The sequence below is a fragment of the Epargyreus clarus genome, unplaced genomic scaffold (assembly GCF_041222505.1).
Source record: "Epargyreus clarus isolate Ecla_fem2 unplaced genomic scaffold, WU_Ecla_fem_2.2 ptg000029l, whole genome shotgun sequence".
In the NCBI taxonomy this organism is placed as follows: Eukaryota; Metazoa; Arthropoda; class Insecta; order Lepidoptera; family Hesperiidae; genus Epargyreus; species Epargyreus clarus.
Genome location: NW_027332235.1, coordinates 10,001 through 276,336, shown reverse-complemented (window position 1 = coordinate 276,336; position 266,336 = coordinate 10,001). Strand labels below are relative to the sequence as shown.

The window sequence follows — 266,336 nt, the reverse complement described above, 5'->3', positions numbered from 1 at the left end:
TTCTTAAGAACCCACTTAACTACTAAATTGATATGGAAATACCAAATTCGATATACCCATAACTTTGTCATAGATAAATAATATTTCGGTATATCATATATTATTTATCTATGACAAAGTTATGACATACATATATTTAAATATTATATCTAAATAGGTATATGTCGTTTTGTGTGTTATCAGTAATCAGTAATCAGTAATCAGTAATTTATTGCTAAAACAACAGGTACATAAAATGATGGTGTTAACAATGGTAGTTCCTCTGTGTATACCCTAAGGGCGTGCAATTTTTATATAATATTATTATTATTCTAGTTATTTTAATTATTATTTATTATTATATTATGTACATATTATTCATAAGATATAATTTACAATTGTCACAGGGTTTTCATTTTATTAATTAATACAATACAATTAATACTAAATAATAAAAGTAATTATCACAATAAGCAATTTGATGTCAGCGGTAACGGAATAGTAATCTTAAATTTAAATTCATGCAATAATGTCAACATATTTTATCATTGAGATATTCATCAATACTGTAATAACATTTATTTACAAGCCGTTCTCTTATATTTGATTTAAACCTTTGTATATTGAGATCTTTAATCGTATCTGGTAGATGATTAAATATTTTAGTGGCCATATTATATATGCTTCTACTATACAGAGTGGTTTTAGACATTTGTTTTGGTACAACTTTAAAAATATTTTTAGTTTTCCTTGGACATCTTGTATATTTTATATCGAAAAGCTGCAAGTTCTCCTTAACAAAAATGCACACCTCGTATATATATAAGCAAGGCAATGTTAATACTTTAAGATTTGTGTAAAGTAATCTGCAACTATGTCGTTGATTAACCCGGCATATAGCTCGTATACATCGTTTCTGTAATTTGAAAGCTCGATCACTCTGCCTAAGAACCTAAACTTAGTTAGGTACCATGTTTTTTGACTATATTCCTTACAAGCATTTTCAATAGACTTTCCTTAAGACGATATTGACTCCTGAATGTAGAGATATATGTACTTCCGATAGCTCGATCAAAAAAAATCTATGGGCCATTGATTGTATTTTTAAATTTGTGAAAAGTGTGTTTATGAAAGTTAGTAAAGCCTTTATGCTATAATAGCCACCGCCACACCTATTTCTACCTAATAACTGCAGTGTTAGGTGCTGCTGTGTTCCGGTTTGAAGGGTGTGGTAAGGGAGACATACTTTTCCGAGGCGTTCCAGCTTAGTCCTCAGGGGTAGCGGCGCATCTGTGGCCGACCTCAGGTAGGAATATCTAATCCTATCTGGGGTTTATTACAGATGTCCATGGGCGGCAGTAGCCACTTACCATCAGGTGGACTGCATGCTCGTCTGCTACTCTTATATTATAAAAAAAAATAGAGTTACCACCGCCACACCTATATCACAGTATAAGATATATATACTGTGCCTATATCTAGCGTGAAGCAGATATGCATTTTAGCTGAAGGTTTTGAGTGCCGGCTGACTTACATATCAGGCGACTATGTTAGTCCGTAGAAGTGGCAAAAGATCTTTGAGTGGCTTCAGGGAGAAATTGTTTTAAATTAACTTGGTCACAATTGTTCATAGGCAGAAGAAATTACTTATCATCTGGTGCACTGCAAGCTCGGACTGCTACTCCAATTTTTATTTTAAAATAAACAAATTCATGACCACGTATGTATGTTGTATATATCATAAATATACTAATATGCCTCTAATAAATCCATCAACCCACGTACGTAAGTACAATACTACTATTAAAAGCAAATATATGAAAATGTATCGAATATAGTAACGTAAATAAAACAAAAGAAATTTAAGATAAATGGTCCGGAAGAACCGTGGGAGTACCGCATCCCCAGTACAGTTGCGTTGGCGGGACAGGGTAGCTCGCCCACGATGTATGCTACTCTATACTCTATTAGGTAATAAGTACTTAAAATAAATCACTATTCGAATGAAATATCTGTTTGGAATTTAAAAAAAATATATTATTTTGAGCTTAAGCATTTTTATGTTCCGGTTTGTAAGGAGAGTAAGAGAGACGAATTCGAGGCATCCCAACATAGTTCCCCGCAATGCGCCTGCGGCCGATCTCAGATACGACTTTTACTTTATATATGGGACGAGCTTTTGCCCGCGGCTTCGCTCGCGTATCGAAGTAATTTTCATCCCCAATTTTATCGCCTTGGGGGTAGAATTGATCAAAATTCTTAGCGGATGCCTACGTCATAACATCTACCTGCATGCCAAATTTCAGCCCGTTCCGTCCAGTGGTTTGGGCTGTGCGTTGATAGAACACTACGTCAGTCAGTCACCTTTGAGTTATATATATGTAGATTGATTAAAGATGACAATACATACACACACATGCACACACGCACACATACCCACACACGCACGCACACACACACACACACACACACACATACACACACACACACACACACACTCGCACACTCGCACACATACGTAATATTAGAAATGTTAAATTTATTATAATAATTATATAAGTAATATACTGTTACAAAAGCAAATTGTATTAGTATATAAGATAAGGAAGAGCGGGGCATCCTGGCACAGGTATTATATTTACTTAAAAGGATGCTCCAACACCAACTCATATGTATGTACACAATTTGTTAAGATAATAAAGTATTTTGATTTTTTTTTTTACAATTGGCGGCAATGACTACTTACCATAAGTTCAACTGCTAGAGTAGCCATTTACTAGAATGCACACTTGTTTCTTTCTTCTATTTTGTTTTAAAAACGTTTAAATAAAACTTGTTTGTCTACGGTACTGATTTAAATGTAAAAATGACTTTTTATATACTTATATATTGTTGTACACTAACCAGTGATATTAAAAATATTTTTAAAGATATAACCCAACAAAAAGAACAAGATTCCCTTTTCGAACTCAAACATAGTAAAAGGTATAACTCAATATTTGAACCAATGTTTTTATGATAATAATAATCCAGTACGAATTTTACAAGTAATATCGATAAGGTATTTAAAGTTATTATGCCGTGGATAACATGAAATCAAAGTTTTACCAATCGTTCGATTATAAGCAAAAGAACAAAAAGAAAACATTTTCCATTCCGCACAAGGCTTGAATAAACTAACAAGTCGAAAATGCAATTCATTGCAGCTATTTGTACTCTTTGGTGAGGGAGTTATTTAAGAAATACATGCTTCGTGTGTGCGGCAATAACGACCTGTTAAGTTACCTATTTATTCACACTATACATTACATAATCCTAATCCTTATCATGATTAAAAATATATAAATGTATATAAACATATTTGTATAGTAGGTCGTCTGTGTTGATAACATTCATGCCTGGTTTGTTCAAATATGAGTGTAAAGTTTTACAAGGAAACTAGTAAGGAAACAAGGAAATAAGTTATTAGTCACTGTCAAAATATTAATCAACTTACGAGTATATTGTTACTCTATACTTTTGAAAGTGCTTTAGGCAATTAGGCTCATTCCACACATAGTTGAAATAATCTTTGATATAAGCCGCACGTTACAACAATGTTATCTTTAGATATGTATCGTGAATAGATTTTATACCTACTTTATTTACATGTCAGAATTAATCTCAGATACTACTGAACCAATAATTAAGTAGTAACAAATAAATTATCACTTGTTTAAACAATCATGAGGAAACACGGAAAGAGTTTCTAAAGACAATAATTATAGTTTAAAAACTAAAAACCACGCTAAAATCGCACAAGGAAAATCGTTAATCCTTCTGTGTTAATTTCTGACGAACCTGATGAGGAGAATGGGATAAAATTATTAAAATCGTGTATTGTCATTGGTTCTTGAAATTTTAATCGGACCGTTCAAAGTGGGTAAAAATCGAGTTCAAAGATACCGTTACATACATACATACAGATCAAGCTAATAAAAGCGTGGTAAAAATGATCATGGATATGTAAAGTCTGCTAATCTGCATTTGGCTAGCGCGGTAGACTATGACCTTTTACGCCCAGAGAAGTGCCCTGAAGTGGTCCAGTAATGGATTGAGAACGACGACTGCTAGACCGATTCTTATTATTTACTAGTCTAAAAGTACATAATTTATTAAATTCAGATAAATGATTTAAATGAACAACGAGAAAGAGGAGATAGCAAGTAATCCTTAAACGCGCAAACAGGTATATAACATATACATTAGCAAAGATCTATCTCCGTGATTGCTACTTGACTATCAAATAATGATATAACCTGAAATTCCACTATTAACAAGAATATTAAAATGTTCTTTGACAAAATTCAGATAAATGTCAAATTAGAACTCTTGCAATCAAACCTACACAGGAGATATTTTTCACTTATAACATTTAACGACGAAAACATGTCCTAAAAACTCTTTATAAACATATTTATAGCACAATCACTGTAATATAACATTGCAATAACTAATAAAAACGAAAAATGTACTCACTGGACTAATTTGGGATGCACAGATGCGGCTCGGTCGACGTACGGCCGGCAACAGCACTTCAGAATCCACCGATACTATTGATAGGGATTGATAACAGCTGTCGACATACGTCATCACGATTTTGTTATTTATCGTAACGAAGATTTGGATAAACTTGCATTTTAAAATTTTAAAGGTGGTAGGAATTTTTGTGGTCCAGTTGCATCACCGCCACATCTCTTTCTTCCTAATAACAGCAGTGTTAAGTTCTATCTGTTTTAATAATGCGGCAAGGGAGACATATTTTATGAACTTATCAGAGGCGTTCCAGCTTAGTCCTCAGCAACGCATCCGTGGCCGATCTTGAATAGGAAACTAATCAGGGGTTGATTACAGATATCCCGGCAGTGGTCACCATCAGCTAAACTACATGCTAGTTTTCTCATAAATCTTATAAAAAAAATTAAAATCACAAATGTCCATAGTGCCAACTTGTCAGGAAGTAGACAGCACGTTCATTTGATAATCCAATTGCATATGTTATATATTGGCCTTAACCAACAATAGGCACTCGCCTTAAACAAAATTATTACGAAGAAATCCGATTCCGCACCGCCGCCGTGCCGTGGGAACGCTGACTCCGCACCTACGTTCCACCTCATAGTCCCGTACGTGGGAATTCACTCTGGGTGCTAACATCGCCCCAGCAAGTCACCATTTTAGGTTAGGGAGATATAATTTAGTTTAGATTTAATTAAACCTTGTAATATTCGGTTTAAATAAAATATTATATAATAAGTCTTTTCGGTATTTCTGTATCGTAGCTGCTGCATCCCGACGCAAAACATAATTCATAGAAAAATATTTGCATCGGCTTTAAAAATATTATTATCACGTTTACATGTACTATTCCATTGGAATTATATATCATAATGTAATTACGTGTAAGATAAGTTAAGAATTTGTCTAAATATAATGTTATCTATGTCTATTAGATAATACCCAGAACGCATATCTGGGTATATCATATGCGTGAGATTAGATTGGTTTGTTAACAGTACTATAAAAATTAGTTGTGTACTTAGATTATGTACCTGTAATCAAGTATAGTCCGCGCCAAACTGCTAGTCCGCACTGAAGTTGTTGCGAGCAGGTGTAGTCATACAATTTACTATGGCGCGATAAATTTCTACATTCTTTTTTTTATAATATAGGAGTAGGAGATGAGCATGCAGTCCACCTGATGGTAAGTGGCTACCGCCGCCCATGGACATCTGTAATCAACCCCAGATAGGATTAGATATTCCTACCTGAGGTCGATTAGAGCGAGAGATTAGAGCGCTTCTAAAATTCTGACACTCAGCGTTAATGTCCGGGGTTCGAATCCCAAGCCCATAAGATGTTTCGAAGAGATGCGTGTGTTATAATTCTTGAGGGAAGGCTTGAAAGCTCTATATTTTTTAAGTTTTGAGATCTCTACCAGTATGCAAATTACACAATCGACCAGCATGATGGACTATGGTCAAAATGCTTCCAGAAGCAATCCCAGCAGTGGAATAGAATGAGGTTAGAGATAATAAAATAAACACGCATTAACATTTATGTGCCTTCTGCCAAAAATATAGGTATGGGACAATATTTCTGTTTCAATTGAAGAAAATGTGACTAATACACAAAACATTCAAATCAAAAGGCAAAGTAAATGTTGTTGTAATCTTATCCTAAGCCTAAATACCTATCTTTGTATTTAATCATTGCTGAATCACGTCAACGCACGACTCTATTTATTATCTATTATTTTTATTGAGTACTTCCTTCTAGTAATTACATTTATGAGGTATTTTGAATTGTGTATCAAATTAAATCTCATTGTTTTATTAAAAATAGGTTCTTTGCAGGGCACTTTTTGAATGTCAATGTCATTACATCTACCACCGCTTCACTAGGTGTTTCGTTATAGTCCCTGTAGTACCGGGGCCAGAATACGGTATCCCCTGCCTGTCGTAAGAGGCGACTAAAAGGGGCTTCCGGGGTTGCGGGCGGCAAGAGTGGGAGCTCAAACGGTCCAGCAAGCGGCCCCGGGAAGGACAGCGGTTTGTGTGGTCGCATATCACTGTAATCACCAGGGGATGTGAGAAGAGCGTAAATTGCAGGGCAGAGCCCGATAGAAGGGCATCGCGTTAGGAGGACTCCGGTTGTGTTCCGTTGGAGATCCATGAGTTCTCCACCAAACGCCGAGGACGGTCACCGTGGGGTTTTCATGCGGTACCTTTTGGAGGTTTCCCCCTCGTCAACAAAAAAAAAGGTATTTCGTTATGGGTAAGAAGATGTAACGCAAAGCTGTAAACTAACAAACTCGGGCGTATTCTTTTTTATTTTCATTATTTTTAGCGATATTTTTATGCACTAGTACCTAACTATTTTTAACTATTAAATTTACGTTCATTTAACTTTTTATTCAAACTGAAGTTAAATGTACACACACATGCATGAGTTTATATCTAAACTTCAAACGAAGTCGACCCACACTTCAACATTGTTGTTCATGAGGTAACTTATAGACGATAATAATATTATAAACTCCTGTTAACTTGCAGGGAAATGTCAATGTGTATTCATGGTGGTTTGTATAACATAATCCCATTAATAATTTGACTAGGAGTAAAGGAGAGCTTCTGGAGTTATTTTCATAGTTTAAGGGTAGAAAAACATTTTCTGTACTGACTACAGAGGCCCGATCGCCACTAACAATACAAAGGTACTAAAATGAAACGTTCTAACTTTAACTTTAAGACAAAAATGATTCGGGGTAGATTACAAATATCTATTGACGACAGTAACCTTCTGGTGGATGGCATGGAAGTTTTCTATATTGATTTAATAAAAATAAAAAAATCGTTGTAATTACATTTCATTTAATTCTTAAATTGTTTCTAAAGCAAACCTTGTTTTCAGCATGTTTCGCCTTCTGGAACCTGCAAAAAACGCGGTAAAAAGGAAATATCGATGATTTAAAAATATTTGCAATTTCTTAAAATTTTACATTTGTTATTCACGAATTACCTCGCAGTTTTTCCACTTAAAAGATTCCCTAGTAGATTTTCAGGACGAATAAAAGAAAAATGTCATTCATGTATACATACATACATATATAAATGTGTATGAAGGTGGTAGAACCCATTGTGGTTCGACTCCGGCAGCACCACCGCCACACATATTTCTGCCTCATAACAGCAGTGTTAAGCACAGCTGATTGGTGCTTAAAAAAAATTTTTAAGTGGTGTAAATTAAATATTTTAATCTACGAATTAGCATTTTGACTGTGCGGTGGACTATAGCCTACCGCCTAACCCCTCTAAGTCTGCGAAGAAACCCAGCAGTGGGACAGTAGTGGACGAAAGTTACTTACAACATGTCCTATCAGAAATCTTTGCATAACATCGGTGTAAACATAGGACGGCATGCCGGAAGCCCGCATGGCGGCGCCAGCGTCGCTTCCACCATACCGCGTCAAGACTGATGGTCCACCAGCATGCTGCAGATTTATATCCTTTTAAAACACTAATACGATAATTATTATATGTATTTATTTAAATTTCTTTGTTAGTTTCTTTGTATGAGGGTTAAATTTTTTGGTGTAAGGTGTGGTAAGAGAAACATTCGTCCAAGGCGTTCTAACTTCAAGGTCCTTTGTGTTTCAACACCGAAACACCTGTTTCTACCTAATAATGGCAGTGTTAACGCTGCTTTGTACTGGTTTGAAGATTATGGTAAGGGAGACATACTTTTCTGAGGCGTTCCAGCTTAATCTTCAGGGATACCAATTCAGGCTTAGTCCTCAGGGATGCATTTGTGGCAGATATCAGGAAGGGCTTGGAGTTTTTCAGATGTACATGGTCAGAACTTACCATCAGGTGTACTGCTAGTGTGCTTCTGTACTATAAAAAGTTAGAAATTACGTAATGAACAAAATCTGTAACATTGTACACGTTGTCATCCATCACGATACACAGCGGAGCGCCGCCCACGCCACTGAACGTGCTCACCTCCGACCAAGTGAAACAACTCTGCGGCTGAAAAACACACTGACCTTATATTCTGTATAGTGTACAGTGTACAGTGTTGGAATATTGTTATCGCGGAATTGAGACATTTCAATATGTAACAGGAGCTCACGATACGCGGTTTTTATTTGTTTTTGTCGATATTTCGATATTCGGCGAAGTTACAATTGAAATACTACTCAAGCATTTAGCGAAAGTATTGTTTCGAAATAGATTTTATGAAATCACTTTTTACCCATTGAGACATGTCAGGGAATCTTTTAAACTCCTCAAGACTCTTCAAAGCATTTTTCGAAGAAAAGCTCTGCTGTTGATTCAATCCACTGCACCACTGAGCCAGTACACTCGTAACTACTGCAAACAAAAAAATCAACATTTGTTATTATAATATAGGAGTAGCAGACGAGCATGCAGTGCACCTGATGGTAAATGGCTATGGCGCTCATGGACATCTGTAATCAACCCCAGATAGGATTAGATATTCCTACCTGAGGTCGCCACAGATGCGCCGCTACCCCTGAGCACTGGAATGCCTCGGAAAAGTATGTCTCCCTTACCACACCCTTCAAACCAGAACACAGCAGCGCTAACGCTGCTGTTATGATATAGAAATAGGTGTGGCGGTGGTGTCACCGGAGTCGAATCACAAGGGGTTCTACCACCTTGTTAATGTAAATGATGTATATACAATTGTACAACTATGAATTTTAACGCATTATACCCACACGCGTGCTAATTGTATAATCATACACACACACACATGTACACTCAAACACACACACACACACAAGTTTCTAAAAGATAACAAAGAGTTCGTGCCAATTTCCTGTCACGCGTGTTTATGCACGCGCGTGCTTTCCTCTCACACCCACTCCACTTGTATCCTACTATTTTATTCGCACAGAACCTATCTGTGACAACCTTGTCAGGAGACTGCAGAGAGTTAATTCTTGTGTGTGTGTGTTTGTGTGGAGCGCACGTGCGGGCGTAAACACACGCGATAGGAGAAGCATCCTAAATTCACTCGTACGGGTGAGACACGCATGTGGGTGACACGCGGGACATGAAAAGCGCCCTTAATCCACGTTTTCTCCATAACGAAATACTCGTTTTGAATGCGCTTACTAATTGACATTCAAAACGAGTTCTATAAGAATAAATTTTGAAGAAATGCCACTTGAATTTGAATTCGCTTATTTATTTTACATGCGTGATATTTGGATCTTGAAGAAGGTGCAGAGATTTTTTGAAGCAGGCGGTATATTGATTTGTGATGGCGGTGATGTGTGTGCTTATGAGAACTAAATGAAAACTAGGATTGAATTGTTTTAAACAAAAATAGTATTTTTGTCAAAGGTATTGCAATTGGGAATTCCAAGAAGAAAATGGCACATTTAAGTAGGTACCTACTCTTTGTCATATGTATACCATTATATTTTTGGCAACTTTGGGGATTCATCTGAATATGCCGTGTCACTTATAAATAGGCTTTCAAAAATAAATTCTTTTTTCATAATCTTATGTTTTTCTTATTGCACGGTCAAAGTTTGAACCCAAAACCCTGGCTAACTATCTAGCTGCTTAATACATAATCAAAAGACGAAATTACTATTGACGACCGTCGACATAAACAGAACAAGTTAAACACGGCCTGTATAGCAATGAGTCCAATCTAGCAATCTGTAAGGTCAACATAGTTTGTTTGCGAACAAGTGTCGTGTAGGGCGGCCATGCTTTTGAAATCTGAAAAATTAACCTGTGAGATTTCGTTTTTCGTGATTTTTATAAAATGAAACATAAATATAAAAAAACCAAAACTTGTAAAGAGGAATAATATATTATCACTGTATCAATGGCAAAACAGCGGATTTAAGTACTTTTGTTTTTACCTTTACTTAATTGCAAATTAAACATTATAAACAAGAGTGTCATAAATGCTTGTCAAGACCAAATGAAAAACCCACTTAAAGTTGAGCGACAGTCGGTCTCTATCAGGACTAAGTTACAAAGACATGTTATACTAAATTAAGAGACTATCCGTTGAAAAACAAAAGCCTGGTGACCCTCGTGTGTCGGCGAGTGGACATCACGTCGCGCGCCTACAAGTTAATCTGTGTATTACGAGTCTGTTAAGCATCTTTTTACATACAGGAATTGTTGATTAGACTTCCTGTAAGAGAATTAGATTGAAGCAACCACGCAACACTTATTTCTTCGTTATATCAGCAGTGTTAAGCCTTACTGCGATCTGGTTTGAACGATGTAATAAGGCAACGTACTTTTTCCAGGTATTCCAAGTTTATCCTAAGGGGTAGAAACCGCGTACGTGCAAAATGTGGAATGAACTTCCTCCTGAGGTATTCCCTCAGTACTATGACATGGGGCTCTTCAAGAGGGGTGTAAACACAACTCTCCTTCAAAGCCGGCGATGCATTGGCGACTCCTCTGGTGTTGCAAATGTCCATAGGCGACGGTGACTGCTTTCCATCAGGTAGCCCGTCTGTCCTATCGTTAGGTTAAATATTAAAAAAAAAATAGAAACGCACCTATAGCTGACCTCAGACATGAATTCAATCCTATCTGGGATCATTTACAGGTGTCCGTAGGCTACGTTGGCCACGTTCCTCAGGTAAACTGTGAGCTCGTTTACTAATTTTGTTCACTTCAAAATCGAAACAGAAATATATTGATTCGATATAAGGCTCTTTCCACTCTCTGGCTGACGTTGGAACCGTAAAACGCAAAATAAAAGCAACAGTTAAGGGTTTAACTATTACCCCTAATTGACTCCCGGCTGGCCGAGCCAGAATAAAACTTTATTGGCCACTACTGTTCAAGGAATTAATTGGTCTGATCAAATACATAATTCTTTTTATGGTTAGGAAGTATGAAAATTTATTGTCGATTAATTTTACTGCGAAATTCTGTTTTCAAAGGAATATATGGCTTATTTTATGATTATATGTACTTGATCCACGTAAGAAAAATGTACGTGTTATAACTTTTAGAATTATCAAATTGAGCAGCTATTACTTGGGCATACCTACCGTAGAAGGGATAGGAGTTATTTAAACCTATTTCTGCCTTATAACAGCAGTGTTAACTGCTGTCGTATTCTGGTTTAAAGGGGTAAGAAAGAGAATTAAAGAGATACTTATCCGACGCGTTCCAACTTAGTCCTCAGGAATAGCAACAAATCTATTTCCAACTTTAGTTAGGAACCCAATTTCGGAAGTCACCATCAGGTGGTTTGCATGTTCGTTTCCTACTATAAAATTATAAAAAAATATGATTACGTTAGATTAAGGGAATCGCAGTAAATTTAGGAACAAATACTCACCTAACACCTTAAAAACTGACTTTAACCTCTATATTCTGGAGAATCTTACTTCGATTCAAAAATATGCTTACATCATTAAATTGACAACTATATCTCCAGGTATTGTTTAATGATATTTTCATAAATCGTTTTTTTTTTATAATATAAGAGTAGCAGACGAGCATGCAGTCCACCTGATGGTAAGTGGCTACTGCCGCCCATGGACATCTGTAATAAACCCCAGATAGGATTAGATATTCCTACCTGAGGTCGGCCACAGATGCGCCGCTACCCCTGAGGACTAAGCTGGAATGCCTCGGAAAAGTCTTTCTCCCTTACCACACCCTTCAAACCGGAACACAGCAGCACCTAACACTGCAGTTATTAGGTAGAAATAGGTGTGCACCATATACTTAGATTTTTGGTTTGCACACCTACGTACCCCACAGTTAGTACGTACAGTACGTACAGTTAACCCCTTAAGTTAATATAAAGCTCTTTTCATCTTAAGTTACAATAGAGTCGGAGTACAATACGGACAAAACGCAGATGGATTGCAATCAGTGCGATAGATCGCAGCCCCAAATCAATTTCGCCAGCCTTGACCTAAAAATTACGAAAACGCTTTTGTATAGATCACATCGGTGAGTTATTTTGATCATATGAAGCATTAGTCTTAAGTTAGTATTTAGTCTAGGTATGTAAATATCTATGAGGCAAATATAGCATTAGGAACGTTTTAACTTAATCGTGATCAACTTAAGCAACTTTCCTTTCCTTAAGCATAATTATATTTTATTAATTTTTTTAATGATCCACATATCGAATAATAATATAATATATATATATAATATATATATATTTCTTATGTGCGTGTGTATGTCACTGAACTCCTCCTAAACGACTGGACTGATTTTGATGAAATTTGTTGTGTGTGTTCAAGGGAACTTTGGAATGGTTTAGATTCACAATTTAGTCCATGGGAACAGGTTTGTTTAATTAGTTATAGGATCGGAAACTATGCATTTGATCAAGTGATGATCTTTAGCAAAGTTTTTGTCCAAGAGCCCACGAGGGTTTGGGAGTTGGTAAGACCAATTTTCGACAGATGGCGCCACTGTCATTCTAATGCAGGTACAAATTTTCCGTTTTATGTATGTCATATTATTTCTATAAAATGCGGGCGAAGCCGCGGGCACCACTAGTAGACATGTAAAGATGTTTTATGCCCAGTCTCTGTACGCGACGCACGCAAAACCAGCTATGGGGTGTAGTAATAAAAAACATGCCTTACCTCTAATCGCCCACTCATACTTCAAGCACATACCGACTTTACATGACCTGGGGGCCTACCACCATCTTTTAAAAACCATCATAGTACAGGAAAATTATATTTCCTGCTTAAAACAGTAAAATATTCCATCACAGTTGAACAAACTTAAACCCTTATTAATTTTTCGCTTATCCATTGCATAAAACCAACTGAAATTGTCATATTTTGCTTAAAAAGTAAAATTTCCTGCAAAAAAAGTAAAAGTATAATTAAAAATAATATTATTTTAAGAGATGGTAGTAACCCCCTGGACCCACCCCCTCGTGTAGAACAACTGTTATTTGGAGGTAAATATTCATAAGCTGCAACTTCCACTTAACATGAAATTTCTACTTATTTACACAAATTTAGCTAAAACGTATACTACATCTAGACTTTTCTATAGCTTAAAACAACAGTTTCAAAGAAAAACAACGCCATACGGTTCCACTGTTCTCAACCTTGTGTGACTATGGGCACGCACAGACGAATTAGTACACAAAAAAACAGATCCAAACAGAAAAACCACCACCTCTAAAGGAATATATAAAACAAACATGCAATCAATCTGATGGATAGTTACTATCTCCTATGGACATCTGTAATCAACTATAGATACCTATTTCTGCCTAATAACAGCAGTGTTAGGCGCTGCTGTGTCCCGGTTTGAAGGGTGTGGTAAGGGAGACAGACTTTTCCGAGGCGTTCCAGCGTAGTCGTCAGGGGTAGCGGCGTATCTGTGGCCAACCTCAGGTAGGAATATCTAATCCTATCTGAGGTTGTTTACAGATGTCCATGGGCGGCAGTAGTCACTTACCATCAGGTGGGCTGCATGCTCGTCTGCTACTCCTATATTATAAAAAAAAAACATTATAGTTTTAAGGTCGGCCACAGTGCGTTACAATCCCTATAATTCGGTGCAACGTCTCGGATAAGTATGTCTTCCTTACACCCTCGACCTAAACACAACAGCGCGTAACACTGCTGTTATTAGGTAGAAGTAGGTATTTTCCAAGACGTCGGAATCAGATACCGTGGTACGCGACGTAGATATAATAACAGTAGTTTATGAAGAGCGCTATAAACAGCAATTGTAACAGACACTATTAACGCGAATGAGACACGATCGTAAAGTTACTTCAAATGACCGATCGTAAACGTAACTGATCCGTCTACTCCAATAGTTCATCTTATTACGAAGTTACTTGCGTTATAACAACCTTTATTATACAGTTTTTAGATATGTCCGAAATCTGATTCAGCTGACTTTACTATTTCATCTTGGTACAAATAGGATCATTATAATTTTACTACAGTTGATATTTTATGTAATTGTGTTAGTAAACGAGTATACACTGTACCTGTCCCTGTAGTTCCGGGACCAGAATAGGGCTACGGTATCCCCTGCCTGTCGTAAGAGGCGACTAAAAGGGGCTTCCGGGGTTGCGGGCGGCAAGAGTTCGAACCGCCCGGACAGCAATCCCGAAATGGACGGCGGTATGTGTGGTCGCACACATACCGCGACTTCATACATCCTTGAAAACTTTTTAAGAACTTCCAGGAGTTAGGTTTCCTCACGATTCTTACTATATACTATATACACAAATAGGATTAAAGTTTTACTCAAGGAGTACGGTGTAAGAACTACGGCTGTCTTTCCCGTACTATACTGTTATAGTACTGAAAAGTACTATTATTCATCAGAAACACGTATGTTGGTTGTGCTTGCAGACTCTAACTACAAAAAGTTCTATCATCTTAAAAACTTATAAGTACCAAATATAGACTGTTTCGTCCAATTAATTCAGCACAAAATAAGCTATGACTAAAAATAGCCAATACATGGTTCTATTCTATATTAGTATAGTATAGTCTACGGAAACAAAGAAACATTCTACTTAAGTATGTAAAAAGAAAAGGAAAGTATAATTGGATGGACTAGAATAGTGCAATTGAGCGAAAGGTGCGCTAAGCCTAGATTACGTCCTTACTATAAACGCAACTGTGAAGTATTTATTGCATCGATATAACTGGCACTATAAAAAGAGTTGAAGGTTAATATAAACTAAATAGGATAGTAATGTCAAATATAATTACAAAAGCCTAATAAATTTGATGAGTTTTTAGGGTTCCGTACCCAAATGGAACCCTATTACTAAGCCTCCGCTCTCTGTTCGTCTTTCACAGGGCTCTATCTCCTGAACAGTAATAGCGGCACTTGATTTTTTTACAGTATGTATAACGGTGGTTGCTATAACAACAACTAAAAAAAAGGTTTAAAAAATTTTATAATTCATGTAATTTTCAGGTTTAAATAGACTAGTAATAAATTCGTCTATAAAACTTTTTACAAGAAATATACTTAAATAGCAAACGAGCATAAAACCCATCAAGTTATAAGAGGTTACTGCTGTCGATGGAAATATGTAATAAATCCCAGATAGCATTAGAGTCCTACCTGAGTTCGGTAAGAGACGTGTCCCCTGAGGACTAAATTGGAATGCCTCGTTAGCATCCTTTGTGGAGTGGCTTGGGTGGTCCCAAAACGACACCTATATCTGCTTTTCCACAGCAGTGTTAAGCGCTACTATGTTCTGGTTCGAAGGGTTTACACTTGTGTGAGGCTTCAACTCCGTGAACTCCGTTCTCAGATGCATTAATACATCTGTGGCCGAACTCAGGTAGTCTTTAAACTTAGCACATGTACATAAGCAGGAATGGCCACTAATCAACGAGTTGGCTGCATGATGGTTTTCTAGTTAAACTCCGTAACAAAATATTTTAGATGCGACTGCCGCTAAATCAAAGGAACTTCTTTGAAATTAAACAGGCAACCTTATGGCATTTTATTGCGTTCATTACGTCAATGATGATAATGAAATGCTGTGCAAAGTCTTCAACTTCAGCTAATTCGCTAGCCATCTCAAAGAAAACCGCAGCCTACTTTAAACTTTTAACAGTCTAAAGCTTCCCTTAACTTGGCCTTTGACACTTCGCCGCCTAACCCCTTCCATTGGTCATTAACAAATTTTCATGACGTCATCAGTGACGTCACTCGGTTTTGCTGTCAAAATGGGCGGAGTTACTGTGGTCATGCGCGAGCTGACTCCGCCCTTCGCTCTCGCGACCAGCAGCAGGTATATAAGGCTCGGGCGCTCGGAAGACCGGCAGTACCAACTTGGGGACACAGCTGGGGACTTCGCGCAGGTTCCCCAAAAGTTTACGTCGTCTCTCTTAACGGTAAGTAATTTTACTTTTATGTACCAATTATGATGTGAGTGGTTTTCCTGGAGCCTATAAATGCGGCTACGTATTATGGTTAATTCTTTATGGATATTGCCGTTTGGGCCTGAATTATAAAATGAATTAGAAAAGTGAATATGAATATAGAATTGATATTTTTTTTCGTTACAGTATATTTTACTGATACACTTGGCAGGTATAAAATAATAAAAAATATATATGTAGGTTGGTACAATTTTTGAGAAATTCTATATTAGGGCATATAGTGCATTATAGGGATATAAATGGAAGGTAGAAAGGAAATTTCAAGCAATCCTGTACTTCTGAAAAATAATAAATTTCGAATGTTTAGTATGACATTCACGAATTATATTAGAACAAACGCTGTTTAAAAAATGAATCCATTCTTAGTTATAAATAAACCTACCTGATATTGTATTTATTTTCAAAAAGTGCATATGTCCATCGAGATGAAAAATAATAAATTTCTTGAATTTACTACCCTTATACCGAGGCAGTATTAAAAGAAAAGTAAGATCAGGATTCAATAAATAACCGAATACATTAACAAGCTATCTACATAAAAATCCACGATTAAGTAATAACATAATCTAGCAAATTTCTGCCTACAAAACGCAACGACTAAAAAAAAAAGATGTTTTTTTTAAATATTGAACACGAAATCTCCTCTCTAAGCATTTCGCGGCTTTTATAAGTTTGTATTAAAATATTTCTTCATTTTTGATGGTATCGACTAGAACAGATTTAACTTGAGTTTATTAAGATAATTCATTAAAAACACATTTTCATAAAATGGAAATAATCAAAATAGTTTGTAATAAACTGCCAATCCAAGAAAACTAGTTTGATGCTAAGAAAAGCATTTTTTTTAAATGGAATGAAACAAAATCCTTTAATGAAACAAAAGAAAGATATATAGATTTTCCTCTTTTTATAAACGCAAACGTTTTAAAAGTACATTTATAAAACCATAAACAATTACAGTACAGTGTATTAAATGTCGGCTGGAAACAAGAATCCCCCATATATTGATCACCGAAAATAGTTCCTTTCATCCCAGCGCCTTAACTAATTTGCCATTGCCGAAGCCTGTCGATACAGCCTCCGCAGCTAATACATCAAGTCCGTCTCCGTAATTAAGCCTGGTATTCGTGATCCGCGCATTTTATACATAGTTCCTACAATTTCGTTCTTTTTGAAAAGGTCACTATCAAATTATATTAGAGATACGCGAAATGAAGGTAAGAATTCCTTTAAGAAAAATTTAGAAAGCGTTTTATCAATTGAGACGGTTATATTTAATTCGATTGTTAAATCTCATTTTAATATTCTCATTTTATTTCTTTGTCTCATGGGAAAAGGCATCAGTAAAAAGCAACCATCAATAAAAAATCCCAACGCAGAAAATCATATATTCTACTTGAAGTGTAGCTCAGGTGGGTTCCCCTTGAGAAAACCCAATTCCTACATAAGCCCTATATAAATATATCTATAAAATTTGGAGAACATGAAATCTAGTCAGCCCTATGCCCTTTATATATTAAAGAGCATTAAATATTTTAATATATTATCAGTAATTATTACTATAAATTAAATCTCATTACTAATATAATAAAGACGAGTGACTAAAATTACTTTAATTTAAGTTTAACTTAAAAAAGTCTATTACAAAAATTATATTAAGCCGTTTCGTAGCACGCCTACAACCGTGCTACGAACTCATTACTTTGCGTAGAGCCTGTCGTAGCCCGTAGCTGTAGTCAACTCATAATCTTGTCGTTCAAACTTAAACAAGATTGACACATATTTTCTCGTAGAAGCCGAGAAAATCAGCATACATAATATTTTCTTTTATCTCGTAAGAGAATTTTACGTAAGATAAATTGCCTGAAGTATGGTAACTATATTTGCATTCGTTACATTTGAATAAATATCGAGTATTGCCAATTTTCGCGTAACATATTTCTAATGTTTAATTGTTTTAACTTGCTGTTAAAAAATTCGAAGAATTATAATTTTAACAAATTGTATACAAGATTGACTTCAATAAGTTGAGGTCTTGTCTCGCGTAACTATTTCTGATGTTTAATTCTTTAAAACTTTTAACTTGCTGTTAAAAATTTCGAAGAATTATAATTTTAACAAATTGTATACAAGATTGACTTCAATTATTTTAGGTCTTGTATTTACTTGTATAGTAATAATAACGCCATTTTTTCACATAGTCACACATTAGGATATTGTGGATGTGATGATTACACCCAAATACCCACGCCCAGAACTGAAATCCAAATTAATAATGAGATGTGTTCAAACGGGGAATCGAATCCTATACCAGTCAGACTGATGATAGATGCGCGGGTAATCAACGTATGTGTAATTAAATTAAAATAGTTGTAAAACTATTATTGTCCCACTTCTGACCACGGGTCACTTTTCAGAGTGACACGGGTTTCGTCCATAATCCATCACACTTTCCAAGTGTATATTGGTGGCCTTTAGTAACTTTTGAGAACTTTTTCAAGACTTCTCATGTGTGTGTTTTCTCACGATGTTTCCCTTTACCTTTATAGCAAGTGAGAGCATTTTTAATACGCATCTATGTAAAATCAGGCGTTTAAACCTCGGACCCCTTATATGACAGGCCGAGTTTTAAGCTCTAAGCCCTCATCGCGTTAAATAGCATAATTTTACTTCTGTTACAAAACACAATTAATATAGCAACAGATGTTAACAGAGGATTTTTCATACTCCATTGTGGGGTTTCATACTCCAAATGAGCGGTGAAAAAACAAAAAAAATGTTCTCCAATAATAAACCGAGTAAAGGGTTACGAAGTTTGTAATCCCGAAAATAATTAGAGTCGATCGACTCCGTTACCCTTCGCGAGTACAGTCGAAAATTCCATTGTTCATAACGGCAAAATGAAATAAGTTTCGACAATAACGCATTACGGCAAATGGCGTGCAATTAAAAGGTCCCGGCCTAGAAGGTTCTATACTTTAATCCTTTAGTACCTCCGTGACACAATCGACAGATTTTAGGAGTTGCGAGTTTATAATTGCTCTTACGTAAGATAATCTATTGAGACAAATATTAATGGCGTCGAATTTCTAAAGACACAATTGTAAGAAGCCTTCATGGTTCGACTTTAGAGGCATTACCGCCGCAACTATTTCCTTATTCGACGACCCGCGTGGCGGAGCGGTCACCATACCGGTCTGACGCGCAAAGGGTCCCGGTTTCGATCCTCGGCCAGACAGATATCTAAATAATGAATTTAGATTTTTGTTTCTGGGTCTGGGTGTTGTGTATTTCTCTATGTGTTGTCCATGACACCCACGACACAGAGTCCTAATGTGGGGCTGTGAGTGTAGAAACCGTAACTCTCCACTCGTATTTCCTTATAAGACCTTACAGCAGTGTTGAGCGCTGATGTGTAATGGTTTGAAGGATGTGGTAGGGGCATTGCACTTAATCCTTAGACATAGCAAAGCTGATGTTAGGTGGGGATCTTCAGATGTCCATGAGTGACAATTGCCACTAATCATCAGATAAACTGCATACTCGTTTGCTTCTTTGGTAATATTACGACATGGGTAATCGCAATTTATTAATCTACTATCATAAGATCTCTAGCGAACTAATGGTGTGGTCCGTCCCGGGCCTCCGATCCAGAGCGGCACCCAAACACAGTTGCTATAAAAACTTCGTCAGAACCAAATAGAAACGTATATAAATCAGCGAGTAAATTATCGGAATCATACGTATTTTTCGGCAAATAAGTCTACACATTTGTAATTTTGTAAATCAAATTAACTTTTTGACTGGGGGCCTCTATTAAGCTTTCTTCCCCGGGTCTCCGACGACCTTATTCTGCCACTGCATAAGATTTTAAAATTTGAACATATAGTAGAGTATCCCAGTATAGCACAACCTTCACCGAGCTGGTTAATGGATTAAACGGTTTTTATATCAAATTAAACATGTGAAAAAGTATATTGCAACTGGGTTGACTAATATACTTCAGAGCAGAATAAGATTTTTTTTTCTTTAACATTTTACTGGTTTCTTTATTAGGAAAATTACATACTAATCGAAAGTATGAAGCCTATATAATATGCAAACGTTAATTTGACTGTTGTAATAAAATAATATTTTGGACTGAAATTTTTTAGACAACCCATTTGTTAAATAATTATCGACATATTTAATTCGACTTAAAATACTTTTCATCCAATAACCAGCTCGGTGAAGGTCGTCTTATATCGGGATCTTAGACCAATAGATCCCTATATAGAGAAAAGCAATCAGGTTGTTCATTTGTTCATATTTGTCGATCGTGTACACAAAGTCTAACAATTTTAATCTCGGGGTATTACACGCCGGTTCAGCCTTAAAGGTTACATCCGATATGACTTTGTATTGATCTAGTGACTTTATGAAAAAATGGCCAAGTGCGAGCCGGACTCGCGAAGGGTTCTCTACCGTCGTTAGATGTTTGTATTGTTAATAATTATTTAAATCGAAAAAATATATTTAAAAATGGCAAAAATATAAATATACGTGTGTCTTGTATGATTGTTGTAGAATTTAAGTTATGTTAGTATTTTTTTTTTTTTTTATATAATTCCCTGAAAATTTGCACGCCAACAAGGTAGGATAAGAGAAGATTGTAGTTTTAAGACCTTTTGTTAACCTGTTGTTGTTATTTTATGCAAATAAAGAAATATGATAATGATTATAGAAATAATAATATTGCTACAAAATGGGGACGAAACTCTATTTTATTTTAATTTTAGAATACTTATAACAGTGGCTGTAGTAATACAGGCTCTGTCTCAATGTTAAATATCTGTTATGGTTTAACAATCGAGATTTATTCTGTCGGCACACTTTGAGTACGGTACCCTAAAATCTGTACGCTTCATATAAATTGTGACAAATCATCTTCAAGTCTTTATATTTTCATTTTGATATTACGTTTACCTTGTCTTAAATATATTTTTGACATAAAGGTACGCGTTTAGTTACGTTTGTTTTTATATATTATTATGAGAAGAATATTCTCTCTTATGAGAATAATAATCTTGTAACAATTTATATTATACAAATTTCTTTTGTCTTCTAAAGTAGTTTAACTTTTATTAGAGACAAAGGAATATTATAATATAAAAATGTCCTAACTCTGTAGGTTTTCGATATATATTTTTTTATATTACTAGCTGACCCGGCAAACATTGTGTTGCCATATAAATAAAAAAATGTTTAGGGTGAACAACCCTTATCACTTAGGGATATGAAAAATAGATAGTAACCAATTCTTAGACCTACTGAATATGCATATAAAATTTGGTAAAAATCGGTAAAGCCGTTTCGGAGGAGTACGGTAACTAACATTGTGACACGAGATTTTTATATATAAGATAGATAGAAGACGAAGATAGAAGACGAACATGCAGTCCAACTGATGGTGAGTAGCTACTGCCCCCATGGACATCTGCAATAAATCCCAGATAATATTAGATATTCCTACCTGAGGTCGGCTACAAATACGCCGCTACCTGAGGACTAAGCTGGAACGCTTCGGAAAAGTATGTCCCCCTTACCACACGCTTCAAATTAGAACACAGCAGCGCTTAACACGGCTGTTATTAGGCAGAAATAGGTGTATAGAAAATTGATTATTGTAATACATTTAAATTATTTATTTTAAAATCTGTTAATTGTATCAGGCGTTACTTTGCGGAAATCCATGCTATTAAGTTAAGATTAAAACTACTTCGCAACAATCCGCTACAAATATGTATGATGGTATATATTTTAAACCATGCAGTATGTACCACCCTCCCTTCCTCAAAGGATGCATGCAGATGCAAAAATTAAAAATATACACCACCATACATACCACCACCAACACGTGTTTCGCTCCAAAACGGAGCATCATCAGGGTAAGTTGACTCTACGACGGTTAATCGCTAAGTGACGCTGTCAACCTAATGCATGCCTTTTATAAAAGTTATGCCTTTTATAAAAGTTGTATGTATGGTGGTGTATATTTTTAATTTTTGCATCTGCATGCATCCGTTGAGGGAGGGAGGGTGGTACATACTGCATGGTTTAAAATATATACCATCATACATATTTGTAGCGGATTGTTGCGAAGTAGTTTTAATCTTAACTTTAAAATCTGTAACTACATACCTGGAAACATTAAAATATTACGAAGTGATAATATTTCAACACCTTTATGAATGTTTAAAAAATGGAATTTAAGTGTGTAGGGTCGGTAATAACTTTTATCCAGATGATAAATGGATTCGTGCCATCAATTATTCAGGAATCGCCTTACAGGAATTACCAGGAAATACCGATTTGGTATCTTAAATAAATATTTTATTAATTTTGTTCAATTTTACGAAAACTTTATAGTTTCTTGAAGTGTTAGATTTGGGTTGCAATAGTTAGCGGACGCAATATTAATTTTTAGGTGTTAAGGGGGGTTATTGTAAACCTAAATCCTAATTTATGCGGTCTCTTGTCTTGTCTTGCGGTTATGGAACTCTTGTCAAAATGCTTTTTAAACACTTAAACACTTTCTACACTCACAGCCCCACAGTAGCATTCCCTGTGTCGTGGGTGCTATGGACACACACAGAGACAATTACACAAACACTCAGACCCAGAAACAGAAATCTAAATTCATCATTTAGATATCTGTCTGGCCGGGGATCGAACCCGGGACCCTCTGCGCGTCAGACCGATATGGTGACCGCTCCGCCACGCGGGTCGTCGGTGCGCGGGCTTTGATGTAACTTCCCTGGAAAATTACTAAAAAAGTCTAAAAAAAAACTATTTTCTTAGATATTAATCTATTTATCTTTTTTTATTTGGTTCTGGATAATTTCATTTAAGAGGGCAATTGTTCTAACAAATGTTCTGTATGACACATAGTTACGTAATAAAAACGATTTGTACCCCTTTTCCAAGATGGCGGCCGAGTCCTTACGACCCCCCTTGACATCCAAAAAGTAAGTGCCGTTCTCTGACTGTTATAGTCGTAAGAATCGAACGTAAATGTATTCCGTGATCACCGAAAAACACATTATTGTAATGATATTATTATACCATTAGAACGATGAACATCAAAAGTAATCATAAGTTTCGACACGATATTTTCAATAAGTTTAAGTGAAGGTATTATTTTCTAAAAATATCTTCAATATGAATTTAATGAAAGACAAAGAAATCCAATATTTGAATCAGACGCATCCATCTGATTTTTCGAAGTTATGAGCGTATTATAACACTTGCTTAAACCGTGTTACACGCCTGAGATGTCTAGAAAAATAATGTTCTTGACGTCTACCGATTCGCACTTTGAGAAAGAGACCCATGCCTAGTAGGACAGTAGTGGGATCACAACGTACATATCAAAAATAGGTAGCACTTGTTTTAATGCTGAAGGAATATTTGTCCCACGCAAATACCTTCTACACATCTGTGAGTTTAAAAACATGTTATCAAAATTGTGTAAAGCCTACCAATCCGAACATAGCTGACCTGGTGGTCTATAACCCAGTGATACTGAGAGAGGAACTGTGCCCAGTAGTGGTATACTAATAGATTACTTTTCCGAGGCGTTCCAGCTTAGTCCTCGGGGGTAGCGCATCTATGGCCGATTTCATGTAGGAATATCTAATCCTATCAGGGATGGGCGGCATAAGCCATTTACCATCAGGTGGACTGCATACTCGTCATCTACTCTTATATTATAAAAATAAAGTAATAACGAAGAAGCAATACTTAGTATGATTCTCTAAAAATACCAACAAATCTAAGTGAAAAGCGCAAATTTATTCTCCATCAAAATTTATTAATTAGAAGCATTGTAGAGATAAGTCCAATATTGAATATCCAAGATAAGCTCTAAAATCCCCGGATCGTCGTAATGAGCGCCCAATCCGGGATTGTAGTAATTATCGTTCAGTTTATTGCTTGGAATAGTTTATGCGTATTTCATCTTAGGCTCATTTGTTAATTGATTTCGTAACTGACGGTTTAGTTTAATTAAATTAATTTATTTCGTACTTACTACGTATTTTATTACAGCTTAAAACGTAATGGTTTTAGTTTTGGCAATGGTGTAAAAATATGAATTAAAGTTTCGAACTCTGTTATATTTCATCAAGTATTTCGTTCATATCAAGTATTTTTATGAGTAACTAGCTAACTCGGCAAACTTTGTACCTCAAAATCTATTTATCAAATATATTACATATAAAATATAGCCTATGTTACTCGTGGATAATGTAGCTTTTGAATGGTGAAAGACTTTTTAAAATCGGTCCAGTTGTATTTGAGCCTATTCATTACAACCAAACAAACAAACCAAGTTGTTCTCTTTATAATATTAGTGTAGATTTAAAGAATATAAGATCTTTTTGTACAGTAAATGGAACCTAAAAATCGTTTAACACTCCTCTTAAGATTCCACATATACAAAAACAAATATACAAGTCCCTTACAACAGGTATCCAAATTTATTATTTAGACATCTGCTGCCACGGGGTTCTACAACCCTTTGGCATGGCACCGGTAGACCATTGAGCTTCACAACTAAATTTACACAACCGTTTAATTAACAATGTTGATTAGCAATAAGATATCCGTCATAAAACCTACAAAAGCACAGCGCTAACAAATACAAAATCACAATAGTGAAATTGCTGAACAAACACCGTCTGGAACATTCGCAGTACGAATTAATACAATTCCCCGTATTATTATATTGTTTCCTACAAAGGATTCAAATTAAACCAAAGCCCGTGCTAACGGAAATTTTACTACAAAATTGCTTTTCATGTACGAAAATATAAATAGATTGTCTGATTTGTAATTAAATAATAATATGACAAAAGGCTAATTTATTCTATTCGTTTGCAGGCTCAGGTTAATACAAGTTTTGTTTGAAAAGCTTTGTGTTATAAATTGAAATGGTATATGAATATTTAGTTTACCTGACCGTAAGTAATACTTAACGTCCTTTGTAGTCCATGATAATACACTCCATGGCACGAGAGAATAACATGCCTGCGAAAATTAAATTAAATTTAAAATTGCAAACGAGCATGCAGTCAATTTGTGGTAAGTTGTCATTGCCATTTGCAATTGTAACCACATCTACTCAACAAGGGTTCCATTTAAAGCATTTCATTTTTTTATAATATACGAGTAGCAGACGAGCATGCAGTCCACCTGATGGTAAGTGACTACTGCCGCCCATGGACATCTGTAATCAACCCCAGATAGGATTAGATATTCCTCCATGGGGTCGGCCACAGATGCTCCGCTACCCCTGAGGACTAAGCTAGAACGACTCGGAAAAGTATGTCTCTCTTACCACACCCTTCAAAACGGAATACAGCAGCGCCTAACACTGCTATTACTAAGCCGAAATAGGTGTGGCGGTGGTGCCGCCGGAGTCGAACCACAAAGGGTTCTACCACCATAAAATGGTGATGATGATGCTAAAGGAGGACTAAGATGTTCGCCTTCTGTGCACGTAAGTTGTAAGTTATACTTACATATGATAAATGATAGAATTGTCTATATTCCTTAAAAGGTGAAATACTTTTAGCTTCTCAATTACAAGTTTCAATAAGTTTTCATGACACCCTTATTTTAATCACAATTTACAAACAAACTAATTTCAATCTAAAATATTTCCACTGTAGCCGATCTAACCTTGTACAATCCAAATCCTCTATGAAGCGTCATGTAGTATTGACAGGGCTTAAACAGAATAAACTGGTTCACAATACTACAGTGTAGTGCATTTCTGTGTTACGAGTACCAAAGAGATTGTTGTTGCACTATGTTGCATAACCTGGTGTTGAGTGGACAAAAGGATTAAGTTCCAAAGATTTGGATGGAGACAATAGTTGTTCTATACAATTAAAATTTTCAAATTTAAATTATTTATTTGCTAGAACACTGTCATTACACATATATTACGGTATAGTCCGCGCCAAGCTAGCCCGCTCTGAAGATGTTGCGAGCAGGTGTAGTCATATAATTTACTATGGCGACGCAATTCATTTCTATATTCAGAGCGGACTAGCAGTTTTACGTGGACTATACATACTAGTCCAGAAGTATAAAAGATGGTGTGTTCATGGATATGCATTTCTTTTTAGAATGAAAAGCGATTTACAGATTTATTTCAAAATCTTTACTTTATACAATTTCTTAAAAAATAAATAGTATAAACCTCATGATCATAAAAAAATATGGACACAATTTAAAATAATATCTTGTATTTAAAAGCATGTTAAAATATACTTGAAAACATTCGTCATCATCATCAACCCATTATTGTCCCACTGCTGGGCACGGGTCTCCTCTCATAATGAGAAGGATTAGGCCATAGTCCACCGCGCTGGCCAAGTGAGTATTGGTAGACTTCACATACCTTTAAGATTTTTTTTAATAAATCTTTTAGGTATGCAGGTTTCGTCACGATGTTTTCTTCACCGTTTTAGCACTTGCTAATAATTAATTTCTAATACGCACATAATTTTGAAAAATCATAGGTGCGTGCCTGGAATTTGAACCTCGGACCCCTCGATCGAGAGGCCGAGTTTCTTAACCACTCGGCTATCACGGCCCAACACACACGAACACATTACGATCATCAAATCTTGTAGCCCGAAACAGTACCCTACTAAGGGTTCGAAAACGTTCAACGTTTTACGAATTCGCTCACACAGCACTTCTGTGGACCTTATCGGAACTAAAATTTAGCATTATGAGTTTTAAAAAACTGAATAGTCAACTGTAACGACATTTAATGTTACATATAAATAGAATGCATTTATTTTTTATTTAAGTTTGATAGCGTTATACATCCGCTTTTTTAACTTTTACTGTGGAATTTTAGTTCAGATAGGGCCCACGGGAGCGCTGTAGGAGCGAATTCGTAAACGTTAAACTTTTCGAGCAAACGTAAAAACTCGTACTAAGGGTACAGATTTCCAAAGTTAACATATCAAAAGCTCCAGTACAACATTAACACATCCATCATTTTCTAAGAAATATGTTATTCGCTGAAAAAACTGTCTTTATGAAAGCCTTTGATAGTGCAGTAAGGCTCGACAAACACCCGATCGTCAATAAGAGCCTCATAACGCGCCAATATCCGCTAGACAGATCGAAGACTTCGATATTACCCGATTCATGTAAATAAGATAAGGACTCGCTTTGATCAACTTTTTATCAAAGATTGAAGAATTTATTAGTGTACTAACTCGCTAGTAAGGTTTTAGGATCATCTACGGAATATCTTGTGCGTTGAAATTATAGCAGTTGCGTATGCTGAAAAGGTAGAAAATTTGGAATATATATTTTACAAATGAAAGAGTATTACCTCCATTAATTACATTAAAACTTATTTTGGAACATCTATATCATTTTAAAGACCAATCTATGTATATTACATCTAAAATCCAATCTAAAATCTAAAGACCAATCTAAGTATATTCCACATGCTATTTTAATGCTATTTATCCCACATTTATACATTTGAAGAGGTACACCATTTTTTTCTAAGTACAAGTATACAATTGTATAAGTACAAGTATAACGATACAATGGAGTAGTGAAATTCCATGTTCATAGAACACTCTACTCTCATTTATATGGTGTCAAAACTCTTAATTGAAAATGGTTATGACAACCTGTTTTATCAAAATAATTAATAATCCAGAATCATGGATATTGCGACCGGAGACTGCCTCAAACTTAATTTCTACTAAAACCCGTCTAAACTATATCTAAACTAAATCTAATATAAATAAGTGTATTTTGTAACAACTATTGCTGCAATAACAATGCATAGTCTAAAACTAGGTAATTTACATAACTGCGACAAGATATAATGCAGTGAGATAATTACTCAAGTTACGACAATGGAGAGTAGTATTAAACTGTGAATGCACCAGAGGACGTCCACTACAAATTATATGTACGGTTATTACAGATATACAAAGCCTTTCTTGGTTGGTAGTTAGTTATTAATTGCTTGTTGTGTTAATAAACTAGATAAAGATAGTTTAGTGATTTTAAATTCTGCCGTTCAATCTGAGAGCGTAAGGTTCGAATCCCAGGCATGCATGTTGGATTATTTTGAATGTTGTGTGTAGAAACAAGTCAATATTATTCTTGTAAAATGATAAATACTTGCTCCAACAATTAAGGAATTACCTATGCCACTACCGAAATTTAGACGAATCCAACGACACCTCTGACCTCATATATTAAATCCGTCAGAACGTGTGGGCTACAAAGCATGCCAAAGAATAAGACATACCTCCTCCTCCTTGCTTTGTTTTCCCCAATGCTGAGGGTCGTGGTCTCTATTTATCACTTTTCTCTCAATGATCTCTCGCCATCTGCCTCTATTTTCAGGTAAACCTACTCACACAATAAACAATAAACTCAGCAGTGGGATAAAAACTGTAAACCTACACACGAACAAACGTACTCGTAACAACTATGTTAGAAGTCCATAAATCACAATTTCGAAACTCAATACTTAATTTTCATAATATTGTTTATGAGAAATAATGCAACGTTATTAGCTCTAGTTTAGCTAAAACTAACTAAACTAACTAGCGAACTAAAACTATTTGGTGTCGGGAACACGAGTTGATATTAATCGTAGTTGTGTGACTTCGGTGCCGGGCTATAATTGGAATGCATTAGCCGATGCATTAGTTTATTGTTCTGAATAGAGACCCTGGGGACGATCTCTGTGGTGTGACGACACTTATATACTCCCAATTATAGTTCACATAGTTTAGTATAGAAATATAAACACTATAAAGGTTGTAGAACCCTTTGTGGTTCGACTCCGGCGGCACCACCGCCACACCTATTTCTACCTAATAACAGCAGTGTTAAGCGCTGCTGTGTTCCGGTTTGAAGAGTGTGGTAAGGGAGACAGACTTTTCCGAGGCGTTCCAGCTTAGTCCTCAGGGGTAGTGGCGCATCTGTGGCCGACCTCAGGTAGGAATATCTAATCCTATCTGGGGTTGATTACAGATGTCCATGGGCGGCAGTAGCCACTTACCATCAGGTGGACTGCATGCTCGTCTGCTACTCTTATAATATAAAATATATATATATATATTTGAAAGTATTAGAACATTTTGTTGTCTGATTTCGGGAATACTACCGTCACACCTACTTCTAGCTTATAACATCAGTCATAGCACATAGTATATAAATGTCGCACTAATGCCGGTAAACGCTCACCTATGTATAATATGATGCGTAAATATAATGTAAATTTTAAAAAGTTAGACATGATAAATACTAGTCCTGGCTTATTTAAGAAACAAGTTCTGCTGACTGTGCCAGTAGAGTAGTTAAAGAACAATTAAAGTCTACTTATATTGTATTCCTCCACTTCCAATAACATTTTAACAATACAGTAAAGTTGTTTGTAATTGTTATTTAAATGTAATATTTGTTGTTTACTGTTTGTTAACCCAAATAAATCAAAAATAATTCGCCAAGTACGAGTCGAACTCGCACATGGAGGCTTCCGTACTACCAAATGTTCATTATTTTAATTCATTTTATGATTTTCAACAATACTTAGTAATGATACGTAAATCTTCAACAATACATAGTTGTATAACACACAAATAGATGGCGTTGGGGTGACGATGCGACGACGATTATACGTAATCAAAGTATAATAAAATTAAAATAAGTATATTAAAAGATGTTTTGTGGTTCTTATTTGTATTTATTATAATACCAGTTATAATAGTAAACGTATTGTAAAAATTTCAACCCTCTTCCTAGTACAGTTTAACAGTTAGATCGAAAAATGCCAAAAAAATCCGGTTTGTTGTATGGAGACCCCCTTTAATATTCAACTTTATTTTATTTTTAGTATTTGTTGTTATAGCTGCCACCGTTATGCCTCCTCTGTCAAAATTTCATGTGTCTATCTATTACGGTTTAAGCTGTAGAGCCCTGTGACAGACGGACAGACAGACAGACGGACAGACAGCGAAGTCTTAGTAATAGGGTTCCGTTTTTACCCTTTGGGTACGGAACCCTAAAAATAGCACTGCTGAATTCAGGTTTGAAGGGTGTGTTGGGAAATATATACTTATACGAAGCGTTTCAACGTAGTCCTAAGGAGTAGCCTGTGGCCGACCTAATAGATGTCCGTGGGCGGTAGTAGTCTTCGGGTAGATTACATAGTCTTTTGCTCAGCATTCAAAAAATATCAGCGTCCAAACGGAATATCGCTGTCCAATTGGTTTGAATTATTTGTTTATCTCGCGAACAACGACAGATTTACCGCCGCGATAAATGAAAAATCTCTTGTCGAATCGTATATCGTGACCATCAACGTGTCATACAAACATTTGAAGAGCATGCAATATACCTTTATTGCTCATCAGAAAAAAGAAACATCTGAAATAAAATGCGGAAGTAATATAAATTACGTTTATAGCATCTCGTATTTTGCTACGAATAGGCCGTTGTTAGAGAAACAATTTCGAATAAGATAAAGATTGACGACTTTAATCAAGAGTTACGACTGGGGATTGAGAAAAATGGATGTTATGATAGTTTTATATATATTTTTGATCGACTCAGTAATCTAGTTAATGCGTGTTCTACCTTCCGTCTGCCTACTGTTAGTGGTAATCTATTTATAAGATTGGAGTAACAAACAAACTTACAGTCCGTCTGATGTTAAAAGGTTAGAAAGAAAGAAAGAAATATTTATTTGTAAAAACTAATACAACATTATGTGACATAAATAGTAAACATAAGTTTAAAATCAGAACTTTTCTGCAGTAAAATTTAACAAAACTTTCAGCCTCAGAAAAGGTTCTATCTGATACTGATCACATTTGCGTGACCACTCCTAGGACCTACAATGCTCGGTTCATTCAGTCAGTCAACATTCACATCATAAATATATAATTTTGAATTTTTAATGGCTTTTGTTTTCCTTTTTAATGAGGTGTGACCCCCTCATACCCCCCAGGAGGACTTACACATTGGAAAATACTAAAAAACAAACAAAGTTCAGTACTGTCGTAATATTAACTACCAATTTTAGTTATAAAATCTTTAAAATGCCAACGTTTTCATTGAAGCATAAAAATAAATAACAAGCATTGCAATTATTCAAATTATTTTCATATCGCTCGGTTATGTACTAAGTGTTGCATTTCGTGCTTTACAAGAGAAAGGTAGGACCTTAATTAATTAATTAACGGGCTTGTTCATTTGTAAATGTTCAACACGTCAAACAGTAATTGACCACAGTTGGTAGAATCCGCTGGTGAATATCACAAGGGTTCGGTGTTTGTACTGTCGTCCTCAACCCTACTGGGGGCAAGAATTTATTATAATTATAATTATAATATAGATATAATTTGGATGGAAGGATGAGAAATACTGAAAACTAAAAATAAAAAACTAGTATTTGTCTACTTACTTCAACTAATTATTATGCAGGGTGAATTTTTCAAGTGTGATTAATATCGTAATGAGAAACTATAAGGGTTAGTGAAATGCTCCAAGGAGTTGCGAGGCCGATTTTTGTAATTAAAAAAAACTATTAACTACCCGGAAATAAAACATATTATTTTTTTCACTATGGAATAGTTTCGCTAATCATGAAATAAAATATATGCTATAAAGAATGTACATTTCCGTTCCTGATTAATTTACAGGAAATACGTATATTAACGTGTTGAAGATACGACAATATATCAATATCGGGATAAATAAGTGTATCGCCACAAATGGGAAGAGTGATTGATTCGCGGGAAATGGACGAGGAAGTGTGTCATTAGGAGGGGAAGATTTAAGGGCTGTTTCATACTAATAGTATAATACGAGTACGCGAGCACTCATCATCAACCTATAGCTGTCCCACTGCTGGGCACGGGTCTTCTCAGAGTGAGAAGGATTAGGCCATAGTCCACCGCGCTGGCCAAGTGCGAATTGGTAGACTGCACATACCTTTTAAAACTTTTTTAGATTATATAACCAGGCAGGCACTTTGAAAAGTGCCTGCCTGGTTATATAATAAAAATATTTTATTATAGTTCATGATACAGTGTACATCATGATAACGACATATTGATATTCTGAAAATATGGGCAATTTAATTTTGGCAACATTTAAGCACCATTAAATAATTTTATTTAAAAATTAAATTCTGCAGCAAAAAACGAAACACGGAACACAAAATCCTATTTTGTCTGCAAATTATTAACCCATTTGATTTGAATATGCAAATTCCTTAATCCTTTCTAATTTTAGGGAAGCGACCAAAACGATATCCTATTACACCATTCTCAATTTAAATGTAAAGCGATTATGTAATTATAAAAAATAAACTTACAAATTTCGAAACAAAGTATTTTTATATCAATGAGAGAATCAAAAAATTATAGATGCAACGAAAATATATTGCAAAAATCCGGCAATATTGTAAAAATCTCAACCTGGTATCATATGACAAGTTGGTAGAAGCCTTCGTAGTATCACTCCGGAGGCACCTTCGAAACTTCTATTTCTCTATATAGCAGTGTTAAGCGCTGCTGTGTTCTGGTTTGAAGGGTGTGATAAGAGAGACATACGTTTAGCGGCGCATATATACCCGACCTCAGGTAGTAAAATCTAATCCTATCTGGGGTTGATTACAGATCAGGTGGACTACGTGCCCGTTTTCTACCCCTATATTACAAAAAAATCTGTAGCCGTCCTCTGGTAGGAATTCAATCCTATCTGGGTTTAATAACACATTTCTATAAGTGGTAGCAAAGTGACTACTTATCAAGTGAAATGCAGACTTTTACACATGTTGCATAGATTAGTAAAGATACTTCGCCGCCTTGAAATTGATTTATTAGTAAGTTCTTTTTTTGAATTCTTGACAAATAAAAACATTTTTAGAGAAAATTTTAACAATAAATAACTAATACTGCGTAATTTACATAATAAATAAATAATTATTTCAAATATTTTAGGGACATTTTAGCACGGAGACGTGGCAAAACTTTTTACGCAACTATTTAAATTCTCAAAACTAAGTACATTTTCTTGTTAGGAGTGAGTAATCTTTAGTAATCAGGGTTATATAAAACATAAATACCTCTAAATAAAACTTCGTTACCGTAAAAACGACAATAAAACTTAAAATTCTGTTAATCAATTTACAATAAAACGTAATGTAAAGCTGAGTACACAACCGCGCTGAATTTCCATGCAAATTACTCCACCAGATGGCGTTGCCTGTATCGCTTGATATTAAGGCAATTTTAATTCAGCATACACGCCAAATTGCGGTTCAGTTTTCGAATTACAAACTTTAACACTTGACTTTAAATTTGTAATCTGTGGGCTTGCGTTAAGCCTTTTTTAATTAAATCCTTTTTGTAAACGACCGACAACTTACTTTGTAAACTGAAGTTCATATGCGGTATTAGTTAACTTTTTTGATAATGAATTTTCGAAGCGTTTAAACAAGGATTGCCTCATCGGTATTGATAGTATTACTTTTTTCAAGATCTTAAATGTAAATAGGTTTTATATAATTTTACTTAGCTTCGAAATGTAGCACATTTAAGACAATGATAAAAGTATGCCGTCCTTTAAAACAGGACTTATATTTTAATAAACATAATTAATTGTATATCAGTTTTAATTTTAATATTTGATATTTTCCCTTTTTCATATTTCCACATTTTCATAGCTAACTTTTCATATGAAAACTAATAGATAAATTCAATACTCATTCACCACTACTCTATGAATCTGGGCTACGTTACAGATAAGGCGAGATAGATTTTATGGCTTTATTAATACTCCAGAGCGACCCACATCAGCGCTCGAACCGCCATAAATACGTCGGGAAGGTGACACGCTCCCTCAGGACCTGCGTTCTGGAGGATGTTCGGATCATTGTCTTAATGAGAAACTTTAATCAATTATCGCGTGGCCGAATAACAGTAACAATTTTAGGTTAAAAAAGATATACGGAGTATAATTTATTCAATTTACAATAAAATATAAATACACGGTCTTATTCATAAAAAGTTATAGCACACTTATAACGTTGCTATAGTACGATTGTCAAAAAGTGTTATTCATAAACGTATTTTAGGCACTAAACCGTTCTATAAGCCTTCTATAACTTATAGAGCCCAGAACCCTACTATAACAGTGCTATAAGACAAAGATGGCGGACTCTCATCAGCTGATTAGTGATTACTAACCTAATTTGACAATATGTTTTGAATAAATTTTAAATGACAATGTCCGTTTTGTATATAAACTTGAAATAATTTATTTAAATATCCGATAAATAACATTATTATATCACTATTTCAAATTACAATGCAAATTTTACAAAGCTTAGATATTATTAATAATCTAGAAAACCGTCCACTTAGAAGAACATTGCACCAAAGAGTGATCCGTTTTCTTTAAATGACGAAGACTTTCGGAAGCGTTATCGCTTTAATAAATCGACAGTAAATTTTATAATTGATCTCGTACGTAATGATCGTAAATTAGATCGCAGAGATCCTGATACACCTTCTGAAATACAATGTTTACTGCCATAAGATATTACGAATGTTTACAAAACGAAACTTAACAAAACATTTATATCCAACCAATTTTCACTCCTTTATCTTTTAACAACTTTTGCTTAATATCCTATTTTAACAAATAAAATATTTTTAAATTCGCGGTATTTACAAATACAATGACACTGACATGTTATTTGGTTTTATTGACAACGCATTGACAAGAATGTCAAGACAGAATATTTTTTTAGTACGAAATAATGTCATTTAATGGTGTTTATCTATGGATATTTGTCAATTTGTTCGCCGAACTTCACTATAATGGCAACATTTTCATTTATAGTTGACTTTAGCGACACATTAGTTATAGGAGGTTTATGGAACGTTTATGAATAAGCAATTTTATAGAACGTTTTATAAGCTTATCGAACACTTTAACTAATGAGTGCTTAAAACCTTCTATAAGCATTTTTTATGAATAAGACCGACAGTTTTTAAATACAATAAAACATTATTAAACTTATTTTATTACAATATACGGACTTGTATTAAATGTTTTGTTTTTTTTTTTTGGTAGTCATTACAGATTCCAAATTTAAAGACCTCATACTATGTCTTACTATTTTGCCACTGGCCATCATTATCATCATCAGCATCATCATTGTTCTGAATTAAAAGAGCAATATATTTAATACATTTGCAAATAGACCTTTCCGATGAATGTTGCATGTCCACACGATTTATTTGAACTGGTACTGGTTTAAATGGATAATTAATTTTTAATCTGCACATAAGTACTGAAATTGATGTCACTCGACTTTCATTGCATGTATTTATTGATGCAATTAAAAGTCGTTAAAATGTTAAAATGTATTCTATTTAAACGTTATTGTATTGTACATTATAGATAACAGTTTCTACCGTCCATCCATCAGCCTTTAAAGATCAATTTCTGGATCTAAGCCTCGCCTAAGCTACACTTTGTACACCTACAGCCAAACACTAGGCTTTTCCTGTGTCGTGGATGCCATGGACACTGACAAAGACATGTTTTGGCAAAAGACTTTTTATTTGATTTGAATCGTACTCAAAACAATATCAATCATCAAGATATCTGACTGACCAGGCTGGCCGGGAACGAACCCAGAACCCGTTGGGGTCAAACCGGTATGTTAACCGTTCCGCCATGCGGAACATCAAAAAGGAACGGTTCATATAATTTAATAAACATCATTGTTAAACATACCTTCACATCCCTAATCATGTGTACTATTCATCATCATGTTTACTATTATATATGCTACATAATGATGTAGTATTTTTTACAAATAAATATTTCTTTCTTTCTTTCTTAATTCCCTTAATTATTTGCTGTTACTTATTACAAAACTTACGACACAAATTACTTACGACAAAAATTAAAACGTAATATAAAAGTTTAAATCTTTAAAATTCCCATGTTAATCATTTGAAGAGCACACTAACTCTGTAACATAAAATATATCTCCGGTTAGTGATCCATAAACAGTCGATCGCGGTAAGTGATACGCGGTGAGATCGCTAGTAAAACGTGACGCAGTAAACGCGTATCGCGTGACGAAGTCGTAAATAGCACTAGTGTGCGCGCTGCCTTACTTTACAACTATACTCGATACTGGATATTGTGGGATTATTTAATCGGAAAAAAGAGACATTTTTTGTGGTAAAGCGTACCAGCTCTAAAACTTTTTATAAATGATTTTTTTGTAATTATTCTGCGTAATGTTCTTGCACAACACTCTCAAAATTAGTACAATGTGCATTGGTTGCATCTCGTTTCAAGTACAGTGGTACTTGGACTTGAATATGGATTAATGTCTACAACAGAGAAATTTGGCGTACATTCTACGTCATCTTTGATAAAGTTAATTGATCTGAGATGCATGAACACTCCAAAAAGAGTGAATACGTCTGTGTTGTAATAACTGTGTTGTCATTGAAAAGGGTATTTTCTTAAAAATGTCATGTTTCGTTTGTCATATATTATTACTTTCCGTAATTTTATCCTTATAAGCAACAGTACCCGATAGCCCAATAATACAGGGTGAGTCATTTTTCCAAATGTACTCCTTCGACTTCCGGGAAAGGAAATAAATTTCTTTTAAATCTAATTATGTAGTTTTAGTTTTATCAAAATCGGCCTTATAAATTCTTTCACTATTTTTTCACGAGGTCTTCGGATTTGGCCATCGACATATATTTAAAAAAATAAATTAAAAGACAATAAAAATAACCTGTAGCATCTATGGCTGAGCTACCTTTGTAGATTGCTGTCCGCAGCCGGGGTGTAACACAACGATCATTACCACATTTAGTATTTGTGTTTGTACGGGTGGTGCATGATCCGCGCAGCCGGCGCCGCGGCACGCACTGTTTGTAACCTCGCGTACTCTTTATATATTTCATACTTGTTTTTGTATACTTATATATATTTCATACTTGTTTTTGCTCGCGACTGTACTTACGTCATAATTTGAGGATAAATTTTGCTTTTGAGTCTAAAAGAAATGAAAATTAAAATTTTTTATTGATTCATTTCTAAACAAGATTTCCCTTATAAACAAAATGAAGCATATTTTGACATAGTTAAATATAACGATAACAATAATTACGATTAAATTAAATGTATTAATTAATTAATGAGGAATGTTTATCTATACTAGTATTATAAAACTGAAAAGATTTTTTATCTATTTGAACAAAATAATGATATAAATAAATATTGAAATCTCTGGTACTACGAATTGGGTTAAACACCTTTTTTGAATTTAGTAGGTAATTTATTGAGGAAAGATTTTGACTATGTAACACAAAATAAGATTTTTACAAGACATTTAAAATGCAAGTTTTACCGCGGGACTAAGCTAGTGATAAATATTGAAAATGATTTAAAAATAATTTCGATTAGGGGAGCCTATGCAATTTTAATTATTCTTTGTCCGTTTGTATAAGCCGAGCGTAAAAAATCACTGAACAAATTTCTGAATAAATCACGTTGTGATATATGACTTTACAGGAAGCGACAGGCTATTACACCGTGAACATTTCTGCGTAAAATTGAAAAATAATGCTCGGAGGTCCACAGGGGCGTAGCCGCTCAAAAAATATATTAACATCGTCAAGTCTTGACTGTGAGAAGGCTTTAGGCTAGATGCGATCATGTGCGAGATGATAGATTTCATGCGCCTTTAAATATTTTTCTAAGAACTAGGCGTGTAGTCTTTGATTAAGTTTGTCGTTAAATCAATTTATAGTTAGTTTTTAATACTCACATTAATTCGAAATATTGGAGGTGGGGGAGATTTAAGATATAGATTTCAATAATATGTAGAATTTAGCAAATTAATGCCTGAAGTGATTACCTATAATTGTTAAGATTAGTTAAAATATAAATATTAAGCTTATTTAAAATTTTAGAATGTACACAGTGCTTCTTATGTCGGTAGTGAAAATTTATTCTTTAATATAAACTTGAGGAATTAATTCATCCCTTATTTAAAACCGGATATAGTCACAAGTTATCACCTTAATCGCATAACAATTAATGATAAGGATTGTATCCGGACATCTGTCACATTAGGCACTCGGTCGAGGGACGGTTATCAAATTAACCCGGGTTTGAACCGGGTAACTGCATTAACAAGTTGTCACAATGATGACCCGCGTGGCGGAGCGCGCAGCAGACAGTCCCAGGTTTGATCCCCGGCGAGACAGAAATCTAAATGGTGAATTTAGATTTCCGTTTCTGGGTCTCGGTGTTTGTGTATTTGTCTCTGTGTGTGTCCATAGCACTCACGATACATGGAATTATAGTGTGGGGCTGTGTGTGTGTGTTTTTAATGAGGTAATAAGTTATGTAATTAGTATTACAATAAACTTACAGGGCATGCATATAAGTAATGAAGCTAATAACCACCTACATATTTTTGAATATTAAACCCTGTAATGATACTCGCGAATATAAAGGCCTATCCGGTACGAATAGATACATATTAAAAATAAATAGTGTATACTATCACGGCAAACATAGCTACATAATTTACACAAAGATATGAAAAGCCTATCTTTCTGTTCCTAACCAGTGTACTTGATTACCTAAAGTTCCTTAATTCATGGGAATAGTAATCTTTATATATATATTTCTTATCTGCGTGTATATGTCACTGAACTCCTCCTAAACGACTGGACTGATTTTGATGAAATTTGTTGTGTGTGTTCAAGGGGACTTAAGAATGGTTTAGATTTACAATTTAGTCCGTGGGAAAAGGTTTTTGTGCATGAGCCCACGAAGGTTTCTGAATTTTCAGTTATACGTATGTCATGTTACTTTCATTAAAACGTGGGCGAAGCCGCGGGCACTACTAGTAGAGTATAAAGATGAGATGCTCTATGATTTTTTTCTAAAAAATATATTCATTAACCGACTTCCTAAAAGAAAGATGAATCTGTAAATTTGTAAATTTGGTGTTTTATTTTACGAGAACAAAATGTAACGTACATGATTATGAATTATATATGCCCTACGTAATTATCCATGCCCTACGTTACTTCAATACTTGATGAGTATACCCGGATAACATTAAGCGGCCTGTACACCGGATTAGAATTTAGGATTAGCGAACGAAGCCCGCGTGGTGCGCCCTCGGACTGTGTGTATTCCAACGATATGTTGAAAGTTCGATAATGTCGACACTAAAATATCGATATTGAACAGTATTGAACGATTGTCGATACAATTTAAAATTTGTCTTTCGAAGGTTGAAAAGGACTATTTGTATTTTGTGAAATATTAAAATTATCGACATAGCGATAATATTGGCTTTATATACACACACACTTTATATACAGTTGGTTATCGATATTTTAGTGCTTCGTTTTAAATATCGATATTTTTATCGACAATTCCATTTAATTGATACATTGTGTATGCCAGCCGTAACTGGAAGGAGTAATTGAATACCGCCAATTCGATAATGATCGAATTATCCATTACATTCAACTCTGTAATCGAATTCTTACGATATCAGAACGAGTGGAATTTACTTTATCACTGATTTACGTCGATATGATGCTGTAAAACGACAGTGGTATGGATGACCTCATTTTAATAACATTTTGCAAATTATATTGCAACAATTTTATATGTAACTAGCCTACCCAACAAACTTTGTGTTGCCATATAAATAAAAAAATGTTAAGGGTGAACAACCCTTATCACTTAGGGGTATGAAAAATAGATAGTAGCCGATTCTCAGACCTACTGAATATGCATATAAAATTTGGTGAAAATCGGTATAGCCGTTTCGGAGTAATACGGTAACTAACATTGTGACACAAGAATTTTGTATATAAGATATATAAGTAGCAAACGGGAATGGCTAGGTAGAATGACAAAACATTTCAAACCGACTTACATATGAGGGAAACATGAACTCATGACCACTTACATCAAATGCACTACATATTCGTTTTCTACCTTAGAAATGGTTACATGGTCAAACATCTTGTAGATTGACTGCAAAATAAACTATATCATCGTAGTTTTTTATAAGACGCGTACGACATTATCTATACATTTACGGGACAGTAAAAAACAACGGATTCCAATTTTATATTTACAGAACATGAAACCGCTAGTCAATAATTATGCATTGTAAAACAAAAAGCAGGAACACCCCCGCAATAAATCTACCCCGGCGTCATAACTCAAATATTGTTTAAACAAATTGAAAAACCGCGTGCCCTCATACAAACAGCATTTACGCACCCTTCAAATATTAACTGTCCGTTGAAGAACTGAAATAAAAGCGTATTAAAAAAAATGGTATACAGTTTTAAAAGTCGACGGCTTTCTTTAACAATTTGGGTGAAACTACAAATGTTTTGGTTGTGATGATAATTTATCGTTTTACTTGTATTTTTTGTTATGTAAAAAATATTTAAGAACAGAAAACTACACGATTTGTTATTATTCTCAGATCGTTTCCAAAATAAAAAAGTCCTTGTATATTATATTTCTTACTAACGAAAAATATCCGTTGGTACTTGGCACCTCTACAATCTCGTAAAACAGAGCTGCTTATACACACTAATTTTTCCTACGAGTATATGGTTTTAGACTGATATTATACAAAATGATACATTTTATTACGTAACTGGCACTCACGATAGTGAATAGTGTAAAATATTTGTAATTAGAGCTAATTTAGAATATTCAGCATTTATTTCATTTCCTGAAATGTGGGGACCGTTGCTCGTGAACTGACTTAATGTGACGTAAACCTAATTTCTCAATTAACAGGCTGCCCCCAAAATCCCGGCCAAGCTCATTACGTTCTTGTCAATCGTCTGCTCAGATATTTTTGGATACAGCTGTTAAGTAAAATAAATTCGCACACATTTCTAAAAAAAAAAAAAAAATATTTACATTTTGTAAAACTATAGATATGTATATAAACAACATTCTAAACTAAACTATATATATTATACACCTAAATAAAAAACTTTATAAAAATACTAGCTATAATTAAATATAATAGGCTTCATCCAAATTGTTGTCCTTCGGAAGAGTTCCCAAAACACTGGCGACATTACCCCGCTGAATAGCTAAGCTAATTCTCTGTCCGAGGTAAGCGCCAGCCCTTTGGTCATTGGTGCACTCGATCAATCGCTTGGAAAGATGTTTATAGAAAGATCGAGCGTCAGAACCCCACGGTCCCATCGTCTCCACGCCAAACGGCAAAAATATGTAGTCTCTACTGAGACTTGCATACTTCTGCAGTTTGCGTATCTCAGCGTCGGTAGCCACAACACCAGCTGCCCTTGATGATAACGTAAGATGGGACGGTGCCAGTGTGTCAACGCACGTAGCATCCCACACAAGACACCTCCCATTCTTCCAAGGTATCAATGTCAAACCGTCAGGCCTCCTGCCATCGTCACGCACAACACCGTTCGGCTCTAATTGAGCCGGTACGTTGACGGTAGCAAGAGCCCTGCGGATGACATCATTCAAGGAAGCGTGGCGCGATTGGCGACCGGCGCTGCGCCGACAAGAGAGACCGTGGTGTCTAAAAATAAATGGGATGATTATGATGTAAACGTGGGACCTCATCTACAAGTTAATGAAAAATAACTCTTACGTAAGTCTAAGTAACCCGTGAAATAAAGAAATAAAAGAAGTTCTTATAATAAGTAGATTTCAGAAGTCTTACTATTTATCTTATAACGGTTTTAGTCTACGAATCTGCATTTGGCTAGTATAGTAGAATATGGCTTAAACTCTTCTCTTTTTAAAGAAAACACGAGTTGGATAGGAGGACTACAAAGATACACTGATAAACATAGATTAGTAAAGATACTTCGCCGCCTTGAAATTGGATGAAGCCACAAAAGGCTGATTTATCAGTTATTTTCTTTAAATTTTTGACAAATAAAAAACATTTTTACAGAAAATTTACGAATAAATAACTAATATTGTATAATTTACATAATGAATAAATGAGTCTTTCAAATATTTTAAGGACATTTTAGTACGAGACGAGGCAAAAGATTTTTACCTAACTATTTCAATTCTCGAAACTGGTTACATTTTCTTGTTAGGAATGAGTAATCTTTACTAATCTAACCTGATAAAATATTTTTATAGAATTAAAATTGGTAGTAAGCACTTATTTTTCTATAGCAGTTCCTGTGCGCTTAGATTCGGTGTAAACGGTCAAATAGTTTTGTAGTAACTTGAATCTCTCTAACCTTATCTCACACATCTATGGTAAAAGTACCCTAAGGTTTCGCCGTAGGGCATGTGACACGAGCGAGTTAATGAGTCGGCGCGAACTACTTAACATATTTCTACTTCCTACTGCTGCCGATTTATACATACTTGTTTTATATATTGCTTATGTTTAGCAAATTCTTCGCTATTTTACATATTTACTGCAAACTTAGCCACTGAGTAGGTATTTTCAATTGTATAGTACGTAAATCATTGCAATAATATAATAATTCTTCATCATCATCAACCCATTACTGTCCCACTGGTGGGCACGGGTCTCATCTCAGAATGAGAAGGAAGAAGGAGAGAGGAAGAAGGAAGGAAGAAGAGGAAGGAAGAAGAAGAAGGAGTATTGGTAGGCTTCACATACCTTTGAGATTTTTTTTATAAATCTCAGGTATGCAGGTTTCGTTACGATGTTTCCTTCACTGTTTAGCATGTGATAATTAATTTCTAATACGCACATAACTTTGAAAAATCGAAGGTTTGGGATTTGAACCACGGACCCCTCGATCGAGAGGCTGAGTTTCTTAACCTAGTGGCTATCACTGACTCTCTTTATAGTAGGTAAATTATTGCAATAATAGAAAAATTAAATCATAGGTAATTCGCAAGAATTACATCACTTGTTTTTATGTCTTTTTTGTTATGTGTAAATAATATTTGGTGCAAAAGTTATTTCCCTAACTCTTGAACATTATTCTTGTTTATGCATACACCGAATGTAATACACACTGCATTTTCTGAATTTAGCTTTTTTAAACAAAAGTTGTAGGTATCTACAAAACTAAAACATTAAACAATTCTGGCAAAATTTACAAAAGAGAGCATTAGTACTTTAAAGCATTGTAGCCATGAGATCGTTATAAATACGAGAAACATCAACCATAAAATTTAAATGACACCGACTTTCATTTTAAAGTTGAAATTTAAAAGAAGCGAGATAATTTAAAAAGGGGCCACAACTCATTACTGGCTCATTAGGCTCCGTCTGTATTAAAAATGTCCAGCGAAGTTGCCACATTTTAACATACTTGGCTTGTTTGACAACTTTTCAGGTAAAAATAGCACCGTAATGAGAAAAAGTATGTACAAAGTCATTTGGAAAACGGAACTTTAGGACTGTTTTAATAAGCAAGTCTTAGAGTTATGGGTATGGTTTAAGATGTAACTCAATGGGCGGGTCCGAAGTTTCAAAAACTGCTTATAAAAAATTAATTATCGCTGGTATATATTGTCCTTCACAAATAAACCAGAAATTTTCTCATGTTTAAATTGTCCGTCGCAAGTAAACCAGTGATTATTGATTTCTTATAATAAATTATTTTATTTCATTGTTTCTTATAATCTCCATAGTGATAACTAATTATCACTTGCCTATACGGTGCCGGATTAGGAGGAAACCTACAGACCTGTAGTATATTTTAAAAAAATATTCTCAGAAATACGTGAACTTTGCCAATTCGGATGTTGTGTACAATGTATATTGTTGGGCAATGTATTGTACATTTTAATACTAAATAGTTACAGCAACCTAGAAAATCTATTATTAACTCCAAATAAAATAATATACTTATCCAAAATCTGTAATTTGTATTACAATTTATGGAGCTGTTCTCTATAGCACTGTACACACAAATTGCTTCATAGAATTCAAATGATATACACAAACAATATCAAATTCGCAATAAAACATATGAAAAAAGGTACAATATTGTAATGATTATGTTCAATTGCGTTTCACAAAGCTTTGTCTAATATTATTGTGTTTTGATAAATCTTTTGATCAAATCTGTTTGTTTGGTATTCAAAGAAATAAGAAAATAGTTGTGTCACAAAAGGATTGTCACAGAATCGAATAAAAATGGAGTGTCACAGCGTTATTATTTTTAAATGATGTGTCTTACTACAGAAGGTGAAAGAATTGCGATAAATATTCCGTTCGCTATAGATACAAGATCTACAAAAGTCCTTAAATGAAAAGTGCTCATATTACATACTTTTTATGACACAGAAATTGTATGAATTTTAAAGTGTTGTGTAATTTTTAATTAAAACATGACAAATCGAATGATTTTTAATAAAACTAAACATAAACGACATTAATATATTTCCATTGTCTACGAGACTAAGTATGTTGGAAGTTAAATTAGCCATTACATTGAAAGTAAATATTTTTTAATTACTGTCTTTGTACAGAATATGACGGAAGTATTTATAAATGAAATGAAATATTAATATATAGTTAATATATTTTAGCTGTCTTTAGTCGCACCTCTGCGGCGATGTAACAAGTCCCTAAGCTAGTGATGTTCCAAATACTAGAAAAAATGCTGTGCGTGTGTCTGAATAGAATTTTCATAAATAACTTAGTAACGCGACATTTACATTCAAATTTCACGATTGCTCTGACTGAATGTCTTTCTTATTTCACCACAATATTGCAAGAAACTTGAATTTCCAAAGATAAAGAGTTAAAGAGAGAAAGGTTCTTTCAGACGAAAACTCGGGTTACTATTGTTAACACAGTTTTGATGTTTGAAGTCAATGATGTTTGAAGTTTGAAGGTGGAGACCGTTTGTGGCTCGACTCCGGCGGCACCACTCCACACCTATTTCTGCCTCATAATAGCTTGTTAATGTTAAATACTACTGTGTTCTGGCTTAAAGGGTGTGGTAAGTGAGACATAATTTTACGAGGTATTCTAGCTTAGTCCTCAGGGGTAGCGGCGAATTTGTGGCCGACCTCAGGTAGGAATATTTAACCCTATCTGGGGTTGATTACAGATGTCCATGGACGGCAGTTGCTACTTACTCTCTGGTAAACTGCAAGCTCGTCTGCTACTCCTATATTATAAAAAAAATGACGTATATACAATTTTCGTAATATGAAAAGGCATTTGTCTAGATATCCATATGTAAGTAAATGTGATTATGTTATTTTATTTAGAACTTTTGCCCTTTAAGATCTTCTAGAATTTTAGCATCAAAGTGCAATGCAAGTGGCAAGCATATGCAAATATATGCAACGGGATTCACTTTAAACCGTCGAGTAAAAACAAACATGAGTTTAAACCCAAAGTGCACAAGAGCTCGGGACGTAGATCCAGATTAAAAGAGCACTATATCTAGATTTTTTAAACTTCTTAGTGTCGCATCAATTTGAGATTTTTTTACTACTATTGTTTTTACATTATAGAAGTCGCAAGCGAGTATACCGTCCAACTAATGGTAAGTGGCCACATCATCATCAACCCATTACTGTCCCACTGCTGGGCTCAGGTCTTCTCTCAGAATGACAAGGATTAGGTCACAGCGCGTTGGCCAAGTGTGAATTTTTAGACCTCACATACCGTTGAAAACATTCTTCTTTTTAAGATTTCTCAGGTATGCAGGTTTCGTCACGATGTTTTCCTTCACAGTTTAAGCTAGCGATAATTAATTTATAATACACACATAACTTTGAAAAATCAGAGGTGCGTGCGTGGGATTTGAACCTCGGAACGGATTGAGAGGCCGAGTTTCTTAACCACTAGCCTATCACTGCTTTCTTTCAGAGATTTTTGAGGTCAACCACGTATTCATTGCTATATTTGAGAACTGAATTAGAATGCCCTATAATAATGAAAAGTTCTTCTATCTTCTCTGACCTTTAGTTTCTGTGAAACATTGACTTTTCTTCGAAGGCATCGATTAAAGTGTGTAAAAACTTGAAGGTATCTGAAGAATTTAAGTTGAAGATGGCTTCCTAGTGAACTGATATAACTTTTCTCATTAGTAGTTCCCTGTTCACATCCCAGGACTTTGTTTAAATGGGTTCTGAAAGTGTTCTCTGGGGTTCCAGGACTTCCAGGTAACTTAACATTGCTTTCCACCGATTATCGGACGGGTTCAAAAATATATATTTGCGTCGATATATGATATTACAATATTTAGTTCAACAGTAATGTATAATTGAAGAAAATCGTAACTTGTAACATTTTGTTCAACGGTTGTAGAGCCCTTCGTAGAACAACTCTAGAAGCACCAGCGCCACACCTATTCTACCCTTTTTAATAACAGTTATAAGCACTGCTGTGTTTTTACTTTGATTTCTGTGTCATAGGAGTAATTTACACTAGCCCCTCCAAATTTATCATCTGTGGCTATTCTCTTATAGGACTCTAATCTTATCTAGAATTGATTAAAGAAAATCATCTATAATGGATTATATTATATAGAATTGATTAAGGAAAATCATCTATAATGGATTATATTATATAGAATTGATTAAAAAAATCATCTATAATGGATTATAAATGGTTTTCTTTAATCAATTCTAGACATGGGTAGCACTCTTCACTTACCAGAAGATGAACTATATGTTCGTTTAGTACTATTATTATTATAGTACGCGCCAAACTGCTAGTCCGCTCTGAAGTTGTTACGAGCAGGTGTAGCCATACAATTCGCTATGGCGACGCAATTCATTTCTATATTCAGAGCGGACTAGCAGTTTTACGCAGACTATACTAATGTATCGGTGACATCAATTGGCATATTAAAAAAATATTTTCATCAATGAAATAATCCTATCTAACGTAGCAAAATTTTAAGTCTATGATACTACGAGTATAATTTGTCTGAAAGGCTGAATATTAAAACTTAAAAACACTAGAATTATTCCAATTACACCGTTAATTATTTATCAATTTTTAAATAAAGTATCCAATTAAAAATTCCAAACATTTATAAAGTTTTAGTTGTTCAAAATAATGCAAACGACTTGGGAATAGCCATTAAACTGCGCTTAAGCCTCACAATATTCCCAAAGGGAAGTTCTGTATCTGTTTGGAGATCGGGCCAGATAACTAATGACAAGATTATAATTTACTCCAAGGATTACAAAGATTACATACTAATGGTTAATATATTTAATAAGTCATTAGATTAAATCCAGCTGTGGTTTTTTTTTATAATTTAAGAGTAGCAGACGAGCATGCAGTCCACCTGATGGTAAGTGGCTACTGCCGCCCATGGACATCTGTAATCAACCCCAGATAAGATAAGATATTTCTACCTGAGGTCGACCACAGATGCGCCGCTACCCCTGAGTACTAAGCTGGAACGCCTCGGAAAAGTCTGTGTCCCTTACCACACCCTTCAAACCGGAACTCAGCCGCCCTTAACACTGCTGTTATTAGGTTGAAATAGGTATGGCAGTGGTGCCACCGGACTCGAACCTCAAAGAGTTCTACCACCTTCATATCTGTTATTGTTCCTATCATATATCAGAATATATGTGTATAATCTTATGTGGAGTCACTCCGGTATCACCACATTTCTTACTTAGACAAAGCATCTGAGTTTATTAAAAATATCCATGGGCGCCAGTGGCCTCTTAAATAGCTTGCTCGTTTTTTCCCTTTATTTTCATAAAAAACCAAATTGTTAGCTTAACAAAACTAAATTGTTAGCTTAGTTTTATTTTTGGTGACTGCTGTAATAATTTTTACTAAACGTTTTTGCTAAACCCAAAAAATAAAAAATGTGTCACATATCTCTTAATACTTATATAATTATAAAACAGAATTCAAGCATTCACAGTATGCTTACAGTTTGAAATTTTGTAATCAGCAAGTGTCATATCTGATGGCCTATTCACAACTATTAGTCAGCAACGTCACCGTACTTAATATCAGATAAGTAATCTAAGTCACCGTGGTTACTCATGACGGGCCACTTTTGACATTATCTAAAGTAATATTCCCCAATCTTGGTTGAGCGATGAAGTCTCGGACCGGTGGCCACGCATTAATCACAAAAAATCGATAATGTCACTTTCGAAAAACTTTTATTACTTTTACGAAATACTTTTGTGTTTCAAGAACTTTCACTTTCGTATCTCTTAATTATCGCAAAACTTAGTTTATTCACTAAATAAATGTTAAACGTATGTAAATTTATTTATCTTGTATCGTTATAAAGTTCATAGTGTAAGGGCTGATATAAATAACTTAGTGGTTCTTAATCTTATGAGATTAAGACATGTTTAATATTTTTTTGTGTAGAGGTCTGTATTATCCTAATGTGTATGAAATTTAAAGTATGGTTGTCTAATTTCCATACTTTATTATAGGTCTGAGAGGTACATATTGTATTTTGTGATGTTAAAAATATTATACGATATAGGATAAACCTTACTTTTCATGTAAAAATAACTTTCTAACTTAGTCTTGTCTAAGTTAGCATTACCGCTTATGGATCTGTAATACATATAAATAGGAATCTGACCTAAAATCGATCACATCAACTGAATGGAACTCTTCAATCCATAATAACTACAAAGTCTGTAGACACACTAAGCTCTCAATTAAGTCCTAAACTTAATCGGTTAACAATGACAAGTGAAGTATCGAAGCCTTCACGTCGCCGATAAGCCTCAGTTTCGACGGCAGATAATTTCCTGTCTCCACAGAGCCTCGTAACTTGCGAACGAAGGCGAGGTCCACACTTACACGTAAAGGGAATAAAGGGTTAGGGATTATTCACATATTAATACGTTAGATTAGCATTAACATGTGAATAATTTTCTATAGATATTATGGTAGTAACTTATCAAATAAATATTGAAGGAATTCACGGTCAAAGGAATTTAAATGTTGTGTCTAATAAGGACTTGATTCTAAAAACGTTAAACATTGATAGAGTAACACTATATATTCAAGCAAATATATTTTTTATTATTAACTCCAGTGTTAAAAATAAAAAAATTCCCGCTAACTTATACACGTTGTGATCATTTCAGTCATCAGGAATGGCAATGCATCTACGATCGGCTTTAGATATTATGTTCTATGGAGTTGGTTACAGATGTCCGTAGACAGCAGTGACAACTTAGCATAAAATGAACCAACTTGTTTCCTACTTCCATTTTATAAAAAAGCTCCTCAAAAATAGAATCGTTAATATATTTGTGTACTGTGAACAAAGTATAAGTGGCGGGCAAGCTGACAGTGTGTCCGGCGCGGTTGATTGCGCTGTCAGCCCTCGGACGACTTGTGACAACCTCAACCTCGATTGCCCAACTAATTATTGCGGGACCGAATATTCTACTGTGTTAGCAACTTTAAATTGACACGTCAATAACGTTAATCGACTTCCACTTAACCACGATATAGTATGGTAACATTTTTGTTAGTATTCATGAATTATTCTACCACAAAGCATTCAGTTTCATATTTTATTCCAAGCGGAAATATATAATAATAAATCTAAATATCCTGGAACTAACTGTAAAAATAAATATGTTTTCCTATCGTCAAACCATTACTGTCCACTGCTGGGTACGAATCTCCTCTCAGTGGGTTAAGCCCATACTCAACCAAGGGCTAATTAATAAACATCACACATTATTAAACATCAACTTTGAGAACTTTATAGAAAGCGATTTTTTTGGTAAAAAGAACTCTCAGGCGTGTAAATTTCCTCGTTTCTTTATTAATGCGTTAATACAAGTAGTACCTAAGTGATAATTAATTTCGAATACGCACAAAACTAAGTCAAGAGTGCACCTCGCCAAGAAAAACCGAATTTCGATGCATTGTGTATATTATATTTAACAGTACAATTTCATCTTTACATATTCTCCACTAAAAACTTTAATTGATAAAACACTCAGTGACGTAATGGTGCTCGAGAAGCATAAAATTAATTAATGAGCAGTAAGAAAAGATTTTCGAAAGTAAAACCCGTAATCCAGTTAATAAGGGGATGAGAAGATAATTAGGGTGATATGATAAAATTTCATGTTGTGACAGTTATTACGTTAACCGTTTCTTTATGTAGATATACATTTGAAAATTGGGAATATCGACTGCCATGTTTGGGTCTTCCCTAATAATGAGATGGACCATATCCGCCACCACCGCAAAGTACGGACTAGTTTGCTTCATTAACTATTGGAAACTTTAATTTTTCGAATCTGTTAGGCATGTAGAAATATGTGCGTTTAAGATTTTTTTACTTCAAAATGTTTTGTTAAAAATTTTGCTAATGTAAATTAATAAAAAAATGTTTTTAAAGGTATGTGAAATCTACCAATTCGCTAGCTATCGAGAAGGACTGTGGCCTAATCCTTCTCATTCTGCGAGGACACCCGTGCCTAGCCACGTGGTGTCCCACAGGTGTCCAACTGGAGAGTAATGATGATGATAAAATTAATTTCTAATTCGTACATAACTTCAAACTGTCAAAGGTCTGTGGTTCAAATGCGGAACCTCTAACATGAGAGGTAAAATTGGCAGCCATTAAAAAAATCATAACGTTTCGTAAAAATACCATTGTGTATAAAATTAACATTAAATTTTCCGGGAACAATCACAAAACGGTTAATGCAAATGTGGTTCCGCCGTTCAAATAGAACATACCGATTATTGCTCCACGGGACCGCAGACCCTCGTTATAACCCGTTTAGACCTCCGCCGCAACCCCAATTAACCCACACAATATACTCGGTGTACTATTACACATATCTTTATTATGTCGAATCAAATGGCGGTTATCTCACTTTCATAGGTTATCTTTTAGTCCTAATAGTTTTTATAAGTTTTACGACAAAGGGTTTTCTAAATTTTCTTCACATTTTTAGGGTTCCGTAGCCAAAGGGTACCCTATTACTGACTCTGCTATCTGTTCGTCTGTTTACTAAATGGAAGAGGAAAAATATAGGGTTGTTAATTATTTTACAACTAACAAGTAGATGGCTCGTTTTGTACCATAAAATAAATAATTTAAACAATAACCGTGCTTCTATAAATATTTCTTGATGAAAGGTTTACAATAAAATATTGTATTTTTGTTTAAGTAAATAACTTCCACGAAAATACAAGAACTATTAGAACACTAGAAACAGGTGTAGCGGTGGTGGCCCTCCGGTCGAGCCATGCTGGATTATTCACCATTCTTTCCTGTCATAATAGCGAAATCAAATCACATTTTACATGAAACGTGTTTATATTAACTTATGTTCAGTTAAATGTGTTTCATCGGCCCGCGTTCGAAATAAATAAAATGGTTTTGCGAGAATGGGCAAACACGGAATGAAATTTACTGGTACCGTTTGTTTGTTTTGTTGATCTGTTTGACTTATACGCTTGTGAAAAGACCAAATAAATTAAGCAAAATAATGTATCCAGCAGTATTCCGGATATTCGACTTACTCTGTATCTTATTGAAGTAATTCATGTACCTAATTACGATTTTTTTTTTAAATTTAATTGTGCTCAAAATTATTTTTTTAATCCCCAAAACATCCAACTTTGAGAATAAAAATTATACTTATTTTTTTTCCCCTTTTTTTAAATTATGCTATTTCAGGATTATTTTTCTTTGTATATTAGGTACTTAAATGCTTTTTTAAGTGAACATGCATTGTACGTATAAATTCATCGAGTAATCATTCCACGTATTATATTAATAGGACCGTGTGGCACTGATGTTGTAATTAAACATCACATTTACATGAAACAAAATACGTACAAATACATTTAAATTAAACGGAGTGGCAAAGCATCCGTTATTACGTTTATGTAAAACTCCTGTTCTATAATCTTCATCAATACGTTGTGGGACATTGAATAAACAAAAAGTCTCTCTTCATATGAAACATTTGAAATTCATATTACATAAGACTAGAAATAGAGCAAACAAAAGCTGAATAAAAATGTTCGTAAACGTAAACAAGAGAGTTCAAAATTTTAACATTTATTTACCTGACTTTGAGAAAACTTAATAATTGTGTTTATACTGACTTAGTTTATTTCATTTGAGCTGTTTATGTTTGAGTTAGGCAATCTGCTTCAAAGCTCGGAGCAATATGGTGTACAACTTTTAAATTTAGTAATAAGAAAATGTAGGGTAAAATTTAATGGCTTTAAAAGGTAGCTGATAAGCAGGGTTATGATTTGAAGCACATGTACTACATGTAAGTATGAAAAATTCCTTAGAACACTTGACTGCCCAAAAAGTTGACGTATTTTAATATATAAAGTCTTAGTTGCACAAGGGACTTTGAATACATAAAAATTAAAATATGAACAATAACTTCTCCATAACGAAACGTCTTGTGAAGTGGTGGTAGATAATTATAATGACGTTCAATAATAGTTCTGTAAAGAATGTAGTTTGAATAAAATATTTTTATTTGATTTAATTTGAACACTTTTTTTTTAGATAGAAAAAGATGTAGAGTTGATAATCACAAAGTTCTCATTCCATTTCTTATAAAAAATAAAAATCAATGTTTTAAAATCTGCAAACGTATTTTATTATTCTCGTCATATGAAAATGCTTCAAAAATGTGTCGGTTAGATAGAGTTTGAACACGTTATGTCAATCGGTTGAAGGGGTCCGAAGAGTTTTGCAGAGCGACGTGCTCTACATTTTCGATTCGTGGCGAGAGGAAAACGGTAAATAATTGACACGTCGAGTTTGCGGTAGAGATTGAAGGGCGAATTTAAATATTATTTTGTCGCCAAGGTCACAAAAGTTACAAAAATATTACGGAACACCCGTAACTCCGAAATAAGATTTTATTTTCCGCCTTGCGAATCGAAATCAAAATATTTTAAAAGTACGTTCTTTACATAACTTCGTTTGAACGTGTATCACTTCGAAAAATATCTCGTTATGGGGAAGAAGTGGTGAACTACACATGTTTTACATAAATACCAAATAGACAAATCAAAAGTACTAGAATTACAAATACGTATTAAAATGAATTCATACTATCAAGATATACTGTTCACTTCACTTCACTTTCACTTCAGTATAATTTAATCAATTTGACTAATTTATACTTGTGTTAGAAATTTATAATGATAATTAAATCCCCCCTTCCCCCGCGGCCCTTACACAGTGCAGACGTGTTTTCTGTGTTAAATAATCTCAAAGTCACAAATAATAAACTCAAAAAATTCTTATGGACTACCAGGAGTGCATACTGTTAACAGTGCTGTGTTATAATAGTAATAGTGACTGTGTAAGCGAGAGCGCTGCCGAGATAATTGCATGTGAGTTGGCCCCTCTCATTAACGCAATGAACAATTAACACCAATCCCAGGACGATCTCCGATTATCGCACTCGCTCATCTATCATCTGTCCTTGTTGTGCGCATACGCCGCTTCTAAGTACGGAAGCCACGCCCCCATCGTTCAAATCAGATCATTTAGGCCTAAACAACGAACACTCCAACGATGTCGGTGCAACGCTCTCCACCGAGTGCTACTATAAGAAATTTAAACCCTCCAAATGCAACTACACACTATAATTCAGATTCAGCGCTTGATATTACAAGCAAAGCAGTCTCGGAAGAATTGTACCTAAACGTAACAAAACGTCAGAAACGTACGTTCGAAGAGTTTGATTATCCATCGTCATCTTTGCCTGAAATTAAAAATCTTTTCTTGAACATGAGAGACCAGCAAGATCAGAAATTTGAGGTCTTAAATAACGCACTAATGACTATAATGACACAAAACCAAGACATCAAGAATTCTATAACTACTTTAACTCAACAGAACAATCAACTTCAATTAGAAATAAAAGAACTCAAAGATGAAAATAAACAATATAAAACTCGTATAAATAAATTAGAAATTCAGCTTGACATGATTGAAAAGAAATCGTGCTCCACAATGATCGAAATTCACAATTTGCCAATAGTAAATAATAATAATAAAAAAGACCTAATCTCCGTTGTTCAAAACATTGGGATGTCCATAGGGCTTGATTCTCCAATTCAAGAGTCGGAAATTAAAGATATTTATCGAAGAAAGACTGAGGCTGTTGTAGTCGATTTCACCACGACCATTCGTAAGGAAGCGATGTTAAAATGCTATAAACACTTCAACAAATTAAAAAGGGAACAAAATCTGCCGCAATTACAAACGGAACATATTAATATACTGGGTCCTTCACATCATATTCGTATATATATATCCGAATACCTTACAAGTAAAACGAGACAATTATTTTACACTACTCGCCTAAACGTTAAAAACAAGAAAATATTTGCCACTTGGACTTCAAACGGTAGGATTTACGTGAAGAAGTGTGAAGATTCAAGCCCTGTTCGTATTACTGAAGAATCTGAACTTAACAAACTTTTATTGTGACTAGTATTTCAGTTACTTACAGCATCAAATTACCTATTATTACTTTTAATCTTCTTTTTATGTTTTAGCATGCATGTTATTTTTAAACTTTTTATTCTGTGTCTTTTATCTAATAATGATTACTACCACAATAACTTAAAAAACATACGAATTACTCTTAAAATTCATACACTTCATTATTACCACTTAATAAATCATAGTTTATCTCCACTGTACTCATTTTTACAATCACACACATATATCCACCACAAACATAACTTACAGACACTTAAATCACAATATCACTTCACAAAACATTACTTAAAACATATACACACTACAATTACACAACATTTATCAATGCGGAGCAAACATACAGTACATAAATATTTCCCTCAAATAAGACATCAATCCCAATTACTATCAATTCTTGTTATATTTCACGTTACGCGGCCCAGTACTTACCAGATCCAAACTTATTCACTTATAAAAACCCTATCGTCACATGTGTTTCGTGACGACTTGTACAATAAATATACTAATCACTCCTACTGATAATGTTAGATGTTGAGGCACTAAACATAGATCTGGACCAAGTACAGACAGCCGAACACGTGAATTGTAACATCGAAGATGTTCAAAAGTATATACCAAAAAATAGCCGTCTTAACCTCATTGCCCAAAACATACGTAGTATTACATGTAATATGCCCAATTTCATAACGCTTCTTGCGAGATCTCAAGTTACATGGGATGTAATAGTTCTTTCTGAATGCTGGATCCCTACCTCCAAATATATACCCCATATCCCCAACTATAATTATATTACTACAACTAAACATAAAACTCAGAACGAGGGGGTTGTAATATACTATAAAAGTAGTCTTAACATTACCTATGAGGAACCAAACGTTAATGATGCCAACTGTCTACTATTAAAAGTGAATAATGAAATCTGTATCATAGGAATATACCGCCCACCAAGTGAAATAAATACTACTAGCTTTATCAGTTCTTTGGACTCTCTGTTACTAAACCTGAAAACATACAATTCTATATTAATTTGTGGTGATATCAATATAGACATTACACCTATAACTACCGATAAGCGATCCAATGAATATCAAAACATGTTGGCTAGCCATTGTATTCTCCCAGGCCATAATACCCCTACCCACGGACGCACGTGCCTAGATCATATCATGATTAAAACTAAGTCAGATGCTATATGTTTTGTATTTGAAACATCGATTACTGATCACGAAAGCACAGCCGTTAGTCTTAACCATAAATCAAGCGTAGAATACACTAGTTGTTTAGGATATCGTATTAACTATGAGAAGTTAGACCTCGCTATTCAAAATATAAATTTCCAAACTATATTAGACTGCCATGATACTAATTCAGCCACCGATCTACTAGTAGGTTCATTATCCTCGGCTATCAAGAACAGTATGATTACGAAAAAAACCCCAAATAGAAAACGAATTTCTAAACCATGGATCACAGTTGGATTGCTAAGGTGTATGAGGCATCGAGACAACCTTTATAAAAAATTAAAAAAGGTACCTGGCAATGAAGTTCTATTATTAAGCTATAAACGCTATCGTAATTACTGTACATGTTTGCTAAAAAAGGCAAAGAGAAATTATGAGAGGGAAGAAATTGAAAATTCAAAAGATAATAGGAAAAGACTGTGGGATACAATAAAAAAAATCAGTGGTTCTAACCGAAAAACAGATCACTCCAATTCTTTGTTACTGCCTGGTCAACAAGAAAGAAGCTTAAACAGTGTAAATAGTTATTTTGTGAGTGTTGGTAAAAAGCTTGCCGAAGAAATTCAGACTTTTTCTCATTTAAATACTACAAATAGTAATATAAATTTATCAAACCCAATTAATTCCTTCGCCCTATTTCCCACAGATGGAAAAGAAATTTATAATATCATTTTATCCTTGAAGGATAATTGTGCCGTAGGTACTGACCAAATTTCAGCTAAAGTACTAAAGAGATACCTCCATCTTCTCATCTCCCCTATCACCCATATTTGCAATCTGGCTCTGTCATCAGGTGTATTCCCCTCAGTTTTTAAGTTAGCTATCATAAAACCTATTCACAAAGGCGGAGAGAGGAATAGTGTTAACAACTACAGGCCTATTTCCATCTTGCCCACAATGTCAAAGATCTTGGAACGCATAATAAATCGTCGTTTTATAAAATTCCTAGAGAAAAACGCTCTCCTTTCACCGGCCCAATTCGGGTTTCGACAGGGAAGGTCCACAAATGACGCCGTGCATGTACTGGTCAATTCTATTATTAGTTGCCTTGATGAGAGAAGCAAATGCCTAGCGATCTTCTTGGACATCAGAAAAGCATTTGATACAGTGTCCATTCCCCTCCTTCTGGCTAAACTAGAGTCTTTGGGAGTACGGGGAATCCCCCTAAAACTTTTAAAAGATTATCTAACCTCAAGAAAACAACGTGTTATGATTGATCACATGCTTAGCGACGAACTGACGACTGAATATGGTATTCCCCAGGGTAGTATAATCGGTCCAACCCTATTTTTAACCTATATTAACGACCTGTGTCAATTGAATCTCCGTGGTGGTAAAGTTATTACCTTCGCTGACGACACCGCCCTCTTCTTTCGAGGTGTTACTTGGGATGAAGTATTTGAGGCTGCACAGTTAGGGCTTTCTAGAGTTAATAGGTGGTTGCAAACTAACCTTTTGCCTTTAAATGTTGAAAAAACTAAATATGTTACTTTTGTAAATAAACCAAATCTACTTCCCCCGGAAACTCAAACAATCACTATCCATTCTTGTTGTAGTGGCGTACCCAATTGCACATGCCCAATCCTCCAACGGGTAGACAATATTAAATATCTAGGAGTAATAATTGACCAGACCCTAAGTTTTAAACCACATATTGATGCCTTAGTTCCAAGACTACGTAAGTTAATTTATATTTTTAGAACCTTGCGACACATAGCAGACCGCCGCGTCATATCGATGGTTTATCACGCCTTGTGCCAATCACTCATAGAATATTGCATAACTACTTGGGCTGGTGCGGCCAAGACTCACCTAATAGAGGTGGAAAGAGCTCAACGTGCTATATTGAAAGTCGGTGCAGGACATCCGTACCGTTATCCTACTATCGAGCTTTATAAGAAATGGGATTTGCTAACAGTTCGTCAAATCTTTATCCTTAATACCATACTCAGACAGCATTCCCAGCTGGTATATGACCCAGATTTAGTAAGATTCAAACGCAGAAAAGGAGACGTTGCACCTACTAAATTATTCCGCACTAGCCGATCCCGCAACTTCTTTTGTTATCTTGGCCCCTTTCTATACAATCTTCTAAATTCTAAACTCAATTTTTACCCACAAAATTCTAATAAATGTAAAAAAATCGTTACTAGTTACTTAAAAACTCTCTCCTACCAAGAAACTGAAAATCTTCTACATACCATAATTTAATGTGATCTTCTTTCTCCTATTAGCAAGAGACTTTCATTTATCTCATTATTTCTTATTCCTTACGCTTAATTCACGTACTTTAATGTAAAATCCATCCATACATGCTCTGTTAAATGCACAAAAACCGACACACACCCGCACACACATTCTACCACATATGTAAACATACCCATCACACCCATCATACACCCATTCATACACTCACACACTTACATGTACACGTACACACACATATGCACTTCTACACACACGTCTACTTGCATTCACACAAATGTTTATTATTTAGTCTTCCGCGGGAGGGCACTGGTGACCTGTAATTCAGGTATTTTTTACCTACAATAGGCACCAGTCTCTCACTACGTAAGGTTTAAAATATTCATATGTTGTAATCATGCAATTTAACATAAGACCTTTTTGTGAGAGAAATAAACTATTTTCATTTCATTTCAAAAAAGTGTCTTACCTTCGATGAGGAGAATTAAAATCACTTTATACACCATTGTTGTACTGTAACCTTACACAATTATAAACCTGTAAATTATTAAGACAAATCATTAAGACAAAACTATGTTTGTGAAACCTCTGCTAAGGGGATATTTATATGAGTAATAAATTCACACACTGAATTAATATTGTATTTTTAAATATAATTAATTTCCTTTTATGGATAATAATAACCTATACGTAAGTACCAATAAGTAATATATACAAATTCTTTTTAATAATTGTTTTATGGATATAATTTTATGATTTATTTACCTACTGCGTTCATTAACAGTTACAATCAAAAAATATTTCAATAAAAACTTTTCACAGGAGTACAATGATTCGCAAAGGACTAATAAGGAATATTGTATATATGTACATCCCGAAACGCACAACACAACATCATACAAGTTTCTCTTATCATACTAAAATGCAAGCGTATTGACAGAAACTAGTATAATGCGGCTATCGAAACCTTTTGGCCGGCAACTCAAACAAAGCTGCCGGTTCATCACAAATTAATATCAGGAGATTAAAAGTGCCCGAAGGACGACAGTTTGGAGGCTTTCAATCAGATTCAATTGAAATAAGCCTCCTCAACTTCACTAATAAGGGGAAAAGGCAATTTCATTTTTATACAATTTTACTAGCCTCAAAAAAGGGGAGTCAACTCGAATGCTTTTTTATGTATGTCATAATAATTTAAATAATAGTAATATATTGTTTTACTCTTCAATCTACATGGTTTTATGTTTGTGTTTACTTTTGCTATAGCATTTTGAAAAAAAAAACACGGCGCATTTACTTAACGAGGACCTAATTTTAAAGAATTAAGAATTGAATACACACTATTAAACAATATTAAAACATAAACTTACTTGAAAAAAACGCGAGCCGATTTCTAAATTATAACAAAACTGAAAAGTATCAAACAAGTAGAAAACTATTTAATTGCACTACTTTGACCACTTTAAGATATATACTACTGAAGGAAATAAAGTTTAAACTAAAAGTAAATTTAAATTAATTTTAAATTAAAACTTGTCTTCGATATCCGACAAACTGTATAAATAAAGTGACGATTCGTGTCAATACTATTTGTTCATCTACGTTATAAGCAACGCAATATGATATAATTTAACTTAAAATAATAACATACATTTTAAAACAGTTCTTCAAGATAGTATTAAGAAGTAGTTAGTTGTTTCTAACGTATAAATAATGTATATGCAAACAATTTAAAAGTTGGTAGAGCTCTTTAGTTTTAAGTACTAAGGCTTATATAACAATATATCGTTATGTTTTAGTTTTAAAAGAATGTAAAAATTGCTTTTTCTTTTTGTCTAAATTACTTAAGAAACATTTGTATGAAATTGATAGATTTTGTATAGGTACATATTTATTAACTCTACTTTTGGTAAAGCATTACAGACTACCTGAAAAACGGGTAATCTTGGCTTAAAACACTTTGATGATGGAATTCTATTAACGCAGATTTTGAAGGAGAACTCTCTTATGCACTTTTTTGAAAGCCTCAAATTATTTTTCTAGGCAATTATTATGTACCAACATTATTTTTAGCACATGTGTACCTATAGCGATACGTAATATATTCCGAGGCTATTTTAAATATTTCCATACCCCTAACGAGTTATCACGCGATAAACCTCCATCACTCACAGCCCTGTTTTCAAATTCCGGAAGGTTGCAATTACCTTTAGTTAGTAGTGAGTTTAAGTGATTTAAACTTACAAACTAGCACCTACGAGAAAAGGGTAGAAATTACAATTATACTGATATTTTTAGCTTCATGATGTATTTTCGTAATTTTTTTTAGATAACCTTAAAATAGACAAACATTATACATGTCATAATCTTATTAGATATAAAATTACCTAAAACACAAAACCCCGCTAGAAATGTACAGATAACATTACAATTTATAACAGAAATGGTGGAAAATATTTGAATTACTCGAATTTGATTCACTGCTATTATAAAGATTTAGGTTTTCACCTACGACCCTTTATTTTTTAATACGTTTAGACTGTTTAGATTTAAGCTATTACCTTAAAACCATCCTAAATACAATCCTTACTTGAGACAAAAGGGTATTACAGCAAAGTTCTGAACATATTACGCTGTCATCGGCTCAAAGACAAAAGACCCGTCTATGTAGTTAAATAAATAATATAAATTCTAGGGAACTGCCTTAATTGCTTAGCAATTTTGCATTTTGCATTCATGCATTACTAAGCAATATTGATTGATACTGGCCTTGGATAGTGACATTTACATCTGCCTTATAACAAGTGTTATATCATGGATTAAAGGGTTAAGTAAGGGAGTGACGCATACGAGGAATTGTAACCGAGTCCTCAGAGATAGCAACGTATATGTGGCCTACCTTAGGTAGGACCTTAATCCTATCTTGGGTTAATTACACTTGTTCATGAACGGAAGTAGCCACTTACTATCAGGAGGACTGCATGCTCGTTTTCTATGTTATATAAATGTATGTTAGAATACCTTTTTTGAAGATTTTTTAAACTTGACTTGTAAAAACATATTTCACTCATAATTTGTTTCTTTTCTTTTCAGGTAAGTGCGGAAGTTCATTCACAACGAGGGGTAAGATTAGGATGACTACAATTTTGTGTACATTTCCTTAAACAACATATCAAAAGTTAACGTATAGCAGAATTCAGTTTGGAAATAACCGAGTGCTTTTCTCGTGAACTCTGATCCTTGGGTAAGTTGTCACGAAGGCACAGCTGAAATTCAGCCAAGACATTTGATAATAAAAATGTAATATTTCTAACAAAAGAAGTGTTTCTACCTGTCTTCTCAGTGAATACAATAAAATAATCCAAATCCATTTAGAACTCATTTCACACAATTTTCACGGGTAGGCAAGGATTGTCAAATATATGTAAAAAACATTTCTAGGTAAACTCGCAAAAGAAATTCGTTTATATTCGTGTTTATAATACCTTATTAAAAAGAAAAGCCCATCAGAATCGATTCAGGTATTCCCAAGATTGAACTAGACAGACATAATAAATTATTTCTACAAACGGTTTAATGATATATTTTGGAACCATGTAAATAAATGTGAATGCATAAAATGGAAGCCACTGAAATCCCATGTTCGATTTTATTTAGCTTCGTAGAATATAGAATTCCAAGTATTCCTATTTTAGAACAAGCACTAAATAATTCAAATGTCATCGATTGTTCAAACTGTTTATTTATTCAGACTAGTAGAGTTAAAGTATGAGAACATACTTCAGTATATTTTTTATTCTTTTGAGAGCGTTCTCAATATCAGTAGACCAGGGCTTCCCAATCTTATTTTTACTACCACTACGTTTACATTTTTTTTTTATATTTAACCTAACCATAAGGCAGACGGGCTACCTGATTAAAAGCAGTCACCGTTGCCTATGGACATTTGCAACACCAGAGGAGTCGCGAATACATCGCCGGCTTTGAAGGAGAGCTCTTTTTACACCCCTCTTGAAGAGCCCCATGTCATAGTCCTGAGGGAATAGCTCAGGATTACATGCATATATTTGAGGCGACGCTAATCTTATAAATGGTTTTCGGTGTAACTTTCGCAGTCCCTAGAATTAGTTTATAGGAAATCCCATTGATTACATATACCAACTCAATAATATGTATTAAAAACGTAAAACGTAACCGTAAGATATATAAAATAATAAATACTATTTTTGATAGCGATTAGCGCCTTCTTTAATACGCTTGATTTCTCAAATGGGAATTAATTTTAAAATGGTGTGCGACTGTGCGATGATACCGCAATGACCCTGTGGTAAAAAATGTATCATTCTACCGAGGAGGTACCAACGCCATACGATATAAAACGCCATACGCCATAATATAAAACGATCATACTATTCGTCAAGTTACTAGAAACTGCCTACTACTAGTGGTTTACTTCAGGCTACCTCTTTTATATAAACTTAGTTATAGATGTCCATGGACCGCATCGACCCTTTACCATCTAGTGGACTCTATACCCGTTTGCTACATTTATCTTATAAAAACCTTTGAGAAACGGTGACTCAGTCGTAATAAAAGGTGTCTTTGGATGCTATTCAGCCTTTAATTAATTTTGTTTGTTCTAATCCGTCTGAAGATCGATTACTAATCGCTCTGATCGGCGATAATCGAGACTTTATTCGATTATTCCCATTAACGTGCCATTAGGAGTTGAGAAATTCCCCTCTAAGGATGTGTCTACACTCATTGTAATAATAAGTTGTACAATTCATCTATACTAATATTATACAGAGGAAAACTTCGTTTGTTTGTTTGATTGTAATGAATAGGCTCAAAAACTACTAAACCGATTTTAAAAATTCTTTGCACGAGTAACATAGGCTATATTTTATATGAAATATATTTGATAAATAGATTTTGAGGCGGTACAAAGTTTGCCGGCTTGCTAGTCTTATATAATTTATCAACAGAACCAAAATCTAAAATTTTAGTTAATCTCTAATTTATTCCATTGATGATATATTGTTTGTAAAATATACTGAAATTATCAAAAATATGGAATATTTGTAGCTCTTCTTATGACGATGATGTTACATTTCTTCCTTAAGGTCGTATACCCGTCTGTACTATAGTTCAAATAAACCTAAAAATATATATTCCAATTCAATTGAAACGTGGATTTATTTTCCTATACAAATATTTGGATTATCACATGTGAAAGATACTTAATAGGGTGTACACTGACCCCAAGCGGGTTACAATGAACCGATACTACACTACTTTGAAGGTACCTTTTTGGAGGGATTTCTGAAGGCATCGACGCTACAAACCTGCTTAATATCGGCGGTGTTAAGTGCTAGGAGTATGTTCCGCATTGAAAGATGTGGTGAGCAATATACTTATCTGAGGCGTTCCATCTTAGTCCTCAGGGATAGTAACGCATCTGTCGCCAATCTCAGGTAGGAAGCTAGTTTTATATAGGGTTGATCACTAATGTCCATAGGCTTCAATAGCCACTTACCAGCGTACCCCGCAACATACCCCGAATGATCGTCTCCTACTTCTATGTTATAAAAAAAACTTGAACCTACTAATGTGCACTAACCTCACTAATCCAACATCCCTTCCACGACAAATGTCTCTAGAAACGAAATCTTAGAACAATGAACTAACTAATGTGAGTAATTATGCGCTGGAGTGAACAGAGTATCGCTCGTCGCGCCTAAAATATAGGCACGTCGTTTATCTTTTGTTAAAGGAGTCTTGAGTTATGGTAAAGGGTTCAAATTTATCTCAAGTACATTTGGGATTATGTAACTATAATTGGGCAACTATAAATGTGTACAGTGCCATACCAAACTGCTGAACGTGTTGAACAAACTTCTTTTTTTAGATAAATGTAAAGCAAGAGAGCTAATGCTTTATTTATTAAATATAAAAATAATGGCATTTAAAAAAATAAAAAGAGAATAATTATTTTTAAAATTAAAAATGACAAACCCACTGAGTTTCTTACCGGATCTTCTCAGTAGAGGTCGCGTTCTAATCCGGTAGTAGTTTAAGAAAATATTGTAACTGACAATTTGTAAGTACCGCCGTTGGCCTATACAAAATAAATATATTTCATTTCATTTCATACATAATTGCATCACTTAAATAAGATAAAGTAAGTGGAGTATCACTGTTTTACATCACAACCAACTTTAATACACTTTGAAATATGATGAGTATATGGCTATTAAATTGTGTGATGGTTAGAAAATATGGTAATTTCTTACAAAAATATAAAAAATGTGTTATTGTAAATAAGTAGCACCTTCTACTTAATTACAATAACACATTTTTATACACGTATTCGAAACCTAAAAGGATGTGTAACAGGAGTCACGACACGTTTTTGGGAATCAGCAAAATTAAAAAAAAGTTTAAACTTCTTTATTTATTTTAAATGTCTTCTATTAGGATTAACATCTATTTCTAGCCATGAAGACATTAACAGTGATTATATTTACAAAATCTTAAACAAATAAACCCAGATTCTAATGATCTAAAAGTTAATCTTCTCAGCAGCCCGCGGCACACTAGATTTAGTAAATAAGGACACATTATTCAGATCTAAATCAGTAATGTATGTATTTTAATATTAATGGCGTTACTGAGCGCCTCTAGATAATGTTTGCTTTTGCAGATCTCTACGCTACTTTAAATACACTTGAGGACGTATAAAGTATGGCGAATAAAACAATCTTAAATGACTGTTGTCCGGACGAGATTTCGTTGCCGTAATTTAAAATTGATGTAACTTAAATAGTTTTGAAGACAAACCACAAATGATAATATTTATAAATTATCTATACTTATATTATAAAGAGGTAAAGTTTTTAACGTTGATTGTTTATTTGTTTGTAAAGGTTAATCTTCGGAAATGCTGAACCGATCATGACAATTATTTCCCAATCAGAATGCTACATTATTCAGAAGTGCTATAGGCTACATTTTATTATGATAGAACAAAAGTATATATATATAAACATGGTATTATGAATAATACTTAAATGTCTTGTGAAATAACCAGAGAATAAAGCAGACGCGGTAATATTTAATTAATTCTAATTTAATTTTCAATTTTATCTCACGTTTTCTTTTACAAATAATGGCCATTATTATAAAAATTAAATAAAGATTACGAAAAAATTATGATATTCGATACAATTTAACGTCCATGTACCCTTTCGATTGACCGGCGGTGTACGCGCGTGTCAATATATGCTCTTCAATATTCATTGCGGTGTGCGAATCTGCGCGTTATACCATTCAACTATTATTAGAATGTGCTTATTTCAGCAGTCTTATATTCACCGCACGTCTTAAACCCGCGTAAAGCAATGCTTGTAACACATCATTCTTATTACACGAATAAATGATAGATCAGCTATCTCGATCTCCTCTGTAGCACTACCATGAGTTGGCATAGAAACGCCACTATAGAAATTGTAAATAGAAAACTATTGTCATTTTGCTAGCAAATAACAAAACTACTATCGTTACGGTATTTCTTGACAACGTCTGTCAAATTAATGACTCATGGGACCGAATTTGTATGGCGATAGATCATAATGACATTCGCTAGCGATTTGGTTTCGATAGGTTTTTTACGTATCGAGTTACGCCACTACGGATTTTAGTTCTACGAGTAACCACCAGAGGCGCTGTACAATTTTTCATACATTTATTTTACGCAGTCGCTAGCGAGTAATACTTTTGTAAACTCATGGTAGTGCTACAGGAACTCGACTAAAAACATTACAGCGCCCGCAATCGAGTAATTTCATTTTTTACACTCAAAGTGTGGGGCACACTCGGATTTTTCCTGTCATGGGCATCATGTATGTATGTCATGTATGTGTAAGAACAAATTTAAGACGAATGCATAATAGAACGGTAATATAAATTCTTCATATATCTGTCTGGACGAAGATTGAACCCAGAACTCGCTCCGTGCAAAACCCTGTGATCCTTCATAGGGATTGATCCGATACGCAGATCGACTTTGCTATGTATATGTACGAGTACATCAGTTACTCGGTAAAAAAGTCACTAGATAAATACATCCGTAACATATAATAATAGATAGAAGGTGGTAGAACCCTTTGTGGTTCGACTCCGGCGGCACCACCGCCACACCTATTTCTACCTAATAACAGCAGTGTTAAGCGCTGCTGTATTCCGTTTTGAAGGGTGTGGTAAGGGAGACATACTTTTCCGAGGCGTTCCAGCTTAGTCCTCAGGGGTAGCGTCGCATCTGTCGCCGACCTCAGGTAGGAATATCTAACCCTATCTGGGGTTGATCACAGATGTCCAGGGGCGGCAGTAGCCACTTACCATCAGGTGGACTGCATGCTCGTCTGTTACTCCTATATTATAAAAAAAAAAGATAACAAGAGAAATTTAATAAAAACAATACGTATATTTCTTGAACCCGAAGACACGCCAACGAAATGATAAATGTGCGAATAGCGGAAAAAGTGTTATCGAATCAAGAAGAGTTATTGTTACTTTAACATCGACATATTTATCTTCAAAGCCAGTACAAATACAAGAAGTAGAATCGTTATTTTATAAAACAGTCTTAGTTTTATAAATTTTCTATATTTTTATTATCGATATTGTATTACGTAGGTCACGCGGAAGAAACGTGAAGCGCGGTAAAACGTATAAAAGTACGTCTGCATTTCGCCGGCGTCGCTTTTTCCCCATCATACGATATTATACAATGTTTTGTTTCAACGCATTACAACTCCAGCCGCGCCTTAAGTCCCTTCTATCTTATTAAATTTTACTTAAGACTACATAATGATTGTAATATCAAACATTACAGTTATGAGCGCCTAACAGTAAGTTTTATAGTAAACTAAAGGAATTTTAACCCCGCTTCACGAGAACTTATATTAAATTATCCTCAAGTAAGTGGATATTTATTTTTCCACATAAAATATTCCGTTATGACTGTTCCTGTGGCGTTGAATATCTTAAAAATTAAAGCATAATTTGATGTTCTCAAAATAAGTCCAAAACATTTAAACGCCTAAAAGTTACTCATTCGTAGTAATTCTAATCCAGTTTGGGAGCGGACCCAAGGTATCCCGGCTCGCATAATAATTTAATATGGTTCTCAAACCTAAAGCCGTTTGTGATCACTGAATGTTTGCAGAATATATAACAACATTAGTATTATAACAACGTATTATTATAACAACATTAGTATATAAATCATTTTGATCATTTTGCGTTTGTTTGTATGATCGAATGTAAGGGTGTTATTTACGACTGAGGACCTAAGGTCAAAAGGCTAATTCCAAGGCGATATCCCTTGGAATTCAACCTCTGACCTGAAAATGCGTCTGTCGCAGATTACAGGTGCAATTCCAATCTTGTCTCGGGTTATTTATAGATGTCCGTAATGGCTACGATAAAATAACAAGGCAATAAATAACCATACTTAAGTTCTCGGTACTTCTCATGTCTTTTTTGTTTCAAATGACATATTAGATTAGGCCATATCGATGTGTGACCGGATTCAGGAATTTCATAAAAGTATATAGAAAGTAAATATTTTAACGTAAGCTAACCTTATCACAATGGTTCACTAGTAACCTTAGCAATAGTGTTCTAGATCCCTAATCTCTGCCTACTTCTGATCATTTTGCACAGGATAGACATAGCTATTACTTCGAAATATCAACCCACTTCTTTACAGGACAGAAATAGATACAAAGTTACTCATTCGTTCTAATCCATACCCAAATCTTATTCGAGACTTTGGGGTATCAAACCTCATGTATGATTGTCCTAAACCCTACGTCCGTCTCACTAAACATGACTCCGCTCAAGTGGAAAGCTCTTCTATCTCACAGAGAATTTGATGGAAAAGTTTTAACATCTGGATATTTCTCTCGCTATTAATAACCTGAAACTTATGAGCAATATGTGTCAAATGAGTTTAAGTCATAATCTTAATATAGACTGATTTTGAAGGTAGAAACCCTGTGGTTCGACTCCGCCGGCACCACTGCCACACCTATTTGTGCCTAATAACAGTAGTGTCAAGCGCTACTGTTTCCGGTTTCAAGGTGTGGTAAGAGAGACATACTTTCCCGAGGCGTCCCAGCTTAGTCTTCAGGGGTCAGCGGGGCATCTGTGACCTCAGGTAGTCAAAGTAATCTAATCCTATCTGGCATTGGTTACAGATGTCCATGGGAAATAGTTGCTACTAACCGTCAGGTGGACTGCACGCTCGCCTATAGTTATTACTTCAACTCTCAAATCCACCTATGACAATTGTCCATATAGGTGTGTATACACCTCCTTACCAGATTTCTCTAAATAATGATTATCTGACTGTTAATGATACTTTAACAGTACAATAATAATTACATTCGGTCTAGCAGTTATCAAAATTATCTGTAAATTTCGAAATAAAAATAAAATAAAGAACAATTATATGACGTAAAACCTGCAAGCGTCATTTGTTACAAAACAAAGAAAACACATGACTTGCACATAGGTACGAAGCCCGACATACGTTACCGTTACTTCACCTACAATGAAATCTTACGTGACTAAATGTCCAATTTACGCTGACCTATCCGTTCTAATGAAGCTTACCCTAACCTCCTTGAAACAGTACAACATGCGGGGGGCGAGGTGGGTCTCAGTTAAATGGTGATTAAGTACAGGTCATCGCATCAATATCCTATTTATACGGCAGTGCATTATCGATTCGCTAAAAGGCTCCATTTGTCATAGGTATACGTAATTGGATGTCACGGGGTCGGCAGACCACCTTGTTTATTTATTTATGGCGTCCGATGTCCTACATGAAACAGTTTCATACAGTTTACGAATGATACGGTGTTTGTGTGGAGAAACAGAAGTGATTAAAATTATATTGTCAAGATTAAAGACCTACCTTGAACCTACTACTGTACTACTGTACTACTGAACCTACTACTGTACAAGGTAGATGGTAACGGCATTATTTATATTAATTTATATTATATTAATGCCATCTATATTTTTAACAAAAACAAAGATACAATTCAACATGTTCACATGAATTATTCTTTAACACTTAAATTTAACAATTTTACTCTCGCATAAATATATTAACGTAAAAAATATATTCCAATGTAAATCTCTTTCAACCGATTGTAAATAACCAAAGTGTTTAAAAAGATTCCCACGAACGACATCTCCGTATGTTTGCTCAAGAAAATCAAATTCTGCCACATCTCAAATTCAAGATTGTCGCCCAAAACGTTGTTCTGTAAATTTATTAGAGGTCTGGATGTTTTCCGACGCCACTCGGCCCATTTTAGATATTTATCTGGAAACTGTCAATTTTCAGACTTACAATTCAATTAGGGTGTGAAATTTTAAAACGGTGTCGCCGCTGTGTGAATTAGTTCGTGATCCGAATATTCAAGATATAATCAATTACTAGATGGATTTTGAAACTTATGATTTGAAGTTACATTACTTTTAAATAATATTAAAATTTTACTAAAATAAGTAAATATTTTAGACTCTTAATAGCTGTAGAAAGACGTTATTTAAGTACGATGATATAACTATTGGTACACCAATCACATATAACATGATTTTAAACTAATACTACCTGACCCGGCAAACGTTGTGTTGCCATATAAATAAAAAAATGTTAAGGGTGAACAACCCTTATCACTTAGGGGTATGAAAAATAGATAGTAGCCGATTCTCAGACCTAATGAATATGCATATAAAATTTGGTGAAAACCTGTAAGCAGTTTCCGAACCGAACCGAACCGAAAAGCAGTTTCGGAGGAGTACGGTAACTAACATTATTTTATACATAACAGAATTTTATACATAAGAAGATTATCGAGTAATTGATATAGTTTGTGTGCAACAGGATCTCGCAATATGAAGGAAAATAAACGTATTTTCTTTACTATCGGCATTACGGCCAATGTTCCCCTGTCTTTGACTGTGCTACGTTTAAATTTACTCAAAACACTTGTTTAGTACGATTAGTTCTTATTAGTGATCGAAGTACGATTAGAATATGTTAGTTCTATACCTAAAAACCAAACATCATATTTTGAGTTGACAGCTAAAATACCATATTTACGGAAACCAAATAAGAAGCGGCAATATTTCCCTTAGCGATAAACGTAATTCGCAACACAATCCGCTTAGCATAACGAGTGCCAAAGTGGCTAGATTGAAACTCATCCCGAGCGTCCACTGAGATGAAGGATGTAAATATAAATCGTCATTTAGATCTCGGTTTCCGCTGCAATTCGCGATACTCTGTGGTTTGGCATAGTTTGAAATGAAGACATTATTTAAGCTTGGAAGTTAGTTTGGAATTTATTTTATTTATTTATTTATATGGTAATCCAACGGCGATTAATATAATATTTTCACAATATATACAATACGTTGTAGATTAAGCCAAAACAAGATAACACAGCATAAATAGATAATTTGTATGCGTACGGTCGTGCACATGTGTGTTTGTCGACATTCTCGTCTTTGTAGTTGATCGAAGAGAATGGGTATAGTTATTTCAGTGTACATCAGTCTGTCAAGTCTATGATAGACATTCGGTTATTGATTAACGGTTTGTTCGGTAATGTAACATTATAGACAGGAGTAGTATATGGTAGTTTAACAACTCCTAACTAACGGGTTACTGAACTTCACATGGGGACAGTTGGAACTTTTACAACTGTTTAAAGGTGGTAGAACTCTCTGTGGTTCGACTCTAGAGACACCACCACCATACATATTTCTGTCTAATAAAAACAGTGTTAAGCGCTGCTGTGTTCTGGTTTAAAGGGTGTGGTAAGGAACATATAATTATATTTGTGGGCGACCTGGTAGGAATCTAATCTTATCTGGGGTTAATTACATATGTCCATGGGCGGCAGTAGCCACTTATCTTCAGGTGAACTGCATGCTCGTATGCTATTCTTGTATCATAAAAAATGTATAAATACCTATGCCTTTTGTAAAAGCCGTCGTCTACAGGATTCGCCAAATTGATTGCAAAGGAACCATCGTCAGGCTTAATTAGGTAAAATAACATTAAGTGCTCTTGTCCAAAGCGATAAGAGCCACTTAACATATACACATGGTTTTACTTTACAAGTATTGACACGGAGGGTCAAAAAAAAAGTAGGTCGATACTTGTGCTCCACAAAGGCTGTTTCAAGATGTGTTGCGAGTAACTGTGCCTCATTAGCGACCTCAAAGGGTGTGTAGTTTCTGAAGGGTGATCGCCCCTAAACTTTGAAACTGACCCAACACAATAATAACCAAACTACTAGAAAGACGAGTAATTTGTAGGTTATTTTAAAAAATGTTTAAGTGTTATAATAAAACTTGGCAAATAACACATTTTGAAATATTACGTACAGACAAAGGCAGTGATAGCCTAGTGGTTAAGAAACCCGGCCTCTCGATCGAGGGGTCCGAGGTTCAAATCCCACGCATCACTGATTTTTCAAAAGTTAAGTGCGTATTAAAAATCAATTATCACTTGCTAAACGGTGAAGGAAAACATCGTGAGGAAACCTGCATACCTGAGAGATTTAAACAAAATCTACCAATAATGTGAAGTCTACCAATACGCACGTGGCCAGCGCGGTGGACTATGGCATAATCCTTCTCATTGTGAGAGGAGACCCGTGCCCAGCTGTGGGGCAGTAATGGGTTGCTGATGAGCTGATGACGTACAGACATACTTACACAGTGTATTATTCCCTGGCCAACAAATTCAACTTTTATCCCAAGCGGTACTGTTTTTCATTTTGTTATAAAAGTACCTTATCTTTATTACTTCGTCAAGTGTAAATAATACAGGCATACACTCATATTTAGGTCTACAATTCAATGTACCGACCTAACTGCGAAGTGGGCCTCAAGTTGTAGACAATGGAAGCTCTCATTGTTTTACACATGACCACAAGCTGGAACTCGGCCAATCGATATGTTACACTGAACCAATACATTCTCAACTTCATTTTTTGTTATTGTACCTGATTTGTTCTTTGGATTTTTTAGCAATTTGATAAAACTTACTTTGATTCAATGAATGAATGAATGAATTTATTATTTGTAAAAGCATGCGTTTATAAAGTAGTTCATACATAGTAACTGCGTTCGGCATACTCTACCGGTTGATCTGGTGTACTTATTTTATTCTTAATTGTGAGATTGTGAGAAAATGAGAATACAAATTGGTTTAAGCATTATTTGCGCGTGTGATCTGTTGTATAAAAGTGATAAAACCCATTGTAGTTTGACTTCTGCAACGAAATCTACCTCCTACTTCTGCCAAGTAATAATAGTGTTAACCGCTGACATTCAAAAAGTGATCCGTACAGAACCTATTTTGAATACTACTACTACTACTAGGGGTACTGGTAACGGAGGTCCTTACATATGAGACGTTCTAATTTACCCCACAGCAACGAATCTGTGGCCCACCTAGAGTTTCTCTTAGACTCACCTTACTGTGTACTGTATATTATTATAAACGGTTTATGTAATTTATTTAATTAAAAAAAGAATAAACCGGTAAAATGACATGAAACATACTTTCGTCCACACTTTATTTATAACAAAAGTAACAATTAATTAAATGTGTTACAATTACGATATTGCCGGGAAAATTGTGTATTGTTTACGAAACAGCACATTTGCACGGATCCGCGCCATTCGCACGCGCGTAAGTGTTCCATTTCCGTTTTTTTATTGATACCGGCATTTATTTTTAGGGAAACGTTTTGTAGTTAACATAATTATACAGTTTTTATTTAGATTTCGCAGTTTATTTGACTATAACTTATATCTATTTATTTGGACAACAGTTACTAACTAACTAGCTGTTTATTATGACATTAAAGAATTTTTGAATGATGATGTTGACATTTAAATTAATTTTGTATTTCCTTGTATAATGTATAATTTAATGTAAATAATTAAAATTTCAAACCATTTAATTTAATGTAGGTAATATAGTTTAATTTAATTTAATTTTATATAATATAATTTGATTTAATTTAATTCAATTTGCATGCTTAAAGGAGGCTGAATGAGAGACTATTAGTATTGTATGTAACATCTTTTCTCACTGTTCAAAGTAAATAAATTATCTTCCTCTTTATCTTTAACAAGACGACGTCATGTAATTTTTTTCGAATTTTAGAGATTCCTAGCTGCGCCTTTTTATTATGTTGAAATGACTTGAACTCGATCACAGGATTAAGATGGAGTGTAAAGTTTTAGGTGGTAATTGTTTTAGATTAGTCTCCACACCCTCCCACTGATACTCAAAAACTACTTCAAATTAGATATCTGTCCTGCAGAATAACTCCAAATTCATATCACTCGATCTTTTAATCAATCTTAACTTGAGCATAAAGGATTGCGATGTCTATCAAATAGATTCTAAGTTAGCATATCAATTTCAGACTAAACGGACTAGATAATAAGGGACTGATAGGACACGTTCACTAAATTGAAGGAAAGGATACTATAATTGGATCCTATCTTGTAACTCTAGATACGAGTATATATACTACTGCTATGGCACTATATTAGTTTTAGCATAAGTAATAGGATTTTAAAGTGAGATTATATTTTTTATGTTAATCTTTTATAGGTGCTTTGTTTTTAGATATCGCTATATAATTAAATAATAATGTGTATTATTGATTAAACTTTAATTACTAGGCATATAATTATTTTAACCAAAAAATTCCCGTACAATTCCACTGCTTTGGACCTCTGCGCAGCTTGTTCTAGCCCAGTCAAAAGGCACCATGATTAGCCCCTACAGACAAAAAATTAAAATATCAATTTAATTGTTTATTTTATTTTTTAAACATTTTCTTTACATATGTACATAAATAAAAACATTTCGATATTTTCTTTGTATGCATATATAAACTTATCAATTAAAATTTGATAAGCGTCATTTAAATAAATCCTTATATTTATCTGAACAACCTAATAGCCTAAAGGTTACAGTGACCATCGGTAGATTATATGAGCAATCAAAGTTCATTGTTTGCGTGCGTGTGGGACGAGCACACATCAAACAGTTGTCACGCGTGTGCCGTGGAAAGCGGGCTTTGCGGTCCGCAGGCACGGACTGTTGACCGAATGCTTCAGTTTCGAGTGGAACAAAGTAGGTAGTTTGTTGTAAATGATAACGCCGCGGTAAATCAATGCTTCCTACTTGCAATACAATAATAAACGAAATTTTATTGTCTTGGATACATTAACACATTATTATACAAAATTATTTATGACAATCCAGTTACCATGTTAACGAGAAACACCTACAGATTCTGTGCCTTTATACAAGGCTACTACTACCTTTAGGCTATTAGGTTGATTAGTAAAATATAACGATTTTATAGGCGTCCTTTAAAACTATCCTTATATTTAACTAATCAACCTAATAGCCTATCTACCTAATGGCTTATATTTTCTTGGTTCGAATTTTTTAAAAGTACATTTAGGATGCTTTCCCTGTCATGCGTGTTTATGTGCACACACGCGTTTTACCCACACGCGTATCATTTGCACCCTACCGCTTTCAAGTATTCTAAATTATTTATTATTGATAATCGCTCGTGTTATGAATGTGTCTTAAGATATGTAGTGTGTTACTTTGACGCAATTTCCTATATATAGCCAGCTCCGGCGATAGGTCAGGGAGCGAGCCGATGACCGTTCTAACGCTCTATTTATGGTTCTCTCCACTCAGGCTTACAGAGCTAAAATGGGGTAAAATTGAAATAGACTATTTCACATTAAAAATAATATTTATACTCTTTCATTAATGGAATTAAACATAGAATCCACCTGAAGTGAGATAGCAAAGCTAAAAACAGATTCAGATTATTGCTTTTGTAAATTAAATACTATTTCATTGGCTTTATTATTAGTATTCCGACGGTGAACTTCGAAAAATTGATTTGGAAAGAGAATAAATAATACATAATGGATTTAAATTCAACGATTTTTGTTAACAAATGACGAATAAGGTTATCACTGTTATTATTATTACATTGCTACTAAACTATAAGAACTGAATATATGTCGACTTGATAGCAGACATACACCTGTTAGTAATATAATTATTATACAAACAAATTTCCTTTTGCCTAAAAAAATTGACATTTGACAATTTCTACGTACTGGACACTATCATATTTTGAGTTTTGGTAGGTAAACAGGTGGATTGATAATTAATAACCGGCCTTATGAATATACATCCAAGCCAAGAACAAAAGGAAATGTCATTGTAGGTAATAATCATTAGGAATACGAATGCCAACAACAGAATTAGGAAGATCGTTATTATTGAGCTATTCTATAGAGTATTTCTGCATCTTATTGTTGGTCCTTGCTTTAGAATAGCTCCTTTCTTTTTCCATTGAAATAAAAATAGCTTTGCTAAGCTTTCTCGAGAGCTTAAAGCGATTGCGAAGGAAAGCAAAGAAGGCCAGTTCACCTGATGCCGTACAAATACTTGTTTATGCCTGAAGAGAAGGGTCTCTTCAGGTTTTTTACCTTCAGGGAAAATAAACGGTTTTATGCTATTTTACCTAGTAAAAATAGTGCTTTTTAATATACTTCGATTGAACCAAAATGTTAAATTTGAAAAAAAAAACAGTTTTTCGAAGATATCATATGGACATACAGGCAGACTGACTTTCACAATATATTCTCATAAAACATAATAAGTTTCATTTAATATGAAAATTTATTTAGATTTAAATTTCCTCTTGACAGAAGAACCATTTTTAAAAGGTTTAAAAAGTTACGACAGATGATGAAAACTTGGAAGTCGGAAAATAGAACCATATTTTCCGACTTCCGACCGGACCGAGACTAGAGCACAACCTCTCCTAGATGTGCAATAATTATATTTGCAACGGGCATAATAATTGTGATTACAATTTGGCTTTATAAATGTACTACCGTTCTTTGTACCTTAACGAAGCATAAATTCTCCTCCTTTATACCAGGTATAAAGGCACAAAATCTGTAGGTGATACCGAGGCAAGCAACTATTCACGAACAATCAGAAAGTTTGCGCGTTCTCGGTTTATTGAATGCGTCGCTTCCACGTACACTTTCACGCTACACGTTAGAGTTACATATGATGTCAACAGGTACAACTTCTAGAACTTCCTAGATGTGGTACGTTCAAACCACTAAACTTCTCGGTATAGCATACATAAGTATTACGCGGTGACAATAGTTTTAAGATAAAAAAATTCTAAAGGATATACAACTCATTTTGCATTGTTTATGATATGTTATATCTCTGCTAAACGGCATTTTTATAAGAAACTTTGTAAGCGTTAAGCGAGGTGAGACAGATTTAATAAATTTACCGCTCATGCGTATAAATGAAAAATGTCAATGATAATTTTTATTCATACTTTTTTTAAATATCAGAAGTGTCAGGTGTGCCTTTGTGTATTAATATTATAAAATGACATTAAGTACCTATTGCCAAATAATTCCTTTCCAATTTCAATTAATCATAAAGTAATTCATTCTCTAAGGACTAAACTGGAACGGCACATGTGTTTACCCCCCCTAACCCCTACAAAACCGCAGATTGTGATAACCCAGATATAATATAAGGTAATATATAATTGAAGGTGGTAGAACCCTTTGTGGTTCGACTCCGGCGGCACCACCGCCACACCTATTTCTACCTAATAACAGCAGTGTTAGGCGCTGCTGTGTTCCGGTTTGAAGGGTGTGGTAAGGGAGACAGACTTTTCCGAGGCGTTTCAGCTTAGTCCTCAGGGGTAGCGGCGCATCTGTGGCCGACCTTAGGTAGGAATATCTAATCCTATCTGGGGTTGATTACAGATGTCCATGGGCGGCAGTAGCCACTTACCATCAGGTGGACTGCATGCTCGTCTGCTACTTCCATATTATATAAAAACCTTAACTTTGACAAAAATCGCATACTCTACGATAACCCAGATATATAATTATATAGAATGCAATATATAGAAATACAATATCAAATTAATAATTTAACCGACGATTTCAATTAATGTTTAAATAATACGTGAACCGCACTGACTGAACTTTGAAATGCAATCAAACTCTACAAATGTAGAGCGTATCAACAAGTGCGGTAGAGTATTGAAGGCCGGAAGTGACGTCACAGGAAGCAAACTAAATCCACCCACAATGGCGCCACTGATCCAGGATTAATTAACTGTTCTACTTTGCTCCATTTGAGTTAGTCTTTAAATACGGGAACTATTTAAAGTCTAAAATACTACGAAAATGAAATTAAGTCTAAGGAGTTTTAAAAGTTCATCATCGTCATAAGAATCACGCTTTCAAGGTTTTCTCTGTATCTTGCACAACATATGACGTCATTTCGTGAGGAAACCTTGTACACCTGATGAATGCATTATATGAAATTAATTAGAGATGTCCATACGCTGAAGTTATAATTACTATTAGATCTGCATTATCGTTTGCTACTTCAGTATCATAGAACAAATACTGAGTTGTTGTTGTATGTTTAAAACAAAAAAGCAGTGGTAGCCTATTGGTTAAGAAACTCTGCCTCCTGATTGAGGGATCCGAGGTTCAAAGTTTTCATAGTCATGTGCATATTAGATATTAATTACCACTTGCTTAAACGGTGAAGGAAAACATCGTGCGAAACCTGCATACTTAAGAAATCTTAAAAAAAGTTTTCTAAGGTATGTGCAATCATTTTATGATATTTGCTCTATTTACCTTCAAATACAACATTATTACTGAAGCATATACTTAAAATGAAGTTAATCAAATAATTTTATATCAACTAACTTATACACCTGTAGAAAAAAACTGTGGGTAGTAACAGACAAAAATATGTAATTAATTTTAATTTTCCTGGAAATTCCTTGATAGCTTCACTGATAGTTCCGTAGTTTATCCTACGTACTACTTATTAAGATTCCGACTCCTGCAGTATTACCATCCGATCATTATTCTGTAGTGATGCTTAGTTCCGCTTTGTGAATAAATATAAACTTAAGTCTCTAGAAAAATATTAAAATTAGATTGCCGGTGTAACTTTCAAACTATTTAATTACTTCAGTGTATTTTAAACATTTCTTGCACATAATACCTGCGTGTCTTCCATAACGACATAATTAGGTGGGTGTTTGCCCTGACCGGGAATACATTTTTAGTATCTAATTAAATTGCAGTGAAATCCAACAGATAAAATTCGTATTGCGTGTAATAGTAAGAAGTTAAGCGCTGCTGCATTCTGGTTTGACATCATGTGGACTACATATTATTTTGATACTTTGCCAATAAAAACGTAGCTCATATATAACAAGTATATCCCAAAAAAAACCCTACAATACCCCTCCAAAAATTGTATAATAATGATTCCCACTCAAAATATTTGTCCAAAGTTGATTTTTCACAGAATTCTTAACGTCAAAAACCTACCACCACTTCGCAAGGTGTTTTATGAAGAAGTTGTAAAAGAAACTTCCACACATATACTCATAAGATCCATACTCTTGTTCCAGATGCGGTACTGCATTGCTGCGCTGTGGCTGTCGGCGCTGGCCACGCTGGCCGCGGCGGCCGACGCACCCCACGACCCACCTCCAGCTCAGGTAACTTACCCTCGATTTCATATAACTTTACATGACCACCGACGTGACATAGTGGTCACCATGCGACGTAGTGGTAAATGGTGATATTATATTTATAAGATCAGGGGCTATTTTCTTTTGAAGCATAACACACTGTGATTCATCTAAAACAAAGTTTATTTATTAAATACAATATTAACATTTACATATAAAATATCAACTAAAGCTTAGGTACTTACCTAAAACAAAGAATCGACAATTAAATGTCCATGCTTACTATTGTTAACTTAAATATTATTTTACGTATTTAAATCAAACTAATAAACAAACATAGCTAGGTTTTCAAGAAATATAAAATAATATTGAATTGAAATTGAAAAATACGAGTTTTATACAACATTGACAAATGACAAATGTCATCAAAGCTTATATCTCCCCCCTTTGATAAGCAATTTTTTTAATATATGTTCAGTAAAAATTAGCTGCAGAACTTAAAAATCAGCAAGCATAGGAATGAGCTTTGTGACATGATATAGTCCAATAGATCTTGTTCCACGACCAGTATTTATTTTAAAAACTGAATCCGATATTTTTTCTTCAATTTCAAAGGGACCAATTCTAATTTCATCCAATTTTTTTTTGTTTAATTTGTTTCCATAGTCAACATATACCTTATCTCCTTTTTTAAATTCATGTTGTAATCTATTCTTGGCAAATAAATTTTTATTATATTCGTGTGATTTCATTGACCTTTGGATTGCTACTTTCCTGTCTTCTTCCAAATTTTTTGTTAACAATTGTTTTACTTTTAATTCATGTGGTAACAAGTCTGTAGACTCACCAGATAGCAAATATTTAGGAGAAAATCCTGTTACAGAATGGTTTGTTTCATTGTATCTATTTCTACATTCTTCCGCTATTTTTGCCCAATTTGTTTTCCCTTTCGATTCATTCATTTTGCATCTTATTTTGTTCACAATAGTCTGATTTAGTCTTTCGTTCAAGCCGTTTGAGAACGGTGCGTCTACCGCTGTAAGTATTAATTGAATATTTCGGTTCTTCAGGTATTTTTTGAATTCAATCGAATTTAAAGCTGGATATTGATCAGAGAGTAATATGTCTATTTTTTCTTCTTTAGGATTTTTTTCTATAAGTTTGATGAAGTCTCGAGCATGTTGATTCTTAGAACATAGGATATATGCGTACCTCGTGAAGTGATCTACTAGTAGATGTAAATATCTTTTTAACGATCTTTGACCCCCAAATCCTCCTATTGTATCCAGAGACATTATTTGAAAAGGCTTATTAGCTGGACCCAATTGCGACATAAAGCCATATTTTCTATTTAACCTTGTTTTATTTTTTATGCATATCTCGCAGTTTTTGCATATATCTTTAATATTTTCTGATAGATTTGGTGCTGTATAAAACTGTTTTATTTTCGATTCGGTTTGATTTATCCCAATGTGACAATATTTGTCATGAGTTTTTTTTATTATAGCTTTACTGTAATCTTCACTTAGAACTATTTTTTTCCTATTTTTCCCACTTTTCTTATAATAAATTCCATCTTCTAAAACAATGTTCTTCTCAAGTTCTCTTATTTGAAAATTTTGTGCTTGATCATATTTTATGTCATGAATATCAACAATATTTACCGTTCTTAAGTTATCTTCAATATTTTCATTAATGTCTAATACTGGGTTTCTGCTGAGACAGTCTGCTTCTGTATTATTTTTTCCTGGAAAATATTTTATTTCACAATTATACTGTGACAGATAATGTGACATATCACCTAATTCATCGTCAGGTCTGTTTCTTATATTTAACTTCTCTAGAGGTTTGTAATCTGTATAAACAGTAAAATAGTTTCCAATCAACCAATGCTGCCAAAACTTTATACTCTCTTTTATGGCTAAACATTCTAAAAATATAGCTTTTTTAATTTTTTGTGACTCCTTTAGTTTTTTTGAAAAATACGCTACCGGTTTTTCTTCGCCATTGTGCTGAATTTGTTTCAAAACTGCTCCTATTCCTATGGCACTGGCATCTGTATAAATAAATATTGGTGCTTGTGGATCATAAATGGCTAGTATTGGTTTGGAACATAGATAATCTTTAATTTTCTGGAATGCATCCTCACACTGTTCTGTCCAATTAAATCTCTGATCTTTTCTCAGCAATCTATGTAAAGGATCAAGAACTATTGAGACATTCGGAATGTATTTTCCATAAAAAAATATTTTTCCTAAAAATTGTCGTATTTGTTTTCTATTTTGAGGAGCAGGAAAATCTTTTATTGACTTCAAATTGTCTTTTAGAGGTGTAATCGTATTCTTTTGTAATATATGACCTAAATATTTAACAGAATCTGATGCAAATTTACATTTTGTTAATTTTAGCCTGAAACCTTCTTCTCGAATAGCCTCCAGCAATCTTTTTAAGTGTGTGATATGTTCATCAAATGTCTTAGAGAAGATCAGTATATCATCAATAAAATTCACTGCAAATCCTGTCAGTCCATTTTTCCTTATAATATTTCCCAAAATCCTTTGGAATATGGCAGGTGATGTCTTAAGGCCGAATGGTAAACAGGTCCATTGGTAATGACCCTCTTGGGTTACAAAACCAGTCTTATATCGGTCTGTGATTTTTAATGGTATGGACCAAAAAGCTGAATTTATATCCAGAGTTGTAAAATAATTACAATTTACTGTTTTTGTTATTAAGTCTTCTATGAGAGGAAATGGTTGTGATTGTGGTATAATAATTTTATTTAAATCTCTGAAGTCTATGCATAATCTACTTTTTTTCCCTTCGTCCCTTTTAAATGCTAAGGTGACAGGTGCCGCAAACGGACTGTAAGATTCTTCAATCAATTCATGTCTTAAAAGTTGTGAGATTTGATTTTCTATTTCTATCTTGTCTTGGACTGAACATCTATATGGTCTTTTATAACAATATTTTTCAACTTGCAAATCTATACAGGCTTCATACTTCCTCACTTTCCCAGTGTCATATTTATTTTTAGCAAAAATTTCCGTGTAACTGTCCAATAATATGTTTATCTGTTTTTTTTTATCAGTATTTAAGTATTCTGTATCTATATTAAATTCGTTTGTTTCTATACCTTCATTAAAATTTACTTCATATTCCTCTTCTTCTATATTTATTTCCTTATTTTCAGTCTGCTTATTTTCAAACATATTTTTACTACATATTTTAAAATTGTCTGTTTTTTGTATTTGGATATTTAAATTCTCATCATGAGTCAATCCAAATTTATATATTGAATCTAATCCTAGTATTAAATCATACTCAAAATTCTTATGTTCAAAGATAAATGCATTTATTTTATTCTTCTTTTGCAATAACTCCGCATCCAGTGTAACTAACCCTTTAGTTTTACCCCCTCCACTTATTGTTTTTATTGTGTCATAACAATAATTTGGCTTTATATTCTTGACCTGAACTAATTTTGAGTTTATTAATGTTATTCGTGAACCAGGGTCATACAGCCCCTTAGCTTCTAATGTATTATTTAACATCACCTTAATCTCAATTAGTGGAGGGAATTTTAGTTTTTTTGGATCTTCATTACTCAATTCAACTTTTAATATTGAATTAGAATGTAGGTTTTTGTCATCAGTTGTTTTTTTTTCATAGTTATACCAGCACACATTTTCTGGATGAAATCTATTTAATTTTCCTTTATTCTCACAAATCCTGCAAGATTTTTTTTCAATTTGTCTTATTTCTTGTTTATTGTATTTATTTCCCGTGCTTAAGGCTTTCTTTGTATCGTGTTTTCTAGTTAAACTTTCTAGTCCTCTTATGCAGTTAAATAAGTCATTTACTTCTTTAAGACTTTCTCTGTCTATTCTGTCCATTATGAAGTTTGGTAGACCGGTGGCAATCAAATAAATCAGGGTTTGTGTATCTATTGATTTGTTTATTTCTAGTAACAGTCTCTGTTTTTTTAAAGCATATTCTAACATAGATCCTTGTATATATTTAAAATTCATAGCATACCTAACTGGTGACCAGCCTTTATCAGCAAATGTTTCACTTAAACTTTTCTTCCATACAGACCAAACAGAATCTATAGTATGTTTGATAATCATTGATGTGTACCAATCTATACAAGTATCATCCAATAGTAATCTAAGAATTTCTACTTTTTGTAAATCTGTATCTATTTGTAAACGTGCACATTCACTTTCAAAGGTATCTAACCATTGTGTAACATTTGTTGTATTTCTTGAAAATTTTTCTATAGAAAATTCTGCTACTAATCTCGTCTTATTTCCTGCTTTTTTCAACAATGTCGGTTCTATTGATGACGTCTCATGAAATTCTTCTAATTTCTCAAGTAAAAACCCATTAAATTGTAAGTTTCCATCGTCTAAATATGTTGATTTCATTTCCTTGGTTAAAGTTATCCAAACCTTATCATCTCTTATCATGCCTTCTCTGGAGAGAATTTTTTATTTTGTCAAATATTTCAAGCTTTAATATTTCTTTGTGTAAATGCACTGATTGATACTCTTTAGGTACAAGAAAAGTTTGGTTTTGTGTATCCGTAATGGAGGTTATGGCATATATATTTGTCTTATTATCATCCGGTTTAGCTTTTACAATAAATTCAAATCTTAATTTCTCCATTGTATAGGTTGTCAATTTTTTTATTTTTTCACATGTATATGAATTGTCGATTTATAAGATCAGGGGCTATTTTCTTTTGAAGCATAACACACTGTGATTCATCTAAAACAAAGTTTATTTATTAAATACAATATTAACATTTACATATAAAATATCAACTAAAGCTTAGGTACTTACCTAAAACAAAGAATCGTCAATTAAATGTCCATGCTCACTATTGTTAACTTAAATATTATTTTACGTATTTAAATCAAACTAATAAACAAACATAGCTAGGTTTTCAAGAAATATAAAATAATATTGAAAAAAACGAGTTTTTTTTTTTTTTTTTTTTTTTTTTTATAATATAGGAGTAGCAGACGAGCATGCAGTCCACCTGATGGTAAGTGGCTCCTGCCGCCCATGGACATCTGTAATCAACCCCAGATAGGATAGATATTCCTACCTGAGGTCGGCCACAGATGCGCCGCTACCCCTGAGGACTAAGCTGGAACGCCTCGGAAAAGTCTGTCTCCCTTACCACACCCTTCAAAACGGAACACAGCAGCGCGTAACACTGCTGTTATTAGGCAGAAATAAATGAGTTTTATACAACATTGACAAATGACAAATGTCATAAAAGCTTATATATTTATTCACGGATTCAATAAATATATAAATTAAACAGATATTGATTAGATAACCTGATTCCAATTTAATAAAAAATAATACAATAAATACATATTTATGTTTTTTTATTTATTTATTTATTTATTTAATTAATTCACAAAATCCACAGCTTGTAACAATCAATTTACAATCTAAACTTATAATATAGGTCTTGAAGCCAATTACGGATTTACAATATACTTATTAAGCTAAAAAACGTCACATAGTATTCATCACATTACTTAAGAATAAAAGCATGAGATTTATATATATATTTATATATTTCAACATATATATAAATAAACAAAGTGCTCGAGATTTTTTTTTTTTTTTTTTTAAACTTGGAAGTGTGTGTATGGTGTGTGTGTGTGTGTGTGTATGTGTGTATGTGAGTGATTGAACGTGATACAAAGTTTAATTATATAACGATATTTTAAAATAAATATAAACATGATGTTAATAAAATTATAATTATAATATAATAATATAAATAATATAATATAATGTATATGTATCCAAATAAGTACCTGCTATATAAACTCTTTTGCCTTTATGGTATTACAACTATTTAAGTTTTTACATTCGTTTATAATTTGAAAAATTCTTACAAAGTACCTTGGCAACTTCGCGTTTGAATGAAGCTTTACTAGAGTGAAAGATATCAGTTGTATTAAATGTTTTATTATAAATTTTGTGAAGCCTATTGACAATCGAATTTTGGGCATAGTTAGTTCTTTTATGGGCAGTAGCAAAGAGTGCCGTATGTCTCGTTCGTGTACTTGGAACACAAAAAGTTAAAATTTGTAAGGCTAATTCACAACAGTCTATGTAATTATTACATATGCCATGTAGAAAGGACATATCAATTAAGATTCGTCTACTTTGAAGAGACATGCAATTGTAGTGGAGGCTAGACTCGCTGTCATGTGAAGAGCAGCCGGTAAATCGAAAGTGTAGGTGCTTTAGAAATTTAGACTGAATATTCTCAAGCTTTTGAATATACGTCACATATTGAGAATTCCATATTATGCTACAATACTCGAGAATACTTCTGACATAAGCAAAGTATAGTACTCGTAGACATCCAATGTCTGAAAAGGGCTTACTGACTCGTAAAACAAAACCTAAATTTTTGTATGCTTTCGCAACTATTGTATCGATATGTTCAGAAAATGTCAATTTTGAATCCATTACTACCCCTAGGTCAGGTACACTATTTAATTCAGATAAAGTAAAATTATTTATTTTATAATTGTATTTAATTGGATTAGTTTTTCTAGTGAATGATACAAGACAACATTTCTTTAAATTTACACCAATACGATTTTCAATATAATAACAGTTTAATCTATCTAGATCGGCTTGAAGGTTGATACAATCAGTAATACCTTTAACTTCCATAAAGATTTTTGTATCGTCAGCATACATTAAAAATTTTGCATGCTTGAAGCATCTACGCACATCATATAAGTACGTGGCATATAACAATGGTCCCAGGATGGAACCCTGCGGTACGCCAGATGGAACTTCTATAAAGTCGGAGCGTGAACTACCTACCACTACAGCTTGAGAACGATTGCGCAGATATGATTCAAACCATCGCAACAAATTACCATGGATACCCAGTTCAGATAATTTACGTAAAAGGATATTATGGTCAACACGGTCAAATGCCTTTTCAAAATCCGTATATATTACATCTACTTGTGACCCACCATCCATACTATTAGCTACATAGTCTACAAAAACTCCTAGGTTAGTAGCAGTTGACCGACCCTTTATAAATCCATGTTGTTCAGAGGGAATCGAAGTGGCAATTATTGGATATATATAAGCATGGACTACCCTTTCACATAGTTTACTAAGTACGTTCAGAATCGAAATGGGGCGGTAGTTCTCTATTGTTGATTTAAGGCCTTTTTTATGAATTGGTACAATATGGGCCATTTTCCAAATGTGTGGAAAGTAGCCTTCCTGAAAACATCGATTAAAAATAAGTGAGATAGGAAGAGATAGAGAATCTGCACACTTGGTGAAAAATATTGTTGGAATATTGTCGCTACCCGCTCCTTTCGTTATGTCAAGATTTTTAATTAGCTTTAAAATATACTCTTTGGTAATTTTAATGTCATGTATAGTTGCAAATTGCGATTGATTATTATGTGTAACTTGTACATTTGGATCAGTGGGTGTATTAAAATTTCTCCCAAAAAACTTATTAAACGCGGAGCAAATGTCAAAATGTTTACTGATAACTAAATTATTGTATGTCATCTGTTGTGGATAATTACAAATATTTTTTTTCTTAGCTTTTACATAGGACCAGAAATATTTGGGATTATTTTTAATTTTTTGTTGTGAAAATTTTATATAGGAATTATAACATTCGGACTGCATATCTTTTTGTCTACGTCTTAGGTCAGAAAATTGAGCATAGTCGTTTGGGTTTTTGTATTTTTTCCAATTTTTGTGAATTTTAAACTTTTCTTTAATTAAATTTATTAACGGCCTGCTATACCAGATGGGATAAGTTTGCACACCAGAGTGATGAGCCTGAGGAATATATGTTTGTATGCAGTTATTTATAATTGCATAAAAACCATCAACTATAGTCTCAATATTTGTATTATTGTCTAATATAAACGACCAATCCTGTTGATTTAACATTCCATTAATTATATTAAAGTCAGCACGCTCATAAATATACTTTGTTCGTGATTGTGTTTTCAAAGGAGGTATGAGGAAATCTGATGCAGTGATAATGAGTGAAGGATGGTGACAGTCTTCCTTAACAAGGTGGAAGTTGGATCTACTTACAGTGACGGACGAGTCTGAAAAAATTAAGTCTAGTATTTTATTACTATTATTTAAGATGGCATTATATTGCATAAGACCTATGAAAGCTGTATTGTCAATGAGTTGTGATGCCGTATTCTGGACTTCAACAGGGCCTTTCCTAAGTATGACAGGTCCGTCTTGTGTCCAGTCTATGCACGGTAGGTTAAAGTCACCTGCAAGTATAAACTGGTCGTTGGGATGATTATTACGTATTTGTGAAATAAGATTTACAAACAATCCGGTTCTCTCTGAGAGTGAAGAGTTAGGGGGTATGTAAACTACTGCTATGTGGAGGTTATGCTCTATTCCCACAGCATTAGAAGGAACCGTCACCCAAACGCACTCAAGGTTATCACACTGCCATTCGGATCTCATACGCGCCTGCAGGTATGGTGCACACATTAACATGACCCCACCTCCCAACGACCCACGGTCACGACGAAACACATTATATTTATCATTACATAATTCTGTATTCAAGATTCCGTCATAAAGCCAAGTTTCTGTTATCATAACAACATCATAATCAAGTAATAGTAAATTATTATAAAATTCATTAGTCTTGGTCCGCAATCCCCGTACGTTCTGATAAAAAAGTTTTAATTCTTTCAGTGTAGTGTCCATTGAAAAACAAGTTGACGATGCCAGTACTTATAGTAGTCATAGCTAACAATTAGATAATCAAGGTACTTTGAAATGTAGCAAGGTATAGGCTTTAGATATGAATAATTATATTTAATAAAAGTATTTAAAAAATGAATTGCATCATTATATACTTTATAGAATATTATGTATTTATTTTTGAGAATGTAATAAATATGTATATATAAGTAAAGCGTTAGATGAGTGCAGGTATATGTGATTATGGTAAAGATTATTAATGTTTGTAAGAATAATGTATGATGTGTGTGTGAGTTTTTGATGCGTATATTAATAGTGTGCAGTGTATCTCGTTGTGTTAACTGATTAAAAAACATAGAATTTCTAACAAGTGCATATCTTTTCAAAAGAAATTTACTACAGCGTTTCAAACTACAAAAACTAAAGAGGTATATAGATATTAAACAATTTTTGCAATATCTGCCGTAGAAGATATGGAGATTGGAGGTGAAGCCTCGTTTTTTCGAACGAAAATACGACAGTTTTTTGTCCAAATGAATTTGAAATTTAGTTCCTTTACCTTTTGTTTGCACTGTGAAAGAAGAATTTTATTCTCTTTTGTTAGATGTTCATTTATAAATATCTTACTAGTTATACATCCAATCCCCACATCACTGGCGTTTAAATTACGATGTTTACGCGCAGCGGCCATGATTTTGTCTTTAATAAAACGATGCTTCAACCGGGCGACAATAGGGCGCGCACGCACGGTGCTTGTGGCACGCCGTGGCTGCACGCGATGCGCAAACTCCACTTCAGAAGGTTCGATCGGGACTCCAATGTGCTTCGAAATCTTTTGTACAACAGTTAATGTATTCTCATCCTTATCTTCTGGTATGCCACAGATTTCGATATTTTGCAATCTGGCCCATTGTTGTTGCTTCATGTTATTGTCTTCCAGGGTTTTCACACGAGTTGTGAGGTGGTTCAATTCATCTTTGAGGCAATTGTTCTCATCCTTAAGGCACTGCATATCCGATTTGGTGGAGTCTAGGTGCTTTTTTAAGTCTTCATATTGCCCAGAAATATAAGTCATAGACTCTTGTAGTTCGACAAAGCGACTATTTATATCCTTCAGCTGATTTGATACCATTCGACTTAGTGTTTTTTCAAACATGACCTCAATTTCTGTCATCAGTTCTTTTTTTAGGATTTCTTTGAATTTTTCTTGAGTAAGGTGTGAATCCACTGAACGATTTCTTCTCACAGTAACATTACTATCTTCAGATGGACGCTCAGATTTACCTTTGTCATCAATCATGGAGTGACTAGCAGAACGAATGGGTGTATCTATGTTGCCCGTTTTTGGTTGCTTGCTTTTGCACTCTGAGCATTTCCACTGAGTTTTAGCCTCTCGAGTCATTTTTCTAAATCGCTTTGGTGACAAGTTCGCACACATCAAATCGTATTTTAGCTTACAGCCATGACAACTTATAAATTCATTGCTTGCTATGTCACTTTTACAACCGGCGCAGCTACATGAATCCATCTTGTAAACTCGATAACTGTGCGGACGGCCTAACGATGCAGTGAGCCCGCCTACGTCACAGCGAGCAAGCGGCGAGTTGTCGTAGGTCACGGTTTTATGCAAATCACCACGTTTTAGAAAATGTTTTGCCTAAAAACTCAGTAATTACTGCACTGATCGTTTTCACGTAAAGTTATTCTAATTACTCACACTTTAGACTATACTTAGGTGAGGAATTTAGGTAGCGCACTTCACTTTAAACAAGGAATAATTATTAATTTTAACGGACGAAACGTATTGGATGTTTACTAAGTGACGGTACGACGACGACCAGCTCAGATATTTGATATTGTGGTTGTGCATGACTCGGAAATTTCTTTATAGACGGTTAAATCATACATTAGAAAAAATAAAGGTTAAATATATAACGTGAAGGTTAATAAATGCATAACATAAAGGTTTTGCAGAGAGTTTTTCTTATGTTATGTTAGATATGTGTTATACTAGATCGTCCTCTAAGTCAATGAAGTGTCGCTTCCTTTAAAATTTCTACACCAAATATTCGTCCGTAACTTGATTATACTCACGATTACGTACAACATCTTAGACAGTGAGGACGATGTGTAAACAACGTACATTGGCATTCTGAACAATTGAGTAAAGTTGGCTAGAACGGCGCACCGGAACAATAGAGTACGTCGGATCTGGACGTGGCACTGATTGTTCCAATCTGCAGATTTGTTACATTATTGTTTGCACGCTCCGTAGAACCGTCTTAGACGTTTTGTAGTAAATTCTCGTAATTAAGCGATAGAATCTGCAGACAATGTTGGCCAAATCTTATGTAATCTGACTGGTCATGATTATAGTTATATGTTTGTGAAATAAAGTCGTAAACAGTACCCTTAGTATGAGTTTTACGTTTTGACAAAAATTACTGTTTTGTTATTTGTTTACGTATTTGCCCATACATTTCCAATCAGCGCCCCTAGCGGATTGTATCAGAACTGATACAGGATACTGAAGGGGTCAGGTGAACAATTTTACAATATATTAATAGCTTTCTTTGAAGTTACTCATACGAAATGGTACAAATTTCCATGAGCGGCAGTAATGGCAAACTATAAAATGGTCTATCATTCCATTTGCCAGTCTTTTAAAATAAAAATAAAAACTTATAATATGTACCTACAGATCATACATTTTCTGCAGACTTTCACGAGAAAAGTTTCGTATAACTGAATGCACACTCAGTCTGCGAAATCTATAAATCGAGTCACAGCTCACAAAGTTTTGAAGATCAAAGTTCCGACAGTAACAACGTTTCGCAAATACGCCTCAAGAGAGAATATTTTCTGTATAACATAAAATCAAGGGACAAAAGGCAAACGTATCCAGCGATCTCCAGACAGACCCAAATCCGATTAGCGTATCTTTTCCATCTCAATGTTTATGTTCACGCCCTCGTAGATGTCGGCAGATTTTTCTCTAAAAATCAATCCCTGGAAAGATATCCGTTCGTTTAGGTGAAACGTTTAGTGGGATAAAAAGGATCAAGATTTGATTTTAAAAGTGATAGAACCTTTTGTAGTTCGACTCCAAAGGCACCACCGCCACATCAATTCTGCTATTAACAGTAGTGTTAAACGCTGCTGTATTCTGGTTTGAAGGGTGTGCTAAGAGAGACATATTATTCCGAGGCGTTCCAGCTTAGTTCTTAAGGGTAGCAAGGGCGCATCTATGGCCGTTTTTGATTACGGGTCTTTATCGTTGAATTTATTTCTTTAGTCCGCTTGGAATTCCTTTGCCAAACGTGCAAAACCGGGAGCTCCAAAATACACAAGGAATTTAATTATTTAGAAACCCCGAAATGTTGCTAATTAATTTAAAAGTAACGAATACGACGAAATGAGAGAATTGGATCTAGATATAATATAAATCAACAATGAAATATAAAAATTGAAATAATTAAATAAAAACTACTTTTATAATGCCGTGTATGATATTAAATGAGCCCAGAGATACTTAAATGTAAAGTTGAAAAAAGTAAAATAAAATCAATCTCCAACTCACAAACCAATTAAGGTGTAAACTCAAAATGACACGAATTAATCAAACATTAATGAATTCCCGCCATTTTCACTTTCATCTCCGAGCCATGGCTTCACAGGGTTGACATTCAAAGTATTAGGGCTCTAGCAGATATGCTACTTTCATCATTGGGGGATCGCGTTTTGGAAAAACATAGCTGCATCACGTTTTGGCGTCTTGCTTTGTTCAGTGTTGGTGTAAAAAACGCACTGATTAATGAATACATAAATCCTATACTGCATTTTTCGCGTTAAGTTTTTGTATTAAGCGTTTTAAAGAGGTGCGATCGATGCTCAAAAGTATGAAGAGTGTAAAGTCTGAACTAGCTCCTTAAACGCAGCTAAATCGTCACTTGCCAATGTTGAAAGTAGCACGTCTGCCGGAGCCCTTACAGAAATTATGAAAAAAGAGCTCTACTATAAAATATTACTTTATATCACGGCGTGCGTAAATTGACGTTTTACGCACGCTTCGCGTGCGCAAAACCCCAATTTCCGACCCCGTAATATAAAATTTTATACAACACACGGACGAAAAATGTTTTTCTGACTCGTGTGATTGCAGTCCTCGCCTGCGGCTCGGCCTGCAAACTCACACTTGTCAGAAAAAAAATTTTCGTCCTCGTATTGTAATGTACTATTTACCTTTGAGATTATTTGTGTCAGTGATCTTGTGCTATAATGAGAAGGCTGTCAGGTTTCCAATATTTTCACATCTAAGCACCGATTGACTTTTATCCAGATAATACACATTTCTACATTTTTTCTTAAACAGTCTTCTAATAAAAATTTAGTTAAGTATGCAAGATATCATGAGTACTTGTTGATGTTATACTTTTTGAAGATGTAACACATATTTTTAACGCAGACAAAATGGCCCACGCCAATGTAACACATAAATTATGTTTAATTTTCACTTTCTTTTAGTCGTTTGCTTACTCCCAATTTTTTTGTAATGTACAAAAATATTTTATACTTAATTATACAAAAAGTATACTTTCTTATGTGCGTACATTGTTTCCATTTGAAAGCTCTATAAACCCTGCTTTAATTAGGTATGAAAAGGTCCATTAGGAATACTTAAGTATTTGTTTTATTTTGACGTTAATTCACTTACATCCCTGATAATCTGCGTAACAAAACGGGACCGGGTGGCCGGCTGCTACACTGTAATTCTCTTCATGGACTGTTAATTTTTATGAACATCAACACTCAAATATTCATTTCGCTAACGACGCTATTTAATTAGGCGCCCTCGAGCAACGAAAGATAGACTGCTGATGTTAAAGTAATATCATATAATTGATTTCATTAGTGCTGCAGTTGTCTTTGAAGAGCTTTGAAAACTGATGCCGTGTTTTACTATAATTATAGCTGTAATGGTTTAATCTGATTATTGTAGTAAAGCAATCCCCTCTTGAATATGGGGCGTTCAAACCATAGATATAGGATGTCAAAGATAGCGTAGCGAAAAAATTCTAAGTCTATGGTTCAAACTTAGCCCCTATACACGACGACAATAATACACGAGCGCAGTTTATGTCGGATGTCGCTGCTTCTAATCAACAACTGGCAGTGACCGTCTCTGACTCCTGTCGTCTGTCGATGACGGTGCTGATGACAAACGGCGACAGTCGACAACATGAACTGTCAACAACAACAAATGCTCTTTATTTGTACACCATATAAAACATTAAATGAGATAAATAGACTGACAGAAGCGATTTCTTCCAGACAACCTTTGGGATGAAGTTAAAGAAATATGAGAAGGTAGGGTGTACAACTGTACACATACAGTAAGAAAGTACATACATAAATACATAGCAGAAATTTTCTGTCGCTCATGTATTACCTCCCTTAGCCTAATATTAGACACAATTTCCAATCCGAGCTCAGATTGTATTCCATTTCTATTTCAAGTTATGAAATGCTGTAAACTGAATTGAACGGCATACTCATTTGTAGTACAAACAAATATTCATTCTCTTCGGCGTCGCATTAAGGTTCCATTACGTTCATTATGTTTGAACTTGAAGCACTTATGTCGATCCGGTGTCGGTAATCCTCAGATTGTGCTCGGAACTTGTACGGAATTAATTACTTATCCCTCATTAATAAACTGTTTATTTTGATATAAACGATTAGATTTAAGACGCGTTAGATTAACTGTTTAAGCAAATACTTTACATTGTAATTAATTATCTGGATTCTACGACATAATTTTTGCACCGGTTAGAGACATATGATTAACGAGCTTTTGCCCGCGGCTTCGCTCGCGTTACGAAGTAATATTTTCATCCACAATTTTATACCCTTGGGGGCAGAATTGATCAAAATCCTTTTTTAGCTGATGCCTACGTCATAACATCTACCTGCATGCCAAATTTCAGCCCGATCCGTCCAGTAGTTTGGGCTGCGCGTTGATAGATCACTATTTCAGTCAGTCACCTTTGAGTTATATATATTTAGATAAATATTTTGGAGGTTGTTGTCATAGAGAACTCAATTAAGAGATACGAAAAGTCATCTAATTTAAGAAGGTGCGATCTATCAACTTGTAACTTAGTGTCGTTCGTATGTTAGCTCTTTGTCTATTTCAAAAGACATCATTTCCTTGTTTAACTACTCTTAGCTATAGTTTCGTAAAACGTTCCCTAAATAAAAAAAAATATATCTCTACAGCTGTTTCCGTAACCTAGATAATTACTAGACAAAAGATTCAATTACATTGTTGTATTACGCGCATTATCCCCTATACCTATTGGGGAGATACCTCGGAATCAATTCAACAAGTTATACAAGCAGATAATCCTGTAGCATTTGGATATCCAATTTACCGCAAACCACCAACCCTTCAATCACTTGTTTCTTTGAAGAGTTAAATAACTTGGAAGTAGTCATGGTGGAAACGTGATTTAATTAAAAAATATGGATGTTATTGCATATATTTTCATAATGAAAACTAAGAATGCAGTTGTTACATCTTACTTAGTGCAATTTGGTAAAAGGTAGACTTCGATTAATAACTTGCTTCCGTAAAAATGTATGTATTCGTCCTGTAAAAATATTTTTATTAAACGTCCAAATGCTAGGGCTTCTTTAGGCATTTTAAATTATTGTTGAACAAACACTGATAACATTTAATAGTCAACTAAAAAAGGAAATAAGTAGTAGTCTATGTCATCTCAAGAGGCGTATCCAACAATACATTTCATATATGTTAAAATCTGTCAAGCCACTTCGTAACTCACTACAGCATACATAAACAAATATCCACGCCTCCCAATCCTATCTCTATTACATTTCAATAACCGAATTCCAAATCCAACGGAGTTCAAAACAAACTTCCATTTTCCGATCGCCAAATGTATCGAAAACCACAATATGGGTACATTACGTTCCCATCCTGTTATCTTTGAACTCTTAAATAACTTGGCAAAGACAGTTCAGGAAATCCGATACAAGTTAGGGAGACTAGGTTAGGAATAAAAACGTTAACAAATGGCATAGTAGGAAACTTTAGAGCAATAAGAACTGGGGACGTTGGGGCAAGTTGACAGCGACTTGCAACTATGTGCAATCTGGTAATTTTCTTTTCTTTTGTTTGTTATGTTAGGCAAAGTAGCCTTTTTTGCTACTATAATACTTTCAAAATAGGACTTCACCATAAGACATTCAGTTAACCTATGTATAAAAAGCGAAAAAAAACAGTACCAGTTTTGTAATTTTGTCTAGCAACTGATTTTCTTATATGTTTGGTAGGTATTGATGGATAACTAAAAATTAATAATGAATTGTATTATCAATAAGAAAATTACCATGCCCGAAATTGGAACTTACTAAACACTGTTTTACATAAATACCTGTTCTTATACTCGTACCATTGAAATTGTAATTTAAGTAACTTATACCAATATAAAATATATATGGTATTCTGTATTCGTTCCCAATCACTCTTTCACAGAAATCTAATTAATTAATTAATTAACATTCTTTATCTAGGCTTTACTTAACAGAATAATGAAAGAACTTGTGCAGTGATGCGCACCGTTCAGCCGGATAATGCTTTGCGAATCATTCGATTGGGATAAACTCCGAAAACCAATACAATAAAACCACAAATCCGTTCTAAGCCACTTGTTCATTAGTATTTAATTAAACTAAGCCTTTAAGAGCCTTACTTTTGTTTGAAGAAATCAAATATAAAATTCCCTGAAATATTTTAGCAAATTCCAAAGACTCCATTCCATAAATAAGGAATGAATATTCACTGCTTCCACTTAACGTCGACGCCATTTTGTATTACTCGGTAATACCGTAAAATAATTATAAATTCAATTCAGTGGTTGCAGACGTTCTAGGAAGTGACTGACTTAATGATAATATTTTCAATTCCCATTCAAATTAATAATTACGTTCCCACATCAACTATTTACTTTAGCGAAGCAAACTCAAGGTCATCCCGTATGGAGTTTATATTCCTAACACATTATTATACAGCAGGATATTAATTACGAAATGAACGTACGAATATTAATCCTATATGAGAAATGGCAGGCGTATACAATTGCTTGTAAATTTAATAATTCTACAGCGCACAATGCTGCTGTTGTGACTGAAAATCGAATAGTCCTTTGTTTGGCTCACTTGGAATACATTTTAATTATTATCAAAGTTAATAAAACGTCACGACATTGTGGCTCGTGTGCGACATTTTAAATTAAAGATAAACTTTTTTATTTTAACAGGCGGATGACATCGAATTAACAGAAGAAGAAAAACGGGCCTGGTCAAGCTTACACGGCGGCGGCGGGTGGGGCAAGCGGGGCTGGCAGGACATGAGCTCGGCATGGGGCAAGCGCGCTTGGCAGGACCTGCAGGCGGGCTGGGGCAAACGGGGCTGGCAGGACCTTAACTCCGCTTGGGGCAAGCGAGGCTGGCAAGATCTGAACTCCGCTTGGGGCAAAAGGGGCTGGCAAGATCTGAATACTGCCTGGGGCAAGCGTGCCTGGAGGGATATGTCCCAAGCTCCCTGGGGTAAGAGGGGCTGGCAAGACATGAGCTCCGCTTGGGGCAAGCGTGGTTGGCAAGACATGAGCTCGGCGTGGGGCAAGCGCGCCTGGCAGGACCTGCAAGCTGGATGGGGCAAGCGCGGATGGCAAGACATGAGCTCGGCTTGGGGCAAACGCGCACCTGTAAGTAAAAATATTCACAACTTGTAATTACGACTTTGGATCATGTTAAAAAAAATAAAATTTACGTAACATTTGTTAATGTTTAGGAAAAATGGGCAAACTTCCATGGATCGTGGGGCAAGCGGACGGCGCCCGAGACCGACTACGAAGACTACGAGATGGCTATCGATCACTTGCTCCCTCTGCAACAGGTAACATTAAGAAGTTGACTTTCCTCATATTTATCTCCAACACAAACATGTATCCACATTACATAACTTGTTTGTGGTGACAATACACAAACTTGCCAGATACTACAATTATGAGGTTAAATATCTACAGGGGTTCTTGACAATCCTATGCTCTCGAGCTTAGACGAAAACTTTTATTTAAATATATAAAAAACAGATATCACACAAAGATACGTTTGTAAATTAGATTTTCTCTTTGCACGTCAAATTTCGGACTATGAAAGCATAGCCACAGCACTATATCATCGTGGAATGAAATTTGGAAATATTCTTAACAATAAATTTTATAGAAACATAATTTTGCAATATTGTTGAACTTTTATAACAACGTTGCACTGACTTATACTAAGACAAGAAACGGTTTAGCTGACATCGATAAGAGCAATCTGAATCAGCGCTTTCATAAAGGCGATTGCAGCGAAGTGAGTTATTGCTGCGATATTGCCGCGGGCGGCAACGTTGCTGTAATCAAGTGGACGATATTGATACTTTTTGCTAACCGTTCTTTATACGCTAGCATAAAATCAGACCGATTGTAACTTGAGCATTCATACAATAGAATAAATGTGGTATGTTACTGAATAGTATTTTAAGAAAACAGGTCATGAGCCATACAACAATAATGATAATACAACATAGACAGGAGCAAGTCCTAAATTTTCTGCAATATTTTTAGTGTTACTTACTCGTAGATTTTACGTAGGTACTCAGGACTAGATTTTCTATTTGAAGTTGAATTTACGAGATTACACCGTAGTGGGCTACTTAATGACATGTACTTCGTAATTATAATAAAAATATTAACTTCCAAAGGATGCTGCTGACCAGCCCATGGAGACACCAGAGAAGAAGGCGTGGTCCGCGCTGCACGGCGCGTGGGGCAAGCGGCCAGTCAAACCGGCACAGTACAACAGCGGTATATATCTCCTGCCATTTTGAAAATAGTAGAACTATTTAATTTATAGCAAACTATTTTTTTCTGTTTTAAAGAGAGTAGATTTATCTGTATTATCCTCTATTATGGAAGAGTTATTTCTTATCTACTTTGGGGCTTATTAAAGATTTCTCCAACTACATAATAATATTCTGCTTCCATACAAAAAAACTTAGATTTGTGAGGCATTTGCAAGCGACATAGACGCACTACTTGGTATTAGTACTATTACTGAAATAGTCGTAGCTAGAGTCATGAGTACCGTTGGCAAAATTATAAGTTTGCGCCCTCGAGCCTTTCAGAAAGGGAATAATTTTAATCAAGTAACGTTTATTTATTTTTTCTCGCCAGGATTATTTTTCTTGCTTTACTGAATTATTCCAGTATTGCAATACAGGTTGCATTATTTTTGTTGGGTCGACAAGCGCCCCTATGAATGTTGCCGCCCTGGCTGCCGACCGTAAGGCTAGCCTCTAGCTACGATGCTCATTACCTACTAGCTATCGTCACTATTGTTTAGAAATTTCAAAAATCCCTTCCTTAACATAAGATAATGTTATTTTGTTTATTAAAGTCTTCCAATAACCTTCAGGGACATAACGTCTGGTACTGAAATTGAAAAACTACTAGCAATATACAACCAACTGTGTACATTTAGGAGCGGGTAACATTTGTTCTGCCCAACTCAACCGGCCAAAGATTATGGCGTATAATAAAAACACCCCCTGGCTATATAAAACTAACACAAAAGATTGGTTCGGAAGTAAAACGTTATATTAAATCAATCAGTCAACTTGTGGCGCGGGGAATCGAAGCGTCGTTAAACTTTCATAGGAAATTAGCTTTCCTTGGTTCCAAGTACGGGTAATAATAGCAATACCTCATGCCATTTCGGTTTGAAAGTAGAAATTCAGATATCAGTATACTTATTTTGTGTATTTGTCATTCACTCATAAATCGTTGCCAATGAGGCGACTAATTTAAAATTGACTAATTTAATTTAAAAGGTATTGTGATTAAAAGATTTGTCATAAAATCATAAATCATTATCAACGAGGCGACTAATTTAAACGTGACTAATTTAATTTAACAGCCTTTGAAATATTTATCATAAATTTATAAATCTTTGTCATAAGGCGACTAATTTAAACGCCTTAATGGATTCTTGACACCATTTCTGAAAACATTTCAAAAGATCATAACTTTAAATTTCGTGTGTTAAATTTTCATCCACATTTTGGTAAAATATTGCGAAACTTTACAATACGTTTATTTACGTGAGCCGTTTTACAAAAGCTTGTGTTTAAAGTATTAAACGGGATTTTTAGGCAAACGAAACTTTGAATACCCGTTCTCGTAGGCTTCTATTTTGTATTAATTCTCAAAGTTTGCTATGACCATTATGCTAGAAATATCAGGTAACAAAAACTTTTGTAACTTGGAATTGAAGGCTTAAGTTACGACACTGAAAGATACTCCAGAAAGCAGTATAACGATACCATTAATATAAGTTAAACTATAATTGATTTGGTCAAATAAAGTTCAAATATTTAAACCAAATCATAAAGTCTACAAAGTGTACTGCTTAACCGCAGTAATAAGGGTTGCTGTGTTCTGAATAGAAAAAAAAACATAAATACGAAAGTTGAAATTTACTGTCAAGATGGCAATGTGTGGTCGACCTGAGGTAGGACTCTATGTAATACTGTTTACAACTTTGCAAATAAAAATATATTGATTTCAATTTCATTATACCTACATACCTTTCCAATATGTACAATAATAGTAACTATCGAAAACAATTATTTCCCCGTTTCGGCTGGACACAGATTAATGCGATCGCGTTCAATTGATTGATTTAGTTGCGGCGTCACTTCGCTTCTGGTTCAATTAAACTGAGCCCGAGGTTTTCCGGCAATTTAAACGCAGCCTACCTTTACTTTTAATTACAAATAGGTATTTTCAGAAGCAATTCAAGTTATTTGAAATTTTCTTTAAAACATTTTTCGTTTTATTTTCTTGTACCTATTGTAAATTATTGAAAGTTAATAAATTATAATCCGCAATTTCACCCAAAAATAAATAATAGTTTAAAAAAACTAAAAAAATACACTTTTTATAGAAAATCCAACTAAAAAGTAGAAAATATTTTTTTTTTTAAATTGAATTAAGAATAGTGTAAATAAGATAAAAATATTTTTTATTGTAAAAAAAGCGTGGGGTGCATGGTGTCAATAGTTATAAATATTTTATTGATAGATATTGAGTAGAAGGATTATCATTTTGATAATATCTTAAAAAGCACCCCACGCTTTTTTTACAATAAAAAATATTTTTATCTTATTTACACTATTCTTAATTCAAATTTAAAAAAAAATATTTTCTATTTTTTAGTTGGATTTTCTATAAAAAGTGTATTTTTTTAGTTTTTTTAAACTATTATTTATTTTTCATTTTTTGGTCGATTTTTTTATAAAAGCGTATTTTTTAGTTTTTTTTAACTATTATTTATTTTTAATTTTTTAGTGATTATTTTAGCGATTATTTTAACGATTATTACGTAGCGTATTATCAAGTTTATCTTTCGAATCAGCATCAGCACCTTTGCTTAGCAGTGCAAAAATGAATATTGGGTCATTGTTTAACACAGCTGTATGAAGTGTTGTTTTACATTGGTGTTTATTTTTATTGTTAACGTGAAAATCCCAGAGGAGTTGTTGAATGACATCCGAATTGCCAATGCTAACTGCTTTCTTTCATAATTACCATATCCCAGGTCCTCTATCTTGGATAAAAGTAATCACGGAAAAAGGATGATAGAGCATCTTTTAAAAACAGGCGCTGATGGCAATACTCAAGAGAAAAACGGTCAACTGCTTTACATCTAGCCATTTCAAAAGGACGTCGTCCAATCATCGATTTAATATTACAGCATGATGATGTTAATATCAAAAATAATTCTAGAATTTCTTCTCTTTGTGTTGCTGCTGCCTGCAGAGATTTTAAAACTGTTAGTAGTTTAATTAATTTTACAGCTCGAGTTAATAACATAAGTTGTGACTATGACGATGAGCTGAAATCATATATGCCTTTACATTTAGCAGCAAGAAATGGGAACAATGAAATAGTGGAAATCTTGTTAAAGGAAGGTGCAGATGTTGAAGTGCTGAATGAATAAGGATGATGAGACACCGCTTCATGATGCTATTAACAACGGACGCGTCGAAGTTGAGGTCAGGTCAGGTCAGGTCAGGTCAGGTCAGGTCAGGTCAGGTCAGGTTAGGTTAGGTTAGGTGATCGGCGCGCCTGGTAGATTCCTTTATTGGTCTTAACGCAGACCTTCCGGGTCTCAGGAAAACAAAAATCGCTGATCCTGATTATCCTAGTAAGGATAACGGGTCAGAATGTTTAAAATATTGAATTGTCATCGGTCCTTAATAAGTATGCCAAATTTCAAGTTAATCCGACGTTTTGAAGGGGGTTAAAATCATGTTCAAAGATTCCGTTACATACTAACATACTAACATACCAACATACATACGTCTGAAGCTAATAAAAGCGTATTAAATATGAATTAGTTTCAATTTTAACATTAAGTTCAGTGGTAGTCACTTCAGGCACGTCAGTTGCAGAGTTCACTAGATTTTGTTACTAATGTAAGTACCAATTAGGTGAACTAAGAAATTGTAGACTTCCTCGGCAATAAATTTGAATATTGTTGAAAGCTAAATATTACTTTTATAATTCTAATTTATAATTAATGTAGCATTACGAATACTTTATAAAAAATCCGAAAAATTCATATCGAAGCTACATTTTCTGAATTGACAGTTTACGATGTCCAAACTTTTCATGACATGAACTGGGGACAGACTGACGAGACAGGATCGCCACAAGCCATCGAATTAGATAAAATTCCGCTCGATTTTTAAATAACGGGCCCTCTGAACCAATGTAACGTCACCCGGCCCTTCACGCGGACCTCATGCCAAATTAATTTACCCATAAGCGCCTTAATGAAAACCGTCTCGTCCCGTCTACATACCCTCCACTCAAAATCCCTCTGATTTTATTTTTACTCCCAACCTTATCGGGACCGATGTGAAAGATAAATGTATTTTATTGTAAAAAGTTACCCGTCAATATATTTTCCGGCTATAGTTTTTAACAAAAATAATAATTTACCAATGACAGAAAAGTATTCATCTCAAAGTGATTTATACTTTACCGTATATTTTACGCGATAATATTAAATAAATCACAGAGATTGCTATGACAGGATGTGGCATTGATTTACGCAATAGGTCTATACGTCTGACCTCATGGTCCGCGGACCATTGAGATCCGCAGCGGCATGAGTAGTCGTCCGAGAAGATCACTAAATAAATGAACTACTGCTACTACTCATGCCCAATTTTATCTCTTTTCGTAATATACCATCTTTATTTTTGATTCACGACTGTTATTAAATGGTTAAATGATGTATTAAATGGTTAAATAATGTATTTAATGGTTCAATATGATAAAAAATAAGAACAGTTCCAACGGAAGAATGACATCATCTTGTATTTTCGCTATTTTCCTATTTTTCAAACTTACAATTCTACAATTTGAAAGCATGTCCTACAGGAGCGTATTACTGGAAGCGAGAGCCTGGCTGGACCAATTTAAGAGGGATGTGGGGCAAGAGGTCTTCCCAGCGCGACTTAGACGACGAGCACGGTAACCACGCTCGAAGCCGCTTCCATGCACACAACTCCTTGTAGCTCCATCTCTTTCGCACTCGTTGGCAACTATCTTCTGTCGCACGGTGTCGTAGACCTCTGTAAATACTCTGTGTGTAGTTTAGAGTAGAGCTTTCATCTAGATCAGTGTTTTTCAACCTTTTTAAAAGCATCATACCCTTGCTATCTAATATTTCGCGACCCCCTATCCTCCGCTATTTCAAACCTTTAACAATATTACCATTATGATCCATACAATATTTTTATTTAAGTATACCCATAATTCCAGTCAGTAAATAAATAATTAATATCGGAAACTTTAAAGTTACATTTAAATTAAATACTTACATATTCAAAACCTGTACGATTTTTTTTAGTTTTTTTTTAAACTTTATACTTGTCATAGGGCCTTTTAATTTCCATAGAAATTTATGACCCCCGAGGGGGTCGTGACCCGCACTTTGAAAACCACTGATCTAGACCTACCTTTCACAGCTACTCTACGTCACTTCCAGAGCCTCTCCATGTTAGAGTAGTTTGCACTGCTGACGTATTCAATGTTATAAATGTGGGGAAAAAGCATATTTTTCGCCAAAAGTTTTATTCACAGTCTTTAGACGGTAATGTTATTTATTTTAGTAATGATTCCTGTAGTCATACAATATTTTATTTTATCTGTAGGTTTGGCACATAACGCTTAAAAATGTAAATTAAAAAAAATAACCAAAACATAACCGAAACCTAACACTATATTTATTGTATAAAACCTTATATTTGATAATCTTACTTTTCTAACCAAAAACTTTGAAAAACGATAAAATTTCAAATACCTTACAATGTCCTCATCTTAACGTATAATGACGTCATCCGTCGATGATATAAGTCAGGAAATGTTGTTGTTTTATTTGCTTCAACGCCGAGTATTATCCCTTAGTTATTGGTGCGTGTGAACATTCGGCAAGCAGATAGGAGAAAAAATCGCCCAATAAAAGTCGCACTTATGGTAGAGATGAGGAAATAGAAACTAAAGCGCTGAGTATAAAAAACGGTTATTTGATATAATCTGTGTGTAAATAGAAAACGTGAAGCAGTGATAGCCTAGTGGTTAAGAAACTCGGCCTCTCGATCGAGGGGTCCGAGGTTCAAATCCCAGGCACGCACCTCTGATTTTTCAAAGTTATGTGCGTATAAGAAATTAATTATCACTTGCTAAACAGTGAAGGTAAACATCGTGAGGAAACCTGCATACCTGAGAGATTTATATAAAAAATCTTAAAGGTATGTGAAGTCTACCAATACTCACTTGGCCAGCGCGGTGGACTATGGCCTAATCCTTCTCATTATGAGAGGAGACCCGTGCCCAGCAGTGGGACAGTAATGGGTTGTTGATGATGATGATGATGAAATAGAAAACAATATTTTAGATGTTCAAAATGATACATAATTATAAACATAGAAATATTCGATACTTACTAATATTCAATCACATTTATTTACACTTCAAAAAGTACTTTGAATACCTTTTGAACTGACGGAACCTTTTTATTTACTGTAATGACATATCACTATACATATTAACCATACATAATAACTATCAAGCGATTAGTACAGTAGATATATAATTTTTGTGAAGTCTTCTGATTTCCACAATCGTATGATTCCACAAGCGATGTAAAGTAAAGGTAAATGATGTGAAAGAAAATCTTTCACATCATTTACCAAAATCATAGTGTAACATTACAATTCTTACGATGATATATCTACAAACAAAAAAAAAAAAAAAAATCTACAAACAAATCAAATCAAAATCAAATCAAATCAAATTTTTTTATTCAAAATAGGTTCTTTACAGATCACTTTTTGAATGTCAAAGCAACTACCACCACTTCACAAGGTGTTTCGTTATGGAGAAGAAGCGGCGAAAGAAACTCCATAACACACATCTTTAAAAAAAAAAATGTTTTTGACAATGTTAACTTAACGTAATGGTACATGTGGAGCTGGAGCTAATTCAGACCACACCGTTTTGTCAGTCAAATAATCACTTACTTTATAGTACGCTTTTTTACATAGCGTTAGTTTAACGACATGTTTAAACTTTTTTTCTGTGAGATTCAAAATGTGGTCGGGTATTTTATTGTAGTAGCGAATACAGTTGCCCACGAAAGATCTAGCCACCTTACATAATCTATGTTTAGGAATTGCTAATTTATTTCTATTTCTGGTATTAAAGTTATGGTGGTTACTATTTTTTTCAAACATATCAGTGTGTTTTCTTACATACATAATATTTTCATAAATGTATTGACTATGCACCGTCAATATATTAATAGTGGGAAACAGTTCTCTTAGGGACTCACCACGCCGCAGACTATATATTGACCTTATTGCTCTTTTTTGAATAGTAAATATAGAGTCTATGTCAGCAGCACTGCCCCACAGTAGAATGCCATAAGACATAATGCTGTGAAAGTAACTGAAATAGACAAGTCTGGCAGTGGGTATGTCTGTTAACTGTCTAATTCTTCTGACTGCAAAAGCTGCAGTACTAAGTCTGCTGGACAAAGCAGAGATGTGGGGACCCCACTGGAGTTTAGAATCAATGGTAATCCCCAAGAAAACAGTTTCATTGACGAATTGCAAAGTCTCACCATTAAGAGCGACATTCATCCCCGTACTCCTTACATTTGGTAGCATAAATTTAATACATTTAGTTTTATTAGAATTTAAGAGTAGGTTGTTTGCATCAAACCAGTTCTGAATCCAGCAAAGAGTTTCATTAATATCGTTCGTATCCTGTGATTGTCGTTTTACTCTAAATACCAAGGAAGTGTCATCAGCAAACAAAACAACCTCAGATAAATCCTTTACTACATTTGGCAAATCATTTATATAAACTAAAAATAGAAACGGACCTAGGATGGAGCCCTGAGGTACACCTATTTTAATATTAGAACCTGCTGATAATGCTCCATTTACTTGCACTCGTTGGACTCTATTGTTTAAATAAGAATTTATCAACTTTAGAGAATTTCCCTGAATACCATAATATTGTAATTTTAACAATAAGGTTTTATGATCAACACAATCAAAAGCTTTAGACAAGTCACAAAAAATACCTATAGCATCATGTGCTTGTTCCCAACAATCAAAAATATGTCGCAGCAATTGAACACCAGCATCTGTGGTAGAACGGCCTTTAGTAAAGCCAAATTGCTTTTGATGTAAAAGATTATTTAGTTTAAAATGAAGCAACATTTGGTGTAAGAGGATCTTTTCAAAAATTTTACTTAGAACAGGCAGTACTGAGATGGGTCTATAATTGTTGGGATCTTTAGTATCACCTGCCTTAAACAATGGAATTATTTTACTATGTTTCATTAAATCAGGGAAACAGCCCTGATCAACACACATATTAAAAATAGTGACTAAGTAGGGAGCTAAAGTTTTAATGATTGATATACAAACTTTTACTGACATTCCCCAAATGTCCTCTGTATTTTTAACAGTTAATTCTTTAAAAGCTTTTAATATGTCATTAATTAAAATATGTCTAAATTTAAATTTAATGTGACACTGACTTAAATTCTCTTTAAGGATGGTCACTGCTTTAATTGGGGATGATTTTAAAAATTTAGTAGTATTAAATGGTATATTCGAGAAAAAAGTTTCAAATTCTTGTGCAATTTCTTTATCTGAGGTAATCTGACCACGTTCAGTAGTAAGAGATACTTTACTGATACTTAATCTACAAGTTCGTGTTTCAGCATTAATTATTTTCCAAATTGTTTTAATTTTATTATCAGCATTTTTTATTTTATTATGTATGAACTTAGATTTAGCTGTCATACAAACTGATTTAAATATTTTAGAATATTTACGAACATATTCATTGAAGTGAGGGCTACAGTTATTCTCTCTTTCACTATAAAGCTCGAAAAGTCTACTTCTACTTAGACGAATACCTTTAGTAGCCCATTCACAAAAACTAAGTCTAGTACTCTTTTCATACCTAACTTCAGAAAATATTTTTTTAAACTCTGTGTGCACTGTGGAGAAAAATGCAGAATATAAATTATTAACACAAGTGCTATGGTTCAGAACTGACAACTTATTTAGTAGCACTTTATTATATTTTAATAAACGGTGACCTGTAATTGGTCTATGAAGAAACTTTATGTTCCCTTCCTTGGATATGTTATATTGGATATGGACAGACTGCCCCTTGTGATCAGATTTAATATGATTTATTATAGATTTTTCAACTACAGAGCAGTTACAGAAAATGTTATCAATGCAAGTAGCAGAGGATGAAGTCACCCTGGTTGGCTCAAAAAAACTATATTCTAAGTTATATGATCTAAATAAGGAAAGTAATTTTACTTTCAATGTGGTGTTTTCTAAAATATTCACATTAAAATCACCACAAACAACAACATATTTCTTACATTTGCAAATAATATCCAAAACATTTTCCATTACACCTTCAAATCTAGAAAATGTTTCTATGTTAGGGGGCCTATACACGCTAACCACAATAAGGCTATCCAGCTCGACACATGATAATTCAATAACACGTTCAACCGAGAGCCCCACTATATCCAAGCGTTCTCTTGATTTTAAACCTTTACGAGTTATTATTAATGAGCCACCATGGATAGCTGACTCACGGCTGAACGAACTAGCAATAAAGTGATTTATATAGTTTATTTGTGTTTCACCATGTTTTAACCAGTGCTCTGTTAAACAAATTATATCATAATTGTTACTCTCTAAAAATAACTCCAGTTCCAGCTCCTTACTTGAAAAACCCTGGATATTCTGGTGCAATATTTTTAGAGATGAAAACTTTTTATTGCTAGTTTTATTATTACTAAGTTTACCCATATGAAGACATTTATTTGAAATATGTCTCTTAATTTGCTTATTATTATTATATTCATATGAATTACTTACATAATTATTTATTGATATGTCAATGTTATTAAATGAATTACTATTTGACAATGGTTGTAAATTAAATAATTTGCCAGAGGTGCACTCTGTTGTCCTATCATTTAATTTAAATTTTCCAATGTCAAATTTAAATTATTGGATGTCAATAATTTTAAATTATTATTCTGCTCAATAGAAGCAGGTTTGGTTGCCAAGTTTTTGGCAGAAATGTCAAAATAAAATTCTAGCACAACAGCTATCCGTCTTTTATAAAATCTAGGTAGATAGTAATTATCCCCTGTCAAATAAAAATTCATACTAAACGAGTTAGTATCAATCAAATGAAATTTATTATTATTGCACATTGCAGTGTGCAAAGTCATATTTAACTTATATCTAATATCATTCTCTTCGACTGGCAAACTTTTACTATAGGGGAATGTAAACATTACAATTTCCTTTAAATTAAGTTTTAACAAAGTATCCAAGTAATGTAATAAATGCTTTTTGTTCACATTTCCCCTATTTCCTATAAAGATAACTAAGCTTGTATTATTCTTTAATTCAGTATTACATACATTATGCATAATCTCATAACATTAAAAGCTTCTTTATAAAATCACCAAACTTTCCGATTCTCTATTGATTCGTGTATTTTCGTACAAATTCAATCGAATATATTCAGTGGTGTCCACACCCTTACCCGGCTCCTCTCATCCGCACTGAACAAACACCTGTGCCTCCAAAAGGACGGTGTCGCCGAATCTCCTAATTGTACACACACTCTGAATCCGACACTTATTTACCTTCACTTATAAACTCTACGAACGATACTCTTTGATAAAAACTTATTGAATATATTTTTACCCGACTGCCAAGGAAGGGTTATTGGAAAAGATTATTTATAATTCAAGACGCATTGTAGCGGATTTTATCGACGAGATACTAAATAGACTCCACATGCATATATACAAAAACTATAGTCGTGTCTAAAATCTACATGTTTGAAGGCTCTTCACGATGTATGCACGGTGGTGTACTCTGGGATAAGGACACGTAATTCACTCATCCATATAGTCTCTATCTTGACTCCTTTATGAAATGAGACTAGTGTTTAAGTTACAAAATAAATTCCACATACAACATCTACTTACACTTCTTTACAAAAACTATAGTCGTGTCTAAAATCTACATGTTTGAAGGCTCTTCACGATGTATGCACGGAGGTATACTCTGGGAAAAGGACACGTAATTCACTGATCCATATAGTATCTATCTTGACTCCTTTATGAAATGAGACTAGTGTTTAAGTTACAAAATAAACTCCACATACAACATCTACTTACACTTCTTTACAAAAACTATAGTCGTGTCTGAAATCTACATATTTGAAGGCTCTTCACGATGTATGCACGGTGGTGTACTCTGGGAAAAGGACACGTAATTCACTGATCCATATAGTCTCTATCTTGACTCCTTTATGAAATAAGACGAGTGTTTAAGTTTATTTTATTTATTAACATCACCAACGATTATTACATTTGCATGCGCCACCACACAGGACTTAAGAACTAGGAATACAGTTAACAATAAATGCATATTCACTTATAGGTGAGTATCAAAGACTCCTTGTAAGCATACAAAAAAGTAAGACGTCATTATAACAATAAACAAAAGTACAGTTTGTATTTATACTCATTAATTAATCTAAGAATTGACTAATATATATTTTTAATCAGTTGCTAAATAAACTCCACATGTAATAGTATTATTATTATTATTTTATTATTTTGATTTTTTACTGACATGTGATATTATTTTGTAAGGCGTAATTAACGCCAAGGTGACTAATTGTGTTGTACGATCAAAACAAAGTAAGTTAACATAAAATTAAGTTTATAACCATATTTGCACGCCGAAATGATAAAATAAGAGGATTTTTGTATCTTAGGACAGATTTAACCAGAGTTTTGTACCTTATTTGGCAAATAAAGATGTTTTTGATTTTGATTTGATTTTGAATATCTACTTACACTTCTTTACGAAAACTGTAATCGTAGTACAAGTATCTTATAATGTCTTTAATTTAAATAGTATTTTTAGAACTAAGCCTGTGTATATCAAATTACCGTACACTAAACACTTTTTATGCTTCCAAAATTTCTAGAAGAGATTAAGTAAAAAGGCGGAAAATTACAATAAATAAGAAATATGGTTATACGCGTAATAAATATTTTAATAAAATTAGGATCCGTATAAACAGCTAGCGAGGTAAAGGGGCAAAAATGAATGTGTTCATTTGCACAATACCCGGCTAATTGTTCCGGCGGGGCCGAGAGTGCCTCGGAAACTTCTGGTAAAGAAGTTCTCGGCAATGTTCAGACGTACAGCGGTTTAGATGCTCTGAGAAATAGCTCTCATGCTTTTACTTTGTAATTTATTAATTTAAATTCTCGTCAGCCCGTCCATTTACAAGTTATTTAATTGAAAGTTGGGACGCGAATTAAATTTTATATTTAAACTTGCCTATTTAACGACATTAAAATCAATTTAAAACTGAATGTCCTTTCTGTAGATTTTCGATTAGTTATCAAACGTATGAAAGGATGTAGGAGTAACTTACCGATTGCTCTATTCAAATGCCGCTTGCTCGTGTCAAGTGCCACTTAATAATAAAAACGAATATACGTAGCATTTTAAACGCGGCGTCAAAACGCTCTCGATGTGGGGTTTCACCGCGTTTTACAAGAATAATTCAATACAATTGAAAAGTTGGCAAACATCAAAACTCGTTAAGTTAATTTAATAAGTTAATCGCGTTAAGCGGCGCCCGTCCGGAAATTAATCCTTCGGGAAATATTTAGCAACTTCTAGCTGAAATAACATTATTTACTTCTACCAACGATACAGAAGTTTCGGTTTTGCTCGCAATAGGCCATGTGAGAGGTAAATGTCACAAACGCTGTTAAGGGATAAACTATGTGGATCAACTCTAGCCTTATTCAATCCTTATACAATATAAATATTTTTTTTGTATTATAGTAGACGCGTTGGCGCTGTTGTATTCTTTTCTGAAAATTGAGTAAATTTATTTCTTGCAATATAATATGAGATTTCGAGTAATACTCAAATATAACGGAGTTTTAACCAGCTACTGGCACGACGGGGGCATGTATTTGAAGTTGAATAGATATGTATTTTACGTTACTGGACATTATAAGTGAATTATATGTTGTATTTACATCCCTACATGTTTTCTATATTTAATTAACAAAAAATGTACTACCGTATTATAATTGTTTTAAACTCTTTTATTCCCAATCGCGCGTACCTCTAAATACACTTTACCAGTGTATCTTTAATTTTAATGTATTGAAATTTACCACATTTTTGGCAACGAAGAACCACGGGCTAGTTTTATAGTTTTATTATTACAGGCACAGATGGCCATTCGCAGAGGAACATACGTGATCTAAAAATCGTAAATTGTTTCTAGATTACGGAAAGGAAGCTCCCGTATAAACGATATTCTACGTGCGGTACTTTGGGGAAAATTACTTATGGTAATCGTATCGTAAAAACTATTTTTTCTACAAAAATATTAAGAAATGCTCTTATATTACACGAATGCCAAAATACAATTATATGCACACATGCAAATGACAAACAGACATGCATGCGAACAAACAACTGGATTCTTCCATACACGTTATTTGTTATTATTTATCTCTTATTATTTTAATCTCTTTGTAATATATTGTTTTTCAGTTGTAATAATTAATGTTTACCATTTTTTCCTGTAGTAGGCAAAAATTGACTCAGAGTGATTATTACATAAGTAACGTGAGTTTTTAATAGCACAGTAAATATCGCACTGTCCACTATGTGTTTAAAATAATAAAATTGCACTTATTCGCTTAAATACAATATGTTCACTGTACATAAATCACTTTAAATATATAAATATGTATCTTATTTAATGCTTGGTGACTGTATTTTGTAAATACGAATTTCCTTCAGCTATGGAGTTTGGGTTATCGCAATAAAAGCCCCATTCGAATCTCAATGATTTAACCTCAAATTTTTGAAAAAAATTGCAAATTTATTATATACGATTTTTTAAAAATTAGGTGATCAAATTTCATAAAACAACCTTCTCTAAAATCTACATCTTTGAACGCTCTTCACGGTGCTTGCAAGGTTTGAGGGATAAGATTACCGTGATTCACTGATCCATATAGCCTTTACCTTGCCTCCTTTATAGAATGAGAATAGTATTCAACTGGTCAGTAACAAATTTATATCAATGATTAATTAATGAACACATGTTCGTTCCACAGATGGCGCGGCGGTCGAGGAGGCCTAATCCACGGACCCACTGTACAATACGATACTCTAGTAACAAACGTCATATCTAAGCAAATTCCTGTCCTCACAAATAACGTTATAACTAATATATAATTAATCTATATAAATGTTTTCGCTGACGCCGCGCTCTCGAAAACCCACCTCAGACCCAACTTGGGGTGGTGTTTTCGCGGCACCAGTACCTAGCTCTTAACTTTAGTTGTACGATGTATGTTTTATATTCGAAATTTAAAAAAAAATCAAAAATCAAAATTAGATTTTTTGGTTTTTGATTTTTTTTGATATTCAAAATTACGAACAAATGTAGCTCCTTGTCACCTTCTAGAGTAATTAATGTACTAAGGTTTATTTACTTTGTTCGATATAGCGTAAGGTAGCCGGTGTAATATGCTAGCTAGTAACTATTGTAATAGCATGAAGTGATGTATATCTAGTCGAGTTGGTGTACATGGACCGGCTTCAACGTTCATGTTTGTCCAATAAAAGTTTATTCGAAGCCGAACTTTGTTTTATTCATATCTTTTTACCCTGTACATGTCATTCATATACAAAAAAATAATTGCATTAATCTTTACACTTTTCACACATTCGATGTACTAAAAAAAAATTTTGTTAACTTAATAATGAAACTTCATCATGTTAACTTGATAATGAAACTTCATTGTTGTACATTATTTGGGATTTTATTAATATACATATTTTAGCAACAACACCACTACAATGATTGTCTATTACTTTTTAAAATACAAACAAAAAGAAAAACTTGAAGATATCCTGTATGAATAGACTACTATTCAATATTTTATAACAAACACAAAAATGTTAAATCCTAATACACAGAATTTAATGATCATAAATAATGTCACAGAATATATGTATCATAAATAATGAAATATGTAAATATTGACTTGCCAATGAAAAAGAATATAATAATAAAAAAAGCGGTTACAATATTACAACAGTGTCAAACAAAACGCTTGTAAAAGTACATATGATACCAAATCTATCGAAATCAAAATCGAAAAGTATTAATAAAACAAATATTTACAGTTGAGGTACGAGCCGAACATGAATAAAACATACAACATACAAGCTTCATTGAGTACATCCAGTGAACATGTGAACAGATTTACAGTTCACTGGATAACTGACAGGTAGGGCTGCCATTGAATTGTTTTTGTTACGATGTATTGAATGGCAAACCTTATCCGATTTTAAGTGGTCATTCCTTCCATCTACATCACACAAACATAACATTAGTAAAGTCGATCACGTATACATTGTTTCACTTAAGAACTACAATTTATATTCGAGTAACTATATTTATTACCAATGAAATACCGACCGATCACTGTTCTAAGATATATTCCAAAGCTTAAGAGTAGAAAGAATACTGCTGATATAAGGTAGAAGTAATTACTGAATTAATTACGCACAGCAGTAGTTTAAAAAAAATATAAAACTGTTTAACACAATATGAGGTTGATGAAGAGGAGAGGTACACATAGCATTGACCTTAAGATAGTACACTGTACTACATTAACAATAATTTAGTTCTATTCAAGATGGGTGTGTCAAGGTCCACGGACCACAGTTTTCAGTTACCATTTGATAAATAATACAATTACACAAATATTAATAACATCAACATTGTTTAAACATAAGAATAATTCCAGTAAATACTTATATAAGACATTTTTAACTGATTTCCAAAGGACGAGGTCCTATATTCTATTGTATTTTAAGAGCAGCGGCAGCCCTGGAAATGGTGCAATAAGAAACAAGCCATTATAGCAATTTGGCGGAGAAGCCGACGGCCGACGCAGACGACTTGATTTATGAAATATTCGATTGCAAACAACAACTGATGGAAAGCCCATGCCTAAATATTACGCACCTATTTTACTTCGGCAATATTCTGCCTTTTACTTGAAATAACACCTTTTTTTTTTATCTCGAGGGGGGAAACCTTCAAAAGGTACCCGACGACGTGGGAGCGACGCCGGGTTATGTGGGATTTTTACCGCACTAAAACCCCCCCGGTGGCCGTCCTCAACGCTTGTTGGAGAACTCCGGGATCTCCGACGGAACACAACCGGAGCCCTCCAAGCGCGATGCCCCGATCGGGCTCTACCCTGGGGGAGCAGTTTTCGCTCCTCCCACACCATGTAGTGTTTACGACGGTATGCGACCACACCGACCACACACATACCGCCGTCCTTCCCGGGGTCGCTTGCTGGACGGTTCGAGCTCCCACTCTTGCCGCCCGCAACCCCGGAAGCCCCCTTTTAGTCGCCTCCTACGACAGGCAGGGGATACCGTAGCCCTATTTTAGTCCCGGAACTACAGGGACAACTTGAAATAACACCTAGTGTACTTAAAACAATAACTTCTTTGCACGTGTAAAGTACCGAATGATTAATAAGGCACTTTATATTAATTACAATGTAAGACTAATGAGTAATTCTACGCCAACTTAAACTGCTAAATAATCATATAATGAAGTCCTCGACACTATATCGAACGTCCTCTGACACTGGACTTCTTTATCTTATCACATAAAGTAGTAAACACATTGTTCTTGTGTTCTATAATGTACAATACATTAGTCACAATTTCACCAACTCAACACTGCGTAATGTCACTAACTCAAATGGTTAAAACAATCGAGAAACACGGAGTGCGTTACCAAGTTCCGGCAATTAGGTATTACTTTAAAACAAAAAACGAAAAATGATATAAATCAATTTCTCGATACACGTGTAAAGAGTAAAACAGTTATTATTGGAAAAATATGCCTTAAATTATACAGCTATTAAAATGTTTGTAATTGCCGGTTTTACTGTTGTACGATAAAAATTGGTTGTTTCAAGACAGGTATTCTTGATAATTACAGACATTCTACAGTTAATATGTAAAATGGTATTTTCGGTACCCTATGAGCTGTAAGTAAATTCTGTCATTGATTTAAAATTACGATCCAAAATATATACAGAATAGTCTTTCAACAAAATACTTGTGAATTTATTACAAGTCAAGTGTATAAAATTAAAATTATATATCCGAGGTACACAATAATTGAAAAAATATTGAGATTTCCATTTTTATGACCGGAGCGGGTCCGATTTGGGTGAAATATGTCTAACATTCGTTTAAAACTGCCGCCGGCGAGGGGACACTTAAATATATAAATTATGTCAGGAGCCCTATTACACCGAAAACATTAAATATTCCTGTAAAATTCAGGAAACTTCTTCATTCCTAATTGAAAATATGACTTAACAGGAATATATGCTTCCATTATCCGAAATGCCCTTTTTATTACAGAAGAACTAGCATGTATTCCACTTACTAGTAAGTGGCACCTGCCACCCATATCTGTCAATCATCCCTCAATCCTCATCAAAAATTATCAAATTTATTCCACAATAAATTTGATTTGATTTGAAAGATATAGGACTAGAGTCATACCTGGGGTTGACCCCAGGATGCTATCACTTAAGACTAAAATTAAACGATACGTTTATGTGTCTCTCCCTAACAACACAGCAATTAAAATACCTCTCGAAGAGGATACTATAAACGATCAAGCCCATGTATAACCATTTCTTAACAATATAAATAATTTAAGCTACTCTATTTAATCTTTAATCTTTCTTTACTAATATTATAAAGAGGAAAACTTAGTTTGTTTGTTTGATTGTAATGAATAGGCTCAAAAACTACTGGACCGATTTTAAAAATTCTTTCACCATTCGAAAGCTACATTATCCACGAGTAACATAGGCTATATTTTATATGAAATATATTTGATAAATAGATTTTGAGGCGGTACAAAGCTTGCTGGGTCAGCTAGTCTTTCATAAAATACATATACAAAAAAATTACCATTTCTTACTTTGCTAATAAAGTAGCGTTTCCTAATCACCAAACAAATCGCAGTACAAATAGAAAGTATCCATAACATACATATGTTTGTAATTACGTAGATCCCCTTGAAGTGATTACGTAGACGTATCCTGAATTAAAAGGTTTACACGGTAATCCGTCTATTTGACTTCCTTACTACTTAGTTAACCTATGTAAACATCTATCTCATTATAGATATAGATTAATACAAGATTTTCCGCTAGTATAATAATGATTTTTAAACGTGGTAGAACCCTTTGTGGTTCGACTCCGGCGGCACCACCGCCACACCTATTTCTACTTAATAACAGCAGTGTTAAGCGATGCTGTGTTCCGGTTTGAAGGGCGTGGTAAGGGAGACAGACTTTTCCGAGGCGTTCCAGCTTAGTCCTCAGAGGTAGCGGCGCATCTGTGGCTGACTTCAGGTAGGAATATCTAATCCTATCTGGGGTTGATTACAGATGTCCATGGGCGGCAGTAGCCACTTACCATCAGGTGGATCTGCATGCTCGTCTGCTACTCGTATATTATAAAAAAAAAAAACTATCTCTTTATAAACTTAATATATGTTTGAGTGTAAAAAATGATATTCGACAGATATAAGAAAATATTTCCGTAATAAAACAAATCTGTATAGTAGTACAGTAGTAGTAGTTCTTATATATTTAAATATTGTTCGTAATCAAAAACTCGTGTTGCCCAACCTGGTATTTATACGCTAGCTTTTCAGCGCTAACAGCAATCGGGCAATAAGTAATAAAGGTGGTAGAACTCTCAATGGTTCGACTCCGGCGGTACCACCGCCGCACCTATTTCTGCCTAGTAAGCATTAAACGCTGTTGTGTTGTGGTTTGAAGGGTTTGAGATATACTTTTTACTTACCTCAAGAGAAGCGGCACATCGGTAGTCGACCTTTTATCTACGGTTGATTTCAGATGTCCATGGGCGGTAGTAGACACTTACCATCAAGTGGACTGCATGCTCGTCTGCTACTCTAATGTTATAAAAAATACATAAGTCTAAATCAATCTCACCGAGTCTCCTCTGAGCACGTATGTCTTTTGTTCGGTTTAGTGAATAAACAAGTACTTTACTTCCCTACAACCCAAAAACCAGAATAAACCGGTGCAAAAATGGTTATACTACCTTTAATACATAACCTTGTCACCTGAAACCTTAGACTAAATCAATCGATAGCAAACACTAAATCGTGTCCAATCCAGTGAGGAGCAGTAATGAAATGGAACGCTGCTCAATCCAGCTGATTGTGTGCACTGTCCACACTGTACACACACAATGTGGACACAACGTTATGACGACACATACGAAATGGTTACTCAATCTCGCAAACAAGTTCGCGTAGCAACAAACGAAAAATAATTTATGAATCAATTTATCAAATAGCAATTTTATACTCCGTGAACTGCCTGGAACCAAATTTAAACATCAATTCACTATTATTATTTTTTATCATCATCATCATCAACCTCTCAGAATGAGAAGCATTAAGTCATTATCCACCGCGCTGGACAAGTATAATTGGTAGACTTCACATACCTTTGAAATCTTTTTTTATATTAGTGTTAAAACCAACGAACATGCAATCCACCTAAAATAAAGTGTCCATTGCTGAATCGATATCTGTTAACAGCCACAGGTAAGTCCAAACTTCTATCTAAGATCGGTCATAGATGCCTTGCTATCTTAGTGAAAAGGCAGTGAAAAGATGGTGATGTGAAACTCGTTGCGACATTCCCAAGAATGACTCCTGAGCCTAATTACCATCTGCAAACCCTAAATGAACTGTACGATAAAACTGTAGCGAAATAAGTTTAAAATGAGAAAAAATAATATGATGCATTTACGAAGAGTCAGCAAGGAAACGCTTTTAGTTTTAAATACTTTGCACCTTCCACTCGCACGAGCTAATGGGCACTCTCCGTCCACTACCACAGTATATACCTATACTATTTATATATACTATTTAAGTATACTATTAAATGTACCACCATACTTACCATATCAAGAATACACCAATCTCCCTTAGTCGTAAGCCGTTATTACTATGTAATATTAGTTGCACTAAGATATTGTTTCCACTAATCCATGCAGTTATAGCATAGTCCGGGATTCAAATCCTAAACTATTTTTCGTTTCGGTATTTACTTATACAAATTAATTAACATATCTTACATCAGTAAAAGTGAACATCCTGTGAAGTATGTACCTACCTCATATATGGAAGATGAAAGTTCTCAAGCGTAGATGATGTTTTATTGCTCCCTGGCCTAATGACGAAGTAAAAAAAATGTGTATTTACACACGTAAGAACTTTTGGTTTTGTTTATATTTGGAAATCCTCGGATCGTTGACGATACTGCGCGTTTCTACACGGAGTCAAGTGGGTTAAGTTGGTATTGGGGCGCCAAATTTATACCAAGTTATACTTATATGTCGTATTTTATATAAAAAAAGAGTATACGAGTGTCTGTTACAACATCTGACACAGACTTGCCCCTTCTATGAAATCTATAGTTGATATACAATATCATACAGTTTGCTACATAATCAGCCACAAATACAACAGCACAATAGTACAGAGTGTTAAGAACAGTTAATGCCTCGGAAAAGTATCGTAAGTACAAGAAAGCGCACTCAACGTTCGCAACGATACAATCTGCGATACCGTTCGCAATGCTCACTTGACGTTACTGCTGTAAGTAGCTGTAAGTAGCGATTGGGCTAAGTGAACGATCACATTCGGAAACGGTGGAAACTGTTTACGAAACGCCTGTGGTATGTACATTGTACAATAATAGTGAACGGTCAATTTTAGGCCGATGGTCCGGGTTCGAATTCGTATTAGAAATTAAATATGATATGTTTTTACGGTAAAAAAACCTAACAAACGTGAATGTTAATCTGTGTAAATATGTGAAATAATCTTTTTTTAATACATCAAATGAATGATTAATGTATTAAAAAACGTCTTAAGGGTATGTAAAGTCTATAAATCCACACATGGCTAGCGTGTTGGGCTGCGGTCTAAGCCTACACATTTTCAGAGGAAACCCGCGTCCAACGATTAGACAAAAATGGGTTGATAATGAAAATGATACTGTGCTCCAAGTTTTGGTTCCCACCTAGGAAGATTTTAAACAAGCTCTTATAAATCTGTGAAATTTTAGATTTGTGCAAGTTCGTAGCGCTTCTACATCGTCTACGAATATTCGTAGCAGTCGTATTATTGTCAATTACGGGACAATCTAAAACCAACATAATTTATTTTTGCTGCCGGCGGTATGTGATTGATACAAAATATTACGTTTTGAATTTTAAATAAGATTTCGAATTTCAAAAAAGGGAATTCCATGTACATGTCTATTAACTGTATTAGATTGCAATTTTGTTACAAGAAGTACTTATTTAGCTATTATTATCAAATTAGGTGTAAAGTTTTCTCTCGAAATAGAATAATTGTAGGCATGACACTGTTTTCTATTGACACTGAGACTGTGAAGAACTACAAAATAAGACTATAAATTATTATAGTATATTAGGTACAGCGAGGAAGATTTTTAATCTAAGATCCTTTTAACTCGATGCAATACAACACATATAAACTTCAGTAGGAATCAACAGAATATTTTTACCGTTATAATATTTTAAGTAATAAATTCATTACCCATTTAATAACCAAAAATATTCCTTAAGTTAAACATTAACTATTGATTTTTTTTTTTCAAAATAAACAATAAATAGTACGGGAAAAATTTAAATTATATTTAATTTAAAAGTTTCCTACAACTTTTGTGTACATCGTATTTAAAGTACAAATATAGAACACAAATTGAGGACATTTTATTTGTTGAAATTGCCTTAAGTTTTCCATTCGTAGAAGTCATAAATGCTCAGTGTTAATTATTTAGATGAATTCATTTAGAAAGAGGCGAAGGCTTAAACGAAGGCGCTGGGGCTATTAAAATTGCTAAACGACAAAGTTCAGGCCCTTGCAGAAACAGAACAAATAAGTAATGAATACGATGGCGAGCTGGGATCCTCAAATATCAGTGAACAATATTCAGTTATTATAACAAGTTTTCATCTTGTTTATAATTCTAATTAGTTGATGGTTTGTTTCATTTGCATTTAATGAAGTTACTCAAGGTTAGCAGGATTTCAGGTATTGTCGCATTTGCTTATATTAGGTAGGTAGTAGGGGACTACGGTTTGACAGCGGAGGTATTAGGTAAGCTATTTCTAACTTATAAAACCAGCTGTGTTATATTTGCATTGTATGGTTAGTAGGGGGTAGTAAGGGAGTCTTCGGGCATAGTTACGTAACTGTGGCTATTCTCAGTAACCATTTTGTATATAATCAATTAATCATCTAATGTTATCCTGAGTTCTGCATGTCGGCATGTCAGCATCAGGTAGACTGCTTGCTCATTTGCTCCTTTTATATTAAGTATGTAAAATGCCTCGCGTCATAAATTATTAAACCAATTCTAAACAAAATTTGATCACAATATCTTTTCATAAAAGTGATATAAAATTGTAAAATTCCAATCCACTTTGAAAACGTTCACCTAATCCTCGTGCTTGGGGTGTGCTCGTAAAAACGTCATTAAATATAAGATTGAAGTTCCAATCCGGACGCTCAAACATAACGTCTGGAATTTATTCCTGATCAGCTCCAACCCCGCTCTACGCAAATGTTGGAATATGCAGGTACTTTATTCATGTCTCGTTGTGATATGCATTTCATAATTGCTTCCTTTGTAATTATTTTTCACAGACGGCTGGGAAATAGCTTGAAAATGTCCCTTAATTGTATCCAATTATTGTATTAATTGTATCATATACTTTCTTCGTCTCTAAGATTCATTTCCAATTAGTTTTATACAATTACTATGAGCGAAAAGGCAATGAGGCGATAAGGCGTCTCATAAAAAGAAGCCACCGTCGCCTATGCACTTTTTCGACACACAAGCAGGCGCCAAAGCATCGCAGGCAAGTCACACCTACTATTTAGTTTACTATTTAGTTAGTTATTTATTTAGTTTATTATGGCAATGCTATGGTTATGCTATTCATTATGTAAATGAAATAATTTCCATTGCCATTGTGTTAACACGTAACTTACGAGTATAAACAAGCCAGCATCTAGATGAGGCGATCAAGCGGTACTCAAAGTGGTTCGTGGAGCGTCACGTAACTTATTGCCCCATTAGCACAGCGACCTCACACCGTAATTACAGTAAACATTAAAACTTTGCTCCCTACTAAACACAATATAGAGTAAATCACTAAATTCATAAATATATCATCTTAAAACGTTTTTTTATCAAATTGTAGTATTTAATCATTTTGCCTGATGGTAAGTGACCGCTACCGATAGAACAAAGGTTCTACCTGTTGGATATTGATACTTTTTTTCTAAACCAAAAATTCTTATTAGTGATCGAAGCCAACAATAGAACATCGTAGATAACTCTGTTTGTTAAGAAAATGTGACAAGTTCGATTCTTAATCTAGCTCTCATACAGAACGTTCGCGACGCACTAAATATACTGCTGTACTCTGCTATTTTCTAGTTTTCTTTCACTACCTCACAAATCACAGCAGCAAATTCAATGCTGTTCCTGAGTACTAAAATGGTAGCATCTTCTGTAAATCAATACAATCTGTTAAATTCTCATCGTACAAGTAGTTGCACTACGAATACCTTGATAAAATATTTTCATATCTGTCGAAAATTTCTCGTATTCAACATAAAATCTCTTTCATTAAAACCGTCGAAGCGAAAATCAGTTCTGTTTCTCAAATACATTACGAAATGAAACTCGTGCGTTAATTATAAACGTGGTCTCACATTAATTAAACCATACCCACCGATACCCATAAAAGATTTGTAAGTGTTCTATGGGTAATGTGCAAACATCGAAACCATGTTTTTCTTATAATACAGGAGTAGCAGACAAGCATGCAGTCCACCTGATGGTAAGTGGCTACTGCCGCCCATGGACATTTGTAATCAACCCCAGATAGGATTAGATATTCCTACCTGAGGTCGGCCACAGATGCGCCGCTACCCCTGATCACTAAGCTGGAACGCCTCGGAAAAGTCTGTCTCCCTTACCACGCCCTTCAAACCGGAACACAGCAGCGCCTTACACTGCTGTTATTAGGTAGAAATAGGTGTGGCGGCGGTGCCGCCGTAGTCGAACCACAAAGGGTTCTACCACCTTCATCCATAGAAACCATGTGCAAACATAGAAAACATAGAAACATTACAATGATGTATGCAAATAACGTGCACTGGAGAAATACATTTTTCAATTCGTCTTTGAAACTACTTTAATTAAGTAATTTACAGTAATTACGGTTTTGTAATCACTAATTGTAACTGTGAAGGAAAACATCTGGAAATATCCAACTGCATACCCAAGGGATTTTTAAAAAGTTCTCAAAGGTATGTTAATCTACCAATACGCACTTGGCCAGCGCGGTGAACTATGGCCTAATCCTTCTCATTCTGAGAGGAGACTTGACTTTTTGTAACTAACTACTTAATTGTAAGTAAATGGTGCGATTTAATAAGGTGGAAGAGCTCCATGTGGGGTCGAAAACGACAACATGATATGGTATAAAGAGGACACGCAAATTCATATATGGTGTTCCATTACAGTCCCTATGGAAAGCACTCAATATTAATCAACTTTACGAACATTTATTAAAAATATTTTTGTTACACAAAAACCAACAAATGCGCTTAAAACTATTTATAGCTCACATGACGTAAAAAGCCTCCCTATAATCTTGTTACGATGGCACTTTCGGAAATGAATTCATCGTTGTTTCTAGCTTTATAGCCATTGTAAATACGCACATATTACAATAATCTTATTTATTTTACTGTAATTAGTTTACTTTGTTGAAATCTTTAGCACCGATTGCATTAATTCTATAAAAGATAGTACGTACTTTTTCCTAACAAAATGTCATCTTCTGGCAGTATTTCTATTTCATTACTCCTTTATATACCTAAACAAGTTTATATTTTATTTAAATTTGCCGCTATGGAATATACACCGGACATGACGCACACCGGTAAGATTCTCCGTGCACTTATTGCTATAAAAGCACTCTAGTATTTGTCAAAAGTGAAAGCGACTTCGATGTTACTGTATTTAAGATAGCAGTTTTGTTCAATCTGTAAATCTGGATAAACATATAATAATGATGATGAGAAATCTTGTATGTGCAAATACCATACCGTTTACCTTAAATAAAGACTACTTACTTGACTCATGACAAGACACCGACCACTCGAACATAACTAACGGAAACCAGTACCACAATAAAGTGAAATAAATACTGTTCATATAACAAATCAGTGAATAAAATGCAAAGGCACATTTAATTCCGAGCGAGCAGAACGCAATGAACCAATCTCTGCGCGTTGCACGCCGACTGCACCTCGCCACGATCCATTTGCACTTCACACCAGTCTTGTGGCGTCATCGCACGGTTCAAAATCGCATATACTTTGTGAAAAAGTGAAAACATATTTTATTTATTCCTACAGTACAGTTGAAACTTTTTGTTGGTGCTTGCACTTGCACCGATACACAATGCTCAGATTCATTCGTTATTTTTTAACAAGCAGACTTATCTATGTATATGAATATTAAAATTAACATTTGCCATTTACAAGTTAACAGTTGCTCATTCGGTTAATAATTCAGAGTTTTAGTTTTGGTTTAAGGCACATTTTGGGAACTACTGGCCGTAAGAGATCCATTTTTACACGCTTTTTATTAGCTTCACCTGTATGTTTGTATGTTTGTTTGTATGTTTGTTTGTATGTTTGTAACCGACTTCTTTGGGCGCGATTTTGACCTACTTTAAACGGCCAGATTTCGTTCAAACTTTGTAGATTTATTTCACAATTATACTATTTACTGTTCCTTAATTGATTCCTAGATTCATTTAGATTTTCTACTTTTTAGTTAATTTTATCATAAAAGCGTGTTTTTTAGTTTTTTGAACTATATTTATTATTTATCAAAATTTTAAAAAGTAATGTGGCCTTCCTTACGTACACTTACGTAAAAATTTGTAATGCATGTGATTATTTTAATTTAAATAAAATAAAATTTATAAACTTTTAAATAGAAGTAGCAGTTATGCCTCTGCACTGAACCAGTCAATGTTCTACTAACTTTTAATGATAGAAACATAATATAAGCAATCGACCTTCTCATTATTTGCAAATGAATTGTGGGCACATCAGTTCAAACTAAATCTCTTTGATTGCCGAATCTAATTGCATCTTAGCAATCTTAGGTGTTTGCTCGGCGAACCGCAGCGAGCGTGGGGCCTCTTTGATGCAAACACTTGGAATATTGGAGGAGACTGCTCTAGTACAGTTCTACAACAAGCAGATCTAACAGCATCAATAACAATAATACTCTACAACTGCATGGGCGCTATAATCATAAAATTCTCGTGTCACAATGTTGGTTACCGTTCCGATTCGAAACGGCTTTACCGATTTTCACCAAATTTTATATGCATATTCAGTTGGTGTGAGAATCGGCTACTATCTATTTTTCATACCTCTAAGTGATAAGGGTTGTTCACCCTTAATATTTTTTTATTTATATGGCAACACAACGTTTGCCGGGTCAGCTAGTTAATTTTATAATGGTCGATTAAATAACGGTCCTTTGAACTTTAAACAATAACCTTTCCTCGCATTATATATTTTTATGTAATTTAATAATAATTTTTAAAGATATACTACCACGAGTGTACTGTATGTGTGTATCTACAGTGTATCATAATCGACTAATTTAATAATTCTATAACGTTATCCAACTCGCTAAGTAAATGCCCAAGCCCAACCTCCCAATGTCACATTAAGGATACACTGTCTTTACAACACGGCACATTAAATAGTTTAATACGTGTTGTTCATTCGACATTTAATGTTTATTTAGAACCCAATTAACACGTAAGAAAAAGCAAACACAACTTACGATGTAGTCATACAATGTTTTCTGAAAGTGTTACATGGGTGATGCGTGTGTGACAAGGAGGCCGGGCGCGTACGTGACGACATCCCGCTGAGGGATGCCCAAAAGAGTTTATTGTATCGATATATCGTATCGTAAACGTATCGGATGTGTTTCTATTGATAGTTGATATTTTCATATCGTAGTTTATATTTTAACCATATTGCATGTACTTCGACCACAACAAAACAATCGATACTCGATAATACGAGTGTATATCGATGCAAGAAGATATTTTTATGTTTCTACTTTATACACTTTTTTCATTTTTGGGATAAGTGAAGTGCATGTGCATCCTAATATAGGTTTATCTAGCAACATCAGCATAACTAATCAGCATTATATTGCGCAAAAATCTTAATAAGCGCCGTTTATTTATGGTATTACGACCTTACGAATGTGTGGACTAGGCTAGTAAAAGACTAGTGTTTAGACATTATAAATAATACATAAAATTTTCCAATAACTTTTTTGTAGGAATACGTTAATGCGAAGGGTGTCGTATGTCAAATAGAGCATGTATGTAAATAGAGCATGTATGATAATAGGGTATGTATGTAATATAGAGCTCTATCAATATACCGCTTAACGCTTTCTACACTCACAGCCTCACACCCTGTATACCCTGGGATTCCCTGTATCGTGGATGCTGTAGACACACACAGAGACAAATACACAAACACCCGGACCGAGAAACAGAGACCTAAATTCATCATTTACATATCTGTCTGGCAGGGAATCGAACCCGGGACTCTCTGCGCGTCAGACCGATATGGTGGCCGCTCCGCCACGCGGGTCGTCTAATATTACGATATTGTATCGTTTACGCCGCCCGCCCTACGCCATCCGCCGTCGGCCTACGGATGACGAGAATCAGGACAAATATTAATTTGGCCCTCGTTTACGACGCCCTAAACAGATTATATTATTATCGTGTTACACGACATTTATGACCTGAGCGAGGAATATCCCTTAAGTATCACACATTATGATCTCACGTAATGTCTAATTCACCTGTCAACTTGCTCATCAAATCAACGTAAAAAACTAGAGTTACGTATAGTTATATCTGAACATTTTTACCATTGTGCAGGCCTGCGGTCCAACTGATGATAAGTAGTGTCTGTCGACCTATAACCAACTCCACGTAGACCAGTTACACCTAAAGCAGATCACAATCGTTGGTACTCCTGAACAATAAGTCGCGTCAAGTAAATCAACCGACTTCCATATTAATATTTTGATAAATAGACAAAATATAATAACTATTATAAATTATGACGACGATTATGAACTATGACGACGATCGACGCTATAATAAATTAAAGTTTCAGTAGCCTTAAACATAAGCCTTTAAGTCGTAAAAATGAATATGTAACGATCTTTAGCTTGATAAAGACAATGGTCGCCTGTTTCAAATTACGAGCCTGAAAGTTGGTTTGAAAATATTCGGTGTTTGAAATTATTCCGAATGTATAATTGAGTAGCAATGTTCAGGACGGTAAGTCGGGTGTCGGGCACTCGGGCACTCGGGGACTCGGGCATTCGGGTTGATTCTTATGAATTGCAAATGAAAATATGACAACGAAGTCCTGTTTGTTATCTTTATTACCTCGGTGTCATTTTGGATAATTAGTTTTTATTTATTAGCACCAAAATACGTGAGACATTTTAAAAATTTCGTTCCTTTTAATTATTTTTAGCAATAATGTTTAGCTAATAACTACGAAATAATTCATAGGCGATAAATAGTATATTATGTGAGTAGTAGCTGGTAAGAGACGTAAGAGACTTATAAGAAGCATCTGTGACCTACCTTTGATAGGACTGTAATCCTATCTAAAGTTTATTACCCATGTCTTTGGAGGGCAGTGGCATCATCACCAAACCATCGAATGGACTGCATGCTCATTTGTTACATCTATATTATAAAAAAACGATTTATGTCTAGGAGAAAATAAAAACGGAACTACATTAAGCTACATTGAATTCCTAACCAAACGGTGACGCAAGCCATTTATAAAACATTGCGTGTGTAAATCGAATGCATCGGTACATTGATCGCGCAGTTATACTAAACTGCAACGGTGCGGTGAGGTGGACGGCGACAAGCCCAGGGAGGCGTACACACCGAACCTCTTCTATTTAATAGAAACAATATAGTGGGATGCTGTTTACCAGAACTCGGAGATAAGTGCAAAAAATTCCCGGCTTCGAATCCACACCTATATTTTTACCTTATAACAGCGATATAACGCTTTTGTATTTATTTATTTATTTATTTATTTATTCATAATTCTTACATCTAACATTACAGGTTTATAGCCTAATTCGTTAGTGTAGTTACATATTAATAATAATAACACAATAATTGTACATAATAATAATAATAATAATTAATACAGTAATAATCAAAGATGTCAATAATAATCAAATATGTCAATAATAATCAAAGATGTCAATAATAATAATGTCAGTTTACAATAAATTTATATAATATTATTTGTAAAAATTTAGGTATTTCCAATTGTCATTCGTAACATATAACATGTGTTACAACCTTTGTGAACTCGGTCAGCGAGCAATTGAATAAATCAATTCTAACAGATACCTTATTGAGTGTGCGCAGCGCGCGCGTAAGCGGTGCCTCACGCAACAGGTTGGTACGCGCGTGCGGCACCGACAGCAGTGGCGGACGTCGCCGCCGTGAGGCGCTGTTATCAGGGACGCACAGTTGTAGTCCTTCCAAGATTCTTGGACAAACAGTTTCCCCCCTCAGTACCTTGAAAAGGTATTTGGCAAGGAACACTTCTCTCCTCACTTCTAATTTGCTGTAACCTGTCATGCCTAGGATGAAGAAGGTGGGATACAGCAACGGATATCCTGGGTATACTCCATATAACTTCCGATATAAGTGACGCGTGAATTTATTATGGATGCGTTCTAACATCGCTTTGTACTTAACTTCGTTCGGGGCCCATACAACCGAGTTGCACTCTAAATGGCTTTTTACGATGGCTTCATACAAGGCGCGTATAGCGTTTATATTTGTGAAACCTTCAGATTGCCTTAGTACGAAGCCAAGGTTGCGGTACGAATTTCTGCATACGTCGGCTATATGGTCCCGAAAGTTAAGCTCCGCAGTGAACCGTACACCCAGATCCTTAACCTCCGTTACGCGTTGAAAGGGTACACCTTCCAGATAGTATGGATGGTGGTAAGGGGCGCGCGCCCGACTGAACGAAAGCACCGAGCACTTAGAGACGTTGAAGTGCAATTTGTTTTTATGGCTCCATTCAGCTACCCTCTCTATGTCGCGTTGCAGTCCAGCGTGGTCGGTACTATCCCTAATTTCGCGTACCAGTTTTAGGTCGTCAGCAAACAGAAGACATGTCGTCTCACGAACCACCTCTGGTAGATCATTGATCATTAATATAAATTGGAGGGGTCCTAAATTGCTGCCTTGACTGACGCCTGATCTTGTGAAATACTGGTCCGAAAGGCATCCTGCACAGTCAACGTACTGTCGCCGATCCCGCAAGTAGCTGGCGAAAAAAGTCAGCGTGTGAGGCGTGCAGCCTACAAGTGCCAACTTCTTCAGTAAGATGTCATTGTCGACCGTGTCGAATGCCTTCCGAAAATCAAAATAGGCCACATCTACCTGCCTTCCAGCATCCACTGTTGGTACCACGAGTGACATGAGATTTAGTAAATTCCCAGTCGTACTTCGTCCCGGACGGAAACCGTGTTGCGCGTCGGACAACTGAGCTCTCACCTGCGCGTACATAAGGTGATGAATCGCGGACTCGAACACTTTGGTCGGAGCGCATAAGACCGCCACGGGTCTGTAATCACCAGGTTCCGCACCACCCCCAGCCTTCGGAACAGGCACCACTCGAGTGAGCTTCCAACGATCTGGGAATGTCATGTTTGCAAGACAAACGTTAAACATATGCAGCAGAGGTTCTTCTAATACAAACCGACAATCCCTTAAGATGAATGGTGGGATGCCGTCCGGCCCCACCGAACGCTTTGCTGGAAGGCACGCAAGGGCACGTCGCACGTCTGCCAAGCGCAGCCCCTCCAGGTGCACGCGCGCGCCCATACGGCCCATACGGCCCTAGTTCTGACACAATCCGCTAGGGGCACTGATTGGAATTTGTATGGGCAAATACGTAAACAAATACCAAAACAGTCATATTTATCAAAACGTAAAAACTCATAGTAAGAGTACAGAACCGCATAAAACTGCAGTTTCATGAATATTGATGTAAAACAACACGCCCGTGTGTAGCTTACGCGCACGGACCCAAGTACCCAACTGAAAGCCGCGGCAGGAGTTATTAACCTAAATCGTATTTAATTATTGTCGTACCTTTAATCTAATCACCTAACATCATTTCAACCCAATAAATAGTAATTTAAATTGTTTGCTTTTCATGTTCAGTTTCGGTGTAAAAGTAACATGATAAATCGTCAGCAAGTCCCTTATCATATTTCACAATTTCCAGGCGCGCGAAAAACTGCGCTAAATGAACAACGAGCGACTTTGAATTAAGAACTTGGAACAAATTTTCGCGTTTCGGTTGTTCATGGATTTTGGCAGACGTAGGAGTTTTGTTGAAATTGGATTAAAAATGGAAAATTTTCTTGTATTTGTTTGAAATATGCTGTAACTTGGAATGTATGTAAAATATTCGATTGCACAATACTTATAGATTGTGGCTATATTTAAAAGTTCTCCCAATGACTGTAAATATTGTATTAAAATACATAATTAAAGATTTGTCATTTTCTAGTTTGCGGAAATGACTAAATGTCTATTTTAGTAGACAACAAATTGGAAAGATTGGATTTAACGGCGGGCGTAAAAGTCAATATCCCTTTATCCAGCATCACTTTAATAAGATCTGACAGAAATGGTAATATAGGATTTCATAGCATTGGTAAGGGCTGTAAGGGCTGTACACAAGCCCTAAGCAACGAGCCACGAGCCTCGTGAGGTCGTGGAGCGGAACATATGAGCCCCACAAGGCTGCACTCACGCAATGAGTTGGATGTTCACGTAGCTCACATTTACATGGACTATCCTGAAAATCTTTCATAATATTGAACTAGCATGATCCGCCTGATGGTTAGTGGTTACTACCGCCCATGGACATCTGTAATCAACCTCAGGTAAGGTTAGTCTTATCGCAAGTTGAACGCCTCAGATAAGTAGGTCTCCCACACCATACTGCTGTTATTATGCAGAAATAAGTGGTGCTGCCTCCGGAGTCGAATAACTAAGGGTTGCTCGAAAACCAACCTATTGAAAAAAACAGTTTCATAAAAAAAAGTCCACGATTTACTTTTGGTGGCTATGGTCACCCTGTTTTACCTTAACCCTTCCTTATCTCTTGCGACAAGGTCTGTCTTAAAACTATTTTCCTTGATTTCCGGCATTTTCCTTTCCAAGTAGACACTTCATGTCTCGCTCAAAAATAATTATTTTTTGATGCAGAACTAATTCATGAAACTTAAAGCAATCACTCTTAACATTCTTAAGACTTCATGCAAAAAAATATGTTATTAGAGAAAAACCAAGACAAGACACACGCACTCAAAAGTTTTTGAGAACATTGCCAACATCACGAGATGTTAATTATAGGAAGGTTCTTCTGGATGATAATGAAGCGTCCGTCGGCTGTCGGTTAGCATTAGCGACTTAATAAAAGTTTGTTACGGTCTAAAAAAAGAAGTATTTTATTATGTATTCCTCGCGGCTACTTCAGAGTAACAATAGGAATATAACAAGTTTGTCACTGGGAGTCCACAGAAAAAGTTTTTATTTTTTGAAAAAACTACTTAAAATATTTACCATAAAAATGTGTACATTATTATTAAAAGACCCTACATTTTTACAAAATTCCTTTATAAAACACATATAGAGTTATACATGTACTAATTGAGATATTTTCTGGAATAGGGATACCCTGTGGTAGAACGCAACCTTTAATAATAAAAAGCACCCTGAAATAGAATGCCATTATGTTATCTAGAATATTTAAGATTTTGCAACACGTTTAATGCTAAAAATGCACATTTGTGGGTTAAGTCCGCTATCTACATACTATTCGCTGTAACAGTGTCGGTGTCAAATCAGATTTTTCAAGAAGTGTCGAGACATTTAATACATATATGTTTCAGAGTACAGTGGTAATTCTTGCACAAATAAAGTGCCGGCTAGAAAAAAATCGATTGTTTTGTTATTTGTTCTACATTTGAGAATTTCTGAACTGGTACAACGCATTGTTGAGTTACAATGGGAGGCAACCTGGGGAATGTCCCTGTAGTTCCGGGACGTGAATAGGGCTACGTTAACCTCTGCCTGTCGTAAGAGGCGATTAAAAGGGGGCTTCCGGGGTTGCGCACGGCAAGAGTGGGAGCTCAAACCACCCGGCCGGCGACTCCGGGAAGGACGGCGGTATGTGTGGTCGCATACCGTCATGTACGACCGTCATGTACAACAGACGGTGTGGCGAGCGTCAGGCTCGCCTGGGCGGAGCCCGACGGTGCACCGCGCTAAGAGGACTCCGGTTGCGTTCCGTTGGAAATTCCGAAGTCCTCTACGCAGCACCGAGGACGGCCACCGGGGAGGTTTTAGTGCGGTAAGAGTCCACGGCACCGGGTACCTTTTGAAGGTTTCCCTCTCGTTAACAAAAGAAAAGGCAACCTGTGGAAAGTTGCGGGCTATAATAGATAGTCGTGAGTCGTAGACTGACGAAAAAATCTTCCATATGTTAAATTTATTTTAAATATTAATTTACTCGTATATAATTTCGGCACCAAATTTACAAGTTATATTCAAATACAAGTTACATAATGCAAACCGCTATAATTTACTGAAAGATTTTAAAATGTTCCGCTGGCTAAACAGACCATACGGTCCGTGGGCCGGTGTATACTCGTATATGCACATACCATAATTATATTAAATTAAGTGCTTCTAATTATATTAAATTTAAATTCAAATGGTATTTTTACAAATTTTGTTACGATACGAATGTTTTCTACACTCACAGCCCCACACTAGGATTCCCTGTATCGTGGGTGCTATGGACACACCCAGAGACAAATACACAAACACCCAGACTCAGAAACAGAAATTTAAATTCATCGTTTAGAAATCTATCTGGCCGGGGATGGCACCCGGGACCCTCTACGCGTCAGACCGGCATGGTGACCGCTGCGCCACGCGGGTCGAATGTTTAAATATTATATCTGGGTACTCAATAGTATGTCATAATTCCCAACCCACCTGTAACATCGGAATGGGAACGCAAGGTTGCTACGAAAAGCTCAACCGCTCTTTGTATTCAATACGTTATTTCAACAAACATTGCTTGGAGCGCTTATCGTAATGCGTTGTTTGTATTCAATCTCTTGTATTATTTTAACTCGCTTGTTTTAAACAAAATCCGTATACGAGATTTACTACTTGACGCTTTTAAAACAATATTTGTACAACGCTTTTGAAATTTTATTATATTCCTTTTAAATAAGTGTTTTTCTATATGTATTTGTAATTTCATTTTAGGATTAACAGTAGTAGGTATTTGGGCTATGAGCTCATAAAAAGAATTCTAAATTCAAAATTTGGCTTGCAATTTAACCCAAAACCTTCTGCATAGCAAACGATACAATAAATACGCCGAATTTATATGATGTTTTCAATATGTGTCTCAAATTGATCGGACTGAACAAAAGAGGATTTAACGAAACCCCAATTTTCCAAACCTTTTTACAATACAGGTAATACCCACAAAAACTTTATCCTATGCCTTCTTATATTGTTTTTCTCAACATTTCATTTGTTAGGTAGGTATACGATGCACGACCGGTTTTGAGGAAAGGCTCGGTAATCAATGGTACTGGCTACATAATTCCGATAATATTGCGAATTATTTTGACAATAAGACATTTAAGTATTTTAGTTTTACCACGCTTTTATTAGCTTCACCTGTATGTATGTATGTAACGGAATCTTTGAACTCGATTTTTACCCACTTTGAACTATGCGATTATTTTAAAATTTTAAACAATTATCAAGAACCGATTTTAACCGATGACAATAAACGATTTTAACAATTTCATCCCATTCTCCTCTTCAGGATCGTCAGGATTAACGATTTTCCTTGTAAGAATTTAGCGTGGTTTTTAGTTTTGAAACGATAATTGATTTCGTGGATAAGAAGTTGCAAATGTACTCACGATGAGTTAGTTACAAAGTCATAACCTTTAAGGTAGATTAACGCATCACTGATACAAAATAGAAATATATGCAACAATGATGCCACTGCAATCAAACCACGACGATATCTACTAATCATTAGAGACAAAAACTATTGAGAAATGAATAAAGCACCTACAGGACATTACTAAAGCCGAAAATCGGCCGCTCTATCGCCGAATTACACTATTATAGCTCATCCATATCACCAGACTCGACCTTATAAGGCTCCCCTAGCCGTAATACCAATAAGTAATGTTAAATTAAAAGACACGAATAAAGAGACATTATATAAATGTGAATGTAAATCGAAGGATGGATTTTAACCAACAACAGATATGTACGATTGAATTTAAGTAATGGAATAATTTTTATTAATATAACATTATTATTATTAATACTATGCATAAACATACATTTTTGCAACTATACGACCAAAGACTAAAACCATAATTATTTCAATATCTCTAAACAAAGCAAAAATTGAAAACGGCATAACGGTTGAAAAATACATTTTTAAAAGCATTTGTAGCGGAAAAGAAATACTTGAGTCAGTGCACAAAATGTTTCCGAATAGTGGAAACCTTAGAAAAATACGCTATAATAGCTTTCTGTGTACTAGTGGAAGCGGTTACCGATTGTGCAGTGAAAGCTCTCCGAATCAATTGCAAAACGATCGCATTTCTCCGAGCTTTTTGTGAATGTGCTTTGCAGTAGCTGCCATAGAGCAAGGTGCGTTTAGACTTCTTATTTTAATGTATCACCCACGGTGATATATAAGAGTATTCTTTTATAATATAGAAGTAGCAAAGCGCCATGCAGTCCACCTGATGGAAAGTAGCAACTGCCCCTCATAGTCATCCGTAACAAGCCCAGATAAGAGTAGATTTCTATCTGAGATGGGCTACAAACGCATTACTAGTCTTGTGGACTAAGTTGAAACGTCTAGAAAAAGTCTCCCTCACCAAATCAGATTACAGTAGCGCTTAACACTCCTGTTATTAGGCAGAAATTTTATGTCACTCTATAAGTTTTATTCGTCTATGGCTGCCTCAATGGACAAAGGGCCTTTTAAAATCAATTACTACTTCATTGTTTCAAATACTTTTACAGTTTCATGCTGTTACCTGCTAACCCGTCAGTACCATGCACCTATTACGGCTTGAGATAAATCATTTTCCTTTCATTTCGTAATAAAGAGGGAACATACATTTTTAGGATTCCACTTCAGCAGCACCAACTTTGGGTGCTACCATTTTTACTATTTTGGATCAGAGTTTGCAACATATGTGTTTAGAGTTGTAAGCAATATTCCTAAAGATTACGTTCTCAGACACTAACAAAGGATATTCTATTCAACCATCTCAACTTTAAGACAACTCAGTGAAAGTGAAGTTAATTTAGCTCCCTAGTCTATGTCACACGGTCTGCGAGCAATCTGAATCGCTAAGAACATTAGACTTAATGTTTAAGCCGCGGGCGCGACCAGCCGCGACTCGCCTTACCGCCACCCTACACTCAGATGATCCACCAACACCGTCAAAATCTCCAAAATACATCTACAGTATATTTCCAACCGTATCATCAAACCTTACAGCCGCTTTCCGAACAGATTTGAGCCTAGATATAATCTTTCAACGGGTGAGGGTAGATTAGTAAAACGTCCCCGCTAAGCACGGCATTCATCACTGCCAGTTATTTAAAATTATAATTATTTGTAACGAACTCGGGTGCGGGTGTTCTAACGGAACTAACTTTCCTTTTCCGTTTGAAAAAGCTTGTGAATCTTTTGTTTCAATTTCTAATGGATGTTTTACGTCTTCAGTCACTAGGTTGCACTCGTATTGTCCCTGTAGTTCATTGTGTGGGAGGAGCGAAAACTGCTCCCCCAGGGTAGAGCCCGAGCATCGCGCTTGGAGGACTCCGGTTGTGTTCCGTCGGAAATCCCGGAGTTCTCCAACAAGCGTTGGGGACGGCCACCGGGGGGGTTTTAGTGCAGTAAAAATCCCACATAACCCGGCGTCGCTCCCACGTCGTCGGGTACCTTTTGAAGGTTTCCCCCTCGAGAAAAAAACTCGCATGATTTTCGCCATGAACAATTAGGTGCCTATATAAGGTAATAGTAATATAAAAGTTATATTACTATTAGATTATATAGAGGTTGTCCCTGTAGTTCCGGGACCAGAATAGGGCTACAGTATCTCCTGCTTGTCGTAAGAGGCGACTAAAAGGGGCTTTCGGGGTTGCGGATGGTAAGAGTGGGAGCTCGAACCGTCCGGCCAACGACCCCGGGAAGGACGGCGGTATGTGTGGTCGCATACCGTCGTGTACATCGGACGGTGGGGTGATTCAATCTCACTTGGGCGGAGCCCGACGGGGCAGTGCGCTGAGAGGACTCCGGTTGCGTTCCTTTGGAGATCCCGGAGTCCTCTACGCAGCGCTGAGGACGGCCACCGGGGGGGTTTTAGTGCGGTAAAAATCCCACATAACCCCGTGTCGCTCCCACGGCACCGGGTACCTTTTGAAGGTTTCCCCCTCGAGAAGAAAAAAAAAAAAAAAAAGATTATATAGAGGTGCCTATATAATCTAATAGTAATATAAAAGTTATAATTGCCATTTTCCTGATAATAGTGCCCGTCCATCATATGGCATCATAATGGTTAATCGTAAAAACTTAATAATCCAATTCACTTTATTAATTTGTTTATCGCGTTATAATTATCTGACATTTCAATCTCAAGGTAAATAATAATGATCTTATATTACAATTTAATTGTGATAACATTAGTTGATTATATAAGTCATTCTCCATTTTATAATAAAGTTGGTATATTAAAAGTATTTTAAGGAGTAAGTGAATCATTGTCCCTGTAGTTCCGGGACGAGAATAGGGCTAGGGTATCATCTGCCTGTCGTAAGAGGCGACTAAAAGGAGGCTTCCGGGGTTGCGGACGGCAAAAGTGGGAGCTCAAACCGCCCGGCCAGCGACCCCGGGAAGGACGGCGGTATGTGTGGTCGCATACCGCCGTCATTTCACATGACCGGCTTCTTTTCTACCTATATACTTGTAATTTTTGTAACTAATCTGCACGATAACCTACTGAAATGTTCTGAATAAACTGCTCAAGTGACATACTCACGTTAATGGAATTCATGTTTACGTCATGCCGGCATGTAAATACTGTTTCCAACAAAAAATGTTAAGATTTACTAACAATTTTTTTTTATAATATAGGAGTAGCAGACGAGCATGCAGTCCACCCGATGGCAAGCGGCTACTGCCGCCCATGGACATCTGTAATCAACCTCAGATAGGATTAGATATTCCTACCTGAGGTCGGCCACAGATGCGCCGCTACCCCTGAGGACTAAGCTGGAACGCCTCGGATAAGTCTGTCTCCCTTACCACACCCTTCAAAACGGAACACAACAGCGCCTAACACTGCTGTTATTGGTTAGAAATAGGTGTAGCGGTGGTGCCGCCGGAGTCGAACCACAAAGGGTTCTATCACCTTCTATGCACACTTTTATACACATACAAGTCCATAAAAAGTGTAAGCGAGAAAGAAGAACTGCAAATAAGACTAAAGTCCCACCTGAGGCCGGACACAAATACTATGGATACCCGGATATGGATGGTTTATTAAATTCCAACGCCTCGGGTAAGTAACAATGTCATCCTTACCACACTGTTCAAACCAGAACACAGCAGCGCTTACTCGTAACATTATCTACTGTTATTAGACAGAAATAGTATGGATGGACTTAATAATAGTTTCCTTACTTTAAAACATGAGGTAATGTCAATAATAATAATTAAGAATCGTAAAACTACTAATCGTATCCAAAATTTCAATAAACATTGAACGGGTAAATATAACTGCTGAAAATATCGAAAGGAAATAAACATCAAGTTAAATAAAGTTTCTTTCTGTTCCGTGTCATCGAGTCACTCTAGTTACTTTCAGTCCATAAGCATCGTGTTAACTGGCCTGAACCGTGTCGCTTTCTTGTATTCAAACTATTTATGCAAGAGGAAATATTAGTTCGACGTTTCCGTAGTTTATAGAATGGCTGTGACACAGATGAAGCTTTATAATGTGAAGTTAACTCGTATAAAGGAAATTGATTTTATGGTGTTAACCCCTCAATACGTATAAATGAACAAACAGATAAGACCGAATTAGAAGTTACAAAAAAGTATTTCGGCAACCATCATTACTTCTTAAGTGTCCCAATGTAAAACATGGGTATCCTCTCAGAATGAGAAGAGTTTAGGTCATAGCCCACTACTTATTATATCCCCATCACCTTTTGGAGAACTCTTAGTAATACAGATTTTCTGCTGATGTTCATTTTTTGTTCCTTCGTTTTTAAAGAATAATAATAATATGATCATTACTTTGTGATACGCACATATCGTTCGAAAATCAGAGATGTGTGGGATTAGAATCCTGGCATCCAGAAAGAAGGGTTGAAATGTATCCCTACACTTTACTAAACAACTAACAGAAAATTGGTAGAAATCCAGCAAATGTTGCAAATTTTCCAGGGATAGGAACTAACGTAAACATCCATTATTGCTACAGTAGCTACAGCAATCGTTATAAGATAGAAGTGAGAACAATGCAAATATGTAATACTGTTAATCAACCTTCAATCATAATAATTGACATATATGTACAATCCCACATATAGTAAGTAGAATGTCAGCCATTATAAAAGCAGTTAAACACAATACAAATACAATAATTAACCCAGTTTCGTCGACCTCGCTAATAGACAATATCATTTACCAATACATTCACGTTTATTGGATCTTGCTGAATAGACTCAGTAGAAAAGGAGCATTAGTTCGCATTACAGAGGGATAGATGCGGTCCAAAATCCTTTTCATTGATGCTGTAATTAATCTTTATGTTGATATGCTTTATATTGACTGTTTCGAAAAGCAATGCTTAGCCGAAAGACGGTTGAATCAATTTCCGACTGTCCTAGGAACATACTCGTAATAATGTGCATGGGTTTTCGACACGTTTTCGACACAGATTCGAGACATAATTACCTATCATTTTAGGCTGGAGATATTTGTCCCTGTAGTTTCGTCACCAGAATAGAACTACGATAGCTCTCCGTATCGTAAGAGGCACTGAGGCGACTCATAGGGACTTCCTGGGTTGCGGGCGGGTGGAAGCGCGAACAACCCAGCCAGCGACTCTAGGAAGGATCGTCATAAATACTTTTATCAGAGTGGTAAGCGTTAACGGTATGGTGACCAGGGCAAGGCATGACCGAAGTACCTTGCCTAGAGAACTTCATTGGATATGTTGGACGTACGTACGTAGCGCTGAGGATTACCACGGGAATTTAGTGAGTTAAATACCCCATAACCCGTGTCGCTTTTTGTTGATGAAGGGGAAACCTTTCCCCTCATCAACAAAAAAAAGGTTAAAGACATTACTCAAGTTAATGTATTTTACATAGTAACCATTAATCATTTTGATTTTTTAAGAAAGTCATTTATCAACTGAAATAATGCATTTGAAAACGTCGTTTACTTCCTTCCACTTTTGACTTTTTCTCCATCTTTATTCTTAGGTAAAGTAATAAGTTAATTTAAAAATAACTGTAAAAGGGTAGGCAAATGGTGGAATAATTTAAAAATGGTAAAGCTCGTTCGCTTCTGGAAACTCCATTAACATAATTATTTGTGCCGTATATATTATATTATATTAATATTTCTGGACAATAACAGCAGTGTAAAGCACTGTTCTATTCTGGTTTGAAGAAAAGATGATGTGATAATGGAGAGACACCTAGTAATAGTAAGGCATGTTCATGTAGTCCTCTGTGGCCATCCTCAGGTAGGAGTTAGGACTAATCAGTCTGGGTTTGATTACAAATGTTCATGGGCGGTAGCCCTCACCTAGCAACAGGATGATTTACAAGCTACTTGTATGTTATAAAATATATATATATACACCTATACTGTCGCATGATATTCCGAATATAATAAATATAAAACCGTATCAGTATAATATATGAATTACACCGGTCTACAGAATTTTTGAGCATGGGTTATACATACGTTATTTTTATTCCTTTTATACCTAGAAATAAGAAAAAGAACAGAAAATAGTTCTGAATTTACTTTTATGTGTACAAATTGGAAAATTCAAATCAATGAAAATATAGGGTCTTCTAACAAGGACTTCCGAACTTTGAAAGTTGATAACGGTCATCTTACTGAAGCAACATCTGTCAAATTAGTTTTAATTTATTCAGTTTGTTTTGCCAAATTACCATGGACGTTTATAGCATTCAACAACATGAACAAATAATAAAATTATTGTATCAAAAAGCTATTCTGTTCGGGCAACACGTGCTACAATCGTCCGCTACCGCGTGGTCGCCATAATCGTCCTACCGAGAGGACTATTCGCAATCTGGTGGATAAATTAAAGTCTACTGGGTCATTAAATGATTGACTAACATTCGTATATCAACGAAACGGAAGGTCTGCCGAAAACATCGCCGCTGTCCGTGAGAGTGTGCACTAGAATCTGAGACAGTCGATTTCCCGTCGCCCATAAGAACTCTGCCTTTTGCAGACCATAACCATAAAAGCCGTGCGGACATTTGAACGATGTTATATTCTACACATAATGGCAGCAATAAGTCCTTCAAACGAATAAAAAAGATCGATAATATATCACACACAATTTGTTTTATATAATTTTAAAGATAGGAAACGCTCAATAATACATGAAAAATGGACACAGTTGATTTATTAAAAGATACACAAACATCAATTAATGATACATTCTTATAACAGAAATTTTAAAATAGAATGCAAGTACTTATTAATCAACACTAAACAGTCGTTGGTAGATCCGGATAATATGTTTTCTTTGATTTTATTATCTTTGTGTGGATTCACAATACAAAAATAACAATCTATGCGATGATTACTGAGTATCCTCCAAAATCTTGGCACTGCAAACTTCATTGCTCTTTTTTCACCTCGGTACCAACCTACAATAAAACGTACCATATTATAACCTAATTAAAGTTATTATAAAATAGCTATTAAATTAAAAAAAAATGAATATAAACTCACCGTCCAGAATATTTCTGCAAGTGTTACCTGACACAATATGGGAGGCCCATTTTTTTATCTTGATTTTTAACAGGTATACAGTATACAGATGGAAGTAAGTTGGTATGCCTCGGAAATCTTTAAATTTGTACATAAATCGTCCTTTTTTTCTCATATTGTCATAAATTCGCCGCAAATATAATAAAATATGTCGGCGTCTCGTTTACAACATCTCGAAGTCATTTTGTACAGACTGATACAACGAAAAAAAAAATGAATTACTTTATTCCACTGAAATAAGCAATTACTTACTTTCGTACACAAGGAGCGATGCAAGAAACACTACACTCCGCCCCCTTGCCACTCTTTTGACAACGTTAGTGTGCCAAGACCGACTTTATTGGACTCGAAAATAAAAAAATGTTAAATTGCTCTAATTTCTATAAAAGCAAATATTATCGATTTGTAATTTCATTTTTTTATATATATTTGCTTATATAATCAGAATATATTAAGTAAAACTCATGCACAAAAAAAAATTAAAAAAATGTTGACCTATGTTATCCGTCTAGTACGACACGTCCTCGGATTGGATGTGTATCGCGCAAGTAATTTGTGTTGGTTTAGCGATGATGCGAGATCAATGGGCGATATTGCTGGCGGCGTCCCGCGGGGCGCAATCAGTGCCGCTTCCGCCGGCACGTGACCGCCTCACGAGGTTTACCAGCACATGTAGGTCGCAGCGTTCCTCATTGGTAGTTCTTATAAATTTGTTTCTCATGGTACTTAGTTACCTATATCGTGAAAAAGTTATATATAAACCACTTAGACCGATCTTGATCTTGCGGTTTCCAGCTATGTACCTACTGCAAGTCTTCAATCCGCCTAGTAAAGGAATGTTTTTTGTCAATGATTAGGTACGTATGCTACAAACTAAATGCCCACTACGAGTACAACTAGCTGAAAAATGAAATGTATATATAGATACAGATACATTTCGTTATATAGATATAAATACATTTCGTTTTTCTAGAGTTTAATGATAAAATTATATTCGCAGTCCCAATATTCCTTGGTAATACGATACGACCCTGTGGCGCCAAATTATACAGGTTACGTTTAATTCGTTAAAACTTTTCGTTATATAAAATCAAAAAGGAGACAAAAAGTTCTTTTATAAACGAATAAATTGAATGAAAAATCCTTGTAACATTTTTTGGCTGGAATCGGAATCCCTTATCGGTTTCAAGGTATTGTAACTCGGGTTTTATTTATTTATTTATTTATCAATCTATGCAATTTTGGTAGCCAAAACATTATTTATTATTAATGGTACTAATCTAAACTAACTAAAGGTCTTCATTATCTGTTATTTATAAGAAAAACTTGTCATTCCCACTGTCTATCAAAACCTTCAATATACCTGCCTAGTATCTATTACCTCATTTATCTACTTAGAGCTACTAGGCTACTAGGCAGTATGCCTAGTAAGATATTCCGAAACTTACATAAAACAACACGCATTTGACTTTCAAAGACTGATCTATTTATCTTGTTTCAAGTAGCTGGTAAAGCGAAACTAGTGCTAAGCAATCTCAACGATAGGTAAGTAAATGCTGGCTTACAGACTGAGCAAACAACACGGCTACAAACATCGTATGTCTATTAAACTGTATTACGATAATATGACGTCACATTATAACTTCGCCGGGGGAAATCTGAAACTGTAGACGAATTAAACATTTTGAGATGTCGAAGTAGCTAAATTACGGGATTTGTAGCCAGCCTAATAAATAATTAAATTTCGATTTCCTCACTCAGAGCCCTACAACAGAATTTTGAGTCATAAGTAACATGAACACACTTACACCAAGATCCAGAACAGAAATCTAAATTCATAATTTAGAGGTTTATCTGACCGAAGATCGAACCCGGACCCTCAGCGTGTCGAGCAGTATGGTGAAGACTCCGCTACAGCGATCATCGAATATTCCTTTAAAAAAATTATAAGTAAGCGACCTATACCTACTTGACAAACTGAATAGAATACGTTGAATCATTTTTCTAACATCTCAAATAAAAAAAAAATTAATAGTGGTAGATTTGGTTTTTAAATATATCCGTAAATGAACCTCATTGTCGTTTAAAGGGTTAAAAAGCTTAAAAAGTACATCATGGTGGATCAAAATTTTGCAGTCATGTGTTCGAAATGGTTTTCAATCACCATTCCCCAGCTTCATCTTAATACTGATCTTTCCACATTATATATTCACGAAATTTATAAATAGTCATATTTACAATGTATTTACAATGTACTGATATTTAAAAACAAAGTATACCATTTATTATTATAATGATCAGATATCGTACCTCGTAACGCCATCTCGCGTCCAGGTTTTTAATCATCAACGTGTACTTTAACTGTAACCTTTTTCATTTGGTTAAACAATTTACCCTCGTCCAGTATTAAACGCTTAATATGTTAGTTAAACCTCATTTAGCAAATATATCGTATCAAAACAAATATTTTCCACCTTAAAAACTCAACACAAGGACCGACAAGATATCTATTCCTTATTAAATCGACTACTTTAGCAGCATATTATACCAAAACTGATTAAAATAAAAACAAATGACTGCCACATATGCAGTGATCAACTGATTCATTATGTTAAGGGGAAAAATAAATAAAAAATACAGTCAAATCATAAATTTATTTAGTATACTGTTTTACAATATGTACAAAATTAAATTAGCGCGCGCCAGCTGCGTCGCCTCCCATTGATCACCCATTACCTAATGTATTATGTTCCACTCCAATCCCATCTATTCGACACATAGGACACGTTTAATTCAAGAGACAATTCATTTATACTGTAGGTTCACATCGCCACATGAGGCTCTTACTAACAAAATCAAACGATACGAAAGTACCTCATTTTCTTACAAATTAAAGATGGCTAAATAGATGTTGTGACTACGACGGCACCACCACAAGCCTATTTCTGCTTTATAGCAGTAATATTTCCGATGTTTTATTCTGATTTGAAGGAATATTTTATAACATTGGAGTAGCAAACAAGCTTACAGACCACTTGATAGTAAGTAGGTAGTCACCGCAGCTCATAGACATCCGTGATCAACTCCATATAGAACAGGTTCCACTTGAAGCCGATCACAGCATTGCCACTCCTGAGGACAAAGATAGTCCCCTCATATAAAACAGACAGCTCCACTTGTTTTTACTTTTAAATACCAATCTAAATAACACATGCCATCATATAATTTGGTGTGAATCCCTTATAACTAAAAAAAATAAATTTCACACATACATGACATTACTTTTTTAAAAGATGCTAACAAAAAAATCTATACATTTTAGTGTATCATAAGTGTATCATAATTTACGATATCTCCAGAATGGTCCATAGCCAGCACGGATGCAAGTCTAGCCTCAGTTATCATAACTTTACTGTTTGTGATGCGATAGGTACAAAAATATCTATATTCCACTTCATATTAATTCTCTTCACGTTAAATACTCCATAACTTTTTTAAATAAATAAAACAAAGCAAAACTCATTTATTGTCGACATTCTTTGGACATTTACACTGTGCTCAAACCACCAAGATTACCATTTTCTCACAAACCACCAAATGGTATCATTTCCAAATCTTACATAGTTCATTTATTTTTATTATTAGTGTCCTTTCCCACGCCGCATTACGCGATCGTGTCGTATATTCTTTTACAAAACTTTGCACTTTATCGATAAAATCTTTACTTACAACAACAGTAATTCTAATATCAAACATACTCATTTTATAATGCTATGTACACACAAGTGACTAATAAGAAAGTTAAAACGAAAGCTGTTTGTCAATTAACTAGTTATTTCAATAACGAATACAAAACTAATGATATGGTATATACAAGACTTTACCGGGAATACATAAACACGAGTATCATATCCACAAATATCGGATATTCAAATTTAGTAATAACCAGATGTTACATTGAAAAAATCTGATAATTAAATAAAAATATTAAAACTACCGACTTAAAAGTGATTAAACTAAGACATTGTCAAATCCACATCAATACTTATTTATACACTTTATCTTTACATTCATTTTATACCTGATTTAAATAATCAATCTATCTATTGTTTTACCGTCCAAAGGTTTTGACAATTTCTTCTTACTACATACTTCATATTTCATTGCCAATTTTTGATCGTATATCAGTAAAGTTTGGATAGTTTGATTATTAATAACAAGTGTTACAATGCACTAAAAATAACAAACTTAGTTACAATATTTTATAAAAAAATTGTTTGTTAAAGCTGACATCGTTAATAAGTACATTCATAAATTGATATCAATCAACTATTAACATGCAACTCAAATTAACCTTGTAAATACCTATTTGTTTATATGTTTGATAAAATACTTTAAAATCAACAGATATTTGCAACCACTATGAACAACTTGAAAATCCAATAAGGACACACTATAACAAATATGATTCGATGTAACTTGGCGAGCTGCAATTTTATTGACAATATTAACATATTATGTAGACAGTTTCTTAAATAAATATATTTATAATGAAAAATGGGTCAATTGTAACTTTCAACAATAATTTCTAGCAATAGATCTGAATTTCACTCGAAAATTCAACTGCTGGGTTCATTCATACACACTACACACTGTTAAACCATTACGCTTTATTAAGATTATTGCGAATAATCTGTCGAATAACTTGCCGAACGTTTATTAACACTACATATGCACATAGACGCATATATCTTAGTTTCACGACAAAAAACCGACATCGCGATATAGACTGAAGAGTATTCGCGGCCAGTACTGAATACATACAAGTTATTTACATAATTGTATTCGCGTCTATTCGTTTGTGTTCGTCAAATACAGCCAAATAAACGCATATACTCTTGTAATACAAATTGTAAACCTACTCGAGTGTATTTGATCCGCTACGAGCCTCGACCATTCCTCGCTTACGATTTTTTAGTGCGAATCAAACGACTATGTGGTTATGTCATTAAACGAATTACTCAGCGGATTATCCACGAGTGTAAACCTTGAATAACGTGCCTAAAACTCAAACTTCTCATCTGTCGAATCCTCACAACATTCACTTAACACGTATCAGGAATAACGCGCCAAATAACCAAACTTCATCCTTCGAGTTCACAACGTTCACTTAGCACATCACGTATCATTTCACCGAGTCAGAAGGGTTTGTGTCGGGGCGGGCGGCCCGCGCGGCGCCGTCACTCGCAGTATGTGCAGGCGAGGATGTAGAAGCGGTCGTCGGGCTTCATGGTCATCTTGCTGAGGTACTTGGTGAAGGAGGCCGCGCCCGCGTCGCAGTACACCAGGCTCAGCGCGTTGTGCCGCGGCGGGACCGTCACCAGCGCGCCGTCCACCTCACCCTAGCGATTACAAAAGGTTCATTGTATAATAATTGATATTGCACGCATTTTTATGGTTATATAGTACCCTAACTGTATCAAGTACGTTTGTAATAAAGCGATTGTATATAATGTACAATCATAACTTAGAATGTTTTACATACTATAAATTATTTATTTTCATAGGTGTACTTTAACAATATAAAAATAGTCTAAAATGTAGTAATTTATCCTTACATTTTTTTTTTTACAAAAATAATAATGTAACCAGACCCAATAACTTACTTATTTATTCTCCCTATAAATGAAGTAATTCTTATGTATGTATTTGTAGTAGGTATAGTATTGTACCCAAACTGCAAGTTCGCTCTGAAGTTGTTGCATACAACTACAAGGATATACTCCTTAGCAACGTAAGGGCACACTAACGCAGCTATGTACCCGTGGGCGAGAGCGGGCAGCGGCGGGTACTGGAGGGTCTTCTCTGGGTCTGTCTTCTCTGGGTCTGCGCTGTCTTCGTCCCGCTAATATCTACAATTTGCTATTGCGATGCGACTCGTTTCTATATTCGGAGCGGACTATCAGCATGGCGCGGAGTATATGAGTTTCGCGTACCTCCGCGTCGGGCGCGCGGCCCTCCTCGGGCGCGACGTACACGGTCTGTCCGCCGCACACGGCGCGCGCCGGCACGCCCAGGTACAGCACCGCCTCCAGCCGCGGCGCCTGGTAGTGCTCGCGCGGGGGGATCAGCTGACCACACACAAACACACAATTCGGTTAATCATGTTTATGTTTTGTAAGAAGTGATACACAAAAATTAAGTGCAGATGAAAAATTTAAGTTTAAATTCAAGTATTTGTTTAAGTGAAATTAATAAATACAACGACGATAACAAGGTAACATTTCCATAAAACCCTAATAAAAAAATCCCTACAATCTTAAAGATAATGACTCTTTCTTACGTTAAATTAGAAAAACCGCTTATAAATATAAAGACAATTCCCTCAAATAAGAAGTAGACCTTTACAAATTCAAAATTTCTTTATCTAAATTGAGTTAAATATTATTAAAAAGATCTTTAAAAGTGTTCGAAGCTATGTGAAATCTTTCAATATGCAATTAATTAACAATGTGGACTATGACCTAAATCTTTTCATTGTGAAAAAATACCCGTGTTCAGTATTAAAATTTTATATATAAAATTCTCGAGTCACAATGACAGTTTCCGTACTCCTCCGAAACGGCTTTACAGATTTTCACCAAATTTTATATGCATATTCAGTAGGTCTGAGAATCGGCTACTATCTACCCCTAAGTGATAAGGTTTGTTCACCCTTACCTTTTTTTTAATTTTTGAACAAGATATTTTGGTTTGTATAATGTGGCATTAAAAATACATACAACTGTTAATGTTTACCCTTTTATCACGAACCCCTATTCTTTAATAGCCATTACAGTAATTTCATCATTTTTCATACCACTCGAAGTAAGATTTTTTTTTTTTTTATATGGCAACACAGCATTTGTCGGGTCAGCTAGTGATTTTTATAAAAAGGCGTGCATACTGACCGTGAAGTCTCCGGGCCGCCAGCGTTGCAGCTCGAGCTGGCGGTAAGTGGCGAGCGGCAGGTCGGTGCAGTCGGCCAGCAGGCGCAGGAAGGCGGCGGAGCGCAGCAGCTGCAGCGCGGCCGCGGCGGCGTGCTGCGCGCCCGCCGGCAGCTCCGCCGCGCGCGACAGCCACTGCGCCGACACGCGCTCGTAGCGCCGCTGCTGGCTCGACTCGCAACGCTCCCACTCCACCTCTGTTGCAACACATGTATAGTCAGTCACCTTTAATACTTACAACTGTGTCATGTGGCACCACACATATAGTCACACTTAACACTTACAGCTGTCTCACAAATACTTAGATTTCATATAGTAACAATAACAACCTAATAATAACAATAATCTAAGCGACATAATATTAAGTTATAATTGAATAACCATATAATAATTTTTAAAGCATGTTGTAGTTCCAAGAATGAATCCAAAGTTGTCAATTTTCAAGATACATGCGTCTTAAGACACATATTATCAAAGTTTCACTGTTTAAGAAAGATATTGTTTCATCATTTTTGTGTAAAATTGTGTAAAATGACCAGTCATGTAACCTTTGTATATTTTTTTTATATCCCAAAAGCTTATTTTAAATGCCAATGCAGACTATTAGCGTGAAAAACCATAAATTATGTTACTGAAGTAGAGTCCGCACCAAACTGCTAATCCGCTCTGAAGTTGTTGCGCATAGGTGTAGTTAGAAAGCCAATGGGTTTAACACAATTACAAGTAAATACTCCATAGCAACGTAAGGACACACTAACGCAGCTATGTACCCGCGGGCGAGCAGGCAGCAGACGGGGCTGTCCCACGCTGTCTTCGTCCCGCTAATATTTACAATTTGCTTTTGCGACGCGACTCCTTTCTATATTCAGAGCGGACTAGTTTGACGCGCACTATACCATTACTTTCCTCATTCTAGACTGGGTTCAAGGGTAAAAGCGTCCGTACCGGGGTCGTCGAGCGCGTCGAGCAGGCGCTGCGCGGCGGCGGGCTGCAGCACGCTGCGCAGACACACCTCGCTGGCGCGCTCCATCTGCGCCTGCACCTGCGCGCGCACGCGCGGACACATGTACGTGCTCGACACCCACTCGCTCAGCAACACCTGCACACACACGACGTTAGTATAGACACAACAGAAAGTCCAACTTTCCATCGAACCTCTCAAAACTGCAACCTCCTTGTCATATTTATTAAGGGTTAATACTAATAACTGCAAAAGAGTTTACAATCGAATATTTTTCATTAGCATAAGCAGTAATAGTATAATAATAAATATAATAAATAGAGCTTAAGAAACTTAGATGCCTCTCAATCAAGAGGTCAGAGGTTCAAATCCCAATTTTTCAAAATTGTGTAAGTATTAGAAATTAATTATCACTTGCTTAAACAGTGAAGGAAAACATTATAAGGAAACCTGCATACCTGAGAGATATATAAAAAAAATCTCAAACATGTGTGAAGTCAACCAATACACACTTGGCCAGCGTGGTGGACTATGGTGTTAAGTCTTTTCATTAAGAGAGGAGACCCGTGCCCAGCAGTGGAACGATAATGAGTTAATGATGATTCTCCATTAATAAGGAAATTGGGATGGCACTATGACTAGAACCCTTTAGTTGCACTATAGTCCTTAGAATTTCATGCTAATGCATTGACATTTTTAAAGTGACAATATAATAGCATTCATGCCAGTTAAAAATGAACTCCAGATTTTATTTAGCTTAAATATCTACATAAACAATATGTTACCTACATTATAAACATTGTAATAATAATATTTTTATTTTTTTAAGTTACCTAGTTTACCTAATTTTATAGAGAACATTTATAAAAGTTAAAATATCAACAAAAATTATAATAAGCAAGATTATAATAGCAACTGACCACATTGTTGTGCGGGCGCTCCGCCGGGGGCGGCGGCAGCGGCGCGGGCGGCGCCACGGGCTCGGGCCCGTCGGGGCGCGGCCCGTGGAACCAGCCGTTGATGGACAGCCGCGGCAGCTCCAGCGACACCACCTCGTCCACCTGCACACATAGATGCACACGTTATTCCATAAATCTCTGCATACTTATACATGTTTTAAACGGTTTTATTTAACTTGTCCTGTTTGTTTTTTAATTTGGGAGTATAACGATGTTACACACGGCTGTAGATTTAAAATGTTTAGTAAAGGCTTAGTAGACCACGAGGTTAAAATATCTGTGGCTGATCTCCTACACCTATGGCTTATATGTATATGACCACCCCCTATAAGAATATTGATAATGATTTTTATCATAAAGTGCGTATGTATTGTATGTAAGAATAAGATTTGAATTTATGTGACCTGATGGAAGGAGTCGTGTCCTACGGGGAAGAAGGCGAGCATGTTGTTCCGCGGCAGCACGCGGCGCACCACATCCGTGGGCCGGCCGCTGTCGTCGCGCGCGAACAGCTCCAGCGCGCCGCCCATGCCCTCCGCCCAGCCGCCGTCACTGTCCGCCCCCGCTTCCGCCTGTTAACAACACCACGTCCTTATTTGTCACTTGCTTGTATACCAAGAACATCATATTTGATCAGACAGTATGTTCAAGACATAGAGAACATGCCCCAATCAACTAAAAGGTATGTGTATGACGAGAAAGCATAATCTCTATATGTTTACTAAAATACTAAAGCAGCACAAATGGAAAACATCTATAGATATATGTCTTTAATAATAATTAGTATAGTTTATAGACTTGCAGATAATATTTGTAGATGCAAAAATTTTATTTAAACATTTATTGATAATTTCAGAATAACTTAGTGTCATTACAGCTATTTACATAATAACAATATAAAAATTCTTTTACAGATTTATCTATTTTTCAATCTATGCAAGCTAATTAGAGGAAACTATAAATGGAACTTTTATGCAAAGACTTCATAAGGAAAACAAGAAGTAGAACATACTACTTTTTACTACAAACATAACTCTTATACAAAAATGTAACTTCGCATACGGTTTTGGCATCTCACTGGCATACTCTGGGCCAAACTGGTAGTTCGCTCTGCAGTTGTTGCGCGCAGGTGTAGTCAGACAGCCAATGTGGTCGAACAACTACAGGCATATACTCCGTAGCAACGTAAAGGCACACTAACGCAGTGTGGGTCACATGCTGTCTTCATCCCCTTAATATCTACAATTTGCTATTGGGATTCGTTTCTATATTAAGAGCGGACTAGCAGTTTGCTGCATACGATATACATAAAACTTCCTTTTGCCCAGTATTAATTTTAAGTTATCTTGTAATGTGTATTTTTCTTATGCTAATGGCAATAATTGTTTATGTTATTATTCAAAGAATTTTTATTCTTGACTCACGTCGTTTTATTTAAAAAAGGTATGGACTTACGCCAAGTCACCTTATTCATGAGTGTATTTGGTGGAGTGTGTATGTGTTTGAGTATTGTGTGTAGATGAGGTTTGTGTTGGGTTAGGATGAGTGTCTTAATGGGTTTGAAGTGTGAGTGTGGTTGGGTTTATTATTGTTATTATAAGCGTGGACGCACCTTATCCTCGGCGTGTGCGGCGCCGTTGTGCAGCGCGGCGGGCCGTCTGGGCCGCCACGGCGCGAGGTACAGCACGAAGGCCACGCGGCGGTCGGCCAGCAGGTCGTCGTGCAGCAGCAGGTGGTCGCCCGGCCCGTACAGCGAACACGTCGCCGACACGCTCTGCAGCGACAGACCCGTCACCTGTGACACCTGCACCACACAACACAAACAACATAGCATACCACACATTTAAAATAACCACAGTATATCATATCATGCTAATATTATTTGCTGATGTTGCTTTACGGCTGTGAATCTTATAGCAACAGTATAATATACTATGCTCTTTTATAGGTCAAATTTAATTCAATGTGCGACATTTGTAACAGGAGACATAATAATTTAGTCAATCAATTTTCTATTCAGAGAAACTATGGATGATTGCTTGGTGACCAAATCCACTTGATCTTCAGTTACACATGAATAAGCATATATAGGCCTCGTAACTCCTTTCAGCATTTTTCGCTAATCCTTATAGTTTTGGCCCTGAAGGCCAATTTGAAAAATTCACCCTACATATATAAATATGTGTATAATAATAAATTGATATGATGTAGGTTATTTTAAAAACAATGAACACTTTTCAATCAATGGTTGAAACAGATGAACTTTATAGAAATTTGTTAAAAAAAAATTTGTTAAAAAAAAGAAATTGTTCGCAATATGGTACATAAATATTTATATGCTTACAACTCACCCAACTCATAACTTCAGTCTTTAATAATTGGTATATACATCGTATGCTCCTCTGCCAGGACAGGTTGGCGAGATCTGTGGTTTGATGGAACTCATACAAGTCCATCTTCTTGCGGTTCCAGTCCAATGTGTTCATGTCGTCTACAATGTTATTGATTATCTCAGGGTTGGCCAAGACATTATGAAGCAGACACAATCGGAAAGGTTCCGCTGTGAAAGTCACATTATCCGTTGAATAGTCCTTTAACTCCTTCCAATTTGTTGATAGTCTATCTATTAAATCTTCTGACTGAAAAGTTAAATGTAAAATTAATGGTGTATACTTATACTTTAATTGTATTAAAATAAATAGCTTTTGAGGTATAACTCAGGATTTTGTCAACTGATTACTGTCCCTCTGGGACTCATCTGAAGGTAAAAGAAAACTGAGCTATTAGTCCACAAATTTAGCTAAGGGCAAACACTTAATTTTTTTTATTTCTTAAGGATCTCTCAATAATTTAGGTTCTCAGAATGGTTTTCTTTATTATTAGGGCAAGAAATAATTTCTAATCCACATAAAACGGGGAATCGAATCTTGTACCCCGAGATTGAGGCAGAATTTCAAATCACTAAGCTAATACTGTTCTTTATTATTCAAGCAATGAATTATGTAACATATTTATAGGGCTTATCTTTATACCTTTAATGCAGGATTGAACTGTGGATCATCCATCCTATTGGCCCGAGGGTTCAGCTGTGCCTTCACTACCTTCACGGGAAACTTGTCCTCCACCAGCACAGAGTCATCCTCCCAGGAAGACTCCGAGTCTGAGCTGTAGTCTGATGACGATGATGATGAAGTTGAAGAGTAATCTAAAAGTATATTACACCCAGCATACAGTAAATAAAGTAAATAAACATACTTTTAAAGAATGTAACAAATCTGTTCCTGGCAATTCCAATCACACAAATATTCACAGTAACACTTGTTTTTGTACAATTATCGACAGCACCATAATCAATGTAATTTAAATAAACAACCCAAGGGTAACCAATAATAAAAATAATATAGATTTAATGTTCTCGAAAAATAGTTGCATTCAATATTCACATTATAAGATATTAATTAATAATGAGTGTAAATCCAGGTTAAATTTAAACGTTCCCGCGAAAAATTACTACACAGAAAGTGAAGTACAGAAACGCCTACTGAAGTGGAACAATAACAAACCTCCTCGTATCCTCTTCACCTCATCAGCGGACGCCTGGTACGAGTTTACAGCGCACACGTCCGAGTCGTCGCTCTCCGTGTCCAAGATCTCTATAACCGCGGCGCTGGAGAGACGCCGCTTCGCGGGCGGCCGCGGTGGGCCCGACGCCCCGGCGCCGCCGTTCCCGCCACTGTTGCTCGACCCCGCGCCACTCGACGCCGCCTCTTCGTTATCATTACTCGGTGAACTCATTATACCCCGCCAATTCTACATAATACGTTAAAAATAAACTATATTCCTACAATTTAACAGTGTAATCGTTGAACAATATCAAACAAACCAGAATGATGCGACGCCTAACCTCAAATTGTGTTGACGTTTACTAATTTTCTTGCCATTTTTTATTTTTTTTATATCAGTATGTTCGCGTCACCGATTATGATAAAAAATATTCTTAAATATTTTTTTATTTTTAGTTATATCAGTTTTATTATAAATATCAGACTTACTTTATGCTAAATTATTTTTTATTAATTGAACATTTTCAGGTTTCGTTTACTTACAAGGAGTTAAAGTTACTTATAAGCATAGACAATTTTTTATTAGTAGTTAGTTTGACATTTGTCAAAATTGTAACCTCAAAACACTAAAACAAAAAGTAAACAAACAAATGGATGTGGATGTGGCAAGTGTTAACAAAGTTAAGACTAATAATAGTTTAAATCATCCACAATGCCAGTTTTTTGTGATCAGAAAAAAGCGACTCTGTCGTATGACCGTGCGTCCAGGCCGCAACTACTGCGGGGAGCACGAGCCGGAACCGAAGCCCGAGATGAGTCCAGTATGTTCACTTAAACATTTTTGTAAAATCACATTACATTCAAATAATAACAGACACAACTCAATATTATTCTCAATACAATTTCTATATTTTTTAAGCCTGTTATATATAACATATGGAAACATTTTTATGTTAAATTATTTTTAGGATGACACTCGAATACCATGCCCGTATGATCCCAAGCAGTAAGTACACATAAATTCCTAATGCTTTTTAAATCTTATAAATTCCAAGTGTATTGATTTCCACAACCTCCATAAATTTGTAACTAATGGTGATGTGTCAATAAAAGCAAGAAATAGAAGTTGCAGATGCCATACCCATAAAAGTTTTTATGGGCCATCACCACGCTATCATTCTGTCAAAATTTAAGCTAGGGTTGATGTTTGTGCACTTAGTTCTATATCAGAGCTATGAAAGTAATATTTAAAATTAATTTTCAGCACCTGCTACGCCAGTAAGCTAAAGAAACACCTTTCAATCTGCAATGCCCGGCAGCTGGAACAGCCCGACTATATCGTACACAACATCAATGTGCAGCAGAGCTCAGGCAGTCCCAGGGTACTGCTCAGCCAGGTCCCCGAGGAGAAGATACGGGCACTCATTGACAAAGTTAATATTTTGTATGATAGTGAGTCTTTTTAATGGTAATCTCCCATGTGAAACTTTAATTACAACAAATTTTGGAGGACTCCTTATGGTTTGGCTATGGAGGCTACATTACCACATCTATTACTGCCTTACAAAAGTAGTTTAAAGTATTATACTGTTGATTTGTTGTTTGAGGAATGTCATAAGGGAGACACTTACATTAGATGTTCCATCTTAGTTGTTAGGAATAGCAATACATCTAAGGCTGATCTCAGATATAATTCCATTTGGCATTAATTTTAGATATCAATGCGTGGAAGTAGTCACTTACCCTCAGATGGATTGTGGTTTGTACCTCTATAATATAAAAAAAAATTGTAGTATCCTAGTCATTAGATAATGACCATGTCCCTACACTTTCAGCTTTCACTGGGAATTAAAATTTAATTGACATTACTTATATCTGTGTACTTCAACAAACTTTGTGTTAATAAAATTTCAGAATATGTAAAAGACACCATAACTGTCATAGATGAACAACCCATACATGAAGTGGTTTTAGAAGAGTTTAATGAAGAGAGGCGCGCGGAGAGCTCCCTGCGCCACCTGCGGCAGGTGTCCAGCCTGCTGCACCTCATGGAGGCAGAGGGGCTGGTGCAAGACAACACATGCTATGTGGAACTAGGTGCAGGGAAAGGTAACAGTTAGAGATCTACTTCCTTTTAAATAGCTTTAAATCACATTAATCTAATTTTGAAGACTCAATCCATTTTTTATCCTAAGTTATATATAAAAATTAAGTATGTATTTAGATATTTCTTACTTGTTAATGATGCGCCTGGTATTCTAAATCATTCTATTGAAGTTTTTTTAAATATATGATGATGTCCATCTCTGAAGCATTATAGAGTGTCACTCTATAATGAAAATTAAAATAAAAAAAAATGATTTATTGATTGACAAATTTATTGATTCGCAATTAGGTTACAAAGCGTTTTTAATTTTTCACTGTATAAGCTCAATCACCTGAGTTTACAATTAAAAATAATATTTTTTTTTTAATACATACATTGTATTTTCTAATTTACAGGACAGTTTTCATACTACGCTTATAAGGCATGGTGCGGAAAGAACGCGAGCAGAGTTCTGTTGGTGGACCGCGCGTCGTTGCGGCACAAGCTCGACAACAAGCTGCGAGACAGTGCCGCTGCCACCGACAGTGACGCTGCCGGCAGCGGCGCTTCGGGCTGTTGCCGCATCCGCGCGGATCTCGCACACCTCGCGCTAGACAAGGTGCCAGAAGTCTTGGAGAGTGGATCGGTAGTCGGCTTTGCGAAGCATCTCTGTGGAGTAGCTACCGGTAAGTTGGTACTATCAAAGGTTTGGAAGTTTTAAAATAGTCAAATACTACAGTATGTATTTATGTGTTATATTATAACTATTTTATCATGTCATGAGGAAAACTGTTCCTTTTTTAAGATCACAAATGATTTAAGCTTAAGACTAAAGTCCAAAATAAAATATGAATATATATCTATGTGCACTTGGTACTATGTAACATACATTAGTATGTGAACACATACAAAGTAAGATCAAAATATAATTTTGTGAGACACTTGTTACAAAGTAATTCAATAGTTGAATTAATTAATTGTAGTGTGGTAATGAGAAAAACTATTAAGTCACAGAGCAGCATAATAATACTTGTATTGTCCAGATTACGCGCTGCGTTGCCTGATGGCGACGGGAGCGGCGCGGAGGCTGCGCGGCGCGGCGCTGGCCACGTGCTGCCACCACCGCTGCGATGCGGACAGCTACGTCGGCACGGAGTACATGCAGGTACGTGTTTATCTTCTTCATTATATGGTATGATTTTTTCATACATCACAATGTGTGAAGAGGTATAAAGTTGTGTATATTTAAAAAAATGGAAGTTTTAATGATTTATTAAAAAAAATCGAAAGTTAATGTATTAACTTTCTTGAATCGTAATTTATTATACAGTATAATTTAGATCACTAATACTGTGAAAATTTCCAGGAGCTAGGAATTAACTCGGAGGAGCTGAACATAATGTTCGGCATCGTGTCATGGGCGACGTGCGGGGACGGGCGCAGCCGGGAACGGCGGCAACGTGAAGGCGGCGCGGGGGAACCGGGGGATGCAGGAGATGCAGCCAATGCAGGGGACATAAGCAATGCGAGGTTCGTGTGCGGAGCGGGGCGCGCGGCTGCAGGGCTCCGCGCCAAGGCGCTGCTGGACGCCGGACGAGCGCGCTTCCTGCAGAGCGGCGGGCTCCGCACGCGGCTGTGTCGGTTCGTACCGCCCGCCGTCTCGCCGGAGAACCTGTGCATCCTGGCCGTGCGACCCGACCCACTCTGACACAGTCACATTACTCTGTGGCTGACGAAGCGCCACGAGCTGCAGTTGAAATCAGAGCCTTTTCCTATCACGCGAATTTATGCCTGCATCCAATAGTTTTATTTATACCTACTTACATGATAAGAAAATTATCTATAAAAAGATTGAATGCGAGTGGTGTACAAGCAATTGAAACAAGCGTTGATCCTACAAAATAAGTTTTAGAGTTATTTGGTCCAACTCGCACATAAGGGTGCACCCCCAATATTAATAATATTTTCAATTTTATATAATTTCTAATGTAATTAGAGATTAAAATATATTTGTGTTATAAATAAAACGACAGATTCCAAATATAATATTTTGTATTATTTCCGTCCATAATTAATTATCTAGGAAACCAGTTTGCTATCTAACATATCTATACAAGTTTATTCTATAAATGTTAAACAATAGATGCACTTCCATAATATTCACTTTATTTATACAATCTGATGGAATACAGAGCACAAAGTTATTCCAAGTACATGTTTATAAAGGTATAGCCCGCGGTGAACGCCTCATAACAATAAAATAAAAAATGATCTGGTAACAAAATTAATTTGACATTTAAATTTAACATTGCAATCAAAAAAATTTGGAAGATGTTAACTGTATAGACTTTTTAAACTTACCTTACATTTACAAGCAGACAATTGATCGAATATAGCTTATTATTATTCGTTTGTTTAATTATATATTATAAATGGTACATATGATTTGTTATCGTATTTCAAGGAAGACCAATAAAGAAAAAATATTTATAAATATGGTAAATCAATAGTGATAGATACTGAAAATATATCCAGGGAAATTATGTACTATTATAAAGTAATTAAACTAACAGTAGAGAAAAATGATAATTAAAAAAAGACCAAAATATTAGTGTCCATTAGTCCAATGCCCACAATGTAGAAATACTTAAAACAACACAATGTAACAGAAATTTTACTACCGTAAATTTTACCACTACTTACATCTACCTACGCTACGCCGTCAACTGTACAACGAATTGATACAGGTGAACGCTAACACCTAACCAAATAGATACAATAACAGAATACAAATAATGATTATGATTAAAGATACAATTTCAAATTCGGTGCCGGCACGCATTTATAGTTTGTGCGTACGAAAGGAATGCAACGAAATAATCCTAAAGAAACCAAAATGGAGTGAAACTGAAGTACTAAACTGTTCAAAATTAAAATAGTAAAACACAAGGGGACTTATATTATATACTTATAAATTTGAAAACATTTATTTTTACAATTACTTCTTAATATAAACTTACACAGTTATATTTATATTTTACTGAAGCAAAAAGTAGAGAAGATTTATATAAAATGTACTGTATAGTCATAGAACGCCGAAATATAGCAGAACAGTCTTCAAATGCATTATGTTGTAAGGAAATAAATGTAGTTACACACATTATCGTGTAACATTAACACATCACTACGTGGTCGAGGTCTTATCAATCAAATGACTCACAAGTATGTCAATAGCAATATACAATTGGTGATTGTTAAGAAATTTCTGTATATTACAATATTTACACATCAACTGAACGTGTATAGAGAGTGCGGAGAGAAGTGATATACACAATGCATTACGTACGCCAGGCAGTGTCGGGGCTCTACAGTAGTTACAGCGCAGGTTGGAAACATGGACGTGTTATAGTAACGTTAATCAGTCGCTGCCCTCTACCGCACTTACGGGGGAAATACTGACGCACCACTGTATGTATTCCGTTAAAACGTTAACATATCGTTAATGATAATAGGCGCTTTAGGGTAAATATTTGTTTGCACATGTTTAATATCTTTTTTAAATGTATTTATTTTAACTTATGTTCCATGAAGAGCCAGCATAATGCTAATGTCAATAGCCAATTAACAAATTTGTCGCAGGGATCATAATTATCATTAATAATATTATATTTCTAACAATTAATGAATGACGTACTGCACGAGTCTGGCCTGCCCCTAGCGTTTATATCGCCCTTTCAAGGTAAACACCGTTAACGACATGTATGATCGGGCAGCGACGTCTCAACGTGACTATAGGAAGGCATAGTCCCCGCCAGACTGCTATTCCGCTCTGAAGTTGTTGCGAGCAGGTGTAACCATACAATTTGCAATGGCGACGCGATTCATTTTCATATTTAGAGCGGACTAGCAGTTTGGCGCGGACTACAACAGTATACAGTGTGTGATTGTGTGTGTGAGGGTGGTCTCAGTATCCGTAGCGCTCCTGCAGCGAGCTGACGACGCCGGTGGCGAGCGAGGACAGGCGGCCCGCCACGCGCGTCACGCCCGCGCGCACGCTCTCGCGCACCTGCACACACACACACACGCTACGTATAAACAGGCGCCACATACCTTCATTGTATACAGCTTTACCAATTTATCTCATGTACACTACTAGGATTCCAAGAATATTAGAATACATCATGTCGTCGATTCTGGCTCTTGTCTTTTTTTTTACACTTTCTACGCTCACAGCCCCACACTAGGATAGACAAATACACAAACACCCAGATCCAAAAACAGAAATCTAAATTCATCATTTTTAAATATCTATCTGGCCGGGGATCGAACCCGGGACCCTTTGCGCGTCAGACCGGTATGGTGACCGCTCCGCCACGCGGGTCGTCGCCACATTCTCGCGAGAATCGCGCGATGTGACGCGAGAAACTCACGAGAAACGAGAATGTGGAGCCGATACGAATTGGGAAAATGCGGAGCGGGCTTAACAGATTTCTACGTTTCTTTGAGTAGTTCAAAGACACCTAAGTTAGGTCATAGTGGTTGACCTCATACTTTCCTCTATCAATTCAAATTAAAACATCGTAGCTTTTTTATAATATAAAAGTAGCAAACAAGTATAAAGTCACCTGATGGTAAGTGGCTATTGCCGCCCATGGACATCTGTAAGCAACCCCAGATAGCATTAAATATTCCTACCTGTGGTCGGACACAAAGGCGCCGTTAGCCCCTGAGGACTAAGCTGGAACGCCTCGGAAAAGTATATCTCACCCTTACCACACCCTTCAAACCAGAACACAGCAGGCAGAACACAGAGAGGGCCGTCTTCAATTATTAAGAGCCCTATATCCTGCTATAAGACACAATAGGCAATATGCTAGAATAAATCAAAGTGTACTAACGTCGTCGAGGTCCGGCGCGGAGACGGCGAATGCGGGCGCCCGTGTGGGCCGCTCGCCGAAGTACTCGGCCGACGAGATGCTGCTGCTGCCCTGGAACCGCGACAGGTTGGCGTCGCGCTCCAGCCGCGTGTCCTGCGACACAACACGATATATTACCCTGTAAATACTCTTACGTCCTAAAAGACGTGATTAATGATTAAATCTTTTATTAATAATAAGTATGTCGAATGTTTCGCCTACTAAATATCGACATTTAACAATTTCTTCAAAGACGCATTATAAATAAACAATATGTCTATTTTTTTCCTACCAAAAAATATTTTTACTGTTAAAAACATTGCTTATGACATGAAAACTATATAACAGGTTATTTTAGGCAGGTCGCTCCTGAAACTTTCGTTATAATTACTTACTTTGCTTACTTTGGTCTCTGAAATTCTTTAGAAAAGTCTGTATAAAGAGATGACAGGAATTTAGAACTGATACGCAAATACATCATAAAAAATGTTTAGAATGTTGTTTAAATCTATCAACTTTCCTACTCCACTGTTTAATTACTTTACCAAGATAAATAAACATACATCTCCCCGTAGGTAATATTTTTACAATAAATTATATTCTTTCCATATCCACATAAATCATTACGTCATAAAATGTAATATAATTAAATGCGACAAATTTTTAACGCATAAAAAAATAAAACCTTGAATGATTCGTCTCAAATTCCCGTGCTACGTAAATCTAGTAGTAGATAACGCCGTAGCACGCTACGTCGTAGCCCGTAGAGCGTACGATTCATGAGTAGAATACTTTAAAGGCGGTCGACCTTTGGCAACTTGCCAACGCCATTCAAAACAAAGTGTTAAATGTTGAACTACTTTCGACATTGACGAAATTGAACGGATAAGTTGCGTGGTACTGTAGAGCCTCACGTAGTATCTACAACTTCAGAACTACAGTTGTAGTTGTTGGTTTTGTGAGGATGAACATGTTTAACGGTAACTTAAGATTGATGGTTTTTGTTTCTATGTATGCTTGTAATATTACCATAATATATGTGTACATTTTACGATAATACTAGTGTAAAATTATAATTATTATATAAATAAAAGAAACTTTTCCTCCAATAAGAAATAAAACGCGTACGTTGTATTATTAATGAGGATTAAGCTAAACTTTCCGCTGTTCGGGTATTCTCCGAGAACTTGCAATGAACCGTAACGACCTTTGATCCTTTCGTTTTCACGTATCGGCGCATACTTAACTTTCACCCTCATTTTTATCTACTCACGGGCTTTAAGAAATCTAACTTTATAATCTTAAATGATTGATGGATATTCTTTTATTTATTCTGTTTATTATGTCAAATAAAAAGTAGATAAATAATAGAAAAGCATAAACTTAATGCCTTAGGCCTGGCAAAAATATTAATTGTCAAGACATAAAATTTATATTTACACTACAATATCACTTTATAGTACTAGCCCGAATTAGGATCTCGCGTTTTCTAAATAATAGTTAATAGTCTTTGTACAGATTTTTAAAACCTATCTCGACTTGTGACTGCAAATATGGTTTTACCTAAATTAGATTTCATACAAATGATAATACCCAAAATCATAGCTTTACGACGTAAGACGGCGTCCTCACCTGCTCGCCGAAGAACTGCGCCGAACTAATAGCCTTCGCGGAACCGAACTTCTTAACAGCGGAGTCGTCCTCGGGCTCAGCGCGGCGCGCGCGCGAGTTACGAGCGGCGGCGGGAGCGGGCGCGGAGGCGGCGGCGGCAGCGGGGCGGTCCGCGAACATGGAGCGCACGCCGCGCGCGGGCTCGGGCTCAATGTGCTCCCACGACGAGTCCAGCTTGCGCGGCGCCTCGCCCAGCAGCGAGTCCAGCCCGCCGCGCCCGCTGTACGGCTCGTTCCTAAACGCACACGTACAGTTAATATAACATAGACCTAGTAACTTTAGCTTGATTTAGCGTGAAAGCGCATTATTATGGGGTATTTTTAGCTAAACTTAAAATAATCAACGGAACTTTAATTTTAATCATTAAAATCTTAAATTTTTCTGATGCTAAGTTTATTATTTTATAAATTTATAACCTCAGTTAGACGTAAAATAAAAATTTATCCTTATTGCTGTCAAAAAGGAAATCATTAAACCAATGGTTCTTAAACTAACTTCTTTTAACAAGAGAAATAAGAGAGGGTTCCACGTCCCACTTTCTAGGGCCCCTCACCACCCCTACTCTTAAAACAGTAATGAGCTGACGAGCAACATTGTTTGCTGCCACTAAAACTGATTACGTCATGCTTTTGAAATAATCAACCGGCAAGTAAGTAACACACGAGACTTTGGAAGATCGGAGAGCACGAACTCACCTGATCATGGTGATGACGGAGTTGAAGTCATCGAAGTCATCGAGCGGCGCGCGTGTGCTCGGCGCGTCCTCCTGCTCGATGGTCGTCATGTCCGACGTTGCCGAGTGCGACACACCACTGCACCATAAAATAACGTTATATCAACATGCTAATTATATAGACCAATATGCATTAAGGCATTTCGGTATCGCATCGTCAAATATGCGTCGTGCATCGCACCACAATGTTTTTATGGTAGCCCTATCTTTTCGTCTATACGGTTTTTAAAACGTTGAAACCTGTTGCATACTGAAAATATATTTTAATCACACACTTATTGATACGCGGTTTCAATTTCTTTATCGCCGATATTTCGACCCAGTCACATAGATCGTGGTCACGGCGAAGTTGTCATCGCAGTACCGTTACATATTAAAACGTGTTTGTGTGTGTGTGTGTGTGTGTGCGTGTGTGTGCATGTGTGTGTGTGTGTGTGTGTGTGTGTGTGTGTGTGTGCATGTGTGTGTGCATGTGTGTGTGTGTGTGTGTGTGTGTACGTACGCGCGCGTGGCCCGCGTGGCGCCGGCGATGCCGAGGCGGTCGCAGTTGGCGCGCGCGGCGCCGGGCTCGCGGTACGCCAGCCGCAGCGCCGCCGCCTCCTGCTCCACCGCCTCCAGCGTGCCCGAGCTCGCGCCCCCACCCGCGCCCGCGCCGCTCGACGCGCTCGCTGCCGCCTGTCACATAAAACCATACATAAGTATAGATATCTCACCGCCTTGTAATTGAAGGAAGCCATTAAATGGCTTAAACGTCTGACAAATGTGTCAACCATTTAATGGATGTCATGTAATTTACGCGAAACAATGCCGACATGTACCGTTAAGTGGTGCAAAAACACGAAATCAAAGAAAAAGTGCGGAGAAATATCGTTGCATTCGTAAATGATCTAATAACTACATTTTTTAAATATTTTCAAACGCGAAAACAGATGACAGTGACAATTTCAATTGTCAAAACCGGTTTTGATATTTTCTCATTAGATGAGTATAATCTTTACTAATCTATGCATACAACAAAGGTGGTAGAACCCTTTGTGATTCAACTCCGGCGGCACCACCGCCACACCTAATTCTGCCTATTAACAGTAGTTTCAAGCGCTGCTGTGTTCTGGTTTGAAAGGTGTAATAATAATAATAATAATTGAGACATACTTTTCCTAGGCAGTCCAACTTAGTCCTCAGGGGTAGAGACGTATTAGTGACCGACCTCATGAATGTAACTAATATTTCTGTGATGGATTACGTATGTCCATAGGCGGCAGTAACCATCAGGTGAACTGTATGCTCGTCTGCTACTCCTACATTATTTAAAAACACGTTCATCAAGCCGCCCGGAGACTAGATCGAAATTGTAACACTAACTAAAAACAAAATTACACCACTTAAATGTAATTTTAATTTAAGTTACGGCCTACGCGTCCTACAACTTTTGCGTCTTCTGTAAAAGTCGTAGGCGGCGACTTACTTATTACAAGTACAAAAATGGGACAACAGCTATTTCATATTCAGTTTTTTTTATCTACTGCAACACATATATCCACAACCAAGACCGGTAACTATGATAAAACCATCTTGCAATGAAGCCTATAGCAGAAATGAGTTTACTACAAAAGTGGGGAAAATAAAGTGTATATTTTTATGTAAATAAGTTTCATTAAATAAATGCTGGTATGTTCTTACCTCCATTTTAAGCTTCTCCGCCATGATGGCCTCGCGCTCTATATCATCAAAGTTGGCCGCCACCTTCGTAGCTCCCAAGCCACCCTTACGAGCGCCCAGCTAATCAAGAAAAAAAAACATGTATATAATGTACATTTATTACTTAAATTAAGGAATCTAAATCTTTAATTTGTATGAAATTTCAGTTCATACACTAATTTCTGCTGCAGAGCAGCAGCGCCTGAGGGTGTTAAATGAATATCCACTTACAATGATATGATATTCTCAATTCCTAGCAAACGTCTGATTGAAATAGTTACGAGGCTTCAAAGGTGTGCGAAATCTAGAAATTAGTACTTCACCAGCTCATCTGAGCTGGTTGTGAAGTCAGATGACTGAAGTCTGAGCTGACTGAGCTGGTTGTGAAGAATGAATACAAGTGAGGCGATCTGAATCTAGCCTTAGAAAGTGTAACGAAACCGAATCGGGGCCGAATATATTATTTACCCGTGTCACGAGCGCAAAACTTGGATACCAAAAGACCTAATTGAAATGTACATATAACCTATAATGAAAAAAAAACATATTCAACAAAGTTTTCTAATGCGTTTAAATTATCTATAGTGAAATTATCGTCGAAAAAGTGTATCCGTTAATATTTCGAAGGCTGTGGACTCACGGCACCCTTCCAACCAAAACACCACAATAGAAACATATCAGCAATAGGTATACAACAGTGGACGCTGGTGAGTCACCGCCAGAGGACGAAGGGTTCCACTTTATAAGATACCTACAAGTTATTTTTGCTGCGACCCGGTAGGCTGTCTTCCGATATTGATTTCCAAGTTGCTAACTTATTCATAGCTCGGAAATAGGTCTCATTTAGACTAACCACCTCTGGCCGCCCTGGCGGCAGCCCCGCGCAGATTTATATTTAGCTCCCACGAACATAATATAAACGGCGATAGGGTGACCTCCCCTAATGTACAGGAAGAATAAAATAATTGCGATCCCCTTGCGCGAGCCAACATTGATTTCGACATGAAAGGAAGGATTAATAAGGCTTCATTTTTTTACAGACCAACAAGACAAATGACAAATTTATGTATGTATGTGTACAAGTTCGTGTGTATGTATGTGTATTAAGTTGGTATGCAGTGTATTAAGTACAAAATTTTAATTAATGCGCTAGCCAAATGAAATCTAAAATAAAATATATTTTAAAGTAAATTACACGCTTTAACCGTGACAGAAAAATGTTAATTTGTGATTGCAACTCATACACAACCAACCTCAAATAAGTAAAACCTGTGCCAAAATCATAAACGCGTTGCTAAGAACATAAATAAAATAATGGATCACGGAAACATATGGCACACTTAAACATAACACAAGTGTCATGTAACAAATGTACAGAGGAAGAAAGTTAATAAGTTTTGTAGGCAAGAGCATAAGTAAGTGTAATCATGAATAACAAGCCACGTGAAATAAAATATGGCAGTTTAGCAATTGGTTATGTAGGTAGTAGGTAACGCGGAGCTATTAATAGATATTGATTGCCAGGATCCCTGCGACGCAATTCGTCAAAATCTTCGCTCGCCACCAGCCGTAATAAGTTCACGCGCTATCCTTATGCGCAACATTTACAAAGTAATAAATCACAATACGCTCACAAATTAACCTTACCTTCGGTGGGAAATGCGGCGGCCGACCGTAATTTCGCATGAGAGGAAAATAATCGGACTGTCTCACGAAAGCAATAAATAATGTTCGTGGAGGCAACAGGTAAAGTGCAACATCCGGAGCCTACTGCCGGCCGCCGCCGCCGCCGCCGCCCGGCGCCCGCTGCAGCGCTGCATCGACCGCCGCCCGCCCAATCACCCGCCGCCCTCCGCGCTTACAACCCCACATCGATAACTCTACATATGATTTATTGATATCACTTTCGGCGGACGTCGGTGCTTTTCACATCAACAAACAGTTCGTTGTCGGTCTAATAAACTTAGTTTTGGCACGAAAGAAGATCGGTCGGCTCTCCTTACACCGAGCGAGATAAAATATTGACATTAAAATAAAACGTGTTTGTGATAACAGTGTCTGTGATTAGCAAATGGCGTAGTGGTTTTTAACAGTTGCCGACGAGTTATACTTAGGTTCGAATCGCTTTAATTTGTTTTATTTATTTATTTTGAATGTGTTCTTATTGTATTTATTCGTATCTTTGTTATTATGCCTCTTTACTTTAATAAAATTATATTTTAGAGCAGAAATAAAAATAGTTCTAGGCAACAGATGGAACAATAGTATTGTTTCTAAAGTTAAATGAAATAAAGCAATTTTTAATACCAATTTATGATATTTAAGATGTTTGTAGTAAACTTAAAATGATAAACATTTTAAATTTTAGTGTTTTTAAATTGCTAATATGAGTTAGTATTTTAATTTTTCGTATTTTTTTTTATTTTAAATTAATTGATTTGAAACTTCGTTACGTTACGTAGGTACGTTTCGTATTTGTCATGAATTTGGGAAAATATTACAATTTTTTACCGTCCTGTGATGAATCTTTGATAGGATTTTATTCATGGCGAATGGTTTGTTTAGTTACATTCGGGAAGCAAAAAATATAATAAGTTCTTATAGCATTAGAGATGTGTTTTCGTGCGTTTGTGAACTATTATAACTGTAAACTGTAGGATTATTCTCCTAATCTTGCACTTTACTTTATTATACAATTTAATACAGTTATAATATTTTACAAAAAAGATCATTTTAATGCTCTGATGGTTCTAATAGATAATTGATATAAAATTTAGAAGTCGTCAATTTTTTTCCAAATAAAAACTTATTGATTTTGATTTTAACGATATTTATATTTAGCCCAGAGGGGCTAGTAGGTCATTGCTACATTATTTTGTTTTATGGAGCAATATAATTAATTTAATCCTATTCTTTGCAGCATACACCAAAACAATGCAGTATCGTCCATCCGCGCCGTACCCTATCTACCACGAGATGCAGCAGGCCCGGCGCGGCCGGCGCCCCGCCGCGCCGCCGCCGCCGCCCGACCGCCACCACCGTCACCACCGCTCACATCAGCACCCGGACATGCACGCTCTCGCCGCTTACTCCCATCCGAGCCAATTTGATCGCCATCACGTAGCGAGATACCAGCAAATGGAGCAAGAGCGCGCCTACGTTCAACACGTTGAAGCGACCATCGCAGCGCAGCGGGCGGCGTATCACCAACTGGCCAGCATGCACGCCATGCAGGCCGCCCAGCCACCGAGAGCGCACCAGGCTGCCGTCGCACAAAGGCAAGCTTCCCGACAACAATCGCACGAGCGTCCCGCACACGATGGAGACCCACCGATGGCACACCAGGCGTCGACATTACAGAAAAGAACTTATCAACAACTCGCAGATAAGGGCCGCATGGATCCTAACCCTTCGACGCATAATAAACAAGTTTCTACATCCGAAATAGAGGCTTTCCATCAACATATGCATATGGAACGCATGCGGGCTTCCCAGATGTCAAACAACAGAGAAACAGCGACGGACCAACCCCTACACGCTGCACATCCTGCCATCCCGCTTCCGTCTTCTCATAATTTTAACTCACAAATGAACTACCAGAGACATGACGCGACTCACATGCAGCACGCACCTTACCCATCGCTCCCTCACCAGGCTGTTTCCGTAGAAAATAAAGATCGTGCACGCCGGAACCAGCGCGCAGAGCCACGCACCTCTCACCGACCAGATCTAGCGGCTGCAAAAATGAATGGTACGGCAGGGGTACCAAATGACTATCACGACCGGCCAACTCCTAAAACGAACGTCAACGAAAAAAAAACTAAGCAACGCCCAGATCACCAACAGAATACACAATGGCCGCATCTTGCGACTCACACTAGTGAGCAAGCCAAAGGCGACGTGCTCGGCGCGGCACACGTCACGTACCAGCCATCGACAGACACGTTCGCTACCGCACATGTGGCATATCAACCTAATACGCAATCATTTACTAAATCAGAAATAATCTACCAACCACGGACCAACATGCTCGCTGCCAAGCAGTTCGTTTATCAACCGGGAACGGACATGATTGCCACCGCGGAGACGGTCTACCAGCCGGAGACTAACACGATGGCTACGAGACAAACGATGTTCCAGCCTCAAGAAGAAGTGATCAGAACTAAGGAAGCCGTATACCAGCCTCAAGCAGACATTCTCGCTACGAGAGAAACGAACTACCAATATCGAAAAAACTTGGTTAACACAACTGAGACTATATACCACCACCAAGGTGACATCAACATGGAAAACCATAAAAATTCGCCGCCGACCGCAAATAAACAGCAACAGCAAACAGAGAAATCCGAAATAAGTGTCCACGAAACTCAGAAGGCTACGCCAATACCACCTGCACCTATACTTCGCGAAATTCTCTGTTTGAAACAAAACCAAGATGAATTTCGTCCGCCTTCCGATCAACCAAACGAAAACCAAACGACCAAGGACTCTTCAGAGCAGAATCAACAAGGCAACGTTAATGAGCGTAAAACAACACGACAAAGAAAGTCTGCGACTCCAAAAAAGACTCTCCGACAGACCAGAAAGAGAAAGCTTTCGACAGAGGCTGATTGCGCACCGGAATCACAGGCGCTCGTTCCAACAAACACAAACCCATTAACAGGATCAGAATGGTTGACGCGGCTCGAATCTCTGGCTCTAGCGCGAACAAAATCACCGGAGCAACCTCGAGGGCAGCCGGCAGCCAAGCGACCGGTAGGCCGCCCGCGCACGAGGCGCCACGACGAGGGGTCCCCGGAGGCGCCGCAGCCAGAGTCTACCAGCGCGAGGACGGCGGGGCTCCAGCCGTTGGGCCCGCTAGTGGTCGGTAACTACTGGCAGACCCAGGCATCGACAAGTAATGACCAGGTAACTAGTTATCATACTGCTTTATGAGGGATCTTAACAACCATTCATTTCAGTGTTCTTCACTACAACATTCAGCACAAATGTATTAAAATGTGTATGACTTTTCTTAACTTATTACTGGATCAACAAGTGTATCAATTATGTGTAATGTAGTGTTATGTATGCTTTAAAACTATGTACTCACTCCACTCCTCCGGGCGGCGGGCTTGCTGGCGGGCGCGCGCGGCGAGTCCGCGGCGGCGCCCCACAGCCGCGCCTCCGAGCTCAGCCCCTCCGGCTTGGCGCTCAACACCTGCCACACACACTCACACATATCATACATCAACACTATAATCTATACATACTTTTTAATTTCCCTAAAATATGATATAAATAAGCTGCCCGCCTATTGCTACCATTGCGAGAGCGATAGTCGTGTAGCCTACCATATTGTCACTTAAAGTAAGTACTGACAAGTTGTTTAAGTCCCTACCGCTCAGTCAACCAATTTCTTATTTGAGTAACCAATGAGCGACCAATGTTTGAATTGAAAAATCTACTAACAGTTTAAAGTCTACTCGTCTGTGTATGTGTAGAAATAGAATAGTCGCGGAGCAACTTTTGCGATCGCACTAACCACTACTTAATAGCTAAAGCTACCAGTTGCTCAAGAGATAGTACACAATGGGCGGTCAGCATGAATGTAAGACTTCAATTATTTTGTGAAACTTTATATAACTATATATATAATCAAACATTACACTTCTAACGAGTTATGGTTCGCATTTCTAATATGTATTCCTTTGGAATATTATTATTTACCGTTATTATTGTGTTATTGCACTACACACTAAACTCCAAATAAAACGATTAGCGTCAAGAATGCAAGTTGTGGGGTGCTCCTGGCAAATATGAGACTACTAATTCAATGATATTGTCTAGTGAGTGCTACAATTGCTAGTAATTTTGCTGACATGCAAGTTTTTTCAGTCATAAACAAATAAAACATTTGCCTTGCATTCTAATCAGCAACAAAACTGCTTTTAAGCTCAAAATTTGTGCATTAATCAGGGGCATTATACATATGAGGCAAACAAGTGAATATCATATGAAATGAAACTTATAGTTTAATCCAATGGTCTTTTTAATTAAATGGATCAATTAGAAAATCTCGCAGAAGAAATATTTAATATCCAATTACATTTATGCTTAAAATCTAGTCCTAGAACTAGTACAAACTTTATACTGCTAACTATTTAGAACATTAAATGTGCAGAACTACACCTTTGGTTGTGAGTTACTATATACAATGAATAATGGTAGTAACTAATATTATATTTACACTCTTATGATATTTACATTAAAAAAATACATAGTGATGAACATAAAGTAACCTTAAAACATGTAACTTATCTGGCTATTTTCACATGTACAATTGTAATATTCAATGTTACAATTTTTCCCTTACCTAGAATTATCAAACATTAATATAAACACTTAAGTTACTTCAATAATGAGGCAATGAATATGGCAGGTGCCGGTGTGAGCACGGCAATGGGGTGTTACCTGAGCGGGTGCACTCTCATTAGTATTAGTGTCTCCATGCTCTGCAAACCAGTCTACCTCACGCTCCTTAGTCTCCTTGGCCTCTGCCGGTGCTGGCTCTATGTGAAGCTGAAAACAAATATCTAATTCATATTTGTTTTCCTTACAAGCTGATGTTATACTTCTATTTTAGTACTATGTAATTTTTCAGTAAAATTAGATTCTATTGTCTTGTCCAAATTTTGACCTCTCATAATGTCTTAAGGTTTCAAAATGATTGTCACTAAGATTTCCATTTAATTTGTATTTTAGAATTGCAATGTCACTTGCTTCAAAAATCAAGGAAAGCATTAAAAACTCTTCATGATTACTTTTTAATAGACCTCTCGTCTATTAAAAAGTATACGAAGTCTATAAGCGGCACTTAGCCAGCAGACTGGAGTATACTCTAATTGATGATGAATTAGTATAGCAGTTATAATCTGCAGCTGTACCAACCTTGGTGCCATATGTCTTCATAGCCTGTTCAGACAAGGCATTCAGCTTATCCTTATACAACTGTGCCACTCTAGAGTTATACTTCTGTCTAGCATCCTCTGTCACCAGCCCATGGGTACGGAAGAACTGAGTCTGAAATTATTTTATATATTAATACTTTTATTCACACTTCTATATTATCAACATCATAAATACATTATGAACATAGAGAAACACAACAAATAGTATCTAAAATTGAAGTTGTAAAACATATTATCTGTTGATAATTAGGTTTCCAGAATCGCATGGCATTGTCATTAGCATGAGCTTGAATTGCTAGTTTATTCGCAGGACGGCGGCGCTTCGCAGTCATACGATATTGGTGAGACATCACTCATAATCTAAGTGTACACTTCCGCAAAATATAAACGAGAAAGCTGATTACGTACTGCGTTGACGTTCCCGCCAAGTTGCATGTTCCTTAGTTGCTTCCATGTCCAGTTAGTATCAAGCTGTGTGGAGCGCACGAAAGTCAAGTGCACGCCCAGGCTGCGGTGCACGGCCGAGCAGTCCAGGCAGATGAACACACCGTACGTCACCGACGACCACGTAGGGTTCTTCGCGTTGCAGTCGAAACATACCTGCGCAAGTTGCAAACGATTAAACAATCACTGAAGTTCGTATCGTTGCAACAAAGCCTAACGAATTATACCCACTTTGTTCGCTGGAATCGAACGTAACCTCTGAAAAACTGCTTCAATATCGCTTTTACTCGGCCCCGAGTCAGCCATTTTTGAGATTTTTTGACGTCGTGTTCATTCATTCATCGTGTCGGCTGTTGTCAGCGTTGTCACGGTAATGTCAATTGTGACGTTGACTTTTTAAATAAAACATATACAAAGATTACGTTTATGTATATTCTTGATTTATTCTCTGTAATAATCTGTTATTTTAGTAAAATAATTCTTGAAGCCATGTTTTAGATGATTTAAATTTCATTTAAAAACGTATTGCGTAAAAATATTATATTATATTACCGGTGCCATAGCCAAACAACATCGTAAATAAAATTAAATGGTAAATCTATATAAATTTCTATTCTATATTGTCTATAGTGCGTTGATGGTGTCGAAAGTTGTAAGGACGCACGTTAAAATTTCCAAGGCAAAAAATAATAATATTGAATACTACATTTGTATAAAATGATACAAGTGAACTGTAGACTAATGTGCTAGGTGCGACAATAGTTATCGGTGCGATCAACTGATATAATGTGGTAGCAATGTCGTGACAGGCCTCGAAGACGCTTTCAAGTAGCAGCATCTCGCAATAAAGTGCCCAATTAGTTATGTTGACGTGCGCGAGCGTCGAGACTGGCGAGTGAAAGTTTTAGAAGTGACTTTTTCATTGTGAAAATGAGCTACGCACGGTTGAAATAGGCCTGGACGAGGGGTGCACGATGGAGAACAGTAATTTCCAGCTCGGTGGTGACTGCGGGGAGATCGACCGCGCGCTGATGGACCTGGGCCCGCTGCTCGGAGTCACCATCAAGGAGGAGGCGCCGGATGAACTGCCCGAGTCCGGCGCCGCCTCCGGCTCCAGACTCCCTAATGTAATGCTCTCACATTTGATATCCTTTCATTCTGAAGAAGGTCTCCTTGACATACTATTAACAAAAGTTTCTAAAATAATTTGTATAATGTCAAAACATTTTTTTTAGCATAATTATTATAATTATAATATTGTAATACAATCTCTGTTAATTCATGTCGGACAAATCGAGTAACAACCCATAAAATAATAATAAATAAAATTTTAATTTAAACAGTTTCAAAATTTTTTCGTATACAACTACCAAAACAGATATAAATTAGTAAAACTATTATTAGTTTGTGCACTAGGTGCTCTCAAAAACAATTAAACATACTTGACTGGCGGTTGAAACCAAGCAATCAACAAGATTTTTCCGAGGGTAAAAGTTATGCACATAAAAGTCCAGAAATATATTTGCATGCTTCCAGTTATGAGATGTCATAGTGTTGGGCCTCATGTTGTTTTAGATTCACACTATTAGTGAGAAATCTAGCTTTTAAGCCTTTGATAAGTAAGGGTACTTTGCCGCCTTGAAATTGAATGAAGCCACAAAAGGCTGATTTGGCAGTTATTTTTTAGAATTCTTCACATATAAAAGCATTTTTAGAGAAAATTTACTAATAAATAACTATAACTGCAATTTTCAAAATAAATAAATAATTATATCAAATATTTTAGTGACATTTTAGCACGGAGACGTGGCAAACCTTTTTTAAGCAACTATTTTTATTCTCAAAACTGCTTTCATTTTCTTGTTAGGAGTGTGTAATCTTTACTAATCTATGTTTTAAGCAGACACATGTATTCTTATATGTATAGACTGACACACAGTGGGTTGCGAGTTCAATCTCTGTCCAGCCAGAATTTCAAATGATCTGGGGCTGGGTGTTTATATATTTGTCTTTGTTTATGTCCAAGCTTGTTTTTACCATTATCATAAAATCAGCTACTAATGAACAAATAATGAAGTAAAATGCATACATCCTCTTTATATTGCATCAACTGGTTATTCATTGTGACGGCTTTGGGTTACCACTGCTGTGATAATTACTGATAATGTAGATAATTATTATGGCACAGTTCTTACACTCTAATTTATATGGCCTCGAAAGGAACAAAACATAATAATGAATATAAATTGAGCTTATATAATACTTTTCTCACTCATCATCAACAACCCATTACTGTCCCATTGCTGGGCACAGGTCTCCAATCACAATGAGAAGGATTAGGCCATAGTACACCGCGCTGGCCGAGTGTGTATTGATAGACTTCACATACCTTTGAGATTTATTTTTTTTATAAATCTCTCAGTTATGCAGGTTTCCTCACGATGTTTTCCCTCACCGTTTACCAAGCGATAATTAATTTCTACACACGCACGCAAAAAGCAGAGGTGCGTGCCTGGGATTTGAACCTCGGACCCCTCTATCAAAAGGCCGAGTTTCTTAACCTCTAGGCTATCACTGCTTTTCTCACTAAAAGGTGGTATATACAAATTTTAATATTTGCATCATAAAATATTTTCAAGCCAAAATAATACATGTACAGATAAGCAGAGGATAATTCTAAAAAAGTGAATTAAATTTCCTGTAGCCTCCGAATTCTGCGGAAACTGCAGTGGTGAAACAGTGGCTTTAGAATAATTATATTTAATTAAGTTGTGTTAGTTTAACTAAATACTTCACTGAAATAAAACCTTCATTGGGGATATTCATGCAGCAATTATCCATAATTACGGAGCATTTGAGGTCCCTACTCATGCTGCACATGTAACAAGCATGAAAATAATCAAAACATTCATATGCCCAATGCTATCTAACAAGAAAAGTTTTGAAGAGATTTTGAAGGTGGTAAAACCCTTTGTAGTTCGACTATTTCTGCCTAATAACAGCAGTGGTAGGCACTGCTGTGTTCCGTTTTGAAGGGTTAGTCCAGCTTAGTTCTCAGGGGTAGAGGCGCATCTGTGGCCGACCTCTGGTAGGAATATCTAATCCTATCTGAGTTTCATTACAGATGTCCATGGGCGGCAGTAGCCACTTATCATTAGGTGGACTGCATTCTCGTCCGCTACTCCTCTATTTAAAAAAAAAAGAGAAAAAAGCATAATGTGCAATTTTTATACTCTTCAACTTTCTTAAGTATCATTATGGAGAGTTTGCTATAGTCACTGTGGTTAGCAGGTGGGCGAGAGCGCGGCGGCGGCGCCCGGCGGCGGCGACGCGGCGCACAAGGCGGAGGGCGGCGAGGGCGCGGACTCGCTGGCGTCGCCCGCGTCGCGCGCGCCCTTCTCCGCGCTGCGCTGCGTGCTGTGCCAGCAGCCGCTCGCGCACGCGGAGGGCACGCCCAAGCTCATGGAGTGCCTGCACTCCGCCTGCGAGCCCTGCGTCAAGGCCAAGATCGAGGAGAAACTCGCCGGCAGCAGAGACTTTTTAGGTAGGACTTTTATTTATCGCTCCTTGTATGAAACTCTTAAGCCATTACTCAAATAAATAGAGTTAAATATAGACTATTTTCATGTTATAAATAGTTGATTGCTTGTACTTATTTTCAAAGTAAAAAAAAAAGTATCAAAATAACATTCCAAGAAGTTAAAATTATTATTAGTACATCTAAATATTACTGAATTACTTTTAAAGAAGATGCTACACGTTTTTTAGACCTTTTTCCTATATACGGGGTGCTCGCGTACGGTTCTCATCCGCACGTGTGCCTTATGCATCAGATATATTTCCTGATATCTCAACCAATCACACGCGAGACGGACAGACTGCTGTAGGCTAATTCCCATATACGTGTGAGACAAGCAAGCGGATATAAACCCTCACAACAATAAACAAGCCCTTAAAGTAAACACACGTGTTGTTGTTGTCAGGTGCGGGTCGCGTGACCATCACGTGCCCGGCGTGCCGGCTGCAGTGCCAGCCATCCAACATGATCGACCAGCGGTTCGTGCTCGAGAAGATCGCGATTGAACAAGCCGGTACAAATGGTACTACTATCCTGCTTTTTATTGTTTTGTTTCATATTAGTTTTCAGTTGCATTTTTTGTTCAATTATACAGTTTTTTTCAACATTACACTACTCCTAATCTACATTGAGTGACTCCTCACTAGACCTGTATTTTATTGTGTTAAAAATATGAAGTACATATATTTTTTAGTACTTTTTTGTTCAAGTTGTCCCATGTTAAAAAACACTGCAACAACTATAAAGTTTCCTAGTTTGTTTTCGTTGCAAACACAATACATACAAAGTGTAAAGTACAAGTAATAAAGTATGAATGTGTTTGGTGAGTGGTGCAGGTACGGCAAGCAATGACCAGCAGTGTAACAGCTGCGACGACACGGAGCCCGCCACCAGCTACTGCGTGGATTGTGCCGAGTACATCTGCGAGAACTGTGTCAGCGCGCATCAGAGGTACGCTATAATTATTAATTATACACACGCACATATGGACATTCATGCATATACACACGCGCATCAGGACCCGTCCCCACGACGTTGAGCGTTAATTATATTTTTGTGATGCAATTATGTTGTGAGAACTAATAGAGAACAACATTTTTGATGATTATGTTCGTCAATACCGAACAATTTAGTTAGCGCCCGCCAGTAAAGCATCACATCTTTCCCAATTTCCGCTGTCTTGATATACATATTACGTATGACATTTTTTCTCTGAACTTTTTGTTCAATTGTAATAAAATATAGCACTCCTGAATATTGTAGCTTTCTGATTGTGAAAGAATTATCAGAATAGGTACAGTATTTCCGAAGATTACCCTTTACAAACAAACAAACAAGCAATCAAAGTTACAAACTTTACCTCTTTATAATATTAGTATAGATTTGAACGTGATATATTTCCTTGTATTGGATATACCGTAGTGGCACCGTTACCACACGCTTGATAAGGTGTAGATTCTAATATTGGCATTTTTTTGCATAATTGCTTCCAAGTATTTCATAAAACTTACGTAACTCATTTTGTCCATTCAATAATTATTGTTACATGGCTGTTGAAAGATAATAATGCATATGCTGGTACACGCTGGTAATCGCAGTGATAGCCTAGTGGTTAAGAAACTCGGCCTCTCGATCGAGAGGTCCAAGGTTCATATCCAAGGCAAGCACCTCTGATTTTTCAAAGTGATGTTAGTATTAGAAATAAATTATCACTTGCTAAACGGTGAAGGAAAACATTGTAAGGAAACCTGCATACCTGAGAGATTTATAAAAAAAAATCTCAAAGGTATGTGAAGTCTACCAATACTCACTTGGCCAGCACGGTGGACTATGGCCTAATCCTTCTCATTATGAAAGGAGACCCGTGCCTAGCAGTGGGACCCTAATGGGTTGATGATGATGCTGGTACACATTGTCATAAATAAGGCGATCAGTTGATCTTCAGGAGTGGCAAGGCATCTGTGATTGGCCACAAATGGATCTTCTGTTTTATATTGAGTTATTATAATTATAATATAATATGTTCATATGCGGCAGTAACCACTTACTATCATGTGGACTGCTTGCTTCACTACCATTTTAATCCTATGATAATAAATAATGTTTGGTTATCATAAGATTAACGTGTTTTTAAAATGAAAACTTCTTTAGTGGCGTTGTGCACTTTTTGTGATGGGTAAAAATATTAAACTCGAGTCAGGACACGTGACCTGATCGAAAATTCGTAAGACGGAGGGAGAGTAGACCGCAGGCTCCGCGTAGAAAAATAAAAATACACATCGTTAGTATTTAAGTTTTCACTCCTGCTGGCACTCCCGGAATGCAACCCGATTTTTTTTCGTGACGTCTCCGGCTGCTGTAAACTTATACAGGCAGTCCTCGTACTTACGGCATGTTAGGTTCACGAAATACGCGACGTAAATCGAACTTACGTCGTGACATTTTTTCATATGTTTAAATGTATAACTCTAAAGGTTAGGATCCACACGAACTCAAATTAAAAATAAACTATTTATAACAAAGGATATACATACTTTATGATCAAAAGTTCTTAAAATAATTAGATTGATCTCGCGACAAGAATTCTCCTATGCCGGAAATCAAAACAATTGACTTGTATTGTATTGACGAACAACAATATGTAGGTACAGTACAACAGTATGCTTGAGGAATAGCATCAAAACATTGTTCGACGTAACTTGAAACGAAGTGAGTCGAGGACTGTATAGCGTTTAATTTCTAGGACTGTCTGTATAGCGTTTAATCTCTATTATATAATATTGCAGGCTAAAGATCACGAAGGACCACACGATCAAGTCGCGCGAGGAGGCCGTGTCGGAGCTGCAGGCGGCGCAGGGGCACGCGCGCGCCGCGCACGACATGTTCTGCCGCGACCACGTGCAGGTACGCACACATGCACACATGCACACACACACACACATTCACACATTCACATACAAACATATACGCATACACACACAAAAACATAGAAATGGAATAGTCTTTAAATACAATGATTTCTCGATCGAAAGGTCCGTAGCTCGAAACTCTGGCGGCATCGTTGATTCATAAATATCAATTTGCAATAAGAAATTTGCTTTATTGTTAAAAGATAGCATTTCCACCTACAGATTTGATAGTTCTTTTAAAAAATAGGTTTTCAAAAGTGCATGAAGTCTACAATTTCACGCTTCGACTGTGACCTAAATTGCTCTGACAGGAAATCCCAACAGGGAGATTTGACCATACATATCTTTAGTCAGTACAACTAGGGTTTTTGTTTTGTGTTGTCCAGGAGCGGCTGACGCTGTTCTGCGAGACGTGTGACCGGCTGACGTGCCGCGACTGCCAGCTGCAGCACCACCGCGACCACAAGTACCAGTTCAGCACCGAGATGGCCGCGCAGGTAACACATAAATGATACCAGAGGCATTTATGTCAGTAACTCTTACACAAACAGGTACTACATACCTTGTTTGCGACTAAAAAAGACTTGTATAAGCGACAAACGTTTTGTATATCAGTGGGTTAACGAATTTGGCAGTCCATGAAGTGCTTCCTTGCAGGGTGGAAATTTTGAAAATACATTATCTTTTGCTATTTTTTATGTGTTCTCTGCATAATTATGAGTCGACAAATAAAAAAATAAATAAAAATAATAACACTATATGTGAACTGTAACTGTTGACGAATATTTGGCTTTTCGTATCACAGAGGGCTTATGATTAGGTAGAAGCAGGATTACCGTCGATCTTGTATCATCCCTTAAATAAATAACAAATGTCTGTGATCGTGTAGGCGCGTGCGAGCATCGCGTCGCTGCTGTCTGAGGTGAGCTACAAGCGCGTGCTGCTGGGCTCCGCCATGAAGGTGATCCGCGACCGCCAGCAACTCATCGCCGACAAGAAGAAGTCGCTCGTGCATGACATCACGCAGACTGTCGTCAAGTGAGCAACACCACAAATATCGCACAAATTATTACTCTTAATTACGTTATTACTTAAACATCTATAGATTTATTCAGTTATGAATAAAATTGATAAACGTTATGTAATAACCATAAATGCAATTTTGCAAAATAATCTGTTTGATTTAGAAACTACTGATGCAATTTTACGTATTTTACGTATTTTACATGGGAAGATTATAACGTTGAAAAAATTGTTTCTTCGAATAGGCTAATTTAAGGAAGCACATTAAAAAAGATTATTTATTTATGAAGATTTTAGGATATATTAAGATGTTTAAGAGACGTGGTTTAAGGCATTGGTTAAGCGTGGCTAAAATCACATCATTGCTTTTTTCCGTAAATATACCTGCTTATGACAAGCTACCTGATTTTAAGTAGTCACCGTACTTATGGATATCTGCAACACCAGAGGAATCGCCAGTGCATAACTGGCCTTAGAAAGGTTTTTTGCACCATTGAATCAGCCCATACGCTTGTTATCTGCAGATTGACGAACGCGATCAACACGCGCGGCAAGCAGCTGGTGCTGCGGCTGAACGAGGTGTGCGACGGCAAGCAGCGCACGCTCACGGAGAAGAAGGACGCGCTCGAGCAACTCGCCGCCATCACCGACCACTGCGTCGAGTTCGTCAACTGCGCGCTCGAACAGGTACGGCTCAACAGTGACTAAGATCTTGGATAAAATGGAAATAAATGTCGTCAGGTAAAGACATTACTTATTACAGCTTTCAGTAGATCTCTTTTTTAATTCGAACATCTATCATCGCTGTCAAAGGTTTTCACTATGGGGAAGAAGCGGCATAAGAAACTTTATACGTGTGAATATTTTTCGGTTTAAAGAATAGTATTTACGTAGGGAAAAGTATATTTTTTTCTTTAATAAGATAATTTGATCAGACTCGTATCATATAATTTTTAAATGACTCTTGTTATGTATATGGGATTGTACCAGTGTTATTGTTTTTTGTTCGAACATTATTTAAATCCAGAATAAAAACAATTAATATAATTAAAAAAGATCTGTTTCCCTGTTTTAAGATTGTCAAATTTTTTTTAGTCGGAGTTGCTGATATTTGATTATTTTGTTAAATAATGAAGCAAGTTTGTCATGTATTCGTGTATCAGGGCAGCGACACGGCGGTGCTGTACAGCAAGCGCGCGGTGAGCGCGCACCTGCAGCGCATCAAGAGCCGGCGCGCGGACATCCCCAACCCCGAGATCCCCGTGCGCATCTCCCTCGCGCTCGACAAGCTGCCGGACCTCGTGCGCGGTACGATGACGACACACTTATATTAGATCATTCATGTAAAGGCGGTTGCTTGTTTCTCATTTCCCTAATTGTTTGGTATCGTAAAATGTTTGCTAAATCAAATTGAGACTAATTTTTCTAAAATTATAGATTCTTAGGTGATTGATGATCATCTGTAGAGTATGACAACCACGAATATTGGAGTTGTTGTGTTATTTCAGCTCCAATTTAGAAGTTCTAGAACTTTTAAATAAGTTTCGAATTTCAAGGATGTGATAGTTTTTAATCATTGTAGAATCAGTATAGTTTGACCGGATACCGCCCCCATTCAAGTGTTGAGCAGTTCCACGTTTCATCTAAAGGGAGTGGCTGCCTGTATTACATATGACGCGACCATCTTAATCCTAGGAAGTGGTAACGCATTTGTGATTGGTTACAATATAGTCTCGTATAAAGTTCTTTACAGATGTCCATCTGCGGCACTGATAACTTATGTCATGTTAATCGAATATGCTGTTTGTTGCTTAGTGTTGTCTACGATCGGCGCGATCGTGGTGGACGGCAAGGTGGACGGCGGCGGCGCGGGCGCGGCGCAGGGCCCCTACCACCCGCCCGCGCCCGCGCCCGCCGCCGCCGCGCCCGCCGCCGCCGCGTCGCCCGCGCCCGCCGCGCCGCCGCACTCCGCTGTCGTCGCGCTGCAGCAGGTCGCCATGCACCAGGTACGAACTTCTAGTCCACTCTGTATATAGAAACGAGTCGCGTCGCTACAACATATTGTAGATATTAGCGGGACGAAGACAGTTCGGCAACTCTTCGGCACCCTCCGCTGCCCGCTCTCGCCCACGATTACACAGCTGCGTTAAGTCTTGAATGTGGTAGAACCCTTTGTGGTTCGACTTCGGCGGCACCACTGCCGTACCTATTTCTGCCTAATAACAGCAGTGTTAGGCGCTGCGTTCCGTTTTGAAGGGGGTGGTAAGGGAGACATATTTTTCCGAGGCGTTCCAACTTTATCCTCGAGCGTAGCAGTGCATCTGTGGCCAACCTCAGGTAGGAATATCTAATCCTATCTAGGGTTGATTACAGATGTCCATGGGCGGCAGGAGCCACTTACCATCAGGTGGACTGCATGCTACTACTCCTATATTATATTCAAAAAAAGCCTTAGAGCGTTTGTCCACGGCCGCCGTCACCCAAAACGAGATGACTGCGCCGAAGTAGCGGTACATACATTTTCTATAGCCGCGTGTCCACGGCACGTCCGTCACTTCATATTAAAATCGTCCCGAAATAATCTCGCTCTCGGTGATGGTCCGGTGAAGGCAACGGTGAACAAACGCCCTTATACTCATTGGTAATGGTCAATCCTAACAAAACTTTGCCTTCTAAAGTTTAACATTTGAAAATTATTGCCAAGAAAACATATCAAATTTAGAATTTTGGAGGTAAACATATTGATTATTACTAATGGGCGTCGAAGCGGGAACCGTTACACGCGCACACGCGAGTTCCACGCGTAAATCTACTTGCTGCAACGTCTTTGCGACGCTTGTGTGTGTGCGTATAAAACGATAACATGCAAGGTGTAAATGGTATGAACGTCTGAATACCTGAAAAATAATTTTAATACTAAATATTTACTTATATTTAATACTTTCCTTTGCATGATACATTTCTCTTTTTATTAATTTAACTCTCTTTATGGTAATATCACATTGTTTTCTTTATTACCAACTTTGTCAACAATTAAAACTGGGTGAGAATTTGGCTAATAATGAAAATTGTTACATGTCAGACATTGGCACGTTACCAGGTCAGTTACGTGTATGTTTTGTGAATTGCATGTCATTTAGAATTATGTTTTCTATTAGCAAGTTTGCATGTATGTATGTATTACAATATAAACATTCAATTAAAAAAATTAGAAAAACATTAAAAATGTTCGTGACGTTATATTTATTTATTATTGTTAGATATTTAATGTTATTATAGTTACTAGATGTATAGAATATCACATCTTTAGAATTACAATGGTGTGGGTGAACTCGGAAATTAGAGACATGTAAAAATATCCGACAGCTTATATTATAAAGCTTATGTCACTCTAAAAGTTAAAAGAAACCGACGATATTTATATCTTAACATCCTTCTAACCGTTGAGGCTGTAGGGCGTGTCTAAAGATAAGATATACATTAGCTCAAAAAACATTACTCTCGGCAGTCGGGTAAAAATACATTTTGATCAGGGGTATGGAATTGAAATCTACTGCGTTTAGCAGAATTTACAGTAATTACAGGAGAATCAATGTTGCATTATGTTGTGTAGTTTTTATTGCACTTAGGTCATTGCAATTCCAAAGCAGTATATTTCCCACACACTAGAGATATTGAAAAGGATCCCTTCGCATTCCAGTCGTACGTGCAAGCGGCGGGCGGAGCGGGTGGCAGTGTGGGCGGCGGTGCGGCGGGCGGCGCGGGCGGCTACCTGTCGCTGGCGCGCTCGCGGCCGCACACGCCGCTGCGGCACCCGCACGTCACCTCCACCACGCACCCGCACCATCTGCACGGTGCGTACCACATACACCACAATATACTCCGCGTCCTGCTAGTCCGCTCCGAATATAGAAAGGAGTTGCGTCCCAATACCAAATTGGAGATATTAGCGGGACCTCTAGCGTCTCCCTCCGCTGTCCACTCTCGCTCGCCCGCAGGGACATAGCTTAGTTAGTGTGCCTGCACGTTGCTGCGGAGTATATGCTTATAGTTGTGCTAGGCCGCATTGGCTCTCTGACTGACACCTGCGAGCTTTAACTTCAGAACGAACTTGAAGTTTGGTGCGGACTATGCTAATGTATTTTAGCAGGTCGTTAATCAAGTGTTGTGTAATACACCTTGTATGTATAAACCAGTTGAGACGAGCTTCTTAGTTCTCAATGTAAAGCATCTAAAAAGCTTGAGAACCCCTTTTTTATTTGGGGTTGATTACTGGTCCACCTTTGTAAAAAAACACAAGTAGTTATTTAAATCATTACATTATGTGATCCCAACATCTCGAGTAATCAATGAAATCATCTACATACTCTATTTGCGTAGTTATTATTTAAAATTTTTCCTATGACATATTTAAACCAAAAATCTGTACTAATTTTCAAACGAAATTCGAAACGAAATCGAACTCCAAAGAGTATTTCTTATAAATTCATAAGCAATATGTATGCCGTACATACATATTGCTTATTAATTTGTAAGACAGGCTACCCACAGGGGCAAAAATAGTATACAATGAGATTATAATAGTATAAAATGAGATTCTGAGCGTGGTGTATCGTTGTGTCAGGGATGAGCGACATGAACCTGCGCGGGCTGCTGAACGCGAGCGGCCAGCGCGCGCGCGCGGCCGCCGCGCTGCAGCCGCTGCAGCCCATGCAGCTCGCCTACCAGCAGAGTGAGTGCGCTACACGTTTATATGCTCATGTGATATACTTATATATGTTTCATAAGCTGATTGTTTTTATAGTAACCTTATTTTTATTGACACGTAAATAGAAAAAAACTCTTTAAAAAGTTATTTCTGCTTCTCTGGAGTTAATCTTGACCTGCCTACGGCCTGAACCAAATTTAAGTTTTGAATAATTAAATTTGTGATTTAGTTTGCAAAATAATGTTTAATTTTTTTATTTATTATTTTATTACATAGAAAACTAAATGATGATACACCTACCGCATCGGGTGGTGGTGATGGTGGACCAGTGCCGGACATAAACCTATTATGTAGTGTCCATCATCAGTTCAGATTAGTGGTCTCCTATACATCGCCTTTTCTTGGTTAACCTTATTCTATGCAAATAAAGAATTATGAATTGGTCGCGTCATTGAGCGTCACATCTGTTATTATTAATATTTAAGTGATTGATTGAATTCCGTGCGTGCAGTGATGGGGGCCTACGCCAACAACGCGTTCAACGCGGCTGCGGCGGCGGCGGCGGCGGCGGCGGGCAGCGGGCGGCGCAGCGGCGGGCCGCGCACGCCGTCGCCCGCGCCGCCCGCCGCGCACTTCGCGCACCTGCCCGCGCTGCACGCGCCGCCCGCGCACGCCGCGCCGCCCGCCACGCACGCGCAGCACGCACAGCACGCACAACACGCATCACACGCACCGCACGCCGCGCAACACGCACCGCACGCAGCGACGCACGCACAGCACGCGCCGCAACCCGCCAAGTGGCACATCCCGCAACACTCGATAGCCAACGGTTAGTGAACAAACAAAACACGGAAAGAACAAACAATGCAGTGTTTGCATGAACTTTTACGTGCGCCTACATATAGAATATAACAATCAATGTGAATTCTTATCATTGATACAGGCAATACAACCGACAGGATTAGATGAGGTATATCTTATTTTTTTTTTAAATTACAATTAACCTATAAAATGAAATCAAATGCAAAATATTTTTTTCTAATAATATATTTTATATTGTAATATTATATATTTTATTTATATGATTATTTGTTTGTTATGCTGTTAATTTGTCAATAAACAAATAAATACTGCAGAAAAATAAGTGCGAGATAATAAAACAGTAGATAACAAGTATATACTGTAACAGACATTTAAGAAAAAAATAAAACTTTATCTACTGCCTAAATTCAAAGTATATTTATATGTATAGTCCGCGTAAAACTGCTAGTCCGCTCTGAGCATATAAATGAATCTCGTGACCATAGCAAATTGTATGGTTAAACCTGCTCGCTACAACTTCAAAGCGGACTGGCAGTTTGGCGCGCACTATACATGTGACGCAATGTGATATGTGGTGTGCGTGCAGGCGGCGCGGACAGCGCGGGCGGCGGCGCGGCGGGCGGCGCGGGCGCGGACTTCAAGATCACGCTGGGCCGCCCGCCCGCGCGCGCGCCCGTCGTCACCTCCACCAACCCCAAGACGCCCAGCCCCAGCCTCAACGTGAGCAACGAACATTGTTTTTATTACGTTCACAGATTGAATGTAGCAATACAGATTCAATATAAACAAAACAATACTTACATAAATAACAATACAGTGTCCATTTAACATTTATTATTATTATATCTATGTTAAGAAAGTATAACTTGCACTATGATATTTTCATACAATATTATATTGCAATTAATTATTATAATTGTTGTCATTGATGTTGATAAAATGAGAGAAGATTTGTAGCTTTAAGAACTTTTATTAACCTTATTCTATGCAAATAAAAAAATATGAATTACATTGTATAAAATATTTTAAATATTGCTTTAAATGGATTCTGAATCTGATCATTTACATGATTCAAAATAACGCTTAAGTCGAGTTTCAAATTTAAATCTAATGAAAAGGCACAAGGCCCACTTAATTGACACCTGTATGAGGTGTTTCAATTAAGTCCTCAAGAGTAGCATCGTATCCGTAGCTGACACTAATCGCATCTAAAGTTAATTATAGAATACCATTTACCATTTACTACTTCGGTAAAAAAAAGAATAATGTAATCGATGAATAATTTATGTCAGGGCGGCGTGTCGATGGAGCTGGACAAGGTGTGCGCGGAGTCGGTGCAGGACCTGATGGCGACCATCGCGAAGCTGGACTCCAACGGCGTGCAGGTGGTGGCGGAGGGCTCGCCCGCGCCCTCGCCCGCGCTCGTGCACTCCTCCACCGACACCGAGCAGCGCGTCGCACACATCGCACACGGTATACATTTATTACTATGAAAAGTTTGTTTGTGATTGATGTTAAATCAACAACTCATTATCGTCCTACTGCTGGGTACGGGTCTCCTGTCACAATGAAAAGGATTAGGTTAAAATCTGATTTTTCAAAATTATGTGCATATTAGAAACTAATTATCACTTGCTTAAACGGTGCAATCAAAGGTATGTGCCGTTTACCAATACGAACTTGACCGGCGCGGTGGATTATGGCCTAATCATAAAAATCAGATTTTCAAAATTATGTGCATATTAGAAACTCCCTGGTGCGTGCCTGGGATTTGAACCTCGGACCCCTCGATCGAGAGGCCGAGTTTCTTAACCACTAGGCTATCACATCCAATTTATAAAACCATCTATTTATTAACGAAGTTATTCAATGAATAAAGAAAGATTATGAAAAAATCCGTCCTAGATAGTGTTATTGTGTGTTACAGTGAAGCCGGCGGCGGGCGCGGGCGACCCCAACGAGGACTGGTGCGCCGTGTGCATGGACGGCGGCGAGCTCATGTGCTGCGACAAGTGCCCCAAGGTGTTCCACCAGTACTGCCACATACCCACCATCGAGAAGCTGCCCGAGTGAGTCACGGTTCGGTCGCACGACCCGTCTAATGATATTTTATTATGTTGTGTTTTATAATGATCAATAACCGTTTGCTTTTTTAATTATTACAAGTAATTGCTTTGACATTCTAAATGTGCTCTCAAAAAAATGATTTCAAAATTTGATTTGAATAATCGAGCATACAGCCCATGTGGTAAGAGGTAGCCACTATTGTGCATGGATAACTTTAATCTACCCTAGATAGGATTGGATTCTTACATCACTATGATTTTATGTGGGTGTTATATGCACACATGAACACGCATAAAAAACACCCAGACCCAGAAGAAGTATCCAAATTAATACCAATAATTTATATGTCTGGCTTGCCGGGCATTAATCTCGGCACTACACGTCAGACCGGCATGGTGATCGCTCTGTCATGGGTCGTCAAAAATAAGATATATAAGATATTATGTATATCGTGCCTCCACTTCCTAAAGAATTATGTGTGACGTCCACAGCGAGACTGAGTCGTGGCAGTGCCTGCTGTGCGTGAACTTCGCGGAGCTGCCGGCGGAGAGCGAGGCGGAGCTGGCGGCAGCGGCGGGCGGCCTCTCGCCGCGCCAGCAGCGCCTCGTGGAGCGCCTCACGCTCGAGCTCTACTGCCAGTACGAGCCCTCGCTGCCCTTCCGCGAACCAGTGCCCGCCGAGAACCACCACTACCACTCTAAGGTTTGAACACACTTATACGCCATACAATTATATGTACTTATATTGTCTATACAAAGCCCTTTGCCTATTGGGGTACTATAAGTTTTTTTTTTTTGTCTTACCATCTGCGATCAGCCTGACGACTATAAACAGATGTGTTGTGAACCCTTTCTTTTCGGACTTTTAGTCACACATCATTGAACATACTCCGCCGCTTTTTAGCTGCCCCGCCAGTCGGTTAGGGTGTCTCCATAGTCGTCTTTTATACTTTTCTCCATGACTTTCTATTACTACACGGGGTATTATAAGTAATCAACTAATCGATTACATATAATACATCGAAATGAAAACAAATAAGTACAACTAAGAGCCTGTTTATATCGACAAGCATTGAACCCGAGAAATATAAGTCGTGACAGACAAAATAATATTGTCTAATGGCTGCATAGATAAATATTATTTTGACAAACATAGTTCATGCCTGGCACTTTCAATGTTTGGTAAATATAAATTAAACTTAAATCTGTTAGTAGTGATCGTCATTATTTTATGCCAATGATATGTAAAAGCTAATCATCTAATAATTATCGTTTAAGTGACTATAGAGCGTTATTGTGTGCGTGCAGATAACGCGTCCGATGTGCCTGGACATGATCCGCATGAAGCTGCAGCCGCGTGCGGCGCTGCGCTACACGCACGTATCGCAGTTCGTGGCCGACGTGCGCCTGCTGCTGCGCAACGCCTTCAGCTACAACCCGGTCAGTACACCGTACAAAACACACACCCGTCGGCAAGCTTACAATACACATAAGTATTATTGAAAATTTTGTACAATTCTCTAACTTATTGGCAAAGAATTGTAAGTGTAAAAATCTTCTAACCGACCGCTAACCGCTTTTTCGTTCCGCAGCCGGATTCACAAATCTACAAGGACGCGAAGCGACTGGAGGAGTTCTTCGAAGCGCAGCTGATAAAGTGGCTGCCCGAGTACTACGCGTACTGGAGCGGCGAGGGTGACCCGCCCACGAAGCGCTCGCGGGTGGAATGACCCGCGCCGCCCGCGCTGCAGCCGCCCGCCCTACATCCGCCCGCGCTGCAGTCGCCCGCCCTACATCCGCCCGCTCTGCAGTCGCCCGCCCTACACCCGACCGCCCTGCAGTCGCCCGCCCTACAGCCGCCCGCCCTGCAGCAGCAGCAGGCGCACTACCACGCGATGCAGGCGCTCATGCGCGCACCGCGCTACCTTCCGCACTAGTGCTCTGCGTTCAATCCTACTAATATAGGAAAAACAAACATGAGTGATGTGAAGATAATAGTGAACAGATGTCCGTTTATGCAGTGAATTGAGTATCGCTAAAATGCAACACTCTGTATAAATGTTTTATCGCCTCGACGCAGCCTTCCGGACGCCCTACTATACACGTGTAAACCTCGCGAATGTAGTGAAATGAACACATGAGGTGTAATAATCATAAAAACTTAGTTACGTAAGTGACGTTATGAGATAACGATATAGCGGAAACGCGTGTAAACCTACTATGTTAAGAACTGAACGCTTGATAGTTGAGTGGTGTTATGTTTATGTATTTCTTGTGCGGGTGGAGATGTAGCAACGACATATTTGATAAGTGATTCTTTTAAGTCCCCTACAATACAAACTTCAAATTGCCAAATTTTAGTAATAAATAAAATTATCCCATTTTAAAAATTCTGCATTTGTTATAACTGTAATTGAGTCCCATTGCATAAAGTATGTTACAAATAAGAAGTTCCTTGTTTAATTTATGATTGCAGCTGATGACTGTAAGGACTGTGAGGCCACCCGCGGGCGTATGTATAAAGTGGAGTTATGAAATTTGTTACATGTTGTTAGGGAAGTCACCCGCCTGTTCATCTCGCTTGTTACTCACTATATAATTCACTTATTACTTGAAAGGATTTAAATCCTTCTCTTAGTCTTGTTATTTTAGCACTTTGGTACAATATTATAACTGTTATGTAGTTTCATTGCCTTGTGTCGTAGAACAGGCAAACAAGCCCCGCTGGTCAGCATAGAAGCACGACATGTGAATGTTACCCCACAATAACAAACTACAATGTTTTGTAACACTAATGTCTACAAAATTAATAATTATTCCATATAATTAAAATATTGTAAAGCAGATTAATTCACATGTTGTTGTCTCTCTACCATCTGAGCTTAAACAGAGTGAGCATTATTTTATAAAACATGATTGTCAAAAAGAATCTCCATAAATTTGCGCATCTCACAGGTAACTGGTACTGCAAGAGTAACTGGTATGTTATGGTTTTATTGTTGCGCCCAAAATGTTGGTACTTGTTGGCAACATAATAAATTATAGCATAGTTATATCAATTATAGTACTTTAAGTTTAGCTGAAGTATGATTATTTGTGAATTCTTCGCAAATTACGTTTTATTTTATGACTTGGACATCTCAGGATAACTTATACTTAATTAAATTTTATGTTAGTATGTTCAGTTGGTTTACACTCGACTGTGATACGGCGGCGCAGTTCCGCTGCGCTCATTACTTTTATCGCAATCACAATCATTTATTTATTGTATATATGTTCTGTATTATTTCAATATATATTTTAGAATTAGTTACACAATGCACAAGTTATTATTTACCTTGGTTTAAGATATTAGCGTAGACGTACACCTGGCGGCGCGACGCGACGCAGACATCCAATGAAACACCTATGAGACTGACTAATAAACGAGGTCTACATCTAACCAGAGTGAGTGAATAAATGAAAATACATTGTGACAAACACTTTACAGCGCAACTACCTAGCTTAGGTGGATGTGAAAATGATATTAAATAATAATAGACCTCACCTTTTTGTCTTCATTTACAATAATATACCAAAACAATTTTATTAACTTGAATCAAAGTAAGTACGTAAATTTGTAATAATACAAAGAGTATGGAGTCTACATAATGATATTCGTAATATAATTCCAAGTTGTAATAGAATGTAACTGCAGATCAGTCACAAACTCATACTACTTTGGAATATTAAGTCTGTCCGCCTTTTGTGGGATCCCTTCCACAAGGCGAAACAATAGAAAATCCACCGCAGTCTAAACAAAGGTTCGACCACCTTTTAATAAAAATGTATTTGTTGTAAGTTATTTTAATTTTACTATTATCGACATGTGGTATGCCTAACAACATACGACGTACTGTTCGGCGACGCCGCTGGCATTCCACTGACATTACAAGTACTTAGAAATACGAGTGCGTTGGCGCGTGTACGCTACATATGTGTAGGTATAAAGGGAATTGCTGTCTTGCGGTGGCCTAAGACTAAATTAAACGATTATTATAAAAAGCACTTTTGGTTATGACTGTCACTTAAATATTTAATATTAAGAAATTGTTTCCTCCCTATAGAATAAAGTATGATTTCTTATACCCAGCGGTATCACATTCTTAGGTTACCGCAATTCTTTTAGTCTTAATAAAATATATACTATGATATATATAGATATTTAACAGATTCTATATTACTATTCTATACTAGCGGCCTGTGTAATATTAATGAATATGGTTCCAAGAAAAAGGCAGTTTCTTTTTTTGTTGGTTTTTTTTAATTTATCACATCTGAAATGAAATTAAAAAATGGCTCTCTGTGTATACCAACCTATTATGTTGTATTTCCATTATATTTATTGTCAAAAGCTAAAAAAGGCTTAAATTAGACTTGTTGTTGGCTAATTTGTTATTTGATTAACTGCCGATAAACTGGTCCTTGATATTTTATATAATCTCCTAATAAGTATTATTGAATTAGAAATAAATGCCAATTATTGGATTTCTGAAGTTTTATTTTCCTTCTGCTATATATCCCAGGATATTTTACGACAGTGCGCTCAATTAAACCAGGACAAAAGTTAAATGAATCCATGCTTTCGAATTCAATATCAAACACTATCTGTATCTTTAGTAAAAAAGATACGTAGTAAAAATATATAAAGAATACAAAAATATAACAAAATGATTATTGTCTCCTAGAGTATTAAAATAAGCTTCTTATTAATTATTATAAATGTTTTGCGATCTTTTATGAACTTTGATAAATATTTAACCACCAAAATTAAAATCATTTATCTCACACTTTTGTCACCTTTTTTATTTTATGTAAAAAAACTAATTACTAAGATAAATTCTTTCCTATTCATTAAAAACCACCATGAAGCTGTGCGCCAAAAAGAGATAAATATAGTTTTCAATTCAATACCGTCACTGTCATATTGCAATTTCATTTGACGCAGTCTGTGGTGAGCAGTGACAAGTGAGTCGAGTGAAGGTGAATATGTTTCATTCGCTTCGATGATCGATCGTGTTTGCTATTCTTATTTGATTGTATATTTCTGTACAGTGATAAATCATCAATCATCATAAACAAATAGAAGTAGGAACGTTACGGACGTGTTTTGTTACAGTTAGACAACATCGATGACAAGGATCGTCCTCGCTAACGAGGACAGCCGGCGGATTTTATTAACCTGTTTACGCTAAATAGGTGAGTGACCTTTGGAAGAGGTTAATGACTTTAGCCAAAAAACTGGCGAAAATAAGCAAAAATGTTATGAGGGAATTAACAAGTAAAATGTAATTCAAAGAGTTTCAAAGAGATTCAAAGATTTATAATTTACGGGATTATTGTTTCAGTTATTACATGTTTATATTATTTATTTTCAGTGTTTTGTCGGGGATTTATTTAAATACTTAGTAATATTTAGTAAAGAGGGCTCAACTGTCTCTCGGACCGCGATAATTAGTTTTCCGGAGACAGGATTCACATTCGTCTTATTGGTACCAAAAAGTTATTTAGATATTTTTTACATCAAAGTGCTTTAAAACAAAAACAAAATGTTTTTTGCTGTCGTTAAACTGAAAATAAAGTGTACCGAAAATAATTATGTACTTACTTGTTATTCAAATCAATTTACATAACATTTGTTTTCTTTTGTTTGTGACGTGACATTTTTTAGTAGTTTTTAGCCCACAAGTAGTTAAAAAATAAATGGCAAAGATATTTTTGTGAAAAAAACCGTTAGAAAACTTCGATAACGTGATTTAGGATTGTTTGGCGCCATCTCTTTGAGAGACGTGATTGTCTCAATTCTTATATCAATCTTTTTTTTCCTAAACGTCTCGACTGATTGTGATAAATACAAATACCGCAAGTATATTTGCAAATGCATTTATTACTGTGCAGAATCGACGATCGTGTACTACTACTTTATCGTGTAGTTCTCACCTTGATTCAAAGATACAATAAGTACTTAATAGGTACAGGTAAACCTTGTACATTATAGTCGATACCGTGACGATTCTGCTAAATTATTTATTAGACCTCTGAGTCCTAACTTCATAATATATAGGTTTATAAGGGTTAGTTATCTCATAACTTCGCTATCCGCTTCGTCCGCTGAACTCAGTATAATTATGGGTGTATTGAACTGCTATCGCCAGCGATTATATGTTTGTATTTAGAACGCTGGCATATTATCTCTCGAGTGTTTATTACTTATTTATTTGCTGATAGTAAGTTTCCAACTAGATTCTTATACGAGTTATACTGCGTTACAAACTGAACTTCATGTTCACGGTGTAGGTTAACATACCCTTTTTTATTTTAAGTGTACCTGGGAGCGACATAGAGGGTTACGGACCCCCTAATCCTATTTCCCTTTCGTTAAAAACACTATACTTAATTATATATTTTATTTTGAGACTTACACTATAAGCATTATAGTTTTTAATCCTTGCGAAAACAAAAATAAAGAAAGCTGGTTTTTAATTTGGCGAATCTTATTTTGCCAGGCGTTCAAGATGCGTCTTATAATCCTGGAGGACGCGTCGGTGGTGGCGGAGTGGGCGGCGCGCTTCGTGCTGCAGCGCATCACGGAGTTCGCGCCCGGCCCCGGCCGCCGCTTCGTGCTGGGGCTGCCCACCGGCGGCACGCCGCTCGGCATGTACCGCCGCCTCATCGAGTTCCACCGAGAGGGCCGCCTCTCCTTCAAATATGTCACCACTTTCAACATGGACGAGTACGTCGGTAAGTCCCTTCGATTTGTCTGCTGCAAAATGAAGCAAAAATTATATTAATTTGCTAAATATAAATTGGCAAATGAAGGATAGATGCGATCTAATCTTAATTTCTTCATTATCATGTGCTTACAATTAACATTCCAGGTCTCCCCCGGGACCACCCGGAGTCGTACCACTACTACATGTGGAACGAGTTCTTCAAGCACATCGACATCGACCCGGAGCAGGCGCACGTGCTGGACGGCAACGCGGCCGACCTGGTGGCGGAGTGCAGCCGCTTTGAGGAGCTCATCGCGGCCGCGGGCGGCGTGCACCTCTTCATCGGAGGTTGGTCTCGGCGGACACATTTTATTATGAGCGAAAATTTTAACGTCGTTCAAAGGACACGACCATAATGATTATTACAGACTTAATACAATGGATCACTTCGATCTCCGATTGATTGTAGTATTCTTGCAATGCTAGATAGTGTAGCTGGGTGGCTGCATTCCCAATGGTATTGTTTACAGTCAATTAAAGAAATGCTTGTGCAGTAAAAATAATTTATAATTATAACAATATGGTGTGGTTGTGCAGGTATCGGTCCCGACGGACACATCGCGTTCAACGAGCCGGGCTCGTCGCTGGTGTCGCGCACGCGCGTCAAGACGCTGGCGTACGACACGCTGGAGGCCAACAAGCGCTTCTTCGGCAACGACATCGCCAAGGTGCCGCGGCAGGCGCTCACCGTCGGCGTCGGCACCGTCATGGACGCCAAGGAGGTAACGCACCATCGCGCATTGTGCACTTGATGACTTTATAATGAATGTTATGTCACGCCTAGCACAGGTCACAAGGACCTACTGCTTCACGGCAGTTCATAACACCAGTGGACAGTGTACCCACAGAGGAGTTTGCCCGGGTAAGGAGGGGTTCCTCGAGGCCCGTATTCCCTACGCTATGCGGGGAAGTTACGCCGCAGCATAGGACGACCCCTTTCGTTCATCCAAATTTTATGTTATGAATTATGGAAAGACGTAGGATTTTTTATCATTCGATTCTTCTAATCGTCGTTGATATTATGGGTTTACAACTAAATATTTACCTAATTTCTCTTATTAACATTTAATTTACAAGTTTATGTAATGAAAATAATTCGTTGTTTTTATATGATCCATTATTTGAGTTATTTATTTATTTTTCCAATGCCTACCTTAGAAAGTTAATAGTCAAAGACATACAAATATTATATTGAACCCGTTTATTAGTACCCAAACACTGAAGGACCGTGTCGTCACTTGAAATCAGTCGGTCATCGTTAGTGGGTTTGGTTTGGATGCAGGTGATGATCCTGATAACGGGCGTGCACAAGGCGCTGGCGCTGGCGAAGGCGGTGGAGGAGGGCGTGAACCACATGTGGACGGTGTCGGCCTTCCAGCAGCACGCGCAGGCGCTGCTCGTGTGCGACGACGACGCCACGCTCGAGCTGCGCGTCAAGACCGTCAAGTACTTCAAGGTAACGTACACATTCGTTGTTTTACCGTAAGACGTTTTTCCACCGCCGCCGTCACCGAGAACGAGATGACGGCGCCAAAGTAGCGGTACATACATTTACTATAGCCGCGTGTCCACCGCACGTCCGTCAAACCATATTAAAGTCGGCCCGAAATAATATAGTTGACGGTGGCGGTGTACAAACGCTCTAATAGTTACACTTACTGGGTGCTATTTTATTTGTTTTAAGATTCCAGTGTACATAAGTAGTAATTTATCTTGTAACCCTTTCAATTGTATGTATTATTAATTGTATTGTAGTATAATAAATACATGGGCGTAAATATAGCTTCATTAAGGAGGTTCTAAAAATAGCGAAGGGAGAGTTCCAGCCGCCCAGGACGGAAGCCGAGTTTGCCGCTCCATATACGAAAGGGTCGGCGAAAAAGTGGTTCTCCCATTGTGAATTAATTTTTTCGTCTATATCTATATCAATTCATTTATATACGCCCATGATGAGTATATTTATCATTACATCCTTTTTGAATTATACTTTATTGAGTACCCTCGATGAGTTTTTTAAAGTAACACAACGCTATAGGTGCCTGTGCATGTATGGCTTGCAAGGGATGGAATGCATGAGGTACACTCAAACCTAAATCTTACTGGTGGAAAGCTTATCTTGTCATTCTACACACTTGATGCAAGCTGCACGTAATTTATTAATGCTTTTTATGTAGGAATGTAGATAGTAGGAAACATTACAAGCCTATTTTAAGCTTTCCCGATCTATCGCAATGGTAAATCTTGCATTCGGGTGACTCTATTATACCACTCGTACGAATAAAACCTAAAAAAAAATAGTTGAATGTGAGCAATATTTACGTGCGTACGAGTAGGTTTAAAGCAAAAGCCATTAAGATATTGGTGCGAGTGTGCGTGTGTGGCAGGCGCTGAGCGGCGAGCACCAGAAGATGATCGCGGACGTGCCGGTGGAGCAGCAGCGCGTGCTGCACTAGCGCCGCGCCGCGCCACACCACACGACTACGACACGACGCTCCGACCAGCTACTTATCACTCTCTATTTACATTATTTGACATCACACTCGATTTTGATCTTACTATTTTTTTTTATTTTATTGCTAAGGAGGCATTTAATGTCAAATGTTGCATTTTAAACGTAGTATACACATACTGTTAATTTAAGAAAAAAATCCTCAGTATGAAAGTACCTATTTCGACTAAATCACTTTTATTCTAGTTAACGGTGCTAAACATTAATCTATGTAAGTCATATTTGTATAAGATCCTGTAAGGAGATTTACGAGTTATGAGTAACTCTTGGCCGTGTTGCAGAGCCTCATGGGGGAGCACAACAAGCTGATTGCGGGCACGCGGTAAACTCACATTCCATTAGCTTGGCACTTTGACTGAAGTTTATATTTTATATATAAGTAAATGTAACATATTATTAAGTTCAAATGTATAAAAATCCTTTTATATTATGAAATTAAAATACATTTATAATTAAAAATACTGCAAGTATAACAATTTGTTTTATTCTATAAACATCACATGTTTCCATTAAACCAAGTTTTATAATTATATCATTTACACATACTCACAAAACAATCAAACTAACAGATTTATCATATAACCTGTTCTTTCACTTATACATTTACACATTGAAGCATTTTGCTTTGTACATTACATCTAAGTTAAAAAAGATTTTAATTCTGATAAACAATGACTGATTTTGTAAACAGGTGTTGATAATAATTGACCTCAAATCTTAGGATATTGCTAGTATCAACACTATCAGTGTTGCGTTGAGTGATATTATTAAAATTATTGTTTATTCTGGTGATTTTAAATTCACCCCATTATTGTCCATAATAGAGAAACAATAGAGACATATCTATCTGGCAGCTTGGTAGCTTACAGTTAGAGGATCGGGCTAACAAGTCCACGATTGGTTCCCGTCACCATTCAGCAGGCTCAGTGGTAGCTCGACAGAGCCGCGCGAGCAGGCCGGCGAGCTGCAGCGGCGCGCGCAGGCCGGCGGCGGCGCGCAGCTGGGCGCGGCCCACCTCGCGCACGAAGCGCAGCCGCAGCTCCTCCGACACCTCCAGCGTCTTGCACACCCGGAAGATGTTGCTCAGGATGTCCTCCGCTGCGTACCCCAGCTTGCATAGCTTGGCTATCACCTACGTTTTGGGCGTGCAAATACACAATACAAATTTAATCCAACTCAAAATTTCCATATTGGTATATGGTGCACTTGAAGGAAAGCTCAAATCCTCACCAAAGTCTAATCTTTGTCCCATTCCAATTTCTATAATTTACATCTGTATTAAGCACACAAGGCTTTTATTTCAAAGCAATATCGTAAAACAGACATCAGGAACCTGTGACACACGACCTTCTTGCTTGCAGGATAAAAATTTTCTTCAAACATCATTATCAGAATACAGATTGATCAGAATTTTATAATAGATAATGTGACATCAATAAAAGATATTTTTAAAGTAAAACTCACCTTGTACGCCTCATGAATGTCTTGTCTGGTGCAAGCTTCCAACATGTGCTTGACCAGCATGGGGTGTGGCTCGTCACACACCTTGAACACATTATCAGGGCTGATATGGCCGAAGCCCTGTGCAGTGGACTGCAGGTTGTTGAGAGCGCAACGCAGGTCACCCTGCGCTGTGAACACCACCGCATTCACACCCTCCTCTGTATAGGACAGGTTCTCCTTGTTGCATACTTCAATTATCTGTAGCCCAATAGAAGTGTGCATATTAGGTATTATTATCATTAGGTTTATTAGTTTAGCAAAACATTGTGTGGTGCCCTATACCTCCGCCACGATGCGAAGAGAATTCATGTAAACAAACCGATATTAGGGTCATCAAAATTTTGGTACTGTAAAAATTACTATTATCCTTGTTTTCATTTTTAATTCAACAAAAAACTTCACAATTAAATTGTATCCATTATTTCTATACCTTATTACATGCAAAGTACTCTCACAACTTTCATATTGTTGCGTATAGACAAAGATGAATAAAATATCCTTATCAGTAAGTAAGTGAAAACCCTGTAAATAAGCGTATGCCAGGTAATAAGAACTTTTGGTTACGATTTTGAAAAATCGAAACAGTCCATCAAAAAAAAAGAGTACGTAAATTTCTTTACAACCCCACTTTTACTGCTTCATTTTAAATTAGCTGCATAATAATTGCTTTATAATCCGACTATTTAAAAAACACAATTGCGTTTCGTTTTATTTAAAGTAGCAAATAATATTTTTTGAAGTGTAAGCTGACATTTTAATTTATCCACTATTTTCGTAGTATATGATTAAATTATTATTTGAAAATAATTTTATTTATACTAATGTATAATATTTTAAATATAACTTTATAATAATAGTTCATTGTTACAAATACAAAAAAAACATTTTGTTTACATTGACTGCTTAGCTATAACGAAACGCACTCTCCGAATTTGGTCGTGTTACAATGATGTTTACAACATGGCTGCTTACGATTACGAGTACTGAGCGTGTTAATATCTCTGTTATCCATTGTTATTTGTTTGTTAAATATTCCTGTTATAGTGTTGTTCTGTTATTTTGTTGAGTTTTTTTTTGTTTCGTTTTGTTTGTTTTGTTGTTCTTGTTATAATGAGTGATTCCCAACCGGGTCCGAGTGGCCTGCAGAAGTTTTCTTCTCCAAAGAAGAAACGAGCGAGGTGTTCACTCAGTTCCTCGGAGAAAACAGTTATATGTAACATTTATAAAACTATCGAAGAATTGTGGCCAAAAGATAGTTTTATATACAGTAAAGATGTCGCAAAAAAAACTGCAGAAACTGCCGGCGTACATTTGAGTACTGTGTACCGAATAATAAAAGAATATCGAACTCATAAACGAGTTTCGTCACCGACTCCAGCTCCTAAAAAGGGGACAATAATGGACAAATTGGACGATATGACCTTGAGTGGAATTCGTAGGAAGGTGCACATGTTATTCTTTGATAACGATCCACCAACAATTGAAAAAGCGACGACAGCTTACCAAGTTTTAAAAGAACTACCTTTCAAAAAGTTTTAAATAAACTGAAGATTAAATATTTGAAACGGTCGAGACGAAGTGTTCTCATTGAAAAGGAAGAAATTGTGCGATGGCGCTTCTATTATCTTCAAAAAATGTTAAGGATGAGAGAACAAAGACGCAAAATTTATTATTTGGATGAGACTTGGGTTAACGAAGGTACATAAACAATTTTAACTTATTTTTTATATAGAATCAATCATTTCTGTATACTTATTGATCTTTATTTAAACAGTAACCATATAAATTATTATTAATAAGTAGAATTTAAATGTCATAATCAATATTTTATCACATCTTTGGCACACACTGTGTATAAAATTATTTATATTAAAATAATTTAAAGCAATAATATATTATTTGGTTTCAGGACATACAAAAAGTAAAATATGGCAAGACCTTTCCATTGAGTCTGCTCGACAAGCCTATCAGGAGGGACTCTCAACTGGCTTGAAAGCTCCATCGGGAAAAGGGAAGCGCTTGATAGTTGTACACATTGGTATGTTATCATCCTAATATTGTTAGCTTAAGATCACATAATTTTAGATGTGTGTTATCATGGAATTGAAAAAAGTTTTGTAAAAAAATAAACTCATGCATAGCTAATCAGGTTAACGTAAAAGTATAGTTTCTATGCCATATAGTCAATATATGATCACTAGACTGCTACATGTACTTTTCACATTTTAATATTTATAATTTTTTTATAGGTAACGAGGATGGATTTGTGGAAAATGCAGACTTAATTTTCGAAAGTAAAAAAGGTGAAGGCGACTATCATAGAGAGATGAACTCGAAGGTGTTTGAAGAGTGGTTCTCTAGAACTCTGGAAAAATTAGAACCAAACTCCATAATTGTAATGGACAATGCCCCATATCATTCTCGACGCTTGGAACGAGTTCCTTCTATGAATTGGTTAAAAAAAGACATACAAAGTTGGCTAACAGAAAAAGGTATCTCGTTCCAAGCAGAGATGATAAAAGCACAGCTTATCGACTTGGTAACACCTGAACGGGAAAAATACTCAGCATTTGTATGCGATACAATGGCGAAGCAGCACAACATTGAGGTATTAAGATTACCACCGTACCATTGCGAATTAAATCCTATCGAGTTGATATGGGGCCAAGTAAAAGGCCATGTCGCAGAAAAAAACAAAACATTTAAAATAATTGATTTAAAAAAAATATTAAGTGAAGCAATTAAATCTATAACTTCTGCGGCATGGCAACAATGTGTCAATCATGTAATTAAAGAGGAAAAGAAAATGGCAGAATTGACGGCATTTCAGATAATGTAATTGACAATTTTATTATTCGAGTGACAGACAGTTCAACAAGTCCATCAAGTTCTGCCAGTGATGAAGAAGATGAATAATTTATTTATGATGGTATTCTTTCCCGTTTGATGTAATTCCCGTTTGACGTAAATTTGATGAATAATAACAACATGTCTGTAATTTTGAACAAGACTCTTACAAACTATAATAATTACAATCTGGAGTTTACTAATATCTGCATTCTCTTTATATATAAAAGTACTAACTGGACTAACCTTCGAAATTTCTTCAGGAGTCTTATTCAAAATCTATAATGGGCGGCCAAAAAACCTTAAGGATTTGTATTTTTACATGATGTATTACATACTTGTAATTTGTGCTATTTAATTTAATCATTTTAACCCGTTCATACATGTAATAATAGCTAAATAAATATGTACAAAACTCCAAGTTTTTATTTTTATTTTTAGTTACTACTAAACCAATTTCAATTTTATTTTCCAATCTACTCTGGGAGTAGAGTATTTACTAACTTACAGTCTATTTATTCTCTTAGAGTCCAAATACGAGACGTGTACATATTGCCATGGAGGATATTAAACTACCATTACTCTAAATTACATTATTTTATTCATTCTGATTAAAATAGAATATCACACAGCATAATATCTAAGAAAATTGTATAAATTCACTTAATACGCATTTAAATGCTGATTTAAAATATATCTTGCGAGATTATTCTCGAAATCTAATTAAACTCAAGGTCAAATATTTATTCACAATATTTAATTCAAACCAGACATTAGGTATAGTGTATAGAATAGGATAGAAAATAACGGAAATTTTCTTTTATTTTACATAATATTATACATTAATAAATTGTGCTAATGAAAAAAGGTTATTGTTATATGCCCGTTATCGGTTGCTAAGCGACGATTGTTGGTAAACATTCTTCTTCCAATTTGGCTGGAGTATAGGTTAAGAGTTCTAAAATATGTATGAAATCAATAAAAATTCTTCTTATTCTAAGATTGAGAGTAGATTAGTATTAGTATTAGAGAGTAGATTATATTAAGTACTGAAACATAAATAGGTTAATGTAAAATAAAGAAAAACAAAACTAGCCTTAGCAAGAATCTGTGCATCAGTGAGGCGTGAGTACCTCAGCACAGCACATCGAGACTGGATGGGCTCAATGATCTTCTCACTGTTGTTGGCAGCCAGCGCAAACCTGGTGGTGCTGGAGTACAGCTCCATGGTGCGCCGCAGCGCCTGCTGGGCGCCATCCGTCATGCTGTCTGCCTCATCTAGGATTACTATCTTGTGGCGGCCTGCTGGTAAAGTTACCTGTCAACATAATTCAACCCTACTTTAGAGTCAACTAAAGTTATATTTATGTATAGTTACTCAAACAATAATCTATGTAAATATATGGTATATTCGATAAGGTCTAAATTTCTAAAACAATACAACAATGTTTCATTGGGCAAACAATTACATACCTTCTGTTGAGCGAACATTTTGATTTTATTGCGGACTACGTCAATACCACGATCATTGGAGGCATTCAGTTCGAGCACGGCTTCCTTGAGCGCAGGGCCGAGCAGCGCGCGCGCCAGGCACAGGATGGTGGTGGTCTTGCCGACGCCCGGCGGGCCCGCGATGATGATGTTAGGCGCGTTGCCTGTACGCGCAAATACCGCCAGCCGCGACACAGTGTCTTCGTTACCGACGATGTCGTTAAAAGTTTGCGGCCGGTACTTCTCGATCCATGGGAGATGTATACTTAATTTGCTAGTGGCTGCAACGGGCTTGATGGACTTTGGCGGAATTTCGTCCACCTCCATTATAGTAACATCATCGTCACTCATCTTTCAATTAAAGTTGAATATTAGTCTTTTCATGAACCGCTATTCACTTTAAAAGCATAAAACATTCACTTCAAAACATTTAACATTGTGATTTCTGACACAATTTTAAATGCGCGCGATAATAGACTGACAGCTGACAGGCGGACACTGACAAATGACATAAGGTCCCCCAGCTCAGAAATATTATGACCACAGACCTATATTATGACAAACAGGTTGAAATTTCGTAATTATCTGACAAAACTTTACTGAACTATTATTTATTCGTCATAATATATTAAATATATATAGACGGGTGCCCGCCTACATCAGGGTTGGCCATAGCGTCTTACGTGGGTGTTTGGGCGATTAAAATTATTTGCAAGCAAGATCACAAAACCAAAAGTTAATTTATTCCAATAAAGTTATGCACGTTAAATTAGCAAGATCAGTTCCCAATTATTGAAAATATCACACATCACACACATACACAAACACACACACAAACAATTGTATTAGAAAACAAAGATAATTGAAAAATTAAGCGAAACAATAGCGATTCGTCTAAGACGTGGTGCGCGGTGCGCCCCCTTCTTCCCGCCTTTTTTATACTCCTCTAAAATAATAGTGGCGGCGCTCCATCGACAAGACGCTCCGCTAGACTGCCAGCTGACAATCTTGTTTCGTCACAGCTTAATAGATGGCGCTAGGGATGCGCCGTCACGGCCAGACTGACTCGCGACCGTCCTCGGGCGCTTCGTTTTGCAATCCTGTAACAAACATATGAGTACCTATAACCCTTCCTGTAACACAGCCCGCTCGTCCTACCTGACATTCCTAGAATCAATCTCATGGTATTACTACCACAAACAAATTAGCTCTTTGCTTTTTTTAGGCACCCCAGATAACTGGAAAGCGTGCGTCCCTTCGACTACGCATAGACCGGACGGCACTATTCACTATTCAACCATCACGACTGGACCGGACGGGTGTGTCCTTTCGACCAACCACAAGAGCATGGCCCGGACGACACTGTCCCTTCGACCAGTGGACACCATAACTCATAAGACATGACCGGACGGGTGTGTCCTTTCGACCAACCACAAGAGCATGGCCCGGACGACACTGTCCCTTCGACCAGTGGACACCATAACTCATAAGACTGGACCGGACGGGTGTGTCCTTTCGACCAACCACAAGAGCATGGCCCGGACGACACTGTCCCTTCGACCAGTGGACACCATAACTTATAAGACTGGACCGGACGGGTGTGTCCTTTCGACCAACCACAAGAGCATGGCCCGGACGACACTGTCCCTTCGACCAGTTCAAATGTAACCAACCCCCGGAAAATAAACGAGACTTTAAATGTCTATTTGAGATAAATCGGGCTTACTGATATGCGATTCACAAAAATTCGTTTGTTCTTTAAATGAAAACACAAGGTTGTCGTTATTAATTTGAACGCTAACACCATTTTCTAAAACATCCCTCCCTATAATAACAGGATCGCTAAGACAAGAGTTAGGAACTTCGTGAAATGTTAGGGTTTGTGAAATTTCGCCAATACTTATTTTGCTATAAATTTGAGAATTACACTCTATTTCGGCCTGACCAATGCCAGCAAGATACACGATATTCTTACTCTCAATACCCGGGAATTTTCCAAAATAACTTTCTTTTATTAAAGAGCAAGACGAGCCGCTATCAAATAAAAAAAGGACTAACTCACCGGATGACGTCTTCAGCGTACCTCTCGACATTCGTTGCATACACATATTTACCTCCTTATTAGCGGCAGCTATCCCACCGGTCTTTTCTCTGGACAATTTGGTGAAAAGTAACCTGATATGCTACATGTATAGCAGGTCACAGTCCTTTCGGGTGTACGCGTGGAACTTGAAGGATCTTGTGGTGTTATCTTCGCCATTGGATCTTCTCGTCTCATCCAGCACTCAGCTTGCCGATGTTCCGATATTCCACACCAATTACATTTTCCAGGTAACCGCGACATGACATTTAACAGGTAATCTTTTATGTCCGCGGCTGGGTCATCTGGATTGTAGGTTATCAATTGAACAGCATTAGACTGAGAGCCTATACTTCGTATCACGGACGGGGACGCAGCCAACACTCGGGTAAGTAGTGCTTCCATAGTACTCAACAGCTTCATGGCACTATTTTCATTTGACGGTAGTTCATTCTTTTGTTGTTGCCCTTGGTATCCCACTTCTGATATAGACGGGTGCCCGCCTACATCAGGGTTGGCCATAGCGTCTTACGTGGGTGTTTGGGCGATTAAAATTATTTGCAAGCAAGATCACAAAACCAAAAGTTAATTTATTCCAATAAAGTTATGCACGTTAAATTAGCAAGATCAGTTCCAAATTATTGAAAATATCACACATCACACACATACACAAACACACACACAAACAATTGTATTAGAAAACAAAGATAATTGAAAAATTAAGCGAAACAATAGCGATTCGTCTAAGACGTGGTGCGCCCCCTTCTTCCCGCCTTTTTTATACTCCTCTAAAATAATAGTGGCGGCGCTCCATCGACAAGACGCTCCGCTAGACTGCCAGCTGACAATCTTGTTTCGTCACAGCTTAATAGATGGCGCTAGGGATGCACCGTCATATATACAAAAATAATAATCCTTAAAAAAAAACAAATGACAACCTAGCAACATTATGACCGCCAGTGGCGCCACTGTTACACGCACCGAAAAGTTTTAATATTGTTTTGACATTTGAATTTTTAAGTATTACACTGACTTGTCAATGTGACATCTCTTTCGTGTAAACAATTAATGAAATATATAGTTTTGTTTTCCAAAATTTATTTTAATGAATCTAAGTTTTATTTTCAAATTTCCATTGCGACTATAATTTTCCACAAATAATTTATACCCTTTGGAGTGTTGGTAAAGGTCGCAAAAGTTATGGTGATGTGCATCTGATGAATCATCACTACAAATAAAAGTTATCGTTTATTTCTATTAGGTAAGGCAAAAAACATTTTTTGGTGTAATTGTACAATTGAATGGGTGTATTTTAACTGCTTGTTTAATTGACCTGAATACAGTATTGATCATAGATGTTTTATAAAACTTAAGGTTGTTTTGAAATAGGTATAAATGTTATTGAAGAAATCTCTTCTCATACAGTACATTTACATTGTCTATCAAGCTTTATCCGTGTCCATAACCTACATGTTCTTGGTCACAGTATGCACAATTAGAGGTCTGAGAGGTCAATAACTGATTCTTTGTCTCTTTAGTTTGTATGCCCTTAAATAATCATTTTCATGCAGAAACACGCAAAATTCCAGATGTCTAAGAGGGAAATTTTAAATAAATAGAAGAGGCTCTTGACATATCAATGAAGGCATGTGAAATCTTTATAAAAATCTGGTCTCAATTGATATATTATGCTGCAATAAGTGGGTGTAATTAGAATATTTGAATGTTTAGGACATAACTAATTAAAGTTCCTAAAAGTTAAGTTATTTAGAAATATTTAAACATTTATGAAATCATGACATTTTTCATAATTTTATATGATTCACATATTAACTATGTATTTTTTCCTTCCAGTTCAAAAACAATATATTTTTTTCATTGATTTGAAGTGAATGGTGTTCTATTAAAGATGTTCCTAATGGTATAAAATATTCCAAAAACTATTTAAATGTAGATTGGTTTTATAATCAGTAATGTAATGGTGGTTACACATTTTTAATTTAAAAATTATTATTTAAACAAGTTTCTGTAATAGAAATCACTAATTTTCTCTTAATGATTATTTTGCTGTCATTAGTATTAAGTTCACTATATTAAATTGTACCCATTTCTGATTAGTTTAAATGTTCAACAATTCCGTATTTTATGTAATTTGATAAATACATTTTAGAGAGCACCCCACAGGTGTAGCTTTAGTTTTTTTATGGGGAGGAGAGAAGGTGGGCCACAACATCAATACCACTCTATGCTGAGGTGTGAAGATTAAAAAATATAGCTTATCAGCATAGATTGGAAATACAAATAAATTTATAAATTCATTAATTTCTCAATGTTCTTCAATTGTATTAATAACCCGGCTTTCCATTAACCATTTATAGTTTTGGTAAAACTCTTTAAGGACTAATATATCTTTGTAATGATTATTTTATATTATTTGTTGCAGATAGAGTATCGTGAGGGTTTTGTATAATGGAGTGGTTATTCGGGCACCGCATGACGCCAGAGGAGATGTTGCGCAAGAACCAGCGCGCGCTGAACAAGGCCATGCGCGACCTGGACCGCGAGCGCCTCAAGATGGAGCAACAGGAGAAGAAAGTTATTGCTGACATCAAGAAGCTCGCCAAGGACGGACAGATGGTACACTTAACTTCTCGGTGTTAGGTGCACACAGAGTAATAATTATGGAGGAGTAAGCTTTCTCCTGGATAAATAGTAGACACAGGTTCTAACACTGTTTATTGCATGACATTCTGACACCGTTACTTTGCATGAGATAGGTAAACAGTAATAATTCTAGTTCAAGTAAAGTGACTATCTTAGTTATGTTATGTTTTTATAGCACATTTATTAAAATTATAATAGAAAATATTATAAATACTCGCAGTAGCTCTAGAGCGGACTATGCTGCAGTTTTAGCGGCAAACTTGGTCTATGTTGGTTATTTGTGAGTTATAACTCTTGTGGGCACAACACCAACAGTGAATTTGTAGCGTTGTCTGAAGAATAATAATGCAAGAATATTATTGTCATATGCCAGGATGCAGTGAAAGTGATGGCGAAGGACCTGGTGCGCACGCGGCGCTACGTGCGCAAGTTCATGATCATGAAGGCGAACATCCAGGCCGTGTCGCTCAAGATCCAGACGCTGAAGTCGCAGAGCAGCATGGCGCAGGCCATGCGCGGAGTCACGCGCGCCATGGCCACCATGAACCGGCAGCTCAACGTGCCGCAGATACAGAAGATCCTGCAGGTCAGTTGCCACCCTGTGATGTGTTATCATAGATAAGTATAGATAACTCACCGCCTTGTAATTGAAGGAAGCCATTAAATGGCTTAAACGGCTGACAATTCTGTCAGCCACTTCATGGCTGTCATGGAACAATATTGACATGCGCAGTTAAGTGGTGCAAAAACACTAAATCTAAGAAAAAGTGCGGAGAAATATCATTTCATTTGTATATGATCTAAAAACTACATTTTTGTAATATTTTTCAAACACGAAAATAGATGACAGTGACAATTTCAATTGTCAAAACTGGTTTTTCTTGTTAGGAGTGAGTAATCTTTACTAATCTATGTGTGCAATATGTCATCATTCTTTAGATTCAGCAAGACAACTAGATATTTTTGATGTTATCTGTTACCAAGATGTTTGTAAATATTTAAAAAACATGTCTAACGAGAAACCTATTATTTGATAGAATATGAAAATAATTCAATTAATTAAGTACCTTATGCAATAATTTAGGTCAGAAAGGAAAATTGCAAATTTTGTTTATATGCTCTGACCTTACATGCTCCTTACCAATCAAATTTGTAAAGATAATATATTATTCATATATAAAATACTCTTAGCTAAAACCATAGCAGGTTATTGTATAATTGATGTATTTTTTTTAATTTGCAGGAATTTGAAAAGCAGTCGGAAATAATGGACATGAAAGAAGAGATGATGAACGACTCCATCGACGAGGCCATGGAGGCGGATGACGATGAGGAGGAGAGGTGGGCTTATTGTTATTATATCTCCTATATTATATTTTTACATTAATTAAATTATTGGTGTCAAGAATTAATGCTATGTAAAAACAATATTTCTAATAAACTAATCCAGTAACAACAAAAAGGTAAAGTTGTCACTGTCAACTATTTTCGTGTTTGAACAATATAAAAAAATGTAGTTTTTAGATCATTTACGAATGAAACGATATTTCTCCGCATTTTTTCTTCGATTTGTTTGTGTTTTCGCACCACTTAACTGCGCATGTCGGCATTGTTCGCGCAAATTACACCATGTCAGCCGTTTAAGCCATTTAATGGCTTCCTTCAATTACAAGGCGGTGAGATATCTATATTTATCTATGGGTAAAATAGGAAGAATGTTGTTGATTATTTTGTGTTTGTTCCGCAGTGACGCAGTGGTGTCACAGATTCTGGACGAGCTGGGGCTGCAGCTCAACGACCAGCTGTCGGGGCTACCGCAGGCCACCGGCTCCCTGTCCATCTCAGGTACACATGCTAACTACTTTGTTACTTCATGATCCTTTTTCGGGTCGAGGTAGTGATGTTTAAGATTTTTAACGAATTGAGGCGATAGACAATAATTTTTAACTTTAATTTTTATCTGAAGTATTGCAGAAAGTGAAGACGTCTTTTATCAATTATTACAATTGTAATTTTCATATTGCCTATAATTTACATGCAAAAAATGTTTCACGCAAGCGTCGGTATTTTTTAACTCTGCAAAAGTGTGATACGTATAGTTCGCGCCAAATTGCTAGTCCGCTCTGAATATAGAAATGAATCGCGTCGCAACAGCAAATTGTAAATATTAATGAAGACATTGCGGGACCCCCCGGTACATGTCTGCCGCCCGCTCTCGCCCGCGGGTACACATAGATGCAGTAGTTTGCCCTTACTGTTGCTACGGAATTATATGCTTGTAGTTGTGTTCGACCTCACATCTGCGTGAAACAACTTCAGAGGGGACTCGCAGTTTGGCGCGGACTTCGAATTTAATGGCGAATCAGTAAACGACATTTCCACCTCTCCTACGTATAATATCGTAACTGCAAAATGACAACTGTGCAGGAGAGCGTTTCAAAGTTTCGAATGTGCTAAAATGCGAAGAAAATCTGCATTTCTTCAGGTATCGCTTTGAAATTTGGTATATAATAATATGTTTTATACGCTTTATAACGTTACTTATGTCGATAAAACACATTAAAATAAGGCAATCTATGCAATAGAAACGAAAAGGTACTTTTATGGGTTACGATATTATACGTAGGAGGACTAGGAGGGGTCGATTTGAGCGTTGTGGTGTTGTTGCAGCGAAGACGCCGGCGGCGGCGGTGGCGGCGGGCGGCGGCGCGGTGGCGGGCGGCGCGGGCGCTGCGGGGGCGGGGGGCGGGGGGGCGCCCGACGCCGACGCCGAGCTGCAGGCGCGCCTCGACAACCTGCGCCGCGAGTAGCCGCCGCACCGCCGCTACCGATCTACCCGAGATCTATCTTTCCTTTCCTTTCCCTTATTTCCCAGAGATCTGTCTTCTAAATTTTTCCTTTGCTTGCAAGAGACCCGCCGACACGTTGAAATTAAAAAATGGTGCAACATTTTCTTTCATGAGGCCTACGGGTTACGAAATATTTTAACGAGAACATAGGGAATCTTAATTTTTTTTTAAATGAATCATTATTGGTATTATAATTTATCGTTTAATGAAACAATATGAAATTGAACAAACGAATCGATTATCCGCGCGGCGAGGTCCTGCGCCCGGGCGAAAGTACAAACGTATTTATCTTATCGGCTGTCGTGGCACTATTGGAACAAAAGTAAAATGGTTCATTAAGTTGATGGCGCTTATCGTTCAATGAAGTTTAGTGCTATAACATTGTTTGCCCTTGTGTTCTGACTGGGACATCGACACGCGCAATAATATTCCTCCATCCACATTATTTAGGCTTGGGTCGGCAGAGTCGACCGTGTACATGTTGTTAAGTTATTGTAATAGAGTTATAAAGATTTGTACATTTAAGTATATATATATTAATAAATAATATTTTCACATACTAATTTTCTTTTTTATGAAAATTTATCCTCAATCAAACGTATTTACAATAATAGACATGTTTGACGACATTTTTATTATGACAAGCCAATTTTCTAAAATTTTGGCCCAAGCACAATCTTTGATTAAATTATTGGTTTGTTAAACGTTTCTATCCTTTCATAAATAATTAAGTATATTTTTCCGTTGAGTAGGTAAAATATAGGTAAAGGTATATAAGAATAAAAACAAAATACAAATATTTTACACGTTTATTTATCCTCATACGACCGAATACAGTAGTATAACACACAGTAAACTTGTAATTATAAATCAACATTAAATAATTTCTTCTAAAAGTTACAAGATCTCTACAACTACATAATAATAAGGTTTACTGCGAGCCGGGCGCTACGACACCCACAGCTGCACTTCGGGAAGGTCGCCTTATTACTTACTTCACTATTAACTAGATATAATATAAACATTTAAAATTTGTTTCCAATTAAATTTATTGAACTATAGTGTGGATTCAATTACTTGATTTCATATAATTATGATACCGCTTACGGATATTCACTATTAAGTAGATATAAGGTACAACACGGTGTAGCTGGCAAAAGCGGGGCCGATTTCTATTACTCTTGGTGTTATTATTTTAAACAATTCAGAAAATATTACATCTTTCATTAAAACAAGTATTTGTTAGATATGTTTCAGGTAAGTAACCGTTATAAAACTTTAAAATACCCCGACATTAATAACGTACTTCATCCTGGAAAAGCGTGCGCGCTGACCTCCAGGACTTGTTGTCCGTATTTATATTCTCACAAATATTATATCATAGGCAATGATTTCGCGCACACGAATTAATCATACAAAGGATAAATAGATACAATATATTAAGAGCGCGTTATATGAAAACCAGAGTAGCAGACACGTATGAACCGCAGACGAGGATGTCTCGCGGCCGCCGCGTGCGGTACGCTATAACACTACAACGTCAACCTTACACTCGAGTACCCAGTATATAATAATACTCTATGCACTCGAGTTACACACTTTAGTACAAACCATACAACTTCATTTCTGTTAATCTACAATCCTACATACCTATTCAATTTACAGAATGTGTGATTCATAAAATGTCTACGTTTTGTTTACTACAGGTACTTGAACTATATTCATGTTAGTCAGACAGATCGAAGAAACCTTAAGCTACAAAATACCAAGGAAACTATTTCGCTACTCAATTATTAAATTACGCTATTTTGGTTGCAGTTTAAAAATATGAAATTTTCGAGTACAGCTCAGAGGTCTAAATGCTAAATGCAGGCATTGATCATCAATTCCACCCGTGAGATACATAATAGTAATTAGTCTTATTCTGTCTGTGATGTCCAGACATGTACAGATTGTACAAGGAATTTTAGGTTTCCTTTGCAGATCTTATTTATCTTTCAAAACTTAACTAAAACTTTCCAAAAAAAGAATAGCGAAATATACCGCAAACATTATACGTTTCCGTGTATCTATCTGATATGGTTATAGATTCCCCTTCCGGTTTATAAAATATTATACAGTATAGGTATATTAATTTTGTAAGATGAAGCATGAATTTCTAAGCAATTGTTTCGACCAGTCCCCGACCTCCACCGGAAAACAGGTATATGAATAATAATATACATACAAAACATTGTCAGTCTTATGCATATATAATACTACCGAACACTTTAACGGGTCTAGAGACCTTAAATGTAAAATGATATATAGGAAGCGTCTACATTGTATTACAATATAATATAATATGTATAATAACGAAACACTGATAATGACGGTGCAATAAATGGAAGTCATATCGAGTCTTAAGAAATCAATTTGTCAACAATTCTTGCCTCTACCTAAAGTGCAATTAAAAACATTTGTATGTTTGTATTATTAAATCGAGAAAAATTCTGAGATTATAGAATACTTATAGATAGTTTTGAACACTCTCTTGGGTAACATGATTCAACTGCGGCTCCCGCCAGCTCACCACCCTAGTCCTACAGTTGAGCGCTAGTCTCTATTTGGTGCACTAATATTTTTATGTGTACTTTTAGGAATAACATTTTTATTACTTTAGACGCTATTGACCTATACAAAAAGGAATTATGAATTGTTTGTCATTATCTTTTTGAAGATTTATTGAAAAATGCATACCACCGCAGATTTTTACATTTATCCTTGAGTTACGTGTAGGAGGCACCATCCATATTTTACGTAATTTTACTGCACCATTATGTTTTATGGGCGCCCATTGCGTTTATCTTTCGTCATAAACATTCGTACGTCCCAGCCAGCGTAGCAGGATTAAAAAAGAGTGAATGAATGATTTCAGATCATTTTAAAATAGAAAAACGTGTACATTAAACTTTATATGTTTACACTGACTATATTATACAGTTAGGTATAATTTATTGTTCAATTGAAGATTAGAATTTGAAAATTCACGAAGAGATTCGGTCCATACTGATTACTGATAGATAAAGTTAAAAATAAACAAAACCACTGAGAACGGTTCAATTGACAAGTTCCCTTCTCGAGTAGGCACAGCCTCTGCGGGCACAGTCGGCACTGTGTTATTTTATTATAAATATTGTCCCACGATTATTTTAGAGAACTTAGAAAGTACTGGAATTAATAATATGGTATATGTATAGAGAGCTATTACTAATCAATAAGTTAATAAAATAAGTTAAAGTAAATCTTTCTGCTTTAGAATTACTAACAAAATTATTTTATTCTGACCAACCTGATCACATACCTATTCTTTCTTATGATAAGAACTTTTAGGTACATATTAACAGTTTTTGGATACCTAAGTTGATTTTTTTAGAACCATCTACCGCATTGTGCCGGCCGGTGACAAATATTTGTGATTGTTAATTACCTGCATCTCCAAAATTGAAATATTTTAATAAATATATTTAAGTAATTTTTTTATATAAAATTTCATATATCACAGACTAGTTGAATATATTTTCTTTTCGACTTCTGACCACAAATTTCATTCTCAACCTGAGCCGTCTCAGTCGTTATATTGATTGTACTGATGACAGGACAGGTGAAAGACAGTCAAGTATGGCGTTCAAACTAAAAGAAACGCTAGGTGTTAATATGTTAAATCTAATCTTAACAATACTTTATACGTAACACATCCACAAATTGTAGTAATGAAACATTATAGATTCATGGAGAATCTCTAACTTTACGCTCACTTGTCTTACACATTAGAGTAAGTAGTCAGAATGTCGGCGGGAAGACTGGCGCTCGCACCGCGCTATCGGGCGAGCGCGCGCGGCGCCTCCAGCGCGCTCAGCGCGATGCCCAGCTGGCCCAGGTAGTACGTCGACATCACCAGCACCTGCCACCACAACACATTGACATTGCTGGCAAATGCTTCTTTGTATCACCAACACCCTCAGAGAATCGCACGATTACAGGTAACACGTCAACAACACCAGCATCTGCACGCCAATCAATCACACAAGTCATACACGTCGACATCACAGTAGTAAATATTTTTTGAATTTTTGAATCATGTCGTTGAGATCTATATATATAAAAGCGAAAAGATACTCACGTTCAAAACGTATTAATCAAGGTTTTGACGAAACTACTAAAGCTACAATCATAAAATTTGAAATATAGCTTCATAATAATGTAGATGCGCACTAAGAACGGATTTTTTGATTTTCCACCGTTAAGGGGGTAAAATGGGGGTTGAATGTTAGTATGAAAGTCCGTCAGTTTTGAAGCAAACTGGATGAAAATTGGTATTTAGCTTTCTGATTTAAAGTAATAAAAATCGAATCTAAGGGTTTTTCCAAAATCTACCCTAAAGGTGGTTAAATAGGGGTTGACAGCTTATTTTAAATTTTGCCATTTTGGAAGCCAGCACTGTGAAAGTTAGCCATTGCTTTACTGGTTACGCGCAGACTTGTGTCTTCGTGGGGTTGAACTCAAGGTGCGGGTTTGACTTGCACTTGGCCAATTATTAGTAACGCGCAGACCCGCGGGCCACAAGGGTAGTCGCGGGTCACACACCACCGGTGGGTGTCGGGTTGCCGACCGCTGGTGTTGAATATTAGCTTTCAGAAATTTGCTGATAAAGTATTTATTGATGCATACGTACAAAGGAATGTTTTTGAAATTCTACTAAGGAGGTAAAAGAAGTGTTATATGTATGTATACGGGATTCTTTTAGGTTCGAAGTTAGAAACGTGAAATTTCAGATAACGTCTACTCAGACAATACACGACAACGTGGACGGTTGCAAATTTCATATATGATAATGCGTAAGTTTATTCAAATTGGCCTACATTTTGGTATACTGATTAAGTACATCGCAACTAATTTGGACAGTGTGTCCAGCGTGCCAACATTTTGTCCTGCCGTGGGGTATGGTTGTGGTTATGTGTGGTTTAGTGATGGTGATTTGGTAGACACATAGACCTTGGATTAAAATTTAGGGCTATAACAGGGCTACAGTATCCTCTGCCTGTCGTACGAGACTAAAGGGGGACTTCTGGAGTTGCGGGCGGCAAGAATGGGAGCTCTAACCGCCCAGCCAGAGACCCAGGAAATAACCACTGTATGTAAGGCCCCATAGAACATAGACGGTTCCTATGGAATAGTGTAAATAATAATTATTGTATCCTACATGCAACTTATATTTTAAAGAAAGTTTCATTACAGTCCACTTATTAGAGTTTTTGTGCTACTTTATCATTAAAATTGTTAAAGGAACAAATTTACGATTATAGTTATTTGTATGTCATATCATATTTTTTACGCGGGCGAAGCCGCGGGTTTTGCTAGTTTTTAACCGACTTCAAAAAGGAGGAGGTTATCAATTCGGCCGGTATCTTTTTTTTTTTTTTTTTTTTTTTTTATGTATGTACAGCAATTACTCCGCCGTTAGTGGACCGATTTTAATAATTCTTTTTTTATTGTGTAGAGACGAGCTGCGAATTGGTCCCATTTAAATATGGTTAGGATCCATCGATTGGTTCTGGAGAAAAAGAGGGGAACTCCTCCACCCAAATATAACAGCCATAACTTCGCCATTTATGAACCTATTTTAATGCCTTTCATTTCGTGTGTGGACAATTGCTACAAGTTGGTCCCATTTAAATATGATGAGGATCAGAGTGGGTTCTGGAGACAAAATATGTAACTCCTCAACCGATGGGTATAATTGAGTTTTGTTTGAAGATATTTGGTGTAGGTTCTAATGAAATTGAAAAACCAGTTTATCTTTGACTATTTAAGGGTCTGATAATGTGGCTCGGAGTCAAAATATGTAACTCCTCAACCGATGGGAATAATTGAGTTGTGTTTGAAGATATTTGGTGTACGTTCTAATAAAATTACAAAGCCAGTTCATCATTGACTATTTAAGGGTCTGATAATGTGGCTCGGAGTCAAAATATGTAACTCCTCAACCTATGGGAATAATTGAGTTGTGTTTGAAGATATTTGGTGTAGGTTCTAATGAAATTACAAAGCCAGTTCATCATTGACTATTTAAGGGTCTGCTAATGTGGCTCGGAGTCAAAATATGTAACTCCTCAACCGATGGGAATAATTGAGTTGTGTTTGAAGATATTTGCTGTAGGTTCTAATGAAATTGCGAAGCCAGTTTATCATTGACTATTTGAGGATCTGATAATATGGCTCGGAGACAAAATATGTAACTCCTCAACCGATGGGAATAATTGAGTTGTGTTTGAAGATATTTGCTGTAGGTTCTAATGAAATTGAAAAACCAGTATATCTTTGACTATTTAAGGGTCTGATAATGTGGCTCGGAGTCAAAATATGTAACTCCTCAACCGATGGGAATAATTGAGTTGTGTTTGAAGAATGTTGCTGTAGGTTCTAATGAAATTGCGAAGCCAGTTTATCATTGACTATTTGAGGATCTGATAATGTGGCTCGGAGACAAAATATGTAACTGCTCAACCGATGGGAATAATTGAGTTGTGTTTGAAGATATTTGGTGAAGGTTCTAGCGAAATTGCAAAGCTAGTTCATCATTGACTATTTAAGGGTCTGATAATTTGGCTCGGAGACAAAATATGTAACTCCTCAACCGATGGGAATAATTGAGTTGTGTTTGAAGATATTTGGTGAAGGTTCTAATGAAATTGAAAATACAGTTCATCATTGACTATTTAAGGGTCTGATAATGTGACTCGGAGACAAAATATGTAACTCCTCAATCGATGGGAATAATTGAGTTATGTTTGAAGATATTTGATGAAGGTTCTAATGAAATTGAAAATACAGTTCATCATTGACTATTTAGTTAGGTTAGGTTGGAACATATAAGACAATATAAAACTAAGCGAGCAGGGCGCGGTAGCGCCCTGCGAGCGGGCGGTTCCAATCAATGTAAATTCAGACCTTACTTTCATTCATGATCACGTTTATACAATTTTATATTGTATTAATGTAAAAGTTAGTATGTCATCACTAAAAAGGGTGAAAAAAAATTTAACAAAAAATACAACCGACTTCTATGTCACTACAAAGTAAAAAATAATTCAAATAAATGTTGGTTTAGTACATATTTCTGAAGTCGGCGCTCATATTAGACACGCTGTTTACATCGTTATCCAACTAAATATATTGAGCGCCGACTTAGACACGCACACATATTAGACACGCTGTTTACATCGTTATCCAACGAAATATCTTGAGCGCCGACTTCAGAAATATGTACTAAACCAACATTTATTTGAATTATTTTTTACTTTGTAGTGACATAGAAGTCGGTTGTATTTTTTGTTAAAAATTTTTGGTAATAAAATTACTTTGTAGGTGAAACTCAAGGTATGATAGGACGTCAAACCTGCTTGTAGGGCACGGGTCCACCGAAGAGGCTGTAGCCGAGGATGGCGTCGGAGAGCAGGAAGAGCAGCGCGCCGGCGCGCTGGCGGCCGGGCCGCGCGGCGCCGCGCCACGCCATGGCGGCCAGCAGCAGCGCGTAGCCCGGCACCAGCCGCGCCAGCGCGCCCGGCGGCGCCAGCAGCCGCAGGTAGCCGCCCGCCGCCGCGAAGCACAGCAGCGCCAGCCCCGCCGCGCGCGGCCGCCAGCCGAACGCGCCGATGTACGCCACGTGCGCCGCCGCGAACGCCGCCATGCCCGCCACGAAGTGCTGCGGCCACTCCAGCAGCGCGTCGCCCGCCGCCGACAGCGCCAGCCCCGCCGCCACGCACCGCGCGTACCGCCGCCTGACACACACACACACACCTCATGAGCCCCTGACCGCGCCCGTCTCGGACCTTTCTGGGACTGGGATATAATGGAATCGAAGAAATGACAGATTGTCCCTAACCTGTAGCTGCGACGAAAAGTTCAAAAAGTTGGATAAATTGAGATAGTAAATCCACTTCAGTAGCGTTCAAGCGGAGGCTCATATTAGAACGAAAAACAGTCGTTACCGAAAGCGTTGGTGGACGCTTTCGACAATAACCTACCATCACGTTGGAAAACCAAAGTGATGGTAGGTTATTGTCGTTCAAAAGAATCTGCTCTGAATAAAATCATTCATCATCAATTTGAATAAACTGCGGGAAAGAATATAAGAGATTACACTCACAATTCACGACAGATATACACTTACTTAAACTCAAAGGATGAGCCATTAACTCTCAGTTTTAATCGGATGTCGATCACCGAATTCCAGTTACCAAACCGAGTATGTCATGATAATTATTTACGTATATTTAATATGAACAACCCACAGAGCCTACAAACCATGACGGTGACATTATCGAGACGCATTTGACCACCATTTTTTACTACCATAATTATGTATTTTTAAAAATAATGGAATAAAATTGGTATTTAAAATTAATCTATGGTGTACGTACGACGTACGTGACAACCGAGCTTACATTGCTTACATTGGCTCCTTATGTACCTACTCTGTTACTTTTTTGCTTATAACACGCGTACCTCAACCTCAACAAAAACATAAAATATTAGTTGATCTTGGAATGTTTTTATATTTAAATTTAATTATTATTTAAAATTATCTTGACTTGCTATTCACGTAATAAAATTCAAAGATAACAATTTCAAGATAATATGTAAAACATGATGCTTTTGTCCAGAAAGTGATTCAAGTATTCTCATAACTCTATCATGCATCACAGTCTCAACTGTCAACTCAATTGTTTAATTCGAGAGACGAGCTCTCTCGCTAGGGTTCAAACTTTGCTTGGTTTGAACTGTACCAGTGGTGGTGAAGGAAAGATAAGGTGAAGCTGGTAAAGAATCAAAGGTAATGGACTAACTGTGCCGGGTCGTCGTGCGTCCGCAGCAGCACGCAGAGCAGCAGGCACAGCACGGGCGCGCACTTGGCGGCCACGCCCACGGCCGACGGCGACCCGCCGCCCACCGCGAAGTACACGCACACCGCCTTGAAGAAAGGCACCAGCCGCCCGCCCGCGCCCACCCGCTTCATCTGCGCATAACCACACCGTCTGTCTTTTTTATATGTTACAGAAGTATCTAACCAACATGCACTCCATGTGATGCTAAGTCGCAAGTGCAGCCTGTGGACATCTTCAACTATAATCAACCGCAGAGAGGATGAGAGCATCCCAAGAGGCATAGCGTGCTTGGGGAGGAGAGGGCAGCCTGCCGCGGGCAGAACGGTTTGGGGCGGCAAAATCAGTTGTTTCATATTTTGTTGTGATTTTTATATTGGAAGATATTTGAACTAACTGAATTTGCAAACCCAGGTGGTACTTTTAGCCAACGGAAATTTATTATAGCAATATAGGGGGTGAATTGATCTTAAATACGATCTTGACCTGAGGTACACACGTTGTATCTCAGGTCGGCCTCAGATGCGTAGCTAAAGGACTAAGTTGGAATTCCTCGAATAAGTGTATCTCCTTTACCACATGTTTCAAGGCAAAACAGCAATGTTTAAATTGTTTCAATAATTCGAAAACGATGTGGTGGTGGTGCATCTGGAGTCGAGCCAGAAAGGGTTTTACCACTTTTTCTTGTAAACATAGCTACGCGCGCTATGTATAGACATTCACTTCGACGAGCAAATGTAGACCGGACGAAACTGCGATTTAAAATTGCGCTTCCTGCGATTATGCCTCGCTGTTCAGGCTTATAATAGCATCGCAGTTCCCTCCGATCGCAGGAGGAGCTGCTAGCTAGCACGCCAGTTTATGCTAAAAATTATGTATTAATTTATTATCTACTAACTAATAGTAACATAAATCAGGAAGAGGACAGGAGTGCCTTTGGACAAGAATGGCATGTGACCGAAGAACATGAAAACAGCATGAGATCTATACCCAGCATTGGGTGAATAATGGTTGATAACGTATAAGAAAGAATCAGTAGTAATGAAGTGTAACTATAACTAGAGAAGCACTTATTCTTCTTTGCATGAGTTAGTTTATAATCTCATTTATTGTCTTTTTCTCGTCTGAACTTATACATCTAAGATAATATATGTATATTTTAATTAAAAGTAGTTTCAAAATGTGTGTGACCAAGAAGAACAACCTCAGTCAAGTAGACTTGTAAAATAAAGTCATTGCACTCTATATAATAATGAAGGTGATTAACGTTTTTTCGCTCATCTATTGTTGGTCTCACGCAAATAATTCCGTGCGTTTTTCCTTTTTATTTTGTGCGTTTAGTTTGTTGTTTTAAAATTACACCTTGCTAGATATAGTTAACGTATAGTTTGTATTTCTCTGACAATCGCATCGAAACGGAGATTCGATTCTCTCGTAGGCCAGGTTTTATTGATTTTATGATAAATATCAAAACAACTTTGTACTGCAGACTGGCCGCTGCTATGCCATAAAAGTGGCTATACCCAGAACGTGCTTGGAGCTTCGCAGATTGTACGCACGTAGGTATAAATAATGTATGGCTTCCACTTTTGCCCCTTCTCCCTTCGATTAGATCGAAGCCTTCTCCAGATGAGTATGAATATCACACATCAATTTATATTTATCTTTTCTTCGTTGTAGCAACTTCTACTAATTGGTCTAATGTGTATTCTTAGTAATCATTATTAACCCGGTATACTGGCTTACCTACCGTGCATCGGTATGATATATTATGTAGAATCTATTTCGCATTTTTTCTGCTTGATATTCTGATGCATAATTATGACGCTTATGGTCATTAGCCATAAGTTTCATGATTCTTTACATTTTTTAAATAATATTTTAATAAAATATTTTAGCAAAAAGAAGTGCGTAATTAGTTACAGTACAACTTTACTATGCTACACCGCAATCCGCATACCTATGTATAAAGTTTTTATATTATCATACTGCTCGTCTTTAGCCTGAGGTCAATCTATTGTTTTGCTTGCGCAAATCAATTATTATCGACTATTATCATTTACAGTAATTAACAGAAAACAACTTTCGAAGTCATAGATACTAATGATAGGTAAACATATTCTTTAAAAGTTTATAACTGTTCCATTTTTTGCAACGCGACATAAACATAAAAAAATATATCTTAAAATTAAATTATCTTAAACGCATAGCTTAAACGTGAAAACAAAATAAGTAGGTAAGTAATAGTCACAAACATTCACATAAAATATTATTAAATTAATTATTGTACATTTAAACCTACTGGACTTTTACCTATATAAACTAAATTAATTAGTTGAAATTTATTTAATACCGCATAACACTACGTTATAACGGGATAGTAAACAATGATATAAAATTGATTAATTACATTTGGTTTTTCAACAGATGTCCGATAATAACGTTACGGAATATTTGGTTAATAGTCGATTAACAGATGTTTTTTTAAATATTTCTTACCAAATCCGATGGCGATATCATAGCATAAATGAAACTGTCTGAATCCTTTAGAAATTGCGCTTTAAGTGCGCACGTATAACACACGATTCACTCGATTCGATATCAACAAAGACAAAAACAAAGACCGCCTATCCCCTCTCGCAGCCGTCCGGTCACGGGAAATAAAATAAAAATAATGTTTATTTTGATCCTTAATAGAAAACGTAATAACAACCGTGATCAATAAAAACGACACTATTTTTGTGTTCGTTTATATATGTGTAGCAGTACTCTGTAATCTAGTCGTATTATAATCGTCGTTCAGGAATAAGGTATTGATCTCTACGTTATAATAATATTCTTTAAAAGTAAATCAATGTGCGTGTTGATAAATCCGTTTCATTAAAATAATTTAAATAAAGTATATAAAGTGAAAATATAATACATTTAATAAATTATATTAGAAAAGTAATACTAGTAATCAAAGAGTATAGTTACCTTAAACCTATATAGACTAGTAATGATCTCCCCATAAAACAATTTCAAACTTAAAAGTACCAGGATATATTCGAATAGTACACAGTGAACTCGGCTCTAACATAATTTTCGACACATGATACTTTTTTAATTAAATACGCCAAAGCAGCATAACTTCTTACGTGCATGCAATAAGTACAAATATGCTTTTTATATATGTACCATATAATAAGTGTATGATAGATTATTTTAAGCGTATAAATACAAAAGCATTGGATACCTATATGAACAAACAAAATTAAATGACATAAATAAATTAGTAAGTATTAACTTTGGAAGAAGTATAAGCCTATTCTTCCAAGGTATAGTTCGACAAATATTTCTGTGCGTGTGGCTGTTTTCTTCAGTTGTGAACTTGAGTATGCGAGTTTGTACTACTACAGATAGACGGTGTTTGATGCCCAGTTCTTGGGGGATGGAGACATTTGTTCGAAACTCTGTCCATGAAACCCCAAGCATTCGCCAAAACCACATTTCTAGGGCGTCTAGGTTTTTCTTTTCCACTTCTCGTAATGACCATGTCTTTGAGGCGTACAAAAATATGCGAAATACTGAAATATATATCAGCCGGGTTTTAATGGCTTTGGTGATATTTCTATTACGCCATATCTTTTAAAGTTTGTCCATTGCAGTCTTTGTTATTGTCATCCGACGCTTGATCTCATCTATGTAGTCGCCATTATTAGAAATTCATGCTTCAAAATATACGTGTTTATTACAAAACAATTTGCATGACGAGCTCGGTGTAGCAATTGAACAGTAGTGGTGAAGTGATATCCGTGGCGGACGCCTGCACCTGGGATGGAAGTTTCTTATAGTCCGACAAATGTTTTTGTGCCTGAGGTGCTTTTCGAAAACAGTAGTTTTCTGTCATGTTTATAAGCGATTTTGTATTTTTCGGAAATAACAAGTTTTTAACTTTAATAAGAAGACTACTTTAAAATGTAGACATTATGGTATTTTTCAATTAAATTAATAATTTTTCAAATTACCGTAATAGATTCCCCGTAATATGTTAAACATTGAAAAATATAATCTTTACATTTTCCCATTTACTAGGAGGTTTTGATTATCTAGCAACATTATGATTGCCATTAGCGCCCCTGTTACACGCACAGAAAAGTTTGTCAGAATATGTATTACCGACTATGTTAGCATTCTGTGGCATACTTGACACGTCTGACGCATGTCATGTCATCTACGACGTCAAATTGTCAACTCAGTCAACGTCAATTCAATGGCTTCATTTGCTGATTGCTGCTGATGATCAGATAGGAATGAATTAATAAGATTTTCTGCTTGAAGCAAATTAAATATGCCGAAGAAGAAAACTGGACAGCGTAAAAAAGCAGAGAAGCAAAAACAGCGACAAAAAGAGATACGAAACGCCAGGGAAAATGTTGACCTAGCGCAGCACCCGTGCAATCTTCCGATGGAATGTGACAAGTGTCAGAAGTAAGAGAATTTGATTTTACAATGTTTATATGAGTAATTAATGATTTTTAACGGTGTTTTAGTATTCGGGTAAGAGTAACAATTAATCACTGCAACGCAGGAAGCAGAAGAGCCGCGCATTTTGCTACTTCTGCTCGGCGCTGCAGCGGCTGCCCGCGTGCGCGCACTGCGGCAAGGTGAAGTGCATGCTGAAGGCGGGCGACTGCGTGGTGCGCCACCCTGGCGTCTTCACCACTGGCATGGGAATGGTGGTATGTTTTGTAACCTTTAGCATTGTGTTCTATGTACAAATTATTAGCATTAAAAAAATGGAATATCAGTTTTGATGATGTACGATTCCTGGTGTGGTGTGTAATGTAGCTCTTAGGTTTAATTTGTAATTGAATCATGAGTAGATAGATATACAGGAACAACTTATGAACTTCTTGATTATCTTAAGTCTCTTATTTCTTACAATGAGATGAAAATATTGGAATAAAAATGATAATCAATTTGTTATTGCTGGAAAACTTAAAAAAAATCTTAGTAAAGTGATGTATTGACCAATAAAATCAGTGCCATGTCTCAGTTTACCTGCACATCGCACAAGCTGGGTTTGTCCCTTTTCACAGTTGTTGCAACACATATTATAGTAATAATTGAATGTACATTTTTATTGTCCTATTGTTGTTGTTTTTTTCTTTTGTTTTATATATATATATATTTTGTCTTTTTCTGTTATTTCATTTGTGTTATCAGAATAAATGCTTCTTTCTTTCATTCTTTACAATCTTCAAACATAATGACTGATAGGTAATATTGTCATGTTGGCAAACAGCAAGTGACTGAATGTAAGCAGAGTTGTTGTTGTAACTTAATCACTCCTTTTCTCCTTTAGAAATCCTGGTAAAATGTTATTGTCTATTATAATTTACTTTTAGCTTATTTGTTGCACATATAAAGTAGTGAATTAAGTACATATATCTTCTACATTGCAGGGTGCAATCTGTGACTTCTGCGAGGCGTGGGTGTGCCACGGCCGCAAGTGCCTCACCTCACATGCCTGCACCTGCCCATTGGCTGATGCTGTTTGTCTTGAGTGTGAAAGAGGTGATAAATTGCAGCTGTGTTTATATTTACTAACAAATATGCCCCACTAGAAGATGAAGCTAGTTTAATTTACATAGGTAATCAATTATGAAAAGGAAAATTATTTATTCATAAAAGTGGTGTCAATAAAATGAGCATGATTTCATTTTTGAAAATATCTAATTGGAGTTCAAATGTTGTGCAGGTGTTTGGGAACATGGTGGCCGTGTATTCCGATGCAGTTTCTGCCAGGGTTTCCTGTGTGAAGATGATCAGTTTGAACACCAAGCTTCATGTCAAGTACTAGAATCAGAAACCTACAAGTGTAAGTAATTGACCAATGTAACTTACATGTTGATTATTATAATGCTGCTATAATTGTATTCTATCAATAATTGGTGTATGTCAAATAATAAATTAAAGTTCAATTGTTGGTAGTATCGCCGTCGCATCTATTTCTGGTTATAATAGCAGGTTTTTTAGTGCCGCATTTCAATTTCAATCCTTTTTGTAAGTTATAGATTTACATGGAGGGCAGTGACTGCCTTTGTCATTCTGCAGATTGTAAGTGAAGCAATACAATAGTGTGTAACTAGCAGATGCCGTGTACTGTTGCAGGTCAGTCGTGCAACCGCCTGGGGCAGTACTCGTGCCTGCGCTGCAAGACGTGTTTCTGCGAGGAGCACGTGCGGCGGCGCGGCTGCCGGGCGCGCGCGGCGCCGCCCTGCCCGCGCTGCGGCTACCCCGTGCACGCCACCGCGGACCTCAGCATGTCCAGTGCGTATTACCATTGTGATGCTAACTAACACATTCATTTATTTCTTACCAGATAATATTACTTGGTAGAAGGTGGTAGAACCCTTTGTGGCTCGACTCCGGCGGCACCACCGCCACACCTATTTGTTCCTAGTGTTGAGCACTGCTGTATTCCGTTTTCAAGGGTGTGGTAAGGGAGACATACTTTTCCGAGGTGTTCCAGCTTAGTCCTCAGGGGTAGCTGGGCATCTGTGGCCGACCTCAGGTAGGTATATCTAATCCTATCTGGGGTTCATTACAGATATCCATGGGCAGTAGCCACTTACATAACTTCTACATTGCTTGTCAGGTGGAATGCTCGTCTGTTACTCCTGTATTATAAAAAAAACTTAGATGATGCCGAGAACGGGATTACGGCGCCGAAGTAGCGGTACATACATTTACTATAGTCGCGTGTTCAACGCACGTTCGTCATGTCATTTTAAATTCGACCCTAAATAATTTCGTTCTCGGTGACGGTCCAGTGACGGCGGCCATAGACGCCCAAAGCGTATGATTAATAAATTAAATAAAAGGATGATATATTAACCCTCCATTTTTCTCAGACTGCTGGAATGACGTTGTAGGGCATGTGTACATTAGTAAAAATGGACATAATATTTTTTATTGATTAGAGAGTATGTATTAAAATATAAATTTCCCGGCAGCTCGCTCGCACCGCTACGGGCGGCAGGGCGCGGCGCCCGCCGACGACGACGAGGGCGGCTACGGCGGTGGATATGGTGGTTACAGTCAAGGAGGTAAAATATTTTTCTCAATATCTCTTTCATACACCTTATTTTTACATTATTTGGAAATCTGGAGAAACTAGGGTAACGAGTAAGCAGAAGCCCCTAGTTGTATTCCAAATGAAAGAAATATTTCTTTTTCGTTAATTGTTTGAAAAAATTATGACCATCTAATAACATTATTTAATCAAAGAATGCAATAAATATTAAAGCGCCAGTATTGTCAGTAAAATTACGAAACAGACTGTATAGAAAAAAGTGTCCCATCGAACTATTCATTTTTTTATCTCTATGAGGTTCCTAACTTGTGGAAGCCCTGGGGCAGTAGTCCCTCTTGCCACATCCATAATTAATGCTGTAGAATATGTGGTGAAGATTTTTGGTTAATTACGTCACTTAATGTAACATTCATTGAATCTAGGATTCAATATTTTCTACTACGAGTGAAATCTAATTTTTTGTATAGGGGATGACGGCGGCGCAGAAGGAGGCGACTACTCGTACTCTGAGTCGGATGACGACGACGACGAAGAAGACGATGATGACGAAGAATCCGACGAAGAGTCGACTGAGGAGCCCGCCACGCCCGTCGCGCCCGCCGCGCCCGCTGCGCCCGCGCCCTGAATGGCTGATACTGCTGCTTCTGCGCAACATTATAAAAGAGCATTTTCTTTTTAAATAAAAGTATGTCGTTCTTTAAAGCTGACGTATATATTTTTTATCCTGTCCTAAATATTCCATTTACTATTTTTCCAACAAAAAATAATTCTATGGAATACCCACTTCTATTAAAATTACCCAATTTGTTGGGTTTGCCCTATAACTATAAAAATAGTCTACCTCAAATCGAAAAGTTGATTTCTGCTACGCATCCTATGGCTAGATATTATGGTGACTATTAGGGCGCTTATAATTATAGTGTTGTGGCAGCATGACCAAATTCATTAATTTTAACATAAGTTGGCACTAAACAATAAAGTAATAAAATTATAATATCGTTTTAATGTAGTTTACATAAAATCAAGTCAATGGCAATACTACCCCATACCATAGAGAATAATAAAAGTAGATCTCATAGAGTAACATCTATATAGTCTGTAGCACAGAGTACTAATTTTCAACCAAAGAGAAAAATGATATTGGAAACTTCAAGTCAAACCAAACCACTCAAACCTCAAGAAGTGAGTGACAGCGACAGCTACGCTACGCAGTAATTACAATAATTAGTCAATTACTTACAACCAGTGATGTTAATCTAAAACGAAAATATTGGTGTTCACTTTTATATACTTTTTACTAGTAGCATAAATCTTAATGATAAGTAGGGTATTAGCCTTAGAGATAAGTGAATTCCGTCCCTTCGGAGTGCGCGGTACGGACGATGGTGTCGCAGGGCGGTCGGTGAAAGTGCGACCATGATCGGTAGCGAGTGGGCGAGCGAGCAGCGCGGCGGCAGGATGGGCGAGGGCCTGCAGCCGCTCGAGTTCACGGAGTGCTTGGCGGACAGCCCGCAGTTCCGCGACAACCTGCAGCGCCACGAGAAGGAGCTGGAGCGCACCAGCCAGCAGATCAAGCGCCTCATCAAGGAGGTCAAGGACGTCGTGCATGCCGCCAAACGTAAGCGATACTTTCTCATTGAACACGGACAGTGTTTTGTGTTTACCTAATGTAAAAAACACTCGTATTGTTCCTTTCGTATTTATAACATGGAACCACTGATATAATGTTCACATAATCATTGTCATTAGTTTCTGACAGTGGGTGACAAATATTTACTTTAAATAGATAAGATATTGCAACCATCCAGTATTGATGTGTTGTAAGATCTGTACCACACTGATGTGTACTTGACATTGAGGAGCTTGGTGTCTATTGTTTACTCAGCTCGCCCACTTCTGATAAGAATCCCATTCAATTGGACCATTGTTGATATGTTTCACACAAGTTGTTGCACTGCCACTCATGTTCAATTACATGCACACAATGAGTTTGACACTGTGTGACCTTGTGCTTTATTGCACCTTCCATTTATTGCATTGATTGTATGATACATCTAGGATCTTGAATCATTCATAAGAAGTTTAACTTAAAAATTAACTTAAACTTATTGTCTATAGGGGCCACCAGCAAAGCTCCTTTGCCCCAGCTTAGGCTTTACTTTTCGTGCATAACTAGATGTGACTCATATTTACTGTCTCAGTCATTTTCACTCTCATATTTGTTGATTAGGATATGTGCGACTTTGTGTCAATGACTTTCTTAATTATAATGTTAAAGCAATGAAACTAATTATGAAATACTTCTAAAGTAGGTCTTTTTTTATTAAAATGTACACTGTTGCAACAATGAACTTGTCATATTACTTTACCTTATTGAATAATTTGTCTTATGTGTGTGTGTGTGTGTGTGGACACTGCGCTGAGTTAGATTTGAAACGGGCTCATTGAGCACACAAGGCTGAGTCACTAGTGTTGTTCTCCAGACCATAAATGACACCAACGCAAAAATACAAATGTGTAATAAATGAAACTGGCTCACTAGTTGTGCCTTATCAGTGTGTCCATGTCACAATGGATTGGAAACTTGGCTGATATCTGTCTGCCGTTTATTCAATACATGTTAACTATTTTCTATATTTAACCTATGCAAGTATTAGTCATATTGTGTGAAGTATGTTTACATTATGCACATATTGTTTCATACATGAACCACAATTATTTTTCAGCTATTAATTTTTAACAAATAATGTTAAATGTTTGTTATGTGTTATGATAATCCAAAGACATTGAGCAGAAAAACCTGGAAATGATCTTATTTTATCTATGCTATTTATTAGGGATGCGCCGAATATTCGGTATTCGGCATATTCGGCATCTTTTTTACTATTCATATTCGGTTTTAGTACCAAATATATTCGGTTCGAGTATTTCTATTTTCTCGTATACACAACATGGTACAGGACTAAAACACAAAACTTCTTATATAAGATTTACGTTATATTATAAGTCAAACTCAAATCCTATGAAGAATATGTTGAATGAAGCTAAAAAATAAAGCAATTAAATTTCAAATCCACATTTATTTTGAAGCCTCAAGTCAACACATTAATCAACTAATTTAATTATTACTTAATCTATAGCTAGTATAGTCAACATTTATTTTAAACCTAAAATCAGTAATAAATTTTAAAATTCAAATCAACATTTTAAAGTGTGAATGAACACACCCACTGGCAAATTGACAATAAAGAAATGGGAACCAAATAATTCGGCCGAATATTCGGTTCGGTATAGGTTAAACCGAACATTATTTGGTATTCGGTTATTCGGTGAAACTACTATTCAGTGCATCTCTACTATTTATTGTTCATTCGCCATCTTATATATTTAAGCTAACTTCACAAAGGAGAGATATATATACGGAATGGGTCATATACAGATAATTATTATGTATAGTGCACATTTTATGTGTTTGGTGATCTCCTGAATATGCTTAACCATTTAAAGTTGTTTAATTAGTATTGTATGCAGTTAGGTCCATCAACCACAATATTTAATGGAATTTTGAAATATTGTATTTTTTCTAGTTAGAAATTATCTGTTTAATAACTTATATTGCTTATATTGTTTAATAACTTTTTGAGATTAATTATTGTATAATTTCATATCAGATACTTTTATTTATATCGGCTACAGATATATTTTTTAAATTCAGTGCTTTTATTATATAAAACTTGTAAACAAGCATGCAGTCCACCTGACAGTAAGTGGCTTCTATTGCCCATATCTGTAACAGATAAGATTAGATTCCTAGCTGAGGTCGGCCTAAGATATATGATAAGTATGTATTCTTTGACATTGCTCTTATTAGTCAGAAATAGGAAATAAGCAGAAGTAGTCAAATCATATAGGTTTCTAACCTTTAATAAGATTGTTTAATGTCTTCTGATGTTTTATGTCAGTAATTGATTACTATAGTAAGAATTTGAAGGTGGTAGAACCCTTTGTGGTTCGACTCTGGCGGCATCACTGCCACACCTATTTCTGCCTCATAACAGCAATGCTAAGCACTGCTGTGGTCTGGTTTGAAAGGTCAGGTAAGGGAGACATACTTTTCCGAGGCGTTCCAGTTTAATCCTCAGAGGTAGTGGTGCATCTGTGGCCAATTTCAGGTAGGAACATCTAATCCTCTCTGAGGTTGATTACAGATGTTCATGGGCGGCAGTAGCTACTTACCATCGGGTGGACAGCATGCTCGTCTGCTACTCTTATGTTACATTAAAAAAATGCATAAGCCGCATTCCATAATATAATTAAAGTTATATTAAATTGGTTATGGTCTTACAGAAGTTGTTAGAAAGGGATAAATATGTGAGAAAATAGAAATATATAAGTATAAATTTAGTAATATATTTTGAGAACGATTGTTACATATATTTTAATAGTACATGATGTCATCTAGTAACAGGTGATCAATATTTGAAGGTAAAATTTTACTACATAATTTTCATGGATCTTCAGCTTTATATCTCAATTGAAAATATTAATTTGAACAACATAATTGGTGACAGTGCGCCCACATCGCGTATCGGAATGCGCCGCTGATAACCACCACTGATAACTGATAGGACAGCACAGGACGAGCTGACTAAAGTGTGTTCGGCGCGCACGGCGACGTGACGCAGGTGAACGGATTGTGTAAAAATCCTAATGTCATGTCACGATCACAGAAACATTCCGACGATGGAGTTGCTGTGTGCTGTTTGTTCAATGTAATACACCAATAGCATTGTAATACGAAGGCCGCGGCCACATGATTTACTCGTATTTGTAATTCTGTCTTCAGTACTAAATATATCTGCAAACAACATATTCTACAAATGAATAAGATCAATCCTAGAACTTGACAAACATGTACATTTCTTGTGGTACCTATACACAATATATTGATAGGTACACACAGATTTATTCTTTGTGTATTTCCATTGATCTACGGTAATTTTGCATTTATCGTGTTCTTTATTATGTTTAGAGGCAAGTGTTTGACTTTTATTGGACAGTCTCCGTTACAAGGTGACCAAAATTATGCAGAGCTGAAGCTAAAAATTATTACATGAGTTCTTAGGGACTATTGCATTAGTTACCTAGAAATAGAGAATCTGGTACGCTCACGTATTTATCTGGAGGCACGGCAGTGCCTCTGCCAAGTCGAGCCTTGCGGCACGGCCGTATCATTATTTTCTCGAAGCAATTCGGCCCATTTTTGACCCCCTGTAACTTCGTTGCATATGAAGCTAGAAGCCTGAATTTTCAGGAGCCAAGCAAGCATTCTATAGACACGGTATATTTTGAATTTTCATTCAATTTGAACCAGTAGTTTAAGAATTACAAGTAGTTATAATTATTTCAATAAAGTTAGTAATAATGTCAAGATTAGATCTTAGAAATTCAACCAATGTTATAATGTACTATGAAAAGAAGGAGGTTCTGTATTTGGCTGTATTTTTTGTACTAGATACATGTATCGGCTTGAATTTGGTGGAATTGGATCCTGGACAGGACTTTGCCGGGCCAAAAGACTAATCTGGATGCTTTGACACTACAGACGTGCATCAAAATAGGTTTTAAAAACTTGTTTCCCGTACTGAGGGATATAGTGTAGTTACACCAGGCTGTGGCCATTCCTAGAAATAGATTATGAAGCCTTTGATTTGTCAACGTTTTACGAGGATTATTACGTCAGTTTAAAGCATGCGTTATGATGAAGAGTATCATCTGCGCGTTGCCGGGATTTTGTACCTAAATATTATCATCATCTTCCCCTGTGTTGCTTAAATAAAGGTCAAGGGCTGAATAATAATCCTATAGTTTGTTCTAATGGTTGCAAACGACGTACAGTTGTTCGTGAGAGTTCCTTGAAACCTGTACTTTACTAATAAGTGTCATTGAAATCTAGTTTCCACAAAACCCATTCATAATATTATTATGTATAATAAATGACCTGACAATTATTCTTAACAACTCTTGAATAAGGGATTTCCTTGAAATGATCGTCGGCTGTTCGCTTCGTTGTCCTTAAGATTATTTTTATTGAAACCTGTATTTTTTAGAAAGTCGCTACACTCACAGATCCACACTAGGATTCTCTATGTCCTGGGTGCCATACTAATCCAGACTCAGAACAAATATTCAAAATCATCATTAAGTAATCTGTCTGGGGATCAAACATAGATCTTTTTGCGCGTCAGTTTGTTATGGCACAGTTAAATATACTGTATATACTGCATATTTGTACTGTGGTTATGGTGACCGCTTCGCGACGAAGGAGATACGATGAACGCCTAGTTGATATTCGTTATGTGTTTATGCCAGGGCTGGGCGCGGCGCAGCTGGCGCTGGCGGCCAGCATGGAGCAGTTCGAGTTCGCGTGCATCGGCGCCTCCATGACGGAGGACGAGCGCGTCATCGGACACTCGCTGCACCACTTCGCGCACCTCATCCGCACCATCGAGGACGAGCGCGACCGCATGGTCAGTCACCCTTGTTGATTCATATACGTAAAAATCGTAGAACTCTTCCGAAGACCACACTTTTACTCCTTTCTTCTAATAACATCGGTATTAAGCGCTGTTGGGTTTTGGTTTGAAGGGGATCGTAAGACGGACTCTCTTATACTAGACATTTCAACTTAAATCATAGTAGTAGTTAGCCTAAGCCTAAGCACGCTCCGGTCACAGGTGGTGCTAAGCGTGGTGGTAATAAGCGTGTTTGGGGTTGATTATAGATGTTGGGTTGCAGCTGCTATTTCCATCAAGTGACCAAAACATCTAAGTATGTATCTATCATTCAAGCTACGATGTCGTTTCACGGTAGAACCTTTCACGTGCGAAAATCTACAGACAGAGTAATAAAGTGCCATAAGTATGTAATTGTGTTTCGCTGCTAAGTTTAAAGCGATCTATATATTTTACTTGTAGTATTTATTCACTCATAAATGTGCCGTACGTGTATAGTACAAGTAAATATTAATCAGTTCGAATGGACCAAAGTAGCACAATTATGATAGCTCTGCATACAGGTATGTTCATTTTATCATTAATTAAAATGAATAAATACTTGAATTGTACTTAAACTCGTTACCGATATCACGGTAAGCGGAGTCACGTTGGCTGTGACCGTTACCATGACGTAACACACTGATCATTGCATTCATTGCGCAAGTGGTTGTCGAGTAGCCATAAATAAACCTAATTGAATGTACCCAACTGCACGTTGCACTTGCCGCCTTATCGCCTTCGCTTTCACTTCCTACCGGCCGCCGCGACACTCGCGACCAGCCTCCGATATCTGAGCCGGGACTGACTTAATATCACATTCATAATTAATCTTCTACTGATTTTTGTAATATTCTTTAGAAATTCATTGTAACATGTTGCCGGAGCTTTATGCAGTTGTGCGACACGATTGTGCACCTATTTAATTAGTAGGCGAGCGCGCGCGGCCTCCGTGTCACTAGACAATGCTCAAGGCGTACGTCACCATCGTTTACTATGTTAGTCATAATGAATATGGTTCTTGGTATTTATGTGTTAATAAAAATATAACTTTCATTTTATCATGTTAGTCTCTTAAGGTCTTCGGACAGATGAAGGATCTTCTCAAGTCGACCTCACTATAAGCATTCCTCTACGACGGTATTTAACTATAAATCGATTGCCTTTGCCACTATACTAATTTTTGGTAATCATAAAATTTTGTTGTGAGTCTTTTATAATATTCATAGACTGAGCGGAATTAGCCAGCACACGCATAAGTAACTGGACCTCCGGTTTAGCGACACAGTTACTTTTACGATGTCGCTAGACGTGAACATTTCGACACAGTTAAATGTGTAAAGTTCACATTTACAATACATATTTTATCTGGCGGCCGGAGAGCCCTGCCGAGCGCGACCTTCGCACACGCACCGCGCGACGCATTCGGCACAACCACTTTTACTTGCGCCGTGCGCCTGCATACTAACCACTGCCACCAACACCTTGCAACCTACAATATTACTTCACTTTTTAGTGGCCTTTGTCAGAGATTAAATAAATTCAAAGAGACAAGGATAGATAAAACTTAAACTGTTTATAAATTCCAAATACATATTTAGCTTCTTGTGTTAAAAATAGAAGTGATGTACCTGCAATTTATTTTAATGGTTAGTTCCGGGCAGGTATGTTTACGCAAACCGCCTACAGCCGTCGAGGAGCTTGTAAATCACAACGAAGATAAATATTTAAGATTACATGAGACGTTCGCAAACCCATCCTAAGGGGCCGTTCAAGTATTTCGTAACGCAATTTTTGAAGATTTTTGACCCCCCCTCCCCCCCTTGTAACGCACCGTAACGTTTTTCTATACCCCCCCCCCCCCTAACGTTACGTAACACTCGAGTGTCAATTTTTACCCTAAACTCGCTAAAAAGTTATGTTATAGTTTTTATCCTTGGGATACTTTTACTTACATATTTACTTTATAATACTAAGAAATAACATCAATGAAAAATCTAGGGATTCCCCGTGAAATATGAACGAAAAGATTTGCCAACTTGCGAGAACAAATTAAAAATGAAGTACTATACTTAGTCTAACTCAGAATACTCAGGACTTATTTCGGCTGAACCAGCTCATTCAAGGGATTTCCCGTAAAACGTAAATGAAAAGGGTTGCCAATTTAGGAGGTTTAATTCCCTATTTTTTTTATTAAAAAATGTTACGTAACGTGTATTACGGAAGACCCCCTCCCGCCCCTGTAACGCATCGTAACGTTTCACAAGACCCCCCCTCCCCCCCAAATTGCGTTACGTAATACTTGAACGGTCCCTAAACTAATCCACACTACACACATTCACTTTTATTGTATAGAGATTCTTTTTAAATTATATGGTTAATTCTGGTGACAACCCTTAATAGTGCAGACACTGAGAAGTTCAGTATGCAAAATGTGACAACCTTTGTCAAGTGATTGCCTCAGAGTAGCTTAATCTTTGGCAGATAAGTTCTTAAGTGTACCTTAAACGTGATAAAAATTGATTAAAATGGATAGAAACATATTATCTTTATTTAGTTTCAATAAGTATATCGACTGTTCCATAGATTAGTAATCTATGGATTTTTCATAAAACTTGAAATATTTTGTGAACTTTATTGGTTTATGGGATCGTGTGGATGTGTTGTTTATTTGAGTTGTTCCAGTAGGATTACATTCCATTGGAATTTGTTATTGTATGTAAAGTGGGCAGCCTTGAGCGGCGCGGACCTCGCGTGTACTGTTTCACATCGCGCCGATATCGGCGGCCGAGCGGCACGCGACACCGCCCCGCTGCACCGCTGCAATAGGAACTACACACTATTTGCATATCCATACTGACAGCATCATTTTTATAAATACAGTACCCACATGGCAAATATGTAAAACTGCGAACGAGCATTTGAAAGGTTGATGTACGGGTACGGTCATGGAGGGGGCGTGGTCGGTACGTAATGGCTTAACAACGGAAACGAATAGTAATGTGTCGCCTAGCCTCAATAATTAAAGGACAACCAGTTGAAAGCGAAAGCGGAAGGCGATTGGGCAAGACGGAGGGTCAATAACAAACACCAAAGCGGTCATCAACATGTCCATATGAGCACGTGGTCGTACGCAATGCCTCGATTAGTATTCGGTGGCCGCGCCGCCGGCGACTCGCACGCCTAAATAGTAGTGATGGGGACACGCGACACACGACATGCCGACGTGAACGTATCGCGTTGTATGACAAGCGCGCCGATAAGAATACTATGCAAACATTACAATGGTCGATATATATTGTCGGACTTCATTATTATGGCTACCTGCATTATTTACTACTAGAACAAGATTTTTTACATCCATTATATTTCCGTTGTATTTCATAGGAGATGTTTAATAATTTAATTTAAGACGTCTCAAGATTCGGGAACATGTTTCTAATTTTTTTCATTATGAGATGTATAATAAATGTTTATGGGTCTATATCAGTTAATTTATCGTTTCAGTTGGGGCGAGCGCACGAACAGATCATTCAGCCTCTGGAACGCTTTCGCAAGGAACACATCGGCGCCGTCAAGGTACGTCATCATACTTTAATTAAAGCAAAGTCAATCATTCCCCGTACGAGTGTAATTATCATACTGGTTGCGGTAGGTGCGGTAGAACTCTCCATAATGCCTTTGCGACAGTTTCACTTTTCTATGTGATTTGTTGAGATAGTTTTAATGCCAACATGACAGTGTTATGCGCTGCTGTATTAGTAGTAGGATTGGAGGACGTAGTAAGGGTGACATATTTTTACGAGACATTTCAACTAGTCTCCAGGGGAAGCAAGTATTTCTATTTGGGGTGGATTAAAATTGTCTAATGTCCATGGCTCTCAGTTGGCATTTACCAACCATGAGCTGATAGCGCTACTTTATATATTAAAATGTGGTTTAGACGGTCTTTAATCATCGCTAACATTGTGTTTCAGGAGGGTAAGAAGAAGTTCGACAAGAAGACTGCCAAGTTTTGCCAGAGCCAGGAGCGCACGCTGTCGCTGTCCACCAAGAAGCCGGAGAGTGTATTCCAAGAGGTCGGTACATATAGGGCAAGGACCGCCGCCCTTAGTTTGTATTTCCTACACACAAAGGCGCCGAGATGGTTGACTGAATAGATTGAGGAACAAAGCTTTTGTTTTATTGTTATAAGCTTAGAAAAAAATGATTATTTTTAATTTATATTGCCCGATTTTTATATTTAAAGCACAAGGATTGCCTATCTCATGAGTTTGATATGCTAGGGATTTGAAAATTCTCGGCGCGTTAAACCGGTGGCTATTGCCGCGTCATGCGGGTCGTCACTGTCGCCACATAAACATACATTTATTATTATGTTTGAATGAATTAGCGAGTTTCATGTAGTTATGGAATTGCGTGGATAGAAAGTACCATGGCGAAGTGTCGCGCGCTCGACTACTTCCACTTTTCCACACGTGCTCGCTGATCGTGTGTCATAACGAGCCGCCACAACATGCCTGCAAGAGAAATCTGTAACCAACTGGGAAGCGGAGAAAAATCATATTACATTTTCTTTAAGGAAAGTATCGTTTAAACGTCCACGTAATTTATGTGCTCGCCAACATGTGTCAAGTAGTTACTCGCGGCTTTCTTCACTCTCGATTATATTGCGCTCCGAAAGCGAACGCAACAAGAAATATTGTCGACATAAAAAGGTTCGTTAGAGCGTTTGTCCACCGTCGTCGTCACCGACCGTGAGCGAGATGACTGCGCTGAAGTAGCGGTACATACATTTACTATAGCCGCCTGTCCACCGCACGTCCATTACCCGAGCACCGTCATCCCGGCTGCCGAGATTTCGAGTAGATCGGCGTGACCGCTAGGCCGGCATCAGAGATTTTGACGGACCGATGTGCTCCGGTGGCGGCGGCGGGGAACAAACGCCCGTATAACGTGGAAGGTCTGTGCGGCAGGCGGACGCGGCGATGGACATGGCCGAGCGCGACTTCTGCCAGGCGTCGCTGGAGTACGTGTTCCAGCTGCAGGCGGTGCAGGAGCGCAAGAAGTTCGAGCTGGTGGAGACGCTGCTGGGCTTCGTGTTCGGCTGGTGGACCTTCCACCACACCGCGCACGACGTGCACGCCGACGCCGAGCCGCTCGCCAGAGACCTGCAGCTGCGCATACAGCGGGTACGCGACACACAGACACACCACACGCACAGACACACGTATACGGATACATGCACGGACACGCCGCACGGGGACACGCACAGACACGCGTACACGGATACATGCACAGACACACATATACGCCGCACGGGGACACGTGCAGACACATACACACGTACACAGATACATGCACAGATACAGATACGCCGCACGGGGATATGCAAAAACACACGTGCATGGATACATACACAGACACATATACACCCTGCACGAGGACACGCATAGACACACACACACACACACACACACACACACACACACACACACACACACACACACACACACACAGATGCACATACACACAATTAATACTTCTTCACATATTTAGGTACAAAAAACCAATAGGAATATATACCAATAGGAAATAGCACATCAATTCTTACTCATTGTGGAAATATTAAAATTAATAAAAATTAGGGATATTGCACATTACAGACAGATGACTTGCCATATCTTCACCTAATGTCAGATTGTCAAATTTATTCCATTTACAATTGGTTCTATAAAACATTCGACAACTTACAGTAACAACTTGACTTTAGCATCTTATAGACTTTTAGGCCTTTAGACGCCTAGGCCTTCAGGGTCACTGTTTTGCAACAGTTTTTCTTAATTGAAAAACCAAATTAAAATCTGTTACAGGGCGATTACTACTTCCAGATATATATATTTATTAACATAATTTCATAGGTCCTGCCATGGTGATGAACTGAATGTGACAAATTGACGTGTGCATTGTACTTCGGCAGGTTGTGCGGTAGCGCGACGGCCGTAAGAACGCCAGCGCGCTACGGGAAGTAGGTCTCTGCTCTTGCACCCGTGTTTATTCCAGTTTTGCCATTACTCATCACTAACGTCGTTCGCTTCCCCGTAGCTTAACGAGACCTCCCGTGTCATCTCTCCCGCGAGCCTGCGCGCTCGCTTGCGTCTGTAGGTTCATCCCCGTATCGTCCCCCGAAGACTCGTACACTTCACCGAGAAGCCATACATTTGTTTTTCGCCCAGTAGCTTTGTTAGAGGCCGAGTGACTCGACTGCATAGAGCGAGTGATGCATGCGGGTGTGCGTGTGTGCGTGTGCGCGGGAACTAATCGCATGTGGTTTGCAGACGAGAAGCAACTTCGAGGAGACCAGCAAGCAGACCGAGACGCTCATGAAGAAGATGATGGAGGTGCGCCAGATGGTCAGTAGATACCGAGATGCGTAACATTTGAAGTGTTCGCTTAACGTGTTACTAACGCTGTCGGGTGTCTGTTGCGCGTGTAGAGCAAGGAGGAGCAGGGGGCGGGGCCGGGCGCGGGGGCGGGGCCCGGCGACGAGGGCGGTGTCTCGCGCGCCGGTTACCTGTTCCTTATGGAGAAGAGTAAGCTCCCTGCGTACTAATTTAAATTCCATGCCTAAAAATACGAAATAGATTTTGTACTTTAACATTTGGAGCATAAATCTACTCATCAGCTCACGTAGAGATGTCTACATTCATTTGGAGTACTGTGTAAAGTGTCGATGTTGTTATTACAGAAGCGTTCGGCACGACGTGGAGCAAACAGTATTGTACCTATGAGAAGAGTTCGCGGATATTGTCTTTGATGCCATACAATCAAATTAATGTTAAAACGGTAATGTATATGTATGTTCATTTTATTTTGTAATATTATAAAAAAATACAATAAAAAAGTATATGAAAATCACTTCAATGGTGTGTATATGTTGATCTGTATGATAAAATAAAAATGTAAAATTTAAATTGTTGTCATCTCTGCGCTCAAATGTACGTCGATAGTATAAAAAAGTCAATACAATTAGGGTGTAGTCGTTATTTCTTTCAACTTCTTGTTTCAACTTTGTATCTTGTGACAACGATTGTTACTTATCAGTATTAAAAATACTTAATATTTAAAGTTTTTTTTAAATACAATTTGTTTAAAGGCCTGGCCACACAGAGCGCGTATTCTAGCGCCGCACTAGGGCGTCAGCGCTAGTAATAAATTCTGACGCCGTTGAGTTGTATTGTACTGAGTTACTCGTAAGCGGTCACACAGAGCACGTACGTGTATGCGCGTACTCGTACGCCCGCACGTATTTTTTCCCATACAATGACGCTTGTACGCAAATCTGTAAAAAAATACCGAGCGCCGCGACAAGTGTACGCATACGCGCTCCGCGTGACCGCCTAGGAAATGAGTAGGAACCTAGGAAACCACAACTCGGCGTTAGAGAGCGGTTTCAGGATTTTCTTGTGGCGCTAACGCCTAGCGCGGCCTTAAAATACGCGTTCTGTTTGGTCGGGCCTCAAATGAAAAGCAATCGCGCCAGCGGACATCGTGCAATCGGCGTTCGTGTCGTGATAGGGGTGTGGTGTCGCAGGCTCCCGGCGCGGCGGAGAGCGTGGCGGTGGCGGGCGCGCGCGCGCTGGGCGAGGCGGCCGAGCGCCGCTTCTGCTGGGAGGCCGTGCCCGCCGAGCGCGAGCGCGCGCCGCTGCCGCTGCAGGCGCTGCACGAGCGCGACCGCGCCGCCTGGCTGCGCGCGCTCGACGCCGCGCCCGCCCCGCACGCCGCGCCCGCCCCGCACCCCGCCGCCGCGACCGACGGCGACGCCTGGCCGCTCGACGAGGCGGGCTTCGCGTTCGTAAAGCGCATTATAGCCGTGCTAGAGGCGCGAGGTCTCGAGGAGCAGGGCTTATACAGGTATGGCATTCTGTACGTATTTTGAAAATAAAAATCGTGATTTGTGAGGTACCATAGGTATTCATATTATCTATAGTCTTTATGTATATATTTTTTTATTTAATCATGTAGTAAAGTATATTAAGTGTACCTAAATTTCTAAATTTATTATTTAATCAACAATTTTTATATTTTTATTTCATTGGCGTTTATGATACGAACATTTTTTTTCAATAAAAAACACAATTCCGATCCAATCATTACGAGCTTATACAGAGTTGAAATTCGATGCAAAGTGTTTTTTAATTATTGTAACATGTTTCGAGGAAGAAGTAGAACTTGTGTTTTCATTTATTGTCGTACGAAAGAATCCATGCTGTATGATAGTTTTGTGTCGTGTCGTGCGGCAGGGTGGCGGGCGTGTCGTCGAAGGTGTCGCGGCTGGTGGCGGGCGCGCGGCGCGGCGCGGGCGGCGCGGCGCTGCTGGCGGCGCTGGCCGACGCGCTGGAGTGGGAGAGCAAGACGCTCACGTCCGCGCTGAAGGCCTACCTGCGCCAGCTGCCCGAGCCGCTGCTCACGCGCCGCCTGCACCGCGCCTTCCTCGCCGCCGCCAGTATGTCCGCTCCCCTGCGATACCGTACCAACGAGTTCCGTTTTCGGAGCGCATTTTCATTGAATATTATGAACTGGATGCAGCATACCGTCCTTGTCACACGATTTTTTTTAGACGAGTCTACTAGGAATTGATCAAAAGTTTTTATGTAACATAGAAATAATAAATAACCAGTCAACGTGTTGATAAGTGGCACCTGCTGCTCATACATATCTGTAATCGACTTGAAATTAGTTTTAAGGCCAGCCACAGACGCATTTCTATCTTTGAAAACTAAATTGGAACACCTCAGTATTTCTCATTTATTACAGTGTAATACTGCATTACGCATTTGTTACCAGATAAAAAAGGTATGATGATGGGACTTAACCGGCTACAGACTCACGCGAGAAGTCTCGCCAAAAAATTGCGCGAGAACCGAGAATGCATCTACACTCTTTACCTATACCATAGCGTTCTTTCTCTAGCGAGAAGGCAAGAAAGTGGTCACATTCACGCCTCTCGGGGGTTCTCGGCGTAAATCTGTCGCCGGTGTCAGAGTTGAATCATGAAGAGTTCGACAACGAATACGCTTGTCGATTGTTGCGATTTCACATCGATTAATTAAAATGCACTTTCAGCAACCGTATAATATAATGAATGATTATAAATGTGTGTGTGTGTGTGCGCAGAGTGCGAGCGGCGCTCGGAGCGCGCGGCGGCGCTGCACGCGCTGCTGCGCGCGCTGCCGCCCGACAACCGCCGCATGCTGCGCCTCGTGCTGCACCACCTGCGCAAGTGAGTGCACGCTGCGCCGTACATTGTACGTTAAGCTAGCTCTAGGCTTCTGGATCCAAGGAGTAAAAGTGGAACCTTGTCGCCGAGCCGCCGCCGTCTGTCGCCGAGCTTCCTCCCTAGAAGTGTAATTTCTTAAAATTTTCACAGAATGTATAATGCTGTGGCCGCTTTAACAGTTCAGCATTTTCGACGTGTCCTAAATTTTGCTTCTTACGCCATAAAATATTGTATGTATGATTGATAGACCTAGAAAAGAATTATTCAATACGATTTACTTGAACGCAACCCAAAGGCCAAACATAAGAAATAAATTGTAAAATGTATGAGAGAATATGTTATTTGATTATTAACTTTTACAGTCTTAGTAAAAAAAGAGACATTTTAAAAAAAATATGGGATCGTTAATCACCACCCTTTTCAAAAAACCGTATCATGATTATTCTGCGAACATAATGTGCTCCTTTAAATGATGAATTAAAATCGAAAGATATCGAGCATCCGAGTGCACCGAGCGTTGTTTGTTGCAGCGTGGCGGCCAAGAGCGACAAGAACCTGATGTCGGTGTCGAACCTGGCGGTGTGCTTCGGGCCCACGCTGCTGCGCGCCGAGCGCGAGACCGTCGCCTCCATCCTCGAGCTCAAGTTCTACAACGTGGTGGTGGAGGCGCTGCTCGAGCACTTCCCCGCCGTGTTCGCGGACGCGCCGCCCGACGCGCCGCCCGGCCTGCCGCCCTCCGCCCTAGCACCGCCCACCCAGCCGCCGCCGCCCGCCCAGCTACCGCCGCCCGCCCAGCCGCCGCCGCCGCCCGCCCAGCCTTACCCGCCGCCGCACGCACAGCACAACGGCTTGCTCGGGTGAGTTACACTATAGTACGGTCATTACGAAAGTGCGGCCCGAGTCATAAAAGATGACGTCAATGAAATGTGAAAATGCCGCACAACTCTATATCGATAAAGGGATGCCGCTCGGACACAGGTAGCTACGCGCGGACGCGGTATATGATGACTAATGTAATAATGCAAAATATAAATATGGATTTTATTAAAGGACCTTTTAAAAGACATCCTAAAATGAAGTGTAGGGGTTACGATTGAAAGACGAGCGTTCCGAATGATTGAGAGTTTATTACTGTCTTAAATCTATTACCTTAACTTAGCCTAAATGTTACGCATACACACACTGACAACACACGTTACCTACACTACTACGAAAAATATTTTGCATTATTTCCTTAATCTTTCCTTGATCACCTGCTATTGACTATCGACAAATTCGTTTGTTGTTACTCACAATACTAGAAGTGCGAGCGAGAGTTCCGATATGCCCATAAGTGTGAACGAGAGATCTGATAAAAATGATTTATGACTCACTTATGGCCCGACTATAATACCTTACATTCATATTGTAACTTATTAAACTGTTAAATTCAGGTATGGGTAAACTTTTCAAAGTTGCCGACCTATTTTAGGAATATTAACGAAGTCGCGGACCGTACGTATGGACTCATTAAAGTATTACATAAGCAGAATTTTAGTAATTTTAAATTTTACCATTTATTTTGTTTAGGTACCTTCGATAATAATAGGTGTCAAAGGGTTTAACGTAGGGTTATGCTATAATTTTGAAATAGGTAAACGAAATAAAGACCTATGCTTGCTTCTAATATGAGCAGCCCTGGCGTGTGTAATATTTTAGCCTTCCTGGAAATAAGTCTACGGAAAAAAGTTTTCCAGTCTTCGATACCGCCCTCTAGAACTGTATACAGTTTAATTGAATACCTTTTACACGCTTTGTATAGATTTCACCTGTCCTGTATGTATGACCCAATTTTTGATCATCAATCGGTAGATTTTTCAAATGTCAGTGTCATCGTAGTAGGTAGACATGGACACACGCATTCAGCATAAAATAATTTATTCTGAATTTCAACCAACAATAATAGAACCATCTATTCATAATAGTTTTTATCAACGCCTGTGGATCTCACAGCGCAATGTTGAGCGCTGAAGCCTGTCATCTATATATAGGAGCGCTCTTTTTCCCCTTTTGATAATGGATCAAGGAGGAGCCAGAAGGTGCATAAGTTACTATTAGTCGAGTTTAGAATATAACGTTATATATTTTTGTGAAATGAACGTTAACATCATTTTGATACTAATTAAAACAATGTTATGTTTTAATTATGGTTTGTTCATCTCATCAATATGTCGCTACTTCTCCAAGAAGGAACAATCTTATGAAGAATAATATTTTAACTACAAAAAACGTTTGTGTACTCATGTACGCACGTAAGAAGTTATTACTCCTTTAGCGTATTTAATAGCAATAAAAAAGAGTGCATGGACAATATGTACATTGTACAGGCGCAAGAGGTATAACTATTCTAAAATAAAAACAAATACAAAATCATACGACACGACACGTAACGTATCACAACGTAAAGTATGATGTCGCATCGTATATCATAAATATATTTTTCTGCAATACTTGCAATATTTACAAGTTGGAATCTCGCTCAATGCATACTTACCTCTGATTTTTCAACAATATCGAAAAATATCGAGAGAACCTAAACGTTTGACCTAAACATATCTTCCTCTGAAAGGAGCCTTGCGCTCAGCTGTGGCCCAGAAATGGATTGACGACGACCGAATGTACGAGTACACAATAATAGATATAAAATGACCGATCGTAGTGGAGACGAGCCAATCATAAATTACGTCACACGATTTTTTTGTTTTTTTTTACCCCTCCCCGTCCTTGTCACAGTTGGTCACATTTTGTGAAACCCCCTAGTGTGACGTTACACATTATTAAATTTTACATCTAGAAATTATTCAATTAAATTAGCAGTTTCTAAATTACTATTATTTCATTTCCATTTATCTATAAATTGTAGCTATATTACATTTGAAATGTGCCGTCACGAAATTTAGGAGTCGTCTCCACCCCTTGTCCCACAATGTTACACTTCGACAACCCCCCTTTCTCCCTTGACGTGTGCCGTAATTTCAAGATCATTATTAACTCCAAAGATCATTTTATTTCACGATAGGGCTTAATGTATGTGTTAAAAACCATCATATGAACGTGTAAAAAATATATTTGTTTTTTACTGGCCGACTATGCGCGTATGTTGGCGACTATAAGCTTCGTTTTGTATTTTTTATTATTATATCTTGTGTAGAGTCTAAATTTTACTCAGCTACTCCAGAGTTTTACTACACAACTACGACCATGCCGAAAGAAAATGCTATAAATTAAATAAATTAGATGAAAACTGACGCTATAAAAATGTCACTTAATAAAATCAATCGTATCGCAACTACAACCAGTCTGATTTGGTAATGATGTCGACCGTGATCTCACGAAATGGTGCACGTTGAATACACGTAATTTGGAAAGGTTCACCTTAGATGAGGGATCTTGAGTATAATGGTCGAGAGCGCGGAGCAGCTGCGGCGCGGCGCAGGTGCGCGCGCACGCGGTGTCTTATTTTTTGTGCATTTTCCGTTACATTCGATGAGCGCCCTCCGAGATGGCTCCGAAGATGGTTTTATGGAATATCGAGTAGCGTTTACGACTTGTAGCTATTTCGATTAAAGAATATTAATGAAGATTCTTAATCCGCCGACCGATTTGATGTACGATGTTTCTGACATTAGTGGGCTTCTAGATTAAGAAACTTTAAAGTTCAAGAGGAACGACAGGTAAATTTTACAAGATTTATGAAATAAGCCTAAAAAATGACATTTGTAGACCAACACTACTATATTATTTCACCTGCATATATCGGTGGTGTTTACAAAAATCTATCATTATGGCACTTGATCGAAAACTAGTTTTATACCTAAACACTTTTCAATTGTTTTTTTCTGGGTTAAATCAGAGCCGTATTACCATAATACTAAGTGTTGTCTAACAAGACGTGTTATGGTAATACATTGTATTTAAAACACTTTTTGCGGGAAACATTTTGTGAAAGCAATACGAAATTACCGTTTCGTTTGGATATCCAGTAACCAAGTATAAAATTATTTATTGTATAGTTATTAAGTAAATATTCGATAACATTAATAAAAAAGTACAATTTATAGTTTCCTACTTATAGCTAGATTAGCGCATTTATTACTTCAGGAATTTGATCATAATTGATTGATTTAATTTTAGCATATTTTAAAATGGTGTGAAAGCTTTATTAGTAGATCCATTATGAGTTCTATAACAATATGGCCCATGCTTTCGTAGCTTGAAAAATGAGTACATTGAAAATCGAGATTTTGGTTCTCTATTGTTCATACAATTTTGTGTCACAAGGCCCCGTTTCCACGGACCCCGATTAATTGCATCGATGTTTCGGAACCTGATTTTCATTCATGTATCATATATAGGTATCATTCATATATAGGTATCAGGTAAAGATATCGCTTTGCTAATATGAGTGGTCACTGTATACTGAGTGAGTCGAAATGTATCAATCAAGCTTACAATTATGCAGCTAGTGCAGCGGCAAGGCACCAGCTTTCATCAGGTTTATTTACATTAAATGAATATTGATAACCCGCTGTACTACATCGCCCTCCGAATGTTTTGAAACGTAACGAAACATTATTTTTTATATTTTTTGGTGTACCAACTATATTTTAATTAACAATGGTAAAATTTATTGTTCTTTGATTACAAGAATGTGTGAACTATGTAGCGTTTTGTTTGCGAACTTTCAATCTCTTGCGTCAAGATGCAAGTTATCGTAACCGCTTTAGAAAAGTTATGCAAAAAAGTGTGGAAGATAATCTGGGCGACCTCCGGCGACAGCTGGCGCGCGCACCTGCCGCGGACATCGCACCGCCTCATTCAATTGACTCTTTATTCATTTTGTTGAAATAACTATGGTTTCCGAACATAAAGATTTTATTGCACATACATTTTTATTTAGGAAACATACAATACAACATGACGCTTAAAATAGGTTATAAAACTAGTTCACATATCAGTAAAGTTGCCACTAATATCTTATTCATTAAAATTACTGGTAAGAGATGACTCTATTGGAGCAAAACATATTTAGTAATAAAGTTATGTTAGAAAAAATTAAGTAATGATATTAAAACTAAGTAGAATTTTAGGAAAGGAGAGTGTATATAATTATTTAGTATCTTATATAAAAACATCTGATCTCTCTCAGATCGTCTTTCTGTTAAGGTTGTGGTTCTTCTTTGGTAACTTGGAATCTATATTTCAGGTGTTTTATAAATAATTTATGGACTCTATCGAATTTTGAAATTTGGACGTTATATTGCGGGTTTAATATAACCGAGCCATACATATGTAAGGACCTTACATATGAATTTAATAGAAGAGCGAGTATTGAGCTGTGTTTAAAGTCCTTACTTACTCTCAGTATAAAGCTCTAGATAATTGATTTTACAATAAATAATAAATTTGTTAAGGTCATTCTGCAGATCTAAACAATCAGAGTTAGATTTTTTGATTTAAAAAAAATCATATCATCTGCCTGAAGCAGAATGTTGGAATGATCAAATATGTGTATGATGTCGTTTATAAATATATTAAACAAGAGAGGAGCAAGGTGTGAGTCCTGTAGCAAACCTGATGTAACTGGAAGGAATGTGGAACAGAAGCCCTTTATAACGACAGCTTGGCTACGCTCTCTAAGGTATGATGTTAGCCAGCGAAGGAGATCCATGTTGTTGTTCTATAATCGCAGGTCTCAAAATTCTATAAATGCAGTCGTAAATTATTTTTTCAAAAAGTTTAGCTATAACATTGAGTTTAGATATAGGTCTGTAGTTGATGATGTTATGTTTATCTCCACACTTAAATATAGGAGTGACATAGGATTATTTCCATATCAAGGACATATGGCCTGTCCTTAATGAGAGTTCAAAAATAATAAATAGTGCTAGAATAGAATAGAGAGCTAGAATTTTGCTACAACATTTATTAAGGGACACCGGAGGCAGACCATCAGGTCCAGAGGCTTTCTTTACATCTAGGTGTTTTAGATAATTTTCAATAGTGGTAGGACTGAAATTTAAGGATCCAATGTGTGTAGATGTCGCTGGTGATTGTTGTGGCACCTAGTCCTCAGGTAGGACTGTAATTCTGGGGACGATTAAGGGGCCTTTGCAGCAGAGATGGAGTATGTCCATTATCTACTAGTTAGTTAATTCGTCTCCTGGGTGTGGGGCTGGCGGGGCGGCAGGTAGCGGCAGCTGCGCGGCGGAATGCGCACCTGCGCGGCATCTCCGCGCGGCAGATGTGCGCCGGCCATTCCACACGACCTTATTCACGTTTTATGCATCCCTTTATATACGCTGATTTTTTTTTATTATTGAAGATTGTATTTTTCTATTAGTAAACGTATTGAATGTTTCCTATAATATTCTATGGAGTAGCTTCGAAAACCTTTGGGTTGAATCCTTCGCTTGAATTATTTAGCTCGTCCAGAATGTCCACAGCTTATTCGTATGACCTATTTAATTATCTCGTAACTAATACAGATTTTTTTATAGCTGGGATCTTTATTAAAATTAGACACCTTGAAGCAAGTTGAACGTTTGAAGTCTTCTTTAAAGTTAATTTGTTTACCTACTTGGATAACGCACCACTAGAATCTAATAAATTATTGTAATTAGTTAGAATTTGATTTGGTGGTTTCTTGAGCTCTTCTCGGAGCACGTAACTCCAGTTCTTGCTCAGTTTCCTAGGACACTATAAATTAACCATTTATTCTTCTGACGCATTGATAGGCTTCGGACTTGCAAGTTATTGCGATCCAAATGTTGCAGTGTAAGATTTGTTTTTGCATGATAGTGAACGAAATGTGCAAAATGGGAAGCCGTGCAGCGCGGGCGCAGGCCGCGGCCGCATATATAGCGCGCGCGCGCGGTCCGCCGGCAGTCGCGCGCTGCGCCTCGCTCGCGTCGGATGTGACTCTGTAGGTGTCTTATTTGTGTTGTACTAGTGCGTGCTTACGAGTTGCGAATACAATATTTTTTTTAAAATGATCATCTGTTTGTCGGGATTTGTGATTGCAGGGTAGGTAACATGTATTTATTATCACTCAGTTTAAATTATAAATAGGTGGTCTATTTATTTAATTGAAATATATCTGTGCGGTGTTTACTGTTATATGTATATTTTTTTTAGTTTTCGTGAAATCTTGATTAAATTGTTTCATGTTCGTGTATTTATTTGTAAAGAATTATATTATTTGTAAAATAGTTCTGTCATTCACTTTCGTAGTTTGAAGACTGTGGTAGTTACTCGAGGCGTTCAAAATTATTTGTCACATATTTATCTTATATATAAAATTCTCGTCTCACAATTTTAGTTACCGAACTCCTCCGAAACGGCTTTACCGATTTGCAACAAATTTGATATGCATATTCAGTAGGTCTGAGAATCAGCTACTATCTATTTTTCATACCCCTAAGTGATAACGGTTGTTCACCTTACTACACGACGTGATACCCTAAGTGATAAGGATCCTTACTACATGATTGTTTTTTATCTTACAGGACTTCTCCCACATCATTGCCGGTCATTTCGCGGAATGATATAGTAAGTGTAACATAATTACTTTGGTTATCATCCACTCTTATTGAAAAAAACGACTGAAGTATAATAGATAATTTCAAAAATGAGATTCTCGATGACTGCATTACTTTGTTAGTTAGAAAATGCAAACAAAATGTATCGCGCGTGTATTTAACTGTATAATTTCTGTACGTGCAGAGCGCTTCGTGCAAGCCTGCCTACTCGCCGCACCACCACCAGCTGCTGCAGCACTTCGGGCCACCCGCACACAGAGGTAAGGCTCGAGCGTCCTGATGAGTTACTCTTATGTTTGACCGTCGCCATTTCATTATTTTTTCTCATGTTGTTTTTTTCTTTTCTAATAAAGGTCTTTTGGTAGGAGCCGGACGCTGCAGCAGCAGCTCGGAGTCCGTGTCGAGCCACAGCGCGTCACCGCCGCTGCGACCCACGTAAGTACATCCCACACTCTTTACGTTAGTTTTTATGTTCAGTGTTCCTAAATGGAATGTTATACATTGGAAAAATTTACAAGTTAAAATTGACAATTTCCACATAATTGGGGTCGAGAGGGTCTCACAGACACGTTTGATTTAAAATTAATGTAGTTATTTTTCTTATGAAAAAGTTCCAATGAATACGTGGGTTCCATATACAGTCATCATACAAGTAACCCAGCCCTAACGTGTTCCCGGCAGGCGGGTGCGCACGCTGTACGCGTGTCTGGGCGAGAGCGAGGGCGAGCTGTCGTTCGAGCCGAACCAGATCATCACGCACGTGGCGCCGTCGGGCGAGCCCGGCTGGCTGCGCGGCACGCTCAACGGCAAGAGCGGCCTCGTGCCCGAGAACTACGTGGAGCCGCTGCCCTAGCGCCGCCGCCCGCTGACCACACCAAATACCATATCGTCGTTGTAGTCTTACGTTGTTGATTATTTTGTACCTATCTGTATATTTTGTATATTGTAAATAAGAGTTGTTGCTATTTTAACTATTTATATTAATTATTATATTTTGTTGTGAATTTTGTACCAAATATACTGTAATGTATTATGCAATGTCCCTCTTGTGGATTTGTATTATAAAAAAATATACTATAAATATTATGAATGACTTCCGCCTTTTATTTTGAAGCTCATTGAATCGACTGATCGTGAATACTTCAGTTTGTATTAAACTAATTTATCATAATATGGTTAAATCAGATTTAGAAAAGCAACAATCGTTTGGAAAAACAAAGAACTCCTATACCTTAACAAGTCCAGTTTCTCAATTTGAAACAAAATTCATATTAATGAATATTACAAGGTAATTTGAGTTGTGAAGATTAGCGTTTAACAAAGTAAGCAATATGAGTGACAAAATTACTAGAACGAACACAAATAAAGTTTTAATTTCAACAATTATTTCGCAAGGCCTTCACGAGAGTCTCTGACGCTCAGCGCCGCCACTTCTGCCTGTATTTAAACTATTTGAAAATTGTGTTCTAGATAATTATATATTCTAAAAGTGGGCGATAGAGATGAAATACTTTAGACGGGCTCGTGTATAGATCATTTTGATATTGAACTGATTTTAATTAATTTCTTGTAACAACAACAATCATAGATTTACATGTGTTTACACAGTTTCTATAGGATAGAGACCGATTTTGAAATTCAACAGTGGTTTAGTTCATATTATTGAAGAAAAATCCATGAAAGCGAAGCACCATATAATAAACTCAAACAGCTTATAACCTATACCAGCTTATAACATACATTTTAAACAAGTAATACTTTGTTTTGAGTAATGCAGATTACTATTTGCGATTGGTGGGCTTTCTGGTCTCACTGTCAAAAGCTTAAGATTGTTATTTGAATATGTAGCTCGCCACTAGAATCCATATTACGAAAAACAAAATAATATTAGTAAGCATTAAAATATGCTTTTTAATATGCATATTGTATTATTTTTATTTATAAAACTTTTCTTATTGACTTTCAACTAGGCCAAATACAAGGTGTTAAAACATTACCGCGATCGTCTCTCACGAACACTGTCACTTTTTGAATTTAGTAAATCCCGTAATTTCACTTCAACTCTTGGCGACCAACTCGAACTCGAATATATCGACGTAGGACGTCACATCACAGCCCAATTGCATCGTAACCGACCGGGCTCCCCCAAGTGGACAGCTTCGTACATCTGTCGAGTATCATCCCCGTGTCCGGCGACAAGTGCGTCGAGAGCATTAGCTACTTTCCGCCGGGGCCTCGTCCTCCTCCTGGTCCAGCAGCCGCCGCACGCGGTTGATGTCCGCCAGCGCCGGGCGCGCCGCCAGCGGGCCGCCCGCCGCCCCGCGCGGCCCGCCCGCCGGCCGCCGCGGGCCCGCCGCCGCGCCGCCCGCGCCCGCCAGCCGCTCCAGCCGCCGCGCCTCCGACGTGCGCACCACGCGCAGCAGCGCCGCGTACTTGTCGTGCAGCGCCCGCATGCGCGCCGCGTGCTCCTCGGCCGCCAGCCGCGCGCCGCGCTTCAGCTCCGCCACGCACGCGTCCCGCGCCGCCAGCGCGCCCTCCAGCTCGTGCGCGCGCGCCGCCGCCGCCTCCGCGCGCGCGCCCCGCGCCTCCGCCTCGCCCTCCGCGCGCGCCAGCGCCGCCCGCAGCGCGCGCTCCTCGCCCGCCGCGCGCTCCGCCGCCGCGCCCGCCGCCGCCTCCGCCGCGCCCGCGCCCGCCGCCGCGCGCACCTCCGCGCTCAGCCGCGCCTCGCGCTCCGCCAGCACGAGCAGCTCGCGCCGCAGCCGCCGCACGTGCTCGGCGCGCCGGTCGGCCGCCAGCGCGGCGCGCGTTAGCGCCTCCACGTGCCGCGCGGCCTCGAACGACTCGCCGCGCGAGCGCTGCAGCTCGGCCGCGTCGAGCGCCCGCTGCGCCTCCATCTCGCGCAGCGCCGCCTCGGCGCGCAGGCGCGCGGCCGTCTCGTCGGCGAGCGCCGCCTCGAGGCGCAGCTCGCGGTCGGCGGGCGCGGCGGGCGCGGGCGGCGGGTCGCGCGCGAGGCGCACACGAAGCTCGTCGCGCTCGCGCTGCACGGCGCGCAGGCGCTCGCGCAGCGCCGCGCTCTGCAGCTCGAGCGCGCGCGCCTTGCGGCAGCGGCCCAGCAGGCGGCGGTTGCGCTCGGCGTGCGCCTCGCGTCGCCAGCGCTCGTACATGAGCTGCGCGTGAACGAGCGCGAGCTGCTCGGCGAGCTCGCTCGCGTCGCCGCCGCCGGTTTTACCGGTATATAGTTCCGATAAATAAGTGTCCAAGCGCTCGCAGGGTAGAATGCAGTCGTCCTTCTTCTCTTCGATCAAGGGAGTGTTGGTCTGAAAAGTAATCGTATTCTGAACAACGTTGCAAAATGTCACACGTTTTATTTGCAAAAAATTACTAACTCTTGACTGATTTTCACAAGTTAAATGTAAAATTCTTCAATAGAAGAAAAATTCGGTTAAATCGACATTTACCTGTTTGTGCATATCGTCAGGCAAACTTCTGTAGAAGTCTGCGATAATAAACTCGTAGGGTGCCGGCCAGACGTCCACGGTCTGCACCGCGGTGGAGCAGGTGCGCGTGCCCGGCAGCCGCGCCGAGCACGAGGCCGCGCGCCGCACCGCCCGCCCCGCCGCGCCGCCCGAACGCCCCGCCCGCCCCACGGCGCCGCTCGTCCGCCCGCGTCTTGGGTCTCGCACCGCCGCCAGGGGCGCCGCTTCTTCCTGCCAACCGTCATCTGCGCGCGCTCGTGCCGCTCGCGCGGTCAACTCCAGCACCTCGCGATCCTCAACGTTCAGCGGTTCCGAATCGAGCGCCGGTGCCGCGCGGCTGGGCTCCGGCCGGGCCACGGCCGCACCGGCCGGCGGAGGCGCTCCCGCGAATGGCACCGGCGACTCTACCGCGCGACGGTCGTGCGCCACTCGTGCAAGTCTACCGGCGTACGCGTCGGCGCCGCCGCTCCCCGGCGGCGCGGGCGGGGATGTCTCCTTGCGCATCGGGGAGGGTGGCTGCGAGCGCCGGCCGATAGCGCGCACGGCCGGAGACTCTGTCGGAAATCGAAATTGGGTCCGAGTCTCCTTCGCCGGCGTGTTCTCCGGCGTCGCCTCCACGGCCGCCTCGGGCGGCTCGACGACGTCCGCCTCGGCGGGAAGCGGAGTGTTGGGCGCCGACTCTGCGCCGCATCGGTCGCCCAGCGCGAACCACGGCTCGGTTCCGGGGCGCAGGGTGCCCGCCGCGCGAGCCGCGTACGCGCCCGATCCGGGAGCGGGCGAGCCCGGCGCGAGCGGCGCGGGCGTCACGGCGGGGGCGGGCGGCGGCGGCCGATCGTCGAGACGTTCCCGCGACTGAAAGGACAGGCGGCGGCTCTCGGCGACCACGTCGTGCAGCTCGAGGCGCGCCCAGCGGGCGGCGTCGGCCTCGCGCTGGCGCGAGCCGGTCACGAGCGCCGGGTGCAGGCGCACGGAGCTCAGCAGCGGGGCGACGGCGCGCTCCCAGTCGTCCCGCGCGGCCGTCGCGGCGCACTCGGCCCGCAGCGTCTCGAGCAGGGTGCACGGGTGCGTCGCGTAGAGCGCGTGGAAGAGGCCGAGCTGGGCGAGGCGCAGGTGCGCGCGCGCGGGGGCGCGGGGCGGCGGGTCGAGCGCGGCGGGGCGCAGCACGGCGTCGGCGAGGTCGGGCCAGTGCGGCGCGGCGAAGCCCGGCTCGGCGGGCAGCAGCGCGGCGAGCGCCAGCAGCGCGTGCAGCAGCGGCAGCGGCTCGCGCTCGTGGCGCGCGGCGTGCAGCAGCGCGCGCGCCAGCGGGTGGGCGGGCAGGTGGCGCAGCCAGGGCGGGCGGCGCGCCACGAGCGGCACGAGCGCGGCCAGCGCGTGCAGGCGCTGCTGCGGCCGCTCGGGCGCGCGCAGCTGCTCGTTGAGCGTGTCGAGCAGGAAGCGCGCGTGGTGGTCGGGCGCGCGCGCCAGCAGCTCGATGGCGCGCTCGGAGCCGGTGCGCGCGTGGTACAGCAGCAGCGCGCGGGTGAGCCAGGCCTCGCGCACTTGGCCGTACAGCGCGCCGAACGAGTCGAGCGCGTCGCGTGCCTCCAGCAGAGCGAACACCTCGCCGGCTTCGCAAGCCGCCAACATCTCCGACCACCTGTTTTATAGTTATTATTAGACATCGGATTATTCGTACTATCAAAATGCCAAAATATGCACTAAAAAGATCGAAACATGTACCAAAAGAGCAATATAAGCATCACTATTTATTGTCAAGTTTTACGTTTTTTACGCAGATTGATATAGGGTATCCAGTCAATGGTGTCAATTATTTAGTTATTTGCATTATAATCAAATATATCGTCAAATCACGATTTATTTATCATTTTTGTCGAACCATAACAAAACGGAGGCCATATTTTTATGTTACCACAATGTGAACATGTAGGATTAAAATGATCTTACAAGTTATTGAAAACAATGAAAAAAGGGGAAAAGTTAAAATCCTTTTTAACCTTTAAATTTTTTTAACTTCCTGATTTCTGAAACACCAGGTCATCATCATCTAAACTTATAGGATTTCATAATTAATAGTAATATAAACTTACCATAAAGTTTGAATATGGTATATGGATGTATGTATGAATTATGGTACTTTGAATATGACCATTACAACTGTTTACTTATTAATAGGAAATAATATAAACAAGGCATCACCCACCTGTAATCTTACAGTTATGAACTATATAAACAATACGTGTGAAACTACTGATATATGTAGACACATATTTTTTTTTTTTATATTTTATATCCTTCAAATCAATCTTGTTTTCATTGTAATATGTCACATCAACCAACATTGTGATAAAAAAAACTAAATGAAGTCTAAAGCACTTAGTTTCCATGTATTTGAAATACAGCTGTATTATAAATTTATTTCACTTTATTACTGAAATAAGTTTTATTACATGGGAAAGACTTTTTTATTCACATTTTAAAAGCCTGTGCCCTTCATTGATAGTGTATAAAAAAATTAACTAATGGGTATGGAGAAGATGTGATGTTCGCTTCAAAAATTGATCATTTTCGTGACTTTTCGGGAGCAGATCATAGACGTCAACGCGTCGACGCAAATTTTTCATCGTGAGAAATCGGGGGACTCGTATATCGAAATTCAAGCTTAAATAACAGTATTTTTCTATAGTAAAAAAGTAAAATATGACAAAAGTACTGCTTATTGCTCTCCATATTTAATAGGGCACCCACCAAAAACTATTGCATAAAATCAATTGAACTTATTCACACACAATCCTTGCTATATCAGCTGTAACAACATATAATGGCAACGCAACTTAAGTGTGAAGTTAGCTGTGAAAAAATACAATTAAATCCTCTATCGGAAAAAAACGAAATTACTTTCCGAACAATCCAATAGTACAAACTATTATTTTCCAAATATTTTTTTAATTTTTTTTGTTGTTTCTCTTTTAGAGGTAGGAGGAGGAGAACAATGTTATCTTTAGGAAAACAGTGTAATTTGATTTTGATTGGGATTCAATTAAACTATTCTCTTTTACAGAGCAACTCAATGTAGTTTTTATTTTACCAATATAAATACTGTCCATGGAACACATAGGTATATAAATTGTGAGGAAAAGCCTTCAAATTATTACATATCGTTATAATTTGACGTCACTTCTTTAATCTCCGAAAGTTATCAACATATTTCAAAGATAGTCAAGATCTATTTTTTTCCTTGGGCAAGTTATCCTACCAGGCCAACTGTTAAAGTAATAAATAATAGGTAAATATTGACATTCACTAAAAAGAACATTGTGTACTCATATATATTGAAGTTGATACAATCTTTGGCAGTGAAAGGAGGCATTTATTTAGTAAGAAGTAATCTGCAATTCTTACTATATTTACTAGCCAGCTTTATGGACCCAATTTTAGTTAATGTTTTAAAAAAATCACATCATTATATTTAAAGGAACTCCTAAAAGCTTCAGAATTCAAACACTCATAACTTCAAAAAATCATCAATAGTGTGAAATTGGATTTTCATGCTACTTTTCGCAAATTACATAAAATTTATATTTAAAAAAATGGAAGTAACATTGTCTATTCAAAATGAACTGAACAACTTTTAAACTTTGTTTACTTCAACTACTTTACTACACAAGACTTCTGCAGCAGTAGCAGCAACCTCATAATGTACAATTCATACTTTACAATATTATTCCTGTTTGAAATTATTCGGTACCGTGTTGTTCAAACAATAATCAATATATTACAAACACTGATGGAATAAACTATCACTTTGTTATCCTTTCTATTGATATCGAAATGGAGTGAGTTATAAGTTCATACATTTAGAGTACACTATTATACTAGTATAGTTGTATACACGATATTATAGTATTTCCTACGACTACGTGCAGGTTTAGAAATAAATAATTCTTATTCTGACAGGAGACACCACGGACCGAATTATTAATAAATTTATCGTGACAATGCAATGCATAATGCAGCCGATAACATTTTATGCTAATGTAACAGAATTAAAAGACTGTTACCAATCAGTAGTTCGGAGAGAAGACTCTTGGTTTGCTGCAGCTGGTGGAATTTTGATGTATTACTTTAACCGGAAAAACAGATGTCTGAGCTACTACGTAGTTTATGCAGTCCAACCAAGGAGCTCGGCTATGACATTTTCGTTTTTCATTTGTTCGAACAGTACAGACACAAAATGTCGACGAAATGAATAGGGAATATGCACATTTTTATTTTATTATTTTAAACCACTTATCACATCGTTTTAACATAGTAAAAAATATAAACAATTTTATTAGTGTTTGAAATATTTTTTTAAAAATTATTTAAAGTATCAATAAAATTTGACACATTTGAACGCCGCCATTTTACGCGCTCTTTGAATGACGTCACGTAGCGTGATTTGTATTAATATTAATCATAACTGTATGCACATAAAGGTATTATTAAACGTTTTCAGGTTTCATCGCTATTTACATCATGGGAAAGGCTAAATAACCACTTTATAAATATTTCCTAGAGTTATTGTGCAAAACCAGTACTATAAATACATTATATAGTGTTTTTTCTTTTGCAAAAGATGCGAAAATACGAAAAATGTGGTGCAAGATTATAGGAAACAGATATAGTATCTCCAAAATCGAATTAACATTTGTATTTACTGTAACAAACAATAATTTTACGTAAATGATTTTAAAATATTGCATTGATCATCTACTTCGTTAGGTACTTATCGACTTCTACAACAAACACTATCATTTGAAACACACAAAATGCATTATAATCTATTATAATATCATAAAGATAGGTAAAGATAGGTGATAGGTTGAAGGTGGTAGAACCCTTTGTGGTTCGACTCCGGAGGCACCACCGCCACACCTATTTCTACCTAATAACAGCAGTGTTAGGCGATGCTGTGTTCCGGATTGAAGGGTGTGGAGACAGACTTTTCCGAGGCGTTCCAGCTTAGTCCTCAGGGGTAGCGGCGCATCTATGGCCGACCTTAGGTGGGAATATCTAATCCTATCTGGGGTTGATTACAGATGTCCATGGGCGGACTGTATGCACGTCTGCTATATTATAAAAAAAAAGAAAAAAAAAAGAATATTAACATAATAAGTTATGATCAGTTAAATATTTCCGAATTGACCTATGCATAAAAAACAGTTTATTCATTTTGCATATTTTAGGTAAATAGTCCGATTGTGCTTTGACAAAACTACTTTCAATCATTGTTCTTGATTATTCCTAATAATACTATCTAGAAAAATCGCACTAGGTAATAAATAACACTGTAGGAATATAGACAAAAACAATTTTTCTCTCAAACAGTTTGAATATCGACGCCGATAAACATCGTAACACGCTATGTGACGTCATTTTTCGTTCGACCAATGGGAATGCGTTTTGCAAATTTGAATTTCGCGCGCATAATTTACGATTTTTGATTAAAGTTTTAAACAATTTAACACGAAATAAAGAAAAAATAATGGTTTAGATGTAATTTCAGGACCGTAATGTACCGAGGAAAAAAATAACAAGCAAATCTAAATCACATGCATATTCCCTATTCTCAGTTATATCACCATAGATTATATTGTACTATACACAGACGATACATTCATAAAAACTAGCACTATACAGATATTTTCGGTTTCAGTTATCAAAGAGTAAATTAACCATTTTAAACGGAAAAGATTTACATCTTACTTCATATATGATAAAAATATAAAATGGACACATACACAGCAGCGCCGCCAAGTGAATGGCGGGCTAGACTGGGCACTTTATACAGAAGTATAGGTGTTCCGTGCTTTATACCTACGTATAAAATTGCTTATTATTGTTCCGAGATAAAATTTATACTATAAATAGTATGTAGAGGAAACGGTATAGTTATTGGCCCGCTGTATGGTGGCCCGGTGTATATTGGTCATTGCCACTTTAAGTAAAAATCTATCAATTTCATAGTGTTATTTTAAACCATTAGAATTATAACAGCAATACTTAAAAACTGTGATTAATTTTCACCAAAAAGTATTTTGATGGAATAGTCACTTTGTGATTTTGGATTTTTTGGCGGCATATCGAAATCATGTTAGTTTCAAGCAATAACAAGACAGATCATTTTCAAATTTTACTTTGATAATAATGTGAAGTTATTCTTTTAAGTGTAAAAAGCGTATTCGAGATGTAATATGAGAAATTCTTTGTATAACTTTAAAATTACAAAAGAAAAGGGAGAAATAGAAAAAGGCATAGGGAAGCAGTTTTAAAATTGACATGAAAAAGGACCATCTGGAAATATGTGTGTTAAATTGTTACTTGATGATAAATTTAATTAAATAATGATTCTGAATGTTCTAAAGATGAAAATAGCCATGAAGACATGTTTTGGTTATAGAACTCTAAATGTTTTGTTCAACTCTGTTTTATTTTATGAGTTCTTAACATTGCCAATAACTATAATGAGGCGGCCAATTACTATAAATTTGACTTTTATGTTTTTACGTTAATCTTATTTATAAAATTAATGATTAAAGTGTATGTACATATGTATATGTATATCTATGTATATGCATGTATGTATAAAATATATCTATAAATAAATGCGTAAATATAGAATCATTTTAATAGGAAATATGCACATTTTTATCTTATTATTTTAAACCTGTTCAGTTTTGTCTAAAATCCAATCGCTTACTTATCAACTTATCACATCGTTTTAACATAGTAAAAATATAAAAAAAAAGGTTTGAAATAGTTTTTTAAAAAATATTTAAAGCATCAAGAAAATTTGACACATTTGAACGCCGCCATTTTACGCGCTCTTTGAATGACGTCACGTAGCGTGATTTGTATTGATATTGATGATAACTGTATGCAAATAAAGTTATTATTTAACGTTTTTAGGTTTCATCGCTATTTACATCATGGGAAAGGCTAAATAACGACTTTATAAATAATTCCTAGAGTTATTGTGCAAAACCACTACTATAAATACATTATATAGTGTTTTTTTCTGTTGCAAACGATACGAGAATTCGAACAAAGTGGTGCATGATTATAGGAAACAGATAAAGTATCTCTTAAATCGCATTAACATTTGCATTTACTGTAGCAAACAATAATTTTAGGTAAATAATTTTAAAATATTGCATTGATCAGCTATTTCGTTAGGTACTTATCGACTTCTACATAAAATACCATCATTTGAAACACACAAAATGCATTATAATCTATTATAATATTACAAAGATAGGTGAATATTAACAAAATAAGTTATGATCAGTTTAATATTTCTGAATTGACCTATACATAAAAACCAGTTTATCCATTTTGCATATTTTAGGTATATAATCCGATTGTGCTTTGATAAAATTACTTTCAGTCATTGTTCTTGATTATTCCTAATAATACTATGTAGAAAAATCGCACTAGGCAATAAATAACACTGTAGTACAATAACACACAAAAACATTTTTTCTCTCAAACAGTTTGAATATCGATGCCGATAAACATCGTAACACGCTATATGACGTCATTTTTCGATTCGACCAATGGGAATGCGTTTTTCAAATTTGAATTTCGCTCGCATTATTTACGATTTTTGATTAAATTTTTAATGAAATAAAGGAAAAATAATGGGTTAGATGTAATTTCAGGACCGTAACGTACCGAGGAAAAAAATTACAAGCAAATCTAAATCACATGCATATTCCCTATTGCTTATATTTTTAACCAAACCGTTTAATTTAAAATTTTAAATCTACAGTCGCTTAAGTGGCCAATAATTATACGGTTCACCTTAGACCAGTTCTTGATTTTTATAGACTTAAAAAAAACTAAACAACGTTAGGCTGAAAAAAGACAAGCCTAGAATCCACGGTTGATAAAGAAGTGCTAAGAAAAGTCAATCGACGTTCGGATAGGAATTTGACAGTTGAATTCTGACAATTATCTTGTCACATCAAATAATCAATAATGAAGAAATTTGTACCTTCTAAAGATAACCTGCGAAAGTAATTATTAATGTTATGAACTAGAAAAATGTGTTATGAAATATATGGGTATGGGATACTCGATTAAGTGACCAATATAAATTGTCCAAAAAACTTATTGGAATCTAGTTCAATAAGGCCGTAAATATGTTAAGAGCGGTGTCGACCATATACATCGAGAGTCAAGCTCTCGCAAGAGGCGATATATTAAAATTATCTAGTAAGTATAATATAAAAAAATCTGTAATTTGTTTCGTGCGTAGTGCTCGCCGGTCGGCTCCCGCTTGTCGCACGAGGGCGGCGGCCGAGTGTGGCTTTGTGGTTTGCTGTGAGGTTAACATAGATCTAAAAGTATTGTACATTATACTCGATATTGAGGGTAAAAATTAAATGTAACATTTTGTAATGTGGGAATAATTAAAGTAGGCATTCAACCTCCAATGTTGTCTATTAACTAGTGAAATTGTTAATTATTGTGCAATTGCTTGCAGGAATATGTGCACCATACAGTACGGCGAGAGACCAGGTACGTTTTCATAAAATTCTTTAAACTCTGGATTATTTGACATTATTGACACACTTTATTGACATATAGTGGAGACTTGTATAACTACTAACAAAAACTTAACTTTTTGATATGTAATAATATTATTTTCCAATTATTTTCAAGCGAACAGGAAAGTTAAAAAAGTACAGAACGGTAATATATTGATTGTTAATAATAAGAGTCTGTTTATGCATGAGTTTTGTAAGTAGCTACAGTTTACTATAATGTTACGATTGTTTGTTCTATCATCATAGTAGCTGGGATCATGTTTATGGGTTTTAACGCATGTAACTCCTAGTGGATTATGTTTCTTTATTTTTTCATCAAAACTTGCTTAGCACGGGGAATCTGCATAAAATAATTATTTGTTACTTATATTGTTATCTTGTGGTTTTATCTTTATAATAAGGTGCACATTATATTTATTCTTAAATAGTTTTTGCCCGCGCCTTCGCCCACGTTTAAAAGAAAATAATATGACATACTAACATACATAAAACTGAAAATTCATACCTTCATTGGAATGACAGTGTCGCCTTCTGGCGAAAATTGGTCATAAGAACTCTGAAACCTTAGTGGGCTCATGGACGACAACTTTGCTAAAGATCGTCACTTGATCAAATGCATAGTTTACGATTAAATCCTTACTAATATTGATTAAAAAAATCGATTTTTTTTTGGTCCAAAAGATCGGTTCTCCAATTAATCGATCTTAGGTCGCCATTCCTAGTTCCCATGGTTTCCCGGGGTAAAAACTATCCTATGTCGTTTCTTAGGTCTCAGACTATCTTTATACATCATTAAATCATATTATCATTAAAATCGGTTCAGTGGTTTAGGCATGAAGAAGAGACAGACAGATAGACAGAGTTACTTTCGGATTTATAATATTAGTAAGGATGAAGAGGCAGTTGTGAAACATATCATATCAAACCTTAAAAAAATGGCTTCTCTTCAAAATTTGCCACATTAACTTGTTAACTTTGTGGTGTTGTTTTTTAGATATTATTTCTTAGGTGGTGAAAATTCCCACATTAGTTTTCCCCTTGGTGCTTAAAGATATATAACATCTGTAAAATCTAATTTAAGCATATTGATGCTATTGTTCCCAATAAAATTTTCCAGATACAAAATGTGTAACAATTGCTTCCTTATCCTTGTTTAGGAACCTAATGTTGGTACATACATTATGATTTTTTTCTGAACAAAATATATTTATTTTGTTTTGTACATGCATTCACTATATTATAATTAAATGTGTACTTTTCTTGCACTACATAACTGACTGTGGTTGCCACACAAAGATTCAGATGGTTACACAATAATGCTTCTAACCAGAATGGTTGTTCATCGTTTTTTAAAGCACATGATGATTGCTTAAATTTTTTAGCTTACCTTTTCTTTCTTGCGATCTGTATGTTAATAGCAGTGTAGTTGAATATACAATATGTTGCTGTGTTGCGCCTAAGTCTATAAATATATGATTAATCTATCAATGTAAACATTGTTGGTCTGTTTATGTTACAGACTGTATTGTCCAAAGAAGCAAGCAAGGCGCGGGGCGACGCGCAGCCGGCCGCCCGCGCCGCCGGCAGCGAGCCCCCGCCCCGCGCCCCCGCGCCGCCGCCGCCGCGCTCGCGCCGCGCCTGGACCGCGGCCGCCGCGCTGGCGCTCACGGCCTCGCTCGGCGGGGTCAGTATACTGCTACTCGTATTTTCAAGTTTAATGTGGTGACGTCCTAACATGGGCTCTTTTTCTATGCAGGTATACTTTTATCGTAAGCTGAACGACGACGCTGAAAATGATTCTATTCCAATGACACAAAGTAAGTTGTAGAATATTCAATACAGTATCGCGTAAGGGCACGTTCGCTAGTTTGTGTAATAATATAAATCCTTCGACTGTGCAAGGCGACGGGCGGGAGCGCGCGGAGGCGGGGGAGGCGGAAGTGGAGGCGGCGGTGCCGGCGCGCGCGGACGAGCTGCCGGCGCACGTGCAGTACCTGCTGGTGGGCGGCGGCACGGCGGCCTTCGCGGCCATGCGCGCCATCCGCAGCGCGCGGCCCGACGCGCAGGTGCTGATCGTGTCCGAGGAGCCCGCGCTGCCGTACATGCGGCCGCCGCTGAGCAAGGAGCTGTGGCGCGAGCCGGACCTGGCGCGGCGCGCGCTGACGCCGGAGTCGCTCACGTTCCGCCAGTGGAACGGGCGGCGGCGCAGCGTCACGTACGAGCCGGCCGCCTTCTACACGGCGCCGGAGCGGCTGCGCGAGGCGGCGGCGGGCGCGGGCGTGGCGCGCGGCTGGCGCGTGGCGCGCGTGCTGCCCGAGCGCCACGCCGCCGAGCTGCAGGCGCCCGGCGCCTCCGCCACCCTCACCTACGACAAGTGCCTCATCGCCACCGGTAACGCTCCATAGTTTCTTTCACTCCATACTCATTCCGAGTGCAAGTGAAATATTTTTCGTTCCCGATTAATTTTAAATTCCATTTCTCTAACGTATCTTATATAAAAATAAATGATGGAGGAACATGAACGGCCAGGCTCGGACCATATTTGACAATTTTAATCGGATAACGGGATCCACTGCGATAACGCGTTCATCTTCGTCCACGCTTCGATGAATCGCTTTTGTAATGTGATATACGGCGTGAAGTACGAGTGTGTGGTGGTGTGTGCAGGCGTGCAGCCGCGGCGTGTGGGTGCGCTGCGCGCGGCGGCGGGCGCGGGGCGCGCGCTGGCGCTGCGCGGCGTGCGCGACGCGGCGCGCCTGGCCGCCGCGCTGGACCGCGCCGACACGCGCCGCGTGCTCGTCGTGGGCGGCGGCTTCCTCGCCTGCGAGCTCAGCGCCGCGCTCGCCGACCGACGTCAGTGCCCTCTCGCGGCGCGTTCCTTCCGTGCCCTCGAGATTTTCGTGTTATATTCCAAATTTACTTTTTACCGTGAACTCGAATATATGTATATATATTCTAGTAACTAGTAATTTAGTATGATCTATGATTTGTTGCTAATTTGTACTGATTCGAGTGATAAGATGATAAGGTTCCCGATACATTAATGCATTCTCCTAGATATATTCGTGTTGGTTCAAAATCTTATAATGTTTTTAAATCGTAATCTTTGAATTGCGCGAATTATATTTTTAAATTAACTAACATAAAATGAGTGCTTAAAATTCATATTTAAAAAATATAATTTAACTTATGCGTTCGCAGTGCGCGACACGGGCAAGACGGTGCGGCAGGTGTTCCGCGAGGCGGCGCCCATGTCGCGCGTGTTGCCGCACTACCTGGCCGCCGCGGCCGCGCGCCGCCTGGCCGCCGACGGCGTGCAGCTGCTGCCCCACAGTCAGTGCGCTTCCCTCGTGTCGTTCCTCCGGTGCCACGCCTTGGACTCGTCCGCTCATACTTTGCATTTTTCCAGCCGAAATAACCGATAGCGAGGTTCGAGAGGATCACGTGCGCCTCCGGGTGGTCCGCGCGGGCGATGGCGCGGGCGAGGATGAGCTGGAGGCCGACCTGGTGGTGGAGTGCGTGGGGTGCGAGCCGGACGAGCGGCTGGCGCGCGCGTCGGGGCTGGAGCTGCACGGCGAGCTGGGCGGGCTGCTGGTGAACGCGGAGCTGCAGGCGCGCGCGGACGTGTTCGCGGCGGGCGACGCGGCCTGCTTCCACGACGTGGCGCTCGGCCGCCGCCGCGTCGAGCACCACGACCACGCCGTCGCGTCCGGCCGCCTCGCCGGCGAGAACATGGCCGCCTTGAACCCGCCCAAGCCCTACACCCACCAGAGCATGTTCTGGAGCGACCTCGGCCCGAATCTCGGATACGAGGTGAGCGGGATCATCTTTTCTCGTTTAATCTAGAAGCTCTGCGATCGACGGATGCTCACCCGTAATATTTTAGGCCATAGGTATAATCGATTCCCGGCTCCCGACGGTCGGCGTGTTCTCGGCGGACGCGGTGAAGGCGGTGGAGCGGGTGCGGGCAGTGGCGGCGGCTGCGGCGGAGGCGGGCGACGCTGTGGCGACGAGCGGCGGCGCGGCGGCGACGGGTGGCGATACGGTGGTGACGGGTGGCGATGCGGTGACGACGGGTGGCGACACGGTGGCGACGGGTGGCGATGCGGTGGCGGCGGGCGCGGCCGCGGGGCAGGCGGCGGGCGGGGAGGCGCAGCAGTTCGAGCGCGGCGTGGTGTTCTACCTGCGCGAGGAGCGCGTCGTGGGCGTGCTGCTCTGGAATCTCTTCAATCGCATGCACGTCGCCCGACAGGTGATACACGTTGTATTGAATTTATAGCGGATGTTAAGTAGCCACTGCCGTCCATGGACATCTGGATTCAACCCCAGACAAGACTAGAATCCTACCTGAACGACTACACATGCGCCGCTACTCCTGAGAACTAAGTTGGAATGTTTTGGTAAAGTATGTCTCACTTACCACACCCTTCAAACCAGAACTCAGAACTCAGAAACTATTTAAAAAGAAAGAAGAATATAATGTTTTTTAGAGAATAAGATGTCATGAAATGAATTCTCAGAGAAATATAAATAATGGAGTTGTAATTGAATCTTTTATTATATAAAATAGTATTTCATGATTAATGAGCTTACATTTGTACTTTGAATTAAACTCATATATTTCATGACTTTCTGTTACAGGTGTTGGCTCACGGAAAGTTCGACGACTTGTTTGAGGTGGCCAAGTTGTTCACGCCGCACGAAGAAGATTAGTTATTTAATATTAAAATGAGCATTTACTTTATTGTATATAATAATAGTGAATAAATTGATAATGAATTAGATAACACCTTTGTTTATTATCATTGAATGATCTTTAGGTCGATAGAACAAATAAGGAAATGAATGTTCCTCTCTTCGATGGATAGGATGATTGTGTCCCGAAGAAGGTTAAATGGACTGTATACAGGGTGAATTTTTTAAACGGGCCTTCAGGGCCAAGTCCGAAACTATAAGGATTAGCGAAAAATGCTGAAAGGAGTTACGAGGCGGTAACTTATTTGCCAAACTGTTACTTTCTCATACTAAGCCGTAAGTCATGGTCATAACATGGAATAATTAGTTGATTAACCAACAAATTCAATTCAATCTTCAATGGTATGACTTAAGTATGTTTCTAAAGAATTATACATAAATCAATTGTTATGTATAATCCTTAATAATTAGTATGCCAATGTATGGAAAAATATGTATTTTCTTCAAAATTCCTTTTTCCTTTAATTTGTCTAATAAATAATGAAATAATATAGAGGGTGTAATTTTTTTTAAAATGATCTCGTTCGATTCCCGGCTAAGGAAAAAGATATTTTGAAAAGCTAATGATGCAGTTTTAGTTTTTATCAAAATCGGCCTAGTAACTCCTTTCAGCATTTTTCGCTAATCCTTATAGTTTCGGATTTGGCCCTGAAGGCCTACTTGAAAAATTCACCCTGTATACGAAAAAAAATTTAACAAAAGAAATAAAACCGACTTCTATGTCACTAAAAAGTAAAAAATAATTCAAATAAATGTTGGTTTAGTACATAGTTCTGAAATCGGCGCTCAATTTATTTCGTTGGATAACGGCGTAAACAGCGTGTTCAGTATGAGCGCCGACTCAATTGATAACTTC

General features: G+C 37.2%; 14 protein-coding genes and 3 long non-coding RNA genes across 22 annotated transcripts; 9 read left to right on the top strand and 8 right to left on the bottom strand.

Moving 5' to 3' along the window:
- Nucleotides 1-7,377: 7,377 nt before the first annotated feature.
- LOC140754328 (uncharacterized) lies at nt 7,378-8,550 on the bottom strand. The gene is made up of 3 exons (XR_012103644.1): nt 8,436-8,550; nt 7,886-8,011; nt 7,378-7,451 (listed from the first exon to the last, which is right to left on the bottom strand). It is a non-coding gene; the product is annotated as an uncharacterized LOC140754328 (long non-coding RNA).
- Nucleotides 8,551-16,254: 7,704 nt separating this feature from the next.
- Nucleotides 16,255-112,481, top strand: PTSP (prothoracicostatic peptide). Of its 2 annotated transcripts, XM_073089527.1 has the most exons (7): nt 16,255-16,411; nt 79,166-79,255; nt 96,352-96,798; nt 96,885-96,989; nt 97,842-97,944; nt 102,592-102,684; nt 111,962-112,481. In XM_073089527.1, exons 1-7 carry the CDS (start codon nt 16,265-16,267, stop codon nt 111,985-111,987), a joined length of 1,011 nt encoding a protein of 336 aa, XP_072945628.1. In that variant the 5' UTR covers nt 16,255-16,264; the 3' UTR covers nt 111,988-112,481. The 2 variants fall into 2 exon arrangements, with proteins under 2 accessions (XP_072945628.1, XP_072945629.1); XM_073089528.1 differs by lacking the exon at nt 102,592-102,684.
- On the bottom strand, nt 88,228-89,835 carry LOC140754422 (uncharacterized). Its single transcript, XM_073089427.1, has one exon. It carries the CDS (start codon nt 89,532-89,534, stop codon nt 88,446-88,448), a length of 1,089 nt encoding a protein of 362 aa, XP_072945528.1. The 5' UTR covers nt 89,535-89,835; the 3' UTR covers nt 88,228-88,445.
- A 27,545-nt stretch (nt 112,482-140,026) lies between the features above and the next one.
- On the bottom strand, nt 140,027-140,909 carry LOC140754429 (uncharacterized). The gene is made up of 2 exons (XR_012103660.1): nt 140,374-140,909; nt 140,027-140,288 (listed from the first exon to the last, which is right to left on the bottom strand). It is a non-coding gene; the product is annotated as an uncharacterized LOC140754429 (long non-coding RNA).
- A 2,138-nt stretch (nt 140,910-143,047) lies between these two features.
- On the bottom strand, nt 143,048-153,267 carry sud1 (Prolyl 3-hydroxylase sud1). Its single transcript, XM_073089246.1, has 10 exons — nt 152,882-153,267; nt 152,351-152,523; nt 151,670-151,957; nt 150,931-151,122; nt 149,723-149,890; nt 149,280-149,420; nt 148,344-148,497; nt 147,363-147,595; nt 146,409-146,543; nt 143,048-145,814 (listed from the first exon to the last, which is right to left on the bottom strand). Exons 1-10 carry the CDS (start codon nt 153,111-153,113, stop codon nt 145,653-145,655), a joined length of 1,878 nt encoding a protein of 625 aa, XP_072945347.1. The 5' UTR covers nt 153,114-153,267; the 3' UTR covers nt 143,048-145,652.
- Nucleotides 153,268-153,482: 215 nt separating this feature from the next.
- Nucleotides 153,483-157,013, top strand: LOC140754349 (tRNA:m(4)X modification enzyme TRM13 homolog). The gene is made up of 7 exons (XM_073089346.1): nt 153,483-153,702; nt 153,850-153,887; nt 154,146-154,333; nt 154,796-154,990; nt 155,384-155,653; nt 156,011-156,132; nt 156,334-157,013. Exons 1-7 carry the CDS (start codon nt 153,532-153,534, stop codon nt 156,673-156,675), a joined length of 1,326 nt encoding a protein of 441 aa, XP_072945447.1. The 5' UTR covers nt 153,483-153,531; the 3' UTR covers nt 156,676-157,013.
- A 742-nt stretch (nt 157,014-157,755) lies between these two features.
- ArfGAP3 (ADP-ribosylation factor GTPase activating protein 3) lies at nt 157,756-171,768 on the bottom strand. The gene is made up of 11 exons (XM_073089345.1): nt 171,611-171,768; nt 171,344-171,535; nt 170,916-171,047; nt 170,439-170,546; nt 169,078-169,185; nt 163,968-164,066; nt 162,790-162,962; nt 162,250-162,366; nt 161,516-161,789; nt 159,866-159,997; nt 157,756-159,033 (listed from the first exon to the last, which is right to left on the bottom strand). Exons 1-11 carry the CDS (start codon nt 171,683-171,685, stop codon nt 158,932-158,934), a joined length of 1,512 nt encoding a protein of 503 aa, XP_072945446.1. The 5' UTR covers nt 171,686-171,768; the 3' UTR covers nt 157,756-158,931.
- Nucleotides 171,769-171,990: 222 nt separating this feature from the next.
- bon (tripartite motif-containing protein bonus) lies at nt 171,991-191,011 on the top strand. Its single transcript, XM_073089347.1, has 19 exons — nt 171,991-172,506; nt 174,671-174,923; nt 175,363-175,479; nt 175,793-175,907; nt 177,743-177,860; nt 178,252-178,362; nt 178,755-178,903; nt 179,413-179,575; nt 180,052-180,196; nt 180,704-180,894; nt 182,589-182,742; nt 183,513-183,620; nt 184,108-184,425; nt 185,005-185,138; nt 185,711-185,891; nt 186,346-186,487; nt 186,977-187,187; nt 187,793-187,924; nt 188,077-191,011. Exons 1-19 carry the CDS (start codon nt 172,354-172,356, stop codon nt 188,212-188,214), a joined length of 3,033 nt encoding a protein of 1,010 aa, XP_072945448.1. The 5' UTR covers nt 171,991-172,353; the 3' UTR covers nt 188,215-191,011.
- A 661-nt stretch (nt 191,012-191,672) lies between these two features.
- On the top strand, nt 191,673-196,281 carry Oscillin (glucosamine-6-phosphate isomerase Oscillin). 2 transcript variants are annotated; one of them, XM_073089425.1, is made up of 6 exons: nt 191,673-191,722; nt 193,030-193,264; nt 193,402-193,584; nt 193,834-194,018; nt 194,579-194,752; nt 196,087-196,281. In XM_073089425.1, the coding sequence occupies exons 2-6, from the start codon at nt 193,039-193,041 to the stop codon at nt 196,129-196,131; spliced, it is 813 nt and encodes a 270-aa protein (XP_072945526.1). In that variant the 5' UTR covers nt 191,673-191,722; nt 193,030-193,038; the 3' UTR covers nt 196,132-196,281. The 2 variants fall into 2 exon arrangements, with proteins under 2 accessions (XP_072945526.1, XP_072945525.1); XM_073089424.1 differs by having other exon boundaries at nt 195,681-196,281.
- On the bottom strand, nt 196,274-202,208 carry RfC4 (replication factor C subunit RfC4). The gene is made up of 4 exons (XM_073089423.1): nt 201,629-202,208; nt 201,252-201,473; nt 197,270-197,506; nt 196,274-196,937 (listed from the first exon to the last, which is right to left on the bottom strand). Exons 1-4 carry the CDS (start codon nt 201,995-201,997, stop codon nt 196,713-196,715), a joined length of 1,053 nt encoding a protein of 350 aa, XP_072945524.1. The 5' UTR covers nt 201,998-202,208; the 3' UTR covers nt 196,274-196,712.
- On the top strand, nt 198,298-200,576 carry LOC140754420 (uncharacterized). Its single transcript, XR_012103658.1, has 3 exons — nt 198,298-199,006; nt 199,218-199,346; nt 199,558-200,576. It is a non-coding gene; the product is annotated as an uncharacterized LOC140754420 (long non-coding RNA).
- Nucleotides 202,209-204,740: 2,532 nt separating the features above from the next.
- Nucleotides 204,741-209,798, top strand: Vps2 (vacuolar protein sorting 2). Of its 2 annotated transcripts, XM_073089422.1 has the most exons (7): nt 204,741-204,987; nt 205,581-205,647; nt 206,170-206,363; nt 206,764-206,976; nt 207,634-207,731; nt 208,138-208,235; nt 209,061-209,798. In XM_073089422.1, the coding sequence occupies exons 3-7, from the start codon at nt 206,196-206,198 to the stop codon at nt 209,198-209,200; spliced, it is 717 nt and encodes a 238-aa protein (XP_072945523.1). In that variant the 5' UTR covers nt 204,741-204,987; nt 205,581-205,647; nt 206,170-206,195; the 3' UTR covers nt 209,201-209,798. The 2 variants fall into 2 exon arrangements, with proteins under 2 accessions (XP_072945523.1, XP_072945522.1); XM_073089421.1 differs by lacking the exon at nt 205,581-205,647 and having other exon boundaries at nt 204,742-204,987.
- Nucleotides 209,799-210,034: 236 nt separating this feature from the next.
- On the bottom strand, nt 210,035-220,899 carry LOC140754232 (lysoplasmalogenase TMEM86B). Its single transcript, XM_073089180.1, has 4 exons — nt 220,663-220,899; nt 218,128-218,297; nt 216,678-217,059; nt 210,035-213,182 (listed from the first exon to the last, which is right to left on the bottom strand). Exons 1-4 carry the CDS (start codon nt 220,681-220,683, stop codon nt 213,099-213,101), a joined length of 657 nt encoding a protein of 218 aa, XP_072945281.1. The 5' UTR covers nt 220,684-220,899; the 3' UTR covers nt 210,035-213,098.
- Nucleotides 220,900-222,364: 1,465 nt separating this feature from the next.
- Noa36 (zinc finger protein 330 homolog Noa36) lies at nt 222,365-225,946 on the top strand. The gene is made up of 7 exons (XM_073089286.1): nt 222,365-222,633; nt 222,734-222,884; nt 223,611-223,722; nt 223,907-224,026; nt 224,320-224,478; nt 225,165-225,257; nt 225,712-225,946. Exons 1-7 carry the CDS (start codon nt 222,494-222,496, stop codon nt 225,867-225,869), a joined length of 933 nt encoding a protein of 310 aa, XP_072945387.1. The 5' UTR covers nt 222,365-222,493; the 3' UTR covers nt 225,870-225,946.
- Nucleotides 225,947-226,418: 472 nt separating this feature from the next.
- Nucleotides 226,419-249,751, top strand: LOC140754471 (rho GTPase-activating protein 26). 3 transcript variants are annotated; one of them, XM_073089489.1, is made up of 16 exons: nt 226,419-226,862; nt 231,617-231,774; nt 235,306-235,377; nt 235,776-235,877; nt 236,775-236,990; nt 238,137-238,211; nt 238,295-238,391; nt 238,547-238,644; nt 239,393-239,712; nt 240,102-240,304; nt 240,976-241,081; nt 241,609-241,935; nt 248,626-248,668; nt 248,843-248,918; nt 249,024-249,093; nt 249,340-249,751. In XM_073089489.1, exons 1-16 carry the CDS (start codon nt 226,661-226,663, stop codon nt 249,509-249,511), a joined length of 2,337 nt encoding a protein of 778 aa, XP_072945590.1. In that variant the 5' UTR covers nt 226,419-226,660; the 3' UTR covers nt 249,512-249,751. The 3 variants fall into 3 exon arrangements, with proteins under 3 accessions (XP_072945590.1, XP_072945589.1, XP_072945591.1); XM_073089488.1 differs by having other exon boundaries at nt 249,012-249,093; XM_073089490.1 differs by lacking the exons at nt 226,419-226,862; nt 231,617-231,774 and adding an exon at nt 234,640-235,085 and having other exon boundaries at nt 249,012-249,093.
- A 586-nt stretch (nt 249,752-250,337) lies between these two features.
- Tsc1 (tuberous sclerosis 1 protein hamartin) lies at nt 250,338-256,379 on the bottom strand. Its single transcript, XM_073089487.1, has 3 exons — nt 256,193-256,379; nt 252,117-253,770; nt 250,338-251,975 (listed from the first exon to the last, which is right to left on the bottom strand). Exons 2-3 carry the CDS (start codon nt 253,758-253,760, stop codon nt 250,872-250,874), a joined length of 2,748 nt encoding a protein of 915 aa, XP_072945588.1. The 5' UTR covers nt 253,761-253,770; nt 256,193-256,379; the 3' UTR covers nt 250,338-250,871.
- Nucleotides 256,380-260,020: 3,641 nt separating this feature from the next.
- On the top strand, nt 260,021-265,512 carry LOC140754380 (apoptosis-inducing factor 1, mitochondrial). The gene is made up of 10 exons (XM_073089387.1): nt 260,021-260,390; nt 260,662-260,696; nt 262,245-262,409; nt 262,482-262,542; nt 262,628-263,116; nt 263,393-263,578; nt 263,927-264,058; nt 264,135-264,538; nt 264,612-264,977; nt 265,367-265,512. Exons 1-10 carry the CDS (start codon nt 260,318-260,320, stop codon nt 265,436-265,438), a joined length of 1,983 nt encoding a protein of 660 aa, XP_072945488.1. The 5' UTR covers nt 260,021-260,317; the 3' UTR covers nt 265,439-265,512.
- The last annotated feature ends 824 nt before the right edge of the window (nt 265,513-266,336 follow it).

Bases quoted from the DNA above. Each gene is read 5' to 3' on its own strand.
- ArfGAP3 (XM_073089345.1), bottom strand. From the start codon at position 171,685: ATGGCTGACTCGGGGCCGAGTAAAAGCGATATTGAAGCAGTTTTTCAG. The intron at 171,048-171,343 runs GTACGTAATCAG...AAATAATTTCAG, and splicing joins TTGGCGGGAACGTCAACGCA to ACTCAGTTCTTCCGTACCCA. The intron at 161,790-162,249 runs GTGAGTTCGTGC...GTGTGCGTTTAG, and splicing joins TCCGTCATCACCATGATCAG to GAACGAGCCGTACAGCGGGC.
- RfC4 (XM_073089423.1), bottom strand. From the start codon at position 201,997: ATGAGTGACGATGATGTTACTATAATGGAGGTGGACGAAATTCCGCCA. The intron at 197,507-201,251 runs GCTAGTTTTGTT...ATTGGGCTACAG, and splicing joins ATGCACAGATTCTTGCTAAG to ATAATTGAAGTATGCAACAA. The intron at 196,938-197,269 runs GTGAGTTTTACT...CCCAAAACGTAG, and splicing joins ACATTCATGAGGCGTACAAG to GTGATAGCCAAGCTATGCAA.
- bon (XM_073089347.1), top strand. From the start codon at position 172,354: ATGGAGAACAGTAATTTCCAGCTCGGTGGTGACTGCGGGGAGATCGAC. The intron at 175,480-175,792 runs GTACTACTATCC...TGAGTGGTGCAG, and splicing joins TGAACAAGCCGGTACAAATG to GTACGGCAAGCAATGACCAG. The intron at 179,576-180,051 runs GTACGGCTCAAC...TTCGTGTATCAG, and splicing joins TCAACTGCGCGCTCGAACAG to GGCAGCGACACGGCGGTGCT.
- Vps2 (XM_073089422.1), top strand. From the start codon at position 206,196: ATGGAGTGGTTATTCGGGCACCGCATGACGCCAGAGGAGATGTTGCGC. The intron at 206,977-207,633 runs GTCAGTTGCCAC...TTTAATTTGCAG, and splicing joins AGATACAGAAGATCCTGCAG to GAATTTGAAAAGCAGTCGGA. The intron at 208,236-209,060 runs GTACACATGCTA...GTGTTGTTGCAG, and splicing joins CGGCTCCCTGTCCATCTCAG to CGAAGACGCCGGCGGCGGCG.
- LOC140754471 (XM_073089488.1), top strand. From the start codon at position 226,661: ATGATCGGTAGCGAGTGGGCGAGCGAGCAGCGCGGCGGCAGGATGGGC. The intron at 226,863-231,616 runs GTAAGCGATACT...TGTTTATGCCAG, and splicing joins CGTCGTGCATGCCGCCAAAC to GGCTGGGCGCGGCGCAGCTG. The intron at 240,305-240,975 runs GTATGTCCGCTC...GTGTGTGCGCAG, and splicing joins CGCCTTCCTCGCCGCCGCCA to AGTGCGAGCGGCGCTCGGAG.
- Noa36 (XM_073089286.1), top strand. From the start codon at position 222,494: ATGCCGAAGAAGAAAACTGGACAGCGTAAAAAAGCAGAGAAGCAAAAA. The intron at 222,885-223,610 runs GTATGTTTTGTA...TCTACATTGCAG, and splicing joins CCACTGGCATGGGAATGGTG to GGTGCAATCTGTGACTTCTG. The intron at 223,723-223,906 runs GTGATAAATTGC...AATGTTGTGCAG, and splicing joins TTGTCTTGAGTGTGAAAGAG to GTGTTTGGGAACATGGTGGC.
- LOC140754422 (XM_073089427.1), bottom strand. From the start codon at position 89,534: ATGGATTCATGTAGCTGCGCCGGTTGTAAAAGTGACATAGCAAGCAAT.
- LOC140754232 (XM_073089180.1), bottom strand. From the start codon at position 220,683: ATGATATCGCCATCGGATTTG. The intron at 217,060-218,127 runs GTTAGTCCATTA...TGTGTGTGTCAG, and splicing joins ACGCACGACGACCCGGCACA to GCGGCGGTACGCGCGGTGCG. The intron at 213,183-216,677 runs GTTTGACGTCCT...TTGTGGTGGCAG, and splicing joins GACCCGTGCCCTACAAGCAG to GTGCTGGTGATGTCGACGTA.
- Oscillin (XM_073089424.1), top strand. From the start codon at position 193,039: ATGCGTCTTATAATCCTGGAGGACGCGTCGGTGGTGGCGGAGTGGGCG. The intron at 193,265-193,401 runs GTAAGTCCCTTC...TTAACATTCCAG, and splicing joins CAACATGGACGAGTACGTCG to GTCTCCCCCGGGACCACCCG. The intron at 193,585-193,833 runs GTTGGTCTCGGC...GTGGTTGTGCAG, and splicing joins CGTGCACCTCTTCATCGGAG to GTATCGGTCCCGACGGACAC.
- LOC140754380 (XM_073089387.1), top strand. From the start codon at position 260,318: ATGTTAAGAGCGGTGTCGACCATATACATCGAGAGTCAAGCTCTCGCA. The intron at 262,410-262,481 runs GTCAGTATACTG...TTTTCTATGCAG, and splicing joins TCACGGCCTCGCTCGGCGGG to GTATACTTTTATCGTAAGCT. The intron at 264,539-264,611 runs GTGAGCGGGATC...GTAATATTTTAG, and splicing joins GCCCGAATCTCGGATACGAG to GCCATAGGTATAATCGATTC.
- LOC140754349 (XM_073089346.1), top strand. From the start codon at position 153,532: ATGGATGTGGATGTGGCAAGTGTTAACAAAGTTAAGACTAATAATAGT. The intron at 153,703-153,849 runs GTATGTTCACTT...AATTATTTTTAG, and splicing joins CGAAGCCCGAGATGAGTCCA to GATGACACTCGAATACCATG. The intron at 153,888-154,145 runs GTAAGTACACAT...ATTAATTTTCAG, and splicing joins TGCCCGTATGATCCCAAGCA to CACCTGCTACGCCAGTAAGC.
- PTSP (XM_073089527.1), top strand. From the start codon at position 16,265: ATGCGCGAGCTGACTCCGCCCTTCGCTCTCGCGACCAGCAGCAGGTAT. The intron at 16,412-79,165 runs GTAAGTAATTTT...CTCTTGTTCCAG, and splicing joins TTACGTCGTCTCTCTTAACG to ATGCGGTACTGCATTGCTGC. The intron at 96,799-96,884 runs GTAAGTAAAAAT...GTTAATGTTTAG, and splicing joins CTTGGGGCAAACGCGCACCT to GAAAAATGGGCAAACTTCCA.
- Tsc1 (XM_073089487.1), bottom strand. From the start codon at position 253,760: ATGTTGGCGGCTTGCGAAGCCGGCGAGGTGTTCGCTCTGCTGGAGGCA. The intron at 251,976-252,116 runs GTAAATGTCGAT...ATTACTTTTCAG, and splicing joins CTGACGATATGCACAAACAG to ACCAACACTCCCTTGATCGA.
- sud1 (XM_073089246.1), bottom strand. From the start codon at position 153,113: ATGAGTTCACCGAGTAATGATAACGAAGAGGCGGCGTCGAGTGGCGCG. The intron at 152,524-152,881 runs GTTTGTTATTGT...ATATACTTTTAG, and splicing joins GGTGAAGAGGATACGAGGAG to ATTACTCTTCAACTTCATCA. The intron at 148,498-149,279 runs GTCAGTTGCTAT...GTGTGTGTGCAG, and splicing joins AGCGCCCGCACAACAATGTG to GTGTTGCTGAGCGAGTGGGT.